Source organism: Elgaria multicarinata, chromosome 3 (genome assembly GCF_023053635.1).
Source record: "Elgaria multicarinata webbii isolate HBS135686 ecotype San Diego chromosome 3, rElgMul1.1.pri, whole genome shotgun sequence".
NCBI classification, from domain to species: domain Eukaryota; kingdom Metazoa; phylum Chordata; class Lepidosauria; order Squamata; family Anguidae; genus Elgaria; species Elgaria multicarinata.
This window is the reverse complement of record NC_086173.1, coordinates 22255390-22543747: the sequence shown is the minus strand read 5'-3', so window position 1 is coordinate 22543747 and position 288358 is coordinate 22255390. Positions and strand designations below refer to the sequence as shown.

The following is a 288358-nucleotide window of genomic DNA, read 5'->3' as shown; positions in this document are numbered from 1 at the left end:
CAGTCTCTCAAAGTCATAGAATCATAGAATAGCAGAGTTGGAAGGGGCCTACAAGGCCATCGAGTTCAACCCCCTGCTCAATGCAGGAATCCACCCTAAAGCATCCCTGACAGATGGTTGTCCAGCTACCTCTTGAAGGCCTCTAGTGTGGGAGAGCCCACAACCTCCCTAGGTAACTGGTTCCATTGTTGTACTGCTCTAACAGTCAGGAGGTTTTTCCTGATGTCCAGCTGTCCGGTCATGCTGTTGTATAGTTGTGATTTTAAAACCACGGTGGGCGGGAGGAGGCATTGCAAATGGACACAGGCTATTTATGTGGGTTGTTTTCTTTTATGTAGAATTGTGTTGACTACTCGAGACTGACCTTATGAGTTTGGGTTGTGAAAGGCACAGTGGCCACCTGCCTGTGCACTCACAATAGCCACCAAAGGCTGATTAATCTAGCCTCCCGCCCAAGGCATACTGGGAGTTCCACCCAAGGCATGCTGAAAGTTGTAGGCATAAGCCTAGGGTTTTTTATTCTTTAAAGTATTTAAAACCAAAAAATGTGTTTTTTTTATTTTTCTGGTACATTGCACAGCCAAACCTATCAGCATGCCAAATTTCAAGTTTCCAACCCATCTGGAAGTGGGTAAACGTTTCCGGACATACAGTGAAGATACATACTTTCAGATTTATAGGTAGAGATGGTAAAAATCTAAACATTCCTCCTTGGCTCCTCAGCTAAAACTATGAAGCTCCACATGGCCTAGCACCATCTTATGTCTAGGCCCTTTTTTCTGGTTATGTCTTCATCCTTCTATTCATCCAACACTACCACTCTCAGCTGCCTGAATCTACCAATCTCAGTTGACTCAAGTCAACATCTATCCTTCTTTCATATGTCCTGTTAGTGGCTAAGATAGAGTCAGCTAAAAAGTGTAATTCTTTAGTCCTTTAATGATTTGGCAAATTGTGGGATTTGCTCATTGTTGAGAATATTACACAACAAAGTAAAGTTAAGCAGAGCTAAACCAGAGGATTTTCTGTTTCTCTGTGGACCATTCATTGACGTGGTTCACATGTAATGGCAACCCTGAGTATGGGTTGTCATTGAATTGTGGGTTGTCATTACATGCAAAACCTGCACTATGGTTAATTATGGGTTGTTTAATTACAAACAACCCAGAGTTCATAACAACAAACCATGGGTTCTCTTAACAACCCAGAGTTAAATCATAGTGCAGGGTTCACACATAAGAAGAACCCACTGTTCAACATCTCATACTCAACCCACACTCTATGTTGTTATGTGTGAACCAAGCCATAGAGTGAACCAGATATCTTAATAAAGCCTTTTAGTGTCCACATTTATTCTTTATTATGTTTGCTTTTGCGGTGGAAATATATATTTAAAATGTCTTTATTAAAACATTTGTATCCCGCCCTATATCACTGGGATCGCGGGGCGACATACAGATAAATGTTAACAATTCTTTCCAGATAAGTTTAGAAAAATATGGGCATCTCTCCCTTTGATGTTTCTCCCTCTTTGTTGTTTTCCCCTTTGTCTATTTTAGATAGTATGCTCTTTTGGGGAAGGAACCTACTTTTCCTGTGTATTGATGTATGGTGCCACACTGATGTACATGTCAGGACATCAGTAAGTGCTCATGCATAGATTCCAGGTTTGCAGCACATCGCTTTGTCTTGCTTTTCATAGAATAGCAGAGTTGGAAGGGGCCTACAAGGCCATCGAGTCCAACCCCCTGCTCAATGCAGGAATCCACCCTAAAGCATCCCTGACAGATAGTTGTCATGTTTACTTCCATTTTTTAAAAAAATATTAAAGAAATAGGGCAGGAAAATAGATGTTAATACACCTTTATTTTTAAAATGGAGAAGAGAAGGCTGGCCAAGGAATAGGACTTTGCACTCTTGGTTCTCTACAGCAGGACCAAGAGGCTGATAGATGCTACTTCACAATCTCACCCTCCATTTCTGCTAGCTCCTTGCTGTAGGCTTGACCATTCCTGTTTCTTTCTGGCATCGCTGCTCTCCAAAAAGCCCAGTGTATTCTGGATACCCTTGGAGGAACCGTGTTGTTGTTTCAAAGAGGGATGAGGTGACACCCAGGAAGAGTTGCAAGCACTAGAGAGTAATTTTCCCTGATTTTTGTAAGGTTTGCAAAAGATGGCAGTGGAGAAGGTGAACTGTGAAGGCGCCTAGATTTCTGGAGTGGTCCATCCCACCATCGTCATAGAAGGGTCTGCATAAATTGCCTGAAGGGAAGAGCAGCAGGGTAGTGCTGCTACAGGTCTCTGCCAAGCCTCTCAATCTCATCTAGGAAGAAGTCCAAGTCTTCTCTGGTGACTGCTGGATTGGTGACCACCTGGCGAAAGAAGTTGACCCTTTTGCCGTGTGGCTGGTAGCCAACCATCATGGATCCTTTCTTCATCATCCGCTCCTTAATAAGAGGAGCCACCTAATTCAGGGGAAGCAGAACTGCATTGAATTATTAGGGTGTGAGGGGAAGGGAAGGGTTGTGTTTTTTCATTAACTCTGTGTGCCTCTTAGATATATACAAAATGTAATATAGTAGCTTCCAGACATGCGTTAATGATAGCAAAATAAATATTGTGCTATTTTCATACATGATGGCTAGTTTGGGTTTTCTCCTGAGCTACATAGGAGAAATTTTGTATGAAGTGCCAGCAAAACCCGTACATGCTTAATACTCAGTGGGGCCATTCAGAAGTCACCTTAAACCATGGCTTTAACCACGGTGAATAAGGCTTTGGTTAAAGCCATGGTTTGAGGTGTCTTCTGAACACAACCCAGCTTTCTGGCTTAACCAGCATGGTTAGAGTCATGGTTTAAGGTGACTTCTGAACGGGGCCAGTGGCATAAGACGAGCACAGCTAGATCAGACAAACGGTCCAACTGCCCTGGAATCCAGGGGCAATGCCTCTGGCGAGCCCAATCACTAGAGCATTGGCTCGCAGCCTTGGGTCCCCATATGTTCTTGGACTACAACTCCCATCATCCCCCAGCCAGCATGGCCAATGGTCAGAGATAGTGGTTGCAGGACCACTGCTTTAGAGAATGAAGTTCAGAGCTTTCCCCCAATGGGTTGTATCTAATAGGAAGAAATTCCATTTCAGGCCACAGTCTCTTCAGTGTTCAGAGGCAGCGTCTGGTATTCAGCGATATACCGCCTGTGAACATTGAAATTCTATTCATCTATCATAGACCACAGGCATTAAACCCTATTCTCCATGAATTTCTCACATCCCCTTTAAAAGCCTGCGACCGCAGCAGGTTAATTATGGATTGTGCGAAGAAGTACTTCCTTTTGCCTATCCTGACCAGCAGCTAAACATGTGAACTGCTTGCATTTGCAAGTGCTGCATTGGAGAGGTGGCAGCAGGTGATTGGAATACACCTCTCTGTCCAGAGTGCTGGATCTGTAGTGACTGATCTGCATGTCCAAGTTGCTGCTTGACATTGCAGTCATTAAGCAACGAATGTGTATGTGTGAAGCTGCCCTGAAGTTTTCCTGTCTGCCAAAAAGTACGGAGGCAGGAAGCAGGAGTCCTGCTTCCCAATTCAGCACTGCGAGTGATCAAAAGGGGTCCCACACATAGCCGCCTGCCACCCTGGAGAGAGCCAAGCCCCACGTCACTGGGGGAGGCAAAAACGAAATAAAAGAATAATCCATCACGATTATTTCATGAACCTCGTGGACGTTTTCTCTATGCTTTCAAATTATGGTAAGTCGTCAGGATTGCAGGGATCAAGCCAGGAACTTCAGAATCTGAAGCCAGAACCTGGCCCAGTGCTTGCCGTGGACTATATGCGCCAGGGCTGGTGGCCCTCTTGAGTCACAGAAGGGGTGTACAACATCAGCCCCTGCATTTGGCAAGGAACATGAAGCCTCTGAACTGGCCAGTCCTAGGGTAAAAAATATTCTTGGCTAATGTATTCTGCTTCCAGCGCTTCTACTGATTTCAAGGAATCCAAGCCTCCCTGAATTTGGATGCAGGGGCCTCTGGCCCTGGGCTGGTCTTGACAGTCAAACCACAAACATAAAGACTCTTTCCACAGGGAATTCTTGTTGGGTGTGACTCCAGCCTACCAATCCAACATCATGTCTTTAGCTGTGGCAGAGGAAAGGGGTGTACATCAAATAAAAACACTGAGAACAGGAGCAGGCAACACCCCCACCCCTCTAGCTGTTCTTCTGGTTTCTCTGCCCTGTCCCCGCCACTGCCAAATTTCTTCAAGCAAACAAGGTGTTTGGGGAATATGCTCCTTGCTTACAAGTATGAGCACATGTTTGCTTGCAAACAATTCTGCTTTCTCCGCCCATGCTTGCTCTTTTGCAATTTCAGTGGCAGCAATTTTGGTGGAGGTGGGGCACAGACCCTGGCAGGTTGCAGGAGGGCACTGTGCCCCCCTGAGAGTTTGCCACTGCTGATTTAGAAGAATCTAAGCCCTTTTTGACCCCAATAGTGTTCCAGTAAAAGCACCTATGACCTCCTGGTTTCACAGGATAGAACAGTGAGACGCCAGGAGTTGCTTTAGCCCTCCCACGGTTCCCAATACTTGCCTTCCCCAGTCTTAGGCAGTAATCGATGCAACCCTCCTGCCCCCTTAGGCTGGGAGGCACAAACCAAAAGCACAGATTGATGAACTCTGGCTAAAAAGGAAAAGAGAAAAAAAGAAGATATTCTAAGGGAAGTATTTAGGACCATATTTCTTCCTCTCAGCTCCCCACCTGCCTCCACTGTGCAGTGTGAATATTTCAGTAGCATGTGTGTGTGCACCCACAAAACCAATCCCTATTTGTTTGCGTACAGTTGAGTATTCAACTTTGGTTGGTGGCCCAGCTACGCCCCTATCTGGACAGAGATAACCTAGCTTCAGTTGTCCATACACTGGTAACCTCCAAATTAGATTACTGCAATGCCCTCTACATGGGGCAGCCTTTGAAGATGGTTCAGAAGCTGCAGCTTGTGCAGAATGCGGCGGCCAGATTGATAGCTGGAACAGGGAGGTTTGAGCATATAGCACTGATTCTGGCCTGTTTGCATTGGCTGCCTATACATTTCTGAGCTCAATTCAAGGTGCTGGTTTTAACCTATAAAGCCCTACATGGCTTGGGACCGTAATACCTGATGGAACGCCTCTCCCGACATGAACCAACCCGTACACTGCGCTCAACATCTAAGGTCCTTCTCCGAGTGCCTACTCTGAGGGAAGCTCGGAGGATGGCAACAAGGGAAAGGGCCTTTTCGGTGATAGCCCCCCAACTGTGGAATGATCTCCACAGCGCCTGGTGCCACCACTGTTATCTTTCAAGCGCCAGGTCAAGACTTTTCTCTTCTCCCAGGCATTTTAACAGCATTTAACAATGCTAAGTTTGTTTTCTAACAGCCCCCAGAACTGTTGTTTTTTAAATGGATACTGTTGTTTTTATACTGTTGTTTTTATGTTTCTGATGTTTTTAAAATTTTGTATACTTTTAATGTTTACTGTTTTAACTTTTGTGAACCGCCCAGAGAGCTTCGGCTGTGGGGTGGTATATAAATGTAATAAATTAATAAATAAATATTAATCCTTCTGTGCAATGCCCCCTAACCAAGAACCTGACTGGTAAAAAGGCAAATGTTTAGAAAAGGCAAAAGAAAGATGCCAGGCTTGGTCCTTAATCCCAGATGGACCACAGCTCCAGTGGAGGAGCCTGTACTCTTTGCCTGCAGAACATTTCAAGTCCAATTTCTGACATCTCCAATAGTGGGGCTAAGGAAGGCCCCTGCTGAGAGCTGCTGTCCAGTCAGATCTAACAATATTGGGCTACAGATAAATCAGTGGTCTCTGACTCAGGATAAGGCTGCTTTTTATGTGTGAAAGCAGTCTGAGATTACTTGCTGGTGAGAGCAACAGAACTCTGGACATGCCTAGAGGCATTCTTTTTCATCCCTCTTCATACGTCCTAGGGTTGAAGCCCTTTCACTGAATAGAGATTCCAGGTCTGCAGTGAGTTGAGTCTAGGAGCTCGGGGAGGCCTTACCTCAATTACCAGTTGAAACCCTTCTCTCTTCTTAATTTCATCAGCCAGGTACCTAGAAACAAGGAGGAGAATGCCAAGAAACCATATTGAACTACATGCCATTGAACTAAATGCTGTTGACAAAGCAACGGAGGTGTTCACTCCATGCCCTATCCTTTGGGTAAGGAGAAGTTGTCGGGAGACCTACTTCACCCACATTCTCATGCCCCGGTGCACACCTAGTGAAGGCAAAGGCCCTGTCCACTCTCTGCTCCAAGCCCTTGGTGCCATTGGCCTTCCACATCAGCCACAGCTTGAGGCAATCTACTTTGCGTCCACACTGGATGGTTTGGTCCCCCTTGTCATAAGCCATGTCGTAGAACTTGTCCGTCTGGAAGAGGTAGGTGGCATTGGCAGAGTGGCACCTCTTCAGCAAGCCCTGCCAAGGAGGAGGGTCCAAAATAGATTCAAGTATTTCGATATTTTAATTTAAAACATGTATACCCTACCTGCCCATTAAAAACGCTCAAAACAGCTTACAACAACAGTTCAAATAAGAAATACTCAGGATAAAACTGCAAGATGAAGGCAGCTCGCGAGAGGGCAAATTAAAGTCTCAAAACCTAGGGAATTTAAAACATCAACGGTTTCACGAGGCTGGATAACTTACTTTTTCTTTGATGGAGTTCCTACTTCATGTTAGTGGCTAAGTGGTAACACTGCTTTGCAGGATTGTTTGTGTTTCTACTTTAAAGCTAAAGGTTGCATTTCAACAAACAGAAGATGCTTTGTTAAAGTTCAAAATGTGTTTTGCAAGTTGAACCTATGCAGTTAGAAGTAAGCACCGCTGAATTCAATGGAGCTTACTGCCATATGCATAAGATTACAATCATGTCCTGTAAAGTTAATTGTGAGATTTAATTAGTTTTGGATGTCTGTGTGTTTTGATTGAGTTTCTCACCTGAGTGTAATCATCACTGTATATAAATAATAGAAAAGCAGGGTATGGTGTACATGAATTCTCCTTGGTACCTAACTATGTGGCCTGTCGTGATGAGCTCTTGCACTTCAAAATTTATGTTTCATTGTGGCCAATGAATTCATTACCTTTTGAATCTCAGTTTTGATTTATTTTTAACTTTCTAGCCTTTACGACTTCAACCAGATTTAAATGTATGTGGGCAATGCTTGGTTGTGTTGATTTTTTGGGCAGAGAGTTGGACTAGATAGCATTTTGGCTCCCTTGAACCATATACATTCGAGGGAGGAGGTTTCTTAAGTTGACACACAGCCCCATCCCTTTCACTCCCAGAAAGACTGTCTTCCTATCCAGCAAGGGAGGGTCACTGAATACTTACAGAGCTATTTTGCAGCAGGAAGGCAGAACACTGTAGCCCAGTCATAAGCATTTTGTGGGGGTTCCAAGCCACTGAATCCGCCCTGTGGGGAAAAACAGAAAAACAAATGTGTTATGGCTGATTCCAACAACAAAAGCAGCAGCCAAATGTCCCGAGATGCATGAAAAAACAATAGAACAATATGTTTGGGGAGAGAGAAAATGGGGGCAGCATCGATTGCAGTATTCAAAGTAAACAAGACTTCTCCAAAAGGAAGTGCCTGTAAAGTGAATTTCAATGTTTACATGTCGATGCAGACAGTTTTGGGTGAATTTGTGGATGCCCTAATTTCCCCACCTTTAGAATAGATAAAAGTGACTGCTGACAATCAAATTTAGGTGACTACCAACACCAACTGTTGCATCTCTGAGTCTTTTGATGCTCACAGTTGTCTGGGATTGTTAACATGCACGTGTGAATGTCAACAATCACTGTAAGGTGTTGAATAAGGTCTTGAACAAGGGGCCTCCTGCAACACCACCATTCAGATGCTCTCTATGCTTCAGTAGTGGCCTAAGTACCGCCAGCCAATCCCTTAGCCTGACGGTGGTCAGCCAATGGAGGCATAGGAGGCCTTATAAAACATTTCCACCTAAGCCACCCTCAGTCTGAGCAAGATGCCACACTAGGTCACAGTCCTGGCTGTATCCTTCCACTGACATACAGCCCGTCCCCCTCACAGGAAATTGTGTCTACCTCTCGATCCCATCCAGAAGGTGCCGGTGTCTTTGGGAGAGGAGGGCACTGCCACCCCACGCAGCCTACAGGGGGGTAAGAGAAGTGAATGAGTCTTTAAGAATTCATCTGGGCTAAAACATGTGGGTGAGGTGTTCATGTGATCAGAAATCCCAACCTGCAAATACCCAAAGAGAGTTCACATAACTCCAGTATAATTCCAGAACTAGGTGACCAAATCTACTGATTTGCGCATCTCATCTGTCACAGGGCAGTGTGCCTGCTGACTGAGAAGGGGGTGGGTGGGTCAAAGCTGTAACTTCTCACCCTCCACTAACACCTGAGGCACCATTAATGTGTTTCAATAAGTAGGCATACATATTAAGTTTCCATAACCATGAAGGTTAGAAACGTAGAGGTTTTTTGGTTTCTTTTTTTAAAAAAGGATGAAAACATCAAAGACACTTAATTCTGCATGAAACATCAAAATCCAAGCTTATGTGGTATGACCACAGACATGAATTATACACACTGTCCTGCTTCTCTCGAACTTTTTTCCTGCCTTGATTTGTGTTCCTCCATTCTCACCTCCTCCACAAACACATAGTCGTTAGTAATTAAATAATACCCACCTCACAGAGGATGATGCCTGCTGCATCTCTGCATGACTCACCCACCAATACAACCTTTGTCATCAGCCTCCATGGTCTGTGGCTTCACTGCATTAGGTGTGAAGGCAGCATACAATCACTCCTCATACAGAGACGCAACAGAATTTCATGACCCTCAGAAGAGGCTGCGTGTTGTACCTAGGCATGAGGACGGCCTTGTAATCCCAGAGGAATGGGATCATCAGATCACCATCAGACAACAGATTGTATGGGGGAATGAATTTTGACATAGCTTTCCCTCATGAAAGCACTACTGGGACAGCATCCAAACATAATCCTGTGGACATCAAACATTGGCCAAGATCCAAAGTGACCTAGGTGCAGACAAAAGCTCTTCTGTGCGCATGGAGAAAAAGCTGATTTTACCTTCTGGCCACAGCCCCACACGCTACACTGAATGCCGCTTCTGGAGAAGTTGGGGGGTGCGGGGAAGAGCACGAAGGATTGTGACAGGAAAGAGACCTGAAAAGCTTTAGCACACATGTGGAACAGTGTGTGTGGCTCTTTGGATCCTGGCCAATATATCAGAAGAACCCCATCCGTCTCCCAATGTCTTGGTCTGGTGGCATGCAGGGTTTAAAGATACAAAATTCATCCCCAGCCCCCAGGCATCTTCCACCATACCTAAGGGACTGTAGGGGGGTTCTCCCCTCAGCCTTACTGTACTTACATCCACATGCAGCCAGATTCTGTGCCTTTCACACACTTCTGCAATCTCAGCCACGGGGTCAAAGGCTCCCAGGACAGTGGTGCCACAGGTGGCATTGACAAAGAAGGGGAATGCCCGCTGGTAGGGAAGAACCGCAAGAGCAGGCATTGGTAGAGGGAAGATATATATTTAGTGGACCTAACGAAACATTACAAGTGACACATGGCTGCCACCAGCCCACATCCCATCTCATCCCATGTGTCTCCTTGATAGTGTGTGTTAAAAGGAATGCATGACATGATGTCACTGCATTGAGCAAGTGGCAGCCAAAGAACTGGAGAGGGGCCGGGGAAATGATTAATGTGATGATGTCACAGCAGTTGTCTCTTTTACCAACTTTACAGGGAGTGGGAAGAGGGGAAATACACACGTACCTATAAGTCACACACTTATACATGTATTTAAACCCTTAAGCAGATCAAAGTATTAAGTACAACTCTGTGTATCCCCAATTCCTCCCCATCTAGAGGAAGCCTACCTCAGACTTGGCCAGATTGATCTGTTTCTCCAGGTCAGCAGGAATCATTTTTCCCCTGAGGAAGAAAGGAGCGACTGAAGTGACCCAGGTACGAATGTCGTTTCATAAATATCTCCTTGCTTAAGCCACCTTAGAGCCAGCAGCAGAATCATGTCGTGTAGGTTTTCCCCATGGTATTTTACTATTTCAATCTGCAAGTATTGAATCTCTTGTTTTAATGCTTCCCTGGGAGAAGCTCCCTGTGCTTAGAAAACTAGCATATCAGGGGAAAGAGTTCTAGACTAGCCCTTTCTCTGAAACACTAGTTTCCTATGTGCAGGGATATATATTATTCCAACAGGAAAGTATTCAAAATAAGATCCGCTACCTACTTGCAGTCTGAAATGGTATAATCCAGAAAAGGGTGCTCCATATTTTTCTGCTGCTTATGCAGATCAACATTTATTGTAAGGATCCATACAGAACTGAAGTCTCTAGCCAGATGCACATAGTTCCTACATCCACTCTAGGGGCTTACTTTAAATCTGCGTCAACTTCGTTTTACCCCACAATGAAAGGCTACAAGCAAAGTCACACAGAGGTCGAAGCACTCCTCACTGTAAGTCTAGGTCCTGATTTAATGTGCCACCTTAACCTTTCTGAATTTTTTGTGATAGGAGAGAATTTGAGGGAAACAATACTTGTAGTTTTAAGGGCTAGAAACCTGGGTTGTAGTTGTTTTAAAAAACATAAGAAGAGCCCTGCTGAATCAGACCGAGGGTCCATCTAATCCAACACTCTGTTCACACAGGCCTTAGCTAGACCTAAGGTTTATCCCAGGATCGTCCCGGGGCCATCCCTGCCTGTTCCAGGATCCCCTGTGTGTCATTTAGATGCACAGGGATGACCCCAGGACGATCCCAGGATAAACCTTTGGTCTAGCTAAGGCCACAGTGGCCAACCAGCTGTCAGCCAGGGACCAACAAAGCAGGACAGGACATGGTGCAACAGCACCCTCCCACCCATGTTCCCCAGCAACTGGTGCACACAGGCTTACTGGAAGTAGCACATAGCCATGAGGACTAGTAGCCATTGATAGCCCTTCTCTTCCAGGAATTTATCCAACCCCCTTTTAAAGCCATCCAAATTGGTGGCCATCACTACATCTTGTGGTAGTGAATTCCATAATTTAACTCTGCGCTGTGTGAAGAAGTCCTTGCTTTTATCTGTTCTGAATCTCCCACCAATCAGCTTCATGGGATGACCCCATTAGGTTCTAGTATTTTGAGAGAGGGAGAAAAATGCCTGAGATTCTCAAAATGCTAATTTCTATGCCCATTATCAATTCCTACACAGAATCCTGTCATTTTCCATTAAACATGTGTTAGTGTAGGAAGGAAAAGGCAGCTTAGCAACGGAATATGCAGCCTAGGGGCAGATCCACACACAGGCTTCTTCCGCCGAGCTCTCCGACCCGGGTGGGCCCAGGTGGCTCTTTTACCGGCAAAAGGAGGCCGGCGGGTAGGTGTGCGGCAGCTGATTCCCCGGCGAAGCCGCCGGGCGCAGCAACTCTTCATCCAGTCCCCTCGAGGGGCGATACGGGGCCTCCTCCTCCTCCTCCTCCTCTTCTTGGAACGATTAAGGTAGGGTCTACATCATCGATTTCGGGGCGCCCTAAAGTGCCTTCAGGGCATCCCGAAGCCTGTGTGTGGATCTGCCCTAGGTGGTTGTGGGATCTCTGTCCTCTGGGATTTCTCAGGAAAGGTGGAGGGGCATCAGTCAAGAAGGCTTTCAGTAGAGAAGTATCTTAGATCACATGGCTGCTAGATAAGATGATCCGCTGGCACCATTGAGAGCCTTGGGTCTATTATCCATACATCCAATTATGGAAACTCTCACTTTTCATCAACTGCAACAAGGTAGACATTGCCTGTACCGATGCCCAAGAAAGCTGCTCCTTTCTGGATGGAGTAGTGGCACTGGAAGGGAAGCCAGAAAAAAAGTGTGTGTGTGAAAATTATGCCAGCCCAAAATCCTATTATAAACCCTTCTTGTATAACTTCAGCATGTGTGTGTGTGGGGGGGGTCTACTTAAAGTGATTTCCTTTAATTCAATATGGTATTAAAAAAAACATTTGCAAATAATTATTAAATGTTATTGATTGTAAATTGCTGTGTGTGTATGTTTAACAGAAAGGCAACTAATGTATTTTATCAATAAAAAACTGCAGGAATAAATAACAATTTGCACATATCCAGTTATATAAATCCAGGCAAACCTATATAAATCCAAAAGGCCATGTCAACATTCTCTTCCTATCTAACTTGGAAAAATAAGGACACCCAGAGAAGGGAGTCTAACAACAATTGTCATGCACCAACAGACATATTTGGGAAAGCATGGTCCTTCATAGCACCCTCCCTCCCAAGCTCTATAGAGCTTTAAAAGAAAAAGCCTTATTGGCCTTAGACAATAAGACCTTAATGGCCTCAGCCAAAGCCCCTCAGCCTCAACTCCATAAGAAAGGGCCTTATTGAACTACTTTATGAAGTTAGAAAGGTAGAGAACAGTGACAGCTGTGGTGCCCTGACTCTGGAATTCTCTCTCAGCTCGCACCTACTGTCTTTTGACACCAGGAAAAAAGGCCTTTTCATTTGGCCAGGTCCTTTTAAAAATCTGGTGAATCTGTTCATGGGGGAGAAAGAAAGACGACTCGACAGAGGGGTGCTGTTCTAGCCCTGCTGGCTTCATGCCTTGCTTCAAGCTCCCCAGAAGCATCTGGCTGGCCATTGCTGCTGAACAAGCTGGAGCATGTTCAGAGGAGGGCAACCAGGATGATCAGGAGTCTGGAAACAAAGCCCTATGAAGAGAAACTGAAAGAACTGGGCATGTTTAGCCTGGAGAAGAGATTGAGGGGAGACATGATAGCACTCTTTAAATACTTGAAAGGTTGCCACACAGAGGAGGGCCAGGATTTCTTCTCGATCCTCCCAGAGTGCAGGACACAGAATAATGGGCTCAAGTTACAAGAAGCCAGAATCTGGCTGGACATCAGGAAAAACTTCCTGACTGTTAGAGCAGCATGACAATGGAACCAATGACCTGCGGAGGGCTCTCCCACACTAGAGGCATTCAAGAGGCAGCTGAACTACTATCTGCCAGGTATACTTTAAGGTGGATTCCTGCATTGAGCAAGGGGTTGGACTCGATGGCCTTATAGGCTCCTTCCAACTCTACTATTCTATGATTCTATGATTCTGTGATTCTGAGAGGATCCTGAACTTGATGGCTCCTTAGGGGGCATCTATGCAACACCACTTTGGTAGCTGATTCCCTCAAAACCCTGCAGCATCACTGCTGTGAGGAGGAATTGATAATTACATGGCAGGAGGGAGCACGGGCCATCTGACCAGGATAAAAAAATGCAGCCCCAGCAGCCATTTGGCTTGTCAAACCCACCCCCTGCCCTGTGTTCCAGCATTTACCCTGCACTTGGATCTGCCCCTCACAACACCCACTTGCTTAACCCGAACCGAGGCCACCACTGACAGATGAAAAAGCAACGTGGTGACCTCAGAGCAACTGAAAAAGTCACGGTAAAATGGCACCGAGAAAAAGCGTAGTTTCAGGGCCCCAATGTGGCTGCAAGTTGGCGGCTGCATCATATAAACAACGCAGCGCCACTACGCAGCCACGATGAGGTATATAGGGTGTATAGACGAGCCCTTGGTCTGATCCAGCTGGGATCTTCTTATGTGGACTTCTGGATGCAACTTGGTTGATTATTTCATCCATACACACAGTTTTCACCCTGCCCTCCAGTAACACACACTTGAAACATCAGTAAAACAACAACTGTAAAAATCAGAAAATCAAAATTTGAAGCAGCCGGAGACAACAATAAAAACATGCACAAGCTTCAGAGGAACAGACTAAAGAAACATACGTACAACACAACCCTACGCATGTTATTCAGCTAAATGGGAATTACTTCTGAGTAGACATGCATAGGATTATGCCATCAATCAATGTTTAAAAAGGGCCTGGAGAAATTAAAAGATGTTTGCCTTTGCTCTACATCCTGACTGACTAGGGGAAAGCAGCTTTTTGAAAGGGAGGTACTCTGTACTGTTGAAGCACGGCTTCCCACTGATTTGTGGTGCTCCTAGACAAGGCTTTTATCACACATTCACCTTGCCTCATTCACAGAATTTTATGGGGTTGGAGGGGTAGACAACATTTTCTGTCATTTGTAGCTCTCTTACGTTTTCTTACCACCTCTTCCGTCTTTTTTCTTATCAGAAAAAAGTCTGTTAAGGAAGGGGGGAAAGGAAAAATCCCACAGCTTCACTGGGGCTTCATCTTCCAGAGTCTTTGCAGGTTTACAATAGGCACAACATACATGTTGTGGGTTGCTTTGTGGGCACATTCCACATGTTTAAAGCCACTAAAAGGTTTATTGTATGCCGGTTGTACACATGGAGAAGTGGATACCCATGACCTCTCACTAGGAAATAACCCAGTATTACCTTTCCTACACCCAGAAGGTGTAGGAGAAATACAACTACCTCCAATAAGACAGGCCCCTGCGAACCAGGAACAGGGCTGGCTCAAGACATTTTGATGCCTAAAGGCCAAAATGCCCATTCCACATACAGAATCCAGCCAGACTGGCAGTAACCAATGTCACATCAACGTTGTTAATGGAACACTGTCCTCCCCAATACCTGTTGGCAGCAGGCTAGTTGGGGAGGGGGGTGCAGGACAGGCTGCCTGGCACACACTTTTTCTGCTACCTAAGATGGTTGGCTTGCCACTTCTAATGGTAGGACCGGCCCTGACCAAATGTAAAGAGTCCTCTCCCCTTGATGTTAAAAAAGAATTATCTCAAAAGAAGACCATACCTCCTGTGATGTAAAAGCTGCCAATTTTGGTACTGCCCAGTTACCCTTCTGCTTGCAGTCTGGGAAACGGTGGTACCGTGCCACATTCATGGCATACATGTTGGAGATGGAGCCCCCTGCAGAGAAAAAGAGCCCAAAGCGTTCACAATCTACATTATTAGGATATGTCGGCTTTCTTTTTTCTTTTTTAAAACATGTTTAAGCAAGACTGTGTTCAGATCAACACCAAGCAGGATATAACAGTCTGAAAACTGCATATGGAGTGTGTCCTGGGCCCCAGCAGTTGTCAATACCATTTTAAACCATTTTAAAGCAGTAGTGTAGATCCTGCCTGTGAAGGTATGGTTAAAAAGCTGTGACTAATGCCTGCTAAAATCTCAGAAGTCAGAGGCCTAGTTAAATAAGATTTTAGGTGGATGGGAAGCAACATAGCTCCTTAGCCATCCCCTTGACTAATAAAACCAGAAAACATTATGCAAATAGTCAAGGATCAACACATAAATTATGCAAATAAGGAATATTAGAGAAATCTGCCCATGTTGCAGAATGCAGAATTTTTGTTGCAGAACTTGGATTGCCTGGACACAGAATTTTCATACTGATAGCTCCAAACACAGTTCTTCCTATAGCCCACACATCCTCTGAGAAACTCAGAGCAGCTTGCATGGGATTCTCAGGCAATCTTCCAGGCTGCAACCTGCTTACCTTCGAGAATGTATCAGCATCAAATCACTTTCTGGAGACAACAGAGACCAGTGAAAGATCAGAGGCATTAGAAGAGCACGTAAGGTGAGGTTGCCGTGATTTGGGAAAGTCTTTGTTAAAGAGATATGTCTTGCATGTGAGGGACAAAGGAGGCTAGCAATGGGGAAGGACCACTAGCTTAGTGGCACAGCATATAGTTTGCATGCAGAAGATCCCAGGTTCAATTGCTGGCATATCTAGTTAAAAGGACAAGCAATGTGAAGGACCCTTGCCTGAGAGCTGCTGTAGATCAGAATGAACAATGATGGTCCAGATGGACAAACAGCCTGACCTGGTGTAAAGGAGCTCCCTACGACAATAGATGAAGTTGGGCCTGAAGGAAAAGATGCATAAGGAGAGGCAACCCGAGAGATCCAAAAACTGAAGAGCATTAACATTAAAGCCTAGAGGTCAGGAACAACCTGAAACCAGAGGAGAAGAGCAGAAAGAGCAGAAAGATGTGTTGTTTTCCCCTACCTATGCATGACAATTGTAATGTCTCAAAGCTAGCATAAGATTTCTGTATTTAGATTCTCGTATATATTCAGTGCAACATGATGTACACTAGACAGGTGGGTTAAATCTGTTTTTAATGAACACTGAATGACCCACAGTAAGGTGTTGGTGTAGATGAGCTCTAAAACAGACAACAAGAAATATTACCCTGTGGCTCTAGGAGGGCTCACATACCGGGGCAGAAGATCCCATCTCCACTCTCCCAGCCAATCAATTCCCGCAGCTTCTTCAGCACTACCTCCTCCATCAGCACAAAGACAGGGGCGATCTCATATGTGTACCTAGAACACAAGAAGTAGGTGGGTGAGTGCTTTTGCCCAAGGAACAGGCAGGTGTCATTCACCTGCAATTACAAACAGATAGGACTTGTGAGCTTCACCCAGGAACAGCACTTGTGATTCAAGGCAAAATCACACTGGCCCTATTCAGACAACACACTACACCATGATGGTTAAGGGTTTTAAGCTAACCAGGATGGCTTAGTGTGTCATGTGAATGGTGTTTTTCCTAACCATGGTGTCTACATAATCACAGTTTAATAATGCTCACTAACCACTTGCTACAAAAGAGTTACCATCCTAACTGTGGCTTAGTGTGTTGTCTGAACAGGTCCTCTGTGAATAGTTGGAGGGACATTGGCAGGACTGCAAGGAAAATAAGGTATAAAGCTATGCAGCTAGAGGAGACCATCACTGCTAGAGTTACTCAGCAGGGAGAGCACAGCCAGTGAAAAACACATTAAAATGTCTGATAAAATAAAATTAGTAAAAGGAGTGCACAAAATGGGTGTGGGTGAGATTGAGTTGTGTCAGTCATCACTAGCTGAGTCACATGGAGCATCCAATAGCTGTTCTGACACTTGTGCAATCACATTTTACAAACAGTCACAAAATGTGCCTGCTTACCCTACCCTGTGCCTGTTGGCATTCTCTTCCCCTCCTTATTGTTTTACTATGATTTTATTAGATTGTAAGCCTATGCGGCAGGGCCTTGCTATTTACTGTTTTACTCTGTACAGCACCATGTACATTGATGGTGCTATATAAATAAATAATAATAAATAAATAATAATAAGGAATGGATGCATTCTCTGGGGGAAGAAAACTATTTTCTCAGGTACTAAAATACTGAATTTTGAGTGCTCTGATAATATAGAGTGGCAGGATCTACACTACTGCTTTAAAACGGTTTATAATAGTAGTGACCACTGTTGGGGCCCAGGACACACTCCATATACAGTTTTCAAAGTGCTTTCAAAGTGCTATATCCTGCTTGGTGTAATCTGTTGGATTCAGACTAAAAGCACTTCCAGACGGAGGGCTCCAAGTGCTATTAATTAGAAGGCACTGTGCTGCAATTCCGGCTTTGCTTGTTAATGGATTTTCAGTGGTAAAGAAAAAGATGGAAGAAGTAGTGGGAAAACACAGGATGGTGTCATCTGGAAACCACTCTGGTAAAATTATAGAACTGGCTTTTAATAGTGTGGTTACTCAGAAGCTTTTTTTTAAAAAAAAGTCTAAAACAGCAAACTGGAAAGAAGTGCTCTGCAACCCTATGCTTCCTTCTGAGGTCTTACTTCTGTTTACTAATCACTTTCAGCTCCCTTTAAAAATGAGAGTCCACAGCAGAGTCCACAGCAGAGTTAAAGCCCTGTAATCTATTTTTTGATGCCAAAGTTCATCAGCAAGTGCAAAACACATACTGGCTGGTGTTGAGCATCTCTGTGATCAGCCGTCCAGCGAGAGCATGGGGATCAAGCCCTGAAAACAGCTGGTTAAAAAAGCGTGGATGACCTGCGAAAACGAGAAAGAGAGAACGTGTGTGTGTACAGCTTTGCTAAATTAAGGCTACTTTCGATCTCTAATGAGGTATCCACCACCATTCACTTTACTGAATACATGGTTTGGGTTCAAGTTACCCGCAGGATCTCCTTCTCCCATACAATCCGCACCGTACACTCAGGTCCTCTGGGAAGAATTTACTTCAGTCAGCAAAAACTAGGCTGACAACCATTACCCAGAGGACCTTCTCTTCTGCCGCTCCCAGACTGTGGAATGGCCTACCGGGAGAGATCCGCCAACTCAATAGTCTTTCTGAATGTAAGAAAAACCCTATAAAGACTGATCTCTTCCCGCAGGCCTACCCAGTAGAATTTTAAGATGTCTGGCTGTTAGTTTAATAATGTATTAGTTTTATATGTTTTTAACCAGTTTTATGTATCTTATAGTATTTTTGCATTTGATGTTGTTCCCCGCCTCGGTCCAGAGGGAGAGGCGGGTAAGAAATAAATAAAAAAATATATTATTATTATTATTATTATTACATGTTTTGTGGGGGGAAAGTGAGGAACACACTACATAGAGAGTTAGCAAAACGTACTTCTATAAGGGACTTGTTGTCTGCAATAACCCCTACAAAAGCACTAACTTTGTTTTACCTCCATTCAGGTAATGCTGTTGTTCCTTTTTGTCAAAAAATGCTGCTTTACTAAGGGCTTGTTTATATTTGCATTTTGATATGATTGATATTTACAGGAATTTTCATAGTGGCTTCCATATTGTTATCCTGAATCCTAGCCCTACAAAATTCCAGGTTGCTTTAGCCACACACTTTGGCTCATAATTTCAGTCATCTTTGAGTCATTGTGCATATAAGATTTTAAATCCACGTCTTTAGATTTGAAATAATAACTATGTTACTTGTTGCATAGTCACTTAGCTCGAAAAGAAACAGAGGCATAGCAAGAGCCCTAAATTATCTAGGGGCCTTTTCCATTACTTTAAACTTTATCTCTTGGTACACATTTAATTCATGTTAAAAAAAAATGGCAGACTGAACTAAACTGAGGAATCACGATCACAAGGTAAGAGGCCATTAATTTTACTAAGGATTTGTTTACAGGAACTGGTTCAGGAGCAATATTCTTGTAGATTTGGGGACGGAACTAGCCTCTCTTGACACTCACATGTTTTCACACTGAATCTGATAACATCCCGACAACGCTCCAATAACTTCTCCCGTGTCTCCCCACAGTCTTTTAGATCCAGGTCCAGAATTTGCTGCAGCTCCTCAGGCTCTTTCCAATCACACACCTGCAAACAGGATTGTCAGCTGATATCCAAAAGGTCATGCGGAGTCACGTATAAACGAAAAGTGTGATCCAGCACAATGCTATCCTTCAGTTATGACAACTGGATGAGGAGTGGATTGCTATGAAATCCTGTATACTAGTACAACTCCAAATTATGCTGGCGTATGGTGGCATAATGATTGTGTTATAACTTTAAGTCAACAAAAATGCTACACCATTATAACTTCAGTGGTGTACAGGAGCGGCCGGAAATAGGAGAGGAGTGTTCGCCACAGCTTATTTACTTAAAAATAAGTTATAAGTTACCCTTCATCTACCAGGATGGTGCACATAAGAACAATAGTTACAACAACAAAAATATGAAACTATGTGTACCATAAATCCAGCAGCATCAGTAAATTTGTAAACAACATTTAGGCAGGTTTATGCGGGAGAAGGTGTCAAACTTGGTGTCTTTTCCATCTGAGGACCATTCTAAATGAAACTATAGAAGATTCATGTCTGCATCTCCCACAGAGTCTTTCAGAGTTAAAAGCAACCATACAAGCATTCTTGCTAGTCTAGGCACATTAGAGTAAGAAGCTTAGGGTGCAATGGTCCCTGGGAGGGTGTGCTGGAAACCATAGGATTCTGCCAACATTACCTTCTGCAGGTAGAGAGGGACACATGCTGTAAAGATCCTCCCTTGATCACCAATGGCAAGCTCTTTTGCTGTCACTGCTCCAACACTGCTCCTCCAAAGGCAAAAGGGGGGGAGGGGAGGCTTCTGGGTATGTGTGTGTCAGGGGTGGATCAGGGCAGGGTAACATCCACCCGATCCAAAGCATCCTCGTTCCCTGCACACCCACCCCAAAATGAAAGGAAAACTATCTCATCTCTGGAGCTGGCAGTTATTTCCCCAACCATTGGAATCGATGAGGAATAGTGGGAGAACAAGCAGGAAGGAAAAAGAGAGAGAGAAAGCAAGAAGCTGTCCCCTCTTTTGCCTTAGCCTGCAGGACTTAGGAAGTGGTGGTCCCATAGGATTGGTCTGCTAGTTTGTGTGGCAAAATACTTTTTGATCCCTGGTCCAGACCACTGTCTAAAGCTCCCATCATCTAGAAGCTGTTGATTGTTGGCCCAGAGGAAGTGGAGTAGGAAAACCCAAGGTCATGTTGTGAAAATGAGCTCTGATAGCCTTACCTTTTCAGAGACATCCATCCCTTTTCTGACACCTTCGTCAAGCATGATCTGGAATGCTTCCTGCAGGAACTCCTCGCCAGCCACTTTATCCAAGCCAGGATATAACAAAGCATCCTCTGCCATTATCAGCCACACCTTTTAAGCAGGCCCCTGCAGATCCAGGCAACATGAAACGTCTTCAAATGACCCGCAAAGGCAAAACCATCTTGGGATATTTCCGCATTGACATGTTACATATCCCAGAATACACTGCAGATAATTATAGCAATTGGGACTACCTCCTGAATTGTGTTTCTGATCAGAACGCCACTCCTGGGTTTTGCCCTAGGAAAGTTACTACTTTTTCAAAGTACCTTTTGCAATATCTAGGCTAACTTAGCCCCCATCTATACGACAACGGGATTGCTCCTCATTGAATATAAACCCAAATTTTTGTTGATTTGAATCTAGGTAAAGAGCATCACACTGCAGCAGCAACAGCGATTTATCTCTTGATTTTTTTTTATAGTGCAGTTATTAATGCGCACATATGGACATACGAGGCTATGGATCATAGATGAGGCAAGCTATAAATTTTATCTGTGGGGCTCCACAGATTAATATAAAGAAAAGCAAGTGGGGAAAGGAATGAGGCAGCAGAGGAGGATGCAAGGGGGGGACTGAACACATCTCCTGTCTCTCACGACCTGTTCCCCCCTCTTTGTTTTCATTTTAAAAGCTCTATCTTAATTCAACATGAAAACGGTGGGAAGCAACGAGGCAGCCAGGGGACGCGATAGGTGGGAAGGCGGGGAATCAGCCAATAACTTTGTCCTTCCCTAAAAGCTCCGCCCACATGTCAAAATGCAATTTAACTCCCCCAACGACACATAACCATAATGTGGTGCAAACTCGGATGTGATCCAAAAGTCGCAGTAAATCACAAATACGAATATGCACATTATCGCGTTAAAAACCTGGTGCCACGGCGAATGGACAGGTGCGTCAAGTGTCATGAAACACGAATATGCGCATTTAGGTCAGGGTAAACAAGCCATACAGACAAGCCCCATGAGATTTAGAGTGTTCCCTTTTGTATTAATGTATTAATATCTTTCAAGATCCAAAATGCAGTAAACCAACAGTTAAGTTTTTACTAATTACATTATAAAGGATCATCAGTTACTCTTAGGGTAACACCAAAATACATTTAGGCTAAATTGAAAACATCCACACCAGGGCATGGTCAAAGGTAGGCATGGTGGGGCATCTGCCAAAGGCACATAACTTAGCAGGGACCCACTCACAAAAGCCTCCTGGATTTGCTCTTCCTTTTCAGCGTGGCAACCTGCTTGTTCACCTGCCTCTCACCCTTCACCTGCCAAACAACAGTGGTAGTGTGAAGGAGCAGGAGATGCCACACTGGCTCTCTGCCTGACAAGCAGGTAGATGGTAACAATGATGAGAAAGACCAGCTGGTGACAATGGCGGCGAGAAGGTAGCCTCACTGAGGGAGGGGACTCATTGAGGGGGGTATTGCCCAAGGCACCTCAACAAACTGGACCCAGCACTGGTCCATACATTCCCCTCTTGAATTATTTTACCGCTCAAGAGACTCATCTAACCCTCATTTCTAAAAATGGCAAAAAGAAACCCACCAACAATGCATTACCATGCCGCCTGCCACAATGCAGAGGACATGGTGATGCTCAGTGCCACAATGTGTTACAACTTCAGGATTCCCTTGTGTTTTTAAAAGATTTTGTTTGCATTTATTGGTTGGGTTCCTTGATACCTGTGTGCTTTACCCCTCTAGCACTGGAGTACACATCAACACTGTGTGGTGCATGTGTTTAGTTTTTAAACAGCAAATATCCCTCCCTACAGCAAATGTGCCTCTATTGTTTATGCACAGGAATGCAATATCACCCTATTAGTATTAGGGTTGAAGCAATTAAGGCTAAGTGCTGTGCGCGTGCATAACACTAGGAATTCTGAGCTAAAAAACCAGCAGAATTCCTGAACCATATAAATTATGTATATGAAGCAAATTTTCATATATGTGCTTACTATGCTACATCATTGATTCTGCCTCTAAGGGTCAGGAAGTGGGCAAGAAGCTACTTAGAAAACAAATAAACGGTCAGCTTATAAAACAGGCAAGGTATATCACTACCTAATATCACATTCGCACTGCTGAAAATTTAAAACATTCAATTAATCTTTTGTCTTAATTTTATTTTTCCATTATAATAATAAATGCGACGGGGAGCTTTTTTCTCTCCATATCTTTTACACTATATATTATATTCCTATATTATAAGGCATCATATTTTCCCCCAGCCAAAATGACAGCATAACTAAACAATGTTTAAGATCTTGAATTTGTATATAAATTAACAGTGCAATTGGGCATAATGTCCATTCAGAAATAACCCCACAGAATTCAAGTACTACTGAAGCATACTAATTTAACCTCATTCTTATGTAATAATTGGTACCTGGATCAGATTATTTTCCTGTTCCCTCTCCCTACCTTTCCCCACCCTTGTCAATAAGAGGGTATAAGAGGGACCTGCAATGAGATGCTATAGTGTGGGATGTTTCTATTCAGGGTACCAACCAGCCAGTCATGTCCTCTTAGAGGTTATTCCATTCCATTTCATCTTCCATCCAAATCAGCATTCTGTGACCACTAAGCATGTTCAGTCCTCATTGGACTGCTTGGGGTGGGTACCTCCTTAGTTTTTATGTTTTTTGGGGGGCGGAGACTTCTGCAAACCTTGGGGTTTCCCCGAACCAGCTGATACCTCCCTCTTATGCATGGGTAGTGCCATTTTAGGTATATAAGGATTGGCACTTACCTCCAAAAATTGCAAATAGAGGGAATGATGCCATTATTTTAAATTATAAACTGCCTTGAGTGCACAGGCAAAAAGGTAATATGATATATAAGAATAATAAGTAAAGAAAGAAACTTCTCCCTCTTCACCCAGTTTTCTGACCACTGGAAATATTACCCAGCACTCCCCGTACAAACCCACAATATTTCATATTTCCATCCCTAAAGGCTAAACACTTGTGTGCACAGATTTTTTTCTAAAAAAATGTAACTTGAGATTTACATAATGATGAATTTTGTCAGGTACCACATTCCAAACTGCAGCACAACTGCAATACATGCATCACCTTAATGATTACTAGCTTCACCTCCCTATAGCCTCAATTGTATATTTATGATTTCTTTATGCTAGTAGTGTCAGCCATTCGACTGGACCTCTTTGCTGTTTCTCTCTGCAGGAGTGCCTTCTTTGGTGTTCAGCAACCCTCCTCTCTTCTGGCGAACGGGACTTAGGTGCTCTCTGTCAGAAAGGCTCCACTGCTTCCCGCAGAGGGCTTATTCCATTCAGAGCATTCACCCACTCCTTCAGATGGTCAAAATCTCTTCTAGCACGAAGCTCCATTCAGCACTGAAAACTCTTTCAGTCTGCACAGATATCACTTTGTAGGGATTATTCTCCCACGTCAGAGTGGGAAGGAGGAGAGAACATTATGCCCAATTGCTATGGTTACCTGCTCAATCCTGCACAGATCTCCACTGATTTCTGGGACAAAGTACAAAGGGAGTGACCTCTGTTACTGACAAGTATCATTATACACAGAGGGAGTAGAGATATTTGCATGAGAACCATGCTATCTTGCTTGCTATGCCAGAAAAGCACTTTATTTCATGTACTGATGTTTGTTTGCTTTTCACTCTGAAGATTAAGAATGGGGCACACTGAGGGCCTTTTGAGATACCAAAATAAGCATTTGTAATGGATCATGCTGAAAATGGCACTAACTGCATTCCAGTGGTTCTACATTTTCTATCCCCATCTTTTTACATACATATACGAAATATATATTCGGAGGCAGTCCACTGCTGAAGTGCACATGACTCTGGAATTCCCTTCCCAAGGAGGTAGTTTTGGAGCCTTCATACTAACGTCATGTTTACTTTTACAGGCTTTTGAGTAGCTCATCATGCGTATAATCCTAAACATGATTCTCAGAAGTGTCTCATTGAACTCAGTGGGGCTCACTTTAGTGTGCTTAGAACTGCAGCCTTGGCTTGTTTGGTTTTATCACCTCCCTGATTAGCTGTTTTTGTTGCTACTTTTTATTCAGTTGCTGTTAAATATTGCTAAATAAATGCTTTATTTTAACAAATGTTATTATGATTATTGGAGCCAGCTTGAACACATGGCCAGAAAAGTGGAATATAAATCTAACAATTATAACAATTCAAGGGATGTGCAAATGGGATACTGGTGAGGACTGTTGATCCTTTCTATCACATATGAATTAAGATGAGTGCATCCTACAAAACAGCCAACAACAACACACTCACACAGCTGGATTGCAGAGGAAGATCATTAGCAGTGGAAAATCTGTGTTTCAGGTAAACTTGTCTGCCATTAAGAATTCCAAATAGACATCTAAGGAAGCCCTGGAACACAACTACTGCTGCAAGAAATACTTAAATGAAATGAAGGATTGTGAAATTCTTTTCTGAACCCTTGTCAGTGATCAACTTATGTCCTTTAGCACAGATGTCATTGGCCTTATCTGACTTGCAGAGCCATAAAAAAATTTATTGGCTGTTATCTTATATGGAGATATCTGTGGAAGGTGTTAGTGAATCAATTTGCGTGGAAAGGCTAAGCCTCCTCCTCCTTCACAAACAGATCTGCATGCACACATGCAAGGAAGAGCTGCAACCTGTTGATTTTCTTGTGAGTCGCAAATGCCCCACAGTTCACACACTAGGGGCACAATCCTGGCTGGGGCATGCTGAAAGTTGTAGGGCTTTTTTCTTTCTAAACGTGCATAGGACTGAGCCCTAAGACTCTGAAAGTTTCAGCTGGCAGCTATAGCTGTGCCTTTAACATTTGATATGCAAATATTATCAGGTGATTGTGCTTATCTCCAGGCTGAGAAATACTTTGCCTCCGGTGTTCTGCAGATCAAACTGCAATTAAAAACCAGGGCAATTTTTTTCTGCTCAGTTGGCAATTCTATTTTTGCTGCCCAACCATGTACCCACATACGTGATCACGTGGAAAAATTTAGCAATAGAAACAATCCAGTAGAGTGACTGAACAAACGTTTTCTGCATATCAGACTCATGTAAGATGCAAGAGCATGCTCCTCAGTTAGTAACTCTGTTTTCTCAACCATGTATTCATGATCATGTGGAGAAATTTACAAGTTGAGTGACTGAGCAAATGAAAAGGAGGACAGGAATTCTGTGCCTTTAATAGCTCAGAAAAAGGCAGTCTTATTTCTCACCTGTATGAGAAATTGTATCTGCTGAAATATACTGTGAGATGCATTGGTTTGATATGGACATTGTTATAACTATGCTTCTGTTGTTGAATTGTTCATATTAGCTCAAATTATTTTAACTGTTTTCATATACACACATAACACTGAGGCTCCTAGTGGTCTGACAGGACTGAAAAGAGATGTAGTAAAATGTAATAAATAAATAGTAATTATAATTGTAAAAGAAAAATATTGAAGCTACAGTGCTTTCCTCTTGGCATTGGGTAACCACCACTCAACTTGTCCTTGCACACTAGGGATGAGAAGGCAAAATCACGCAACCCAGTGCATCCTGCAAATTTCCTCAGGAAGGCCTAGAGAGACACAAACCTTTCATGTGAAACAGGGCGCGTGCGTGGGGGAAAGGTAAGGGACTATACTCTAGCATGCTTTAAGGAAGCTTCCCTTCCTCTCCTCTGCTTCACTAGGCCTTGTAACCTTGGTAACTGCCCCCCTCCTTTCTCTGCCCCCTACCAAGATGGCGGTGGCAGGAGCACCCACAGACCACCAGGAACCTACCACACCCGCGCGTGCGTGAAGCCAGCAACCAAGCGGAAGCCGTCGCAGTTGCAGTGTGTACCGGGCTCCCGACGTTTCCGCTTCCGGGACGGCGACAGCGACAGCGGTGGCGGCGGGGGCCGGGAGGGCTCGGCGGTGGTGGCGGCGCCTGGGCTTGCACTTGTCTCCCCGGGAGCTGGGGAGTTGGAGCGACGGGACCGGAGTCAGGTGCGGCTCCTGCACACGCACGCGCCGGTTCCCCGGAGGCTGTGCGCGCCTTTGGCCTGGCGCGCTCGGGCTTTGTGAGCGCTTGCGGGGGACGACGGTCTTTCCCTCCGCTGCGCGGGCCTGGCCCTGGCGGGGCTCTCCGTGGCGCGCACCGCCTGGCCTCGCGTGCACTGCTCACCCGGGGGCTTGCACGGGGCTCCCGCCCGGGGACACCTGTCCTGAAGCCTCACACCGTTTGTGCACGAGGCCTCTCGGTGTGCACGCGAGCTGCGCTTCTGCAGTAACGGCGGGGATGTAGGGGGGCTCTGTTTGCATGGGCGGTTCTCCCATGAAGTTGGTATAAGGAGGTCGAGCTATATATATCGCGAGATCTCTGGTTCCAATTTTGCTTTTGCTGTCAATTTACTAAGTCAGCCTTTTGTAAAACTGGGACCCTCCAGATGTTTTGGACTATAACTCCTATTAGTGCCTGCCTATAGAGGGCAGGGATTATGGGAAGTGTAGTCCAAATCATCTGGAGGGTGCAGGGTTGAGGAAAGGTTCCACTGGGTGGTCCTGCATAAACCAACTCAAGACACACACACACACACACACACACACACACACACTCATCTGCAGTATGGAGATAATAACCCTGACACATCTTGCTCCACACTTCCACTTTGAGCACTCTGAAGCAATCTATAAATACTAAATATTGTTATGATTAGTGCTTACATTTATATCCCAACCTTTCTCCAAGGAGGTCAGAAAGGCCGACATAAGTGGGGTTTATACCTCCTCCTCTTTTATCCCAAGGATGGTCAGGTTGTGGTCCTCCAGATGTTGGATTGCAACTCCCATTGTCCTTTACCATTGGCTGTGCTGGCTAGTGCTGTCGGGAGTTGCAGTCAACTAACATCTGGAGAGTCAGAAGCTGTCTATCCCTGCTTTATTCTCACAACAACTCTGAAAGGGTGTGTAGTAGGGTGTCATCGTCGGATCTGCTTCCCCCATCCCTACATGGAACAGCATTTCTGTTAGGAACGAATGTAAAAGCCATGTAATCCTATCTAGGCTGAAAGGCGACTTATAAATTTATAAATAAATAAGATTATAGCATATCATGGCAGTTTATGCAGGGTATTGCTGCACATGAAAAACAATGTGGATATGACACTGAAAGGTCCACATGTCTAATTGCTTTCTTTCCTTTATGCCTGAAATGCGTTTCCAGACTCATCTGCTTGAAACTTTCTCTCTTTATTCAAATCCCTTCTTAAAACCTACTTTTTCTCTGGAGCTCTTGCCTAATCCCTTAAGCCCCAAATGAAACTAACGCTGCAATCCTGTACCTATTTACTTAGGAGTAAGTCCCATTGACCTCAGTGGTGGTTTCTTCTAAGAAGACATGCATAGGACTGCACTGTAAGTGTCTTCTTAACTGCCTTTGCTGATGCTTATCTGGCCTCTGTTATTTCTTTTGCTTGCTCCCTTTGACTTTCCCTTTCATTTCCTGGAAGGCTTCTCATACTAACAAAATTTAGATTGTATGCTCCATGAGGCAGGGACCTGTCCACCGTGCATATTGATAGTGCTGCGTACATCGTAACTGTCACATATTATAATATTTATGCAAGTTTCACAGCAGAGGAATGTTGCAAATTGTGAAGCAGCTCTTACCCAGAATTATTTATCAAGTGTATTGTGTAATGTCATTAGTAGCAGTCCTTATCTGGAGCCATTGAGTGCCTGATGTCTGCTGTCTTCTCAAAGCTTTACACTGATTCACCCTGAGCAAATTGTATAGAAAATACCAGACTGCAAGCCAGACCCAGGGGGAACACTGGCTATGTTGGATGAAGATACAAGTATCTTCATGTATTTTATTCTGGTACAGCAAAAGCTCACTCAGTAAACTACTTGGAAGTGCCATTAGTTGAAATGCCTTGAGCATTTTTCACAAAATAAACTACTACTTTCTAGCACTAGCCAGAGGCCTACCTCTCCATTCGTCAGTAGTGTGGATAACAAAGATCTCTCAGCCTTCAACGGAAAAATTCGATGCAACATGGGCACTGTCCCCATAGGAACCTGTCTTGGGCCCATAACTATTGGGGCTGTTTACTTTGTCCATGCTATGCAAATTTACTGTTTTGTGTATTATTAATATTCACTCTTTCCGTATATGCAACACTGTAGATAATTGTCTGGTCGCTGTAATGTGGGCATGCGTGGCCTTTTAGTGTGATAGGTGGATGGGTATAGTAGTGGTAAATTACATGATTATACTGGATTCTCAACATTAGATGTTTCAGTCAACAAATTACTGTTTTCTTCCATTCAGGGGTTGTGCTTTGCAGGATTAAAGATACTTTGTGTTTTAAACATGCTCTCCCCTGTCATGCTTTCCCAGGACTATAACTTATCCTGCTTTTAAATGAGTAAAAAAATTTTTTTTTAAACCTTGACTTTTGTATATTATGGATTTAATTGTAAAGTGCCCACAGAGAGGCTTGGCTGTTGGGCAGTATAAATATGTAATAAATATAAATAAATAAATTGATCATCCAAAGGTCATTCTGTAACTTGTCTATATGCATCAGTATCAGTAGAAAGGTAAAAAGAATGCCTGGGTTTGGATGCTTGATTGAATTCATGTGATGCTTGGATACCTGGGGGAACTTGACATTGCCTGCATGAACTGCTTCCCTATGAATCTCTTAATATTGTAATGTGATCCAGAGATCCATTGCTTGTAGGGGTGTGTGTAGAATGTGTTCACATGTATTTCTAGAAATATTCTGAAATGGAGATTGCTCAAAGGACTGATTTCTTGACTGGAAAAAGTAGAGTGTGGATTGGCCATCGGGAGAGCAATCCTATGGCCCCTAGACAGCATCATAGGATAGTTCGGATTCCTGGATCCGAGGTCAGAGGCAGCATTCCGACCTCAGACCCAGGAGTCCAGCTTCCCACACTCTCCCCCTCCACCTAGCAGCCGCCATAGAGAAAACAGCTCCATCTGCCTCTCTGAGTTCACAAAAGTGACCACAGAGAGGAGGAGAAGGGGGCGGTTCTGTGGGTGGGGAAGGGAGGAAACTGGGTAAGCGGAGCCGTCCACAGAGCCCAAGTTAGATGGGCAAAAGCACCCATCTAGCAAAAATGCAGAGCAGGAGAAGCGCAGGGGTGAAGATCGCCTCTGTGCTCCTCCCGCTCTGCATAGAGTTTCTGTCAGCCTGAATGTTCAGAGGCTGACAGATATCCATAAAGGTTTGCACCCTAAATGTTGTGCATCTCTTTTCCTAGTTTGACGTTGGGGAACGTTTTCATTTTCAGCATGAACCAAAAGTCTGCCGTGCAAGTTTTTTTTTTTTTAAGTGCGTAGGCTAACATGCAAAGGCTCTTGAATTGGTGTCATGTTGTGGGTCATGCTGTTGCAGTAGTGAAGCAAACAGTTTAGGCTGTTGCACTGGCACAGAATTGAGGATATTTCACAAACCATTGAAGGAGTTGGATGTCAGTGAAAAGTTTTTACATGGGTTAGTCTGGGGCGTAGAAACAGAATCCTATATTTTTTAGTAAAACTTAGGGACACCAGCTCCTGGTGCCATCGCAAGATTGCAACCACAATACATGATTAAGTTTTAAAAGTGTGTGTGTGTGCTCCTAAAATGGTTAGGTCAATAAAGCTTTCTTTTGGCTTAACCCACAGGTGGACCCCAGAGGAGGAGACACAGCGTTACTGTGGCAGCTGTGCAAGGAGGACCTCAGCAGCCTTTCTCCGGAGAGGGCCATCTCAACGGGGGATTTAGGTTTGGGGTGACTCATCCACAAGAGCAGCACGATCTGTAACTTTCCTCAGCTTTTAGCAAGGCTGAGGAAACTGGCTGCGCACCATTCTGGGCTCTCCAACTCCAGAAAGATGTCAACAAAGTGGAAGGTATTGGACGGGACCAGCGAAGAAACGATTTACTGAAAAATCTTTGTAGTCGTAAAATTCTTTCCTGGGCAAGAGAGAGAAAGCGTAAGGACTTGGCGTAATCTACGTGTTGAGGACTGTCAGACTAACGCGATGGCTCAGGTAACAGGCCCCGGTTCTCCCATCCTGTCCAACAGGAATTCATCCTTGCAGGAGGTGGCTGCGAAGGGCCCTCGGTGACAATCGGTTCTGTGTGACATAAATGGCTCAGCTCTCAATAGTCTGCTCCAGTTGCTAGCATTCCTAAGCCTGGTGCTTGGGGGCCAGGTGATCCTGGCCCTGTCTTCACAGCCATGGTCAGGGATTATGGGAGTTGTAGTCCAAAATGTCAGGAAGGGCACCATGTTTTGTGAGGTAGCTTCGCCTGAGAGGGAGAGTGACTGACACAAGGCTGAGCAGGTCTTTGAACCTGGGTTTCCGTGGTTCTAGTACCAGGCTCTATCCAATATACCACACTGGTTCTCTTTAACATTGGACTAACTAGCATTGAATCTGGCCCAGTGCTTATGGGTTTATTTCTGTATGAACTTATTTGAGTGATTAATGGCAGATTTCCCCTTCTCTTTGACCCCTTCTCCAGTCATTGCGATGGAAACAAAATGTCCTAGAAACCCACAGCCTATAGAACCAAAAGGGAGAGAGAAATTAGATGTTGTTGCTATAAATTCTCATGCTGGTTGGCTGAATTAATTCTGCCACTACCTTGCTCAGTGGCAACGCTGTTTGAAGAATTTCTGTCATCAGTTCCTGTGCATGATGCCTTTATTGAGCATGCTGATGTTTGGCAGAAAACAGCCTAGCTGCTGCGCCTTAAGCCACACCTCCCCTTAGAATTGGAGCTGAGGTGGGAGCTTAGTTCCTTCTACGTGTGCCTCATTTAAGGTGCTGGAGGTCAACATCCCATGTTTTCCAGCCTTCTCTGAATCACTCAGTGTGTCCTGTTCTCTTCGTGAGCTACTACTAATCTTTTGAAAATTCACACAGGGAAAGAGCTACAAGACAGCCCAAGTGCTACTTTCTTTGTGAAAATGAATTTTGAGTTAGGTCCTTGGAAGTTTTCTAGGCTCTGGTCTCATACTTCTGATATTCTCTGGCCTTGTCCCTCCACTTCGTGAAATGCAAGAGAGGAAACACAAGAAGTAGTCTCTAAGGCCATGGCTAGACCAGGCGATATCCTGGTGATTGCCCCAGGATCATCCCTGTGCGTCCACATGATACACTGGGCATCCTGGTAGTAGGGAGGGATGATCCCTCCATTTCGTCAGGCTCTTTTTTCCCACGGTCTCAGGATGATCCCGAGACCGTGGAAAGTGTGGCCGGGCTTTGCGGGTTGTCCTGACTCCTCGTGAGTAACCACGGGGAATGGAGCACCTCAGGAGCTCTGTACCCGTCGGGGGGAGGGCGAGGTTTTTGCTTTTTTAAACACCTTACCTTTCGCTCAAGCGCTTGTGCGCTCCTTTTCCTTTAAAAAGAAAGCAACCAAAATGGCAGCCACGATGTTGCGCACCGCGTGTAGATGAGGGCGACGATCTCGCAATCATAAAATCCCGAGATCATCGCCCTCCAACCCGCTTGTCTAGCCATGGCCTAAGTCTGCCTCTAGGCTTTGGAGGAAAGCAAGTGCTGTCATTTGCACAACTTATGTTTAGCTTATTTCACTTGGGAAGGTTTGAATGATCCCCCACCCCCCACCCCTGATTTAAGAATGCTTGCTAGGATAAGTTAAAAGAAAAAGAAAAAACCTGTGGCCTAGATGACACACAGAGATAACCTTCCAGGCCTGCAGGCATATAGTTCCACTCTTATTTATAACTCACCAATATAGTGCAGCTTATAAACGGCCACTTGACTAGTTGACTCTGGTGAGTGAGAATTGCCTGCAGGTGGCAAAGCAAGGGAGTTCTAGAAAAGCTGGTCCTTTTATTTATTTTTTAAGGTAGAAATAGGTGGACTTATTTGGGAGGCTATGCTATTCAGATTACTTTGGATGTGTCACAACCTCTGTGAGCCAGAAAAGAAGACAAGCACGAGTACAAAGCTGGCCCAGGTTTTCTGTTTCAAGGAATTGACGAAACAGTCTCACTTTATTGACCTCGCTGCAGGTCTTGCTCTCCATCAGATGCTAGTCGTATTCATTATATCTTCTGTTGGTAAAGATCCACCCACCCGGGGCAGTGTGGCCACAGGCCAGATTGCAACCCACAGCTTAGAAGGCCTGGCCGCATTCTCGCAAAGGATCATTAGCTTGAATTGTATTCTCTGTCACTCCTCAGTCTGTATTTGTTTCTCTGTAGGCAAGTCTCCTGGCCTGCGAGGGACTCTCTGGGGTTTGTCTCGTTCCAACCGTTGCCAGCAAGAAGATGATGCCGAAGCAGAGCTCTAAGCAGGTGGAGAATGGAGAGAGAGGGGGTGCGCCGGACATGCTGGTACGGGCCAGCCTATTTTCAGCTGTCAGCTGTTCCGCCGCGCACTTCTTTGTGCCCTCTTCCAGTCGTGTCAGTGGGTGACGAAGCAGAAGAGCCAAGACAGGGAACTTGGCATGTAGAATCCTTGGTTTAACTTGCAAGCATTTTTTTTAACCTGTCCCTTGCTTTCTCTCTGCTAGGGTCATCGCAAGGAAAATGAGAAATCGCGCAGCCGGAAGGACGAGGAATCAGCAGAAGGTTCGCCACCCAAAAAATCCCTTAAAAAGGCAGGTAATCTTACATCGTATGGACTAGCAAAGCTCAAGCCTTTCTCAGAATGGTCTTCCTGTTCTTTCAGATTCATCAAACTTTGACAGATACTTGCGGGGCTGGAGGAGTCTAGTGTCAGACTCTTGTGGGGCTTTGTTAATTGGAAGTGCAATTAACTTGCACTTGGTGGAAGAGTGGGGAAATCTCTTGTGTTGGATAGCAATATCTACTGGATAGCAATACAGTAGTGTAAGGCTTATTACTCAAGATCTACCAGACCAATTTTGCTCATTTTTGTTTTAAACTTAAGCTTGAACTGTGTAGATGTGCAGAAAATGTTGAAAGTTTGAGGAAGTTCAAAGCTCGAGCTTCAATAGCAATGAATTTCCTCCACACCAAACAGGCAGGGCAGCCCCTCTGCCAGTGGGATGACGGACAGCCCTGCCAGGCCAATCAGTGTGGCTCGAAGACGAGCCTGAGTGCAGCCGCATGATTAGGCCATAGCCACTATCGGGGAAGGTGAAGGGGACAGAGGTGACCCAATCAGCACATGCAAGGGAGGTAACCAGGACGCACTACAGGCACATTTCAGAAAGGGGGCTCATTATGCCTGAGCCACATTCATATTATTCATGAGCCCCTCTGTGGCAAGGGAGCTGAGGGACAAAAAGAGGGAAAGGAGCAGAACTACTAGCGTCTAGGGTGACGTGGGCTTTACACTAGTTTTAATATATTTTTAGAAGATTTCTAACCCCCACCCTTTGGTCCCAGAAAAGGGCCGCGAGGCAACTTCCAAATTAAAAACACAAAAATACAATTAAAGTAATGAGAGATAAAAACAAATACAGTATATCAATAAAAGCACTAAAGCAGGAACAAGAGAGGGAGATAAAACAACAGGGTCATTTTAAAAATACATTACCGCAGCAGAAGGTTGAAGCAGGTCAAAGGCATGGCAGGCTAAGAAGTCACTGTCGCCCTCCGAAAGCCCAGCTGCATCTTCTTTGGGAGGGAGTTCCTCAGTCTGCGTGCCACTGCCAACAAGGCTGGCTCTCATGTAGGGACCAAATGCATCTCTGACAGCGGTGGAACGTGGAGCAGGACCTCAGATCTTGAACACGATGCATGGGGGAGGAAGTGGCCCGTCAGATGACCTGGTCCCAAACCATTCAGGGCTTTATAGGTAACAACAGCACTTTGAATTGTGTCTGGAAATGAATCAAAAGCCAGTGCAAATGGAAAAGAAAACTGGCATAAAACATTCCAAGAAGTGAAACACCAGAAATCTCTCTAGCCGTTACATTTTGCACCACCTGGAATTTCCGCACACACTTCAGAAGCAGCCCCATGTGGATGTGACCAAGGCATTGGTGACACTGGCTAGATCTGTACCATCCAGAAAAGGGTGTAGTTGTTGCACATGCTGAAGCCAAGGCGCCCCTGGCCAGAGCTGCCAGCTGGGCCTTCAGGAGCAAGGCTGGGTCCGGAAACACTCATGAACGGCGGATCTGATCCTTCAAGGGGCGCGTGCAACTCCATCCAGCCCAAGCTGTAATGCCAATAGGTAACTTACCCACTAGTTTAGTTGTTTTAAAATGCTCTCTTCAAGAAAGGCCCTTCCTGCTTGGGCATGAAGCACTGGGGGATAAGAAACAGGAGAAGTTGGCATATTTCACATCAGCACTAAATTGGAAGTGCAGGAAGTGGTGCTGAAAGAAAGCAGGGCGGTATTGCTCACAGATTTGTGCAACATCTCCCAACATGTGAACTGTGTTGTTGACCATGAGATTCTCCCTCATTCATATATATATATATACACACACACACACACACACACACACACACTCTGTTCTGATCCAGTGGAATTGGAACAATCCTGCATCCTGTTGTGATATCTGAGTCCATGCCGACTGCGAGGGGGAGGAGGGGCTGGGAGCACAGATTCCTGGATTCAAGCTCAAAGCATTTTCTTCAGCCTCAGGTCCAGGAATCAGAAATACCTTATGCCCCTCACCCCCTCGACACTGCCTAGGGCCCATAGGATTGCTCCCTAAGTTATGCAAATACAGCATATTTGCATGGTTTAACATTGTTTTTGTGTTGTATGGTTTATTCTCCTTTTTCTAGTTATAGGGATTTATGTAAAGCATGAGTACTAAAAATCTTATTCAGAAAACTGTCTTGTTTCTGAGGGGTCATTGAATGCATTTTTGCATTTAATATGCACATTTCCCCCGAGAGAGAGAGAGAGAGAGAGAGAGAGAGAGAGAGAGAGAGAGAGAGAGAGAGACCTTGTTGAGTGTATTTAGGCTAGGGCTTCACATTTTTACTGGGAGCTTTTGAAGTTTAAACCAAGATGGGGGTATGATTTGCACTACAGAGAAGAGACTCTTGAGGCAATGGTTTCTTTTTCTTGCTAATCCATACGGCTCAGAGGGAATCACGCACACACATAAAACTTGGCACTGGGGGAGGGCCAGCAGCCTGCACACGCAGCAGAGATAGAAGCCCTGATAGGGGAAGGGGGCAGAGATTTGGACAGCTGGACACAGAGGCTTAGTGGCCCCACTGCATGGCCTGCAAGCCCACCCTTGAGAGCCAGGGGCCCAGGTGAGCATGTAATTTGTTAGCCAAGGAGGTTGCAGTAACAGCATATGCCTTCATTGCAGGTGGTGGTGATTGAGCAGAACGGATCCTTCCAGCTCCGGATCCCCAAGAACTTTATTTGCGAGCACTGCTATGGTGCTTTCCGGAGTAGCTACCACCTCAAGAGGCACATCCTCATCCATACGGGTAAGTGGGAGGGATGCAGCTTGGAAGCCAAGCTCTTCTTCAGTGGCTGGCAGCTGCGGACTTTTATGGGAAGCGAGTTACTTCATTGCCAGCCTTGAGCCTGTAACTGCAGCTACTGGCCAGGTTTCAGCTTTTTGCAGTGAGGCTCGGCCTGCTGATAGGCTTGACTGAGGAAGCTTGCGTTAGAAAGCTATCACAAGGTAAAGACTTTGGGATCTACTTTCATTTCAGTGCAAAGCTTGAGAGTTTCCCCCTGGCAACTATGTATAATAATTGAGCTGCTCTTTCTCAGACAGCATAAGTCAGTGGCAGGTTGAGGTTTTGGAGGGCCCTTGGGCAAGACACCCTCCATGGGGGCCCTCCTCAATGAGTCTACCTTCTCAGTGACCCCGTTCAGAAGGCACCTTGGACCACGGCTTTAACCAAATAAAGCAAAAAGCCTTATTCGCTGTGGTTAAAGCCATGGTTTAAGATGTTCTGAACGCAGCCTGGCTTTCTGGCTCAACCACCATGGTTAAAGCCATGGTTTAAGGTGTCTTCTGAACGGGTCCGCTGTCGTTGTTACCAGTTTCTTTTTTGCCTCCTCCTCTTTCTTACCATTGCTACCACTTGCTTGCTTGACAGGCAAAGAGCCAGTGAGCGAGAAGACAGTGGCATCTGTTGCTCCCCTTGCTCTCCCCCCATCTCTGTTGTCTGGATCAGCAATGAGAGGCAGACAAACAAGCAGGTTGCACTGGTGAAGAGGAGGAGAAAGTCCAGGGGGCTCTTGCCTACCTTTGACCAGCCCTGGTATGAGCTGGAGAATCGGGCTCCTGCATTTCCCACGCAATTGGCCCCATTCCACTAGCTGAAAAATAGTAGGAAAGGTGCATTCTGGCAGTGCCTGTTGTGCTGCAGAGAGCAATGCCTAAAGACCGTGTAAGCATAATCTTCTCAAAGGTTCATCTCCACCCACTGGAGCAGGTTCTGGCTGCCCAAATTATTTTCAGTTCCACAGGGGGCAACACAAGTCTCCCCAGGTTTCCTTTGCGTACTTTGTGCTCCTTGGGTTTTATTTGCCTTGCTTTGCCCTCCAGTGAACAAGAACATCTCACAGTAATTTGTGGTGTAGCTTTAGAGTGCTGTTCTGGTCACTTGCCCTGAACTTTCTCCACCACTAGATGGCCCCTCTGCCTTTGAAATGCATCCCGTGGAGGACCAGCAGGCATGCTGGACTGCTGAGTGTAATTTGGAAGGCTCAGACAAATAACTCTGTCTGGGAGAGAGAATCCCTTCCCAGCCCCGTTTCAGATGGCCCATTGACCTGGGCCGAAGGGCTGGCCTCCCCCTCTCCAGCGTGTGGCTTGACTTGCTTGTGAGAGTCGTGAACAATTTCTTCTATAAGTGGCCTCTCTTTTCTTGGCTTTTGGCGCACTGGTCCGGATTTGGAATTTTGTAATAGGTTGGGTGAGTGGCCAGCTGTTTCTCATGATGGGAGGTTGGAAGAGATTTGGTCCCTCTGATATGCCTGGCTGGGAAGAAGAGGGGGATGAAGAAGGCAGTTTCAGAAACATTTGCTGCTTTGTTCAAGAGGATGTGTTGCCAGTTTTGAATTGCCCAGTGACCTGCGGCCATAAATCCCCGCATGTGCATGCCCACCTATGTGCTCATTCTCTGATACACACACAACGACATGTGTCCTCACAACCAAATGAAGCCACAAGTTTTATCTGTCGAATTGAGAAGAGGAGAAGCCCTTGTGCTTCCTTCAGCCAAACAGGCGGACTCTGGGGACACAAGGAAGAGTTGCCTCTGGCCGACTCTCAATACAGTGGGAGTGGCTTCCTCCCTGCGGTAAATGGATTGAGACAAAGAACTCTTACCTATTCGTGATCTGGAGCTCCCATCTCCAGAAAAGGGGCCCATTGTGATGCCGAAAGGGTGGGTGGGAAGAATAAGAGAAACGGCAGTAAGAGCGTTTGATGCAGTTTCATTTGGGTGGGGGATATGCATGGGGCTCAATCCTCCGAAATGGGTGGGATTGCACAAGAACCCTTGCACCGCTTCCCTTGGGGGCTTTCATAAGAGATTCCTGACGTGTCTGGCCCGTTAAGCCAGAAGGAGCTCCTTCCCACCCCCACCCACCCCAAAAAACACTTGTTTGCTCCTTCCTGTAGGTGAGAAGCCATTTGAGTGCGATGTGTGTGACATGCGCTTCATCCAGAAATACCACTTGGAGCGCCACAAACGTGTACACAGTGGGGAGAAGCCATACCAGTGTGAGCGCTGCCTGAATTCTGTAAACTGTCTGGCTTGGATCCATGCTATTCACTTCTGGCTTCGCTGCAAATTGGCCCTTCCAACAAATTCCCTGGTATCCAAGATCCTGTTAGACCATTTTGAATCTCCCTGGTCAAAGGCCATGACGAGCAAAATCAACCTAGTAGGCCTTTCATCCCCTATATTACTATCACGGGATCTAGCAAGCACCAAATCAATTGTGGAACATTGGCTGCTCAACAGAGATATGCAAGACCTTCAGAGTGCTGCTCGGGGTCCATGCTCCCCCCAGTCCTTAGGCTTACCAGTTTCCTTTTGCAAAGATGGGATGCCCTATCTGCACTGGCTAACAAGTCCCAAATACAGGAGAGCATTCTCACTAGCTAGACTTAACGTCCTTCCCTCTAAATTTCTAGATGGCAGATACAAAAAAATCCCACTCCCCAACAGATGCTGTTCCTGTAAAAATACCGAAGTGGAAGCCGCATCACATGTGTTACTGTTCTGTAGATTTTATCAATAGGTTAGGAATGATCTTCTGAACCCCATTTTACAGTCTTTTCCTGGTCACCCAACTGAATTCCTAATGCCCCTATTACTTCAGAGCTCAGACAAATCAATCACTGAGCAAGTGGCCAAGTTTTTCAACTTGGCCATTTCTATCAGATCCTCTCTGATTACTTGTCCTTTTAATAGTTAAATTTAAGCTCAGTCCTTTGTATGTAACTTTTGCTGGAATGGTGTCTTGACTGCAATAAAATTGTTGTTGTTGTTGTTGTCCTTCCTGTAGGTGAGAAGCCATTTGAGTGTGATGTGTGTGACATGCGCTTCATCCAGAAATACCACTTGGAGCGCCACAAACGTGTACACAGTGGGGAGAAGCCGTACCAGTGTGAGCGCTGCCTGCAGGTACTGCCTCTGCCCCCTTGATTTACCAGTTGGGTAAATTTACACCCTTGTCTGATGTTTGGCAGGCCTCCCTGCCTCAGCCATGGTGCCTGTCTCCTCCTTCAGTTGGGTGGGATTCTCCATTGAGTGGGTGCAAAAAGCTGTCATGATACAGAGTCACGATCCTGAAATTTCACAAAGTGTTGTCTGAATACTCAACCCTGGGTTTAGGGCTTTAGATGGCTCCTTGTGCTGATCCCATGACTCTTACTCCCTGCCTCTGCTGTCCACCTTTCCCACCCACCCCAGTTGACCCTTTTCCATTTTTGTTTAACATGGCCTTACTCAGCTCAGTGCAGGTTTAACACTTAGTCATACTTAGCCCTAACTAGGCTGTGTTTCTTTAACCTGCATTATGGTGTCAAACGGATAGTGAAACCATGGCTTAGCCTCCTGGAACGCCCAATGCATGTAGCGGGAGATACTTTAGGTTTGTTTTTCTCAGCTGGACATGTAGATCTGAAGGTAGCAGACTTTGTTTCAGACCCTTTGTCATAGTCAGATCATCGCCTGCTGATGTTTAGACTTACAGCAGCTTTTCCTCCCCTGCAAGGGCGGGGACCTATTAAGATGGTCCCGCCCCCAGAGGCTAATGGATCCAGAAGATTTCCAGAGGGCTCCGGGGAGGTTTCCAGCTGATATGGCTGGTTCTCATGTCGAAACCCTGGTTGATCTGTGGAATGACCCGAGTGGTTGACATGATTGCTCCTGAGCAGCCTCTCCTAAACAGGCCTTGTACTGCTCCGTGTTTGTACTCCAGAGCTGAGAGCAATGAAACAGAATAGGAGATGGCTTGAGTACAGATGGAGAAGAACTCCTAGTGGATGCAATCGAACACTGGTGTCGTGCCTCTGGTAAGGAATACTCTGGGGGCAGTGAGGGTAGCAAATAAGCAACATTTCACTGTTTCTATTCAGTCTTCCATATGCTGCCCAGAAGAGCTTTTTTAGGGTTGTCTAGGGCCTATTACATGCTGGCCCTACGGACACTGTAGACCCGTCTGAGGCCCACTGTAATTCATTTGCTAGGCACTTCAAGGATAAAATCTCTTGCATCCACCGGGACTTAGACTCCAGTGTTACAGTAGGTGATTCAGGTAAGGTGTCCAGAGCACAACCTTGTCCAGTCTTCTTGGATGAGTTTCAGTTGATACAGCTCGAGAATGTTGACAAGGTGCTTGTACAGGTCCATGCAACCGTTTCTGTCTTGGATCCTTGCCCCTCTTGGCTAATAAAAACTGGCAGGGAAGGTTTAGGTGGCTGGGCCAGGAAGGTAATAAAAGCTTCCTTGGCCACCTGGGCCGGTGAAACCGTTCCTGAAGAAAAACCCCTTGGACCAGGAAAATCTTAATAGTTTTAGGCCAGTGTTGGACAAGGTCCTTGAGTGGGTGGTTGCCAACCGGCTCCAGTCACTCTTAGATGAAACTGATTATCTAGATCCATTTCACTCAATGTTCAGGATGGATTTTGGCACAGAAACATCCTTGGTCACCCTGTATGATGAATTAAGTTGGGATAGAAACGAAGGGGAGTGTGACCTTGTTGATTCTCCTTGATCTCTCAGCGGCTTTTTGATACCATCAACCATGGTGTTCTTCTGGGATGAATATCTGAGTTGGGAATGGGAGGCACAACATTGCAGTAGTTTCACTCCTACTTGAATGGTCGTCTGCAGGAAGTGGTACTTGGGGCCAGACTGATTGCAGGGACAAGACAGCCCAACCATATAACACTGATTCTGGCCCACTTGTACTGGCTGCCTGCATGTTTCTAAGCCCAATTCAAGGTGCTGGTTTTGACCTATAAAGCTTTACATGTCTTGAGACCAGAGTACCTGATGGAACGCCTCTCCCGAAATGATCTGACTCGTACACTACGCTCTGCATCCAAGGACCTCCTCCTGGAACATCCTCCAAGGGAGGCTTGGAGGGCGGCCACAAGAGAGAAGGCCTTCTTGGTGGTGGCCCCCCATTTATGGAATGATCTCCCTTAGGCCGGCCTGCCACCACCAACATATAATGAGTCTTTTTCATCATTGGCTCTGGCCGATTGCTTTAAATTGTTTTATATATATTTATGTGTTGTTGTTGTGTGTATTGTCTGTTTTATGCCCTTACGTGAATGGCTTTTATACTATATATAATGTATTTAAATGTTTTTAAATTGTTGTGAACCATCCAGAGAGCTTCAGCTATAGAAGTGTAATAAAATGAAATGACTTTGGGGCTGGAGGGGGCTGGGCACTATTATTAAGAGGGAAGTAGGCAGGCAAGCGAAGGAGCCAAAGGTGTATTCTGTCAGTCGTGGCTTGTGTTGCCGCTACAGAATGGTGATCTCTCCTTCCAAAGGCCAAGCTGGACATGGATGGCTGAATTTCCCACATTGATTTGAGTTAACCAGCCACCGCTTTGGCTTGCAGGGCGTCTAGTTCTGATGCAGTGCCTTTCCATGGTTAAGGAAAGGCAAGCACCGTTCAGCGTTATGCCTGCTTAGTACAAGACTTGTAACTTTCCCTTTGAGAGCCTGCATGGACGTCATTGTGTCGACTCATTCCATGGGCCGCCCCCTGAGACCTTGCTCTCCTCTCCTCTCTCTTCCTTTTCAGAGCTTCTCCAGGACAGACCGGCTGCTGAGACACAAACGAATGTGTCAGGGTTGCCCGAGCAAAACGTCTGACTCGCAGCTGCTACTTTAGGGGTAGGCCAGGAAAGGGGGATTTAGAAGGAGCTGGGAAGCCGACAGGATTCTCTGTGGGTCCCTTTTGTTTGTTGTTTTGGTTTTTGCGCTCGTGTTCACCTGCTGGGCCTCCCCCTGCGGAAGGGGCCTAGCCGAGCAGGACAAAGTCTTGACACTGTAAATACGCTGAGGACGAACCGTGACTGGCCCTCAGCCAGCAGAAATCCCTTGCGGTTGTGGATAAACTTTGGGTGTGTGTTTTGTTTTTGTTGAAGATACCACCATTTGCCTCCGGAAAGGCTTTGAGAGAATAGCTGGGCCTCCTTCCTGCAAGTTCTCATAATGATGTTCAATGCTCTTGATTGACAGACGATCTGCCAGGTTGCCCAAGCTTTGGGCTTGGGAAGATGGGAGAAGAAGAGGCTTATCATTTTTTTAAGGTATAATTAAAAAAGAGAAAACAATCAAGCACCAAACTGTTTTACAGACTTGACACACAAAAGCAATGGATCTAAAGAGACTGGTTAGCAGCAGAAGATTTTTTTTATTCCAGGGTTCACAGGAGTCCATCTCATCAGCTTTGAGATAAGGTCTACAGAACCTTCTTTTTTTATATATATAAATTTTCCGACAGTATCTGGGTTTGTGATTAAGTTACTTTCTTGACCTTCAGGTTTCAAGAAGCAAGGTGTGGAGGGCATGGCGTAGGCTGCAGGGTCCCTTCCAGGTGTTCCCAGTGGCAAGATTCAAGGCACAGTGATGCTGATGAGAATCCAGCTGACTGGAAGAATGCATCTAGCTACTTCCAGAGGGAAAGAGCTTCTGATGTTTTATCAGAAGTTTGATCCTGCCCCTGTTCCCTTCCACATATCCATATGTTCAGGATCAACCCCATTGCATGCCTCTTCACACAGAGTTCATAGTCTTGTTGGATGGGAGTCCTCTTTTTCATATATAAAGCTGGCTGTAGTCCAGGATTGCTAATCTCAAAGGGCATGTCTACACCTCCCGGCGATCCGGGAGGAAGGGAGGAGGATCTCAGGAGATGCTGATCGCGAGATCCTTCCCCTGCGTTCACACGCGGCACGCGACGTCCAGGGAGGAAGAAGGACGTCACGCCCGCCATTTTTAAAAAAAGAATACAGGAGCTGGAGCACACTTGCGCTCCAGCGAAAAAGTAAGTAAAAAAAAAACCCAAACCCGCTCCCCAACCCATCCCCGATGGCCCTGGACTCCTCCATTGCTGGCTCCTTCCCTCAGATGACCCCCACTACTCACGGGGAAGAGGGAAGAAGGCGGGGCAGCCAGCTACACCACCCGCAGACTCGGGATCATCCCGGGACTGCAGGAGAAACCGAGAAAAAAGGGTATGGCAATATCCCGGGGAAATGCAGGGATTATCCCTCCCTGCTCCCGGGATCCCCTGTGCATCATGTGGATGCACAGGGATGATCCCCAGGGTATCACCCGGTGTAGACATGCCCAAAGTTTTGCTCTGGTAGTAGGAAACTGTAATCTGTTTGGGGTTGCATGGGGAAAGAATTCAGGCCTTTCTCCATGAACCTTAGAACAAGACGTTTGGGGACCAAGGTCCAGTAGGCCCTTGTTCATTAAATCAGTCTACGTTGCCTTAGGCCAGACAAATTTCTTTCCCTGTCTTCAGAAGCCCATAGCCTGAGAGAGGCAAAGCTCACGGGTTGCTCTTGGCTGGCCAGCTACAACCGAAAAAGAAGGTTCTTTCCAAGAGATTCAGCCTGATTCAGAAAATGCAGTTCTAGCCAGTGCTGTTTTCTCTGCAATAAAGGAAGCAGAAGTCTATAAAAATCTGCCACTGGTTCTGGGATGGGTGGAGATAAGTCTGCCTTGTACTTCGTCAGTGGAACCCACGTGTTGTGAGCAGATATCTGTATGGGATCCTTCTATGCCATTTGTGCTGTAAGCAGAACCCCCTCCCCACCCTCTCCTTCCCACCCACCTCCAGGGAATTAACTTCTGCCAGGCTTCTGGAACACTCTTGCTGCAAGCCAGGTTTTGAGATGTACAACAGTAGAGGACTGCCTTCCCCCTGAGCTCATGATGTGCAGAAAGAGAGAGAGAGAGAGGTTGCAGGCTTAAGTCTTCTCTCTCTGCCCCCCCCCCCCCTTGGAAAGTTTTATAAATAGAGGGTGGACACTTAAGATCAAGAAGTCCCCCCCCCAAAAAAAGTACAGTCACCTAAGGGATCCCAATGTACTAGCAACTGGTGCTGCTTCATTGCACAGGCTGAGTTGAAAAACAACACTTGTTAACTTGAAGAGATCATCTTTTTATTGCGTTCTTGGTCATTTCCTCAAAGGCTGTCTCCTGGGGCAGCTTTGCTTCTTAGTTTCTCCTGCCTTTGTATAGTTAAACTTTGGTTGGAGCACTACATGGGATAAGTTTTTTTTTTAAGAATATGTTTTTTTTTTACTCATTAAGCTTAATACCTTAATATCGTTTTATGTGGGGGCCTCCCATCCAGGGAGTTGAGCCAGCTCCACACCTGCTTAGCTTCAGCAATGCTACAATTTCAGATGCTCCCAAATCGTTTACCAGGCCCCAACTATATGACAGAGCTTGGGTACTATTTGGGTCTCTGAATAGGCAAAAAGGCAAGTGAAACAGAAGGAACCATTGGGAAGATACAGAGGACTTCCATCACAATTGGTTTTGTGCTTCTAAAGAGCAAGCCAAAGGTCCATCGATCCTGGTGCAAGGTGAGGATTATGCCAACTCTTAAAGCTGCTTCCAACCTTATTGGCCGCTGCTTCTGTTGGCTAAGCAGACACGGAAGAGGACTTTCTATGTTCTTTTTCCTTCTTTGTGTGTGGTGGAAGAGCAGCCAGCATTATTAATTAGATCAGTGGGAAAATGGGCCCATCTTAGCTGAAATTAGTGACATCACCTTTATCTGCACTTCAATGTGCTGAATAATTAGTATGCCTGATTTTATTGTAACTCTGAGAATTGTAGCCTGTTGCTGTTTTGGTGGGCCACCAAAGGTTAAAAACAAAAATTGGCAAACGAGAACAAATATTTATTGAGCCAATGTGTTTCCTGTGCATTTTGTAGTGTAAAGGACTGAAAACCAGCATACTTAAATCTGTAAACTTCTTTGCTCTGGTTTTTTCCCTGATAAAGGGCCATTATATAGAAGAGTCTGAAATGCACTGGATCAATAAATATTTGTTCTCATTTACCGCATTGTTATTGTTTTTTACTCTTGTTGGCATTGCTGTTTGTTGGATGTGGTTTTGGTGAGACCTGCAAAAAGAGTCTTGCAGAAATAGCAGCTCTAGGAAAAAAAGAAAACAAAACTGAGGCACCATGCATCTTCCTTCCAACTTTCTGGGCACTACTTTCTTCAAAAGAATCAGAATTGTTCATTAGAAATTGTTTGTGGAAATCTAGGGATGCTTTCTTGTGCCACAATTCCAAGAGGAAGCCGTGGTGTGTTAAATCGAGACAGCCTTGCTCAAGCAGGAAAAGCCTCTTTATCAAGCACTAAGCCATGTTGTGCCTGCCCTTTTCTGGTTAATCCCCTGGCATTAATCCATCCGTAATTGAGACATGGTATTACAAAGCGTGTTCACTGTTGCCAGTTACTTCTCCTTTCAGCTTGCTGGAAGTCTCAGTCTCTTGAGTGAACTGCCTCATGTTGCCAGTTCCCTTGCGTGCCAAACAGGGTAATGACCTGTCATTGCTTAGATCCCTTAGGCCTGCTTGCTATCAGGACTACTGCTTGTAGGAAATTGGGAGGCTGTTTAACACTGTATGTCCTGTGGAGTGAGCACTCTTCAGCCTCCCGTTACACTTGGCCGTTTAGTAGCTGTTAATCTTGCTTTTGAGTGAACAAGCCAGCAAAGGAAGACACTGATTTCGTGTGATGGCGTGCTACAGTGGCTCTGTAGCTAGCCCTCTCTGCTCTTGGGGATGTAAAAGCATAGAAAGAAACATTGACTTGCATGTGATCTTTGCGCCTGAGGCTTTTCTCAGAACCTGGCTAGTAGGTAGAAAGGAAGGGATAGGGGAGAAGGCAAGCAGGCTGTTTAGCTGGTTGGGTGGGGAGGATATTGCTTCTGTTTGCCATTGCAGCCATCTTCCTTGTACTGTTGTCATGTAGCCAACTTGTAGTCTATCGCAAGTTACTATTTCAGCATACTCAGCTATGGTGCCACCTGACCCTGAAGGTGAATGGTTTGCGAGGTGGGACTGTTTGTAAACACATCTACCATATTCAAGTACTCTGCAAGGAAGTATTTGAGGAAGAAGCTCACAGAACTTTCAGATGTCTAGGAACAAAAGGGTTTGCAGAAGTCCTGAAAAATAGGTCCTCGTGTGTTTAGCATGGTTTCCAATATTTATTTCGGAGTGAGGAACTATAGTAATTCAGCAGAACAACATGGTATTTTCTAGACTGTACTATTGAAAGAAATGATGCCCTGCACACGGAAAGCTAGCATCTCAGAGGAAAGGGGTGCAACCTAGCCTCTCTAACATGCTAAGGGCTGGAAGTCCCTTCATTCAAAACTCTCCCACTTAGTCTCTGTCTGAAATGGTATGGTGAGTAAAGTAATTCAAGCACCTCAGCATTTGTAATTTATGCAGGATTTATTGTCTGGTTTTTGGTAGTTACTTTGCTCCCGATACCAGCACCTAGGAAGAATGGTTCACATCAACTAGAAATCGTCTGCAGTGAAATAGTAGGCATCCTTGTTTAAAGGGTTCTTACATTTCTTATTAGTTGAAGTGAAATTGACTTGAAACAGAAGTGAAACTTTACTAAAATTTCACTGACAGTCACTGAGAGGTGCAAAAGGCCACGATCGTTTCAAAATGAATGTTGTTTGTTCAAACTCTCACACGAAGAGGCACTTATGTCGAAAGAAAGCTGTAATTTGATATGATTTCTGAAAAGTGAGATTAACAATTCCTTAAAAGTATATTAAAAAACACGTGATGTCGTATAGACTCACTCCTATTTTTAAATGCCCCCCCCCCGATGGTGCCAGTGAGGTTGCTGACTGAAGGGGGGGTGGCTTAGCAATTCTACATAGTAGTAGCAATAGTAGTAGCTTGGAAATTGGGTTCTGCATAAACTATGAAATTTGTTCCCCTAGCATGGAATATGTCGACATAAAATCATATGCAATAAAAGCCTATGTTCATGCAGCATCTTCCTTTCGTAGGTGTTGTGGAATAGCCGGTGTTTTGAGAGCGTGTGCCATGATGTGGTGAACCATTGCCCAGGCTTTCCTCCAACCTCAAGATTTTATTTTATTTTTTGTAATGATCCAGCATTAATGTACATTTGGGGAAAAGATTTTTAGGGGGAGCTGCATTCACCCCTGCACCTCTCCCCCCACCCCTCCATCTTCCTCGCTAGAAGCCGCTGACCATCTGTCAGCTGGCATGGCATGGAACCTGTTGAAATTCCTTCTCTTCCTGGTGGCTGGTTCACAAGATGAATTGGACCCTGTGATTCTTCATGTATGTGGCGAGGTGCCTTGGGGTGCTTCCTTACGAGTAGAGATTTTGCTGGCCTTGATTTAGGAATTTAGATAAAATGGCAGAAATTAAGAGGGCCTGTTCGTGCAGTTCATACTGGCTTTCACACACTCCTTCCATTCACTGGAAGAGGAAGGAAAATCCTAGCACTTCAGCCTGAACAGAGAATCTGAATTTGCCCCTACTGTTACAGCCTCTATCAAAGTCCGATGGTATATATATATATAAATTTTCCTTTCCCACCCTCCCTTTTAATTCACTTAATTTGCTATGGGGAGGGAGTTGGGATAGGGATGTGTTACCCAAGGGCAGGATCACTTTTAAACTGTAGTTTTTATAAGATGTTATAAACTTGTATCTTTTTACCATTACAGTGTGGTGTGTCTGTTCCTTTTTGTCATCTATTTAGGATGCTGAAATAAAATGTGCTTGATCATTATACATTCAATGACCAGTTCCCCACATTTCACCATATGGTTGTCTGAGTGGCCAAAAACGAGGCACAGACCTGGATTATGCAGAGGGAAGCTGACCCAGGAGAACAGCTAGTTCAACATTGTCTGTGCTGAATCACTGTGGCTCTCCAGAATTCATAGAATCATAGAATAGTAGAGTTGGAAGGGGCCTAAAAGGCCATTGAGTCCAACCCCCTGCTCAATGCAGGAATCCACCCTAGCATACCTTGTCCAGCTGCCTCTTGAATGCCTCTAGTGTGGGAGAGCCCACAACCTCCCTAGGTAACTGGTTCCATTGTCGTACTGCTCAACAGTCAGGAAGTTTTTCCTGATGTCCAGCCGGAATCTGGCTTCCTGTAACTTGAGCCCGTTATTCCGTGTCCTGCACTCTGGGAGGATCGAGAAGAGATCCTGGCCCTCCTCTGTGTGACAACCTTTTAAGTATTTGAAGCGTGCTATCATGTCTCCCCTCAACACCAGGCAGGTGTCTTCCCCAATCCTATCCAGAAATGCTTGAGATTGAACCTTGGACCTTATGGATGCAAAGCATGTCCTCTACCATTGAGCCACAACCCTTCCGTGTGAGTTCTTAGAAGCTCCCTTTGGTATCTAAGGTACAATTTACGTGAAAGAGAGTGGTGGGTGGAGAGAAGCTCATCCCTGCTGCAGCTCTTGGGAGGGCTTGTCAGCTACCAACAACAGGTGGCCTATCAAAATTCACAAACAATAAATTCATGTGTCTTCCCAAAAATGTTTTACTCTTACACTCTAGACCACCCAAACCCCAGAGTTCTCTAGGCAGCATACAAGTAACTTAAAAACACCAAATACTAAACAATAGACAATGATAAAAGCAGTACATAATAAAATCAACAGCAAAAGATAAAACCAGTGCAGCATAAAAACCAAAGTAAAAAAAAAAAACATCAGTGGAATAAAAGTGTTAAGATGAAAATGCACTAAAAACATTTCTTAAAATCCCTGGGAAAATAAGGTCTTCACCTGGTGTTGGAAAGACTATAATGTAATTAGGTGAGCCTCTCTTAAGAAAGGAGTTACACAGTCACTGAAAAGGCCTCTGTTATAGCCACCTGCCATGCCTTATTTTGTGGGGGGAACTGAAGAAGGACCTTGGATGGTGACTTATGGTTCAGTTAGGTAGATTTGGGAGGAAATGCCCCTTCAAGTAACCTCACCCCAAGCCATTTGGGACTATAGGTTAAAGCCAGCGCTTTGAAATGGGCTGGCAGCCAGTGCAGATGGCAAACTACTGGCATAATTTTCATAGGTTCCCCAAACCTTGCAGAGGGGGAAAGATGCTGAAAGTAATGATCTGCCCATAATCCTCCAACCTGATTGAGAAGACTATATCCAGAGTGGGTTCTGCCACATGTGTTGGAGTGATGACATTTTGAGACAGCCCTACGGTTGCCATGATGACCATGAATTCCAGAGCTGCTTGGAATCCCAATGGCCCCAGCATATATGATGAGGTCCCTGAGAGCCACCATTCTGGGGTCTTCAAGACCAAACATGAGACCAGCTCAGGCAGAGAGAGTGACGGGCAGCTGTGTGGGTGGTACATATGCAGAATTCCAGGGGAGAAGAACCAGTTACGATTACAAGTTTAATTTTATGGTGTGCATGCAGCTGCTAGACATGAGAGACACTCAAATGTTTGACTGGGAGTGCGCTGAGAGCTGGCCATCCCTTGCTTGTGAAAACCCAAAGGGGTGTCACCGCTGAAAACAGAAAACTGAACTAAATTGACCTGGATCTGATCTATTAAAGCAGGCTTCCCCAACCTGGCACCACCTAGGTGTGTAGGACTACAACTGCTGGAGGGTACCAAGGTGGGAAGGCTGTACTAAGGCAATTGTTTGCTCCAGTAATTCCCAGTCTGTGGCCTGGCACCTACTAGTGGGCCACGAGAATGCAATCTACCTACCTACAGGGGAGCTTAGTTGCTGCTTTTCTGAATGATTTACTGCTCTACTCTTCTTCCAGTCAACCTCTGCTTGGAGTTCGCAGTGGTGACATTTCTACTTCATCAAGTGGCAGTGGATATTTACATCGAATACCTGTCTCAGAGGAGGAGCACCCAGAATAATGACTCAAACAAAAGAAACACAAGGGGTGGTTTCCTCCTGAATGAAAGTGGATCAGCCTTACTCTTATATCAATGATTTGAAGGGAGGGGGATTCCTTGAGAATCTGAATGAAGCACAATGCCAAAAAGCTTTCATTTTGAGAAAGGTCTTGAAGTGTGATTTGCATCTGGTTCAAATTCTTATTAAGCACATTTGGAGGTTATCACATTTGTCTTTGTCCTGTGAGGTAGGTCAAACTGAGAGATGCCTGTGTGCCCAAGGCTGCACTCAGCTATAATTTATTTATTTATTACCTTTAGATCCTGGCTTTTTTCCTCCAAGGAACCCAAAGTGGTGTACATAATCCTCCTCCTCTCCATGTTATCCTCACAACAATAACCCTGTGAGGTAGGTTGGGCTGAGTGTTTGTGACCAACTCAAAGTCACTAGAAGGGGATCTACACTACTGCTTTTAAAGCACTTTGAAAACGTTTTGAAAACTGTATATGCAGTGTGTCCTGGGCCTCAACAGTTATCAAAACTGTTATAAAGCGCTTTAAAGCAGTAGTGTAGATCCTGCCCCAGTGAGCTTCCATGGCAGAGTGGGGACTAGAACCCGGATCTCCTGACTCCCAGTCCAACACTTTAGCCACTACACCACACTGGCTCCTGAGTCACCATAATGCTGAATAAGTGTTCAAACACAACTCTCTGGTCCAAGATCAGCATAATATCTAGCAACCAGCACACTTAGAGTCTGTTTCCATTGCATTCGTCGTTGAATTTGGGGTTGATGAACGTGGTGGTGGCTCCTTGGAACAATGGGTTGTCCTCCTACAAATGAAGTGGGAAGAAGTCAGTAATGGTGAGAGATGTTCATGTTACATCTGCAAGTGGAGTGACCAGTAAGTCGCTCCGTTTTGTGGTACACTTAACTAATCCACACTAGAATGGGGCTGAGGTTCATCATGTGACTTGTCTATAACCACCAGCAGCTTACTTTGGTCTACAGCTGGTGGTTCCAGACCCACTTGAGTTGCCATTAGAGCACCGCTTGGCAGATCTAGTTTTTTTAAAAATAAGCTTTATTACTTATATGAATTACACATATATCTAATGCTAAACAATAACTAAATTGTAAACAGCCAATTTATATATATATATATATATATATATATATATATATATATAAATATAGATTTATGAAATATATAATGGAACATATGGAATATATATATATATATATCACAAAGTAGAAACATTATACACATTTATAAATAAATCTATATGACTGTCATAATTTTAAAAATAAAATATTACGGGGGGAAACTCTTACCAGTATCAAAATGGTACCTTCCATTTCAGAAAAAGAATGAAAGGAGACCAAGTAATACTACATTTCCCCCAGATTTTTTATTTTCTGACCCCCAATCTTACAAACTCTGATGGTCTTGTCAGTTCTGCAATTTTCTAAACCTTCATTAACCATTCTGTAAGTGAGGAGATGGAGGTGCTTCTCCAAGTTTGAGCTACCAAAATTCTTGCTGCGGTTAATAAGTTCCACATTAACTCTTTAATCTGAAGCAAATTGCTCTAAAGGCAAATATGTTTGTGCGAAAGGTGGATCTCGGGTAAGAATGGCTGTTTCTCATTTTTCCCATCTTAAGTTTTTGTGAACCGCCCAGAGAGCTTCAGCTATTGGGCGGTATAAAAATTAAATAAATAAAATAAGTTTGGTTTGTTTCAAACTTTGAGAATTTTCCACTCTTACGTTCAGTTCTTCCTGACTAAAGGTTTCATGAAAATTCATTTTTGTGCATGTTTCTCCCAACAAATTTATTTTTGTATGCATTATCGTCTAATACATTCTTTCTGAAAGCAATTTTCCTAATAGAACACATTTTTAATGTTCTTTTCCCTAATATATCCATCTTTGTATGTAATTTTTAATTGGAGAACTCCATAGCAGAATTCGGACAATTGCAAATTCTCTGAAGGATAACTTGAGTTTCAGTTTGCATAATAATTTGAAAGTGTGAAATTTGGCCAAGTCCACATTAAAATGTGAACTGAATGGACTTCTCCTCCATCTCTAGTCTTGAGGTGTGAAGTATTAGTAAAGAAATGCCAATCTTGGGGTAGTGGGAGGTATACAATCAGGCAAATTAGGTGCATGTAATTAGCATTTTTTAAAATTTCAAGTTTTTAGCTCTCCAGCTTGTAGAGTTCTGGGCTTTGGATGTGACGTTATTTTGGTCTCCTAGTTCTATTCTAAGACAAGAGTCTAGTTCTGTGGTGGGAGACAGCTGCTCAGTTGGACAGAGCTCAGCCATTTCCTAGGCAGATAAGGAGAAGGTGGAATCCTATCCAACGGAATGACCACTTGAAAGGCTGAGGGAGCAAGATGTGGCCTTTCCACTGAGGAAGCTGGGAGCACTGACCTCATTCCACTTAGCATTTTCGCGCTCCTTTTCAAAGCGTCTGAACTCTCTCCGGTCAAGGTACTCCATGACATAGTGGTACACCAGAATGAATGCTATCCCCACTGCCAGGAAGCCCAGCACCCAGAAGACCACTTGCTTGACTGTGTGTGTAGTAGCATCTGGCAAGGTAGAAGAAAGGAGGTGAAGGAATCTGCAAGGTGGTCGCCCCTTCTCCTAGCAGCCCTTCCCTGCATTTCTTGCTTGACTTCCCCCCTGCCCCCTTGCTATAGTTGCACACGCTGGGTTGAATCAAGGTTTACATAAGATCTACTGCACCGACAGAAGTCAATTTCCCTGCCCTCCCCTTTCCACGGCAGCCCCCTGAAAATGCTATTCTGAGAGTCAGGAGACACTGCTGAAAGGGTGAGCTGTGAGTTGGGACTCTCCAAAATCAGGCAGAGGGATGCAGTAGGCAGAGCTGGACCCAACCTACTTTCTCCTACCAGTAAACATTCACACTCACTTCCTCTGTATTTGCAGTGTTCAAGGTACTTTCTTCCATATAATTGTGCCAAGATTCAAACTTCACCTCTTTCCGTTTGTTTTAGGGTTGGAAATGCCATATGATATAAGTCTTCTACAACTTCTCCCCTTTAGCCTACAAGGACAACCACCTATCAGGGATGTTGTAGTAATGGGTTTCCTGTGCGGGCAGAGGTTGGATGGGAACAGCCTTCCCCAACCTTGTCCTGGTCATGTTGGAAACAAAGTTTTATGAGGAGAGACTGAAAGAACTGGGTATGTTAGGCTGAGGGGAGACATGATAGCACTCTTCAATTACTTGAAAGGTTGTCACACAGAGGAGGGCCAGGATCTCTTCTCGATCACCTGAGTGCAGGACACAGAATAACGGGCTCAAGTTACAGCAAGCCAGATTTTGGTTGGACATCAGGAAAAACTTCCTGTTAGAGCAGTACTACAATGGAACCAATTACCTGGGGAGGTTGTGGGCTCTCCCACACTAGATACATTCAAGAGGCAGCTGGACAACCATCTGTCAGGTATGCTTTAAGGTAGATTCCTGCATTGAGCAGGGGGTTGGACTCAATAGCCTTATAGACCCCTTCCAACTCTACTATTCTATGATTCTATGTTGTAGTCCAAGGCATCTAGAGGCAACATATTAAGAGAAGGCTGGACTAGAAGCTTGGAGATCCGTTCTAATTTTATGATTCTAAGTAGGAGACAATTCTTTAGCACAGCAAAGCTAGTACATCGGGGCAAACCTTAAGCTTGAACGTTTCTACCTCCCAGGCTAACTTTCTTTGGTCGGGGGTTGGAGGAAGGGCAGAGAGGAATTCAAATAGGGCATAGTGGAGCCAGGGCTCATGGGGATGCAGCGTCTGCCATTTTTGATTTGCAGCGACACGGAGGTCATCTGCCGCCACCCCCCCTTGGAATTCCCTGTTCCCTCTGAGCTTAGCTGCAATTTTCACAGTAGTTGGGGAGAAATTAATTTTCCCAGCCACAATAGATTTCTCCCTGTTGTGATAAAGAGTATTTTGGGGTGGCCTGGTCTTGAATGGGCCATTAAGACCCATGAGCTTTACAACACATCTGCTCCTGGTGGAGATGAGAATTCCTAGGACTGGGCCATTCATATGGATCAATGCAGCTGCCTGAATTTCTGGACTCCTCTGGGGACTGCCATGATGAGCCACCTTCGCTTCAAAAATTTACCACTACACTGCAAGGATACATTTCCCCCTTCTGCATTCTAAAGTGGCACAGTTGTGCCAGGACTCTACTGTGTGATTTTCCTGAATATGAGATCAGTCTATCCGTATGACAAGTCAGCTTCCTAAATAGACCAAAAGGCAGAGTTTGGTGGTGGTGGCGATTTCTATAGTACCATCAATATACATGGCACATTGGGCCTGTTCAGACAACATGCTAAGCCACAGTTAGGCTGTTAACTCTTTTGCAGCAAGTGGTTAGTAAGCATGTTTAAACTGGATATGTAGCCACCATGGTTAGGAATTTTTCATGTGACACGCTAAGCCATAATGTTTAGCTCAAAGTGCTTAACCAATGTGCTTTAGCGAGTTGTCTGAACAGGGCCATTCAATCACACATAGCTTGGGATAGAAGTTTCTTACGACTCTGGAGGACAAGGTTGCTTAAGTGATACCAAGATTTACCCTGCTTGCTTTAGATTAACATGCTGCCAAGAACATAAGAGCAGTCTGGCGGGATCAGACTAAAGGCCTATCTAGTCCAGAACCTCGTTTCCAACAGTGTCCAACCAGATGTTTCCGGGAAGCCCACTAAGCAGGACATAAGTGCAATAGCTCCTAGGAAAATAGGAACTTGGGAAAGGTGCCTTATACTGAGTCAGACCATTGGTCCATCTAGCCCAGTACTGTTGACACTGACTGACAGCAGCTTTCTTGGGTTTTAAGGCAGGATTCTTTCCTTGCCCTATCTGGAGAAGCTGGGGGTTGAACCTGGGACCTTCTGCATGTAAAGCAGGTGTTCTATTACATAGAGCTATGGCTCCTCCCCAGCTCCTGCTGCTGTTCCTCACCAACAGGTACACTGCGTCAAAGGTTCTCCCAGCTACCCATTCTTCCTATCAAGGATAGGCACGGTCAGATGCCTGCCCAGAGTTCACACTTCAGCAGGGTCCCACTGACAAAGCTCCTGGACATGCTGCTTCTCATCACTACAACCTGCTCGTTCCCCTGCCTCACTTCCTGGCCCAGCCAATGGGGTGGGCAGGAGGAGGAGGAAGAGATACCACAATGAACTTTCTCCCTGGCTTTCTGCCTGACAAGCAAGTAGTAGCAGTGATGAGAAAGAGGAGGAGGAGGAGCAAGAGCAGCTGGTGACCATGGCAGTGGGGAGGCAGACACAATGTAGGTTGAGGGCCATTGAGCGTGTCTTGCCCAAGGGCCCGCCAAAGCCTGCAGCCGGCACTGCTCCGAATGCTCTCCGTTCCACTCACCCTCTTTGCTGCTCACAATCAGGGTGACAGTGCCCGTCTCGTCCTTCTCGATGATGTAGATGAGGAGGCTGCCATCTTTTGCCTTCGTCTGGCACCAGCCCTCATTCGTGGTGGCTGCTGGCACTACCTTCACCGTCTGGTTGCACAAGCTGCTGCAATTCCCACTCCCAAAGACCTTGCACTCCGCACAGTCCCTGCAAATGTACAGAGGAGTCCGTTTCCGCCCTGTGCTTTTACTCACTCCACTTCCACTCCTGCATAGAAATTCAATCTCTCTACACACACGTCCCAGCACCCAGGATAAAGTGTTTGGCCACGTGATCAGGGATGCTTGAGGTTAGAGTTATGTAGCCTGTTCACCATGAGCGAGTGTTTCTAATTTGGGAGCTGCAGCTGTAATAAGGTGAAAATCTGCAAGGGAGATATATTTTTGACTCTCGTCCCATACGACTCTCTCGAGGTACCAAACAGGGATGCCCATTATCTCCCCTCCTTTTTGCTATAATAATAGAAAGTCTTGCCTCCAAAATAAGAACCAACAAAGATATAAAGGGCATATACATCCAGGGAGCAGAACATAAAATAAATCTTTATGCTGATGACATGCTTCTTATGCTCAGCAACGCTTCTAGTGGCCTATCTCAGCTACTATGTGAGCTAGAAGCCTTTAAAAAAGTCTCAGGTCTCAAAATTAATAAAGAAAAATCAATTCTTATGACACTGAACACTCCCCTAGAGACTACAAATTCTCTGTATGTCCAAACAGGCTTCAAACCATGCTATGGGGGGTTTCGCTACCTAGGAGTGACTATTTCAAAAAACCCACTGCAGCTGCTTAAAAGAAATTTTGGGAAACTGTCTAATCAGATCCTCCATGACCTTACTAAATGGAGCCAACTAAAACTCACATACCTTGGCAGAATAGCCGCAATAAAAATGTCTTTATTGCCCAAAATATTATTCCTTTATCAGGCCTTACCTATAAATATCCCTCCTAAGTCCTTCTTCAAATGGCAAGCTACACTAGACCGCTTTGTCAATCACGGCAAATGTTCCCGTATAAATAAGGGGACGTTATATAGGAAACTCACAAAAGGAGGCCTAGGAATGCCCAATTTAGTGATGTACTTTGAGGCCTTCCAGCTTAGGCAGCTAGTCAAAATAATCAACTGTGAGACTAGTATTCCCTGGGTACAAATAGAAACGATATCCCAACAACCCACAATTCCAGCTCTCCCCTTCCTAAAAACTTCCTGGACCATCGTCAAACAAATCTCCAATCCATTCACACGCCTTACCCTAGCAATATGGAAAAAATGGTCAACCTATCTCTCTCCCCCAGAGTCTCCAATGCTACCTTTTTTAGATCATCCATCTTTTAGACATGAAGATAAATATGCCCAGTTTGCTGGGTGGGATAGTAAGGGGATCTATCGTTTGATGGACTTTTTAGTCAAAGACCAAATAATTAATGATAGTCAACTAAAAGACAAGCTAAAAGGGATCAATCCCTCTTGGCTCCAACTGACACAAGTCAGAACATTCTTAAACAAAAGATTCAGTAGCGAGACGGATTTTCGCCCTCTCTCTCCCTTTGAGCATCTATGTGTGAGATCCAAAGGGAAAGATAAAGGCGTGACCTCAGCAATTTATGACCTATTGCTTGAGAAGGGTGGTGGCTTCTCCCTGGCTCTGAGGAGCATATGGGAAACTGATCTACATATACAGATTGAAGATATAAAATGGAAACAAATTTGGATAAATCCCCCTCTCTGAACAATATCGTCCCGCATACAGGAGTCAGCCCTCAAGGTTATATTAAGATGGTATATAACTCCAATTCAACTCTCGCATGCAACGACTTCAATCTCCCCACTGTGTTGGAGAGGATGCGATGAAAAGGGCTTTTGCATACATATGTGGTGGGAGTGTAAGGCCCTGAAGCAGTTCTGGGAAACTATCTTCAATATAATTTCTAAGGCCACTGATCAGATAATCTTTCCAGAACCAAGCCTGGCCCTGCTGTCCCTGCCCAACGCTCTAAACCCTTCCCTTACCCATAAAGAATTGGTATTTATCCTCCTTACGGCAGCTCGTTTAGAAATCGCCGAACACTGGAAGGATCCGAAGGGCCCTACACTCACTGGATGGAAAGGGAAAGTGTGGGATATAGCCTGCTCTGAAAAATTAACCTACCACTGCAGAGTCTCGTCGGGCCAACTTAGCTATGACCCATTCAATGAAATATGGTCTCCTTTTTTCAATTACATCAATGGTACAGATGTGGCATCCAACTCTGGTTTAACAAATCTTCCTCTGACCACAGTAAATTGAAGGAAACAAGCTTGGTTCGGCATCTACAGAAATCGTGTTTGTGTATTTATTAGAAACGCTGTCTGACTTGTATGTTTTTATATATATTTTTAACTTTTTTAAAACTGTTTTGTTAAATAGAGTTTAATAAATAAATATTTAAAAAAAATGGCGAGTATTTTTTGAAGGACTTCACCAAGTGCAATACTGCATTTGTGGTATATGGCATAATCTGTCCCTGTGGAAAGCTATACATTAGCAAGATCAAACGCGGAATAGAAGGAGCACCACTTTTTCACCATTGGAAAGAGAAATCACACAAATTAAAAGACCTATCCTTCTGGGTTATAGAAACAATAAAGAATGAATCTGATAGGATCCTTTAAAAAAAAATCTCTCCACACACACGTCCCAGCACCCAGGATAAAGTGTTTGGCCACGTGATCAGGGATGCTTGAGGTTAGAGTTATGTAGCCTGTTCACCATGAGCGAATGTTCCTAATTTGGGAGCTGCGGCTGTAATAAGGTGAAAATCTGCAAGGGAGGGAGTTTGTCCGGGTTTTTTGGACTTACCATAAAAGAGGAAACACAGAGGGTTAGATCCAGATTTACTCATGACTAAGTTAATTCCCAATTATTTCAGTGAATCTACTCAAAGTATGACTAAATCTGGATCAAACCCTGATAGCATATTCCTTGCTTTGATGAAGTAGTTAATTGATAGTCCTACTACTACTAACGCGCTCTTCTGTACTGCACTGTACATTATCGCATGTCAACACAGCATGGCTCACTAGGAAAAAAAACCTTCTACTGTAGTGCCCATTAGGCACCAGTGCCCTGTTTTAATTATTAAACACAGAGGGGAGGATCCAGGATCCGTCTTCAGTTCATGGAAGGTCTCTGCTCACGGAAACTGCCTCTGCCAAGCCACACCACAGCTCACCTCCCTGAGCCTCCTGTGTAGCATTTTCAGATGGATGGAGTCTGGCGGATCCGATTTCAGTAGGGCTCTGAATCCATTCTTGGTTTTAGTCAGAACCAGACAGAACTCCAAAGGAGCTATCCAAGGCGCTGAACACTGCCACCAGAATAGGTTCAGTCCCATGGATAGCTTCTTTGGAGTTCCGTCTGGTTGTGACTAAAACCAAGAATGGATTCGCAGCCCTACCGGAATCAGAGCCACCAGCCCCCACTGGCTGGAGGGGCTGCCGTGGGGAGGAGAGGGTGGGGAAATCAGCTCCCACCAGCCCGGTGGCATGCACCTAAAACTCGATCCAACCCAGAGGTAGCAGAATAATTAAAACAGTGTTCCATGCTCGTATTGGGATTATTTGTTGCCCTAGGGTCGGATCCAGAATCGTTATCATGCTCACAGAAGGACAACGCTGCCTGAACAGACTTCTGCATTCAATCCTCCCCACTCACCTTCTCCCTGCAAACCCGCCCCCCCATGTGCTTTCCAAATCCCCAAAGGGTTCTCCAACCTAGAGCAGATTTGGAGGGCATGTGGGGGTTGCAGGGGGAGGAAAGAATGTGGAAGTCCCGTTCCACCAGTGGTACCCTTCTGTGGGCAGGAATGATAACTATGAGCTTTATTGCACCAGCGCTATACTGTGCAATCACTGCGAATTGCATGCAAAGGACTCAGAAGTTTTCCACCTTATAATCTGCTTTGATTGTGAAGTACTCCTATGCATCCTGCCTTAATTGTGCAATAAAGCAAAAAGATTCACCGTATTTAGCCTCTACTTTTTGAGCGTATCTTCTGAGCCGCCGCTGGGGCACAGGAGCAGGATTTTAAACAAATGCTTACATCTGTGTAAGCTTTAAAGATAAAGACACCAAAATTGGCACAGTAATAGATATTAGGGAGAGCTTTAAGCATACCAAATTTGAATTGAATCGGGACATCCGTTGATTTTTTATGATTTTTTACATTTCCCCCCTTAAACTCGCTTCCTGGTAAGCAAAGGATCGCTGTTGCCCGGTAGCAAAAACAACAACCGCAAAAGCTTAGTGCTACGGAGATAATCCGAGGGAAGTAGGTACGTGGGATGAAGCTTAATGATTCTGGATCCCCTTCTTTTTTGTGCTCACAGTATGGCAATGGGTAGCGGACTCCTCCAGGTTACCACCTTTTTCACTGTAATTGCATACTGCAGCCTCAATACTGCAAAAACACATAATCAAGGCTGCAGTATTTGTATGTAATTACAAAGATGCCGCTCCAACACTTATTACGAAGTAGATCAAGCCCTCGCTTGTTGAGCCTCCTGCTTGCTCCCCACCCCCATCGGCCCAACTTTACCTGCTCTCCTAAGATCATGTCACCGTCTCACCTGTGCTCTTCACAGGGTGTCTGGCAGTCAGAACAGTGGCTGCAGTGGCTGCCAAACCAACCAGCATCACAGCGGCATCTGTTGCAGACGCAGTGTCCATGCCCACTGCATGGGGTGCCCTCCTGTCTGCACCCACTGGTATCTGGGCTGCACTCACAGGCACTGCCCGTGTAGTTCAAATAGCACTCGCACTGGCCACACCTGCATTGCCCATTGCCTATCAGCAGAGAGAGAGATTAGTCAGCACCATGGGGTCCCTTCACAAAACCAATTCCACCCATTATTATATGTAGATTTTATTCGCCCACTCCCAGCTGGTTTCTGAGATTTTAGCAGGCATTGCCTGCACACTTCCAGTCATCTCTTCATCACCATATGGACTAGGAACACACTCTTTTTAAATGAAAGCCAGAAGTCTGAGGAAACGGAATCCTGGACCACATTACCCCCATTCTGTGCTTTTACTGAATTGCAGTGCACATACAAAATTATTTTATTTATTTTATTATTACATTTATATCTCACCTTTTCCCCCTCCAATGAACCCAAGGTGGCGTACATCCTCCTCCTCTCCATTTTATCTTCACAACAACAACCCTGTGAGGTAGGTTGAGCTGAGAGTTTGTGACTGGCCCAAAGTCACCCAGTGGGTTTCCATGGCTGAGTGGGGACTAGAACCCGGATCTCCCGACTCCCAGTCCAACACCTTAGCCACTACACTACACTGGCACATACAACATTAGGCATTAATAACCAGCTTCACATTAAGACACATGGAGACACTCCCCCTCAGGTTGCAATTCTGTACATACCTGGGTGTAAGACCTACTAAGCTCAGCGGGGCTTACTTCTGAGTAGACGTGTATGAGATTGCACTGCCAGTATCCTACTCATTTTTGCCCCCACTGGTGCAGCTCAGGACTGCCTTTCCCAGAATTCACAAGGTTAAAGAAAGGTGACAATCTTGCTTTTGGAAGATGACACGTGATTTTACCTGCGCAGAGCTGCCCGTTGTACCGGTCGCAGATCGTGTTGTCACAGCTGCAAAGGGGCCCACTTGCCTGGCCGTTGCACTGGCATTTCCCACACACACAATGGCCCTTGCCGCTGCAGACCGGGCCTGTGTCGTTCACATCTCGGCACCTGGCCTCCGGGTCGAGCACCTCCTCTTGCTTGCACTCACACAGCCGTCCAATGTAGCCCTCCTGACAGCTATAATGGCAAAGGGTGTGTGTGTGTCAAATTGGAGCTGCTCTGGGTTTGTCAGAGCTCAACAGACCATGTCAGGCCTATTGCTTCATTATCTTTTCCCAGCCTCACCGCCTTTACACCTTTTCTCTTCTTCCCTCAACAAGTTCAATTGACTTCTGTCCCCTGGAAGAGCACCCTAAATGATCAAAGGATGTGGAGCTCCCTCTTATGAAGAAAGATGAACATATTTTAGCTCATTTTTTTTTAATTGGGAGGTGGGGATGGAACGGGACTGGATAGAGGTTTCTAGAATTTTAAATAGTGAGAACTGTTATTTTCTCTCTCACATAATACTAGAATTTAGGATATTAGATCCAAATTTAAGAGGAATCAATTGTGTTGGCAGAAGTGGACTTCCCATGTCAGACCCCAAGATATACATTCAGGGATGGACAGTGATAATTAACCTTGTTTATTTACAGATATAACTGATGCATCCGCCTGCACGCTCATCAATGGCAAACTACTGGTTGCCTAACAAAACTGTACATGAAAATTACTCCTGATGCAATCGTATCACCTTTTTAAAATAAATAATTTCTAATGCATGAAATATATAAATCAAAAACACAGTCAGGCCTCCGGTTTGTTTGTCCTGTTTGCGCGGTAGCTTCTTTGGGGGAAAAACGCAACAATGAATCAGCTGAAACCCGTAGATTATTGTGGGGTAGACACCTCCAAAATGCAAAACAGCCAGTATGCCTTGAGCTTGGAGAAACACGAATAGCAGCTGAGAGTCGGGGTTTTGGAACATAGAGGGACCTTCCACAAGCTTTCACAGAAGGTCCTTTCCTCTCAGGTCCTGAGTTCAACCCAAGGTCAAGTCAATGTCAAAACGGTTGTAGATTCAGGCCAGAGGGGCAGGGGGAATTATTTCCTCACACAACATGTAAATAACTTAAGGAATTCACTACCAACAGCTACAAACTTAGATGGCTTTTTTAAATGATTAGGCCAGGGGTGGTCAAATACATGGCCCACAGGGCACATTCCAGCCCCTCCAACTCCCTGATGCCCCCAACACGCCACTGAAATTAACCATGGCAAAAAATAATTAATTTACGACTAAGGAGCAAGCTAAATTTGACCTGTTTACCATTTGGTGATAAATAGGTAAGTTTTTTTGCCAGCATTAGGGAGGGGGAGGGAGGACCACAGGGGTGTCGGTGTATATGTGAAAGTAGCTCCTGGAATGTCTGCAGTTATCCACCCCTGGATTAGGCAGATCTATGGAGGATAGCTCTGTCAATGGCTGTTATCTAGGATAGCTCAATGGAGGAAGGGTACCTCCAAATTGCTAGGAAGAAGGGACAAACAGCAAAGGAATGCCCCAAGACATGCCCAACGTCGAGGTTGGCCTAGCTGTGTCACTGCTGAACTTTAGTCATGTGGAGCTAAAACCTCTCTCTTCCAGTGGACACTGTTAGACACTGTCTTTTGAACTGTTTTTAACGTAAATCAAAACTTCATTTCTATACATTCAGATTTTACTGCTTTTAATTTCTCTGTTAGCCACATTAGAGGGGTGTTTTTTTAAAAAAAAATGATACAAAAAAGGGTGTTGTTTTTTTAAAAAAGTTGTAATAAAAATAAATACCTGCAGATGCCACAGGTGAGATTGCCGTGGCCACCAGAACAGTGTTCAGCGTAGGGTTGGATGTCTCCACACTGGCATTCGCATGCCGTCGTTAGCTCTACTTGCAGTTCTTCGCCCACTCCAAGCACTCGTAGCACCAGTTTCTGAGGCCCAGTTAGGCAGGTGGTAGCCTTGATCCTCACTGTGAATTGCACCTATGGAAGGGGAATGAATAAGCAGAGAGCAACCTCCCATTTTAGGGCCAGCCCTACCATTAGGCAGGGTCAGATGGCTGCCTCAGGCATCAGACACTGAGGAGTGGGACTGACTGTGAGGTGATGGAGGACAAAGATGTGGCTGTGACATGGCCTGCTTTAAGCCCCTAAACTCTCCTGCTGCCCTCAGGTCCAGTCCTGTCATCACCGTTGAGGTAAGCTTCAACTGCTAATCTGGCTGGCTTCTGGACATGGAATGGTGAGGATACCATCTTGTCCTTCTCCTCAGGTATCAAAATTTCTTGGGCTAGCCCTGTCCAGCATCACCTGTGATATAGGCCTCATTTGTGTTTTAGGCCTCTTTTGGTAGTCAATGACCTAAGCACTCACCAGTTCGTTGACGCGTACACCAAGGCATTCTCCACCCTGCACACGTCCATATGTTTCTGAGCCACCACAATGTGAGTCGTAAGCAATGGAGATACCGGGAGGGAGGTCTGCGGAGTGCTCCAAATTCACAGAGGATGAGAGGCTCTGCGGAGAGACTGACATTGAGGATGTGGCCTACCTGGCTCAGAGAGAGAGCAATCCTGTGTCTTCTGAGGCTATGGCACTGCACTGGGAGAACGGTCCAGATGCCCATGAAGGCCAACCCTCATGCTGGTGTGGTACCACCCACAGCTATGAGCTGGGAAGATGTGTGCTTCAAACCTCAATGTGGTCATATGTTCACTGACTGGCTTTAGACAAGCCACTATTTCTCACCCTTGGAAGACAGCAATGCAGGCCTACTTTTCAAGGCTGTTGTAAAGATTACTGAGACAATTTTGGGGCCTGTTCAGCAATACACTAAGCCATGGTTAGGCTGATAACCTTTTTGCAGCAAATGGTAAGTGAGCATGTTTAAACTGTGGTTATGAAGCCACCATGGTTAGGAATAGTTCACGTGACACGCTAAACCATAATGTTTAGCTCAAAATACTTAACCACTGTGGCTTATTGAGTCGTCTGAAACACTTTCAACTTTTAAGAACAAAGCTAGATAAAGAGTGGCATACCAATATCCGCATTTTAGCAAGCTTTCCAATACAGCTCATCTTGGGGAAAGCATGCACATAAAATGTGTATATTAGGGGAACATGTGCACAAAATGCATATATTTGGAAAAAATGTACATACAAAATTGTATTTCATGCTGAGGCAGCTTGCAAAGTAACAGTTAAAAGTCGGGAAACTGCAGAACTTTTAACAATAAAGCTGTGGCAAATAGCCAAGGCAGAAAAAATAACTTACCAACTGAAATTAGCTTTATCTGATTTTTATAAAACACTGTTATTTTATATAAAAATCAGGGACATACTCAGCAATATTTGTCAAAAAATTTCCTCAGATTGTGAGAAAGAGAGTAAATATAATTTGCTTTTATGAACTACCCTCTGTCAACAACTAGATTTAGATTTGATGCATTTGTTTGTTTGTCATTGTAGTGTGTGTGTGTGTGTGTGTGTGTGTGTGTGTGTGTGTGTGTTTAAACTACATTTCAACAATGTAAAATGCCTGGAAAAAATATGCAAGTTTAAAAAATGCATACAACATATAGAATAAAAGAATATATTCGTAAGATGATGAAGAAACAGGATGAAACAAGCTTGACCTTAAAAATCCGACAACCTTGGCCAGATTGAGATTAACGGATGTGTCCACCACTATTTATTATAATATTTTATAACCATCCTCATCGTCTAATATTGTTGCAACCTTGCAAATAAGTCCACAAAAGTTAGTAGCCTGTAAAAAAAGAGAGAGTTTATTAGCCTGCTTGGGTTGGCAGAGATGGGATGGAGAACTAGGGAGGTTGTGGGCTCTCCCACACTAGAGGCCTTCAAGAGGCATCTGGACAACCATCTGTCAGGGATGCTTTAGGGCGGATTCCTGCATTGAGCAGGGGGTTGGACTCGATGGCCTTGTAGGCCCCTTCCAACTCTGCTATTCTGTGATTCTAACTCTGACCCTCCACCAGCGGCAGCCCCACTGCGTTTCTATGATGGACGTGGAGGAAGGAGGTTCCTTGCTCTGGCCGCTGGCGTATGTTTCCAAGCAGGGCCCAGAGGAAGGACGGGGCACTCTGAATCTCTTCCACCAGCCTGGTCTCCTGCCTGCCTGCAATTCCTTGCCACCTTTTGCTACCAGGCAAGTGCTTCAATTCAAGGCTTTATTATTGAGGCGGGAGACCCTTCAGGGCCCTTCCGACAGCCAAAAAACTTATACTGTCACATTGGAAGGATAAATGCTCACCTCCCATAATGAAACAGACTGAAGACCTATAACACTATCAACTTTTGAACAGGTGTTATATAGGCGTAACTTGCGAGTGGATAAATACATGGATATCTGGTCTGCTTTTCTTGAAACCTATATATAACTCTCTCCCTCTTCCCCCCGTTTTTTAATGAACGGTACACATAATGAAAAATGATATTTCTATGTATGTAATGTGGTTTTTTTCTTTACATGATGTATTTTCTGTTCTGTTTTGTTGATATTCACAATAAAAAGGGGGGTTTATTGAGGCAGGAGCCTTCATGATTTTCCCCACTCCTGAATTAGAGAGTGCCACAAGCAGAGGGCAGATTCAGCAAATGCGAGCCATGCCAGACTTATACTCACTTATACCAGCCTTCTCCAACCTGGTGCCCTCCACATTTGGACTACAACTCTCAGCATCCCTGAACATTGACTGTGCTGTCTAAGAATGATGGAGTCTAAACAATTGGATGGTACCAAGATGAGGAAGAGTGACTTATACTGTGTTTTTCATCAAAGGAGCTCAGAGATATGCAACTGGCTTCCCCTCCAAGCAGTTCACAGTGCCTGCAGTGGAACACCAGTTTTGTTCTTAAAAGTAGTAATAATGCCTTCAAACCATCTCCTGACAGACCTCAAGCAAAATACATGGAGCTCCCCAGTGGTTTCTCATATGGGTACTGATTGGGTCCACCCCCACTTAATTTTAGACGTGCTACAGAATTGACAAGAGCCCACAGACAGTAGATGACTCAAGCAAGCGAGCCAGGCTACACACACTACAGGAAGGAAGGAAGGCAATGCCCAGAATCATCAGCCATGCTGACTGGATGAAAGTGCCTTTTCAGGCCACACTTTTCATATGGGATGGGGGGAATGAACCGTGTTTGCTGCAGAAGACTAACACAGCTGCTCCTCTGGGCATTTTGACATTGAAACACTTCTGCCCCTCTTGCTAGCCCTGCTCCTCCTCACACTGTAGGCCTCCGCGATGAGCTGCACTACATTGCTGGAATCTTCCTTTAGCTCGCCAACCACCGACTTGGGAATGTGTCTGCTCAGCTCCTGGAGAGGAAAGGAATGGCCAAGAGTGAGGTATGCCTCCCCACGCGTCAGGCATCCCCCTCACAGCCACGCGCGCCCCCTTCCGGAGCAGCACTCACTTCATACATAAGAAGCCTGGAGCCAGTCACCGCGAAGATGGGCTGGATGTTGGATTCCGACAGCACCTCGGCCAAGTGTGCCACTGAGGGGTAGTCCTGCAAAGAGACAGAGCCTGGGATCATACTGAGAGGGCCTCTTCACCCCCATCCTCTTCTCTCTCGTCTACTTCACTACCTCCCACCATTCCTTTTGGTGTAGAAAGTATGGCTCTCTGCCCTCCAGTCTAAAAGTTCTGAAGTCTACAACAACAACAAGTTATTATGTAAATAATAACTACTCTGCATCATTTATACCAGAATCTTAATTAGCTGGCCACAGAATTTGGGATCTTCCCTTCACCCCACCCCAGTAAAGAACATTAGAGTCATGATCTTTAGAAAGCCATGGGTGCAACCATAGCTCAGTGGTGGAGCTGGACTCTGTTTTTCCTTTTCCATATTTCTGGACGATTCTGCAAATCCTGGATAAAGTGTGAAATCAGCAAAAGACAATCACTGAAAGATTAACTTTGCAGATGGGCTTGATTGAATAATTGGACTATGACATAGTGTTAATTTTTCTATTAGTGCCAATTATTGATTGCATCATTTGTACTGGAAAATGTATATAAAGAGTGTTTGGAATCACTGTAACCAGATTAAATCATCACTCTTGTTGCTGTGAACCCTGTTGTAAGCTGTATATCATGTGACCATGTGTGAGTATTGAATTGTACATTGTTTTGCCATAACTAATTATTTTCTGTCAGTAAAGTATTTATTTTTGTACCCTACAAACAAAAATCTCTGCCTTATATTTTTTAGTCTTTGCTATGTTCATAGTTAAGAGCCGCTGTATACGCTGCTATCACTGCGAGTCTGTATTTTACAGCACGCTTAATTTCAGTGATTACCCCGACACACATGCTCCGCATGCAGAAGGTCCCAGCTATCCCCAGTTAAATGGACTTTCAGCAGTAGGGCTGGGAAAGGCCGCTGCCCAAGATCTTGGGAGTAGCCTTGCCAGGCACACCAGACCACACTGGGTTAGGCAGACCCATGGGCCTGGCTCAATGAGAAGGCAGCTTTATATATTTGAATGAATAGAAGCTTATCTGCTCTAATCACTTAGCCACAAACTTCACTTGACCTAGGAGGGGGCATTTGCAAGATAGTTCTCTGTGCCTGGGACAGGTGCCCTCCAGATGTTGCAGATAATAATGTCCATAAACCCCAGTGAGCATGGCCAATGGTGAAGGATTGTGGGATTTGTAGAGGGCACCAGGTTGCCTACCCCAGCTAGGGGTTTCACAAGACATCATGTAAAAAGTACATTTCTTCCATGGCCCAAATTAGATGTAATGCTAAATATGCATCCATCACCATACATGGCAGTTTCACACCTGTCAACTTTAGTGAGATTTAGCTGCATTGTGACATCATGACAGCACACATTTCCCCAGCCCACCATCATTGGCTGCCACTGGTGGAGGAAACGTGGGATACCATGACATCATGACACAGATATTCAATCTAGGCATTCTGGAAGTGGGGAGGGGAGCAAGGCCCATAGGTGCCATTTTTGGGGTGTCACTGCCATTTTTGGTAGCAGCGACACAATTATTGCCACATCTACTGAGAACTTAAAGGCATGACTGTATAGTAAACATTCTCATCTTCAATGTTTTTTCTCAGAGAAGACATTAACATGGGACACACCCCTGCCTACAGTCAGGCATAAGGCCTACATTATCATGCTGACCCCACAGTTGTCACTGGCTCATTGTAGGTCGTAACACTGCCTGAAAGGCTGTCCACAAGCAGCGAATCAGGAGCATACACACCTCAGGTTCATACACACCTCTTCCTCCTTATTCCTATTTCCTCACACTCCTCTCCCCTTTCCCCTCTTTCAGTTTCAGAGCAGTAACTACGGTTACTGGTAACTTTAACCACAGTTAGAGTCAGAACACTGCAAGCATCGGCAAAAACTGGTTTGCATATTGTGGGGTTGGACATGCTTTCACACATGTAATGCTAAACACTGTTAGTTCCAAAACTGAAAGGGGTGGAGAAGAATGCCTGTGTAACAACGGGAGGAGCACACAAGACCAAGGGGGAAAGAAAGGGAAGACGATGGAGCCCAGGAGGCACTCCCGGTTACCTAACCATTGTTAAGCAATAGGGCAGGGTTCAGTGGAGGCCGGTAGCTCCTATTTCAGTGAGGCAGTGAATCTGGTCTGGGTTTCAGTCAGAACCAGTCAGAACTCTAAAGGAGCTACCCCCAAAATGGATTCAGCACCTTGGATAGTTTCTGTAGAGTTCTGAATGAAACCCAGAGTGGATTCACAGCCCCAGTGAAATAGGAGCTACCGGCCTCCACTGGCAGGGTTACATCTGCACTGAGCCATCAACATCCAATATATCAGAGATGGGGAATGTATGGCCCTCCAGATGTTGTTGGACTGAGAAGTAATCTCTATGTTTACTGCCTTTCGAAATAGCTGAGAGGGACCTACATATAGGTGGCTCTTTGTGTAGAGGCCGTTAGCATCCAGGTGGCATCGGCCATCATTGGGCATATAGACTCCACCCAGTTTCCCATCCCCTGCTGTGTGGAAAGCGCCATCTGACGTGAAGACCAATAACTTCGTCACATTACGCCAGCCAATCTGTTCCTGGAAGAAGAGAGAAAATTACATCGCAACTCACCAACATAAACACCTTCCTTCACAGCAAAACCCCTGATACATCAATATTTTGTCTTTGGGTATCTGTACATGAGCACAAAACTTCTCATGAGAATGTAATATTTTCAGAGCAGGTTCATGTGGCATGCTAAAAGAGTCAGGGATGGAATCACAACATTTCAGAGAGTTCACAATTCATATTTTTGAGCCAGATTCCAGAATGACATCAAATGAAAAAAATTAAAAAATTGGTTGCCTAAATGAACGAACAGATTTAAGCTAAAATGCATACTGTGAATTACATGACAGCTGTCAAATACATTCATCTACTGCATGCCAGCTTTCAAATACTGTCAAGTATTGCTTTGGATTGGTACAAAATTAGCAAGAGTTTCCCTTGGATAGCAACTTTAGACAGCCAGGCTATCATGTGATAACTGCCATTTTGACTGCTTCTGAATGCCAGTTATCAGATACTGTCAAATGTTTATTACTATTTATTTATTTATTGCATTTATATCCCGCCTTTTTTCCTTCAAGAAACCCAAGGCGGCATACATAATCCTCCTCCTCTCCATTTTATCCTCCCAACAGCAACCCTGTGAGGTAGGTTGGGCTGAGAGTTTGTGACTGGCCCAAAGTCACCCAGTGGGTTTCCATGGCCAAGTGGGGACTAGAACTCAGGATCTCCCGACTCCCAGTCCAACACTCTAGCCACTACACCACACTGGCTCTCTAATACTGCAGGGTCTCTGGCTCTCATCAGCAAGTGAAGTAATTCTTCACACAGCGCATATTTAAACTATGGAAATTGCTACCATAAGATGTAGTGTTGGCTATCCATCTGGAAGGCTTCAAAAGCAGATTAGACAAATTCATGAAGGGGAAGGCTATCAATGGCTACTAAGTATGAGAGGCCGTATGCCGGTCAATACCAGTTGCTTGGGAACACAAGCAGGAGGGTGCTTCTGTATTCATGTCCTGCTTGCGGGCTTCCCTTAGGCATCTGGCCGGTTAGTATAGGGAACAGGATACTGCACTAGATAGACCTTTGATCTGATCCAACAGCACTGCTCTTGTTATGTTCTTAACCACAGAACACGGTCCAGATTACTAAAACTAATCCCACTGATCAGTAGGTATTTAGCATCCCTTGAATGGAAATTGGAACCCAGAATAAAATGTACAGGTGGAGCAAACCAATGTGAAACCTTCCTTGCTATGGGGTCTCTCTTAATGCCATTCCCCATTTGCACAGGTTCAAGGCTGCGCATTTTGTACACGCATTCCTCTACCTACTGCCTCACAACTACACCCAAAAGGAAGAAGATTACGGCGGGTTCGTTACTGCACACATTAGTATTTGCACACATTTGGATTCATATACTTGTGTGCACTTGTGCATGTGCACACACAGTCCTGCACATGTGTTATTATCGAAACCTAGGTGCACCCCCCAGCCATGTCCCAACTCTTCCAGCTGTGCACAGAGAGTCACCACCTTCTCACCTTGCAAACAGCTGCCTGCATGATAGCATCAAAGCCTCCCTCGGCATCATCCATGTTACCCGAAATGTGTTGCTGGCTAACTCTGCCCTCAAACTCACTGGCGTTGCCGGTGAGCGGCAGCACGTGCCGATAACTGAACGGTGACTGACAGGTGTTGCCTGAACTTGGGCAAGGCTTCTTCCACTTCGATGGCGCCGTGCTCACATAGGGCAGCACAGTCTTGTCAACGAAGGAGCCAAATCCTGCAAGGCAAAGATTCTGCTGTTTTCCTTACTCCATGCTTGTGATTTGCTTTCAATCTCCTCTCATCTTTTTCTCAAATCTCATAGCGTATCTAGTCCTTGCCATCTCAACAAGCTCATGCCAACAAGGTTAAAGCAGCAACCAGGAGGGTTTTGAAGGGGCCCTCCCAATCAGGGATATTCCATGCCTTTTCCCTTAAAATTTCAGCTTCCATTAAAAAAAAAAAAAATGATGGCAAACACTTTGAAGTCCAACAGATTTCAATGGGGGGAAATCAGCAGTGTAATCCTAAACCCACTTACTAGGACTGCCTCCCCTAACCTGGTGCCCTCCAACATGGCTATTTGCGACCCTGGCTAGGGATGATGGAAGTTGTAGTCAAGAACTTCTGGAGAGCATCTTTCTTATTTACTCTAGTTCTATTTCCCCCAATAGCCAAAGTTGTCTGAGAAGTTAAAAAAAATAAACCTAAAAGTACAACATGATAAAACTTAATGCACAATCTTTAAAAGTTTAAAACAGAATAAAAGCAGTGTAAAAGCCAGCATCAGGTTGGGGAAGATTGTATTGGGGAATCAGCCCCAGTTAGCATTGTCTAAATTTGCTCTATTAGAAATATTTAACATTTGCCGGATCATGCTGGAGGTTGCAATCCTATAACCACTTACTTAGGAGTAAACCTCATTGGACTCAGTGGAACATACTTCTGAGTAAACATGTAGAGCAGCCTTCCTCAACCTGGGGCGCTCCAGATGTGTTAGACTGCATTTCCCAGAATGCCCCAGCCAGCAGAGCTGGCTGGGGCATTCTGGGAGTTGTAGTCCAACACATCTGGATTGCCCCAGGTTGAAGAAGGCTGATGTAGAGGATTGCATTGTGAGCCTCTGGTTCTTATCATTATTATTATCATTACTATCATTGTCATCATTATTATTCTAATTTAGAAAACTTAGAAAATGTGCATTGCTCAGGGCAGGTTTCACAACAATTCAAAACAAAACATTCCCCTAAATGAAATAAAACTGCACAAAAATGAAACACATGCACATATAAGGAAAAATGGGCAGGAAGTATTCTATCCAGCAAGTAAGCAGTTAACCTCTTCCCACCTTCCAGTGATCTGACCAATAAATGCAAAAGGCAATGAAATGAAAGACAGGCACCTGTCACTTATTTTTAAAATATTATTAAAATGAATTCCTAAAACATTAAATAACTTTAGTTTAAGCATATTGGGCTGCTGTCCATTTAGGGTGTTTTTTCCTGTTCTGCCTGGACTTACAATCCTGTCCTGTCCTGCCTTGCAGCTGTAGAGTCAGATACATATTTAGGTGCGTGTAATTGGGCTGATGAAAGCAGCATTCTCCACCTCCTGCGCCTTTTCTTCACAGCAGCCCCGCAAGCCCCAGGAAATGCTACACAAAGAATTGGGGGACCCTGTTGGATGGGGGGGAACTGTGGTGCAAGGGAAAGGGAGGGATCCCTGAAAATCAGATGGAGGTCCCTTCTGGGACCAGAGCCCCCCAACCACAGAAGGCAGAACCTATCCAACATTAGCTGCCGCACAAGTTTTGACTTCAGCCTGCCTACCAATCTTCACCGAGGTGGTCACGTCACGGAGGGCAGCCAGCAGGTCACTTCCCAGTCGCTTGATGTTCTCCAGGTCATCCTTCATGGAGTAGGAGAGGTCCATGAGATAGTACAGGTCCACAGGATAGCCTTCAGCCCGTCTGAAGCGTACTGTGAAATTCTGCTCCTCTCCTGTGGGCCCAGAATAGGAAGGAAAGACAAAGTAATTGATATGAGCCAGAGGAACCTCAGGGCTACCAAACTATTTATCTAGCCATCCATTTGCCAGACTTGGGAATAGTCATTCCCAGGCTTCCTCAACCTGGGGCCCTTCTGATATGCTGGACTGCAACTCCCATCATTCCCAGCCAGCATGGTATGGAAGTTGAAGTCCAACAAATCTGGTGGGTCCTAGGTTGAGGAAGGCTGGATTCAACATTCGCCCAAATATGCAATGAAGCAACTAGTCCCATACCCATTCCTTGAGACCTTCTGCAGTGGACTTTCTCCAGGTACTTCTTCCAGCAGAACAATAATCTACAGAACAGAGGGTTTTCTTGGCAGTTGCACCACTGTTACGGATGCTACCATGCCAAAAACTTCCACCTCTCACCATCTTTTAGATGCCAGTGAGAACTTTTTTAAAAAATTTACCCACACATTTTAAAAGCTTTTATCAATTTAACTGAACATATTTTTGACTTGTTTATATAAAACAAACAAACAAACATAGAATTGGTAGAATACATTGTGACATTTCTCTACATCAGGGATAGGCGACCTTTTGGGGCTGGGGGTGCACTTGGCAATTTAAAAAACTGTCATGGCAACCTCCACAAAATGGCTGCCATGGGAGGTGCGGCTAATCAAAAAGCAGAATTAAACATGCTGGCTGGGGCTGATGGAAGTTGATGTCCAACCACATCTGGAGAGGCAATAAACCTATATACACCAGTTTCTGGGGAACGTGGGCAGAAGGGTGCTGTTGCCTTGGTTGACAGCTGGTTGGCCACTGTGTGTATAGAGCCCTGGACTAGATGGACCCTTGCTCTGATCCAGCATGGCTCTCCTTACGTTCTTATGACCATCCTTGCCAAACAGCCCTGGATCGTTCTTTCCATGTGAAGGACTTACCTGGCTGGAGCTGAAGAGAAATCCTTTGAGGTGACAGCTGAGTGAAGGTCTGGTGCTGGGTGCTGTTGCTCAGGGGCCTGTCCTCCAGTATATGCTGCTGGCCATGGGGGTCCATGATCTCACTGGGGAGGCAGCCACGATGCTCCAACTCCAGCCAAGGGGCACAGCGCCCTAAGTCTGACTCACCTGGTTGCACGAAATTCTGGGGAAGAACGGGAGGGGACAGTTTCCAGCACTGCCACAGTGGAGACCAACATACACACATCTCTTCACAGGGATATACTAAAATGCCAGAAAATGACCAGTGGAATGATCGTTGGTCTTTGGGATATGCATTAAACCTAGATGACAGCTTACTACATGGCGCCTTTTAGGAACCATCCCCCAACAGCCAGGAAAGCTTTCCAAACGGCCACTGAAACGCATCGGAATGGGTTGGGTTCCTGCGTCCCGACATTCAGTTTAGTACATCCCATCTATTCACAGGGTGTCACCAGATTTTCACATTTCCCTACTGTCACTATGGCCTCCTACTGCTGCCCCACAACAGCGACAATCTCTTTATACAGGGAGAGAAAGAGGAAGCAGCAGTGACCACTTGGCCCATTCAGGAGCCATTTATATCACGCTGCTTTTCTTGCACACAGCAGAAGATTGTGGCAAGTTTCGCTTTAAAAATAAAGTCAGATTTTCCAGGTCTTTTTTGCAATGAAAAAATAAGCGGAAGAAGTAGGAGGCGCACGGCATCATCTAAAGGACACCCCAAAAAAATGTGAGTGGGCAGTAATGAGCAAGCAATAAAATGCTCATCTGATGATGCTCACAGTCTTGTAGCATAGGTTACACAGCACCATAGTCACTCCCTGTCAGAAGGAAACATAGTGGGTAGAAAGGGGGCACTGAAAGCCATAAAAGGGGGCAAGGCAACCCTAAACATACTAAGAATCAAATTTGGCATCTGATCCACAATTCAGTATCTTGAGAACATAGAACGGTTTTCTTAAAAAGAAGAAAAGAAACAAGATCCTCACTGTTGGAGGTGTTTAGTCAATTAGATAGATTATTAAAAAAACAAAAAGGTGCTCCTTGATTTATTGATCAGCGGACTTTTAAAAACACCTTAAACACTGTCAATGCAGGCACTGAGGAAAACAGCAGGTGATGAGTGTCATCTTAGAAGAGCCATCTGTGTTGCAATGATTTGTGGATTGAGCAATAAACGTTTGGTTGGATAGAAGAGGCATCTTAGAAGAGGGAGCATACCTCTTCTACAGGTGAAACTTCCTGGAACATTTTAGTGTCGTATAAAAACAGAAAAAGTGTGCTGTTTTTTAATATCTAAAACAGTTGCAGTTTTCTTATATGGAGATGTAAACTGATTAATAAGTACTCACAAGATTAAAACTCTCTGATATGATTACTCGACTATGATTTCTTTAAATGGGCGACAGCCCTAGTTTTCTCTCTCTCTCTCTCTCTCTCTCTCTCTCTCTCTCTCTCTCTCTCTCTCTCTCTCTCTTATGGATTTGCAGAGGAGCTTTGAAAAGAAAGGAGGGAGCCTGCCTGCTGAAATTGCGCCCAGATAGAGAGGAAGAGGGAACCAACACTTCAACAGCCAGGAGCTTCAGCGCTGCATAGCTGCCTTGTCTGCCACCCCCTCCCCACTTCCTCCACAAGCTGTGCCCAACAGAAGGGTCATAGCTCAGTGGTAGAGTACCCAGGTTCAATCCCCTGCCTGTCCAGGTATGGCTAGGCAAGATGCCTGCCTGAAACCCTGGAGAGCCATTGCTGCCAGTCAGTGTAGGCAATACTAGGTTAGATGGACCAAGGGTCTAACTCAACGTAAGGCAGCTTCCTAGGTTCTTCTGCAGGCCAAATTATGCAAAATAAGCAAACATGTATTAATGTAAATAATAGGCAACATTCATTCAGGTTAGAGAATCATGTTTCCTAAAGTCCCCATCAGCCACCTTTAAAAATAGCACATACATAAGCAACCATGGCCGTGATGTTGCAAGAAACCCTCCCCCGCCCAACCTGCAAGGGTTTTTCCAGGGCCGGCCCTACCATTAGGCAGAGTGTGGTAGTCATTCTCAGGTAGCTGAAGCTTGGAGGTGGCAGCAAAGTGTTGGAGCAGAGAGCTGTGGGCCGCCTGGTCTGCCTTGCCCCTGCCAAGATAGCGCTCAGCCTTCAGCTGTGGTGGAGGATGCTGTCCACATGCGAGTATTGAAGACAGATTCCACTGCCCGTCCAGTCAGCCTTTGTACATAGAATAAGAGAGGGGGGTGCCATCTTGTCCTTCCTCTCAGGCAGCAAAATGTCTTGGGCCAGCCCTGATCTCATGTGTGCCACTGGAGAAACTCTTTGCTTTTTCTACAAAAGCCAGCGACCCTTTTCCACTTTTCTTCTCTCCACCCCATCCTTTCCCACTGCCAAATTGCCAAGGCATGCAAAACGGCGGCCCCCTCATATCAGTCGGGCTACAGAGGTTTCCTGTTTCTATAGGTGAAAAAACCGCAGATCCAGCCACACTGGGCTGACACCTGCTTGCCTTTTAACCACTGCTTTATCCAGATTATCAATTCCCACCCAGCTTTTGAGAGGGCCGAGATCAGTGGTTTTCCGTGATACAGAAAGGACAATGCAGCACAGCTCTGTTTATCAGGCCTGGTGTCAGCATGTGGCACGGGGGGGGGGGGGGGAACAGAGCCAGGTGGCCCTGTAGTCATTGCCCTGTACGAAATCAGTGACAAGACTAAGGAGACAGAGTAACATCGTCCACCTGCCTTGCGTTGTCTCTCTCTCTCTTTCTCCGGGCAATTAGGCAGACTGAGCCCTCTGTGCCCATCGGGGGTGGGGTGGGGTGAGTTGGGAAAGTAATTTCTTTTTTTTAACAACCTTACATTTAGGCGCTCATGCCTCTTTAAAACAAAAAACAAAATGGCGGGCATGATGTCCTCTTTCTTCCTGGACGTTGTAAACAGAGGGGGATGACCTTGCGATCATACATCGCAAGATCCTCACCCTTCCGTCGTGCTAGACCCGTAGGTCTACCTGAGGCCTGGGTCTCATTAATTTCTGTTTCCCTCCTACCGCATATATTGAAATACTATATATGTTCATGAATTGTATAGATGAGAAGTAGTTGAACAGATATAGCAGAGAGTTAAGAACATAAGAAGTGACCTGATGCTGGATCAGACCAAGGGTCCATCTAGTCCAGCACTCTGTTCACACAGTGGCCAACCAGCTGTCGACCAGGGATCAACAAAGTAGGACACGGTTCAACAGCACCCTCCCACCCATGTTCCTCAGCAACTGGTGCATGTAGATTTACTGTCTTGGATACTGGAGGTAGAGTTAGGCTTGCCATGTTTCTGAGGTTCAGACCACCACCACCACCACAAGACCCAGAGGGAAGAGCAGAGGAGCTAAAGGGTGGGACCAGGCAGATCAGGGATGGAACCTGGCGTTACCTGGTGACAGGATGGCACCTAGTTGGTAGGAGGGAAGAGCATGGTTCCTATACAGCAAGACAGACATCAGGAGAGGGGTGGGGGTGGGGAGTATTGGGAACAGCAAAAGTTATAATCAAGCCAAACTGAAAATGCCCCATACTTTCGTTCCTGAGATTTTACATCTTACCGTGAAGATTTTGAGAAGGCGGCTAAAACCTGAGAATCTATCAGAGGGTTATAGTAATGCTCTTGTTTTTTAAAAAGTTAATGCTATTGGGTTGCCCATGGGAGATGACAACTGCAATTTAATTTGTACATTGTACTACCTTGTTTAAAACTGGAGATATAATAAAAATCTGAGAAGGGAAATGTGAAAAATAGGGACACCCAGCACCAGCAGCTGCTGGACAACCATCTGTCAGGGATGCTTTAGGGTGGATTCCTGCATTGAGCAGGGGGTTGGACTCGATGGCCTTGTAGGCCCCTTCCAACTCTGCTATTCTATGATTCTATGATTCTATGAGGGTCAGTACTTGATCTTGGTGAGATACAATGTTCCAGTAGCGAGGGGCTAGATTTAGATGTTTGTGACAGCTTGCAAACAAATGAGAAAATCTCACTCAAGTTTCCCAGCCTTTATGGGTGTGAAGAAAGGATTAAAAGTGAATCCTGTTTCTTCTTCCACTCAAGTGCTAGTGAGAACTTAGTGTCTATTGGTTATAAGAGAAGCAGTTGGGAGTCAGAAACACCAAAGTTCTATTCTATTGAATTAGTCCTTCAAAGATCTAGATTCCGTATTTGTTGACTATATTTTTTGACTATAAGCTTGTTGTACAATGCACAATAATTAAATTAAATAATAGATTCCAAAAAGTGTAGCTCAGCTGTGGGCTTGCTCACGTATTGATCTTGGAGGCAAATAACTCTCTGACTGAGTTCAGACAACACAATAATCAATGGTGGTTTAAGCAGTCAAAGGTTGGTTATTTAACCCACCATGGGTTGTTGGGTTTTGTGGAGGGAGTTTTTTTAACTAACGGTTGGTTATTTGGCTGAAATAACCAATGTGAAGAACCAACGCTGTGCAGAGTTGGCTATTTAAACCATCATTAGTTATCATGTTGTGTGGATGGCACCATTGGTTATTTCCTCAGCCACCGTTGGTTATGTCATCAGCCACAGAGGCGCAAGGCAAGAGCAGTCAAAATGGTGGCAGGATAGATTTTTGACAGCAATGGCTGATGGGATACTAGCGGGAGGACTGAGGGGGGAGGAAAGGTGGAGGATGAGTGAGTCAACTAAGTTTGGATTAATAGTCAACTCAATGCTGATCCTAATCCACACCAAGAGGTGATAGAATTCCTGACTGCACCCCTTTAGACAGTAGGTGTGTGTGTGGGGGGGATATTTATGAATATGAGCCTTCACCTACACTCTGAAGAGGTATGATCTAGAATTCTGCCATTTTGTCATGGGAAGGCTTCAAGGGCCTAACAACACACATAACAGAATCATAGAATAATAGAGTTGGAAGGGGCCTACAAGGCCATCGAGTCCAACCCCCTGCTCATTGCAGGAATCCAACCTAAAGCATCCCTGACAGAATAGAATCATAGAATAAACAAAATAGTTTCTCCTCAGTTACCGTTTATTAAAAGAAACATAGGACACAGTATCTGCACTCATCATTCCTCTGCTTCTTTAAGTGGAAAACTCTTAGGGATCCAGGGAGATGGGGGGACGGGACGACTCAGGCGGTATTATTGAACAATTCTAATTCTTTTTAAATCTGCATGTGGTTGTGGCGTTGCCCCCACCCCAGCTTCAAATTCCATTGTTATAAGCCAATATACACAACTAAACTGAAAAGGCCGTATGTGATTCATAAAATGAAGCCCGAGCCTCAGCTCAAGCAACCAGGCAGGATGTGGTGAGCAACAATTTCCCTGTGGCAAGAATGGCACCTGGGTGGCTTTCCGGCCATAGCAGCCATGCTTGCCATTGCGGGCCAATTAGTAGCAGTTCTTTAATGCAAAGGGGCTTTTGCTAGGAGGCCCAGCTCGACTGTGCTTGAAGCGGGAGGCATATGGGCCACCAGCTCCAGGCTTTGGAGACCTTTTGGGCAAGACACTGTGAATGGACCCCCTTCCTCAGCGAGTCCACCTTTCTACTGTCATTGTTACCAGCTACCCTTGCTCCTCGTCCTCCTCTTTCTTGTCATCATTGCTTCCACTGGTTTGCTTGGAAGGCTGAGAGCCAGTGAGCAAGTAGGCCGTGGCTTCTATTACTCCTCCTTCTCACCAGCACAGCAGGAGGCAGAGAAACAAGCAGAGAAGGAGAAAGTCCATACACTCAGGGGGCTGGAGGGGCTGCTGTGGGAAGGAGGAGGCAGGAAAGTCTACTAGCGCAGTGGATCCAGCGTCAATCTGAATCCAACTCTTGACAGATAAATTCCAAATCTGAAGGAGGTTCTCCAATATAAAGGCTTGGCTAACCAAAGGCACGGGAGCACCCTTGAGGCTTCAGTAGCCTCAGGCTAGAGCAGCTGCTGGTATTGACTTACTGACTCAGTCTTTGATCTTGTTAGAGAAAGAGAAAGTCTGTGGGAGAAAATGGACTGGAAGGGGAAGAAGTGGAGGCCAGGCTCATAGCTTGCCATCTACAGATGCTGCTTCCGCCTTCCAGGGAACTGTCTGTCTTTGCCAAGGGGCACGTCTGTGTGGCTAGAAGGGTCATAGGATCCGTAGCCCATCAAGGCTACACACATTGCAGCAGTACGAGCAACTGCAGCTCAGAAAGATGACAACAGCCTTAGTTTTGGAGAGATGTGGTTATGGGGAGAGAGGTGGATTTTGGATGCTTTCCTGTGTGGCTCTGAAGATATCATCGTCATCATTTTGGGTGGCTGCGTTTGTTCTTCCCTGTTGGTGTTGTTCCCCGCCTCGATCCAGAGGGAGAGGCGGGTAGTAAATAAATATATTTATTATTGTTGTTGTTGTTTTGCATTTGTGATCAGCAGTACGGAAAATGCACTTTGCAGTCGCTCAGAAACATTACAATGGCAGTGTGTGTGTGTGTGTGTGTGTGTGTGTGTGTGTGTGTGTGAGAGAGAGAGAGAGAGAGAGAGAGAGAGAGAGAGAGAGAGAGAGAGAGAGAGAGAGAGAGAGAGAGAACGAACTTAGGATCGCATTTCCATGCCTCTGAACATCTGAAACTGTGCATCTTCAATGGGATTTACTTTGCTCAAAAGTAAATCCCATTGATTTCAACTGCTGCCCCTTAGTCTGTACTTGGAGGGGAGAGAAAAGGTAAAGGGTGGTGGTGGAAAGATTTCCCCTCTTTCTGCACCCTTTTCCTGAGCACAGACCAAGGGGTAGCATGTAGCAGTTGAAATCAATGGGATTTGCAGCAGCTGCGAGGGAAGAAAGGAAGGTGAGGGGGGAGAGACTCTTTATATCTGTGTGTGTTTTTAACTGCAAAGGAACACCTTCCTCCCTAGGTCTGGAACAGCACTCTTAGGCTGGTCAGCTAAGTCCTTTGGCTGCTTCTGAATCTGCGTGTGCGTGTGCGTGTGTGTGTGTGTGTCCGTGTGTCCCCTTTCCTTTGAGCATGTGAAGCTGAGTGGGGGATGGCAGGAGACACAAACTAGGGGAAGCAGAGATGGAAATGTTCTCCATGGGGGGATCCTACATCTTCCCACCTTTTTCTTTTCTTTTCTTTTTAACAATGGGGGGGGTCCAGTTTTTATTGGGAGCTCCCACATGGGAAAAGATGGCTTAATCTTCTCAGTAACTGTGATTTGCCTCTCAATTTCTCTGCTATTGGAGGTCCTGGCGCTGCATTTGAAGTCTCTTCCTCTGTACACTGGGAGTTGAGATGGCCACTTCCTACCTCCCTTTGCTCCCCCACCCCAGCCACCCATCCCATTTTTTCCCTTTTTAAAGTTGCAAAAATTAAGACTACAATCTGAGGGGCTCTAATGCATTCCATTGAACTCAATGGGATTTATTTACTGAGTAAGCATGCAAAAGAGTTGACTGCAGTCTTATGTAACGTTCTACTTTGGTGTTCAGTAACAGGAGAAGCAAATCCCAATCCCTGTTGTCCGAGGGAGTTGTCTCCACTTCAAACAACCAATAAACAGTAGGAGGAAGTACACAGAAGATCTGGGGAGTGGGGATAAGAACACATGTGAGTGAACCTCTACGGATCTCTCCAAACACGCTACAGCAGAGGTGTAAGTTTACAAGTTTTCATATGCTATATAAGCACTATATAAGCACTATATAAGCGAAATGAGATAATTTGAGGGTCAACCAGAACAAAAGTGTACATGGGATGAGGCTAATAGATAGCTTGGAGGTGTGGGGGGGAATGTCAGAGGTTCATGAGCCACAGAACTCACCAGTTGCTTGCACCAGGCACAGCTGGGATGAGACTGAATACATTCGTGGCAGGAGGGACGAGGCTGGCATGAACCTGCAAAGGAAACAAAAGTGGACATAATCAGGGCCAGCTCAAAACATTTGGCAGCCTGAGGCAAAAGACAAGATGGTTCCCCCATGCTTTTCATGTACAGAAGCTGACTGAATTGGCAACTCAACCCTCAACACTGGCAATAGATTAGGCATTGTCCACTACACCTGACCTGAGGGCGGCAGGCCAGATTGGGGGTGCCGAACAGGCTGTGTGGCATGCACAACTCTGCCCTCCAAGAGAAGAGAATGGCTGGGGGGCTCTGGAAGAACAGCTAGGAAGCTGACGCTGCTGCTCTCCAGCATCTGCCACCTGAGGCAGTTGCTTCACTCTGTTTAATGGTAGGGCCAGCTTTGCACTGGCCCTGCTATTAGACATGCACTGCTCATCCCATATCACCACAGCCACCATCCTGGTTGTCCCAGAAGAATCATGCCTCAACTACCCTATGCAAATTTCAGTTACCTGAATTTCAGCTTTGAGGGGCAGAGTTTGTTCATTTTGTTTTGAAATTCATACATTTGTTGATGAATCCTGAGTCAAATCCTGCTAAGTACCAACTTGACAAAGTGATATTTCTTTTCTTCCTCCTCCCTCCTCCCAACCTCCTAAAAACAGCAACATCTCCAATAGTCAGGTCCCTTGCTCCATCTTTTGTCTCCTCCTCCTCTTCCTCCCACAACCTTGCTTCTCTGTGTGGGCTGCCACATAACACCCTGAACCCACAACAGCTCCAGCTATCCAACGAAGTACCAGGCTCAGACCAGTAAGGCTGCATACTTACCTGGGACCATGTGTTGAATAAAGTGGCACTTAAGTCTGAGTAAACACACATAAGATTGCACTACAAGTCGGGAGGGCTACTCTTGAGGAAAACAATATAGAGTTTACAAGGAGCTCCATCAGACGAGCGTTTTACTGCACGCCCGTTACTGGGCACTCATGGATTTTCGCAGGTCCATCTCACGACATCGTCTGCCTCCTGCGCGCCTCCCGCTTCTAGGCTTCTTCACACGACAAAAAAACACCCCAGTAAGTCCAACTTAAAATAAAGACGGAAGTTGCCCATATCTCCTGCTGTGTGCAGGAGAAACAGCCGGGATCAAAACAGTGCACTGAATGGGCCACGTGCACATTGTTTACTTCCTCTTTCAAAAGAGGAAGTAATGAGGGACAAACGCATGGGTGGAGAAGCAACGGTAAGCAAATGTGATTTTCCCGTGTGATGATGCTTAAAATGGCCAAAATTCTGATCTCCATCTTCTCTCTCTCTCTCACACACACACACCACTTCTCCACTTTACCTATATCTGGTAACTTCTCTCCACACGTTATTGATAGGAGCGTAAGCCAAAGCCACAGTCTCACAGTCCACTGTGCAGGAAACATGGCCTGGAAAGCAAAAGAGGAATGGTTACTTGGAGCAATTTGGCAACTGGAGAGGGAGGGAGAGAGAGAGAGAGAGAGAGAGAGATGTTGCTCCCTTCCTCAATGAAAAGGACAGAACAATTAGGGGATGGGCCAAAGCTTTGTGGTAGAGCATGTGCTTTGCACGCAAAAGGTCTCAGGTTCAACCCCTGCCATTGTCAGTTTTTTTAAAAAGGACCAGTCATTGGGTAAGATCTTTTCCTAATACCCTGCAAAGCTGCTGGACACCAGGCAGAGTAGACAATACTGGGTTAAATGGACAAATATTGTGAACTAATACAAGGCAGCTTCCTATGAAATGGCTTTCTGGGTCTCTGGGTCCAAGGGCACTCTTGCACACAAGGCTTAAATCAGTCCGCAAGGTTCAATGCAATTGCAACATGGACTCAGTTCCATGCATTCACTCTTTAATACGACTGTCCTCTGGATTGTATCCCACATTTGTACATTTCCACATGGCATCAAATACTGCCACACATGAAGCTGAATTGTGGGGACAGCTTCAGGGTGGCTAGCCACATTGCCCAGGACCAAAGCATTTTAAATCCTCATTGTGAGACCAAATATATGTTGCCCATGCCCTCCCCCACTCTTACCCTGCTTAAAATAGTCCTTTTGTGTGTGCAACCTGTCAGAGCAATGCACAGCGCTAGCGCCAGGTTTTGGGGTGGCCTTGGACAAGAAACCATCAATGGTCCCTTCTCACCGCAGTTGTCAACAGGTGCTCTTACTCCACATCCTGTTTCTCATCATTGCCGCCACCTGCTTGCTTGAGAAGCAGGGAGCCAGCAGGCAGTGGCATCTCCTCCTCCTCCTCGCCTGCGCAAGGGTGACAGGCAGATGAACAACCAGGATGCAATAATGAAGAAGTGGAGCAACTCCAGGGGGCTCTTGTCATGGGGCCCCTGCTGGGGTCTGGGCCCTCAGCGGGTGCCCAACCATGCCCACCCTTGACACCAGTCTTGAGATTGCATGCCAATCTGCATATGTTTGCAATCCGAATATGATGTTCTAGGAAAGTGAATGAGGCGATGAAAAGCAGTTTGCAATGGTATTTCCAAAATGCCTTTCCAGAGAACACCATTTCTGAAACATGAGTAAAAACATGCTTTCGATACAAGAAGGAAGCTGTGTGCGTGACTTACTCATTCTGTGCGATCTATATTGAGGTGCAGGCGCTAGGAAATCTCACGAAAGCATTTCAAAGGAAGAGAAAGCTTACTCAAAAGAGGAGAAAGCTGAGAAACCCCGCCCAAACGTTTCAAACCAAGGCCATCCTAGTTGGTAGCCTTTGATCTCTACAAAAGAAAACCAACAAACGAAGAGACCCCAGGAACCACAGCTCACACCTGCCTTGAAGCTCCAACCCTTGACGTGTCTGCTAACTACATACTCTTATATAACGTCCTTTGTGCTACAGGTCAGATTATTTGGGTCAGATTTTAGAGAGATATTTGGGGAGGTCCATATTTGGGGAGACTATAATCTATCTGCTTTGTGGTCTAGGTAAACATCTAATTGCAAAGGCTGCATGTTGTCTCTCTACAGTAGTTGGTGTTAGAGAAAATATCTTAAAGGAGAATGCTGTGCCTTGGCAGGTAGATTCATGCATGCTTAATTTTACACAGGTTTGTGTGAATTTTATTTATTTTAGCTAGAGAGCCAGAATCTTATGTCAGGGGCATTAAACCTCGGGGAGGGGTGCACACTCTCTTTCACCTGACTCCTGATCATTTGGGTAGTTATCCAACTTTTGCATGTTTTTTCCTATTCCAAAAGGTTGCACTGTCTCTCCTAAGGCTTAGTTACTGGCAGTAAGAGCTTTAAGCTAGAATATTCTGGTTTGTTATATATATATATTGGCCCCTCCCCTTATGCCTTTGGCACCACCCACTTCTGGAATGCACCCCTTGAGAGCTCCTCCAAAATTGAATTCAGACATTGGACTGAAAGAGGTTCGACCTTTCTATTCTATATGATCTGATTTTGTGTTCACTTTATTATATAAATACATTATTGCTATCCAGTATGTTTTGTTAAATGTTTGTTTTGGGACGATCTGACAACTATATACAAATAAACAAATCTGATCTGATCTCCTACCCACTGCTGGAGATGGCAGTTCAGCAGCAAGGCATCCAGAAACAACATTTTGTTTATGGCTCCTCCCCACGTTCGTTCCATATCAGAGCTCTAGCATTTGAAGCAGCTTCTGAACTTCATCCCATATACCCGTTTCCCTCGAATTATCCCCATAGCATAAAGCTGTCGTTGTTGTTGTTAGCTAAATCACACCCTGGCTAGCAGTGCGCTAAGATCCTTTGCATACCAGGAAAGGGTTTAAGGGGGAGAAATGTAAAAAATCATTAAAAAACCAACGGATAACCCAATCTGATTCAAATTTGGTATGCTTAAAGCCCTCCTTAATATCTATTACTGTGCCAATTTTGATGTCTTTATCTTTAACACTTATGCAGATGTAAGCATTTGTTTAATTTGTACTTTAAACATATCAAATCATCCTCCTACGCCCCCAGTGGCCACTTGGAGAACAACAAAAGATTCGCTCCTAAAGAGATAGTAAAATAGCTTGGTTCTTTTGGCTAAGAAGCACAATTAAAGCAGGATGCATAGGAATAATTCACAGTCAAAGCAGATTATAAACTGGAAGACTTCGGAGTCCTTTGTACGCAATTCACAGTGATTGCACAGTATAACCCTGGTGTGATGCAGTTATCTGGAGCTGACTCCACGATTTCAAAGTCTGTGGCTCAAAAGCTAAACTCCAGATACACCAAAAAAAAACACCACATCTCTGCAAGATTACTAAACCCATTGTTTCCACATGGCCCCTCCCTTCCTTTGAAAAAGGCCCACCCCAAGAATGCTAGTTTGCTCTCTCAACATTTGAGAGAGAGAGAGAATGAGAATGTCTGGGCTGCACTTTTAGAGGAGGTGTACAGAGGCAGCCAACAAATCTTATTTATATCCTGCTTTTCTTCTGTGGAGCTTCAGGCAGTGTACAAAGGGGTCCCCGCTGGTGTCCCATTCAGGCACCAAACCCAGAGCTGATTAGCAAAAGGCAAATGGAGGTGGTGCTAAAAGCAAAATGAGCAGGATCAAAACTTCCAGTAACACGGCTCTTACAGCGAGTAACTAAGGGGAGGCATTTCATCCTTTGAAAATGGGTCATGAGGCTTACTCCCTGGTCTATGTAACATTAGCATTACAACCTAAAAGAGGATATATTAAGGGTATATTATCTAGTAACCTCCCCACCCCCACATAACCAAGCTCAACAGGCTAAATGTGCAACCGGGGGAATGAAAACAGAAGGAAAAGCGCTTCTGGTATTATCCAGATTCTCATGAAATTGGTTTTGGTCATCCAGGGGCACATGAAGCAAAAAAAGCAGAGTATACACTACCTAAAAACCCATTTTCACGGGTCACATGGGAATTGAAACCACCATACTCTGGGATTGGGTGGGCAGAGTCCAGCGAGTACAAATGAACATCATCAACCGAGGAAGTGCCACGTAGCCAATGAGAGAGGCTTGTTCCTGACCCCTGTCCATGCTTGCTGGAAGCATTGAATTAAGCCCCTGTAGGTTACCCCACACCTCTCCCCTCTCATACAGCATTGGGATATTTTGAAAGATTAAAAGAGTGGTGCTTGGAACAGCAGCTACTGCACTATTTTGAATGCTTGGAACAGCATTTTGTGGAATAATGTATCACCAACTGCCTTCTCTTGATCCACCCTTGCCCAGTAGAATTGTAATCATCATCACCATCGTCGACAGAAAAACCGGTTGTTCTGTGTATAACCTCTGTGCCCACAACTGTGCACTTTCTAAAATAATTCCTAGCTGAATAGAGAAGTAGAGTCTTTCTTGCAACCACTTCCTCAATCACTGTACCTCTACATGTCGTCATCATCACCTATGAAATCTGCACGTCTACACTCATGGTTTTTGGGGCTCTGGGTGCTTGCAAAGAAGTCCCAAGGAGGCTCCCAATTGTAGCCAGTTCTCCCTTGGAAAGTGGCCACTCCTGCCTCGCCCACCAGCCCACTCTCCGGTGAAGATGGGAGCTGTGGGGAGGGGAGCAGAGACAGTCCCCAGCCAGCCTTGATGCACCTTCTGTCCCCCTTTTGTTCGGCGCCAGGAAGAGATCACCGGTGATGCTACCCAGATTGCAAAGTAATGCCATTGTGTGTGTGCTACAAAGTTGATCCCCCTGCGTTCAGTGTGGCCTACTCCTGGGTAAGCCTGAGTGGGATTGAAGCCTTCCCTCTTTTCTTGGCTGTCCCAGCCTTTCCTGGGGGCTTTCTGATTACCCTCCATCCTTTCCTTCCCTTGCAGCCACCCGCTATTGTAAATGCTTGAAATGGCATGGCTGCGGTTTTCTGAATGGGGAAAGCGGCAACTGCCCTACTGTGAATGGGAAGGAGTGCTAAAGGGGAAGAAGCCAGTGCCCTCTTGCGAATGGGAAAAAAGAGGGAAGGGAGGGAGAGGGAGCAGCCCCACCCCTTGACCAGGTCATAGAAACTGGCATGCCCAAGATTTAATGCGGAGCCAAACTGCAGCCGAACTGCTCTGGAGCTGCGTTTAAGAAAAACAATGCACTGAAAGAACTTTCCAAAAATTTCTCATTTCCTGAGGAAAGTGGCAGGATTGTTGTGGACTGGGCACAACATCATATATCGCAAATGTCCCCAAATATTCTCTCTCCACACTAAACTGCCAGTGTAGATTGGTCACTGAATTTAAAAAATTAAACATATAGGAGCCCTTAAAAGCTTCAACAGTGTTTTTCCCATCCACACTAAAGAGACCAGCATTGCAATTGCAGCTTATTGCAAAAACAAAAGAGGTAACAAATCAGGCCTGAAAACACACAGGACAACACAGAAAACTCTGGACTTCTAGATAATTGAACAACAACATTGTCTGGATTCTCTGTAAAAATTGAGTGAATAAAGGATAGCAATTCTAGACAAAAAGGCTGGTGTTTAATAGGTGGCCATCTGTCCTACTTTACTGGTAACTCTATTTAAAGGGCTGTCAGAGGACAGTCCTCTATTTGAAGAGCTGTCCAGTTTATAGACAAAGAACTCTAATAAGGGAGAGCAGGGAGGGACCTTGAAATTGCCCACCAACACTCAGACAGCAGACTAGGCAGGCTCACAGGTCAGCTGGTCACTGTGATCAGGTGTATTGCATTTATATTTTAATGACATTATTTCTAAATTGGCATCTTTACATATAAATTAGTATATGCACATTTTATGCAAATCTGTGCTTCTTTGATCCCTGTTTTGGCAATGATGTGTGAAAGCAAACTCCATGGAATTCTAGCACTTCAGGTAGGCAGGGGTTGCCAGGAAGTGAGCCGGAGATGCATGGATTGCTTAGGAAATCATTCATTCATTCATTCAATTTATGACGCGCCCTATAATTAGGGTGACCATATGAAAAGGAGGACAGGGCTCCTGTATCTTTAACAGTTGCATAGAAAAGGGAATTTCAGCAGGTGTCATTTGTATATAAGGAGAACCTGGTGAAATTCCCTCTTCATCACAACAGTTAAAGCTGCAGGAGCTATACTAGAGTGACCAGATTTAAAAGAGGGCAGGGCACCTGCAGCTTTCACTGTTGTGATGAAGAGGAAATTTCACCAGGTTCCCCATATATACAAATGACACCTGCTGAAATTTGCTTTTCAATACAACTGTTAAAGATACAGGAGCCCTGTCCTCCTTTTCATATGGTCACCCTACTATAATCAAACTCTAAAGGTAACATACAAAAGTAAAAGAGATACAATAAAAGCAATTCTAATACACATTAAAACAATTGTTTCAGTGGGGGGTGAGAATGAGAGAGAGAGAGAAGAGAAGAGAAGAGAGCATGCATAAACAAGTAAAATTCCTCTTTAGCCTGTTGTCTTTCCTTAAACCACATGTGTGCCACACAATAGTGCAATAGTGAAGTTACTTGAATTATAAATGAAAAAAGCAAAGAGCCCTTGACTATTTGATGTGCTGTCACTACACTGCTCATCATATAATAAGACACAAGGGTAAGGTATGGGTTTTTTTTAATTCATCTCTGGGAGAGGAAACATCTTTTCATTATCCCGGCTCGAAGAAAGAAATCTCACACCACCCTTCATATAAACAAAACAAACAACCAGCAATCTAAAGTTTGCCTATGCGCTGGCTTCCTTATAAGGGGTGTGTGTGTGTGTGTGTGGTGAGTGGTTACAGGCTGTACTACAGTCAGTTTACACCTGCTGTGGCATCTGGAACAAAAACAAGGGTGTGAAGATACAACAGAAACATGAAAGAAGTATGATATATTTGTTGTTTATGGTGTACACACACTAATTTAATTTGTCCAATTTTTCTTAAGCTATGTATTGCCCTTTTATCATGCTACAAAAACCTTGCAAAATGTATAAAAGAGCAGGACAAAAATGTGTTTATGTACAATATTATAATTATAGTTGTACGAAGCCGCTTCCAAGCAAGTCCCTTAAAAATGAATATCTTTTGGTGCTTCCTGGCACAATTAAAACTTGATTTCTTAATTTTGATGCTCATAATACAAAAAGAGAGAAATCTTTCTATTTGAATAAATCTTTAATGGACTATTTTATTATGGGGCAATATGGGAGCCTATAGATGGAAAGACTTGTGAGATGTAGTTATAGATACTAACTGAAGAAAGTTAGGTACATGGGAAAGCTAGTTCATATGATTAATTAATTACTCAGCGTGACTGCAATATTAGGTGATAAATGGGTTATCTCACACACTTAATGGCACAGGGAGAATGTGACCGAAACCAAAATAAATTAACTGAAACTGATCACCTCTCAATGCTTTTCAGAGGAATCTGTTCATACTTTCAGTTGCCTTGACTATTCTGCATGTGTGACTCATCCTAAAATCCCTTTGAAATCATATTATTTAAGCACACTGTTAAACTCTTGAATCCTATCGACTTCCACAGCCAATCATGACAGCATTCTGCCCTCTTAAAAAACAAGCAAACACACTTTGGGCTGTAGGTAAAATGCAGGACATTAATTTGACCAGTGTTTTCAGATTAGGGACTTTCTGAATCAAGTCCATGATATTTTCACTCAGAGAAATGTAACACAGTTTAGGAAATATAGGAACATGAATCGGAAATATAGGAACATGAATCGCATAACATGAACACTGGAAACAATTTATGATATTCTAAATACATAGCAATGTTAATAGGTTTGTTTTAAATAGCTTTTATTGTATGTTTGATTCTATGCAAGCCACCCTGGGAATTCACTGAAGGAAGAGGGTATAAATTATTATTATTTAGTAATATGACCCTAGAATGAACTTGCCTCAATAGGAAAAGACAACAATAAACTGGAAGTAGAACCACCTGCGTGTGGGCACAGTCTGTCACAGCATGTGGTGATACAATGTGAAAGCTAAAGTTTCCCCCTAGGATTGTTAGAAATTCATCACTGAGCATCCTGTTCTTACTCACATTATTATGCGTGAAATGTTTATTTTATCTAAATAAGAAGGGACTATGGCTCACCGGTGGAGCTCCTGTTTCCATGCAGAAGGTCCCAGGTTCAGTTTTCAACATCTCCGGTTAGAAGGATCCCAGGTAGTAGTAGATGGGGAAGACCTCCTTGGAGAGCCCTACTCATCAAAGTAGGTAATACTGGTTTCCTACCTGTGGTCAGCCATCTGCCTCTCACTGGAGGCTTCCTGAAAGGGGGGTCCTAGGGCTAGCCCTCAGAAGGCATTGTGCAGCTATTCTGTCTTTTCTTTCTTAAGAGATTTGCTGCGGTAAGAAAAAAATATGGAAGAAGCAGTAGGGAAGCAGGGGGAGGGGGGGACAAGTTGAAGATGATGTCATCTTCCCATAAAATTCCACGAATAAGGAAGGGCAATAATGCAGTAACAGCCTAGTCTTTAAGTGCTATCTCTCTCCTTTTATACAAATAAATAAACAAAACACCTAGGGGAGGCTTCCCTAACTTGGTCCTCTCCAGGTGTTTGGGACTACAAGTCCCAGCATTCTTAACAATTGGTCACGCTGGCTGGGGCTGATGAGAGCTGAAGTCTAAAACATCTGGAGGGCACCAGGTCAGGGACGGCCGATGTAATTGCTCAGCCCCACTTGTTCCCTGCCACCCATTTAATCAACCTGTCAAATCCAAAATCAGGATGGTAAAACAGTGGGTTTCTTCTTCTCTCTCCCACTTTCCCACTTCTAATGCAAATTTATTGGTAAATAATTTTTAATGCATATTTATTGGTATTTAAAAAATCCTAAATCCGGAACTTTCCGGAAAATTTAAAAAAAGAGTTGGGAAAAAGTTTAAAAGAAGGAAAGGTAATGAAGTTAAAAGATTGGTTAGAAAGAATAAAAACTAGGGAAGAAATAAAGGAGAGTTTAAAAGAGGGAAATATATCGTGGTTAAATTATATTCAATTAGAACAGTGGACGAAGAAATGGTTAAATGATAATGGAGAGTGTAGAGGAATTACGAAGTTTGAGGAGCTGATTTTAAAAAAAGAAAATGAGAAAAGAGAAAAACCAATAAAAGCTTTAACGAGTGAAATATATAGAATATTAGTGGAAGGGAGAGACGGAAAGTGTAGGTAAGATGGTATGGGAAACTGACTTGAAGGAACAAATAGGGCAACAGAGTTGGAAAGAGATATGGAAACAACGAGTGTTGAGAAATATGTCCGTGAGGATAAAAGAAAATTATTACAAGCTTGTCTGGAGGTGGTACCTAACCCCTGTGAAATTAAATAAAATCAATAAAATGAATTCAGCAATATGTTGGAGAGGTTGTCAAGAGAAAGGAACATATTTACATATGTGGTGGGAATGTGAATATGTACAAAAGTTATGGGAAATGATGTTTAAAGAGATAAAAGAAATTTTAGGAATGGAGATTAAAGAGACACCTATTGTAGCATTATTATCAGTTTATGGAGAACTGAATTGTAATCAAGAGACAAAAGAATTGATAATGAATTTGTTAACAGCAGCAAGACTAATGATATCTAGGAACTGGAAGGTTCAAGGGGATTATCATATAGACGATTGGTATAAAGAAATATGGGATATTGCTATTAATGATAAATTAACATGTAACATGAAAGTTAGAAGAGGAATGATAAAAATGAATGATTTTGAAGGAATATGGAAACAGTTTTTAGAATTTGTATTACTAAAGGGGAGAGGGAAAACACCTCCAGAGGAAGTAATGAGGTTTTGGAAATATGAATAAGATCCTGGGGTTGGAGGGAGCACATTTATGTTAATTATGTTATGTTAAATGGAATTAAGCTAGAACATATGTTTATTAAATTGTTTACTTTATATTATTGTGTATTATGGGGTATTGTTTTATATTTTATTGTTGTATTGTTTAGATGTTTTAAAAATAAAAATTATTATAAAAAATAAATAAATCCTAAATCCATGTTAGTGACTGTAAATACAGAACTGGGCGGTGATAGCCAAGCGATTCAGGATTACTCAACATCGGCTATGAGGATGTTGTGATCTGGGCTATGTTGCATAAGTAAAGTAAGACAGCTTTAGTTATTTTCATTTATGTGTCCTTAGATTAACAAAAGTATTTCCCCTAGATTCCTGTACTCACAGATTAGTTATCAGAAAAAAGAAGAAAAATGTTCTGTGACCTAAATATGTTGAGTTTACAAATTCGAATCTGTTTACTGTTCTGTTTCAATCTTCATGCCTCTCTTTCCTATCTGATTTTATTTTTTATCTCTCATCCTCTTGCCTGTGTCACTCCATCAAAATACATAAATTAATCAGAAAATCTACATCGCCTCAGACAAAAAAAAAAACCAATGCCAGAGCATGGTAGTCACTCTCGCTTTCCTAACTTTGTACATTCAAGGCTATGAAACCCAAATACATTTTCCAGAAAGGGTCCTGTTGAACTTATTGGGACTTACTCCTGAGTAAACATATTTATGTTTGCACAGTGAAACGGGGTGGGCAGAAGGTAGATCGGGATCTACTGGTAGGTCTCTGGATTAATTTGCACTAGGCACAGGTTTCTGACTCCCAATTGTTTAACAATAGTAACAACAAAATGACTTTTATTACCTAAATTATACTGCTGAAATGAAGAAGTGTTTGGGAGTAACCAGGAGTGCTTTTGTGTGTGGAAGCGCTGTGAGCTCAACAGCTCCTATGAGGAATGGTTGAAAGAGCTGGGTATGTTTAGCTTCTCAGAAGAGAAGCTTAACCCAAGACATGACAGCTGCCTTCAAATACCTGAAGAAAATGGAGCAGTTCTGTTCTCTGTTGCTCCAGAAGTTTAGACTAGAACTAATAAGTAGAAATTACAGGGAAGGAGTTTTCAGCTAAACATTAGGAGAAACTTCTTAATGGTGAGAGCTATTCAGCAGTTGAACAGACTGCCTTGGGAAGTGATGGGTTCTCAACTTCACTGGAGATATTTAAGCAGATATCTTTCAGGGATGATGCAAATGTATCCTAGAGTGCAGAATCTGCATTGAGCAGGGTGTTGGAATAAATGATCTCCAAAGTGTCTTCCAGTTCTATAATTCTATGAAACCAAATTCCTAAACTCACTCAGAGGTACCCTGATCCTTAATACTAAGAGTATATCTTCTGCACCTGGCTCTGGTTGGTGGATCTTTGGGTTCTAGTAAAAACAAAGACAAAGTAGATCCCTCAAACCTGAAGTCTGCACACCCCTGCTCTAAAATAAGCCTAGATTCCATGACCTCTTCTAGATTGTAGAATAACTTGTGGGAAATTGGCATATTTTAATCAAGATGTTTTATATCCTTGGTTTAATCAAGCTGAGAAATATTGTGGGGTTTGTTTGTTTGTTTTGCAAGATTTGGCCAAGTAGAAGTGATACATTTGGTATGCAGAAGCAGAGGCGAGAGACAATGGGTCCCTCAAGTATGAGGCCCCATTTTCTTCCCAAACATGCTTATATTCCTCCATAGATTTAAAAATTGACCAAACATTTCTATGCAACCATGAGGACTAGTATTTTGCTCTGTTGTTATTGTTATTAGAAAAAGCAAACAGTGTGCTTTCTCAAAGAAATCATAAAGATAGAAAGGATCCACTGGATCATTTACTCCAGTGGTTCTTCAATTCTAGCCCTCAAGCCACAGAAATTAACAGAGGGAAATTCTGAAGAGGCAATCTATTGTTCAATTTAAATTTTAGAACTTAAAATAGACTGGCAGTTTGAAGTTTCCACTGTAACAGTTCATAAGATCCTGCATACACCGCTTTACCTGTGTGCCTCCCCGATGCCTGGAGCGTTGCTGGATCATGGCCCAAATAGACAAATACAACCGGTGACTCTTTTTTACATCACCTCACCATAAGAAAACACAGGGGCCTGGAAAGAACCTTGATGCAAGTAAGTTGAAGAACTACAGGTGCAACATTCAAATAACAGATACGGGGAAATACAGACACCTGATTTAACTGATAGAAAAAAAATCTTAACCTTTCTTCACAGTGAGAGCATATTTGTGAAATGGCAGGAAAATAGGTAGAAAAGAACTTTGGAAATGGAATAAAGACTATATTCTCCAAGGAAAGGCAAAAGAGAAAATTAGCTTACGCTGAAACATTCTCTGAATGTTATGAAGAATTTCCTAACGACAAGTCAGACAGCAGAGCAAATTATATCAAATAATTTGTTGGGAAATGCCTGAGGGTAGAGGAAGTTTTTAACCTGATTTCACTTCCAGTGTCTAATACTTTTAAAAAATAAATGTAATATTGTTTATGCCTCACAAGCATTCAGTCTCAAAGACCAGAGAAGAGTGTGACACAACACACAGGGGAGAATGTGGAGGAGATATTTAAGGGCTAAACACCTGGGAAAACAAAAGGTTCTCCAATTGCTCCTTACAGATAGTAACTCTTCCCTCCCTGCACCTGCATTTTTAGGACCCCACATAGGGTTGCCAACTCTTCAACTAGCCAATATTGCTGTGGCAATAACAATCTACAGATTCTAGCAGATGATGACATTTCTGCTGTAACAAGCTGCACCTTTTATTTCTACACACTGCGCTGTTCTTCAGGTGCAAGAGCAGCCCAGGATAGGTGTGTGTGTGTGTGTGTGTTTCTTTATTCTCATCAGTTAACCAACCCTATCCATTTGTCCTGCAGTTCAAGAAGAATCATTTCCAGTCCTCACAAAACAAACAGACCTTTGTTGGAAGTACTCACAATCCCAGGACTTTGCTCACTTGATTCCAAAAGCTGGTTCCTGGTCACTCTTGTCATTTAGGCTGAAGCAAGCAGAGAGCAGCAGCAGGTGGGTGGGCTGGAGGGACCTTGGATCCTGAGTCTGTGAGGGCTGTTTCCCAGTTCGCAGGAGCAGCAAGAAAGCTGGCTGGGCACTTCCTCCCTTGCTGCGCTCAGCTCTTCTGCTCGTGAGTGACAATTTGCATGCATCTTTTGTTTCTTCTTCTAAAGGCTGAGAGGAAGCCCCAAAATCATAAGCAAATAGAAAGAGGGCGAAGCTGGGGCAAACTAAAAGGGATTGGTAGGAGGAGGAGGAGGGTCCTACCGTTGGGCAGGGTGAGAGGGCCACCCCAGGCAGCAAATGCTGAGAGTTGGGATGCAGCAGCAAAGTGCTGGAGGCTACAGCTGTGAATGTGCCCTACAACTCCATAAGAACCATCTTGTCCTTCTCTGCAAGCAGCAAAATATCTTGGGCTGGCCCTGCCCTTTGAGAAAGGAAAAGGTTTTCACATAAATATTTTCACTTGCTAATGCAGGGCCAACCCTGCCATTAGGCAGAAAGAGGCAGCTATCTCAGGCAGGAGATGCCAGAGGACAAATTAGGAGCTCCCTTAGTTTCCCCCCTAAATCTTCTAAGCAAGACCTCTGCCCTTAGGTGTGATGGAGGAGGAGGCCTTGTCACCAGTGTTGAAGCAGCTGCCAGTCCAATCAGATAATAATAATGATAATGATAATGATAATAATAAAATTCTTACCCGCATCTCCATTTTGATCGAGGCAGGAAACAACATTAAACAGTAAAATACATAAAACTGAATTAAAACATAATATACATTGTTAAAACATCCTAAAAAAATCATTCTAAAAACATTTTAAAATTCCACTGGATAGGCCTGCCGGAAGAGATCAGCTTTCTTGAATGCTACTAGAGATTGTTAAGTTATTTATTTATTTATTTATTTTTATTTAAAGCATTTTTATAGCGCTGCCTCACCATTTCTGGCATCGAGGCGCTTTACAATAACATACAAAACAATTCCATTAAAACTCTCAACCCACATTAAGACAATTCCATTAAAACCCTCACCCTCAAACCATTAAAAGCCCTCAACCCCAATTTAAACCACCCGCTCCCCAAACTCTTGTGAAAATAAAAACGCCTTACAAAGGCGTTTGAAGCAATTGAGAGTGGGAGCCTGTCTAATCTCCAGGAGCACATTATTCCATAACCGGGTGCCAGCCACTGGAAAAGCCCTGGCCCCCGCACATTCCAATTTGTAGCGGGGGACCATCAGGGCACCCTGCTCCTGAGAGCGAGTCTGCCAATGGTGAGACACAGGAGAAAGGCAAGTGCTCAGGTATCCAGGACCCAAGCAATGCAGGGCTTTATACATGGTCAACAAGACCTTGTAGCGTACCCCAGCAGCCACCGGCAGCCTGAAGCACCAAAGTGATAGAAGACCACTTTGGGAGCCCCTTGACCAACCTGGCTGCTGCATTTTGTACAGCCTGTAGGCGTTGGATTTGTTTCAAGGGAAGCCCTATATACAACAGGTTGCAATAGTCCAGTCTGGAAAGAATCAGGGCCTGGACTGCAGAAAGTTGACGAGTCTCCTCCGGCAGGCCATTCCACAGTATGGGATCAGCAGAAGAGAAGGTCCTCTGGGTAACAGTTGTTAATCTAGTTTTTGCTAGCTGAAATAGATTTTTCCCAGAGGACCTGAGTGTGCAGGGCGGATTGTATGGGAGAAGGTGATCCCGCAGGTAACCTGGACCCAAACCATGTAGGGCTTTAAAGGTAATAACCAGCACTTTATACTTTGCTCGGAAACTAATTGGCAGCCAGTGAAGTGATTTTAAAACTGGTGAAGGGCAGGGGTGGGTGGGAATCTTCTCCTTTGCTTCTGGTGGCAAAATGTCTTGAGCCAGCCCTGTCTCACATAGGACCTGCCATTAAATAGTACAGCTGCAGCAGCTATAGAAAAGTTGGAAACCCTGTCTGAAGGCTCCTGAACTGCCAACAGCTGGGCAACAGGCAGAAATTCAGTGGGTGGTGCTCTTCCCATCAGTGCCTCTCTGTACCAAGGAAATCTCCACCTATTTGTTTTCTGCCTGCCAAACACAGCTGTTAAAGTCATGGGAGCCCTGACTGCCACAGGCCCAGGTAAATAACTAATGCAATAGAGGAGAAACTGAAAAATAGCCAGGGAGGGAATGTAAAGAGTTTGCTTTTGGAACAGGGTTCAGCCTCAGTGTATTATTTATTTATTTGAAGCAATTTTACTGCCATTCTTCAATTGCAAAATGCTGCCTGCCAGCTACCCCGCCCCAGAACTGCTTATGAAGTTCAATAATAAGTCAGTCCTTGCCCTCGGGGTTATAATATAAAAGACACAACACAAAAGGAAAGGGGATGGGCATGGAAGAGGAAGAAACACACTCAGGCATCTTAGTTACAAAGTTCAGCAGGTCACAGAGCTAGATGTAAGCACAATGGATGGGCAGCTGCTTCCTCTTGCTCTGGTGGCCTCAGCCATGGCAGTTGGTAGCTGGAGGGAAGCGGTCAGAGCTGGCGCTGTATCTAGACAGGTTGGACGGGTGTAGCCATGGATAAGTGCTTATCTCTCCATCCCAGTTCTTTATGTACAACACTGGAACAATAACATTAATGGTGCACCTCAAAGGATTATTGTGAACACAAATGAAATTAAAATTTATTTGCAAATTCAGTGGACAAAATAAATTATTGCCATAACCAAATGGTATGTTTGTTATGTAAACAGCTTTCAGCCTTTCAGGAAAAGTGATATATAAGTATTTTAATTAATAAATATAATCCAATCAGTAATGGAAGAAAAAGCCATAGCCTGGGGTGGGTGTTGTTTCCCAATGGCTATTCTATCCCACCTGGAGAACTCATTTGCCCCACCTAGCTGGGTGGGTTTGTTTTAGAGAAATAGGTTTTTACATTTGCGATGACAGTTTTCATTTAAAGAAGAAGTTGGTTTTAGAATAGGAACATTCCTGCTTTTTTTGTTTTTTGTTTTTGTTTTAAATAATCATCAGCTGGTTTTTCACCAAAGGGATAGTTCTTCTGACTCTACTGACCTGATCCACCCAGTGCTGTCTGGACAAATTTCCCCACCTGCTCCCACCCACTCACCCAGGCTCAGTGTGAATGTTTCAAGATCACTGTCCCTTTGTGCTGGTGGGGAAAAACACACACCTCCCTTTACGGCAGGATGTTGTTTAAGAAAGATGAGAGATAACTTAAGGGGTGGATTTCCCTTCTGCCCATATTGCTTTATTCTGTTAACCCCTAACCCTCCCTGAGTGAATAGCTAAAGATGAGGCCTAGCCAAGGCTATCTTCAGAGAGAAGTCAGCAAGCGAGGAGTCCATTTTATGTAACTTCACATTTTGTTTTCACCTCAGAAATGGTTCTATCCGACTGAAGTATGAGGTGCTAAATGTATTACACTATATAATAATTCTACAGTAGTTTGAAGATGGGTTTTTCCCAAGCTTACTGAAGGCTGATAGTAATCTCAGCTCTTACCAGTGGCTGAGTTTGGACGACATGCTAATCAACGGTTGTTTTCCATTCAGTTCCTATTACGGCCCTCCCATAGTTGATTAGCATGTCGTCGGAACACAACCAGTATCTTTCTTTTCACTTTTTTCTTTTTTTCAGAATCCCCGTTTTAGCCAGCATAATGGTGAGGATGGCAGGGACAAAGAAACGGGGGTTGGAGAAGTCAGGGTAAAAACATAGATATTTTCAAGATTACTTCATCATTACCCTTTTAAGCATCTTGCACGCTCACAATTATTAACTAAAAGGGGATTTCCTCCACTCAGTTTCCAGAAGGAAAGAAGAAAACCAGTAAGAGGTGGGAATGCAAAGACACCTGTGAAGTGGTAGAAAGAGAAAATAAAAGGTGGAGGTGAGTGAAAGGGGTTCGGAAAAGAAGGGACAAGGTAACAGAGAGAGAAGTAGAAAATAGATGCAGAAAAAGGGGGGCTGTGGTGGCAGAGAAAGAAGGGAGAATAGTATGGGGTGTAATAGGCGGAAAGGGATAACTGAGAGATGCGGTACAAAGAGACTGTCGGTTCAATCCTATACATATCTACTCAGAAGAAAGTCCTATTGAGCTCAGTGGGACTTAGTCCTAGAGAGGTATGTATTGGATCATAGTCAGAAAGTTGTAGGAACAAAGGGGGGATTCAGAGAAAAAAGGGGAGACAGAATAGGTTAAAAAATCACTTTGTTTAAAAAAAGCCCCCGCCCCCCAGTTGTTTGGAGTCTTTTGTTTTGGTTCCACAGTTAATGTAGTAATGATGAGTATTTCTTTAACCATTAAGCTTATTGAAAGACTTGAACATCATTGCAAACAGAGAAAAGAAAGGATTAAATAAAAATGCAACCAAAAATACAAGCAAGCAACATAGGCAGCCTGTATGTTAAAATATACTTAGATGTACTTTCAAATAGTTTGTGCCATTTGTGGCAATAAATTTTGCTCTTGGTTTACCATGCAACCACGGCCAATCTTGCGATTCTGAATGTATCATGTTTCTTTCTGTTAGGCAGAGGGGCTTGTAACTCAGTGGGAGAGTGCATAACTTGCATGCAAAAGACTAGCCTAGGCTAAATCCCAGGCATCTCCAGGTAGAACTGAGGGGGGAAAGCCCATCTGAATATATGGAGAATTATTGCTAGTTTGTGTAGACCACCATACAGATGGTCTGACCAGGTAAAAGGCAGCTTCCTACATTTAGGGTTGGCGTATGTCCTGGAAAACCAGGAATGCCCCAATTTCCCAATTCTGAATGTCCTGACTGGCTGGGCAAGAATCCCGGATTCCTGGTCCAGCTGGCAGGAGAAATCCTGACCTCCAAAATGGTGCCTTGAGCCTGCTTAGTGAAGCGGCAGCAGCAGAGAAAAAGACGCATCAATCTGGCGCCTTTTCCAGAGCATCACCGCTCCTCCACAGGCTCATTTGAGTCACTCACCGTGACTCACTTTATTGCACCTGCAGATGCGTAGAATAGGAACAACATTGAGGAAAGGCACACGGGCTCTCCTCAGGCTACCTGAGTCCCATGCAATGCAAAGGAGTTTGGTGAGCTTGGCTGGTTGTGGTCAGACCTTTAGGGTAAGCGTGGGGCGGAGCTGCTGGGTTATTTGTGGGAGAAGAAAGAGTTTTGTGGGGGACAGGAGTGAGTGAGTGGGGAGTGAGGGGGTGAAGGAGAGGTAAGGAGGGAGGGGAGGAAGAAAAGTCCCTCCCCCTCAAAAAATCACTCTTCAAAATCCACCTTAGATTTGGGTTGCAAGCCTCAAATCTGTTACTTGGAAGTTGCAGTGAATTTAAGATGTCTGGTTTTACAGTTGTTGATGTTTAAATTGAAAAATTGGGCTTTCCCTAGATCTTTACATATTGCTCAGGTTTTTTGTTTTGTTTTTAAATCCTACCCCCCACCCCCAAAATAATTGTTCCGTTTTTGTGGATTCAGAATATGGCAACCCTACCTACGTTCCTAATTATTCTAGCTAAAATTAGCAATGTAGTTGTCCTGAGTGAGTTAATAAAAATGTGGCAGAGGCCTTTGGGGCTCCTCCCCTCTCATTTGGGTAAATTGTGCTGCACCCACCCTTTCTATGTCCTTTAGCAAGAGGGGGAGCGGTAAGAAGTGGAATAGGAGGGCTCTGCATGCCTCCAAGCAGCAGGACACGGTGCTCCCTGATTAATTAAGGTCTGCAAGTGCCCCGAAATATGCATCACTTCACCCAACTGTCTCATGCAAACAACAGCATGAGACTTTTTCAGCATGAACACATAGGGAAAAAATATCTATCCAGCAAATGTGCATGCACACCACACACACACAGCTCATCAGTTTAAACTGGGAAAGTCAGATATGCACTCAGCACCATTCTGCATTTAAAACAAAGAGGGCTGAAAGCTCTTCGCTTAGGCTGGATTGTTCCTTTTATTGTTTCTTAACCTGATTCTTTCTTTCTTGTATTGGTATCTCATAAAAGATTAAAACAAAAAGTTGGAGGAAATAAGCTGCAGATATTTTTTCACTTCCTACTAGTTGCAGTGCACACTTTGGTGGTTTTTTTTAATAACTTTATTTGTTGAATGCTATTAATACCTTTAATATTCTTCTGAAACGGAACAAAACTCAAAATATACCCATCAGTTAGTTCAAGAGGTTTGTAATGTAATTTTCAGTTCTCCTTGACTCATATAGTCTGCACACACTCACCCTTTTTATGTGAGATGTATATTTAAAGAATGGGTTTGTTTTAAGTGGTGGGAGGCTTCTGGTTTTAAACGTAGCTGTCCTTCTTTGGCTGATATCTTTCAGATGTAAAAATTCATTGACACTAAAATACACTTTAAATGAACAAAGGTAGCTATGTTGACCATAAGAAAAAATCCAAAATCCATTTTATTTATTTCATCCCACCTTTTTTCTTCCAAGGAACAACAACCTTGTGAAGGAGGTTGGGGTGAGAGTCTGTGACTGGCCCAAAGTCAGCTTCCATAGCGGAGTTGGGACTAGAACTCAGATCTCCCAAGTCCTAGTACTCTAGCCACTACACCACACTGACATTAGTGCCTTTCACCCTTTGGGAGCAGGGGTGTGCGGTGTTAATATTAGGCCAATCAGACGATCCCCCCAAAATGTTCAAGTTTTCTTCATCAGGCAAGATGTAATTATGGCTTAGATATTAGATACACATATATGCTTAGACATTTTTGTTGGTTATGAGGACATCACCAATTCTAAATTATTCCTTTGGAGCCTTCCCTTGTGAGGAAGGTTGTCGAAAGCCTTGAGGGTCAGCCCCTGGCCTGTAGCATTAATTGTTCATAAGTTGGACTTGATCAGTTATTCTGATATTACAATTTTATAATTAGTTTCTCTGCATCAGATTTATTGGTATATTCAAAGTCATTCATGGTCTGAAGTAACCCTGCTTTTTTTTTAAAAAAAAATGAAGCAGGGTCTCTTGAGTCATTTCCCTTTCATCACTGCACAAGGATTTTCCTGCATGCAGGCAAGATTGGCTGCATCAACTGAATTTGAACTTCCCCCTTCCTCTACGAATCAATGGTGAGCAGCCAAGTGATTCTGCCTGTAATAATTGTATTTCATTATTGCATTCATATTATTCCGTTCTTTCTGGAGACGCTCAATTTCTCCTCCACCCTCATTTTATCCTCACAACAACCCGGTGAGGTAAATTATGCTGAGATAATATAGATAGATAGGCCCAAGGCCACCTAGTGAGCTTTGCAGTTGAATGGGGATTTGAACCCAGGGCCCCCAGTTTGTAATCTGATACTTTCACCACCGTACCACTCTGAAATTATGGTTGCCAACTTCTCAGCCAATTGCTGTATTCATGCCTTTAATAACAGCTTGTGATAGAGCACACTTGCCTCCATGCTGTGAAAAGCACCGCCTGCTGACTTCTACAGACTGAGCTGTTATTAAAGGTGCAGGAGCAGGTTGAGCTAAGTTTATTTTTGGTCACCTGGCAATCCCAGATGAAGTGCTTGTGTAAAAGAGAAGGGCTGTCACACAAAGCCTGCAACTGCGACCATTTCCTGTAGCTTTTGGTTTACCTAATCTGGAGTCAAGCTACTTCTCTTAGCTTAATGCAAAGACAGGAAGGAACCTCTTTCAGCCAAAGGCAGAGTTTATTTTCAAAGAAGTTCGTGGGGGCTATGTTCTAGGGATGGGCAGAGCTGAAGGCAAAAGGGATGGAGCCCAAATACAGAAAATACCCAAATTTAGGGTGACCACATGGAAAGGAGGACAGGGCTCCTGTATCTTTAATAGTTGTAGAGAAAAGGGAATTTCAGCAGGCGTCATTTGTATGCATGCAGCCCCTGGTGAAATTCCCTCTTCATCACAACAGTTAAAGCTGCAGGAGCCCTGCCCTCTTTTGTATCTAGTGATGGGATGACCCTGGGTTCTAGACTTTTCGTTCTAGCCCTGTCAGATACAAAAGAGGCCTCAGAGCTCTGACAAATTTCATAGCTGTGTAGAAGAGGAAATTTCAGCAGATGTAGGTTGTGATTCACCTGCTGGAAGTGGAAGACAACAATGTCTGGACCCCTCCCCACCCTATAAAATTCTCCGAGGAGGACAGGGGAATGATGCCATACAAACAATTAATGAAAAGGTGGATTTTGTCCTCTCATTTTACAGTTTACTCCTCATATTCCTAAAATAAGGAAAAACAGCTCTTTGGGATCAAATGTGTTTCATGGGTGAAATTCTGGTATGAGATTAAAAGAGACTCATAAAGAAAGCAGTGGGCCTTTTGACTACTGTCTCTGAGTACACACAAATTGCTTGTTAAGTTAGTCTGAAAATAATTGCTGCCTTGTGTCCCCTAGCCTATGCATCTACTCTTAAACAGTGGGGACTTTATTCTGTTTCTAGAATGCCAGAATTCTAGCTGAAATGGTCATATATTGTAAAGAATATGGAACCAAACCCTTTATTTCTGATCGTATACTGGGATCTAAAGTTATAATAGACTATTGTGATATATATGTGCATGTTTGAGTTATTACACCCTTTAAAGGGTTATTCATGGATGAAGTAAGGATCCTACTCCCTGGTGATTGTGAGTACAGGTTACAATCAACCAGCCACAGTAGCTTTGCCTTTATTAGCAGATTGCTCTGCAGGCTTTGATAGAAGACTTATGTCCCTGTTGTGGAAAATTTCACCTGCTGATTTTGGCATATCATGTAACTATTAAAGGAACAAAAGCAGAGCAGGTTGGGTTTCTTCTGGTCAGTTTGCAGCTTTCAGAATTATCCTTGAGTACAAGGTTATAAACTTATATGATGTGGAATAAGGGCACATGACCTCTTGGATGAATTTATGCAGACACATTTGTCTGAGAGGAAAGAGCTATGTGTATGACGAGGGAAGGAAGTGTGTGTACACATGTGAGAGATAGAAAGACAACTGACTGACTGTAAGTGAGGTAAGACAGATGGTGTGATTGTGTGACAGCAGGAGCGGGGAGGGAAATGTTTGCCTCAGTATGTGGCGTGGAAAAAGTTTGTTTTGAGGGTGCACATAATGTATGCACTACAGCTGTACTGCACAAGCAGAGACACCAGTATGAGCAACAAAGTGCAGGCTTCTAAGAATCCCAGCTTTTGTCCTTTTTTTAAAAAAAAAATATGGTGCAGTTGACCTGGGAACACACAGCAGTCGAGAGGCAATCTGTGACCTCTGACAATGGCCAGTCAGCCAAGGACCACTGGTTAGCTGGGCCCTTTAGCCCAATTGTGTTGAACTGCTTTCAGCCCAAGAGCCAAATTTCATTTTGAAGAAGTTCTCGGGGAGCTACATTCCAGTGGTGGGTGGGGCCAATGGCAAAAGAGGCGGGGCTAAAATGTTTAAAGCCCATGAGCAGTGTTTGATGAAATCTCAGAGGCTATGAGCTTCTCTACTTCAGGTTGTTATCCCGCTGTTGGAGTCTTTGTGGGATTAAGATCAGCTCTTTTACATATGCTTTTGGGGGATATTTTGTCTCTGCAAGTTCTATATGTTTCATTATACAGCCTCTACTGTGATTTAGCGGGATTCCAGAAATTTACCAGCCATCGGAGCACTTTAAAGCATGGTTAAATTTACTGCTGCATTTTCCCCATTAAGAAAAAAGGCAGAATAAAAGTTATAAAGCACGGGAGAGGCCCTGGAGGTAGACGATGTCATGTAAAGAATTCGCAGACTTCCATGAGTGACCAATCAAAAGCACACAATAAAAGCCTTGTGTAGAGAAGCTCTAAATTGAGACCATCAGGGGATGAAGCTTCAGTACGTCAAAGAATTCCCCTGACCCTACCCTTTCATTAACTGAAGCAGAATACATTATTAAAAATAAGCAAATAAACACAAATTTCAGAATATATCCAAATCAAGCCAATCTATTAAGAATGTCAAAATATATGAAAATCTGCCCAATAGTTTTAAAATATTAGCATAAATGCATATTTGACCAATATATTCATAATTTTAATGTGTTTTTGGCACACCCAACCCAGTTATAGAAAAGGATTGCCAATGGGGCAGAAAGGCCTGCTCTTGTGCTTTTAACAGTGGTTTGAGGAGTAGAAATCGCCTGGTAAAGCCTTTCACAACAGGGAGATAAAAGACAATTGTTTGCTAAAGTCTGCAAATTAAGCGGCTGATAAAAGGTGCATAAAGCTGCTACAGAAGCTGACTGAAAAGTTAGCAATTCTGTTATGACGAAAGAAGTTGCAATAGATGAAGCAGAATTTGTAAGACAAGGTGGACATTAACTAGATAAGACAACAGTTAGCAATATATATATATATATATATATATATATATATATATATATATATATATATAAAATAACAACTTGCCTTCCTCACACAGATAGCTCAGTCCTGTCTTTACCCCATCAGGGAAGGCCTCGGCCCAAAGGCATATAGTTGTGTCTCATTTCTTCTCCTGCCATTATTTTAATTCACAGATGGTGGACCTGTGGCCCTCCAGATGTTGTTGAACTGCAACTCACATGAGCCCTAGCATAGTCAATGGTTAGGACTGATGGTAATTGTAGATTTTTCAAAGATTTTCCATTTTCCTTGCTTTATTCCAAAGGCTGCAAGTTTAAGCAGAAAAATAGGGTGGCGTGGGGGTGAAATCACTTAATTTTAGGGTAAAAGATAGCAGGGCTTCTGCTCCTTTAAGAGTTGTGGACAAGAGGGAATTTTAACCTTGACAGAAGAGTTTCAGAATAGCAAGAACCTCATCTCACCACCGTCACAGCAGTGCTAGCACCACCTGGTGGACAAAATGCAAAATCACACTCATATTTGCCTGGCAGTCGTCATAATTCAATCCACTTCTTTGTTCTTTGTTTACTGAAAGGAGCTTGTACAGAGGTACAAGGTTACAGTACAGCTTAATGTAGATCTAAAATAACAAAAGTGTGTGTGTTTGTATGTGTGTCTGTCAGGTGTTTTGGTTTCATGATTTAAGAGCATGGAACCTAGACACCTGAAACCTTGCATGCATACTAAGGGGACCCTAGGAATGTGAACCTCTGGGTTGTCGTTGTTTTTTAAAAAACAAACAAGCCATTAATTAAATAATTTTAATGTGTCCTTATGTTTGGAGTCCGCACTACCAAGTCTGGTCACTAGGTGGCAGACTTCCCTAACCATCACATAGCTTTGCAGTCAGCAGTTTCAAGCCAGAGGGAAGTAGTCAGAGGGACAGGGATATACATCTGCTTCCTTGACCCTGTTAAGGGGCAGCCCCCCCCTCCCAGGGAACAGAGTAGACAGACCCCCACCCTCAGGGGGCTATAAAGGGGGGCATCCTCAGCAACTACATTGTGCCATCTCTGGCAGGTGCATAACTTCCTTTGAAGGCTTTGCTGAATCAAACTACAGGCTATTCCAACCCATGTGAAGTTGGGTCCATTTGCTAGTAAGCAAATAAGTAACGAAATAAATAATAGTGCATTTACAGCTATGATTTAAGGTATTTACAATTCAGCTGGGAGATGTATTCCCTCACACAGCCAAATCGAGCAGGTAAAAGGCTCGGTGAATCTAGTTTGAATCTCTTGACTGTCATGAATTCACTCAACAGCCTACTAAGAAAGACATTACTTTCTCGCAGTATCAATACCTGCACCTTCTGGCAATATGATAATAATAATAACAACAACAGCAACAGCAGCCTGCCCCTTATACACATTGCAAGAAAATCCAGATTCTGAATGAAGTGGCATTGAGCAGGGGGTTGGACTCGATGGCCTTGTAGGCCCCTTCCAACTCTGCTATTCTATGATTCTATGACTTCCCTGTCCCCTCCTCCCCACACCAGTCCTTCCAGCCATCTGGAAATGCTACACAGAGGGCCGGGGAAGCTGGCCAAATGGGGTGAACTCTGGTGCAGGGATGTTAGGGGGAACCCCTCAACCCAGGCAGAGGAAACTTCCATCAATGGGAGGTCTTCCATTTATAGAAGGCAGACCTTGGATCCAACCCAATGTATGTTAAATGCTTTGACCATTCATAAACATCTATATAAATGCTACACCTGCTGGATTTTTTTGGGACTCCCTGCCTCCTCCCACTTCACATGCTGAGGGAGTTTGTGGTTACAGCAACTGGTATACAGAGATATACAGTTCTGATCGCTTATCATGGTTATTAATAGCTGTTCATAGACATATCTTCCACTAATGTTCTCTGATTCTTTTTTTAAAAAGCTATCTATAAGAGTAGCCATTACCAGAGATTGTGATTCTGAATTCAATTAAGTTACTTCAAAGACAGGGCCTTTTCTGCAGCAGCACTCCAACGGGGGAACTTCTCCTGAGAGCGGTTAGGTTGGCTTTGTCCCAACTGGTTTAGGCCGGCAGTTAAAAGAAGTGTACTGTTTTGTCAGGCATTAGGTGGATTTTAATATCATAGAATCATAGAATAGCAGAGTTGGAAGGGGCCTACAAGGCCATCGAGTCCAACCCCCTGCTCAATGCAGGAATCCACCCTAAAGCATCCCTGACAGATGGTTGTCCAGCTGCCTCTTGAAGGCCTCTAGTGTGGGAGCGCCCACGACCTCCCTAGGTAACTGATTCCACCGTCGCACTGCTCTAACAGTCAGGAAGTTTTTTCTGATGTCCAGCCGGAATCTGGCTTCCTTTAACTTGAGCCCGTTATTCCGTGTCCTGCACTCTGGGAGGATCGAGAAGAGATCTTGGCCCTCCTCTGTGTGACAACCTTTTAAGTATTTGGGCTTGTCTATTTTATTTTGGTTTCTGCTTTTATTCTGTTGTGATTTTATTGTATAATTATTTTTAAATAGTACATCGCTTTTTTATGTACTGTTTTTAAATAGTACATCGCTGGACAGAAAAGTGATGTATACTTTAAATAAATAAAAATGGGTGCACTGTAATTAACCTACCTGATACCACCCAATAGAGGTGAAAAACAAGTCAACACTTAACAGTACGGCAATAAACATCCCCATTTCAAAATGGTAGGTAGGTGTGAAAAAAGCCAAGATGTAATCCCAGGCATTGCCTCCTACTCCAGTAGCTATTACTTATTTTAAAATTTTCTACACTGGCTGTCAGTATAAATATTCTCAGGGTGCCTCACACAATAAAAAGAAGCAACACAGAAATGTAAGACAAAAGTTTGTGATCCAGGCTTGAATTGATCCAGAAATAGTTGCATCAACTTCTTTGCCTATTGTGTCAGGTCCCAGAATAAACTGCACAGCCAAAGGGCAGCAACATTGACTAGAGATGTTGAATCTCATTGGGCCAAATTCAGTTTCAGAAAAGCTCTTGTGGGGAGGGTGGGATTCAAATTGTGAGCAGGGCCAAAGGCAAAATGGGATAGCGCCAAAGGCAAAGGGGTTAGGCCCCAAATACTAAGAACACCTACATGTTTTAGCTTGAAGCTCTTACTGAGAGTAACTAAGCCTTAGGACAGACATATCGGATGCTTAGAATGGAGGAAAAAGCTGCTCCAAAGCTGCGGCTGTGGTCACCTAGGTAGCCCTGGAGGACCAAATTGAGATCCCAGGTGGGCTGGATTTGACCCATGGCCTGAGGTTCTGCAGTCATAGACTCCAAATGACCCTGTGTGAATTTTTAGTAGAAAACAGACACTCGCTGAGAGACAAATAAATTCAGCAGAGGTGAATGAATTTCCATCACTTTATTTTGCAAAAATAGAAAAGCCCCCTGTTCTGCGGCACAGCTGGGAGTGCAGGGGCAGGAGAGGTTCCTCTAAAATACCATGGAAAGCTGGTCTGTAAACATCACAGAAGGGCTTCACCCTCTTTTCCATCCCGCCCCACCGCAAACAAACAGACCCCATTTTAAGGCCTGGGGTATTTTACTTATTTCCTTTTGGCAGTTTAAAATGACTGGGGAAGAAATCATGATGTTTGAGCGGAGCCCCTGTTCCTTGGGGTGCTGGCACCCCTCCATCACCTGCTGTGGAATAGGGTAGGGTGAAGGCATAACTCCCCTGTGCTACCTATCCCCCCCCCCCTTTTACTGGTGTAAACATAGGCAAATAAATAAATCTGCCGAAAGTGTTGCCCCACTCATGGCCAGCAGGGAGCAGCAGCACTTTCAGCTATCATCCCAAAGCAGCGTGGCAAAAAGACACACACACACCCCTCCATCCTTGTGACGGGGCTACTGCCCTCCCCTAGTGCTGATGCAAAGTGCAGCAAGGGTGGCTGCCTGCCGTTCTCCCCTGATGGGGAGGGGAGGAGATGTAGCATGAGATGGAATAGCAGCTGCTAATGGTGAAACATCAGCAAAGGACGGTGGTGTGATGCCACGCTCCCTCCCACCCCACCCCGCCCCAACCCCCTTGTAGTGTTAGGGTTTCAATCATTTCAGATTGCTAGGAGCAAAGAGCGGGGCTGGGGTGGGGGAATAATAAAGTCTTCAGAAGGACTTTGGCCCTCGAGCGATAAGAACGAGCATTGCCTGTATCTTTTATTTGGTCCATTGGAATGGTGGTGGTAGTGGTGGTGTGATGGTGGAGCAAAGCCGGCCTCCTGTAGGCCTAGGGGAAGGAGACCCACTCCGTTTCCTGGAGCAGGAGCAGTCCTACCCTTTCCCCTCCATCAAAGTGCTGGGAAAGCAGAGATAAAGGCAAGCAAAAGTACCCCCTTCCCTTTCCATATGACCTTTGGAGAGGGGCAGCTGGCTTCTCCTTAGGGGGAGACAGAAGGGGCGCCCTGAGGCACAGCAAATGGGTTCAAGTCTATAGCTCTGCACCCCTCTCACCTCCACCCTTTCCTTGATATCTTTGGTATCTGGCATCCTTTGGGGTCTGTTTTCCCAGAATTCTTAGCACCGGGGTCAAAAGCATCCCAAGCAAGAACAGATACAGTTTCCCCCTCTACCCGCCCCACCCCCGGCCCCATAACCCTGATATCCCTCCGCATTGGGACTGGGGAGGCAGGGGGAAGGACTGCTGCCCCTCCCCAAACCCCACTATGGGATTGATCTCTGCCTCAGCAATAAAACATTAGCACTTTATACAGCTAAAAAGAAGAAGCCCCCCTTCCCCCACCCAACCCCACAGCTCACCTCCCTCGAAAACAGCTCCACATCTCATTGGAATCCATAAGGGATGGATATTAACACACACACACACACACACCCAACCAGCCCACAATGGGGATGTCAATGTTGAAGTCCTTCCTGGCTTCGCTCTCCCCATACCCCATAATCCTTGGTCCACGTTCCCTGTGCGTGCAGTGGGAGCAGGCATGCGTGGGGGTGTTGGAGGCCATGCCATCCCTCTGTCTTCAGAAACTTGAATAAATAGTGTCTTGGATGCCTGGATCCCCTGGCTTGGGAGGCTGAATTGTACAGCTGACCTCCAGCCGAGACTGTGGACTGGGTAGGAGGGAGGAGGCCACGAATCATTGCATAGGGCCCGCGTGTTGCAGAGTCTCTTTACCGGCTCTCGCGGTGCCCCGTTCTTTTCCTCACAGGTGCAGGGGGAGGCAGGGAATTGCACATTTGGAGCTCACCCCGTTTCGAAAGGGAGGGTCTCCAAGTCCAAGCCCCTTGGGGGCTTCCCAGGTCCTGAAAATTTGGCTTGAGGGCGCCCGACTCCACGGGGCAGGCCGTCGGGGGACTTTGGCAAAGCTTGGGGGTTGAGGGGCAAAGGCTTCAGAATATACATCCAAGGCCCCCGAAAGGAAAGGGTTAAGGCAAGAGGCATCCACCCCAAGTCACCAAACACAGCAGAGGAGAGGGGGATGTGACGCCTCCTCGTTGGTCACGAGTGTTGCCGTTACACCCAACTCTGGCTGATGGGCCAAGAGCAGGAAAGGCAAGCCTGAATAACTGAGTCTCAAAGGAAATGGGCAACGGAAAGGACGGAGGAGATAGACGCTGAGGGGTTTTCTCCCGGCCTTTCCCAGCCTAGATCCTGGCTCTCTTGAGATGCTAGGGAGCCTCCTCCTGGCTCTTGGGGTCGGCTGGGCTCTCCTCAGTGCTGGGCGGTTCTGCCAATGGCGGGGGTTGCGACAGCTCCTCTTCAAACATCTCGGGATTTTCCAGCATCTCTCGGATGAGCGGCGGCATGGGGCCGGGGATCTCCATCTTCAGGGTGATGGCTCGTTCGGCGCCTGTTGCAAGAGAGGGAATGGGAAAAGGTAGGCATGAGAAGCTGTGAGTTTCCCCAGCAGGAAAGGTGGAGCTGCAATGTAGCAAGCTTGACCATGGGCAGGGCTGTCCAGGGCGCAGCCCCGGAAAGCACGTGACGTGGAACCGGCGTATTTCCGTGCAACAATTGACAACTGGCCCCCTGCGGACAAATCCAGCCCCCGAGAAGGCTTTTCACAGGGAGAAGGCCCTGGAGTTGGAGGAACCAAAGACTTGCAGTGGAGGAGAAGCACAGCCTTTTGGCATCAGTGTTGCCATCCTCCTCACCTCAGTGGGGGCACTGCACTCAATGGCTTTCGTCTTTCCGTCCCTGTTGAGGTGGAACCAGAGATGTTAGGGGGAAGGAAGGCATCAAGGAGAACAGCATTTCCTCCACAATGTCAGGAAGAAAAACGTGGCAGTCCTGAAAACGAGAAGCACTTCTGCATGTCTTCCACCATGAGTCGAGCTAAGCCCGCCTGGAGGTGAGGTGACCAGGCCTGAAACACACAAGATCTCTCTCTCCCTCCCTCCTCACCAAACAAAATACAATTCATCAGCCCCAACAACTTCTACAAGGGTGATTCACCTCAGACACACAAAAACACTCCCAATCATTAAGCAATTACAATTAAGAGACATGGGGAGGAGCTGTGGTTCAGCGGTAGAGCACCTGCTTTACAGGCAGAAGGTTCCAGGTTCAATACCCGTCATCTCCAAATAGGGCTAAGAAAGGATGCTGCAAGAAACCCTGTAGAACTGCTGCCTGTCAGGGTTGACAATACCAATGGTCTGATGCAGTATAAAGCAGCTTCTTAAATTCTTATTCAAACTGAAACCAATCACTGGGCAGCCACGAGGGGCTGCATCATGTAGTGCAGAAGTTCCACGTGGCTTTCAGTTCCATGTAGAAAACTGCACACGTTCATATCTAGAGGGTAATGTACAACGATCCCACACTCCGGTATCTGGAAGCACTACTACTAGTAGTCGTAGTAGTAGCAGCATAGTAGTAGTATTAGGAGGAGGAGGAGGAGGAGGATTTGGATGCCTTTCTCCCCAAAAACATCAGTTAATGCAAATTAAAACATACTTCTTTTAAAACAATTACAGCAATTGTTTGCTGTAATTGTTTTAACCGCACCATAACACAACTAAAACATCAGTGATGACTTTCAACCGAGGTATTAAACAGCCCATCATACACCAACAAATGCCTGGGAATAGAGGAAAGTCTTAACCTGGCACTGAAACAGTGACACTGTTGGTGCCAGGCAGGCTTCCCTGGGGGAAGCATTCCATAATCAGGGAGGGGGGCACCACTGAGAAGGCCCTCTCCCTTGTTGCCATCCTTTGACCCTTCCTTGGAGGAGGTGCGCAGAGGTGTAATATAGGGCTAGGAGGGGCACTCCATCAAAGTATTGCAGTCCAGAGCCATATAAGGCTTTATAGACTAAAATAAGTACCTCGGAAATGTATCAGCAACCAGTGCAAGGAGGCCAGGATGATGATTTGCGCTCACCTTTGGTGCTGATCCCCCTTAGGTCAGTGATTTTCATCAGCATGCGGGGGAACATATAAGGCTTGTTGGGGCGACGTCGGCGAGCATAGATCTTCAGTGCTTCCAGCAGGGGCTCTTGCAATTTGTCCACTTTCTCGGGCTCTTCCAGGTCCATTCGATCTGTGGAGAAAAGGAAGTCATGGAGCACTGTTTGCCCGCTTGCTTTATTTTCTGTAGGATGCCTTGATTGTTTCATAGACAGGTGGGGCAGAAATTCTATAAAAATAGATGGTGTCATTTAGGATGTTCCTGGCCAAACTAATTTTAATAAATTCTTTCTCTTTTTTATTGTGAATATCAACAAACAGAACAGAAAATACATTTTGAAAATTGGGGGGGGGGAACGACACATAGATTGTGTATATATAATTATCATTTTCCATCGTATGTACCGTTCAACAAAAAAGAAGGGAGAGTTTGTGATGGAATGTGGAGTGGAAGCTGAGACTAGGCCATTTAGGGCAGGGTTGGGCAATTTGGGTAGGTTGAAGGGCCACACTAGCAACCCCGGAGTCCATTGTGGGCTGCACCCCTCCTCTTCCACCCGAAGTGGCTGCGTTTCTGGATTCCCAGCAAGGGCACTGGGAAACAAGGAGTGTAAGGAATGTGCTGTTTCCTAGCAGAATCACAGTTTCCGTAGAGAAGCAAGGCATGCAATGCAGAATCGCTGCCCCAGTCCCATCAAAATGGTGTGATTCTCCCGAGAAACAAGGCACGCGCTCCCCATGCACTTTGTTTCCTGGCAGAATCACTGAGAATCCAGTGGACGGGGGTGGGTGGGGAATCGCCACCGGGGTGGGGTGGGGGGCGCACATGCAACCATTTGCCACCCACCCGATTTACCAGCATTTCAAACCACATTCATGAGACAGTAAGGAGCCAGCACAGGCAGTTCCAATAGCCCACGCTTTTCTGTTTAAAAGCTCCTTGGAGGGAAGGGCACAAATGAGATGAGACAAAAATAGATTAGATAGATGCACCTAGATTAACCAGGGCTTTAACAGCAAGTGAGCAACCATTTAAAAACACAACTATGTACATGTGTCGAATTGGCATATTTTTTATGATTGCAGATTATAGCAACCTCTTACACATTATTCTTTTACAGTACTATCCTAGGCCTCTTGCAGATGTCATTCCCCAGCCTGGAGCCCTCCAGAGGTGTAGGGCGACAATATATCCCTCACCAGAATGTCCAGCAAGCTTCCTGGCTGGGGATGATGGCAGTTGTAGTGCACCTCCTGTGAAAGATACCAGGCTGAGGAAGGATGCCTTGGTCTCTTCCCTTCCGATGGAGAAAAGAAGGTAACCACAATGTCAACACTCCCTAGAGCAGTTCCTTCATCAGTGCTTGGAAAGGACCTGATCTTTGAGAATCAGAGATCTGTCTCCTCCAGAAGACAAGGCTCCCTTTGCCACCAGCTAAACTTAAAAAGCCTGCAGAGGGCTGCTATGGGGTCCTTACCTCCACAGATGAGGCAGATGGCGCTGAGCAGGCCTGTCTCCGTGTCGTCCATCTCGAGAGGCAGGAGTTGCCCGGCAAAGGCAAAGACCAAGTCAGTGAGAGGCCCAAACCCAGCATTGTGCATCTGGGTACGGTTCAGGGTCAGCCCATCTGAGAAGGTCATGGTGTCCTGGTCCGGGGTGTAGCGGGTGCAAATACGGAGCATCTGTGGCAGTCGAGAGGGCAGGGGGAAGATGGGACAGATAAGGTGGTCAAAAACAGTATCACAGGGAGAGGGCGCCAGGTGTATGTGTAAGCTTGCATCATGTCTTCCCTGGTTCTGCATAAGTGCACACAATCCAGGATGCTGAGAATCTCAGCCTTTCAAGTACGTTCCGGGCTTCAATCCTACACTGATAGGTCTGGGAGAGTTTGGAAGATGCCCGGAGAAACCTGAGCAGCCAGACATGGAGTTGAGCAGAATTTCCAGCAAACAGAAGGGGGGGGGGCTTCCCAACTTCCTGTCTAAGCTTCTCGCCCCTCCCCATAATTAGGAGGACCATCATTAGTCAAGTATATGCATTTATTGGCATCATTTAGATGCCTTGCAAAATTTGAGTCACCTTGATACAGATTGCATTCCTGTTGTTGCTTTTTACAGTACACGCAACCCTACGCTTGTGCAGCCTCCACCCACCCACCCACTCACTCACCGCCAGCCATGGCCACCCACCCTCCCCTTTTCATCAGCTCCCATAGGCTGCTGCGGCTGAGCTCCTCACCAGGATATCTAGGCAGGCCGCTTTGAGCAGGGTGATTTGGTCAGCAATGCTGAGAGTGGTGAAGCCTGGCAGGCGTTTGGCAAACTCCACAATCTTGATGATGCACTTGGTGGCCAGTTCGCTGAACTTGTCCCATAGCCCCAGGTCCAGCTGGACTCTGTGATCTGCGCTGGAGTTCTAGAAAGGAGGACAAGAGATTAGGACTGCTGCTGCTTTGCCCCCTGCCCCCTTGCATCTTCTCTCTCTCTCTCTCTCTCTCTCTCTCTCTCTGGCAAAACATTGTTCTATTGTTAGTTTATCTCAAACTGTATTTATAGGTTATCTATAGTTTAACAATATATTTAGTGCAAAAGGTTTCAGCTTCCACCCTCACCAATAGCTGTGATATTATGTGTGTATACACACACATTTAGAAACACACACACATGTGAGTGTGCACCCGAGGTCTGCAAGGCCTCCACCCAGCCAGCATTCTGGCCCTATCCCTGACAGCAACCTTGCTAGAAGAGGCTGATGCTGGGAGTGAATTCAGACAACATTCTGTCATCTTTTTCAAAACTGAGAGTCAACTTTAGCTCACAAATTGAAATATGAGGCCAACTTTTTAGTATTATTTCCCCCCCACCACCACCATCTTTTCCTGCTGCCTTTTCTTCTTCCTTCACCTATTTCCCCCTTCCCTATTTCTCTTTAAAAAAATAAAAATCTAAATCACCCCCACAAAAATAGTGGTGACACTATCAACGCTAAACATGCATATCAACCTAGCAGTTGAAGTTGTGTGAACTGCCCACACATCCCAGGAGAGGTATTGGCTAAAGAGGAAGTCAACACCAGCCCAGTTTTGTAAAACTGTTTTAATAGACACCAGAGGTGAGCAGAAGGTAGACCTCCAGATCTTTTGGACTTCGACTCCCAAAAGCCCCTGCCAGCATGGTCAGTGGGTCAGGAATGCTGGGAGCTGAAGTCTGAAACAACTGGAGATCTATTTTCTGCCCCTCCCTGATATACGCCACTAATAGTTTGCATGGCTTAGACTGTCTTCTTCCATGTCCTCTACTCTACTAGGTTTCTTAAAAACAAAAGGTCGTTATACCACCAAATAGATGCCAACCCTACCACAATGTCTCTTAGAACTAACAATCCTTCTTCAGACAGAGGTAGAGGTGTGTGTGAATATCTTTTCCCCAATTCTCCCACTTTGGCTATTATCCTGTCTTGCCACTTCTGCCTTTCTCAACATTTTTAACTTTTTAAATCCAGTTTTTAAATTGAAAGAATGTCTTGTGTACAAATTTGGAATAACTGGAGAGAAGACCCTAAAGTAGTACTAACCCAATACAGCACATGAAGTCTAGTATCCCTGTGAGCTTATGTGCTCCCCGCCAATATTTTGGTGCAGCCACAACAAGGAGTTTGGAAGTTTTCATTTCATGTCAGAGTAATTACAGGGTGTCGTGTTGTCTGAACCTAAAACTGTGGTTAATCTTAACTATGGTTAGGGAAAGCAAACCAGCTTCATAAACTATGTTTGAAGTTAGCTTGTTTCCACTAACCATAGTTAAGATTAACCGTAGTTTGTCCAGATTTCAGATGATACGTCATGCTGTGGTTACTCTAAAATGGAAGTAAATGGAAGGGGCTGTTGCTCAGTGGGAGAGCAAATGCTTTGCGTGCAGAAGGTTCCAGGTTCAATCCCTGCCATCCCCTGGTGGGGTTGGGAAAGACTCCTCCCTGAAACCTTGGAGAGCCCCTGCAAGTTACTGTCGACAAAACTGGGTTAGATGGACCAAGAATCTGACTCAGTGGGCTGGTTCACACAATCACCATCGCTTAAACAAGCCATGGCGCCTTGTTGGAGCTGCAGCGTGTGCTGGGCACGATTTGAATAATCACTGCCTGTACACAGCTTGTCCTGTTGTCTGACTTGTTTAAGAAGTAAGCAAACCCTCAAATAACTCAACAACAGCCTATGGGTTACTTGAAGATTGTTTAGTCCTCAAACAAGCCATGCTGCCCAGGTTCAGACAACATGACAAGTTGTACCTGGGCAGTGATTATTTAAATCATGCCTGACATGCGGTGTGGCTTAAACAAACAACTGTGGCAGTTTAAGCCATGATAATCAGTATATGGCAGCTTCCTACGTCCCTATGTTCGTAAACTCCTCATTGTGGCCATGCCAGGAGATGGGGGAATCGAGCCCTCCAGGAAGCCAGGGTCATTCTTGTAATGCTAAATGCTATGGTTTAGCATTATGTTTGAATCAGCCCAAAATGTTTAGGGTTGCAACTGAGATGTGCTTATGTGGACTTAGTTGGGGCTAGATGTATCCAGCAACACCCTCCGCCCACTAGCTTTATTTTCCATGGGGACATGTACAGACAGCAGAGAGAGCGAGAGAGAGCACACAGCCCTTACTGTGGTGTATTTGCCCAACTGGCAGAGGGAGGGGAAGGTTTCCTGATGGGCTTTGCTGACTTTCTGGATGAGCTCTTCTAGCTCAGGCGTCATTTCATAGCTATCCACCACCACCTCCTCTTTCACGTCTTTTTTCTTCTTGTTGCGGTCATTCCTCACGGCTGAAAGGAGAAAGGGGAAAGGTGAGGGGAATGAGGCATGTTGTGGGCCTGAGCCAGACTGGCAACCTCTTAGGTTCTTATGACCTGACCAAGTCAATTCAACCCCCAAAAGGCTTTAATTTACATCTCCAGAAAAGAGTGAGTCGTGCAGGTAAATCATTCTCAGGACACACAGTGGCAGCAGGAGCGTTGGCTCCCCTTCAAGAAGTGTCTTCCAGGGAAGCCAATAGTGGTTAGAATCAGGATGTTGAAACTCTTTCAGCCCACGACTGAATTCCATTCCAGGCTGAAGGCAAAAGGGGGTGGCGCCAAAATTACCAGACTTATCAGTATATTGTAGCTCCAAGCTCTTACTACCAGTAGCCAAGGAAAATGAGGTGGGGACATACACAAAAGCTGAGAAATCACCACACAATAGGTAGTTGGGGGGGGGAGCGTGCCTCCTGGGGAACCCCAAAGGACAGGATTGGGACCCCAGGCCAGGCCTGAAGTTCTGCACCCCTGGTCTAGAGCAGGGGAAGGCAACCAGGCACACACTAGATGTTTTTGATAACGACACAAAATGGGATCTATAGTCCAAAAACAGGCCTACACAGAGACAAAAAGGACAGCACCAATGTTTATAGTTCCTGACAAGTTTTGAGGAGGTCTCTTTATGAAGGGCAACTGAATAATACCAAAGAATCTTTAATAACACATTTACAAGTCTTAAAAAATTACACAGTTTAAATCCACCTTACAACTTCAAAGCATACCAGCAATGATAAATTATGTATCTTTCGCGCTAATCTATAAGACAGCAATGTTTCAAATGTCACAAAACAATTCAAAACGCAAAAGCCTACTTCTTACTAGTTTCCAAACAAGGCTTAGAATTGACGGCTCCTAATTCACACATGGAAGACTAAAGAGAACAATATATATATATATATATATATATATATATATATATATATATATTCTCTTAGCTACCTTTTCCTTACTAAGGGTGCAATCCTATGCATGTTTAAACAGAAAAAGTCCTACAATTTCCAGCATTCCCCAGCCAGTCATGTGCCCTAAGTGAATTGCATGACTCAATCTCAGTTGTTAGACAAGTGTGTTTTTAAATTCTGTTATCGCTCAGCGTAACACTATCCCAAAATAAATATATTTTTTGTAAAACAAAACCGAAAAAATCCAACTATACAAAATATACTCCTAGAATTCATATTCTAAAATGGTACCGCTGTCCCATGTCATTACATCCCTAAAGGTTGGGGCAGCTACATATCCGTTAGCATCTAACTAAAAAAAATGGAATATAATCAAAATACCTTCATTCAACCCTTTCAAGGTCATAATGCCCAATTCCTGGATCCACGCAACCTCCTTCCTGGTGGCAAAAATGGGCTTACCAGATCCCACTGAAAGCAGTAAACAGATGGGACAGTTGCTAACCTCTGAGGCGGCAGGTAAAGGGCATGAGGGAACTGTAGCCCACTGGTACATTTGTGGATGAGGTGAGGCCTGAATTAGAGGATTCCCACCTCACAGAAGCATAGGAAGCTGTCTCATACCAGGTCAGGCGATTTGTCCACATAGCCCATGTTTTAATCTTTGTAAACATAAATGCAATAAATAAATAAAAAGCCCAGTATTTTCTGGCTGGCAGCCACTTTCCTGGCTCTTAGGCAGAGAAGGGTCTTTTCCCATCATCTCCTGCCTCATCCTTTAGCTCAGCCTTCCTCAACCTGGGGCGCTCCAGATGTGTTGGACTGCATCTCCCAGAATGCCCCAGCCTGGCTGGGGCATTCTGGGAGTTGTAGTCCAACACATCTGGAGCACCCTAGGTTGAGGAAGGCTGCTAGCTGGAGATACCACAAATTAGAATCATAGAATAGAATCATAGGATAGTAGAGTTACAAGGGGCCTATAAGGCCATCGTGTCCAACACCCCCGCTCAATGCAGGAATCCAACCTAAAGCATCCCTGACAGAATAGAATCATAGAATAAACTCATTGAACGAGGGGCGTCTGCTGCCCAGCTATGGGCACAGTATTAGCCATTGCACTCCCTTCCTAGCATTGCCTGGTGCTGAAGGGTGCTCCTGTGCCTTAACAAAGACTTGGCAGAGAGAATTGCAGCCAGTGCAGCTTCTCCCCTCACTACAGCTTTGTGAATAGAGGAGCCACCCTTTTGCCAAAGAACCACCCTGCCATGCTACTGCGGTTGCTGTTGCTATTCAAAAACCAGCAGCACAACAGTCTGCTTGGGATCAGAAGGGGCCCATCTTTTTCTTCCAGATTCCAAGCCTCTGCCATCACCTTGCCCTCTAGGCTGCACAGCAAATTCCTCAACCTGAAACATGTGCCAAGCTGTCACGGAAGAGCGCTGAGAACAGTGCTCAGCCAGAGGCAAACAGGAAGGAATAACCAAGGTAGACAGACAGAGAGCTGCAGAGTTGTTGGATAGCTTGAGTGGGGGTGAGGGTTGCTATAACTCACTCCCCACAACGAGGACCACTTCCTCATCCCTGGGAAATAACAATAATGGAGCTTCTCCAACAACAGGGCAGAGATCCCATCTTTGTATAGTTTGTGATCCACTGGTCTGAATGCAGCTACAGTATTACTATGGTCTGCCAGGGGTGTGGCTGCTGGCCAGCCCTCCCTCCCCATTTCTATAGACTCAAGGAGGCAGTGGTGGAGGAGGACGAGGAGAGGGTTTAGAGCCACTGGCTGGTCCCCGCAAATGATCTTTGGCTTGGTGGGCTACACATCGTGCAGGCCTGCGGCAAGCTCTGATAACAAACTAGCTCAGCTGTAGCATTCATCTCAGATCTTTGCCTGGCAGTTTCTGAATAGACCAGAGGTCCCCTTTTCATGCCTGTGTCAAAGATTTAGAAAGAACATTTAGACTTCCACAGTGTTTTACCTATGTGTGCATGTGTGCTGTGCCATTTGCTGTGCAAAAATTTAAAATTTCAGGACTGTGGTCTGACGGCACATGATGCTGCAACCTTACTGAAGCTAAGCTAGTCTGGGTGTGGTCACTGTCTGGATGGGTGGCTGCACAGGAATCTCACAAACGCTGCCTTGAATTCCATCATGGGAAAAAGGTGGGAGTATACGTGAGAGTTAATTCTATCCATGAGAGAGCAAAAGACCGACAACTTATAATTACCTTTGTGGTAAAAATGAATTTCATCCACTCCAAATGTCACAAAAACATAGGGGGCTGAATCCAGACTTGGTCATAGTGAGAGTCGATTCACTGAAATCAATGGGACCCATAATTCATCTACACAAATTATGATAAAGTCTGGAACCAACCCAGTGTGTGTAAAAGTCCCAAATTCTGTACGAGCAGCACAATATTTGCAGCACAATATATGGATCCAATATTTGGATCCATATATTTGGATTATATTGTATGAGCAGCACAATATTTTGGCATTTAGCCAAAACAGCTCAGCGTGGATTCATTGGGTAGTATCCAATGTTAGTCCTACTTCAAATAGATCCACTGAAATGAATAAGGCTTACATTAACACTGGAAGCAACTCCTTATCTGCCCCAGATGCTGGGCTCATGGATGGGAATTATAGGTATTGTAGTGCAACACATCTGGAAGGCACCATGTTAGGGAAGACTGTACTTAGTCTTTGTACATTTTTACCACCTTTCTCTACACCCAAATAGATTGGTTAAAGAATAGGTAAAAAAAGGCCAGTTTTGGGGGGAGGGAATAATGACACCATGCAGTGGCAATTTTTAACCTGTCACTGATTAGGACTATGGGACCAGGGGATGATGGACATTATGCCACAGTTCAGTGGTAGGGCATCTGTTCTGCATGCAGAAGGTTCCCAGTTCAGTCCTCTGCATCTCCAGGTAGGTTTGGAAAAACTCTGGTTGAAACCCCGGAGAGCCGTTGCTGCCAGTCTGTGTTGACAAGACCAGTTCGAGGGACCAAGGGCCTGATTCAGTGACAAGGCAGCTTCCTGTGTTCCTATGGATGCTGCAAGGATTGCTCAGAATGAGCTTCTCTTGTGTTTGGGGGTGGGGAGGACATGTTTTAGACCATCCCTCCTCCTCCGCCTCCTGACATGGGGTGTCTGCAGCACCAGTAACCCCCCTCCCACCACCCTGCCAGCGTCACCACTCCCTTAGCCAGAGTCCTGGGGTTGCGTGTGCACTCTCTTCGGCCTGAGCCTTCCCTGGCTGCCCTTCCTGTTCACCCCAGGATAAAGCGCCAGGGATCTGGGAACAGGATACGCCAATCGGCAGGATATACACTTATAGCCACAGTCAGCACAATGCTGATGGGGGCTGGGGGCGACTGCCAGCCAAGCCATACAGCCAAGCTTTGGAGGGTGGATAAAACACACACAACGCAGACGACGCAACACACCGCCCTGAGGGAGCTCTCACCAAACTAATAGCACCCCTCCCTCCCCAGCACCATGAACGCAAATGCCCTCGCTTTCAAGAAGCAACGGTATACAGTGAAGGAGGCTGAATGGGACACGTCTAGCTGAGAGGGCAAACTCCTCTTCTCCTCAGTTCTGTGCTTTCCTCAGCAACCCCACCCCACCCCACCGCCCCCACCCCGGTCCCAAATCTGAGCCTAGATGGGATATGGAGGGAAAGGGAGGCGGGGCTCCACCGGCCCAAATCCCTCAGGCTCTCCGTTTCCTGTCTCCGTAGTGACAACCCATCGGGATAACAGTCTCCCCACACCCAGCCGGCCCAACACCCCTCTCCCCCGGTCCCCTCCACCCACTTCTCCCTTTAAAGTGACAGGCCCTCGGAAATAAATTGCCAGCTTTTGAGACATAGACATTCCTAATTAGGGGCTCTTAAAGAGACGGTGATTAATGTGAGCCCTGGCCCAGGCCTGCGCGAAGACATGCCTAAGCAGTTGGGAGTAAAAGCAACAGCCGCTGAGAGGCACTCTGTCTCCGAAAAGGCTGGGCAGCTGACAGCGCTCTTAAAGGGGGGGCAAACCCGCCCCGCCTGGCCCAGAAACGACCAACGGACCCTCCTCCTCTGGGAGTCTGTTTGTTTGTTGTTCCTCCATGGGAGCGCTTTTGGAATTGTTTCCCCTCAGAGGAAGACACGTGGAAAACATTTCATTAGGACTAAATATCAACATGGATTTCCACCCCCCAGGGGGGAAATGACCATAATCTAGTCTCTTGCTCATGCATCTTTCCTGAACGATCCCAGTTCTGAGGTAAACTTTTCCCTCAATGTTTTCCCCAGAGGGGAAATCCATCCCAAAGCGCCACCTTGGAAGAAAACGTTATATACTGTGAAACCAGATATGGAAAGCAGATGGCTGCACAGGAGTCTGCAGACTGAAGAAGATCCCTTGCCCTGGTCAGGACCGTGTGCGTTCTCCGAGATCCACCTCTGATTGTATCTCGGCAACACAGGTCTTGGTATCGGGCACAAAAACTCTGTGTCCCATGCATAATGTGTAAAGCAGCCTGTAGCGACGGAGGCTGAAGTGGGGGGAATTGTAAGGAGGCACATTTACCCAGGCCAAGCCTTAAGAGAATGCAGTTTTATATTCAGAAATGCCTTGATAATTCGGACAAGTCCTGGAACACAGAGACTGGTGCATGCTCAACTTTGCCCGTACATACACACAGGTGGGGTAGGTGGATGTGCGCACACAGGCCTACGATATAAATGTTGTACGATCCCTGTCCAAACTCACAGGGAGAATCTGTTAGAATATTGGGGCGTCTGGTTGGTCCCTGTGGGAACAGAATGCTGAACTAGATCCACCATACTGCTCCTTCCACTTAGAACATGCATCCTTTTCCTAGTCTATCATGCATTAGGGGTGGGGAGGTACTTTATCCCACCAGGGAAGCCCCTCATGGGCCAGATGCCAGCATTGGGCAGGGCTATACCTACAAAGTCAGGGTGCAACACCACCAAAATGGGCAGGGCCATGCCAGCATGCGAGGCACTGAGCAGTGCCATTTCCAGGTTTTTGAGGGCACCTGGGCAAGACACCCTCCATGACCCCCCTTCCTTCAATCAGTCTACCTTCCTGCCATCATTGCCACCAGGTGCTCTTGCTGCTGGACAACCACCTGTCAGGTATGCTTTAAGGTGGATTCCTGCATGGAGCAGGGGGTTGGATTCGATGGCCTTATAGGCCCCTTCCAACTCTACTATTCTATGATTCTATGCTCATGCTCCTCTTTCTCGTCATTGCTACTATTTGCTTGCTTGACAGGCAGAGAGCCAGGGAGCAAGCAGGCCGTGGCATCTGTTACTCCTCTTTCTCATCACCACCGTTGTCTGGGCTAGAGTGAGAGGCAGGTAAATAAGCAGGCTGCAATGGTAAAGTGGAGCAAATCCAGGGGGCCCTGGTCAGTGGGCCCCTGCTAGCCCTTTGACGCTAGCCTTGGCACTGAGCCAGCGCCTCAAGTCGTACCTCACTTGCTCTGCCCACCCTATGCCATCCCCAACTGGAGAGGATTGGGGGGTGGGCAAAGCTCTGAGGCCTGGAGGAGATGTCCTTCCAGACTCCAGCTCAGCGACAGGCTGCTTCACCCACCCGATGCCTTCTCCCCTTGGGGAGGATGCAGGACGAGCAAAGCGCAGAGCTCTGCAGCCTTGAGGGCCACTTGGATTCCTCCAGTTCGGGAGCCAGCTGCACCTCCCCCTGCGCCTTTCCCAATCAGGATAGTGCACAGTCTCAAGGAGCACTTCTAATCTCCCAACCCTCACGACTGAACTTGGAGGAGAAGAGCAAAGGCAAGGGGGCGTGGCTTAGTAGAAGAGGGTGTTCCTTCCTGGAATGCCTCACAGGCCAAATTGGAGGGGGGGGGGCTCAAGGTTCCCCACTGCTGCTTGACACTTTCAGAACTCTTCTCAGAACCCACTTCTTCCACAAAGCCCTGCCTAGCCTACCATAGCCTCTTCTTTTCTGTTCAATTTGCTTTCTGTTCACCTCACCCTATGTCATTCTCTCAAGCCCTGTCCTTGTCACCTCATCGTTCTGTATAATGCCTGACACGCTGTGGGAGGACACGCTTAATCTCGATCAGGTTATTATTATTATTATTATTATTATTATTATTATTATTATTATTAATTTATATAGCACCATCAATGTACATGGTGCTGTACAGAGTAAAACAGTAAATAGCAAGACCCTGCCGCATAGGCTTACATTCTAATAAAACCATAATAAAACAGGAGGGGAAGAGAAAGCAAACAGGCACAGGGTAGGGTAAACAGGCACTGGGTAGGGTAAAACTAACAGTATAAATAGGTTAAATAGGAAGTGGCAACCACCCTGTCTCCAGTTTTCTACCAGGCCACAGGAAGGCCTAATACACTCCCCTACCCCGCTCCCAAAATGGATCCAACGCACAACCCCCAATAGAGGTGCTCACCTTCTTTGGACATGCCAACCTCAAAGCACTTCTGCAGGCGGCAATACTGGCAGCGGTTGCGGGTGACCTTGTTGATTTGACAGTTCTTGTCCCGGTGGCAGGTGTAGACCATGTTTTTCTGGATGCTTCGCCGAAAGAAGCCCTGAAGGGTCAGAGAGAGAGAAAGAGAGTAGCTCAAAGGGCTATTTTGCCTCTTACCAGCATGAATCTTAAGACATATGGCAATATTAGTTTTTAATCTTTATACATCAAGAGGGAAAACAGCCTTCTCCAACTTGGACCCCCTTCAGATGTGTTGGTTGGGAGTTGCGGTCCAACACATCTGGATGGCCACAGTTTGGGGAAGGCTTATATAGGTCTGATATGGAGTCAGACCATCTGTCCTTCTAGTACAGGATCGTTTTAGCAGACTGGCAGCTGCTCTCCAAGGTCTCAGGCACATGAAACCATTCCAGGCCTTACCATCTGTGATCCCTTTTAACCTGTGAAAAGAGCTGCAGTATCGTCTAAGGCACACCCACCCAGTCTGGTGCTCTCCAGATGTTTTGGACTACAACCCCCATCAACTTCAGATAGCACAGCCAATGTTCAGTGCTGATGCGACTTGTAGGCAAACATCAGGCAGGTGCCAGGTTGGGGGAGGCAGGTGCAGGGACTAGGTGTGCGAGCCAGGAAGTCCCAAATCCAAGCTACAAAGCTTCCCTGGAAGGCCTTAGAAGAGTTACTCGCACTCGGCTCCCTCTGTTTCCCAGCTGCAAGACGAGGGACAACAATACTGGCCCGCTTTACAGGGGCAGCTGTAAGGATTACTGAGATCAGGCTTTGAATGCTCTAAAGTAGGAGTGTTGAACCTCTTTCAGCCTGAGGGCCAAATTCCATGCTGGAGAAGCTCTTGGGGGCCACTCCGAGACCAGCGGTGGGCAGGGCCAAAATAACAAAAATGACGCCATCTTTTATCTTCAGCCCAACCCTTACTGCTAATAACTAAGCCTTAGGGAAGGCATTTCAATCTTTTAGGGTGCAATCCTATGCATGTTTTGCTTTTTATACTGTATTTTGTAATTGTGCTTTTAACCTGTTGGTTGTTTTATTGTGGTTTTAATTTTTGTGAACCGCCCAGAGAGCTTTAGCTATTGGGCGGTACAAAAATGTAATAAATAAATAAATAAATGTTTAGAAAGAAAGCAAAATCCTATTAACTCCCAGCATCCCCCAGCCGGAATGCTGGGAGTTGTAGCTTTCTGTCTAAACATGTGTAGGACTGCACCTTTAGAACGGGGAAAATAGCACAAAAGCTAGGAAACCACCCAATAATGATGGTGGTTGGGGGAGATAGGATGTGGCCACCTACAGAACCCCAGAAGGCCGGATTTGACCCCTGGGCTTGAGTTTCTACACCCCCGCACTAAAGCATCTATGCATGCTAAATATGACAACACAGCACTTCTGAACCGGCCAGCTCTGGTCTAAATATTAGGTGCTTGTCCTTTTTCCTGCCCTTCCATGCAGAAAGTTTGACTCTAGCTTTCAGCTCCTGCAACTGATTTGAGGCATCCTAATTTGGAGGACATGCACTCCAGGTCGGGTGGCCACCTGCAGACCCGCCCCGACTCTGACATTATTTAGAGGATCTTATAGAATATCGCACTCAAATTCCAGGCAGAATTTCTGCAACCATCCACCCTTGATCCTGCAACCAAATAGCCTATCTTCAGCAACTGGAATGCAGGATGCCCAGTCAGCAAACGTTTGCTTGTTTTGCACATTTCATCTGGCTTACATAATCTGTTTTGGGTGTTGGCACACTTGGAATTCCCTGCTGCAAACATTCTTTTGCAGAGGAAGGGAGGCCTGGCTGAAGTAGCCAACCACACCCTCCTGGCTGAGCAGCTGCAGGCATGATGCTGGCTTGAGCTCTGGATTTTGGTGAGGCAAAACGAGCTGTGAGGAGGCCACTGCCCCAGGTAGCTGGAGAGGGCAGCCCACTCCCCAACCCACGGTCTTGGAAGCAGGACAGGCCCCACAACCCAGAAGGCTCCGGTCACTCACCTTGCAGCCCTCGCAGGAACTGACCCCGTAATGGTAGCCGGAGGACTTGTCATTGCAGACGAAACAAGGTTTGTAGACACGTGGCGGCGGAGGGGGAGAGGGGGAGCTGGGCACCATCTCCTCTGAACTTGTGCTTTGGGTCTCCACCGCTGCAAAAGGAAAGAAGGGAGCGTCAGCCAGAAATGAGTGTCAAGTTGGCTCCTTTTCAAATGCCTCTGTTGGGTGAGTACCCAGATCCACAGATCTTCACTTGCTGCAATTGTAGACTTTGAGAATCTCCACCAGGTCACCCGTGGAACAGGTTGTTAGGGCTGGCTTTGGGGAGCACAAGTTAAAGAAACTACAGAAAGTAGGGACAAAAACAGAAAGTTTGAGGAACCTCGATTTATAGGCATATGACAGGCACATGTACTACCATTACAAATAACTGGTACAGGACTTTTAAAAAATCTGCTAAGTGCTTTACAATCTTTTGTGGTGTTTCCACTCACAACACTAAAGTAGACACTAGGAAAAAAGTTTTCTGGCACCTTAAAGATTATCAGATCAGTGGAAGCATAAGCTTCTGTGTCCTGGAACCCACTTCATCATCAGGTATACGAATCACTCATCTAATCATGCATCAGTCTTTTTCTAGTCCACAAAAGCTTATGCCACAATAGACACGTTTTCATCCATTTAACTGCTTGGACTGCAGTCCATGAAAACGTATGCAACAAACAAGGTGTTAGTCTTTAACATGTCACAAGACTCTGTGTGTGTGTGTGTGTGCGCGCGCGCATGCACATGTATGTGTGAATGCATGTACACACACACACACACACACACACACACACACACACACAGAAGATATGTGCTTCGATCAGACCAAAGGCCTATCTAGTCCAGCATTCTGTTCCCATAGTAGACAACTAGATACCCTAATGCAGAGATGGGCAACTTGTGGCCCTCCAGATGTTTTAGCCTACAATTCCCATCAGCCCTTGCCAGTATAACCAATAATGAGGGATCATGGGAGCTGTAGGCCAAAACATCTGGAGGGCCACAAGTTACCCACCCCTGCTAATGGAAAACCCACAAGCAGGACATGAATGCATTAGCACCCGCCCACTTGTGTTCCCCAGCAACTGGTATTGAGAGACATCCTGCCTCTGAACCCAGAAGTATTATACAGCGACCATGACAGCCATTGACAGGCTTCTCCTTCGTGAATTTATCTAATCCCTTTTTAAAGACATTCAAATTGGTGGCCATCACAACTTGTGGTAGCAAATTCCATAGTTTAACTATGCTGTATGAAGAAATATTTCCTTTTCTTTGTCCTGAATCTCCCCTCACTCAGCTTCTCTGGATGACACCCCAGGGTGGGGAAGTATTACTAGAGAAGGAGAAAAAGTTCTCTCTATCCACTTTCTCCACACCATGCATACTTTTATACACACCCCACCCCACCCACTGTAATAGACTACCATGACCACCTCAGGAATCATTACTGTTCCTATTTTATTTTACAAATGGGGAAACAGAGGCCAAAAAAAACCAAAAAACCATTACTTGCCTACGTCTATCTCATAGGATCTTAGACCTCAGGTGTTCCAGATCCCCATCTGACACTTAACCACGGATGGCAGAGCAAAAATATGTACTGGGGAAAACTCAACCAAAGGCCTGGGATTAGATGGGTAGATATTTGGGGTGGCAGAGGCGGATACAGCTTGGGCAGCCAATAGTATAGTAAAAAGTGTAACTGTGCATCACTTTTACACACACACACACACACACACACACACACACACACAGCACAGTTGCATGGGAAGAAGTCCTGAAAGATTTAGCCCTAAACTCCCTGCCTCTTGCCCTCACCATGACCCAGGACGCCTGGACAGAGCTCCTTCAGCATAAGCAGCATTTTTCCATCACCCCCAACCCGGGCAAGGCATGAAACTGTTTGCAATTCTAGCTTTCAACACAGACCGAATTTCCTGTGACAAGGCCCTAAATGCCACATTCCAGGCCAAACAGGTTGGAATTGTTACCAGAGCTGTGTAACCTAATCCCTTTCCCTGGGGGAGGGAGGAAAGGAATGACCCTGCCCCAAAGAGACATAGGTTAGAAAAGCTGGGGTGGGAGGCAGCCTTTTAGTCTAGTTTCCCCTCCTGTAGAAGTCCCATTTTCCCCAGGAATAGGGGGGTGGGGAGGGGTTCAAAGTTTCATGGATGGTGAGACTGAGCGGGTGGGACATTTCTTCCTTGGCAAACGTCAACTCAGGCTGTATGGAGCCATAATAAAGAAAAGAAAGCTGCTTCCATAAAATCACTATCATTTCATTCAATTTCACTTAAGTTTCAGTTAAAAGTTCGCTCCAAATTTCTTATCTTCTAGTTGCAATTTTGTAGAATTCTTGCTAATGACCTTCTTGAATGCAGCATGTTCATATTTTTTTTAGCCACCTCTCCTTAGGTCTGGTCCTTCGGTTCACTCACATGATCAGGCAGAAGAAGGCACCTTCTCTCTTTTTGAATATACCATTTATTTAATTAATTGCATTTCTAATCCATCCAATAGCTAATGTTCTCAGGGTAGATTACGAACAGGCAAAAATGAGAAAGAACGCTGAACCATGCTAGTTGCATTGGGAAGCAGCCAGAGATGAATTCTTAAAGCAGCCTCCCCCAACCTGGCACCCTCCCAATGCAATGCAGTATAACTTCCGTCATCCTAACTCAGCATGCCCAATGGATTGGGGATGATGGGAGTTGTTGTCCAATATATCTGGAGGCTGGGGAAGGCTGGCGTATATATGTGCATTCACGAAGTACCAGGATCGGGCTGACATGAATGTTTGTCAACTAGAAAACAAAAATGCTGCAGAGAATTATTTGAACGGGGTGCTGTTTGCATACTTGTGCAGTGCAGCATTCCCCAACTTAGTATCCTCCAGACGTGTCGGATTGCAACTCCCATTCTTCTCAGCCAGTATGGTCATGGGAATTGCAGTCAGACACATCTTGAGGGCACCAGTTTAGGGAAGGCTGGTGGAGGGAAGGGATACAAAAGCCCTCTGTCCTCACCCCACCCACCTCCACTTACGCGTCCCACTATCTTCAATGCCTCCCAATCCTGGCTCCAGCACAAACTTTGTTTGCAAGAGGAAACAAGCATTTCACAGCCACTCTACCACAATAGATAACCAGCAAAGCCCAAGCAGCCATCCTGTCTCTTGGGCCCAGTCCTCATAAGTGAGCTTACAATAAACAAATCCAGCCGCCCCACCCTCACAAATAACCCTCCAATAAATATTCAGTGCACAGGACAATAACAGCCCGTTTGTGTATTTCTCCTTCACCCTTATGAATGACTCTACAATAAACAAACTAATGCATGCAGCCTGGGGCTACACAACGCGGGACAACTCTTCTACTATTATGCCTCTACGATGCTGAAACAGATTCTTCATATACTGCAGAAAAGCCACAGAATATGGTTTTGGGCACACAATTCCTGAGAATCTCAGCATTCTTTTATTTTATTTTTTGAAGAGCAAATTTCTAGTCCTTATGATTGTGAAGATATGCTTCAAAGTACATGCACAGGTAATGCTTGGTCAAATCGCTGAACAGATTTCCTCAACCTGGTGCCTTCCAGATGCTTGGAGCTACAACTCCCATGAGCCCCAGAAGGTAGGGTCATGAATGATGAGAATTGTAGTCCAAGACATCTAGACAACATCAAGTTGGATAAGGCTGTCTCAGAAGCAAGGAGTGCCTGAAAAATGAGGGTTCGAAAAAGTGGTTTTGTGACCTGGAGCTCAGACCCCTCCTCTGCCTTGTACTTTGGTTTTGGGGCAAGTTATTTCTCTTTTGGTCCCAACAATTTGCCTTCTGAGAAACGGGTGTTTTGCGATGTGTCACTCCCACCACAGCGATCATTTTGTTAACATAGGAGTCTCCCCTGCCAAGGCAGACATTTTGTGAGTGCACCCATAACACTCTTTCAAAATTCCAAAAGTACCCACCATCCCCAAAAGCTTGGGGACCCCTACACTAGTATTTCTCAGCATTTGTACAGATCAGCTATTTGGTGGTGACAGCTGATTGAACTGACCAGCTGTTTGCTGTTAATGCCTAACAGCAGATCAACAATAGCAGCAGCAGATTGAAATCCACAGCTCCCAGTTAAATGACATTTCTTCCATCGAACCATTTCCATTGTTCCTCAAGCCAATTGGATAAACACATTCTACATTAGAATAGACATACCATACAAACCAGTAATGTGGAGATTGTGTGTGGATTCCATTTGGAATTAAACATATTTCTGCATTATGTATTCGGTCCTTAAAAGTGCTCGCTGCTTTGGCCAATGTCTGCCCAAAGTGATCAGTAAGTCACTTTAGTCTCTCCAAAACTGAAAGGAGGAGAGGGCCCAGACCTGTGTGGCAGAGCACATGTGTTGCATGCGGAAAGTCCCTAATGAAAAGGATCTTGGTTGCGTATCTGAGATCTTGAGGAGCTTTTCTCAGGCAGGGCAGCACACAAAACTGAGTTACATGGACCAACCGTCAGACTCAGTATGTAAGGCCAGGCCAGGCATAGGAATATGACTTATCCTGAGTCAGACCACAGCTCCAACTAGCCCAGTATTGTCGACACTGACTAGCAGCACCTCTCCAGGGTTTCAGGCAGTTTTTCCCAGCCCTATCTGGAGATGCCAAGAATCGAACCTGGGACCTGGTGCATGCAAAGCAGCTGTTCCACAACTGAGCTCTTGCCTCTCCCACTTGTGGCCTTCCAGATGTTATTGGACTACAGCTCCAATCAGCCCTAGCCAACATTGCCAATTCTGAGGGGTGATACGAGTTGCAGTCCAATGACATCCGAAGGGCCACAAGTTCCCCACCCTGACATAAAGCAATTCCCGGATATAAAGTAATTCCATACATTCATGTCATACATGTGCTTCTGAGCTGGTAAAGACTGCTCTTCCAGCCCATTTCAGAGCAGCTCTCAGAGGCCACATTCAGGAGACTGGCAGGACCAAAAGCAAAAGGGTTGGGGCCTGAAATATGAAAAATACCATCATATTTTAGCTTCAAGCCCTCACTGCTGGTAACTATGCCTTAGGAGAAGCATTTTGACCTTTTTAAATGGTGGGGGGGAACTGCACCAAAGCTGGGTAACTGGGGGAAAGGGGAGGGGCATGCAGAAGGAGGCGTGGCCTTCTGGAGAGCCCCGGGAGGACCAGATTTGGCTTCCAGGCCTGAGGTTCTTCACCTCTGCTTTGTTAATTACATTTCTGTGGTTGCTACAGGAAACCCCAGAATCACATGGGGGGGGGGGAATCAAGGTTGCTGCTCTGCTCTGCTCTCAGATAGCACTTAGGGGGGAGATTCAATATCTGCTGTTAGCATCCTGGGGGCATTACTGTTAAAAGAGACAGTCACAGTTAAGAGACAGCTCCTTGATTCAAGGTGGCTCCTTCCATTTTCCATCAAGTGATGGAACAGAGGATCTGTTTCAAAGCCGCGCTGAAGGGCCCAACACAGCCCAGGCCTGACTGCCAACTTGCGTAAGTTCTTCCCACTGTGGCAGACTGCAGATTGCCACAGGGGCGAGAGGTCTGGGAGCAAGCCTCAATATAGCCAGGGCCTATGCGAAGGATAGGCAATGGGGTGGGGGTGGGGGTGAGTGTTTAAAATCGGGCCCCCGCAGAGCTTTTCACCCTTTCCAAAAAGGCACCTCAGTTCCTTTAACACCCTCCTCCTCTGATCAGCAATGGAGTCTTTGGCAGAGCTCGGGTCTTATTATACACCTTGGCAGCTTTCTGCAAACAGGTGCTGAGGGGTACGTTGGTGTTCATACTTGGAGGAGCTGAAGGAGCCCTTTCCTCCTGTGTTGGCTCATGTTGAGTCAGAGGGAGGGGAGGGACAGGGAGCCCATGCTGATGGTCCTTCCACCCTTATTCAGAATCCAGCCTGTTAAAATGTAGTTGCTGATCAAGTGCCTACACCAGGGCTGGGCAATGTGTGGCCTGCCAGATGTTTTGGCCTACAACCTCCCCTCACTATCGACTATGCTGGCTGGGGTTGATGGGAGTTGTAGGCCAAAACATCTGGAGGGCCACACGTTGCCCAGCCCTGGCCTATAGCACTGAGGTCTTTTAAAAGGCCCCACAACTCTATTCTTATGGCAAGATCTTTGTTTCCGTTTCAGCCACAATTTCATTACTTCGGATAGAAATTAACATTACATTGGCATCAGTTTCTTTTGATATTTCATGTATGTTATTGTTGTTGTTGTTGTTGTTGTTAATAGTATTGTTATCAGAACACTGCTAGAGCACCTTTTTTTAAAATGGGAGTTTTGATGTTAAGTAAGTCTCTTAACATGACCTGTTTAATGCATGTATATTATCGACACTGAACGTTATTCGCTGGCCTCTTTGTACATCTTCCGCTTATTTAGATTTTAATGTTTTAAATAAACTGTAACTGAGTTAACCATGCCTTGTATTCTATTCTGAGGAGGGGGATTGCATTTATTTGTTTTGTGAACTGTTTTGAGCACAATGTGTTGTGGAAAATTCAGTATACCAATAAATTGACTATGTCTGTGCTAGCATCCAGTGGGTCATTCCCACTCTCACCATAACCCTGAAATGCAGGACACCAATGGATGCCAACAGAGAACAGAGGCTGGAAGATGGTGCCGGGGTCCTGTGTCTTCCCCAAGTTCCAACACTGTATTCAAAGGACCACACAGGCATTGTTCAAGGAACTGCTGTTTGTTTCTCTCATGCAGTGACTCATTGATTGTGAAGGATGCTGTCTTAGCTAAGGATGTTCTCTAGGCAACTGTTCCTAAGCAATGCCTCTTAAGGGAACTCATGGATACAAGCAACCATAGAATTGTACATTGTACTTGGACCTGAGAGCGCTGGGTTCAAGTCCCACAGACTCATGCCTTGCCCCACCGGTTCTCGTTGTCGTGGCTGCTGGTGAGGAGGAACCAGGACTAGATCTAAAGCAAGGCAGCTGGTGGATCTGAAACCAGCAGCACTGGTGAATAGACTAGGGGCTTGAAGCCTTGCCAAAGGGCCAGAGGGTGGTCTGAAAAAAAATATGTTACACAAACAAATACTGCACAAAACTGGAGGGTTTAAACACCCTCAGGCCCTGCCCTTTTTCACTCCGGCCTAATGGTGGCTGAAATCAGGCCTCAATTCTGAGAAAAGTCCAGGATTTGTGGGGAATGTTAACTTTCTTGAAGAGTGACAGACAAGTTGCTAAGCAAGCAATTCACCTCTCATCTGGCTTACTGGCAGCAATGTTCTGTGGAGCAAAAAAGCGACTTTGAGAGACTAGTAAGAAGAGCCTCAAGGTGCCCCCTCTTTTATTCCAATACAAGGTCCTCAGTTCCTGGCCACAACCTCCCTCCCAGCCTTCCCCACCCTGTTGCTGTCCAGATCTTTTGGGTTATAACTCTCATCAGCCACAGGCAGCACTTCCAATTATCAGGGATGATGGGAATTGTAGTTCAAAACATACGGAGGGCAGCAGGTTGGGAAAGCTTCATGTGCGATTCCTGGAAATGGTACATACGCCATTTGGTCTACTCTCCCATTAAGCCTCAGCTATTCAAGAGTAGGCGGAGATCAGAAGGACCAGAGGCAGAAGTGTAATGAAAATCAGGCAGGGGTCAACATTTGAGGTAACAATGTGTGTGTGTGTACACAAGCATATGCAAGGTCAAAATCTGGCAGGGATCACGAACCTAGACAGGAAAGGGGAACAGATATGTACCCCCATAAGCAACAAGTTTCTCAGTCTGAGGAGCAACTCTTAGACTAGGGCTTTATAAAGCTTGGTGTATGGGGATCGGCCCTTCGGGATCAGCTGACTGGATATTCAGTAAGGCTGGTTCTGCAGGGCCTAGATGGTGTCCTCGGGGCCTGGAGCTCAGTCCATTGGGCTCAAAGAGGAGGCAGAGTGCCAACAGCACAGGAGGTAGAAACGTAAGAAGCTGCCTTATACTGAGACAGTTCATTGTTCCATCTAACCCAGTACTGTCAACACTAACTGGCAGTGGCTCTCCAGGTTTTCAGGCAAAAGAAATTCCAGCCCTACCTGGAGACACCAGGGATTGCATCTGGGACTTTTTGCATGCCAAACCTGTGCTCCTCCACTGATCTATAAGGCACCAGAGCCTGACAAATAGGAGCTCTTCTCCGAGACACATACACCAGGATCCTACACCCTCATTCTCTGAGGTGTACTTCTAAGCTATTGAACTACATTCAGATTCAATCCCAGCCCTGATACATCCGCAGCCTCAGCTCCCTGCTTGTAAAATGGAAACAACTGTGGCCTACCTCACAGGATCATTGAAAAGTTTGATGCAATAAACGAATCAAGTATTCTATCATTTTTAAAGCAATACCTTAACAGGGCTATCTACTCTTGTACAAACTGATGTAGATTCCTACTATGACTCTTCTTCTTGCCTTGGTCTATAATCCAACATCACCCCACCTCCCCCCTAAAAAAACGCCCTTCTTTCATGAGAACGAAAGGGAATCATTGTAAGTTCTCCCTCTACTGAATCCCTTGCTTAGCAATTCTGCCCCATATTCTTTCCAGCTTCCCCACAAACCTCCGCCTCCCCATGGAGCCCTCATCAGCATCAGAGAAGAAGGGACAATTAGAAGCTCATGAATGTTAACCCACTGCATTATCCTCTTCTTTTAGATAAGACAATAGGCGTTTGGAGGCTTCTCGCTTGGCTCCAACAGTGCATGACTGACTCCCCAGGGCCAGGAGATAGAGGCAGACAAAAGGGGGCCCAGCCAGGTGATTAGATCTCAATGGAAGACCTTTATTTACCTGAAAGCAGCCTGTAAACACAGGGATGTGCATGAAATGCTGGTGAGAATTAAAAGAGATGGATAAGAGAGAAAGAATGCAAGATCTCTCTCTCTCTCTCTCTCTCACACACACACACACACACACACACACACACACTCTCAAGCAGTGCAGTAAGGTACCCTCTCGGTGGGTTTTTTTTAATTGCAAAGCTCACAATCATCTTTCACCTTTGCAAACACTACCTCTTGGGAATCCCGTAAACTGCATCACGGCTCTTTTTCTTTCATGTATCCAGAAAATGGAAAAATGGCATCATTCAAGACAGGTAAATCTCAAGTATAGAAAATAAACCCTGTTATAAATGCCTGAAAAGTAGACACAAATTTGGTTGTAGACAGTTGTTGTGGCCGTGACCCCCAAGAGATCGCCTCAATAAAACAAGTTTGCCAACCTTTTTTACTGGCCAGTTTGTGTGTCTTAAATTAAACTGAAATCCATTATGCAGAGATGAATGTTACCGCTTCTTAAAATCTGCACATCCATCTCCTATTAATGGCACAAAAGCAGGGGTCTATAATTTTTTTGGCAACCTAAAAGTAAAGTGATTCTCTACTGAACCAACTAACAATGAAAATGAGCTTTGGAGTTACACAAATCTCTCCTTCAGGCATATATATTCAGATCCAAAATAAAAGATTAGAGATGTGATATTTATTTATTTATTACATTTCTATACCGCCCAATAGCCAGAGCTCTCTGGGCGGTTCACAAAAATTAAAAACATTCAAAGTATATGTAGAAGAAGATATGTAGAAGAAATAGTTGCTTGGATTGCTGAGATCTATTCAAAATGAAGATAGATACATTTAAGGTTACAGTTTGTCTCTGCCGTTTAGGCTACAATCTTAAGCACACTTACCTGGGAGTAAACTCCACTGAAATTGGCTGACAAATGTGTTGCCCTTCAAAGTAACTGAATTTGCAGTAACAGAATAGTACAGCAGGTTTATGGAGGAAATGCTGTAAACTGTAAATCACCCTTCTCTGAAGTTTTGATTACCCTATCTCCCTTTTAGGAAGTTTTGATCAATAAATTGCTGATTGATTGACTAAAGATGTGACACATACATGCAGGTTTGGAAAAAATGAGACTTCTAGTTAACACTTGTGTCAATTTTGTTTTTATTTGATTTTAGAGGCAGTGTAAACTTTTAAAGTACCATCCCTACCCAGCATTGAATAAACACTTCAAACACTTAGGGCTCAGTATCACATTTCATGGGTGATCATAGATCTGGAATTTTCCCCCAGCCCTGAGAGTTTAGCTATGCACATACACACGTGTGTGTGTGTGTGTGTGTGTGTGTGAGAGAGAGAGAGAGAGAGAGAGAGAGAGAGAGTGAGTGTGTGTGTGTGTGTGTGTGTGAGAGAGAGAGAGAGAGAGAGAGAGAGAGAGAGAGAGGGAAACATGATTATCGATTTGGTTTGTTTTGGTAAGTGGTGGTAGAATTGTTTCTGTCCAAACAACATTTCAAATCATGTTGAATCAAACAAAGCAGTAAAAAAAATATGTCAACACGATAATCTGTGCTTTTTAAGCAAACGTTAAAACCAAAATTAATTTACAGAAGTTTATGGTTGTAGAGAGTGTTGCTGTATAGAGTTTCATGGGTAAAACAAATAGGGGCCCTGCTCTCAGGGAATTCAGTACAATGGTTTTAAAACTTTCTGCTTCAAACAACTAAGGTGGCCATGTGTCCTACTTTATTGAGGACAATCCTCTATTTGATGGGGTCTCCAGTCCAGATCTGGTTTAAAGAGAAAGAACCCTAAGAAGGGGAGAGCAGGGAGGGGCCTTGAAGTTGTCCATCCACACTTCGCACCCCTGACAGCAGACTGAACAGGCACACAATTCTAAGGCATTATTTTTATATTTGCAACTACCCTGTTTCCCCGAAAGTAAGACATCCCCCCAAAATAAGACCTACTTCCAGTTTTGCCTCTCGCTGTAATATAAGGCATCCCCCCGAAAATAAGACCTTTTTTTTTGTTCAACAATAAATGTGTACCGTATTCTTCTTCATGGAAAAATAAGACATCCCCTGAAAATAAGGCCTAGTGCATCTTTGGGAGCAAAAATTAATATAAGACACTGTCTTATTTTCGGAGAAACAGGGTATACATACAAATTAGCACATGCACATTTTATTCAAATGTGTATGTTGTCTTCTGTTCCCTTCCTAGTAATGCATTTCCTCTTCTTTATTTTGGTTAGTATCCACCCTATAGACAATAAGTAAGTATCCACCCTATAGACAATATTGGGCCAAAACTTGAACCTGGTATAAGGCAATTTCCTAAGTAAGCAATACTTTCCATGTTGATATAACTGTTGAAGTGCCCCCAAGTATCTCTCAAGGAGACCAATGTATTGCAATAAAATTCTAGGGCAGTCCTAAGGTGCAGTTATCAGTTAATGTGGAGCAGTGTCCAGGCCTTTTGGGTCTCATTGTTGCTCTGCAAGGGCTGACAGTGCCCCTGGGAACACACCCAACTTCCTCTGCCTTGTGGCTGCCCCTTACAAGACAAAACTGACCATGGTGGGGCAAAGTCTTCTTTTAGGGAAGCTTGCCTGCCATTACCATACCCTTCATTGAAGGAACCCAGAGAAAGGTCCAAGGAGCCCCAGAACACAGCTTGAAAACCACCCAGATAATAAAACCTTGAAGCACTACTTCTTAGGATGCTTCAGGGACATTCTAGGAATGAGTCTTCTATGGCAGGAAACACAGAGCCTGTTTCTAGAGCCTTTCCTCCCCTCCTTCCCCCTTTTTTGTAGGGCAGATGCTGGGGCGGGGGGCTTGCAGCCTGTGGACTTCACTTTGTGCACCCCTGTAGTATATGACAGCACAAATGACAAAAGCGGAGTGCTAAAATCTGCCTCATTAATCAGAAACGGGAGATCGAATGCCTGTTGCGCAATTGGCTTCCCTGATTAAAAAGCCCTGACAGAAAAACAAACACTCACATTTAGAAGAGAAAATCCACACTACGATTTGCATGCAACAGATGATGGTGTGGGTTTCTTCCTCCCCCACCCCCCTGATTCTGCATGTACAACTGTGTTTTGTCACGCACGTTCTGTGGCCAAATGAAATTTAAAATGCATCCACATTTGACACACTGTCATTCAAAGCAGGAAGAATGTGCAGTGGGCATGGGATTGCCATTGATCTCAGCGTACAATTCAGCAGCTCGATGGCAACCGGGCTATCACTAGCCAAGATTCCAAGACCTTTCCCATCTCTACATCCTTTTGCTTTTCTCTCACAATGTAAGTGTGTGTGCGCGGGGGGAGAAATTAATAAACGTAGGGGAACTGATAAGGAACCAACTGCAATTGAGCGTGACTGTTTCTGAAAACCACCGCTGTAGATTTCAGACCAAACTGCAAGAGGGGAAGATAGACTGAAACATTTGCTCTTCTCCATTTCCCAGGTATAAACTGCACAGAGCATTAAAACCAATTCCCCCCCCCATGTTTAAGTGCAGTCTTGCAGCTGATGTACAACAACAGGCAAATATGGACAGTGTATCTCCTGCAAGCTGTCTCCCACTGTCTTCCAGAACAAGGAAGGCAAACTATTGCTCCTTGTCTCAGAACACTCTTAGATGTGCCCAGGGCCGGTGCCAGGCTATTTTGCGCCCTAGGCAAGGTGACCTGCTTTCACCCCCCCACCCCCGTACCCACCCCACCCCAGGTAGGCGGAGACAGGCGGGGATGGAGGCTGTGTTACCTTTCTCTCGCCCGAGGTCAGGACGTGCATCCTGGCTTGGCTTTGGCTGGGCGGGACACTGCGGTGGGGCAGGTGGGCGGCTCCACGTTCTGACGTCCGGCGTGCCTGTACGCCAGAACGTGGAGCTGCCCGTTCCCCCCCCCCCCCCCCAGCGTCCAGGCTTGGCTTTGGCTGGGTGGGCCCAGCCGAAGCCAGGCCGGGACGCTGCGGGGGGGGGTGAACATGGAGCTGTCCGACTACCCCCCCCCATGTCCTAGCTTGGCTCTGGCTGGGCAAGTGCCCAGCCGAAGCCAAGCCAGGGATGCTAGGGTGGGGGACGGAAGGGTGGCTTCAGAACGGCGCCCTCGGAAGCTTCCCTCACTCGGCCAGAGCGGCTCTGGGAGTGAGAGGGTGACTTCCGGGCGTGGCGTTCGGTGCCCCCCTTACCTTGGCGCTCTAGGTGGCCGCCTGACTGGCCTCTATGGCAGCGTCGGCCCTGGATGCGCTATTCTTTGTTGTAACGTGCATTGTGGCAGACCTGAGAGATATTTGCACGAAACCATTCATGCACTAACAAAGGCGTGAATGGTTTGGTGCAATTCTCTGTCAGCTTCCCTACACAGGTTTGCCTGAATGCAGTCTAGAAAATATACTTGGGAGGGTATATTTCCAAAGCATCAGTACCCATAAGGCAGTCCAGCGCAGATTGCTGATCTCTCCCAACCAGAGAACAGACTTCTTTTCCTGAACCCCCTCCCCCCATCTGACAGCTCCCAGCTTGCCTGCCTGGAGCCGTACAGCATGGAGAATGGAACGATCTTCATGCTGTGGCAAGGGAACCAAAGCCAAGGCCACCCAAAGCTGCCCGAATGGCCGCCGGAAGCTGAGCTGTCGGGCTTTTGAGGCATCATTAACTGAGATAAAGAGCATGTTCTGCAACAGGTGGGAGCAGAGGGCAGGACATAAATTCCGGCGCAGCGGGACAAGGCTCCCCCTCCCCGCCTCCGCAGACAGAAGGGAAGAGCCGGCCTGGCCATAAATCCCCCTGCGCTGACAACCATCTGATGCTCCAACAGAGGGAACAAACCCAAACACGTTCCCAAAGGGCAGGAGGCCGCCGCACCTTCGCCCAGGCAGGACAAGCGGCATGAAATATAGTTGTCAGCCCCCGCTGGGAATGAAGGGAAGTGTCCAGCCCTGGCCCTCTGGGGAACTCTCGAAGGCAGGAAATCCTAATATACAGCCCAGCAAGAGCTTGGGAACAACACATTCATTATGATTCCAAATGCTTCTATCGCTGGCAGAGCGCATAATGTGCTTCAGAGCCCTGGAGCCCTTCTTTGATTCTGCCAAAGAAGGGGACAGAATTTTGGACTACATCACTTCAGGCCGCAGTTGTATTTTTGAACATTTCCTGTGCGTTGTTGGTCTTTAGTCAACTACGACATCCAAGAGAAAGGGTGAACATAGTCTACTGCCTGATGTACTTGTTTTATTATAGATTAATATAAGCTCTCAGAGTGGTTTATAATCATAAAAACAAAAGGAACAGTAAAATAACAAACAACCCAAACAACAATAAAAGAAATAAATTTTTAAAACGTGGCAGGAGGTTCAAAAGCATTGTCCTCCTATGTACCGGCAATCTGAAGCAGAACAGTCTGAGATTGCTGCCACCTCCTTCTGTGCAACGTGTAGCTCACTTCTAAATTGCATTCATCTTCACGAGTCTTTGAAGGAGGTCATCAAAATGCCCATTTTACAGATGAGGAATCCGGATGACATTTTCAAAAACGCACACAGGTCTACACTCGCACATGGCGGCATAAGTCACATTGGAGTGAACGACTGTTCTGCTAACTGGTCTCCATACCACTACATTTTTATTATTATTATTATTATTATTTTATTTATTACATTTTTTATACCGCCCAATAGCCGAAGCTCTCTGGGCGGTTCACAAAAATTAAAACCATCATAAAACAACCAACAAGTTAAAAACACAAATACAAAATACAATATAATAATAATAATAATAATAATAATAATAATAATAATAATAATAAATTTATTTCTTACCCGCCTCTCCCTTTGGATCGAGGCGGGGAACAACATTAGAACAGGAATCAATACATCTTAAAAAATCATGATTTAACATTGATCTGGATAGGCCTGCCGGAAAAGGCTAGTCTTTAAAGCTGCCTTAAAATCACACATAGTGTTAATTTTACGAATCTCCTCCGGTAGGCCATTCCACAATCTGGGGGCGACAGAAGAAAAGGTCCTCTGGGAAACTGATGTCAGCCTAGTTTTAGCTAACTGAAGTAAGTTCACCCCAGAGGACCTGAGTTTGCGGAGCGGACTATATGGGAGAAGGCGATCCCGCAGGTAACCTGGACCCAAACCATTTAGGGCTTTAAAGGTGATGACCAACACTTTGCACTTTGCCCAGAAACTAATTGGCAGCCAGTGGAGTGATTTTAATGTTGGTGTAATGTGGTCACCCCTAGGTGTACCGGTGACCAACCTGGCTGCCATATTTTGAACTAGTTGAAGTTTCCGAACTAGGTACAGTGGCAGCCCTATGTAGAGCGCATTGCAGAAGTCAAGCCTTGAGGTTACCAGCACGTGTACTACTGTCTTTAGGTCTTCTGACTCTAAGAAGGGGCGCAGCTGGCGTATCAGCCGAAGCTGATAGTAGGCACTCCTGGCCGTCACATCTATCTGGGTTGTCATTTGGAGTGACGGATCCAGGAGCACCCCCAAATTGCGAACACAGTCTTTCAGGGGAAGTGTAGCCCCATCCAGAACTGGCTGACACACCTCCAAACCTAGGTCAGAGCCCCTGACAGCAAGCACCTCTGTTTTGTCTGGATTCAGCTTCAGTTCGTTTTTCCTCATCCAGCCCATTACTGCCTCCAAGCATTCATTCAGAGGAGACACACTATCATTAGCTGATGCTGTTATTGAAGGCATAGAGAAATATATTTGGGTGTCATCAGCATACTGATAGCACCCCGCCCCATGCCTCCGGATGATCTCTCCCAGCGGTTTCATGTAGATATTAAACAGCATTGGGGATAGGATGGCACCTTGTGGTACGCCATACAACAGCTCCTTTTTTGAGGAGCAACTATCCCCAAGCATCACCATCTGGAATCTACCTGAGAGGTAGGACCGGAACCACTGGAGCACAGTGCCAGTGTGTTGGATGCGTTGGATGTTACATGCGTTGGATCTATTTCAAATGGTGTTCTATCAGATATTAAAAACAAAATATATAAATAAATGTGATGGCCATTCTGTTATGGAATACACACATATCCTTCTTGTGGAATGTGGACAGGGCATAAAAATGAGAACTGCCCTGAGGAATAGGAATGTAGGAAGCTGCCATATTCTAGGTCAAACTATTTGTCCATCTGGCCCAGTATTATCTACAAGGGCCTGTGATTCACATCACCTGCTACCTGATCTTTTTGAACTTACAGATGCCACAGAGCGAAGCTGGGACTTCCTATTTACAAGCCATACGCTCTACCCCTGAGCTAAACCCCCTTCCCCATAGACAGTCAGGCCTGGATTAACTATTACACCAAATTATCTGCATCGTAGGGCCTGCTCTAATTGTCTAGAAAAAGTGAAAAGTGAGCCCAGTGAGACCTTTCTAGACAGCTAACAAGCAAACCATGAAGACAAACAGCCATCCCTTGTGGCTTGTCCCCAGCATCTGGTACTCAATGGTATACTGTCTCTGAACATGGAAGTTTCATTTAGCTGCCATGTGGTAGATTCAAATCCTCCCCGACTTTCCCCAGAGTTGAGAACACATGTTAAATTGGTACGTCCCAGATTGAATGCACATCTGCATTAAAGATTTGGACTGATTTGCATCACTGTGTGTATGTGTGTGTGTGTACCAAAGCCACTTTTCTATACAACATATTCATTCATTCCAAGTCAGAGAAAACTCAAAAGCTTTCACCCAAAATAGCTTAGGGTAGAAGCTACAACTGAGTCGTTCCTGGCAAAATGCAAATTCTCTTATGCTCCCACCTCCCAACACTTCACAGTGTAAGACTTTGCATTTTGATGCAAGGGGGCTGGGGGCTGAATTCTTATATCTTTGTTATCTTTTCGGCGCCAGGTCAAGACTTTTCTCTTCTCCCAGGCATTTTTAACAGCTTTTTAACAGCATTTAACAACGTTAAGTTTGTTTTTAATGGACCCCACAATTGTTGTTTTTAAATGGATACTGTTGTTTTTATACTGTTTTTATGTGTGTGTGTGTGTTTTTAAATTGTATACTTTTAATGTTTACTATTTTTAAATGTTGTAAACCGCCCAGAGAGCTTCGGCTGTGGGGCGGTATATAAATGTAATTAAATAAATAAATAAATAAATCAGCTTCTTGAAGGTGGCCACTGTTTGCAGAGGGAGAGGCGCCCGTATACAGATAGGTGGCATGCTCCATACACGTCTAGGATCTGCTAAACCCAGTTTAGCAAGAATTACCAGAAGAAGAATCCCAAAGGGGTAAGCATACTGTTTTAATTATCTATTTACTGTATTTATAACCCACCTTTCAACATGGGTTCACAAGGCAGTGTACACAATAAACACACACACACTCAATTATGTCAACAAATATAAAAATATCCCATGTCAACAAGTGTAAAACTAATTAAAATAGTTTTTAAAAATAGCAAGAAAACAATCTGAATCTATAGCAGATAAAGTCAAAAAGTAGTTAAGGCACCTTGAAGGTTAAGGCCCAGCGTTACATATTACCTTTGCAACACAACTGCTACCCTCTGCCCCACACGGCTGACTCGCTGTTGCACAGCTAAAGTTCCACATCATGCAGGATGCCTCCACGGTGTGGTGCTTTCAATGCGGCCCGATGGAGGTGTAGCACATTACTGAATGGATGACAGGGCTGACTGCAGGGGCAGAAGCAATCAGGCCACAAAGCCAATGTGCAAAATGGCCCTAAATGGATTAGCATAGCAGGAGCCACTCAAGTAATGTATCTCTTATTCAGTACCCTTGGGGAAGAAACATGGTTCCAGTACTAAGGAACCTGCTTTGTATGCAAAGTTCGGGGTTCACTTCCCAGCATCTCCAGGTATTAAGAGAGCAAAATCTGGGCCAGGTGGATGGCTGTGCTTTTTTGGAACTGGAGCTTTTTCCATACTTGGGGTTGGATTCAGATCTGTCATTCTGCCAGCTGCAGGATACCACTGGTGGAACGGACCGTCCACATCCCCTCCTCCCCACGCAGTGCACCGCACACTCTCCTAATCTGCTCTGCAGGGGTGAGGGACCGTTTGGAGCAGATTTGGGGGCACACAGAGGGCTGCAGTAGGGACTCCAGGATGGCAAACTCCCATTGAACAAGTGGTACCCCTCTGCTGCTGGAACAATGGTGGTGGATCCAACCCGAGGCACTTCGTGTAGAATCGCCATGCCTCATTCACTCGCATTTTACGAATGGCCATCGTCGATTCGTAATCCACAGCTGTTTCCACGGTGCTTTGTCAGACTTTATTCTTATTGCAGGAAATCTAACTTTTTTTTTTTAGAAGGATGGAAGATTAGTGCAATCTCCACAGGTGCAGATGCCCCTTAGCACTACTCTTCTGTCTTTTTAAAGAGGTTTTGACATTGGCAGTGACATATCAGACAAACGAACATGATACAGACATTCACCATAAACTTTGCAGTATGACTTTATAAATGTCATCCATTATATAACTGTGTTAACTTTTATAATTGATTCTTTAACACTAAAACGCTTTTCCAGCTATTTGTTTGAAATACTAAAATATTAGCACAATATTTGCTGCCTTGAGGCCCAGTATTGGGCAAAAGACGGGATACAAATATAATAATAATAATAATAATAATAATAATAATAATAATAATAATAATAATGTGAAAAGCATTATAATCACTATAACATTATTTTAAAAAAATAAAATAAAGGAGGGAAAACCCTTCTGGTCACCACCTTTTTATCAATGTGTTTTTTCCTAATTAAATATTTCTAATCTACAGGGTTTTCCCTGCAAATTAAATATTTCTAATCTGTACTTCCAGTCCAAAACAAACATTAAACACTTTGTCCACTGCTACCCATGAGATGTCAAGAAACAATCACACTTTGGCACCGTTCAGAAGACACCTTAAGCCTTATTTATTGTGGTTAAAGCCGTGGTTTAAGGTGTCTTCTGAACACAGCCTGGCTTTCCGGCTTAACCAACATGGTTAAAGCCATGGTTTAAGGTGTCTTCTGAATGGGGCCTTAAAGGAATACATCCTTAGTGCTAAACAAATGGATGTTCCTTTCTAAAGGGTTGCTCAGATATTTCCCCACCCCCCAAAAGGGCCACCCAGATGAACTGGTCTTTTCACTTCCCCACCCACAGCAGCTGCCCGCTGTTATGGACAGAACATAGCAGGATGAACATACTGTATAGAGAAGTGGAATATCTGCAGTAAGTCCACTGCAGTGGTGCCAGAATATAGGGGAGGCTTTAAGAATTTCGCCCTACAGCAGAGATGGGGAAAGTATGTCGCTCCAGATGTCATGGGATTGCAACTCCCATCATCCTGTACCACTGGTTGATGGGAGTTGTAGTCCAACAACACCTGGAGGGGGCATGTTCCCTTCCACTGCCCTACAGCTTCTCTAAGTTGTACTTAGAGCACCTCTCCCCCCAAGGCTTATGTTGACGACATGAGCTACTAGCTCCCCCCAAGAGTCCTAGCTCACAGCTCCTCCCAGCCACACACAGGAGCATTCACATGCTAATGATCTTCTCTTCAGCCTTTCCCCCATTGCATAGGCAACCCCTCCAGGTTTCTGCCCCAGCTGCAAGACCCCCCCAAGTCCCTTGGCCCTTGTCGTTCCAGGATTCTTCCTCCATGACACTGCCAATCAAACTCCTGATTCTATGCCATCAACCCCAGCTGAATAGAGAGGGGAAGAAAAGGTGCTGTTTATCAAGGCATCAGAAAAACCGCTGGCAAACTAACATAAGGCTCCTTCGAGGCCCTTGTCAGGCCAAGTTGTTATCAAGTCTGTCATTTCCTGGAGAGCATCACATTTTAGTCCTAACTTAATCCTCTCTAAATAGCTTGGTACACACCCAAATAACTGCCTGGAGCCACTCAGGGGAGAAGAGGGAACTGGAGGACTCTCTGTCTCTCTCAAGTGTTTACAAACCATCCAACATCCACAGTGGGGCTCAGGTACCCGATAGATACCAAAGCAGTGAAGGAGAGAGATGTTTAGTGAGATACGGAAGCTGACAATAAAGATCCAGGGGGCATGAAGATTCTTGAGCCTTTCCATGTCCAGGAGGCGGAAGCAGCAGTGCAAAGAAAGCCCTGATGACTCCCCCCCTCCCTGAACCCAATCAGGTGGCCATACTCTTGCACTCCATACTGTAACCATCACACTCACAAACATTAATGCCGATTAGTCCTTCAGATTACTTTGAAGCATGCCTGGAATAGGAAACTCTGCTTTTAAAATCTGTGGTTTTGGTGCAGTTTCACAATGTTTGCTATGATTTCTCTCAGATTGTTAGTTATACGTTTTAAACTCCTTTTTACATTTCACCACTAATTATTCCCCCCTGCCCCACGTGCTGTTTTTAGGCTGGTGGGGAAGGGGCTGGACTATTTTTTAATGTATTGTTTTTAATATACATTTTGATGTTTCTATGATTGCATGTTTTGTATTTTATGGATTCAAAACGCTTAATAAGTGCTCAGAGCAGTTGATGGGCTGTATAACAATGTTGTATGTAAGAAAATGAATGAATGAATGAATAAATCCGAGCACAATTTGCTTTTTAGTGCTCTTCAGGTTCAATGAGCCTCGTGTGGCGCAGAGCGGTAAAGCAGAAGTTTCTGCAGCTGAAACTCTCCCCACGGCCTGAGTTCGATCCCAGCGGAAGCTGGTTTCATGCAGCCGGCTCGGGTAGACTCAGCCTTCCATCCTCCCGAGGTTGGTAAAATGAGTACCCAGTTAGCTGGGGGAAAGCTAATCATGGCAGGGGAAGGCAACGGCAAACCACCCCGCTATAAGGCCTGCCAAGAAAACGTCAGTGAAAGCTGGCGTCCCTCCAAGAGTCAGTAATGACTCAGTGCTTGCATGAGAGGTTCCTTTCCTTTCCTTTCAGGTTCAACACAGGTTGTTTCCTTGCAGTTCAGCAAGGTATCCCATCCCATACTACAGAACCTCAAGTCCGAGGCAAGGGGTAACTGGGCCGGATCCAACATGGCCACCCACTTTCTCACAACTGATGTGCTGGTATTTGGAGGTGGAGGGTTTGCCCCATCACCACTGGAATGCGCCTCACTGGCTACGACAAGGTCTCCAGCTCATCTACACACAAAGGAGGCTCTAAATTATGTACTTGGAATACATCATACAAAAAAATCTTGATTTGCATCTCTGCCTCAGCCCGCCACCCCACCCCTATCTACATAAAACAGAAATAAAAACTGCAAATAACTGCAGGGATGGCCACTAGTTTAGGTGGCTTTTTTTTAAGGACTAGACAACCTCTATCAACCATTATTACTTATGACAGCAGAATGGAACCTCCATGATCAGAGGCAGTATACCTCTGGATATCAGATAGAGAGATGGGAAAACAGGGAAAGGCTTCCCGGAGGCAGCTGGCTGACCACTGTTGGAAGAAGAACCCTGGATGAGATGGTCCTACCAAGCAAGATCAGTCTTATATTATTGCTGCATGGACAAATCCATTTAAGGGTGTGAGGGTGGGGAATGTTGGGAGTTGTAGGACTTATTTCTGTGGAAAGTTGCAGAGGATTGTGCCCTAAGACACACAGCACATTAGAAGTGGCATATGTCATTGGTTTTCTTTACAAATGTAAATAGTAAAATAAAAGGTAAATACATAAGAAATGTTGATACTTTCCAGCAAGGTCTGGAGGACATGAAGGACGACATGAGAAAAGGGGCCTTCACTTAACAGTGAGGAACAGGAAGCTGTACAGGACTCAAGCTCAGCTTCTGTGAAATATACGGCCCCTTCTTTTATTTTTCCTTAGAGGCATTTGCCTTGAAACAAGCTGGAACTCTGAGGTTTGTGAATAAATCATCACATCAAACATTCCCTTTTCGGCTGAATTTCCTTCAAGACATTGCATTTGCATTTTTGGGGCTTTGCATATGTTCACACTTTTCATCCTAACTATGAAAACTAGGGATGAGTGAATGTCTCAAGCTCATAAGAACATAAGAAGAGCCCTGCTGGATCAGACCAAGGGTCTATCTAGTCCAGCACTCTGTTCACACAATGGCCAACCAGCTGTTATCCAGGGATCCATAAGCAAGACATGATGCAATAGCACCCACCCACCCATGTTCCCCAGCAACTGGTGCTGCTATCTCTGATTTCACTCAGGTCTCATTTCTCCAATGGTAAATTCAACCCATCCTGATTCTGCACTGGATTGCAAATTATGATATATATATATTTAGTCCTCAAAACTCTATACACATTCTTTCTTTCTTTCTTTATTTATTTATTACATTTCTATACTGCCCAATAGCCGGAGCTCTCTGGGCGGTTCACAAAAATTAAAAACATTCAGAGTATAAAACAACAGTATAAAACCATACTATAAAATACAATATAATTTTATTTATTTATTTATTTATTTATTAAACTTATATACCGCTTCCATAGCCAGGGCTCTCTGGGCGGTTTACAGAAATTATAAAAGCTCAACCAGATAAAAACAGCAGCAATGCAAAATTACAAATTTAAAACACCAAATTAAAATTTATTTATAGACTGTTAAAATGCTGCGAGAATAAAAAGGTCTCCTCCTGGCGTCTAAAAGCATATAATGTAGGTGCCAAGCGAACCACCTTTAAAAAATCTGCACTTCTGGACGCCTTTCCCCCAAATGTATACATTTTGTGTGCACTTTTGGAATTATACACATTTTCCCCTGTTGTGTTCTTGTACACATTTTTTTAAAAAATCTATGCATTTTTGCACTTTTTTGCAAACAGCATCACAAACTTTAAACTGTACAGATTTCAGCAGCAAACTGCATTTCAGTTCATGTCCTGGTTTGGGAAGTGTGAATTTGGAATGTTTGCATTGAAATGTGATCCAAACGAATTTTTCACCCATCCCTAATGAAAACTACAATGTTGCTTTTTCTGGGGTTTTTTTTTAACATTTTAAAAATGGAAAGAAGGGAAAAGAAAACTGGATCCTCAGAAAGCCAGGATCAACATTGTACACAGCATGGACAGAGCATACAAATAGCCTCAGGGCTCTGTGGATGTTACAAGGCCCTTACCATACTAATACTGGAATCGCTATTCCTTTCCTTTTGTCTTGATACAACCTTCATTACACTGGTGTTCCTATCATCCTCAACTTTTGTACCCATTATACCAGGTGTGTCTTAAACCAGGTTCAAAGTGTTCCAAGTATTCCTAATAGAATATTCCTTCTGGGTCACAGCTGACTTACAGTGGCCAGAGGTGAGATTTTAAAGCTCTAGGATTTTACTTCTATCTTTCCATCGGTTTGTGTTTGTGCTTTAAATTATCATACGAGATAGTGTTATGGGTTTATAGCTCATCCCAAATCTCAGATTAGACATGATTAAACTTGATCTAAAAACAACCCCCAATTTATTATTCTGGAAAATATTATGACATGCATGACCAATGAATTAAAATAATAACTGGTGCTGTTACCAGAACGCCAGCAATACATGATCATATTCATGAGGCCTAAGAGAACAGTGATATGTGGGCACAACAAGGGGATGCACACCCATATCTGCTAGTATTTAAGCTAAGAAATAATATCAAAATGCCTTCCAAATCCCATCTCCCACTAAGCACTGGTCCAGACAGCAGGGCAGCAGGAATGGCTGACCTGGGTCTTAATCAGAAGGGAAGAGGAGGCTTTTAAATCAGGAGTGGGCCACTTGTGACCCTCAAGATGTTTTGGCCTACAAGACCCATCATCCCTCACCATTGGCTACATTGGTTAGGACTGATGGGGATTGTAGATGAAAACATCCAGAGGGCCACACGTTGTCCATCCCTGCTAATGAATGTATTTTTTAGAGCGCTTTCACTGGGTGCAGATGAAGGCCTTGTTCTATGGAAGCCAAGCCAAAGTAAGCGTAGGCCTTGCCAAAGCAGAGGCTCCACCATACAGAATGGCTTAAAATAACACACACCAAGATTGCAATCCTGAGTCTTAGTCTGAGCAGCCCTGGGTTCTTATGTGTCAATGCATCTCTTGCAACTGATCAAGCGATCTCTAAGCAGCCAGTGAGGAGGCAACCATAAGAAAGGGACAGAATCCGAACAGCCTCTTACAGCCATCAGCAGCAGCTGCTGAGCACTTTTAGCCCCACATGTCTGGAAGACACCCACCCTTTTATTTTATCCGCTAGGAAGGCCACAAGCCCCCAGATCGACCCCAGCACAGTCAGAACCAATGGTCCATGGGCATTCGCCAACTCAGGGTCCCTGTTCCCTGCCCTTCCTCCAACACTGCTTAAGTCGGGTTGAGGGGCAGGGGTAGTTGAAGGGCTTTAAAAGCCTAAATTGCTGAAATTGAGGAAATTCCTGCCCTCGCCTTGCCAGAGCTTCAAACAAGCCATTTATAACCAGCTGTAAAATGTTTGCAGCTGGGATGCTATATAAGCCATTTGTCTCAGCAACAGCATTCCTGATGGCAGAAAGCATGTCCCACACATGGAAATGCACGCGTACACACACACACACACACACACACGGCCAGTCCTACCATTAAGCAGAAGGAGGCAGTTGCCTTAGGTGGCAGATGCTGGGGCAGTGAGGAACCTCCACCATTCCCCAAGTCCCCTAAGGTAGCCTGTCTTGGACCCCCAAAGCTAGCCTGCTTTCCCCAGATGCAGTGGAGGAAGCTGTCCCATGACCAGTGTATAAGTAATATTTAACTGCCAGTCCTGTTGGATGGTATGGGTAAGATCCAGGTTTACTTATGCCCACATTAGTCCCATTGAAATCAATGGAACAAGTTAGTCACAACTATTGTAAGTACCACTGATTTCTAAGGTCCACTCTATAAGAACATAAAAACAAACATAGGAAGAACCATGCTGGATCAGACCAAGGGTACATCTAGTCCAGCATTCTGTTCACAAGTAGCCAACCAGCTGTCAAACAGGAACCCACAGGCAGGGCACAGGTGCAACAACACCCTCCCTCCCATGTTCCCCAGCAACTGGTGTACATAGTCTTCCTGCCTCTGATACTGGAGGTAGCACATAGCCATTGGGCCTGTATGATTAAATCTGAATCCAACCCTCTCTATGGAACGGCAAAGGGTACCATCTTTGCCTCAAGCAGCAAAATAGCTTGGGGTAGCCCTGTATGCACACACACATGAATGCACTATCACCCCAAACATCCCAAACAGTGCTCACATAGCTTACACAAGCGATATTTTACACATATGCTTAGTTCCCCCACTCACAGATGCTCACTACACTTACACACTAGTATATCCGTGACACTAATGCACATCTAAGTTTTCTTTCACCCATTGTATAGACATCACATTCCTATGTAAACTAATGGCACATTCACACATATTCTTTATTTAGAACATGCTGCGCATGTATACATCATGCGCACCACACCATAAGGGCACCAAAACCCTAACCTAAAGCACACAAAACTCTCAAGCTTAGGATGAGTTTTGTTTTGTTTGATCTTTTGTATCTGGAACAGTCTTTAGGACTAAACTTTAGGACTTTAGTGCTTTTTATACTGTATTTTGTAATTGTGCTTTTAACATGTTGGTTGTTTTATTATGGTTTTAATTTTTGTGAACCGCCCAGAGAGCTTCGGCTATTGGGCGGTATAGAAATGTAATAAAATAAATAAATAAACTCTTGAATTTAAAATAAAATAAAGGCTGAGGTTCTCAAGATACTTTATCCACTAGACATTTCTGTGCTTGGGCAGCAGAAACATAGAATTGTGGAATATACAAAGCCTTACCTATACTTTTCTAGCAATGTTCACAGACAAAATGAAAGTCTGGTGACTGGAAAGATCATTGATCTAATTCAACAGCCAGTGGGCCCAATTCATACTTTCAATATGTAATTATCCTATCCCGACCAACTGCATAAGATCAGATTGGTGGATGAATCTGTTTTGCAGTTATCCCCACCTTCCCTTAAAAAAATGGGGCATGGTTCCAGCTAGATGCAACAGAAAGAGTTTCCAACCTCTGCTCAGCCACAAAGCTCACTGAGTCGCCTTGGACAAGTCATGCTCTTTAGGCTAACCTACCTCTCAGGGTTGCAGTGAAGAGAAATGAGATTTACTAGAAAACTAATATAGAAATGACAAATAACGCAATTTCCTACTATTGTAGAGGCCTCTATCATTGGTGCCAGAGTAGTTTCACTGACTGATCTTACATTACTTTTATCTTAACTAGTTATTCAGATCCCTAGTTGAGATAAAAGACCCAATCTAGGGATCCCTAGGGAACGAGGGATTCAGATTTCACATGGAAAGTAAGTTGGATAAGAAGACTGGGTAGCCAGTCATGTCTGGCACTGGGACAGTGTGCGCATGGCAGATTACATAGTCAGGAGAGGACACTCTATGGATACAGATGCTCATATGTCCACATTTTCAGGCATGTTCTGCAACCAAGCCTAGTTTTCCTTGTGGGCTTCCATGATTCACTGTAGTTGCTGAGACATAAAGCAAGTGATTCCAACAAAGTTATTAGCGCACAATGTTATTTTTAGTTTTACTCATTTGCCTGAAATTGCATACATGTTAGTTATTTGCAGCACAGAAGGGAAAAAAATAAATAAAGAGCAAAGCCTCTAACAATGTTCTCGGCCTGGTCACTTGGGAGGGAATCCACAGATATGTGAAGACATGGAAAAATTCCAGAAAAAAATGGGGAGTACCACAAAAATGTGTGTGTGTGGGAAGCATTTCCCCCTAATCTTGTCAGGAATTTTTGGAAAAATTTGAAAGAAAGAAAAAATTGGTTACACCCAATTTTTGGTTCTCCCCAGCCCTGCAAGCCTTCATATCTCTAGTCTCCAGTATAGCACAAATGCAGGGACAGCCTTCCCCCCACCCTGGGCTGCTCCCACTTTCTCATTGTTCCCTGGATTCTGACTTTGTTGCAAGGAGGGGGGGGGAGAATGGGGGAATCACTAATGCCAAGGCAGCTGAGACATAAAACAGAAATGTGTTCACAGCAAAATAAAAGACTTGGTGCAGAGGGGACACCCCATCCCTCTCTCAGTTTTGTAGCTGCTTCTGCAAAAAGAAGGTGTGCATTGATGATTGAGAAAGGTGGCTGTTGATGATGCCAGGATGCATCAGCAAATGTATTATAAATCCAGGTATCCAAATCAGAAGAGAAAGCACGTTGCCATGCAAATAAGTTCAGCTGACTTACAATTGTCAGCAAAGCCTTTCCTAAATTGGCCCATCCTCACCTTCCCTGCATTTCCTCCACCACTCTACATCCTCATTATTCCCTGACATTTCCTGCCATCTTCGCTTTGGCTCACCTAAAGTAGATTTATTAGCCTTCCAGGGAGAAAGTTCAGATTAGTTCTAGATCCTGAGAAGTGCCTGGCACACTCTTGGGTGCCAAATACTTAAATAGTGGCAGTCACCTGTAGTACAAGCCACCTGTAGGCATGAGTGGGAAACGAAGCAAGGCAAAAAACAAAACAAAACACCAGAAACACTCTAATTTTTTTGTTATAAGGCAGCATAGAAATATCATAAATAATACCTCGCTTATTTTTAAGGGAAAACAGATGCTGGGGCTATACTGACCTGGAAACTATACCCTATGACCTGGAAACCCTAATTCCAAATTGTGAAAAGGGTGTCTAGTAGGGGTTACTCCATGGTGATGAAAATGCACCTTGCCCATGCCCAGAGGCACTATTTTTAGCACTTAACAAATGTCAAAGTTGACAGCTTCAGACCCAGAAGCCTCTGCCCCTCTGTAATCGAATTCCTTTGTTCCCCTGAAATATCATTTTTTGAGATTACTATTATTTCCAAAGAGTTCCATGCGAGGGGGCTTCTGGTAGTGCCTTTGCACCTTATGCGAGCGCTCTTTAGGGAGGGTTTTAAAAAAAATCCTTCCATTGCTGTTACAGAGCTTAGACAGGAAGCGTTTTGATTTTCAGGCACCGGCGAAAGAGTTAAAGTGCCACATTTCTAGCGAGCGCTTTGGCAGCCAGGCTGGGGTGGGGCCGCTCCAAATGAAATCGCTTTGAAAGGGAGCGAGGAAGAGCGAGCTCCCATCGGACCAGGGGGGAGGAGGGGTGGGGAAGAGAGGGAACTGCATCCCAAGGTGCCCCCAAAGGTACTAGGGAGGTGCCTCCGCCGCAGTGCCTTGTTGCCCCCACCCCGGTTGCGTGTGTGTGTGTGTGTGTGTGTAAATCAAAGACTTATTCTTCTGCAAGTTGTAAACATTCGTGGTGGGTGCCAAAAAGCGAGGAAGGGAGGGAGGGAAGCGATTTGGCAGCTGCTCAAAGAAAAAAAAAGGAACGCAGGAACGGCTGGGGACACCCTTGGGTGTTTGACACATCTCTCGCACACCTTCTACCTGCAGATTCTTCCGGTGTACATGAAAATAAAGGTGCAACATCGCCTCCCCGCCGCCGAACTCAACGCTTCCCGGCTCCTCGATCTAACTGCATTTCGTGGTGCTCTACAGCTAAAACTTCAATCCCCCCCCCCTCCCGGTTGTTGTTTTAAACCAAGGAAGGGGAACAAAGTTAAACTCAAGCCACAGTTGACCACAAAGCCAGTGAATGGGTGAATCCCTCCCCATCCCGTCCATACCTCACCAGCAGGTCTCCCTCCCTGTCTTATACCATTTCCATAACAACCTCCTCTCTCCCCGCCACCTCTGGTCGCCAAAAAGAAAAAGAACTTCAAAGTTTCCCCCCTCATCTGGTGTTCATAATGCGTTTCCACATCAAGACAAAGAGCCACCGCGCAGAGGTATCCCCCCAGTTCCCCCATGTAACCGAGGCACCGTAGAAGCCTCCTCAGATCAGAACAAGGCGGCTACAAAATCGTCCAGATATCAAAATCACGCAACCCCTCCCTGGTGGTGGTGGTCGTGGTGTTGTTGTTTAGGAGAAACGAAAGACTATTTATTTTAATTTTTTTTAGCATGGTCACATCCCATTGTCCCGTCCCGTGTCCCACACCCACCCACGGCGCGCGCCTGTCCTCTTTTGCAACGCCAGAGTTCCGAAGCAGGAAACAAAAAGTTGGAAAATTGGAACGCGTACCAACCAATCAGTTCCGCAACCCCTACCAAACAGCGCCCTCTAGGAGGATGCCCATGCCGATCCACTCGTGCTCCAAGCCCACGCAGGGTTAAAAGAAAATCCCCAACCCCACCCACGTCAACACCCGTAAGAAGCCAAAATCAAGTCATTCCTCCAAATGCTCCCGCCACCCATTACACCACCCACGCACCCACCCAAAAGATCAAGCAGCCCGAGCTTAGATCGGCGCCGGTTCACCTACATTGCAAACTGGCCGGCTGAGGCCACCCGAAGGGATCCAAGCCCACAAAACACGGGCTGATGCTGGGCTTCCGCAGCATGCAAGCGCTCCGGTTGGTAACATCGTAGAGTTGCCGCGGCCCGACGGCGAACGCCTCCATGCAATCGTACATCTTAGCCTCCGGAAAGAATCCGTTTGGAGTGGAAATGGGCGAAGGAGAAGAGAACTAATGCTGGTAGTAGCAGCGGTGATGGTGATGATGATAATAATGGTGCGTTTATATGACGAAGATGATCCAGGAAGAGATGGAAATGTTCACCGCCTCCCAGAGCAGAGGCGGGGAGCTTGGCTGCGATCACACGCCCGAGCACCCCCGTCTGAACTCCACGCGTGTAACGCGCTCGCCACGAGTGAAGTTGGGCACTTCAAAGTCCAGGCGCTGCGATCGCTTTTGACCGCCTGCTTAACAGGCTACTACCTTGGGGCAAAAGCGGCGAAGGGCTCCCAAGCTTTGTGGGCGTGTCTCGGCGCTGAAAGGGGCTGGGCTACGTGTGGGAGGGAAGGACACTCACTCATACGCGCGCACACACGCACACACACACACACAACTACATGCCGCCGCCGTCGCACACGGGAGCGCAACACACTTCCAGGAGGACCAAGGAAACGCGCAAACAAACACTGATTCACGCAATGAGGAAATATCATAGACACACACGTAGGCAGGGTTATTCTTGTTTCGTTTCTTCCCCCCCCTCCTTCTGTTGCTTCTTCTTTCCCAAGCCCCACGCGCGATGGCACTGAAAACACGGCAGCCGAAAGATTACGAAGTTTAACAAATACGCACAGGTGCTTGTGCATGCTTACTCCGAAGCCAGTTGAACAAAGCGTGGGACGGAGGACCGAAACAGACATGACTTTAAATCTGTGTCTAGCAGCTACATATTTTATTCGCCTTTACTTTAGAGTTGGTGCAGGGGCCTGATCCGAATCTTCTTCTTCTTCTTCTTCTTCTTCTTCTTCTTCTTCTTCTTCTTCTTCTTCTTCTTCTTCTTCTAGCACCATCAATGTACACCATCAATCTTAAAAGCCCCTCCCTCATGCCAAGGCAGGAATCCAGATGGGGGTATCCTGCCCCTACTCTAAAGATAACATACATAGGCTCAAATTGGGGGGGGGCACAGGGAGGGGCTGTGGCTCAGTGGTAGAGCACCTACTTTGCACGCAGGAAGTCCCAGGTTCAATCCCTGGTGTCTCCAGGTAGGGGCTGGAAAAACTCCTACCTGAAAACCTAGAGTGCTGCTGCAAGTCAGTGTTGGCAATACCAAGCTAGTTGGACCAAGGGTCTGACTCAGAATAAACACAGCCTCCTATACATGTTTTATGAAGTGTCCACATATGCAAAACCATGGACTTGTGATCCTGATCCGTGCTGCATATAGGAACACAGAACAGTGACTGCATGTCCATATTCACAATGGGTGAACTGCTGGTTAGAAAGAATCCTCCCGTTCAACTATAAGTCTATGAGTCAAAGCGGAGGGACGGGGCAGGAGGAGGAATGGATGTGCATCCTTTTGCCACTCTTTGATCGCTTTGTTTGCAAGACTATGGCGGGGCCCTCAAAAGGCATTAGGACATAATGCAAATAGTGAGTTGCTGTCTATATAGGATATGTTGGGTCTGCAGAGTGGAAGGTTGTCCACCACTTCCAAATCCCCCACCCCCAATTGGTCCCAATAGTGGTGGTGAACATCCTGAGCATCAGTGCTGATTCCAGTTTTTGGAGGGCCTTTGGGCAAGACACCTTCCATGGCCCCCTCCCACAGTGAGTCTGCCTCCCCACTGCCATTGTCACCAGCTGCTCCTCCTCCTCCTCCTCTTTCTCATCATTGCTACTACTTGCTTGCTTGGCAGGCAGAAAATCAGGCAGCAAGCAGGCCGTTGCATCTGCTGATCCTCCTTCTCACTATGACCATTGCCTGGTCCAGAGCAAGAAGTGGAGAGGAGGAGCAACTCCAGGAGGTTCTTGACAGTGGGTCCCGGCTAGGAGGCAGGTCCCTGGCTGGTACCTGAGCATTTCTACCCTTGACACCACCTTGCAGGCAGTAAAGTAATACCTGTGGACCTTTCAGCAAACGTAACTGGAGCCCTGGGAAGGGATGGTGGTTTAGGATTGCTATGCCCATCATTCCACCTTCACAGTCTACAGATATCTCTCAGCAGATCAGTTCCTTGTCCACAACCAACTTAAAGTGAAAGCAGTCATAGAACAGCTCACTTTCTTTACAATGTTCAGGTTTATGGCGTCTCACTTTCTCTTTCCCTCCCACACACTTTCACACCCTGCTTTCAGCAACTCTGTAGTGGTGCAGAAAATGTGGGCAGAGCTGCAAGCCAGGCAGTCGGTAGGCAGAGCAATGGGACAACCACTTTACCACATGCAAAACTCGGCTTGGATCTGTTCAGTCCACAAAGCCGGCAGCTTGAGCTGCAGAAATGAGCAGGTGAAACTTTTCACAGTATGGAGACAAACATGATTGCCTGTTAATTCCTGTAGATCAAACCGCTGTTAAAAGGCACCGGTGTTCAGAATTTCCAGAGGGGTAGCCGTGTTACATCTACTGCAGCAAAAACAGCAAAGAGTCTTGTGGCATCTTAAAGATAAACAAAATAATTATGACATAAGCTTACATGGACTGCGGTCCACTTCATCAGATGCAGGATCAGAAAATGGTGATCCTGCTGCAAGAGAGAGGAACATGTGGCCCTCCAAATGTTGTTGCATTGCAACTCCCATCATCCTTCACCACTGACTAGGAATGATGGGAGTTGCAGTCCAACAACATCTGGAGGTCAGGTTCTCCACCCCACCATACTGATCGCTTGGAAGTGGTTCTTATTTGTCACAGAAAAAAACTACCCTCAAACAAAATCTCTCTCTCTGCACCACAATAGTATAATGCTACTGAGCTAAATCTTATTATATATGGTATGCTAGCTCTTGAATTGAAAAGCTTCTCAGCAGGCAAAAGGGAACAATTAATCCAAGGACACTTTATATTGGTTAGAATTGTGGCCTTGCTGAAATAAGGTGGACTGCTAATAAATAGTCCAACACTGACCAAAAAACCAAGAAGAAAAAACAAATTCAATCTTAAATATACTCAGAGTATCACACTCTGTCTCAAATTAAATCCACAGTGATACATTTTCATATAAACAAGCACAAGAAGCTAATACTCTCTTAAATAAAAACAACTAGAGTATCTCTTAGTCGCGCACACTCACCCACACCCAAACCGCACAACTTTATCTTAATGCCTCCTCCCAGAGGCCTTTCAGCCCTCAAACCACAACTGCAGCCATTGGAGAAACATGTTTGGCCTGAAAATCCCTTTCCCCACCACATGCCAGACTCAGTCAAGGATGGACTATCAACTGGACTGGGTTACTGTCCACTGGAATAGTTTACTGTCCATAGTGCTGACAAGAGCCATCAACCACAGACTGTTGGGTGAGAAAGCTGATTCTGTTCCCAGCGCCCAAAAGCAAAGTAAGAACAGTTCAAAAAAAGGGGGGTGGGGGGAGAAAGCACCCCAGGAAGTTAGACCTGTTGACTCTGGTCCACAGAAGTTTATGCCATAATAAATCTGTATCTCTTCGTGGGTTTCCACTCCCCCCACCTTTCTCCTGTTACAGACTAACAGAGCTCCCTCTCTGGAAGTTGCCAGCTATTGAGTGGTCTCTTCCCAATCCAGCCAGAAAGCCTGGCTCTCAAGTGGTGGCCTGTTCTTCAAGGTCTGGCGAAGCAGCTCATCTGGGTTCAAGCTCTAGGCCAGGGCTCCCCAAATTTGGGGGGTTGGTAGGTATACTGGAAATTTTAGAGTGTCATGGGCATGCTCACAAAATGGCTGCCGTGGGGGCAGGGGCTTGCTCCTTCTTAAAATTAGGGGTGTGCACGGACCCCCCGCTCCGCTTCACTTGCAGATCCGCGATTTTCGGAGCGGGCCGCTCCGCCCACTTCCGCTCCGCTCCGCTCAGAGCTCCGGATCCGGATCGGAGCTCCGTTTTCCCCCCCCATAGGCTTGCATTGAAAGCTAAAAAATTATACAACTTTTTTTCTGTTCAAGTTAGAAACCTCATGTTTGGCACCATGACACCTCATGGGGGTATACACACGCACGCCAAATTTCAAAGCAATCCCATCATCCCCTGATTTTTGGGAAATTTTTGAAAATCGGGCACCCCATTCACACCCCTTTCCATAGCTCCGTCAATTTGCACGTTAGAAACCTCAAACTCGCCACCATGAAAGCTTATCCAGGGATACATACGCACGCCGAGACTCAAGCAAATCCCATCATCCCCTGATTTTTGGGGAATTTTTGAAAATCCAACACCCATTCACACCCCTTTCCATAGCTCCGTCAATTTGCATGTTAGAAACCTCAAACTCGCCACCATGAAAGCTTATCCAGGGATACATACGCACGCCGAGACTCAAGGCAGTCCCATCATCCCCTGATTTTTTGGGAATTTATGAAAATCCAACACCCCTTTCCATAGCTCCGTCAATTTTGCACGTTAAAAAAAAACCTCAAACTCACCACCATGACAGCTTATCCAGGGATACATACGCACGCCGAGACTCAAGGCAGTCCCATCATCCCCTGTTTTTTGGCGGGGCTTAAACCTGCAAAATTTGGAACTTCCAAAACTCCAAGTGAGCGCAGGAAGGACTTCTCCCCTGAGTCAAAGCCACACACACACAACATCCCTGCGAGGTGGGCAGGGGAGGAGGGAGGGAAGGCAGGCAGGCATGCAGCTGGCATTTCTGGGGGCATAAGGAAGTGAGCCAAGGATAAGCCAGTAATGCATATAAAATGGAATAAATAAACAAATAAACAAAGGAGGGGTGGAATTAAAAGCAGCAGTGTTGCTCAATAAACAGCAAGAAGAATTTTTTAAAAAAAGGCTATATCTGTCTTTTACCAGCAATAGGGGACGTGCCCGGGGGAGGGGGAAGCAGCTGCCAGTTCAGCTCAAGAAAGCCATTGCTTCACCAACAGCTCTGAGATTGAGAAGTAAACGCTCACTTCAACTCATAACAGGCATCGCTCCACCACTAAGAAGTAAACGCTCACTTCGACTCATGATAGGCATTGCTCCACCGTTTTACTCTCTTTGGAAGGCTCTAATGGCCTTCCAGTGCAGGAGAGAGTGGGGGCACGTCCACGATGAGATGCCCTAGGGGAGCTCATCCCCTTGCACCACATCTTTTCAGTTGTTCCCCAAAGTTAGGGTGGGGAGCAGTGCTGTGTTTCTATCTCTTATTCTTGGCTTAGTATATGATTTCAGGTTGTGTTTGTGCATTTGGTGGGGCTACTGTGTTAAAAAACACAGGGAAAAGTCCGTTCAGATGAAGAAAGAGAAGTTTCCCAGAATCCCAAGTTACCCGTTTTGCCTATGCCCTCCTCTAACTTTGGGATCATGTGATCATGACCGGGAGCTGACTCTGCCCCTCAGCCCTTTGAAAAAGGTATTTTTCCCGCCGATTTTTCCAAAAATTCTAGCGCGCGACCCGCACCACGCAGAGAGGTGAGAGTAGTCTCAAAATGACCCCCATTCACGACTCTCTGTGCACAAGAATTTTCAGAACAATAGCTTAAAAATCAACCCAGTTATCTCCGATTGTTTTCCGCAATGCAATCCTATGGGCGAAAACCTCCGTTTGACCCGCGCTGTCCCTGTTTGTAATGTTTGTTTACCCGATTTTTAAAAAAATATAGCACGCGAACCACATGACACAGAGAGGTGAGAGTAGTCTCAAAATGACCCCCATCCACGACTCTCTGTGCACAAGAATTTTCAGAATGATAGCTTAAAAATCAACCCAGTTATCCCCGATTGTTTTCCGCAATGCAATCCTATGGGCGAAATGTTTCAAGATGGCGATCGGAGCGCTCCGCCTGAACTAGGAGCTCCGAAAAATGGCCGCTTCTCTTCGCCTTGCTTCTAGGGGTCCGCGGTCCGCTTCTACTCCGCCTCTGGGTAAGGCGGAGCAGGCCAATCCGCTACTGCTTCTCCGCTCCTAATCGGAGCGGAGCACATGCCCACTTAAAATGGCTTCCATGGTGGGCAGGACGGGCCACAAAACACACTGGCTAGGGAATGCTGGGAGTTATAGGACTTTTTCCTGTTTAAGTATGCATAGGATTGCGCCCTAACTTTGTCTTCTTGCACCAAAATAGCTGAGCTGTCCCACCAGTGAATTGGTGGGGCCTTGCTTCTCTCCAGACACCGGGGCAATCTCAATCTCTCTCTCCTGCCCCCCCCCAGCTGATAGGCCATTTTAGTTCTCCTCTCTGCCCTGTCTCCTGCTCCTACTAACTGGGCCAACACATACACACTTGCTAGCTGTGTTGGACAAGGCCTACGTTTGCACCTCCCTCAGTCCTGGATGAGCTACCCTATCTCTCCCACCCCCGCCACCCCCACAAAAAAAACCCTTCCAGCTGAGCCAAACCTCATTTCTCCACCCCTTGCTGACTGGGGACAAACCAACCTTAGCTTTTCCCACTGGTTAAATTGGGCTTCCCCCTCACTGGCTAGGCCTGACTCCCTCGCTGCTGGTTGGGCTAGGCTCCCTGCCAGTAGCTGGCCAGGCCCAGCCAGGCTGTTCCACCCCCCACCTCTATCCCGCCCACCCCCAGCCTCTCCCTTTCCTTCCAGCGCAAAGGCCGAGCAAGCGTCAAGCGAGCCAGCGGCATGAACTCTGCAAGAACCCCCTTTGGGTGCAGTAACCTCCATATGACCCAGCTCCATGGCAGACCTTCCCTTCCCTTCCCTTCTCTGCCTGTAGCACAGCAGCCAAACCAGGCTCTTGCTCCCTCTCCTTCCTCCAGCTCAGTTTTTCCACAGCCTCCTTGTGCCCCACAGCTTTCAGAAAGCAGCTCACAGACATCAACCAGCATCGCCCAACAGAATCCACCCACCCACTCTCTGCCAGGTTGGCAACTGGCCAGTTTTACGCCAGTACTTTTAACTCCTCTTTTGAACCCTGACTTCAAACCAGGGTTTTAAAACAAGCGGATGTTTTGTTTTAAATCTTTGCCGAATCAGCAAAAGAGCCTCAGATTTGCATGCACTTAAGCTCATTAACATAAACAAATGAACAGAGAATTATTTCTACGAACAGATTCCCACCCACCTCTTTCACCAATGCTCTGTGCCCGTTTGTGGGAGATTTCCAGAGCACAGGGAGGGAAATGGGGAGTAGGAAGAATCTCTGTAGCACCAAATACCCTCAAAGTAATGGCTCCAGCAGAACCGACAGGCAGTTTTAATTTGCAAACCACACCATGCCAGGGGCAGAGACAAAAAACTCTGGATTTGCTGAAAGACGGATCAAGCCAGCCAGCCCCCCCTCCCCCCAGCTAGCTATTCTCATACCCACCATGACTAGCTTAACTGGAGTTTTTTTGGGGTGGAGAAAGGAAGCCTGAGTCCTGGTGCCCTGTCCTATACATTTCCTGTAATTTCTAGAGTTGCAAGGAAGAGTCCATTCCACTAAATCACAGTCCTTTCAAATACACTCAAGCCCTAAAAAAAACCCATTCCTCCACCCTCATCCCTTCCCCAGTACCAGTGCTGCATGTCAGCATTCACAGAGCTCATTTTTAATTCCAGATTAAATAATCCAAACTATCCACCCCTTCTGATTTTGTCCTCGCAATTCTTGCAGTGGTTTTTTTAAAAAAATGAAACTGCTCCACTTGCAAATAAAAACCCACTCTTCGTAACCACTGCATGGTGATGCAGGCAAAAGGAGAGTTTATGATTAAAAATGGGACTAATCTGTACTTTATCACTATATGAGTACAAACTCAGAGAACTTCTGCCATGCACACAGGCGCTGTTTCTTGTCCCTCCTCCCTCTGCCCTCCCCAAAACATCGCAAGCCTAGACTGATACATGACTCTATCCTGCAGCTGCTCCCCTTTTTCCTGCCTTGTGGCTTTTCTTTGCCTGACTGGGACTCTGGCCCACAAGGGATTCTTTCGTGCATCCCTCTCGCTTGCACTGGCGGGATCTGAAAGGTCCCAATTAGCCTGACCCGCCTGCCTGCTAATTCAAACCAGAAGCTGCTCTGCTCAGGCTCTGTGGTGTGCAGTGTGCACAGACATTCCCTCACTTGCTCCCCCTCCGTTGTCCCCACAGCCAGGCAGTCCTGCTGCAGACAGAAGTGATGCAGGGTAAAGAAGAGCAGGATAGCGAGGAAGCATCTTTTTCTGGTGCCCAACCTGAACTGTCCTCATGAACTTTGCAACATCCTTGCTGCTCCTGCTGCTTCAAACAGCCCATTTTGGGGGATGGGGTGTGAGCTCCAACTCTGCATCACAAACAGACAAAGGAGTATCTTTTCCAGGGAAGTGGAAGTGTGTGCAAATGTTTTCTCACCACCATTGTCACTATTTTCATCATTGCTACCACTTGCTTGCTTGACAGGAAGGGAACCAGTGAGCAAGCAGGCAGCATTCGGACAACACAATAGTCAACGGTGGGGTAATAATCAACTGAACAGTTATTTTTCTAGGGGTTATGCACCACACGACATGATAATAATCAACCGTGATGTGGATTAGGATCAGCTTTGAGTTGACTATTAGTCCACACTGAATTGACTCTCTGCCCCCCCTCAGTCCTCCCACTAGTATCCCATCAGCCATTGCTGCCCCCTCCTCCCGCAAATATCCTGCCGGCTGGACTACAGCAGCAGCCACTGCTTTGACCACTCTTGCCTTGTGACTCTGGCTGACGAAAATAACCAACAGTGGCCGAAGAAATAACCACATAACATGATAACCAACAGTGGTTCAAATAGCCAACTCTGCACAACATTGGTTCTTTGCATAGCTTATTTCAGCGAAATAACCAACCATTGGTTAAAAAAAAAATCCCTCCACACAACATAATAATCCTTGGTGGGTTAAATAACCAACCGTCAACTATTTAAACCACCACTGGTTATCGTGTTGTCTGAACCCAGTCAGTGTCATCAACTGCTCCTCCTCCTCTCCACCACCATTGCCTGGGCCTGAGTCAGTGGCACACAAACAAGCAGGTTGCAATGTTGAGAAGGAACTTCAGGGGCCTCTTGACTGAGCCCTGCTGTGGTGTGAGCCCTTGACAGGTGCCCAATCATGCCCATTCGATACCAGCCCTGACTGTAAAAGCAATTATTTATGATTTAGATTTATGGAGATTTGAAATATCACTAAGCAGATAGTGACAGTCAGCACTTCAATACAAATAGTTTTTTTGAACCAGCAAGGGACTTAATTGCAATCTTGTTATAATGACCTAGGAACCCACGATTACGCCTCTATATCCTAAAAGGCCTTTACCTGTGTTAGTCTATAGCAGCAAAAAGTGCTAAGCAGCCTGGGAGACTAACAGTGCCATCCTATACATGTCTATTCAAAAGCAAGTCTCATTGAGTTCAACGGGTCTTATTCTCGGTTAGGTGGGTATAGGGTTGTGGCATAGCAGTGATTGCAGCCATAGCCTAGTTCAGCCTACCCTAAACAACTACCCTAGATGTTTTGGATCACCCCCAGCTGGGAATGCTGGGATTTTTAGTCCGAAACATTTGCAGGGCACCAGCTTGGGGAAGGCTGGCCTACTTCATTAGATGCACAAAGTGAACGTATGAAACTGCCTTATGCTGAGCCAGACCAGTAGTCTCTCTAGTCCTGTGCAGTCTCCTCACTCTGGCCGTGGTTCTCCACGTTCTGTGACGGGGATCCTTCTTGGTTCTGCCAACTGAGATCCTTTAAACTCTGGGGTAAAGAACCTCTTTCAGCCTGAGGGCCAAATTCAATTCTGAAGAAGCTCTCTGGGGCCCTATTTTAGGGGAGGGCAGAGCCAAAGGCAAAGGAGTGGGGCCAAACAGCAACAAATAGCAGCATTTTGTAGCTTAAAGCTTTGCTCCCAATCACTAAGCCTTAGGAGAGGCATTTCAAGCTTTTAGAATGGGGGAAAATAGCACAAAAGAGGAGCAGACTAGGGCAAAAGTGGCACCATCAAACACAAAATCAGAGGTCAGCAGCCCAAATCACCCCAGAATTACAGAGCACCTGCTTTGCATGCAGATAGTCCCCAGTTCAATCCCCAGCATCTCCAGGTAGGGTAGGAAAGAATCCTGCCTGAAACCCTGGAGAGCCGTTGCTGCCAGTCAGTGTTGACAACACTGGGCAAGATAGACCAAGGGTCTGACTCAGTATAAGGCAGCTTCCTATGGGTTTCTATGACCCCCATGTACACCCAGATACCAAAGGGTCTGCCAAGAAACCCCACAGCAACAATGCAGTGCTAGCGAGATACAGGGATGCAGCAAGGCCCCTTTAAGGAATTTACTCCCCTCCAAGGCTTCAGTTCAGCTCTGGCAACTGCTGGAGCAAGTTGGAGTTACTGACTTTCTCTAGCTCCACTGCCTTTTGCCAGTTCTCTTAACGGTTGTCCAGCTGCTGGTTTCCTCTGTCTGCTTGTGCATCTCCAGCCGGCCTGCAGCAGGCTCAATCCCACACCTGTATGTTTCCAGTGCCGAAACGGGACAGATTGTGTGTACTCAATTTATTCCTAACTTGAAAGCTGAGCGAAGGAAGATAGATGCTTTTGAACTGTGGTGGAGGAAAATGCTGAGAGTGCCTTGGACTGCAAGAAGATCAAACCACTCCATACTCCAGGAAATAAAGCCAGACTGCTCACTTGAGGGAATGGTATTAAAGGCAAAACTGAAGTACTTTGGCCACATAATGAGAAGACAGGATACCCTGGAGAAGAGGCTGATGCTAGGGAAAGTGGAAGGCAAAAGGAAGAGGGGCCGACCAAGGGCAAGATGGATGGATGATATTCTGGAGGTGACAGACTTGACCTTGGGGGAGCTGGGGGTGGCGACAGCCGACAGAAAGCTCTGGCGTGGGCTGGTCCATGAAGTCACAAAGAGTCTGGCCAGTTGCATCCATCTAGCTGGCATAGAATTGCCTGCCTGACTTGAGAGTTGGGCCTTAAGATTTCCTTGAGGTGACCTTTGACATTCTGTAAAACTTAAAGACCATGGGTCGAGACAGTGAGTGACAAGAACGTGTACTTTCTGGGTTGTGGAGAAATGTTTATTCCTTTTGCGGCTAGTATTTCAAAATCTTCTTTGCTGAGTCACCCCATCGGGCCCCACAGAAGCGGCTGGCTCCCCACCATACCACAAACCCCATCACTGCTTTTGCTGCCCAAGGGGGTGCGACTAATCCCATTGAAATCAATAGACTTCAGTACATCTCGTTTTGCTTAGGTTCAAGGACTATTAATGCAGAACCAACAGCCCTATTTTCTTCTCTTGCTGAGACTCCTGGGGAGGAGTTTGGGGCTTGGGGGAACTGAGAACTCCCTGAGTGTGCTTTGATGTGCTACAGCATGGTATTTTATTCCCAGCCATTTTTAGGAGTATTTAAAACAGTCTCCCCCAACTTGGCGCCCTCTAGAAAGTGTCAGACTACAACTCCCATCATCCCCAGCCAACTTGCTGGTTGGGGTGGTGGGAGTTGCAGTCCAACACAGCTAGAGGGGGCTGGGTTAAGGAAGGCCGATGTCAAACTTTCTTCCTTGATAAAGGATGCTTCAAAACACTGCATGGCTGTCTTTTTGGTTTTGGTGTCTTTTTTCCACATCTGTAACTAATCTTGTTTTTACATGTCTCTCTGCCTTGTATCCTGCCTGTCATATTTTACAGGCACATCATGCAGTTCTGTGAAGCAGTGTTATTCATGCTTGTGCAACAGTGTTAACTAAATGACATCCACTCTGGCTAGGAGCTCATTATGCCCATGGCTTTCTGGAGGTGGGATGTGGTGTGTGTGGGAGAAGAGACCAGATTATCTAGTCCCCCTGCCCATACAGGAAAAAACAAAACAAAAACCCCAACACATCTTTCTAGTGAAAAAAAGATTGTGTGAGCCCTGTGAAATGAAGCCAGGAAGTTCCAATTGTGGGAACTGGTCCTAGGCACAAAACATCTTCAGTTCCCATCAGAAGGAGGGGCTGAAGACTGTTTCCTGTTGCTGCAATGTTGACAGCTTCCTCTGCTAGCCAGGGCTGTGGGGATTTGGTCGGGGCACTCTGAAGTCCCTGGCATCACACTCTAGAAGACACCTGGTGGCAGCCAACACACTTGCTGGCTGTGAAGGAGCTACAATTATGTTCCCCCTCTCTGCCTGATGGGAGGAAAATGCACAGACCCACCCATCACTAAAGGTGGCCAAAACACTTAAACTGAACAGTGACATTCGAACTACTTTAAGTGAACAAGAGCCACACTCCCTGCTGCCCGCAACAGTTGCCCCGCTCCCCCCAAAACACACACAACTCTTGCATCATCCTCCAGTTCTCAGTTAACCAGCCACTTCTTTTCTCTAGTCCTCCAACCTAGCATACAATCAACTCTGAAGCTCTGCAGATGGCTGCCCCCACCAATATCTCCTCCTATCTGCTCCCTCATATTGGGGACAAACAAGAAGAAAGGCATTGAATCATAGAATAGTAGAGTTGGAAGGGGCCTATAAGACCATCGAGTCCAACCCCCTGCTCAATGCAGGAATCCCACCTTAAAGCATACCTGACGGATGGTTGTCCAGCTGCCTCTTGAATGTCTCTAGTGTGGGAGAGCCCACAACCTCCCTAGGTAACTGGTTCCATTGTGGTACTGCTCTAACAGCCAGGAAGTTTTTCCTGATGTCTAGCTGGAATCTGGCTTCCTGTAACTTAATCACATTATTCCGTGTCCTGCACGCTAGGTTGATCGAGAAGAGATCCTGGCCCTCCTCTGTGTGACAACCTTTCAAGTACTTGAAGAGTGCTATCATGTTGAATTGCCAAAGAATCACTCATGAACTTTGGAGAACTGCACTAGACTTCCTAAATGCAGTTTGGGTTTCCCTGACCTTTATTATTACAATCCCCTTTGCTGACACCTGCGCACATGGATGGGTACCAGGGCCAGCATCAAGGGGAAACATGGTTGGGCATGTTTCCCACACCTTAGTAGAAGCCTCCTGGCAAGATGCCCCTGGAGTTGCTGTTTCTCTTCATCATGGCAACCTGTTTGTTTGGTTGCTTCTCGCTCCAGCCTAGTCAATGGAGATGGTAAAAAGGAGGAGCATTAGATGCCACTGCCTACTTGCTCTCTGCCTGTCAAGCCAACAAGTGGTAGCACTGATGAGAAAGAGGATGAGGAGCAAGAGCAGCTGGTGACCATGAAAGTGAGAAGGTAGAGTCACTGACGAGGGGCCCCCATTGACGGTGTCTTGCCCAAGGGCCCTCCAAATGCTGGAGCCTGCCCTGACGGGTACAATGAGCTCATACGAGTGTGCATATGAATTACACAAATGCACACAGACACATCAATACTTGTTCACCTGTCACAATTATTCTAACAAGTATTCTGGAGATCCGGGATTGTGGAGTTGCACAAGAGAGGCCTGGACTGAAATCCATACTAGGCCCTGAGTGAGTTCTAGTCTTCCTGCTTCACCTACCTCACAGGATTGTTGTGATGATAGAGTACACTGTCTTGTGAGGTAGGGGTGGAGAAGCAAACTTGTTTCACATGAAAATTGGGAGAGAAGTGGATTCCTCATTCCTGTAACTGTATAAGAACTTACCATGTTTGGGCAGGAGTGCTTTAATCTCCCTGATCGTCCTATCAGGAAAATTAAAGGCAGCTCTACTATTTTTTTCTTTTCTTTTGCCACAATGTATCTTCAAATTATACTATTGCAGGGGTGGGAAAACTTGTGGCCCTCCAGATATTCTTGGATTACAAATCCCAGGCACTAGGTTGAGGCTGCAGAAGAGTGGCTATTTACATTTGAGTTGTCTGCTAGACATCTCTTCCTGCTTTTGTAAGCAAGCACAAAGACAGGGGTCAGCAACCTGGTGCCAGCCAGATGCTTTGGGATGCAACTCCCATAAGGCCATGCTAACATGGCCAATAATGAGAGATCATGGGGGCTATGGAGGGCACCTGGTTGTTTACTCCTGCACTAAAAGGAGCTCTATATTAGGAGCTTTTTTGCCATAGAAAAACCCAGCATCCAAGTGCTCCATCCAGGTCTAACCCAGAACATTTTTCTGCTTGCAGCTGAAAATTCAAATGGTATTTCCTCACCATCCCAATCTATGTATTAATTTACATGGGAGCATAACCCACTAGGAAATTCTCATTCACAAAATTACTGCAGTATTCCATACATTGGGCTGCCTTTGAAGACCACTCAGAATCTCTTAGTGCTGCAAATATACAGCAGCTAGGTTTCAAAGTGAGACTGGGCAAAAGCAACATTATCTCACATGTCAGTTGTTGTTGTTGTTTAAAAACACCTGTACTCACTTGCTCCCTGCCTCTGTCCCTGCACAATTCAAACTGCTGGTTTTAACCTTTTTATTTAAAGCCTTAAAACAGCCAGGAGCCTATCTATTCCAGTGACCATCTATTCCCACATGAACTTGCCTGGACCTTAAGATGCATCCTCAAAGCCTTCATTCAGGTCCTCCATCACTGGAGGTGAGGCAGGTGGAGATCCAAGACAGGGCTTTTTCAGTTGTGGCATCCCAGCTTTGAAATGTATTATTTTTGTACTTGTAGCATTTCTACCTTGTCCTTTAGCCCAAATGGCTCCAAGAGTGGCTTAGGGTGCAATCCTACGCATGTATAGACAGAAACGAAGCCCTACAACTGCTAGCTGGGGAATACTGGGACTTGTAGGACTTTTTCCTGTCTATACATGCATAGGATTGTGCCTTTACAAAAATAAGTAGCATGACAATCCCTGTCCTCAGGCTTACAACTTAAATATAAGACATGATAACACGCAAGGAATAAGGTGCAGGAAGGGAGGAGAGAATGCAAGGAAGCTTTAGCCAGGAGTCAAGTTTGCTGTATTTTTGTTACCAGGTAAATATCATTTTATTTGCCCAGATCTTTCAAGTCAAAGATTTAGTGTTGGACTGCATTTTAACCTACTTGTCATTGGCATCTCCTCACTCTTCTGACTACTTTTTTTGTTTTTGTTTCCATTGTTGCTGTTCCTTTTTTTTGTTTTTAAAAATTATTTTTAGCTCTCCTAAGAATCCTCTGCGTAGAAGAGCAGGATATGAAATGCTCAAAAGAACCGAGTAATAGATAAATGGAAGAAGCCCCATCAATACCAACAGACGCCGATTAAAGGAATCCAAATTTGCAGGGCAAAACTGAAGCCTTTTGTATGACGTAGTGAAGGAGGACAGGGCGTGTCACAGCCTGCTTCAATACTTTCTTTTAGACAGGATTACTCTTGTTCTTTGAGGGCTTTCCCAATGTGACATCTTCCAGATGTGTGGGACTACAACTCCTGGCTTACCAGTCAGCATGGCCTGCTGGCTGGGAATGATGGGAGATGTAGTCCAACACATCTAAAGTGTGGGAACTGGAATATTATACACGAATAACATCTTATCTACCTGTCCTCCAGGTTGGTTTCCACCCAGGGAAGCCTGACAGCCTAAAGCTATGTTTATGGGGGTAGTTCATTTGCATGTATTGTTTAATATGTCAAATGAGAAACGTGCTGGGGCTCAAAAACCTGCCTGGTGGACTGGAAAGCCCTGCCCCCTAGCCCGGAGGAGGGTGCGTGCTGATTTGTGCCTACGCAGTGGTATGGGAAAGGCACACTTCTCAATGATTACTTCTGGACCTGGTTGCCACAGCAGAAGGAGAAGATGCAGCCTTGAATATTATCAAACCATATACAGAAATTGGAATGAATCAAGGGAGTCTTAGGTCAAGCCTCCCACAGATCTGACTGTGCAATCCAGATAGGAGTGAAAGTTCACCAGTCTGGCCCTCAGATATCTTTCAAGACAAGGTCTTTTAAAAGGAAAAAAAAAGCATTTAAAAAGCCGCATCCTGTATTAGCTGGGAGTCTCCCTCTTGCTATGCAGGTAGAATCAAGGTCCTCTGTTTATGTGCAGAATGCCTGACCATTACCCTACAGTTGTGCCTCTTGCATGTAAAAGAATAGGGCTCTAACAACAAGGGTATATCTTCACAGCAGGCTTCAGCACCCAATCAATGCCTGGAGGCGAGACAGGAAGCAAAACAAGCTGGAGTCCATGGGTTCCTTGTGCAGGCCTGGTTCTCTCTTTCTGGGATGCTCTCAGTTCTGCTCTCCACACAGTCTGAGGGTGTAAAAGGAAGGAAGGAGAGAGAGAGGGGTTTTGGGGGTTAGAAGATGAGGGGGGGGGAGTGTGTTGCCTGATTCACTCTGGAGCCAGTGGAGGAGACGGGAACAGCCTCAGGCCCCTTCCTGCATTCCAGCCAAATTGATGCCATAAACACACTGAAAACATTCACAATCCCAGGGCCAGAACCCAAGGGGGAGAAGCAGAGCAGGGGAGGAAGGCTCTCTGCTTGCCTTGGGGAGCCCCTTCACCCACCCCACTTCCTGCCAGGGTCAGTAGGCAACAGCCCCTCCGAGGAGGTGGCACTCCATCTTGCTAGCAGCTAGCCCCACTTCTACCGTGCTGTGTCAAGGGAGAGACTGGGACAGTAAGCACTTAGGGCCACCTTCGCCAACCTGGCCCCATCCAGATGTGTTGGACTGCAACTCTCATCATTCCCAGCCAGCTGGGATGATGGGAGTCACAGTCCAACACATCTGAAGGGGGCAGGTTGGGGAAGGTTGATTTAGGGTCTTCCTTACTTAAAACTGGGAGCAGACTTCACCGAGCAAACATCTGTCTACATTCTTGATCAACTCCAAGAACAATGAACAAGGATCCTCCCTTAAAACTCTAGAGAACCCAGTTAATATTGCTTCCTGGCAGTCTCTCACCATTGCCCAGTCAGTCAAGGCCAAGCTACACCTTACAGACATCCGGAACTCTAGCCTCCGAAGTCCCTTTTTGAAAAAGGACTGGCAGCTTCTGCTCCACATCATATCCCCTTGAAATGGCAGCCAGGGAAAGGGTTAAGCACCTGCCATCACCACCACCTCTTGCTGCTTCTCCACATGAGTGATCAATTTGGAAGGGCAGAAACTCATTATGGCAGCCCCCATAGGCTCGCCCCCAAGGAGAGTACAAACTGAGATAGACAGACAGACCTGGCTCACACAGCCCACAGCAGCGTGTTAGCAATGGTGGGTTGTGGTGCCCATGGGTGGCAGGTTGCGAAACCAAACTTTTCGTGAGGGTGGGTTTTGGGGCTGGTTGCAAAGCCACCCAGAACCCATGGGCTGTTTTAGGGTTGCGGGTGGCTTGTCAATCACCCCAACAACCCACCCTCATTGGATTCGCATGCAGCAAGAAGCTTCAGCGTACCCCCACTGCGTCCCGTATATACAAAATGGGGGCTGCCATAACCACAAGAAATCCCACAGGGAAACACACCTACAGTGGCTTTTCTCGTTACACGTGAACTGGACAACAGACAGAGTGGCAGACAGGGGGACAGATCTACCTCCAAACATACATACATCCCCCTCCAAACTGGATCAGTACATAGCATAATACCCAATTTATGAGGATCAGCTGACACTCAGTGAGTTTGCCTCACTCTCTGACTTCTTCTATGCTAATGTCACAAAGAACAGTAAAACTTGAAAGCCTCATTATCACTTCATTCACTTACCAGAACAAAGAGAGCCTGTAAGGCAAACGATGCCACCCCTCCTGCTGAAATTCCCGGAGCTGTGCTCCCACCCACCACTGCACCACGGTCTATTGCTCCCTCTCAGGAAGCATCTTTACTTCTTCAAACAGCGCCTTCAAGCTAACTACATACATGTATGTCTCTTTGGTCCTCAGAAAAGGAACGGAGTTTTCTGGGCAACAGTGATTGCTTCTGGTAAATGCTATAGCATAGGCTGCATGGGTGTGTCCCCCCCCCCCCATGTGCTGCATTCTTACCTCCTCCTTTGTCATGCATATCACCCACATATTGTTGCAAAGGTACTAAGGAGTAGCACAAAACAAAATTAGGTGCACATGACTCCGGACTTCTTCAAAATTGTTGCCCGGGAGAGTCTTTGTCCTCATTTCCTGCTCATCTGCTGCAGGATGCTACCCAGTGTGGGGGAGAGTAATGTACAGCCAGACAGCTTTAACACCAGTAGCCACTTCATGCGGAGGAGGAACACTATTAAACAGGGCTGGAGATAAAGGGTGTGCAGCACTTTTAGAAGCTGCCTGAACCTCGGACTCCCCCGTGAGCGTCTCCCAGCCAGGACAGCCAAGGCTGACTTTGGTGGATGGCTGTTAGAAGGCTTCCTTGCTCCTTTTCAGAGCAGATGAACAAAGAGCTGGGCAGGGAGCTGTCATGTTTCTCAAAACCTCCTGCCTTCTTGGGAGACAATAACGAGGCCTGCTAAGTAATCCACAAAGCTTTATTCAAGCAATAAACATCTCTTCCCACCTGAAAAGAGTCTAAACTCTAGGAACTTTCCCCTAGACAAAACTATGCAAACTAAGTGAGACAATTGTCCTTTCAAGAAGAATGGAAAGCCCTTTCCCAAGACGCATTAACTTCAGAGAGACTAGTTCTGAGGCGGCTTCTGACGGGACACCCGCTGGGCAGACTTTCTCTCGCCTTCCTTTAGCTCCGCCTGCAGCGTACTCTAGGATCTGCTAACCTCTCCGTGCTCTCCCCCTCAGAAGAATGTTGGCTTCCCACTGACTGTGTATTATTTGCCCTTTACGAGATAAGCTCTGGAGAGGGTTCACTCCCAGCTGGTGAAGAGCCCGTGAGAGCTTTCTCCCCCACTGGTATAGGCAGGCCTGTTTCTGGCACCGACTCCTACTTCAGAGTCTGATTCTGATTGATCACCTGAAAGACCTTCTTCCAACCCAGGGGGAGCAGGGCTAGACATGACAGGAACACAGAGAGATTCGGCAGGCGGTGGGGGCAGTAATAATCCACCCCAACAAGTTAGGGATTGAACACAGGAAAAGTCTTGCCCAGTACCAGTCTGCAGGGGTTGGCACACCTTTAGCACCCATCTGTCGAAAGCCAGGTCTGGCTGGAGAAGCTACGGTAAGTGTCGAAAAGGAATGAAAACCCTGGCACCTATTGGCAGATGCATTTGTGCAATAGGGACGAGTTGGAGCACAAATGCTCAGCCAGGTTTAATGTAGCCCAGTGTCTCCCTGTGCTGACATTAATTTTGCTGGGCCCTACTCCAGACAATATGATTTACCAGAAAGGTGCTTACGAGAATGGAAACATTATGGAAACGTAGCCACAAAGACCGGCTGCAGTTGAATGGGTGAGTGGCAGATTGAACTCGCCTTCTCAGCTGGTTCTGTCTGACCTTTCTTTCTCTTGGCCCCTGGGGGCTCCCTCTTGCACCCACCTTACCCAATTGGTTGAGAATTAACGGACTTGCGGTCCAACACATCCGGAGGGCGCTAAGTTGGAAAAGCCTGCTTTGGACCATTGCATCTATTGCTTTGCCCACACCCTCACCTCAGATATCTTCCTTCCCCTTCCTTCCAGCTGTATCCAGGTGTAGTCACGTCCTGTGGCCCTTTTAGGGAGAACTCAGCCAAATATTGGAAATATTCGAAATCAGTAGCCCAGCTCAGCTTCAATTGTTAGAATCACAAGTAGAGGGGAGGGCAGAGAGAGAAAACAAGGCTACTGCCTGCTGCTGTCACAACAACCCTCAACTCTGGGCTGGTTCATATGATCACTACATTGGCTGTTGTATGATTGTTTGAGGGTTGTTTCCCCCTCCAACAACCCCTACTACCCGGGTTAAAATTACACAGCAAACCATGGCAAACTTCCACAGGGAAGTTGAATATTCAAAATGGCTACCAGCATGCACTGCAACACGCTGCGATAATCATGAAAGCCTGGTCTGCATTTTCCGTACTGCTATTTCTGGGGCAGCCTTTCCCAACCTGGTAGCCTCTAGAGGTTTTGAACTACAACTCCTAGCATTCCTTACCATTGGCCATGCTGGCTGGGACTACTGGGAGTTGGTCCAACACCTCTGGAGGGTACCAGGTTGGGGAAGGATGTTCTAGAGGCATGAGGCATTTAGCGCTCCTCTCTCTCTCTCTCTCTCTCTCTCTCTCTCTCTCTCTCTCTCTCTCTCTCTCAGCTTCCTCAAACTCAATGTATTAATTTCCCAACCCATTCAGGTTTCTTGCAGTACTTCTCCAGCTCACATGGGTGAAGTAGTTAGGAGGAGGAGGCTGACTGACACACTTGCCTGCAGACATCTGGAAAGTTTTTCTAAAAGATCAAACATTTCTACTGCACTGGTATACAATGACAGACAGTGGCCTGGTTCAGACAACATGCTAAACCATGCTGCTTAATCACAAAATGGTTAAGGGAATGCATTAACCTTAACATATTCCCTTAACCGTTTTGTGGTTAAGCAGCATGGTTTAGCGTGCTGTCTGAACCAGGCCATTGTGTCTCCCCACATCTACACCCAAGACTATCTATTACCCCCTTTGCACCTGCAGACTACCATGAACCTGTCTGGGTTCAAGGTGTGCCTCTGCTCATTTTATCCTTGCAGCAGCACAGATTAAGCAGAGAGCTACTGGCTGGCTGAAAGACACCAAGTAAGTTTCATGGATGAGAGAACACTGGAACCAGGGACGGATCTACACTACTGCTTTAAAGCGCTTTATAACAGTTATAAAGCGCTTTAACTGCTTTAAAGCGCTATAAAACTGTTATAAAGCGCTTTAAAGCAATAGTGTAGATCCGGCCTAGGTCTCTGTCCAACTCTCCATCCATGACACCACAGCGGCACTGTTGGCTGATCTGGCTCTTTCCTAGTCACTTCCGCTACAGGTATGCTAGTCCCGCTTTTTAATAATTTTTTTGAAGGGGTCAGGGAGAGCTTTGCGGGTGCTGTTGGAGGTCCCTGAGGGCACCATGGCACCCACGGGTGCTATGTTAGGGTCCCTCTGAAGTAAAGAACATAGGGAGCTGCCTTATATCAGATCAGACAGTTTATCTATACTAGGATTCACCTCTTCAGGAGACTCTCTATATGGTTTAAAAGCCCCACAGTGGCGCTGCATCGGTTATAGCTTTCCTGCGAAGCTGTGAATTGGAAAAGTCAGGGACTTACCCTGACTTTTCCTGCCGAAGCTGGGTCACTACAGCTCTTCTGCCATCTGACCTTGCTCTGGCACTGTGCCAGGGGTGTTCCTGGGCAGGTGACCTCTGATTGGTTGCCAGAAGCTGGGCAGGGGGAGAGCCTGGTGAGCCGAATGGCTGCTGGAAAGCCTGCACTGCCTCCTCTAGTGAAGATTACTCGCAGTCACCCCGAAGCAGCGATACCGGGGGGGGGGGCAGAACGGTGCCAATGCAGAGTTGTGAAGGCAGGGCCCTGGGTCTCTGGCAGCGATCTGCCAGAATTTGATCCCAAGACCTTCAGCATGCAAAGTGTGTGCTCTGCTACAGAGCAGTAACAGATATTGGTGCATATTGCATTTGCTTTCTTAGAACTTGACCCTGGGTCAATTCAGATCATATTGGGCTTTATTCAGTACTAAAAAGCCAGGGCAAACTGTTAAAGGGTTTGTAAAGATTGTTCCTTTTAAGAAAAGATGCCACATTTGGAACTGTTTTTTTGCAAGAGATCAGAACCTCTTCCCTCTGTTATACTTCTGTTGTGGTGAAGTCTCATTCTTAGGGATGTGCAAATCAGCAACACTCGAGCTTGCCAATGTTTTCTGACTTCCATCTCAAAGCTCGTCCCATCTCGAGTCCATATCAGATTGCAAGCTTTGTTTTGTTTTCACATGAAAAATCATTTGTATTTTTGTGCATATTTTTTCCAAATGTGCACACCAATTGTGCACATCTTCTAAATGTATGCATCGATTAAAGCATAATTTGTGTGTGTTTTTCAAATGTATACATTTCTTGCCACATTTTAGATGGCAATGTGATGCTACTGGTTAAAGGTGAAATTTTTGCCCCATGCAGCTAGAACCCCACATTGCTTTCAAGTTTGTTGTGTTAAATGGCTGCATGGGTAGTGTCCGTGCCATCACTAATAGCAAGGCACACAGGCCTTCACCTTGTGATACTTTATTAGAGTTTATTTTGTTTACAATTTCAGTTAGTTAGTTAGTTTTTTCTGGAGTGAGCACTTCCTCACTTTACCAAAGGATCTCTCATATAAACCTTTATTAACCACAGAAAATTTAAGATGGGGTATGCCTTCTTCTAACATCCTGTCCCTTTCAAAACTGTTCTTTATATTGAATTTATTGTTTAAATATGTACATTCTCTCTCTCCAACACTGAAGCAGACACAGACAGACCCCATTTTTCCTGCATCACACAAAGGCTTTCTTCTTTATAGGGATTTCTGGTTCTTGCTGCAGTACTAGATGCACAGCAATAACAGCAAAACTATACACTGCTGTCCAGCCTCGTGCAACATTAGCCCCAATGTAAAGCACCAAATGGAAGGAGGTACCTTGCAGAGGAGAAAGGGCACAGGGAAGGTGGTAATTAACCCTCCCTCTGCCAGCCATTTTTTCCTTGGAACTCCCCCCCACCAAGATGGTTTTATACCCCACTAGTGTTCTAAACCATGCTCATCTTGTAGATATAAGTCTGGGTGGCGTATTTGGGGGGCAGCAGTTAGAAAGGGCTTTTGGAGGCAAGTGACCGGCAAGGGAAGAGTTTAAAACACCCATTCCTTCCCACCTCTTCTCTGCTACAAAGTGCCCCCCCTTTCAGGTGTTTGGCCTTAAGGAGTTTGCAGTTTGGCCTTAAGGAGAAAATTTTCCAACTGCTCCAGAAAAATGGAATATCCGTACCAGCTCTTGAAAGCAGACAGATTAGGAGCCAGGACTCCCAAGATTCTAGTCCCTATTATGTGCAGGGGAATGGGGTCTGAGTGGCTAAAGGGCATGGGTTGCTGCAGGGGGCAAAGCAGTATGGGATTTGTGTTCAGGATAGAAACCAAGAATCCTCCCCTCACTCCCCAAATGCTTCTCGTTTTGCTCTTGCAATCCAGGATTACTTTGCACTTTGGGAGACCAGAGACATTTTAGCACGGGTTCTTCAGACTTCAGTTCAGCTTCAGAGGACCAAGGAGGCTGGTCCAAGAGCAAGAGGTGTGAGAGAAGAAAAATGGGAGGGAGCTGAGCAGGGAGAGGAACCGAACAGCAGCACCGCTCCCTTTTTGCCTGGGCCTTGCTCTCTCCTTCCAGATGAAATAATTATTTCCAGCCGCCCTGCCAGCTCATTCAGCTGGCCAGGAGGGAGTCCCAATCCATTTCAGGCAGTGTGCAGGCCAAAGTAGGCCTCAGCGCTCGTAACGGGGGCCCTGCCACAAGAAGGGCTTAGCAGCTCGTGGAGCCAGCACGGCCCTGGGCCTCAGATGTCTCTGCTAGTTGGGAAATGGGGGAGAGGAGCACCGTGCCTGGTTTCTGAAAGCTCAGTTACTGGGGGCTCAAACTGCTCTGGAAGCCTTGCTCTCTAGCCCTGGAAGCTTTTCTCCCTATTCCAGATATGCAGGGCCCAACTGTGGTTACTCAGTGATTGGTGGAGAAGCACTTTTCACCTGCTCAAAGTCACTCTTCCCCCCCCCCCCACCTCACGCTTTCTAGGGAACGAGCCCTGAAGTTAAAACCAAAATAACACTTTAAATGAAACCCTGTGAGATCTGCAACCTCAGGGCAGCCCAGGGATGGGGAAACTTTTTCGGCGGAAATTATTCTGAGCAAGCATGTTGGAGGTCACATGTCTCCAGTGTGTGGTCACTCCACTGCTGGCATTTGGGCCCAACATTAGGGTGACCACATGGAAAGGAGGACAGGGCTCCTGTATCTTTAACAGTTGTATCGAAAAGGGAATTTCAGCAGCACCTGGTGAAATTCCCTTTTTATTGCAACAGTTAAAGCTGCAGGAGCTCTGCCTTCTTTGGTGTCTAATCAAGAAGGCAGGGCTCCTGCAGCTTTAACTGTTGTGATGAAGAAGGAATTTCATTAGGTGCTACATGCATACAAATGACACCTGCTAAAATTCCCTTTTCTATATAACAGTTAAAGATCTAGGAACCCTGTCCTCCTTTTCATGATTGCCCAACATGATTGCCCAACAAAGATTATAAGGTGGAAAACTTCTGAGTCCTTTGCATGCAATTCGCAGTGATTGCACAGTATAACGCTGGTGTGATAAAGCTCTCACTCATTCACAATCATACAATCACACACTGTACCTCCCTCCCCCCTTTCTCACACATACACACACACACCCCACTCCTCCCCCACTGCAATCTTACTGCTGTAAGATACCTTGAGTCTTTTAAAGGGAAAGGCATCTAATAAATTTAAATCATCATCATCATCATCATCATCATCCATTTGAAAAGCCTCCATTGCTTTTACAAAGCATGGTTTTGTCTCCAGCAGTGACCCAAGTGCTAGTTGCAAAGTGTTTCTTTCCCCCTTTCTTGCATTGTCACTTGTGATGACAGGAGGATACTCTTCCCTCCCTGAAATGAAAGGCCCCTAAGAAGAAAGAAGGGATCTTGTACTGAGGCAGCTGGAGAGTGTGTGGATAAAGAATAGAGAAGAGTAAGTCGAGCCCAGCAAGAAGAGCAGAAGGCTAGCTAATGTAGGATGGGCAGAAACTTTGAAAAAAGACTGGCATGTGGTTCCTGACTCTGCAGTTAAAAAAGAGGAATCAAATGCCAGGGAACCAAATTTTTCAATCAAGAAAAGATTACTTCTACAATCTGTATACAATGTGCAAAGTGGTTCTGATTGCACATTTTGCGTTATTTATTCCACTTCCGACAGCCAAAGAGCCTTTCAGGACACTGGTGCCCCATGCCCTAACCACTGGATACCCCTGCTCTCTGATCTCCAGGTTCTGAGATTTTACCAGGCCTTGCCCACAAATGATCCTATCCTGCGTTCTGCACAGATGCTGCACTTTGGCACAATCAAAGGACATGCCAAGCCCTGGGCGTGATGTGCTGCTGCCACAAGGCAGCTTTGTCACAGGAGCTGAACTTCGTTGATGCAGAACCTGGATGAGATGCTGTCATTCTGGGTTTATGCAGATAATCATATTGGGGCATCATCAGATGGTTTTTTTTTTTCCAGGTTTCCCTACCGTCACTATGGCCTCCTGCTGCTGTCCCACAATAGTGAGATCTCTTTACATGGGGAGTAAAGAGGAAGCAGCAACGACCACGTGGCCCATTTAGTGGGCGTTTTTATTGTGCTGCTTTTCCTGCACACAGCAGGAAATAGCGGCAAGTTTCATTTTTAAAAAATAAGGTGGATTTTCTGGGTGGTTTTGTTTTGCGATGGAGAAACGAGCGGAAGGAGCGGGAAGTGGATGGTGTTGTCTAAAGGATGTGCGAAAAACCGTGAGTAAGCAGTAGCAAGTGTGCAATAAAACGCTCATCTGGTGACGCTCCAAGAAGCCAGCCACAAAGATCCCCTTGCTCTGCCCCTACTGGTCCAGTGCTTTTCCTTCGTAACCACGTGGACTGCTGGGGACAGGGAGCATCGTGGTGCCGGGCTGCAACCCAGACCCCTGCCCTATATGTTTAAATTCCCCAGTGCATCAAGAGGCAGGGTAGCCGGGCGTCCCCCTATGTGTTCTCCCCTTGCCTCCCGCGCTGTAACAAGCTGGGTTCCAGCTGTGTGCACGGGAAAAAGGGGAGAGGTAGACCTGAACTTCTCCCTCTCCAGTAGTCCACATGGTAGGCAGGGAGAAACGCAGGGCAAGGATGGGCAGAACTGTGCAGGCTGCCTCACTGGCATCTTCCTCCAGGTTACTACCCAGCAGCCCAACGAGAGCAGGATAAAGCATCCTGAACTAAAAGATTTCAGGGCCTAGGACAGGGGTGGGAAGCCTCAGGCCCAGGGGCTAAATCTGCCCCCCCAAAGGCCTAATCCAGCCCTCTGGGATTCCCCAGATGGTCACACACCCATTCACCTGGTGCCACCACCATCACACCACCACCAATGACTGCGTGGTTTCCCAGACTTGGTGCTGCTCCCTGCCCCACCCCTTTCTAAAAGGCCTCCCCTAAGGCTTAGTTCTTGGCAGGAAGAGCTTTAAGTTACCATATGCTGATATCTGTTGTATTTTAGGCCCTGCCTTTGGGGCCAAAGGCCTCCTTGCGTTTGGCACCACTCCGCACTGGAATGCAGCCCCCAAGGACATCTCCAAAAATTAATTCGATCCTCAGGCTGAAAAAGTCTCCCCACCCCAGGTACCAAAAGAGCTAACCTGGCAAGCACTTTTGCATAGGGGGAAGAGAATGTTTGCAGTGGGCCATTCGTGCCATGTGAAGACTTTATTTTTATTTTATTTATTATTACATTTATATCCTACCTTTTTCCCCTCTTGCCAGGAACTCAAGGTGGCTTACCTAGTCCTCTTCCTCTCCGTTTTATCCTCACAACAAGAATCCTGTGAAGTAGGTTGGGCTGAGAGTCAACGAGTAGCCCGAAGTCACCCATAGTGGGCTTCATGGCCAAACGGGGACTAGAACCGGATCCCCTGACTCCCACTCCAACACTCTAGCCACTACACCACATTGGTTCTCCTACACCAGATGCAAAAAGAGAACAGGGCTCTTCTTAACTTTTGAAAGAAATGCATAATGAAGGAATTATACCAAGCGCAGTTTGACACAGCAGGAGTGATCAAACCTGCACCTGTGTTTTGTTGTTGTTACTTCGTTTGTTTTTACACTGCTGCTAAAGGTACAAGAGCCCTCTCTTCCTTTGCTTCTGGTCTCCCAAGAGATACTGCAGCAGGCAGAGCAGCTACCCTTGAGAACCACGTCAGCCCTCCAACTGCGCAGATAATACACAACTCAGTTGTTCCATCAACATCCACCAGAGGGAGAACGGCTATAACTCCATGTGCTCCTGCAGATATGTACAAAACACGGCCCACGGTAGAACGATAGATTTGGCGGCCGTCAAATGCATCGTCAAGTCCATTCCGTGCCTTTAAGACAGAAGATCCTCTAACTAAAGCCTGGCAAAGGTTTTTTCAAGAACAGGTTCAGGGAAAATCCTCTCAGCAGTTTGTTTGGGTTTTTTTTTGCATCAGAGCAGATGGTTAGTTAGGAATTCTGCATCTCTACCATATGAATCCATTCTTCTTGTCCTCTCCCTGGTTGACAAGAGGAACTTTCATGACCCACTAATGACCTAAGAGGCAAGACCATTTAAGTGTTCTGACTTCTTTCTGACATCTTTGTAAAAAATGTGACAATGGCCAACCTTACCTACTGCTGACCCCATTACTGTTCTCTCTTTAAGTCCAGAGGTGGACAACTTATGGCCCTCCAGACGTTTTGGCCTACAGCTCCCATAATCCTTCACCATTGGTTCTGCTGGATAGGGCTGATGGGAGTTGTAGGCCAAAACATCCAGAGGGCCACAAGCTGTCCATCCTTACTTTAGACTTTAGTTTATGTATTACTTTACAATGCGTGCATAGGGAGAAATACCCATTCAGAGTCCCCCACCTCAATTCACATGAAAGAAAACACACACACACACACATACACACACACACACACACACACACAATCATATGCACCAAGCATCCTCATCCTGCAGAAAAAGAAACACACACACATACTAGATATACATTGTGATGTCCATAGGGATCGCTTATAACTGGTGGGAAGAAAGTAGATCTCCAGATGTTTTGCACTTCAACTCCCAGCATTCTTGACCACTGGTCATGCCAGCAGTGGCTTCTGGGAGGTAAAGTCCTAAACATCTGGAGATCTACCTTCTGCTCAGTATACAGACCCTCCCTACACAAACACACATATATACACCATCCATTATAATCGTGGGCATTTCATTAGTTTTATAAAGCAGACGTTTTCAAAACCCTGCCTTAAGGAATCTGCTACCTTCCCTGTAAACCAGTAGTGTGGTACTTCAGTACTTCTCAAAGAGTTATCAAATGGGAGACAGTGATATGCAACTGAACCATTGATACCATCGACCACCAAACTGCAGTGGGTGGTCATGTGAGGATGGGCCTCTGAGTAAGAGAGAGAGAGAAGTTTGCTCCATTCTTCCCTGTCTCACCAGTTTCTGAGAGTACCATTAGGAGACAGTGCCTCTGCCCCACAGAAATTATTATTGTGTGGCATCCCTGAGGGTTCAGCTGTATCTATATCCAACCAATTGAGATTGTCCAAAGCCTGGCCCTGGAGTAAAGTGGCATCTGTATGCTGATAATATTGAGCTGTTTTTCATTTTCCTTGGATCCAGGAGCCTGGAGAACATTATGGGATGGATGCTGAATACTGGACTGAAGCTAAACATGGAAAAGGTTGACATGTTGAGAACTGATGGTTCCCTTGATCCAGGAATTAAAATTTTCCTGTTCTGGACAGGGTCATACTCCCTTGGAAAGAGGAGATTTGTATCATGGGAGTGCTCCTGGATTCACAGGAGACAGAGGTGGCCAGGGCTGCATTTCACCAGCTTCAAAAAGGGTATCACTCCTGGAACTGTCTTCTCTCTCACTCATGTGCAGATAGCTTCTCATTTGGACTACTGTAATGCTCCCTACATGGTTACTGGATGCTACAACTTGATTAGTATCTGGGGGTGGGGGCTAGCTGCAGGGAACATATTAAATCACAGTGGAAGTTTTATATTGGCTGCTCATTTGTTTAAGCCCAATTCAAGGTGCTGGCTTTGGCTTTCAAAGCCCTAAACTGACTTGGGTTCTGCCAACTCAAGTAGGGTGACCATATGAAAAGGAGGACAGGGCTCCTGTATCTTTAACAGTTGTATTGAAAAGGGAATTTCAGCAGGTGTCATTTGTATATATGGAGAACCTGGTGAAATTTCCTCTTCATCACAACAGTTAAAGATGTAGGTGCCCTGCCCTCTTTTAAAACTGGTCACTCTAGTATAGCTCCTGCAGCTTTAACTGTTGTGATGAAGAGGGAATTTCACCAGGTTCTCCATATATACAAATGACACCTGCTGAAATTCCCTTTTCTATGCAACTGTTAAAGATACAGGAGCCCTGTCCTCCTTTTCTTATGGTCACCCTAACTCAAGGGAACATCTCTTCCCATACTAACCTCCTTTTAAGGTTAAGCTGACAAGCTAAAGGTGCAGGGTCTTCTCATTCTTGGCACCCCAATTGCAGACCTCCTTCTTTAAAAGTTGCCACTAGATCAATTTCTGGGCCTTGTTTGGAGGAACATAAAATAAAAGACTCTTTCAGAAAGCATTTGGAGCTCTGTAAGAGTTGCGTTGATGTTCAATTTTATGCTAGTTTCAGGTTGCTGGGTTTTGAAACGATTTCCCCCCCATGATTTTCTATCAAATTTGTCTGCCCAGGATTTCGGAGTGGATTAGGGCTGGAACGAATGGGAGAATTCTACAGTGTTAGGCTGCCCCTCAAAGCACATTTGAGCCCCTCTTGAGATTTTGTGTGTGTGTATTACAAACAAATGCTGTTAAAGCAAGAGAGAATTGAAAGAGAAATTAAAAATCTACACTGCAGTCGGTTTAAGTCTTACATCCAGGCTAAGAGCAGACTTGAAAGCAAAGCCAATTTACGCCTCATGTGTGAAGTGCCAAAAAAAGATAACTTCAGAAGGAACTTAACACACTCCAGTAGAGCATAATTGAACCGAACTGAAGAATCTGGCTCTGAGTTATGTAAACTCAGAGGGTGCCCCCTGGTGGATAAGGGAGACACACATGAAAGCACACTGGCAATAGTGCGGGGTGGGGGCGCAGCAGAATGAACTGTGGTTGGCAAAGCCGGCAAAGCAACGGAAGACTCCAGATCAGCAAGGATAGGAGCATTGTTGGGAGAGGTGGAAGGGAGGAAATCTTGGGACTGAAGCTTTATGAATGGACCCCAAACTGAAGAGTTCCGAGTACAGCAGAGTCCAGGAAGCGAAAGGAAGGGGCACAACCCTGTTAATGGGCATCCCTTCTTTCCAGGTAGCCCCATTGAGGCAAGGGCCCGGCACACACTGGATTACATGCGCACAGCCCTGAAGCGTACAGACACGCAGCGAGCTGGAGGCCTGAATGACTGACAGCCCTTCAGCGTGGGGACGCTGCTTTGGCGTGTCGGAACCTGCACCCGAGAAAGCATGTAGGGCTCCAGTCCCTGCACTGGCAGGCGGGAGGAGCTGAGCCAAGCAGAGCCTAGAGGTCTGGCACAGAGCCCGGGCACACCCTGGGGCGGGATAGGGCAGAGCGGTCGGGACATGCCCCAAAGTGTGGAGTACAGAACCCAGTAGGAGCCAGGAAGACCCACACCCAGCAAGCCCTAGGCACAACATCCCTTGCACCCCAGTTCAAAAGTGCCAACATGAGATCAAGGCACAGTGTGCAGAAACACACACACATACTCATGCACAGAGGTTACTTTCAGTGCCTTCACAATAAGGACATTCCCCTGGAAGCTCCTCAATGAGATTAGAACACAGAAACTCCTAAAGGGTGATGCAAGATCCCAAAAAAATAACAAGCTAAGGCCAAGTGTATGTCTCTCTCCTCACCCCCTCCTCCTAGGTGGTCCATTCAAGACTAGCTTCCTGAAAAGCCTAGTTCGTCCAAGCCAGGAGGATTGTGTGGGCCAATTCATTCCACCCACCGGGAATTTCTCCCCAAATATCCTTGTGATAGAAAGCTGTTCTGTACACACACCACCATGTCCTGGAAATCACCTGTTATTTCAATGCCGTGACAAACAGCAGTGTTATCGTGGGTGGGTGCTTTCGCCCTTGAACTTTAACACAACTGAACGATCTTCTGGAAGTCGCAATATGGCACACCTGTGTTTTAAAGGAAAACGGCTGCTGAATTACCGCTTTTCGTTGTTGCGCTAGTCACACTGCACAAGCATTGGTTTATGTCAGCATAACATCATTAGCACTAGTGCTGGGACACCACTGAATACTACCCTCTGTGTTCAGGCTTCAGTAGCTCCAGACTCTTGGGGATTGACCTGGCAATAATTCTGAGCTCAAACGTTTTCTTCCCATGCTACCTAGTATCCAGATTCCAAGTTCAACTCTCAGTGTCCAATGCTGATATAACAGGCATGTCAGATTGTAGTCCAGTCCAGTCCTATTCAGGTTGGATTTGTCAGTCAGCTATACTAGGCACAGAAATGCATTTAATAGCTTTTGGCTAATAAGATGTTTATATTAGGTTGTGGCAGTTGCCATTTTGCTTTGTAGTGCCCCAAACACACTTACACCAACATGGCTTCTATAATGAGTCTTGCAAGGCCTGCCCATATTTAAAACTGCTCCCTGATGACTTGCTAGCTTCTGGCAATTCATGTTTTAGTAAACTCTATGACTGATCACTGCGGTGGGCTCTATGTGGGTCTGCCCTTGAAGATTGTTCAGAAGCTCCATCTAGTGGGTGCCTGTTAGCTTCCAGGAACAAATCAGTGCTAGTTAATAGCTCATGAATATATTCAGATCACAGATTCATCATCTTCTTGCTCAACCCACAAAAGATTTTCCAAGGTGAGTTAAGGCATCATCCTGACATATGTCAGATCGCCCTCAAAGTTAGTTTGCCCTGTCAATATGCTCTCCCAAAGATCAACACCTTGTAACTTCTTTATATTCATGTGAATCACCCTTAAAAATATAGATTCTCTGAACTGGAACTATGTGTTTTCTGTCACCTGTACAGCACTTAACAAAGCGTTGCACAAATAGTGACCCTCCAAATGTTTTGGCCTACAACTCCCAACATCCCTCACCATTAGCTATAGTGGCTAGGGCTGATGGGGTTTGTAGGACAAAACATCTGGAGGGCCACAAGTTGCCCATTGTGACCTAACACAATGTTGGCACTAAATATAGTCTGAAATAGGATAAGGAGCCCAAGATAAGAGTCCATCTGTACAAAGCCTTTACTGCCAAGTTCAGATACGGTTTAATCACTTCTATAAGACCCTTGGGATGGGAACTGTTTTGGAGGTGTTTTCTCCTTCTTCCTTAAAATGGCTTTTTATATCTGTTTTGTGCACAGGCTCCTGGCCCTGAACTGAGCCCTCAGGCAATTCTTAACGGAGATGGGTTTTGGACCACAGTTCAGTCCAAAACATTTATCCACTTCATGCCAGGGGCATTCCTACCTGGGATACTATACTAACCCAGTATCAGCTTGTGAACTTTCAGCCAATGAATCCCAGATTTGCCAGCATTGGCATGGTGCAGAGAAGCCAGCCTAGGAGGCAGGACAGAAATCAATCCATACCATGCAGCATCTCTATGTGGCTGAAGTGCTCATCACTCACCATAGGTCACCCTGTGCTCACCCCATTTCATCACCTATGTGCAGCACTCAACGCAACTGAGCCCCCAATCAATGCTGGAAAGAGCTTGGAGTGTCACAGCAAAACTTGACATCCTTATATCATTTCAGCACAGAGCCCCAAACCTCTGCACACCACCACCCCTGCCACCACCACCCCAACCATCTCTTTCTTTGTTTGTTTCTCAAAACTCACACAGTGATGCCATTTCCTTAGGCAGGTCGGTAGGATAGCTCCGGAAGTAGCCTCCATTGGTGAGCACCTCGAAGTGCGGGTTGGGGAAAGGGAAGGGGTATACGGCGGGAGGGAAGCCATTCACGTGAGCCAAGGGGGTTCCACCAGAGCAGCCCCTCTCCTTGTTTCCTGCCATAGCTGAGGGCACTGGGGAAACAGGCTCGAGGGAGAGTCAAGTGTCTCTTTAGAAGATCTGGGCTGGGCTGTCACTGCTCCAGGATGATGGTTCCATGGCTGTGGACCGTGCAAATTTTCAGCCCTGGGTGTCTTTCCTCTCCTTCCTCTTTCCTGTCGCAGTCCTGCATGGGGAAGAAGAGCACATAATCTGACATTAGTATCGTCAAACTATAGATATAGATATACAAAAATTGAGTCCATACCAAATGTTCTGTTTCTTTATCACCGTCGTGTACAGTTTAGAGCGAGAGACAGGAGTTGGGAAAACAGCTTCAGGAGGTGGGGGGGAGAAAGACAAGGCAACAGAGACACATTGCCACTCCTCCCCTGTCACTCGGAAAGAGGGGTAGGAGAAGGAGCATTATTATTATTATTATTATTTATTTATTTATTTATTTATATAGCACCATCAATGTACATGGTGCTGTACAGATTACACAGTAAATAGCAAGACCCTGCCGCATAGGCTTACAATCTAATAAAGTTGTAGTAAACAATAAGGAGGGAAAGAGAATGCAAACAGGTACAGGGTAGGGTAAACAGGCACCGGGTGGGGTGAAGCTAACAGTATAGAGTCAGAACAAACTCAATATTTAAAAGCTATAGGGAAAAGAAAAGTTTTTAGCTGAGTTTTAAAAGCTGTGATTGAGTTTGTAGTTCTCAAGTGTTCTGGAAGAGCGTTCCAGGCGTAAGGGGCAGCAGAAGAAAAAGGACGAAGCCGAGTAAGGGAAGTAGAGACCCTTGGGCAGGTGAGAAACATGGCATCAGAGGAGCGGAGAGCACGAGCGGGGCAATAGTGTGAGATGAGAGAGGAGAGATAGGCAGGAGCTAGACCGTGAAAAGCTTTGAAGGTCAACAGGAGAAGTTTATATTGGATTCTGGAGTGAATTGGAAGCCAATGAAGAGATTTCAGAAGTGGAGTGACATGGTCAGAGCGGCGGGCCAAGAAGATGATCTTAGCAGCAGAGTGGTGGACCGAGACCAGCGGACTGATGTGAGACGAAAGAAGGCCAGAGAGAAGAAGGCTGCTGTAGTCCAACCGAGAGATAACCAGTGCGTGAACGAGAGTCTTGGCAGAAGAGACAGACAAAAATGGTCGAATCCTGGCAATATTATACAGGAAGAAACGACAGGATTTAGCTACTGCCTCGATATGAGGAATAAAGGAGAGCGAGGAATCAAATATAAAGCCAAGACTACGAGCTTCCTTGACCGGAGTAAGCGTGACATCGTTGACAGTAAGAGAGAATGAGAGGTGAGGAGAAGGTTTAGGAGGAAAAACAAGCAGTTCAGTTTTTGCCATATTAAGTTTCAAACGACGATGAAGCAGCCAGGCTGAGATATCTGAGAGACATGCCGAGATACGATCGTGAACATCAGGAGAAAGTTCCGGAGATGAGAGATATAATTGTGTATCATCGGCATACAGGTGATATTGGAGGCCATGAGATTGAATAAGCTTACCCAAGGGCAGCATGTATAAAGAAAACAACAACAGGCCAAGCACCGAGCCTTGCGGAACCCCTACTGAAAGGGGAAAAGAGGAGGACGAGCAGGGGCAGGAAAGGGAGGCAAACAGAATGATTGGGAGCAAGGCAACAAGGCTTGACAAATCGTCGCTCTAGTATATGACATGGTGGCTCAGGGCAAAGGCCTATGCAGAAGGGCTGGGCAGATAAGAAGCAGGACCAGTGTTATGGGTAGGCATGGTTGGGCACCTGCCAAGGACCCACTCCCCAGCACGGGCCCACTGACAAGAATCCCCTGGACTTGCTCCTCCTCTTCACCACTGTGACCTGCTTGTTCAGCTCCCTCTCATTTTGACCCCGACAATGATGGTGGTGAGAAGGAGCAGCAGCAGATGCCACCATCTATTTGCTCCCTGGCTCTCTGCTTGTCAAGCATGAAAGTGGTAGCAAGGATGAGAAAAAGGATGAGGAGCAAGAGCAGCTGGTGACAATGGTGGTGAAAAGATAGAGTCACTAATGAGGGGAGTCCATTGAAAGCGTCTTGTCCCAGGGCCATCCAAAACCTGGAACTGACACTGCTCAATGGCACGCAGTGGCTACTATAGGACAAAGGAAATGGACTGCAACCCATGGTGAAGGGCAAAGCCTGCTTCTCCATCACCTCTTTTCTAAGAAACCAGACTTAGGAACACAGGAAGCTGCTTTATGACAAGTTAGACTATTGGTCCATCTATCTTAGTATCATCTGTAGTACTATCTGGCAGCATCTCCAAAAGTTTCAGACAAGAGCTTTTCCCAGTCCTACCTGGAGAAGCCGGGAATTGAACCTGGGACCTTTAGTGTGCAAAGAATGTGCTCTACCACAGACCTACAGCTCTTCCCCAGGTTTATCCCTCATCCCAACATTACCTCTTGATGAGACATTCGCCCCATCCACTCTGAGAATGGGGGGAAACTGCTATGCTTGGGTGCACGTTCTTGTGATGTGGGCAAAACCTGCTCCTTGCCATTTATTTTATTTTATTTATTTATTTGTTACATTTTTATACTGCCCAATAGCCGAAGCTCTCTGGGCAGTTCACAAAAATTAAAACCATAATAAAACAACCAACAGGTTAAAAACACAAATACAAAATACAGTATAAAAAGCACAACCAGGATAAAACCACACAGCAAAATTGATATAAGATTAAAATACAGAGTTATAACAATAAAATTTAAATTTAAGTTAAAATTAAGTTTTAAAATACTGAGAGAATAAAAAGGTCTTCAGCTGGCGACGAAAAGAGTACTGTGTAGGCGCCAGGCGGCCCTCTCTGGGGAGCTCATTCCACAGCTGGGGTGCCACAGTGGAGAAAGCCCTCCTCCTAGTAGCCACCTGCCTCACTTCCTTTGGCAGGGGCTCACGGAGAAGGGCCCCTGTAGATGATCTCCTATATGTCCGGGCAGGTAGATCTGGGAGGAGGCGTTCCTTCAAATAACCTGAAATTGGGCGGTTCAGCCTCCACTGTGACAGAACCCAAGAGGCACAATGACCCATGGAAAGAGGAAGACTGACCCAAGCATAAGAACATGGACTGAATAGATCAGTCCCTAATCCCCAAGGACATGTTTCTCTCCACTGGAAAGACCAGACAGTTCCAGGGTAAGTTTATACAGAAAACGAAAGTCCAGATGTTGTTGGACTTCAGCTCCCATCATCCCAACCGATTGGCTATGCTGACTAGAGTTGATGGGACTTGCAGTCCAGCATCAACCTGCAGGACCACAAGTTCCCCATCCCTGCTTTAACTGGAGATGCCTGGGATTGAACCTGGGAACTTCTGCATGCACAGCAAGTGCTCTGTCACTGAACTATGGACAAGAGAGGTCCATAGTTCCTCCTGAACTAAGCCTAAGTCGGATACTTCGCAGCACCCATCACATTCATCTGAACTCTGGCACATTTTGATAAAACAGTCCAGCTAGCACAGCTATTTTAATACTTAAATTCATTAAGATCACATCTCTAAAACCAATGCTGAAAACCAAAACGCCCTGAGATGTTGCTTTGTATTAAGGCTGAACAGCGCATGCTAAAACCCTTGGGTTGGGCCTATGCTCATTTTAATATTAACACTCAAGCACCTGAATCCTTGCAAAAGCATGAACGGCTCACTTTCACCAGCCTACAGGAAGTACTGCATTCTTGTGACGGCTCAGAGTAATCTAGTAGTTCAGCCTTCCTTCTCTCTTAGCCCAGTGTGATACACGTTTTATCACAAGTAAGTAAGAGTGTGTTTAATGGGACTTCCCCCCCAACAGCAAGTGCACACAGGATTGCAGCCTTAATCATCAAAAAATGACATTGTACAGAAAACAATAAGTGAAGAAATTAACACTCAGTAACATTTGGGATGAAGCTGTCAGAAGGGAAACAACATGACCAGGACTGGATGCAGATACGATTCCAAAGTGGTAGAAAGACAGATCCAGCAGTCTGCTTCCAAAGGAAGTAGAGCAGTCTGGTCTGCTCAAAACAGTTCCACACACGGCACATGCCAGTCAGAAGACCACGGCCCTCTGTTCCCCTCTAGTGATCTTTTGAAGATGAAGAAAATGCATAAGCAATAACGCTCTTCTCATACTAATTTTTTAAAAAATTGATCGATGGTCATGCAGGAAGGTAGACTAGATTTGTAATCCCATTCAAACTTTATGTGTCTCACATGAATAGATGGTGTTCTATCCAAAGCAATTTTTTATTTATTTGAATACTAGCCCACCTTTCCACCCACAAAATAAAATGGTGCTCAGGACAGCTAACAATAATAAAACTAAAATTAAAATAACATAATTTAGAACAGCCATAAAAAAAATCCAAATACATTAAAAGCACAATTAAAAAAACATCAATTAAGGAAATAGACAGAATGCAACTATTTTAAAAAAACTCTTCAGCAACAGACCAGCTTACTTGCCAAAAACCTGCCTCAATAAAAATGTCTTTCCTGTTGGCAGGAGGACAACAGAAAGCGGGTGAATCGACCCTCCCATGGCAGAGAGTTCCAAAGCCTGGGAGCAGCCACTGAAAAGGCCCACTCTGACATCCATACCAAATATCCCTCCAATGGGGTGGGACTGAGAGAAGACCCTCCTGGGAAGATCTTAAAACCCAGGCACACTCAGGTGGAGAATGCAGTCTTTCATATTCTTCAGTCCTCCGTTACTTTTCCTCCTGCAGAGTTGTACATCTTTGGGGATGGCCTTTTTTCATTTTCTATCTACTTGCCCTTGCACAAAAGTATCTCTTTCAGAAACAGCATGGCACCCTTACCCAATACTATCAATGACCTTGGAAATCAGGTGCAGAACTAAGAACTGTGTTGAAACTGACAAGGTTAGGGTAAGTTCTAGGTGGTTGTTTTTAAACTAAAATATTACTTGTGTACTAGGGCTGGTGCACTTATACCTGCTCTTTTGAAGATGGAGAAAAGCTAATGAAATTGATAAAGCTTTCTCCTTCCATGTCATTTTCAGTAAGTGTTTGTGTTGTGCATCTGTCCTTCAAAAGAGCACTAACGCCAATCTAATGCTTTAAAGAATAATGTCCCCCAACCAACCATGTCAGTTTCACCAGAAATGATGAAGGAAATGGCAGAAAACTGGGTTAGGTGCAGTCAGAGCATCACCATGTCACAGCTCAGAGGTAGAGCTTGGGCATCTCCAGCTACAAGAATCAGGTAGCAGGTGATGGGAGAGACTTTAAAGCAGGGCTGGCCTTAGGGGTGGGTGAACTGGGCACCAGACTCAAGGGGCGCCGAACTGAGCTTGGTGAGTCAGTGTTTGTTGAATGTACAGACTGCAGTGAGCAAAAGAAAAGAAGAAGAAAAGTAACTTAGGGTGCAATCCTATGCATGTTTAGACAGAAAAACAGTCCTACAATTCCCAGCATTCCCCTGGCTGGCAGGAGGGGAGCTTTTTAACCCTTTGCCGCCACTGCAGTCCTAGTCAGGACACCCCCACGCTCCCAGTGCCCAATATTCCCACTGGTAAGAAAGATTCCATTTGGTGCCAACTAAGCAAGGGCAAACTATGTGACAAATGGCACCTCTGGCTTGGCCCTCAGCTGTCTGGACTTCCTGCAACACCCTATATCTAGAAGGAAGAGTACGGGCAGAAAATACTGTAAGATGGTAGAGGCACTGAGATGGGCCTGAACTTGTACATGGATTGCAATGCAGCGGGAGTGAAAACGTGGGCCCTCTTCAACTTGATGGGGAGAAAAGGAGCTCAAGGAGTCTCGAAGTACTAAAAGGAGCCTTGGCTCAAGAAATGTTGGGATCACATTATCAGGGGAGGGGGCCATTGCAGGGAGATAAGGCAGCAGACATCCTACAAGCAAAGAAAGCCAGGCATTGAGTAGGGGGAAACAAGCAGGATAGTTTTACGGAACCTGGGAATAGGAATTGCCAACTTTTTTTAAAAAAACAACAACATACCAGCTTTGCTACTGTGCCTGTAGACAGCAGCCTGAGATGCACTGGAATTTAGCCGATGAAGCTTTTTGTGCCTCTTATTCCCACACCATTTAAAGTGGCATTTGCTTAATTTCTGTATGTAATGATGCTTTTAAAACGCAGGCACAGGGCCAGTGGGAAAAAAAGGTAGCAACCCTACTATGGAAAGCAGCAGTGACATGGGCTGTGATTAATTTCCAAAATAAGAGTTGTCGGTGTGCTGAAGCCTTCCCGGAAAAATCAGGCCAGATGTGCATGGGATTGGTTGGGATTACTTAGTGGTAAAGGAAATGCACTCGGCACATGATTGAGGGAACTCATTACTTCCTGTTTTTCAGGAATCAACGTTGGCACTGGGGGGGGGGGGGAGATTCAGGACTGAGCCCTAGATTGGATCTTATGATTACATAAAGCCAGGCAAGTGTCATGGGGTAGACGGTAGAGCAGGAGTGGATAACTTGTTGCTCTCCAGATGTTTTGGCCTACAATTCTCATGATTTATTTATTTGTGACACTTGTATACCGTTGAATATAATAAAATCCCTCACCAGTTCACAATGATCCCTCACCCTAGGCTATGCTGGCAAGGGCTGATAGGAGTTGTAGGCCAAAACATCTGAAGGGCCACAAGTTGCTCACCTCTGTGGCAGAGGGCTGGACTATAATGATTTTGGCAGCCCAAGCAGTCCTGGTTAGCAGAAACAATAAACTGTGACAGCCACTGAAGGCTCTTCTGTACAGTTCCCCTCCCAAGCACACACATGTAGACAGTGAATCTGGCAAATAAAATTAATTTTTCTTACCTGCCCCCCCCCCAAAAAAAAATTAGGGTTCAAAATCTCAATAATGTCCTTTGCCTGTGGCCTTTTTTGGAGTCAGCAGTACATGCAATTCATAGTGGCAAACGAGTCACTTTCCCTCAAGAAAAGGATCAGAATCCTCACCCATTGGCACCAGGCTGCCAGCTAAGCCCCCTCCCATTAAGTAGTAGGTCCCTTACAGACCAGATCTACCCATTTTTTCTGTTGCCTCCTTTCATTCTTTATCCCAACGTCCTTCCTCCCCAAGGCAATTTATAGTCTGGTTTCACCATTTCTGTGCCAGCCAGTCTCAGATTGAGCCCCAATCCCCAGATCCAGATCCAGCCAAAACCAAACTGCTGGGCCTTGGTTTGTCCCCCTGCTTCCAGCCTGCCGAAGACACTGGGAACAGAGATGCTGGCCCTTTAAGCATTTCTCTGCATGAGGGCGTGTGCGTATTTTCCCTTTTGAACCATCTCCAAAAGCAGGCAAGTTTTTCTTCTTCTTCTTCTTCTTTGGGTGCTTTTTACCATATGATTTAAATCAAGAGTCATTTCAGGTTCCCAGATAAATGGAGCTTATGTTCTTGCTGCCAGCGCTTGGCTGGGGCTGTACCACCCTGGGGGTAGAATGTGAGCTCACATCTTCCACATGGAACCCAACACCACAGGCCTAATTTACAACAGCCCAGGCAGCGCCTTTTCCTGCCGACTCTGTGTCTCTGGCTTTCAGAGCTACCCCCTACCCCACCCCCAGCCCATCACTCACTCTTCACCTTCTCCCCTCCCTGTACCCGTTGCCTTTTTAATGAGTGCACGAACGAACACAGACACACACTTTCGCCTCCGCTTCATGCCTTGTGCCCCTGCTCCTTTTGTTTTTTTTCCCCTCTCCCCACACCCGGTCTTTCATTTTTCTTCTCCCACTGGGATGTGGTTCCACCCCAGTATGAGGCCAATCTGAGGGGGCTAATACAGCGAGAGTACCACAGGAGAGGCATGAGTTGCCTCAGTAATGCTCTCCCACAAAATGATGGTTTGCCGAGTTGAGGGGGTGGGGGGATACTCCACTGAGAAACACACAGAGACACACAAAACGCACATCCTTTGAAACTTTAGCGCTGTGGCGTTCCCTCACGCAGCAGTGTCCCTCAGTCGGTTCCTGGGTTCCAGCACCGTATCTGTCCCGGCCAAATCGGCCCACCAGCACGGGGCAATGCTTTGTGCTCGGCCCCTTTAAAACGGCGGAGGCTTGGGCTCATTCCCCACACCCCCTCCCCACTGCCGTGGGTTCTGCCAAGTGCCCTGAGCAGCTAAAGCCACGAGATTTCAAGCGAGCAGCTAACTTAAAGGCTTCATTTCCGTAAACTTTTCCATATGTGAGGGCCTCTCTTGAAGCTCGAGTTCCAAAAATAAACGCGCCGTCAGGCCGAGGTGTCCAAGCACACAGAAACCGGGAAAGAAACCCACTGAAAGAAAACAGCCCGGGCTCCTGCCAGCAAGCTCGGGGGGCACAGTTGCCTCAAGGAGGAGGTGGAGCTGTGCATTGGTGGGGGGGACAGGGGGGTGTTAACAGAAGGGAATGTTTTTAAATGGGGGAACAACAATAAAACCCCAGCCGAGGCTCCTGCCTCCCTCAAAACACCATTTGGAGTTCAACTTAATTCCAGGCATGTGTTCGATTCCCTGCGCCGTTAGAGGGAACCTGGCCCTTGGATTGCCCCACCAGTGGATGGGAGTGTGGGGGTCATTGGGAGGTCACTCTAACGGGGCTCCTTCTTCTTTGGGTTACATCCAAAATGGAGACACTGAAACCCATATGTTCTCCCAGGCTCCTTAATTGTTCCTAGCCCTCATGGGCAAATGGAGGTTATGTCTCCATATTTCTGTGGTGCGGGGAGGGGCCATGTTTCTAAGAAACCAATTCTGTTAAAGAAAAAAATAAAAATGCTTTGGAACGACTAACATGATAGCTCACAGAAGCTTGGAGCCTTCTCATCAAAAGATTTTTCCTATTATTGTGTTCTCTATGGCACTGTTCACACACACACACACACACAGAATCTCTGCCTGTGAAAAGCTTACACTTTTAAGCAAAGGGGAAACAAAGGCCAGGAATGATATTGGCCCAAGTGAGGCTGCAGACTGAACTTTGGCATTCATCTCACGCTAACCTCAAAATGACACCCTGCACCAACACATCTGTCTAGCCTTTATTTTTGGTAGACTACCAAATTCCTGCCCCCACCCACACATACACACACGCCACGCTGCCCCTTTCTGGTCCTTCCTTCAGCTGAACCAAATTTCCGGTTCCCCTGTGAATGAAGGTTTCTGCAGGAACCCCAAATAATCAACCACATCCTAGGAGAGGAAGGCAGAACGTGTAAACAGGCACTCAAAGGCGAACTGTAACTGAGCAGGGATACAAAGAAACCGGGGTGTGTGTGTGTGGCTGGACCCTCTTGCTAGGGGTGGAGGTGAGGGATAGCTAGGGGGTGAGGAGAGAAGCCAAGAGGAATGGTATGCCAGAGATTGAGAGAAGCTGCAAATGTCTAGCTTTTCTTCAGAGAAGAAAACATGCTGGTTCTGTGAAAATAGAAGGCAGGAAGGAGATTTGGGTATGTAGATCCTGGTGGGTTAGGCAGAAGGCACAAGAGAGAGTGCAACATGGGTTTTCAGGTCCTGGGCATGTGTGGGAGTGGGGTGTCAATAGAAAAAAACCAGCCAGGATTTCTGGCAAGCCTTTTCCTTCCTCAAGGTCTCTCCTCAAGCAATATAAAGCATTGGTTCTCATCTCTTGTCATAGTGACTGTTCACACAGGCTATCTATTCAAGCCTTATGTTAGATCAGGGGTAAGCAACCTGGTGCCCTCCAGATGTTTTTGGACTACAACTCCCAGAAGTCCCAGTCAGCATGGCCAACAGCCATGGATTATAAGAATTGTGGTCAGACACTTCTGGAGGGCACCATGTTATCTCTCCTTGTGTTAGGGTATAGCTACACTACAGACATTTAATAGTCCTGTTCTGTGGAACCCTGGTCCCTGCAATTGGGGCTAGCCTAGCAATCTCTAGCAAAGAATTCTCGGCACCCTCAGAAATGACAATTTCCAGGACATCAAACTGATATAAAACAGACATAAGTCTACAGTACTTATAGGCCCCAAGAGTGTAGCCAAGGCAAAACCATGAAGCAGGGATCTTATAGTTTCTGGTCCATTAGTAGACATACTTTATCTAATATCCAACATTCTTTGAAGCCCCTTTCGCTAGAGATCATTGCAGCATCCTATACAGTTAATTGCCAAAGGGCATAATGCGATTTATGAGGCTTCCGTTTAAAGCAAATCTGGGTGACTGACCCATGAGCTTGCAGAGTTTATTTATTTATTTATTTATTCATTTATTTATTACATTTTTATACCGCCCAATAGCCGAAGCATCTACACTGCCCCAGGGGAAAAGGCACACTGCTCTCAGTTCTTAAGTTCTTTTTAAGTTCTTAAGCAGAGGAGCTACTTTTTTAAAATGGCTAATATCAAAGTCTTTGCATTTTATATGGTTCGAGTGTTGGATTTAGACCAGGGAAAGCCTGCCACAAATGCCAGCTCAGCCAATAAGTTCACTGTGTGATCCTGGGCCAGTCTCTCTCTCCCCCCCCCCTCTCTCTCTCTCTCTCACACACACACACACACACACAGAGTCCCCACCTCTCTCTCTTTCCACTTTCCCTACCAAAAAGTTACAAACCCTCTAAGCCTGGCCTACTTCATAGGGTTGTAGTGGGAGAATGAATAGGGAACAGCCTATCTATGCATTTCCAGGCTCTTTGGAGTTGGGGGTAAAATAGTAATGTAATAACTAAATAAACCTGACACATGTATCCCACCCTTACTCCAAGAGTCTTCAGCTTCCCAGTAATTCAGACATAGCATTATTAGGGAAACAGGCAGCTTGAATGGTTGATTTGTTTACGTCCTAGGCTACACACAGATTTGGACCAAAGTCTTCCAGATCCAAGCCCCATCACGCCTTCTACCAGACCAGGCAGCCCTCTTGAGCTGACACTCTGTGGCAAGAGTCACAGTTATCTGTTCCTGATTAAAATGGAGGAGCTCAGACCTTCCTTTTGTCTCTCCTTTGCCTACACATGTCTACCAAGGCTCCCATCTTCTCCACAATCCAAATCCCTGCCAAAAATTTACAAACTCTCCCTCCCTCCCTTCCCCACTCCCTGCATTCACTAGTTGGTCCTAATAAAAGTATTGCTGCTACACCAGAATTTGGTAACTGGAATACATTAGGAAAATAACGTACTTTTGCACGTTCATCCAACGCGCATAATTTTTTAATTGCTGCCCTTCTGCCTTACGGTTTCAAGAATGTGGAGCTCTTTCATGCAAAAACGAGCCCTTCCTTAGTTATAATAACCCATAATTTCAATTTGCTCTTCCATCCAAAGCATCCTGGCAGCCACAAACACTAAGGGAACATTGAGCACACTGCATTCCTAACCCCCTCATCAAAAAAGACGTGAAAAAGAGGGGGGGGAGAAAGGGGGGAAGCCCTTAAACTTTCCTTTGCTGTCTGCAGTGTCTCTGGAGTAGTCCAATAGAAGGGGAGGGGAGGAAAAAATGGTTTTGTGTAGAACTGAGGGAAGGGATTGGGGTGGGCGGTTGGATTTGAATTTGGATAGAAGCCATTCAGTAGGGCTTGATGGCTTAAAAAAAGTTATTCCAAGGTGGAAAAAGCTACATATATTTTCCACTTTACTTTTAAAAAAAGAAAATCCAGAGGAGAAAAGGGACAACAACACAATGTCAGGATTGTGTGAAAGACTGACTTGGCACTTAGCGGGCAAAGGTTATGGTAAAAGGTGTTTATAAGGAATATACAAACATTAACATCAAGGGAGTCATTGCTTATGGTCAGAGGCACTGAAAGCCTCTGAAATTAAGCTGCCATGGTCTACATTTTCCATAGTCTGCAGTGCCCACAATGGGATGAATTCTTGTTGGGTTTTTGTTTTACCAAAAAAGAAAAAGGAAGAAAAAAGACTCCACCCCCTTTTTAACTCAAACTTTGCAAAAGCCCTTCAAGGGCAAACATAACGGCAGTCTTTTGAAAAGCCTCTCTTTAAACATTGAACACCTAAATGGAGAATTAAACTTTTCTTTTCTTTTTTTTAAGAATTTGGCCTACCTCATTGAGACATTTTGTTAGTTTCCATTTAAGACTGAGCTACAGTGTTGCCAACCACAAAAGTTGGGCCACATCCCCCAAATCATAATATTAGGATAACTGAAGCTCTTTTAATATGATTTCTGGGCCTTCAGGTTACAAAGAGGTCATGCCTGGGAGCATTATTTTTCTAACTTTGCGGTGAGAATAAGTTATCCGGGATGCTAGAAATGGAAGGTCAGCTATTAAACATCTCTATTTGTATGACACTTGCAGTGCTTTGCTAGCCCATTTTTCATTCCACATCCATAAAGTTCATCTCAATTATCTTTTTTTTTCCCAGAAAAAAGATAGGAGTGTGACTGAGCCAAATCCCCCTAAGGAATCCAGCAATGAACAGAGGTCCAAACCCAAGGCTTCCAGCTCTAAGCTTCCATCCAAACTCATCCAGAACTTCTTCTGGGGCTTGAGTCTATACTCAAAATTGTTAATGCAATTTAGACCTGATACAGTTTCATAAGGTAGGGTGACCATATGAAAAAGAGGACAGGGCTCCTGTATCTTTAACAGTTGCATAGAAAAGGGAATTTCAGCAGGTGTCATTTGTATATATGGAGAACCTGACGAAATTCTCTCTTAATCACAATTAAAGCTGTAGGAGCTACACTCGAGTGATCAGATTTAAAAGAGGGCAGGGCACCTGCAGCTTTAACTGTGGTGATGAAGAGGAAATTTCACCAGGTTTTCCATATATACAAATGACACCTGCTGAAATTTCCTTTTCAATACAACTGTTAAAGATACAGAAGCCCTGTCCTCCTTTCCATATGGCCACCCTACATAAGGATGCTTTGTGGGGGTGGGGGAAGGGGGTAATCTAATATTTCAATATTTTAATACTACCTGCTCCCACCAAGTTCCCATATTCAATTGATTGAGATTTCTACACCACTATTCTGAAACCATCCAAGCGGTTTACAAAAAGTTCTAAAAATAAATACCATAACCAAATAGAAACAGTAGAATGTTAAAAAAAATAACTTTAAAAACGATGCTGGGTAAGGATTGCTGGGAATTGTAGGACTTTTTCCTGTCTAAACATGCGTAGGATTGCACCTGTAGATATTTAAAGGTTAAAGCCAACACCTTGAATTGAGCCCAGAAAAAAATTGGTAAACACTGCAGATTTTTCAGTATTTGAGTGATGTGATCATGATACCATGTTAGCAGCCTAGCTGCTGCATTTTGCATCAGTTGAACCTTCTGGGCACTAGTCCCCTATAAGGTGCAATGCAATCGTCCAACCATCATGTAACCAAGACACGGATAACTGATGTCAACCTGAACAGTAAGTTGCTCAAAGGATATTATAAGGCAAGGGTTAGAAGCTTCTGCTTCTAAGAAGCAAGAAGCCATAGTTTGCCATTGCATCCAAATGCAGCAGAGGAGAAACGTAAACTATGACCAAGGTGTGGTTTACGACCCTGGCTTTGGCATATAAATGAATGGCAATCGTGGACTCTCCCACACTAGAGGCCTTCAAGAGGCAGCTGGACAGCCATCTGACAGGGATGCTTTAAGGTGAGACTCCTGCATTGACCAGGGGGTTGGACTCGATGGCCTCATAGGCCCCTTCCAGCTCAACTATTCTATGATTCTATGAGGAAATATGTGAACACAAAGCTCACCATTGCTCATTCATGTCAGGGCAAATCAATGGCTTGTCATTAGGTCTGAACACCAACTATGGGAGGCCATCTTTAAGACTTTCTTCTTTATTCCCTTTTACAGTAACACACCACAACCAAAGTAGCTTCAAAAAGCTAGCCAATACATTCTCAAAGTGCAACCCCACCAATTAAAATTAGCCTTTCCCAGTTAATCAACTAAAGCAAGGAATTGATTAATCTACCAATGAAAAGCTGAAGCCTTAATTACTACAACTAGCCACCTTGGCTGCCAGTTCCTGGTAGAAGGGCAGGGTATAAATTATTTAAATAAATACAATTAGGTGTTACACATTTTTACATTTTTTAGTATGTCATGCAAACATTACCCCCTAGTTTTATTTTCAACTTCACTGTACAAAATTCAGTATGCCAAAAAAAAAATCTGGTGGTTACTAACAAACAGCACAATCCCATGTATGTCTAGGGAGAAGTAAGTGCCATTGAGTTCAATTGGGTTTATGCCCAGATAAGTAGCTATGGGTTAGAGCTTAAAGAGGTATAGCTGTATGGTGTGTTCCACATTCGGAGCAAATTTGGACTTCCATTTTGTTAAAAGTTCAGTTGCTTATATCCCACCCAAAGCCAATGTGATTTAAGCAACTTGACTGTGCACAATACAGCAGCTTCAATATATACAAGGAATTGTATGCATATAAAGTAGAGCTGGAGTATATTCTTTCTGGGGAGAGCAGAAAGAATTGGGTTGCTGTGGCACCATGACAGCTAGGGCATATTTTGTCAGGTACACTGTGAAGTTATTTTGTAAACAAGAAATCAGACATCACAATTGCAAAAAGTATATAAAGTTAAGAAATCAAGTATCTTTTTGTTACAAACAATATGGGGGGTGGCGCAGATGGAAAGGAGTTCATGTCTCTTGAGGCTTGCAAACAACGCCTGCAGTAATTCCCACTTGTACACAAATATTAATGATGCAGGAGCCTTGTCCTCTTTCACATTTAGTTTTAAAGCATAAAACTCCACGGCTGCATCACTTAAGTAGTTTGCCCAAATGTGGATTGTAGCCCATTTTAAAAAAAGGTCTTTAAGGTGCCACCATATTATTTGTTGCCTAAATAATGGGGAATCTGGTTGGCTATGCAAAAAGAATAGCTTATTAAAGCTTACATGCCTATTCCTAGAGCACCTTCAGTTAGCAAACAAAGTCTTGCAAGCAGAGTACTTTACAGTCTTCATCCTATTATCAGCATAACAATGCTAGGGAATAGATCAGCATTATTCTCACTATAACAGAGGCAGAACACCTGAGCCATCCAGAGATACCCAGTAGCCTCAAAGCTTACCACTTTATTTGGTCCATGTGAATACCTGCCTGTCTCAAAGCAAATTGCCTTTTGGTTCCAGGGCAGCTAAAAAACTTGCTTTGAAGCAAGTGACAGAATTAGCCAAAGGGCTCTTCCCCAGAGGAGCCCACAGACACAAGGGAGAATTCTCCAGAACAAGGGTGAATTGTCCCACAACAAATATTTCTTTTGATTGGGATTGAACTGCTAAGCGGCAAACGTCTGTTTATGAACATGAACATACAAGCCCTGTTGATGCATGGCTAATTCCCTTCCCCCACTTCAGACACTGAGACATCACGCACATGGCATTTTAACCTATGTGGTAAGTATCCAGAAAGTGACCCACAGGGAAAGCCATTTCTAAGGCATGGTAGTACACGTATGGAGTATGAATTTTTTTAACACACACCTCTCTAAACATTCTCTTGAGGTCCAGAGAAGCTTTACTGCACAGCATTGCTGCAGATATACGCAAAGATACAAAACTCTGGCTGTTAATCTTTTCATACAACTATGATCACTGTGGGGCATGGACTGTGCAAATTTGAGAAAAGTTAGGGGGTGAATTTCTGTTCACTGTAAGTGTATATATGTGTACATTTCATTGACTGTAGATGTGGAGTGAATATTTGTGCATGCTGGGACAGTTATGTGCATCCCTGTACAACTTTTCTGTGGAACAAAGGGGGTGGGATGTACACTGATAAATTCAGCACATTGACAAAATAGACTGGCAAGTGAGAATGGCAGCATTAAATTTTGCTCTAATCCCATGGCTGTGGCCTTTATCTGTTTTCTCTAAGGTTATGAAACAGGTTTTCTGTAGAAGGCATATGACAGCAGGGAAGGTTTCATCATAGGGCAACTTTGTGCCTTGCCACAGTATATGTTAAGTACCAGCAGGATATAATCACTAGCAATGTACTGAATAAGCTATCCGCATAAGTAGTGTTAGGGAAATTCCCCTAACCTGGTAGGAAAGCGACAACTTCACAACCGGTCCAGAAAAGAGGCTCTTTATTATGTTGTGCACACAAGAGTCAAACCCTTACCTCGTACAAACCGATGGCAGAGACTCTCTAGCCATCAGCCACATCAGCATACATTTATACTTCATCCAAGTTGCTCTGATGAAGACATACTTTTCCTTCCTCCCTCCTGTGACTGATCACACGAAGAAGAACCCATTCTTACATAAACAATGCCATATTTTGGCAGCCTATGACTGGTACAAAATGTTGCGTTCTGTTCCTTGATAAGCACCTCAAGGAGAAATAGGAATTCCAGAGTATGCTCTGACCCTTCAGAAATCCCTGGTCAGAGGGCTTTCAACGGTAAATAGATTAAACAATGTGCATCTCCAAGTCTGTGTTCCAAGAGATTGAAATAGCCTTGGAGTTTTCTGTATCTTGTTGTTTCAAAGGGGCACTTTCAGATTTCTCTGTCAGTAGCAAGGCTATGAAAATAAGACACTGCTCCACCAGACAGGGCACTTGCATGGGCAGCTAAAGCGGGTGCCGCTGTCAAGGAGACAGGAAATTAAGTATGTCCTAAGCACTCCTAAGGTATCACCTTGTCAGCTCTTACAAAACTGGGAGCTTCACTGATTTTACTGGGGTACAAAAACAGTTTGGAGACAAGCAAAAGTATTTCAAAACAGAAGTCTTCCAGCAACTGTGCCACACCCATCTTGAAAGTAGGATATAACAAGACAGAAATCAGAAGTCATGCTCTCAGGAATGTGTATGTGTGACACAGGCGAGAATCTGCCTGTATTGCTCACCATCTTGTACTGTCATTAGGTGCATGTAATCCCAGCCTCAAGACTCTGCCACGCTTCACAGTCTCTCTCCTTGCCGTGTGCCTCTCATGTGTGCTTGGGGACTGCACACACACACACACAGAGAGCAGAGTGTTTCTGGCTTGGTTTAGGCAGCTGTGTTTACCTGTGGCTGTTTTGGGAGGCGGGGAGGGGGGAATCAGAGCATGTAGGTTAATGGATTCCTGTGCTTTGCTCTAGCCCTGTTCTCACTGTTACTTTCATTAACAAACTCTGCCTTTCTCTAAGTTCAAGGGCAGAGCTCCGTCTCTGAAAACTAAGCCTTGGTTCACAATTAAGAACTGAGTACACATCTGTGCTCCTGGACCACTTTGTCCACAGAATTATGAAGACAGTAGGCGCCCCTTCACTCCTTCCCAGGATGCTTCTGTGTACCCTAGATAGAGCAACCGCTTCCTTTCTAGGAAACAACTCTATGGTAGCTGCTGCCAGTGCGTGGAAAAAACTATTATCAGCTAGAGTGGCCTTCCCCCAACAGGTGCCCTCCACATGTGTTGGACTGCAACTTCCATCTTTCACAACGAGGATAGGAAATGTAGTCCCACACATCTGGAGGGTACCTGTTTAGGAGAGACTGGACTAGACCCACAAGGAATTTCTAGAAACAAAAGAAGATAACTCTGGCATATGAACTAGATCTGCATTTAAGAGAAAGCTAGGACAGAGTCTGTGAACAGCTCATGTAAGACATGTACCCCAGAGTAATCCATACAGAAGTTACAAGTGATCGGTCCGAGTGAATGCAATGCCTCCAGATCAGTGTATGTTGCTGTTTTAGTTAGCATGAATCTATGAATAGAGCAATGCATAGGCATTTACATTCAGGAGTGTACTGGTATGTATGTCTTAGTGTAGGGGTGGGCAGAAGGTACATCTCCAGATGTACAACTTCCTGACTGTTAGAGCAGTGCGACAATGGAATCAGCTACCTAGGGAGGTTGTGGGCTCTCCCACACTAGAGGCATTCAAGATGCAGCTGGACAACCATCTGTCAGGGATGCTTTAGGGTGGATTCCTGCATTGAGCAGGGGGTTGGACTCGATGGCCTTGTAGGCCCCTTCCAACTCTGCTATTCTATGATTCTATGATTCTATGTTTTGGACTTCAGCTCTCAGCATTCCTGACAATGCTGGCTGGGGCTTCTGGGAACTGAAGTGCAAAACACCTGCAGATATACCTTCTGCCCACTGCTGTTAGAGTGTGTGTATATGTGTATAAATATACACGCACCCAAATACACATATATTCATAAACACACACCCATACATACACATACACACACACCTTGTTTTCAACCTTCCCCAGCTCACTGTTGAATGCTGGAAGCAGTTCACTGTGGGTGTGGCTGGTTCAGAACCCACAGAGAGTGAAACAGAGGAACTGGCTCCCCAACCCATCCCATATGGGAACAAGCCCACAAGCTTGAGCAATAAAAACAAAACAATCCCCAAAGAGGTTCTTGGGCTGAGCACCTGGGAGCAGGGCCCTTCCCCTGACTGGCAACACTACATTCCTGAGCCGTCAGCACCAGTCACTAACCCTTTCCACGCCGGCATCACTCTCTCTCCCATCAATGAGCCCGCACGCAATGGGGCGGAGGGTGGGGGGGACGAAAACCAGTTTAGAGCTGGTCAGAATCCTCATTTTAATCCTCAAGTCTGTTTTAGACATTAAAGCGCCAGGACAAAAGGCTTCTGGGGTTTGCCAGGGAATAGTTTGCTGTAGGCTACCAGGGAAGTGTGTGTGAGCAAATTTAGGTATGAAGCAACCTTATGAACCTAAGTTGCCTTTTACTGAGTCAAGCATGAGTCCACCTAGCCCAGTATGGCTCTGGCCTCTGAGTGGCAGCACTCTCAGCCTCTCCAGAGTCAGACTCAGGTGTTTCTCTGGCCTGAAATCCTGTTAGCAGAGCCTTCCCCAACAGGATGCCCTCCAGAAGTGTTGGATGACAAATCCCATCATTCCCAGCAAGACATGTTGGGTGAGGATGATGGGTGTTGCAGTCCAATGCATCTGGAGGGCATCAGGTTGGGGAAGGCTAGGGTTTTTTTTAATTAGAGAGAGCATGGCCTAAAGCATGGCCCGTGAGCTCTACCACTGAGCTAGGGCCCTCTCTTTATTGGGTGGCAGTGCTAAATTTGTGCCAGAGCTCACGAGTGCTCCGCACTGGCATCCATTTTGAATACCAGGGCTCAGCACTGTAACAAAATGCAGTTCCTTCATCATTCAATACAGAGAGTCCCCACATCACAAAGATTGAAGGGGAAAGGCCTCCAGATTACAGCAGTGATGTAGTGGAGCAGAGACGCAGCACCGGCACAATTTTATTAGCAGGGACTCTGACTTAATTTTCCACCATCCCACCACTAGACTTCCCAGTTCCTCTGAGCTCAGCTGCAACCCTCACAGTCGCTTGTGCGGGTGGGGTGAATTTTCTCGGCAACAATATATGTTCCCTCTTGTAATGTAAAATATTTTGGGGTGGCTTGGTCCCGAAGGACCAATTAAGACCCTAGTGGAGATGAAAATTGCTAGAGCTGGTTTGTTGCTGTGGATCAACACAGCTGCCCAAATGTTTGGACTCTTCTTGAGGAGGTGGCTATGGGGATCATCATCATGATCGCTTATATCTATATCTTATATCTATATCTCTGTTATTAACAATAGCTGCACTGGGAATGACCACCATTAATAATGTGACTGTCACTTTTTCCATTTAATTAACTTCTAACCTCACTGTTTACCATTTCCCCCCACATTCAACATACATACTAACCCTGTTCAGACAACACGCTAAGCCACAGTAGTTAAGCATTTTGAGCTAAATATTATGTCTTAGCATGTCGTGTGAACCATTACTTAGCATGTCGTGAGAAACATATCTAACCATGGTGGCTACATAACCATGGTGTAAACATGCTCACTAACCATTTGCTGATAATGGGTTAGCTGCCTAACCATGGCTTAGCATATCGTCTGAACAGGTACATAAACTTCAAACGCTCCATAATACTCCATGCAACTAGAGCAGTAGTTCCCAAAGTGGGCAGTACTGACCCCTTGGGGGCGGTGGGATTGCATAGGAGGGCCTTAAGAGGCAAGGGGGCAGGGGGGGGGCGTTAAGAGGCAAAGGGGCGGCGGGGGGCGTTCAAGGTGGTCTTTCTGAGAAGCGCCTCTCCAGAAGGTCTTAAAAACCAGGAACATTTTTATGGGAGAAGGTAGTTTAGTCCCAAGCCATATAGGGGAAGAATCCACACATGTATTAATACAGTTTAAGAAGAGTCCTTTTAATGGTGAATTGTAATGTTTCAAAAGCACCAAAACGCTAATGAAGAAACATACCCTACTTGGTGTGCCCCGCCACGCCGACTGCAAAACAGAGGCGTTAGCTGTCTTTTTCCTCCCCCCCTCGGCAAGCCTGCGGCGGGTGCTTCGGATTTTGAATAAATATTCAATTAATTGATACTGTTTTGAATTTTATTGTTATTATCTTCCTTAGTGGGTAATTGAAAACCGCTATTCTGAATGATGATTTTTATAGGGTAGGGTAGGGGGCGCTGGGCATGAGTTTGTGGAACCAAGGGGACGGTTACCTGAAACAGTTTGGGAACCACTGAACTAGAGTGTCGATGAAAATTTATGCCAGAATAAATGTGTTAGTCTTCAACGTGCCACAAGATGACTCTTGGTTTTTTGACAAACCAGAGATAGGCTTAACATTATTTAGCTAAACGTTTCAGCTGCCACCTGAGCCGGTACTCTGGGAGCCAAAGTTCATAAAATGCAAAAGACAGAGAGAAGCTCAAGAAAGAGATATTTGCTATGTAAGTGCAAGAGAGGTTTTAAAAATAATTAAAAGCATTTCAAGTATTCTCCTCCAAACATTTCAAGTATTCTCCTCCAAATCAAGGCCATGGGGGATATTCAGTCTGTATGTCCAGACATTGTTCTCTCTTAATTCTAGTATAACAGGGTTTTAGAGTGTGTGTGTGTGTGTGTGTGTGGGGGGGAGAGAGAGAGAGAGAGAGAGAGAGAGAGAGAGAGAGAGAGAGAGAGAGAGAGAGAGAGAGAGAGAGAGAGAAAAGTACATTCAAATTTGAAAGGCTGTGGTCACCTAAATTAAAAATGTCTTACCACAGGTTGTTCAAGCTCTTTTGTTGTACTTGCTAATTTGTTATTTTGTTGCACTTGCTAATTTGTAATGTGCACCCATGTGCACACTGCTGGTACATGGGAGAGTTCAGCGCTGGCAAAGCACTCTCAACGTGGGTCAACGATCGTGTTTCAGAAGTTGGACCTGGGCAGAGAACTGTGCCTGGTGAGAGCTTCTCGTGCCTGTCTTCCCAAAGCTTTATGCCATTAAGAGAAGCAAGAAAGAGCTAGATTTTTCTGCCATAGCCACTAGGGACTGAGATGGTCTTGAGAATCAACCCTCAAATCAAACTTCTATGGCTTGACAAAGACAAGAAGAAGTGTAAAGAAAGAACCAATAGCCACACCATAAAATCAAAGAGTTAGCATCCATTAATCGAGGGCACAATCATATGTATATGTACACAGCATTAGGAAATCCATAGCAGGCAGGACCAGGGCACCGAGAGTCAGCAGCAGCAGCAGGTATGCTGGAAAGCAAATGGCTGACTTGGCACCAGGATGGCACCTGTCAGTGAGTAAGGCAGATCTTCTTGACAACTGAGTAACTATTTTAAGGAGGGATTAAACTTTTTTTATCCCTGAGATATTGATACAGTTGTCATAATATATATTCTTTCTTTAATAATGATAAAAAATGTTTCTAGCCCTCATGACAGCAGATGCTCAATTACCTCATGGCCGCAGATGCTAAATTACCAAGGTGGCTAACAATATTTTTTTTGCACAGCTAACAATTATAAATAAATGAGGAATATAAATGAAAAGCATATTTCAAAGGAAGTCCTTCTATGGAACTTACTCCAAAACTGCCCAGTTATTAGTGTGTCCAGGGGGTTGGACTTGATGGCCTTAGAGGCCCCTTCCAACTTTACTTTTGTAAACCGCCCAGAGAGCTTTGGCTATGGGTCGGTATATAAATGTAATAAATAAATAAATACTATTCTATGAACTGTCTCATCAGCTACACCTCAGACACCAGTAGCTCCATGTACTACTTAAATATATATATATATATATGTGCCATTTTTGTCTCCTTGAGAGCTCTGTCCGCACTTTGTTTCCAACTTGTTCAAATTATAAAGTACCATTTCTCAAAAATGCACCTTTGAGTTTCTCTCGTGCTATTTTTGCCACATGAGAATGTTGCCAGCATTGAACAGAATGTGGGAAAGAAAGCAAATTCTCTCCAATGGAGGATTTACACCCCCCATTTCTCAGAAATGGAAAGCCAACGTAGCCCACGAAAATATGTGGACTTTGAATATGGGAAAGCCTAGCTCAAATCAGATCTTAGCTTGAGCATTTTTAGGCAGGTCATTTTCTCTCTCAGTCCCAATTTCCAAACTGCAAAACGGAAATAATCATGACTTATACAGAGTCAGTCTTATATAAAGTCCTTCCAGCCAGTATTGTCACCTCTGACTGGCAGCAGAAGCTCCCTGGCATCCTTTTAATTTGAGCTATCAGAGGACTGAAAGAACATTCTGCATACAAGGCATGTGCTCTACCACTGAGGTATGGGGTTCTCCCATATACTGTTGCAGCTGTGACAAAGGGCCACATCAAAGTCATTTGCCTATGTTGTCTCTCCAACACTTTGAAAACATCAGAGCGTTTTCTAATCCCACATCATTATACTCAACAGAACTTCACCTAGGTGCATAAATAAACCACTTTGCCATCCTAAATGGTGCCCCAAATCTGTTGCCAGCAAAGGCCAAATCACTCAGCCCAACCTCTTGCCCACTCTGAGCCTGGGGGTAAGTAGGCCAAAAGGAAAGGAAGGCATAGGGCAGCCATGCATGCTTTCAAATAGAGGACAACCCTCAATTTGAAAAGACTGTCAAAGGACAGTCCTCTGATTGAAGGGCTGTCCAGTTGAGGCCCAGTCTAAAGATAAAGTACTCTAAGATGTGAGAACAGGGAGGGACCTTGAAGCTGCCCATCAACCGGTCACCTAATGGTTGCAGTCTACCCCACTATGGGGAGATGAATTGTATTTCTACTTACATAATAGTCATTATTTTCAAATGTGCATCCCGACATATAGGTTAGCATATCAAATTTTACACAAATTTCTAACTACTTTTGTCCCCTTGTTGATTATGTGTTCCTTATCCTCTCTCTCTCTCTCTCTCTCTCTCTCTCTCTCTCTCTCTCTCTCTCTCTTTGTGTAAGGTGTAAGTTGCCACCCTAGGGAGGCTTAGGGGTCACATGTGGAGTACAGAGTTGACCCTAAGGGAAGGATGGCCAGAGTATCTCTTCCAGGACTTCCGCTGGTGAAAACTAGACCACTGCCACTGATGCATAAAGAAGTAACGGAAAATGAATTGCTTGGATATTTCTAGTCTAAAGAAAGGCCAGTGGAGTTGAGGCTTTGATGGCCAATTAAGTCCAGTCTTTGATGGCCAATTAAATATCTATCCATTTAATACCACAGGCCATATTTATTTTTCTTCACAGTGCATTTTGGAGAAGTTATTGAAATGGGGGAAAAGATGGGGCTGTGGGTTCCATACAATTTCATCCTATATGCCAGCCCTCCAGATGTTTGGAACATCAATCCCCATCAGCTCCAGCAAGCATGGGCTATCGGCAGGAGTCCTTGGAGTTGTTGTCCCAAACATCTGAGCCAGGCAGCAGGCTGGGGAAGGCTGCCATATACTAATTGCGAACACATTCTCCAAGGGTGGATATACAGCCAATACAGCACTACCCATGCACCCAGTGAGGGAGGAGGAGGTATCAGCAATGTGTGTGTGTATGGGGAGGGGGACCCCAGATTTTGCAGAAGCATAAAAAAGCTTTAGGAAAAAATAATTAAGGTGGGAGGATCCCTGCCCCAAACAGCCCAATGAGACAGTAATTTTAGATCCTGGACTTAATCATCTTATGGGGTGGGTGGGTTAGATGGCCATGTGTATCACTTCAGTTGTGAAGCACACAATTAACAATTCTCTTCTCCCCAACCACCAACACCGCTCCATGATTTACTACGGCTTCTAACTTATCTACATTCCTAATAAGTTAGAACAAGAACAAAAAAACCCCAAACCTTATTTGCCAACCGTGATTTACAACAACAGCAACATGTGCAGTTTCACACTTTAAGCTCACTTAAATCACAGCACCATCATGACAACCGGAATAAAATGGAGTTCACTTCTGCTGCCAAACACGTTTTACTTCAGAATAAGCACAATATTATTGTAGAAAAGGATATTTTGAAAGTAAAAATAAGATGAGCATCCGGAACCATGTACATGCCTGGCCGGCCACCCCCCTGACGATAAAGTGTTTTAAATATAAGAAGAAAAGAAGGATGCTCTGACAGTCAGCATCAATCTGTGGGCCCCAGCATGGCCATGCTGGCCCAGGTGTTAATGCCAGGTCTACTAGCTACTGCCAAAAAAGCAAAGGGCAAAGGGGTAGAAAAAAGAATGCTTAATATAAAAGAGCCGCTAGCTGCATCACTGCAGTGAAGACTGAGGCCATAGCTAGATGGGGCGATATCCCGGGGCGATCCCCGGGATCATCCCTGTGCGTCCACATGATGCACATGAGAACCCAGGAGCAGGGAGGGATGATCCCTTCCTTTCCCCGGGATCTCGCCCTACCCTTTGAGCCCCCTTTTTCCATGGTCTTGGGCAGATCCCGAGACCGCAGAATGTGTGGGCGGGCATCGCCATTTGTCCTGGCTCCTCACAGTTACTTGCGAGGAGCCAGGACCCACGCATGGGGCGCATTGCAGATCCATCCAATGTTTATTGTTCACATTTTCTCTTTAGATATTGCACAGAACATCCTAAGAAACTTGAGTCCCTTTTTACTCAAGATGTCCATTCTAGGATTTGGTACACCGGGTTTTCCAAGAAAGAATGCTGGGAAAACAGCCCAGCAAACACACCCTTATGCCACACACACACACAAATGGGTGTGGTGGAAAATTCACAAATCTAACACTGTCTTGACTGTCAACTGCACTCAGGCAAATGTGATGAAGCTTAAAGATCGGCCCTCCAAGCTCCACCCAAAGATTCGCTTAAGCTCTCTCACTCACCCCAACCTCCCTCCACCATTCCCATCTATAAAAATGCTTCAAAAATAAAGCATACGTTTTCTTTTAAAAAAAAGATTTTAGCCGTTCTTTGTGACAGAAGTGCTCCAACAGTTCTTAAAAATATCACTAAGAACGCATATGTAATTAAAGTTGAGTGAGTCCACAGCAGAGCGACTGTGCCAGTCCATAGATTGCAAAATTTTAATCCAGAAATCGGGCCTTTCTTACAGACCTGAACAATATAAGATCCCAAGAATTGCACAAGGAAAGCTACAGTAGAACACAGCCAGAACATATCCAGTTACCTCCTGCACCACACACAGTGGTGGTGACCTACATGAACATGATCCTCCAATCTTTATCATGTTTGCCTTCCAAACATCCCCTGAGACGTAGGTCAACACTGTACTAGTCCAACAAAGATGAGGAACTGAGGCTGAGAAAAAGTGATTTTCTCCAGGGCAGCCACACAGGGAATAATCCATAGAGAATGAGACCGATGCCTACACTGCCAGAGGACCAGGCTAAGTGCACTGGGCAATGTTACATTCCCCTGCCACTCCATCCCTAGTGCCCTACTTCCACACACCCCAACCCACACCACGCTGAAGGAAATAAGAAAGTTGGGGGGTAATGTTAAAGCAGTACGACAATAGAACCAGTGACCTAGGGAGGTGGTGGGCTCTCCCATGCTAGAGGCCTTCACAAGGCAGCTGGACAGCCATCTGTCAGGTATGCTTTAAGGTGGGATTCCCACATTGAGCAGGGGGTGGGACTCGATGGCCTTATAGGCTCCTTCCAACTCAACTATTCTACAATTCTATGCTCTCTCTAGTCCAGTTTTTCCCAACCTGGTGCCCTCCAGATGTGTACAACTCCCATCCTCAAGGGCCAGCATGGATATGTGCTCCCATCATCCCTTGCTAGCTTGGCTAGTAGCCATGCTGGTGGGGATGATAGGAAGTATAGTCCAACACATCCGGAGAGCACCAGGTTGGGGAAGGCTATTCTAGCCTGGTCACATTTGCCCTCAAACACCCCTTTACAGCCAACAGTATATATATTTATCAAAAAGTGGGAATGGGGGAGGAGGAACATATTGGCATTAACACACACAAGAAAAGAGGCTGATTGGCACATGTGTGTGCAGTATTTTCCCCCCTTGAATTTTGCAATGGAGCAACACACTGTGCACCTAAATCAGGGCAACTCCATACATTATATTATTATTATTATTATTATTATTATTATTATTATTATTATTATTTATTTATTTATTTATTTAGCACCATCAATGTACATGGTGCTGTTCAGAGTAAAACAGTAAATAGCAAGACCCTGCCGCATAGGCTTACATTCTAATAAAATCATAATAAAACAATAAGGAAGGGAAGAGAATGCACCAAACAGGCACAGGGTAGGGTAAAACTAGCAGTATAAAGTCAGAACAAAATCAAGTTTTATATGAGAGATAACTCAAGCATCCCTCAACAGCGTTTGCTGAACTTGTAGGTTTCAAATGTGATTGAAGCGACAACTGGGGAGGGAGAATACTTAACCCTTTCTCCCCCCTCCCCCGGCATTTTTTCCTATCAAAATCATTGCGGGCAAAGCTGCTTACCCATCCACAGAGGAAAAGATACCTGATCTGCATATCTTTTCTCCTGATTGCAGAAAAGCAGCTGGGAGGGGTGATTTCTTTTAGCGGATACAGTTCACAGGGAAGGGCTGAGCTGCACAGCCACTGCTCTGATCAAATTCAGCTCCACTACATTTGTGGGATAGCACATCCCACCTAGGTTGGCCCTCAGAAGCACAGAGAGAGCCGCTCATACCTTTTTGTCTCCCCGCCCCCCCCCCCGCCCCCGTCTGTCTCGCCTCGCTGCAATTCCACCCCCCACCCCACCCTGGGTTTTTGCTTACTTTTAGAGATTTCAGCAATGAAGTACAGAAGTACAGAAGTACAGCAGACAGTGTTGAGTGAACATGCAGGAATCCCAAGTTTCAATCGCAACTGAGCCACAAAGAAATTCACTTAGCGTCCCTGGGGACGTTCACTGCCAAGCTAACCTATATCCAGGGCTGTTGTAAGGATAAAATGAGATAAGGGCCACATGCAACCTGTCCTAAGCCCTTAGGATAGGGCAGGGATGGTGCCCAAATGAAACACAACGTTGCATGATGATACCATTCCAGAACGGCATAAGGATGAAACTATCACAAGCAAATACTTTTTCAAAGTTTATCTCACAAGGTGACATGTCTATTCACACACCCAGTGGGATCAACAGCTCAGCTGCATCGGCAGGTGTAATCCAACAGGTGCAGGCACAAAGAAGAGACAATACACATTGGTATAGGAACACAGAAAGGAGCAAGACCTTTGCGCTGTGGGCAACATGAACGGAAGCCTAGCAACATTTAACGTGGGTGAAGCACAGGGCATTCCTGCACCCGGTGCTGGCTCTGAGGGTTTATGGGCCCTTGGGCAAGACTCCCACAACGGGCCTCCGTCCCTCAGTGAGCCAACTTTGTCACCACCATTGCCAGAAGCTGCTGTTGCTCCTCACCCTCTTTCTCATTGCTTGACAGGCAAAGAGCCAGTGAGCCGATAAGCAGTGCTCCTCTTTCACATCACTTCTGTTGTCTGGGCGAGAGTAAGAGAGAGGTGAACAAACAGGTTCCAAAGGTGAAGAGGAGGAACAATTCCAGGGGACTCTTGGCCTGCTGGTGCTTGTGGGTTTCTCAGAAGCACCTCCTGGTTTGCCACAGAGTGCTAGACTGCACGGGCCTTTGCCTGAACCAGCAGGGCTCTCCTTATGTACTTATCCTCTGGACCTTTAAGCGTTTTATGAAAGACAAAATATCGGTGTAGCTTTTCCCATGCCAGCATGACAAGGCACGCCTGACAGGATTCCCACAACGGCAGAGTCTGAAAGTTACAGGAACCCCACCTCAGACTGCATTTGCGTCCCCTAACCTCACCCCAGATAACTAGTGGTATTATGGCAACAATTAAGAGTATAGCCCTATTCTACGGCCTGTACACATTCGTATCATGTTTTTAATTTACCCAATGAACCTATAATCATGGAGCAGTGGCGGCCCTTGACAGGCAGAATTCAAGAGGTACTGGTCTAATAAAGAAATCCGTTAAGGGGGATGGAATACAATCCCCTCCTAATCCAGACCCTCGGGACAATAGGTATGGCTCAACTCCACAGGTTTCTCAATCTGAAGTCTTCTCACTTCATTCATTTCTGGAGCAAGGGACTAACGTCAGGAAAACCACTGAGGACAGAACACATGCCTTGCTCTCAATAAGGCCCCCTCCCCATTTTGTTCAATAAGACAGCAAAATTCAACTATTTTTGCCCAAGCTAGCAAAAATAGCTTCAGCCAGCCCTGTGGTAGAGACTGAGATATACTGGAAGCTGCCCAGGGCTTTGTGCAATAGAGACTTGACTCACATTTGGCGCCTGAATTGCCACATCAAAATGCCAAGTTGAGGCGCTGAAGTCTGCAAGGTGCCCCAGCAACTTCCGAGGTCCCAGAGGAAACAATGCCATTCGTGGGAAACGTATTTGCTCTATACCTACTCCACCATGACCCACTACATAGCTCTGCCTCACCCCATTTGCCCTTTGGCTCCTCCTCCCTGCTGCAGAGAGTTACAAACAAAGCAGACCACACTGGCCAAAGTTGGAGAGTGGTGCATGTTGCTCATTTATCCACACTTCCTCCAATGCTCCAATCCTAGGCCACTCAAGTCTCACACCCAGTATGCTCCAACAGTTCAAGGTATCTGGCCCAGCGTGGAACCAGCTGAACAACAGCTCTGCAAGAACGGGATCTGCCCTGAGCTATAACTGGTGCAATTGCGGACCCAGGTCTGCTGTACCCTTGGAGTGGTATCAGTACAGTGGTCTGTTGTACAGCACCATTCTCAATTTATACCAGAGGTACAAAACCTGGCCCTCTGGGGGTCCCAAAAAGGCTATGTCCCCTTCCCCTGGCCCCCTTCCCCAATCAATTAGTGGTTTTCCGGCTTTTGCTCAGTCCCCCCCACTCCAGTTCTAAAATGTTGAAATGCCTCTCCAAAGGCTGAGTTACAGTCAGGAAGAGCTTTAAGCTGAAATATACTGGTGGTTTTGGTCCCACCCACTTTGCCTTTGGCACCGCCCATCACTGGAATGCGGCCCCTAAGGGCTTCTCCGAAATGGAATTCAAGAGGTTATGCACCCCGGTATTATACAATGCAGTTTACCTTGTTCCCAGAGCTGCAATCATTAACTGATCAATGTGGTTAATCACCAAAAGCTTTAATTGAGGATAACTATCAACCACCACCACCACAATGCCAGTTAATTGATAGGACTGACATAAACAAAATCTTTGGGATTCCTAAAAAACCCAGTGCAGCACAGGCTATAAAGTCTCCTCCTTCCCGCAGATGATCTGACCAAATAATAAATGTAATAACAGCTTTTCTTTCTAGTTTATATTGACAGTTTGTAGCTACTTTGCCTTTTTGTGAAACTATTATGACTACCCATAGAAGTCCCTCAAACTACTGGAACTAATGATGTTTACACTGAGCTCAAAATCTAAAGGTCTTTTAACTCTAGATCTTTCACAGTTCTGTTGAGTCTTGAACTTGTTTCTTTTCAAGGCCATGGGTCTGTTGTGTTATGGCAACAAGGAATATATTCAACTCTGATTAAAAGACAAGAAGTAAATTTGTTGATCAAAACGTGCATTCTCATTCTTAAGAGAGTCTATTTCCTTCAGGATCCCCCCAAATAAGGATCCTTCACTGAGGTTTGATAACATGTACTTTTCTTCCAATTTAAATTCAATAATCCACTACCCAGCTGAAATTCAAAAAGTTTATTAGAATATTTGTTGTTTGATTTAACTGCACTAGTCGTTTAACTTATCCTACTCTATGAGAGTAGTGATGGCAAAAAATGCAGACATCTCCCACAACATGAAGACCTTAACTCAGGTGGAAGCCCAGGTAAAGCAAAATACATGTGTATTTTGCTGATACACATTCTTTGGTTATTCATGAATGCATCAACCTACCCCCTTTATGAGATCTACACATCAGGGCCTCCTGATTTTCCCATCACCTGCATAGGTACATGATGGCAAATGGGGAGAGGGCCGTTTCTGCTGTGGCACCCTGCCTTTGGAACTCTCTTTCCTGCAGTGCATCAGGTGACATCCTTGACAGTGAAAACTTCTCTGTATACCCAGGAATTTGCTCATTTTAGATATGCATCTCAGTAGCTTTTCTTGATTGCTGTTTTTACCTTTGCATTTTATTTTAAGTGATTTAATGCATTTTGTACACCTCCCTATGATTTGATAATGAAGGGTGGTATATAATTTTTAAATAAATAATTAGGCATCAAAAATACAGTGGGAGGCACTTAACTGTTAGATCCATGGCTTCCAAACTTTCTTCAGGGATCTCTGATTTATCTGCTGTGGAGGTGGTGAATATCTGGCAAGGAATCTATTGTAGAGAATTCTGAGACATGTACTAGATGTGCACACACTGAGTCCGTAAGGAACACTTGACAGGGCAGGCATCAAAGGGTAGGAATAATTGGGCACATGCCGAGAGCCCACATCGCAGCAGGGGCCCATTGACGAGAACCCCCTGGACTTGCTTCCCTGCTTCACCATTGCAACCTGCTTGTTCACCTGCCTCTCATCCTAGCCAAGGTAACGGAGGCGGTGAGAAGGAGGAGCAGTAGGGGCCCCTCCAAAACATGGAGCTGGCACTGAGCAGGGGGGTGTCCTCACAGCACCACATAGCTGCTCCTTCCTGGTAAAACCCTGCGGTACAGCAGCTGCAGGATGGGGGCAGGAAAGTCCCAAGGCAGGAGGGAGCGCGGACTTTCCAATGGCCATCCAGCTCATCAACACACACACACACACACACACTGCCGCCCTTTGTCTAGCCTTCTCGCTCTTCTGGTGACCAATCAGTGGACGTGACACACACACACACCCCAGCATGAACCTAAAGTGAGGTCATGACCAGCACACAGAAGAAGGACGGTGGTGACCTCGCAACAAATGGAAAAGTCGTGGCAAGTCCGTGACTTTTTTTATGCGCAACTTCAGGGAAATGCCCCATGACGGCTGCGAGTCGGCAGCTGTGTCGTATAACCGACACAGCACAACTGCACAGCCACCATGGGGTAAATAGGGCATACAGGTAAGTTCCAGGTCTGCTGAGCCTCACCACTGCGATGGCCCAGTCTGAACTGAGAGGGCAGCCCTACATTGCTGGAGAAATTCGGAAGTGGTGGACAAGCCATCTCTCATGGAAGCTTGTCCACCATGGATGATCTTTCTCACTGAGGAAAGTGGGCCTCTGACTACATTCCAAGGAACCAAAGAGTTCCTTGGAACATTTTGCAAACCACTGCCAGGTAGAAATGCTTAAATCTACAACTACTGCCGTACTCTTATAAGCCAACTGGGACAGCTGCCAGACATGGTGTCATTGGGAAGAACAAGGACATCAGAAGGGCTGGCACACAGATGGAGCAAATTTGTTTGCACTTGCTCCAGGCTTCCTCAACCTGGCGGTGCCCTCCAAATGTATTGGATTATTTATTTATTATTTACAGAGTATATATACCGCTCTCTACCTAATAACATTCCTGAGTGGTGAACAATTAAAAAACAGAATCAAAATATAGAATTAAAATATTTAAAATAATTTTATGCCAATAAACCTGTGGCTGATCAGTTAGGGAAAGTTTAAATAAAATGTCTTAGCAGACACCAAACACAAAACTGCATCAGTGCTTGCCTGACATCAACAGGCAGGGAGTTCCACAGAGAGGGAACCAGTACACTCTTAGAGGATTCTGAATTGACGAAAGCTCCATGCGGGAGCACCTCATCTGATGACCTCAGTGACTGGGCAGATTGGTAAGTGAGAAAGTACTCTCATCAGGCAGCATGACCATTGGGCATGATGGCTGAGGGTGATGGGAATTGCAGTCCAAGGTATCTGGAGGGCACCAAATTTGGGAAAGTTGCTCTAGAAGGTAGGACCTTACTCAACAAGTCCAAATTTCAAGAAAGAAGATTTTGACGAAACTTTAAGAAATTCCTGACAATGTGAGCTGTTTGACAGTGAACCAAAGTGCCTTGGAAAGTGGAGAACTCTTTTTCATTAGAGTCTTTTTGGTGGATGCTGGATGGCCACCTGTCAGACGTTGTAACGGTGGGTTTCTTGCATCCACAAGGGGGTGGACTATACAACCTTTGAGATTCCTTCCAACTCTACAATTCTAAGATACTGAGACACTGGGCCATATGGAAATTCTAGCCCCTGACACTAATATGTGTGGTGGTTTAGACTGCCCACCTGCTGTGTGGTTGCAGCTATTAAGTGGTGTGGGCCTCTGAAATAACTCAGGTTCCAAACATTTGTGTTTAGTCCTCCAAGTACTTATTACTTAAATGCTTCAAGGCTGAACCATGGCCTTGACAATAGGTTCCAGAACTAAAGCCTGGTGAGCCCTCAAGCCTGTATACATGGCTTTGAGTCAATACCGGGGAAGAAAAGTGGGTCCCATCGTTTAGTTATTTCCACAAAACACTGCGTCGTCCCACAACTCATCTGCAGCCTTCCAAAGTCTTCCAGGCCACGTTTTTATCGAGCTTTCACATTTGAGAGATTTTATTTGAGGGGGGGGGGGGAGTATACGGGGTGGATTGGGGTGGGGGGAATTTAGCTTCAGCACTCCTTCCCCTTGGCCTCCTGGCTCCAGCTTGCGAACAAAGCCCCCATTTACTGCCTGAATATCACACTTATGTTTAAGGTATTTCCACCAGAAAGAGAAGAAGAAGTAGAAAAAAAAATCCCAAACCTTTTTCCATGACCGAATTAGCTCACGTTTTTTATGGCTAGCAAGCTGAGGCCTGTCTCACAGACGGCAGGGCAGGAAAGTCTGAGCAAGCCTCGCACCTCCCCCCCCCCACACCCCTCATTCCCCTAGCACTGGGAGGGGAAATTTCAGCATAGGCATCTGGCTTGCCAGACCCACCCCCACCCCCACCCCGGTTGAAGCCAACTCAGATTGTAGTGGGAGACAGACAGGCAAGAAAACAACTTTAGAGGAGAGTGGGGTGGGATGAGTGACAAGCTGGGAGAGAAAGCCTTGAAACAGTGGAGCATGAACAGAGAGGCGCACAATGTGAATCAGCATCCAGAGTGTGGCCTTCAAGTGTGAATGAACACTGGCACCAACATCCTTGGACATGGGCAGGCTTGGCCCGATGTATGTTGGCAACTCCTGGAAAACTATTAAAATTCCCCCCAGCCTCGCCCATATCAGATTCTAGAGCTCCTTGGCTTGGCATTTCTTCCCCACCCATCCCAGGAGTCCTTCTAACACCCACACCAGACAACTGCCCCATCCTTAAATTACCAGCTCAACCCTCCTTTTTTTTTCTTTCAAAATCCTGGCTCCCACGTCTGCCAAGACTCTTGCTGTTCACTCACCCAGTGATTCCCAGTTCTGCACAGTGCTAATTTCTAAAAATGAGAGGTCCTGCAACTCAAATCATCTGAAAGTCACATGTCTACTCTTAATCCCAAGCGTGGTTAACCTGGCAGTAAGGAAAATGCACTTCACATATACTCAGAGGCTTTTATGCCACCCGGCCAAGGACTGAGCTCTAGTATTGAAAACAAGCATGACTCAGATTAGAACCTTGACTCAGATTAGAATCACAGAATAGCAGAGTTGGAAGGGGCTTCTAAGGCCATCGAGTCCAACCCCCTGCTCAATGCAGGAATCCACCTTAAAGCATCCCTGACAGATGTCTGTCCAGCTGCATCGTGAAAACCTCTAGTATGGAAGAACACATATGGAAGAAGTAACTGGTTCCATTGTCGTACTGCTCTAACAGTCAGGAAGGTTTTCCTGATGTCCAACCGGAATCTGGCTTCCTGTAACTTGAGCCCATTATTCCGTGTCCTGCACTCTGGGAGGATCGAGAAGGGATCCTGGCTCTCCTCTGTGTGACAACCTTTAAATCACATGCTCACAGCCTTCATCTTGCTGCTTTGCTTTCCTGCTCCTCACATTTTCTGGTCCTTCCTCAAGTTGCAGTAGCATCCACAGCACTGTTGGGAAGGTCTTTTCTCTCTGCTGCTGCATCCAAAGTGCTAGCAACCAGGACAGGCAACTTGCAGACCCCCAGATGTTTGAGCCTAAAACCCCTGGCAGCCCTAGCCAGCACAGTCAAAAGTGAAGCCTGATGGGAACTGTAGGCCAAATCATATGGAGGGCCACAAGTTGCCTACCCCTGCACTAAAGGCCTCTCTGGTGAGGGCCACATTAGACAAGACAGTGGGAGATGGCATATCACAGATCTCTCCCATTTTTAAGTTTAAAAAAAGCCACCAGGGTTCTCAACTGGATTGGGGCTGCAGCACTTGAGGTACCACATAATTTCCCCAATTTAAATTGATCCCCGCCCCTAAGCTGCTGTTTGCCCATGTGGGAAAACATACGGAAGGTCAACAATGTGAAATCCGGTCCACACACCCAAGAATGTGTAAGATCGGTACCAATCCTCATGAAAACACTTTAGACTGTGTGACCTGCTTCCTACTTGCAGCTCTCCCGGGAAATGTAAGAAAAAGAGACACTAGTCCTCATTAGAAAGCACCCAAAATGGACCATTCTGATTCTCTTTTCAGCCCTCAGGAAAATACAGTTGATGTCCAAAAAGACAAAAGGAAAAGTCCCTTCCACAAAAAGAAAAGATGAAAGAAAACCATTATGGTTTGCAACTGATTGTGAGTCTGAATAGGCAACCCTCCACGTGTTCTCCTCCCATCCCAAAACACCCCCCTGCTACAGAAATAACTCTGAAAACTAGACTTGCAGCCCTTATTGCTCACGCCCCACAGGTTTGTAGGGCAAAGATAAAATCTGATATCTGGGACATAATTTCACCCAAGCAGTTTTAAAATGTAAGTTTCTAGCCCTCAAGGTAAAAGGAAAAAGAGTCTGAGAAACAAAGTAGGTAAGATAATGGAGATCCATGATAGAATCTCCCGTTTCTTTAATTAAATGTTGGTAAACAGCAGCTGTAGTGTCGTAGCATTTGGCCTGTGACCATAACATTGGGGTTCTCCCCACCCATCTTCCTACACACACACACACACAAACACACACACACACACACACACACACTTATCCCGTTTTTTGTACTGAAGAGTTCTGGAGAACTCAAAAGCTTGCACACTTTTGCAGAATTTTGGTTGGCCCTAATAAAGGTTTTGCTGAACTTGGATTTTGGATTTGTTTTCATGATGAAAGTTATCTACCCCTCCCAGCTGCTATTTGCCTAGTTAGGGTAAACGTATGCATCTTCCTGGAACCTTTTCATGTACACCAGCCTTCTCTAAACTTGCATCCTCTGTTTGTTTTGGACTACAACTCCCATCACTCTCCCAGCCACCATGGCCAATGCTAGCTGGAGATAATGGGAGTTGTAATATGACTCATCTGGGGAGGTGTCTTAACAACGAGGCTTTGCCGCTCATCTGCTCCTGCCATGGAGCAGCAAATCTCCATGGCAGGAGGGAGGGAGGGAGGGCTTTCCAACAAAAAAAGCCGCAGCGCCGGCAGCCGTTCAGCTTGTCGAGACTGCTCCATGCCCAGCCTTCCTATGCATCCTCCCAACCTACCTTGGGCCTCAATCTGCCCCCGGAATGCCCCCAGCCTCAATCCAAAGCGAGGTCACTACCAACAGACAGACCAAAGAAGGTGGTGACCTAGTAGTAAAGGAGATGTCACAGTAAGTCAGCGACTTTTTAAAAGTGCCCTTTTGGGGGAAAGCCCATGGTGGCTGTGAGCTGGCAGCTGCATCATATAAACTACGCAGCGCCACTGCGCAGCCACCATAGAGTATATATAGGGCGTATATAGGCAAACCCCTGGAGGGAGACAGGATGGAGAAGTCTGATGGACACATGATCCTTTACTGTGTGTGAAAGTCCTTCAGCAGCGACTCCCTCTCGTCTGAGAACGGTTTTGTGAATTGGCCCTTAGAGGTGAAGATCAAATACCAACCTTCTCTCACCCCATTTCATGAACACACTGCTGTGAAGGGTATTAGGGAGGATCACCATCTACATTCTGAACTCCTGTTCTGCCATATAGGCCAGCTTCCACCGGGTAAAACATCACAACGGCAGAAGCCAGAGAAACAGAGAGGCGCATGCTGTGCTTCTTCTTTCACCCCAGGCGTGAGCCCAGAATGCAGAGCAGAAGAAAGAGGACGATGTGGCAAGTTCCAACCTCACACGGAGGTCAAACGAGGGATTGCACAGAGCGGGCAGGGCCAATCGGAACATGGGCAGGCTCACCCGGCATGTGTGGGTGAGCGTTCTTCCCTCTCCCTTGGGCACGGGTCCAAGGGGAGGCACGGAAACAGGAGGTGCCAGTCCGGTGGCTTTGGGAGCCAAGAGGGTGGTGCCCGGCGCCTCGAGGGAGGTGAGGTTGTTTTGCCAAGCATTCCCAAGTCAGGATCTGCACAGCCCTGGTTCACAGGGCTGATTGGCTCTCCTGGCCTCACGCTCACACTGCCCTGATATGTTATCCTGGCAAAGGGAGCTCCACATGATCCGTCCGCCTCCGAAGCCCCTGCCTCTCACTCCATCATGGAATCCCTCTCGCCCACCCGCCCTCACCACCGCACAATGCCGCTCTCCGCCACCTCCTGTTTGGCTGGATTTGAACCAGCAAATGTCAGAGCCAACACCCAATCCAAACCCCCTTTAGGACGACTGACACAATGCAGCATTCACATCGTCCTGTCAAGAGGTGTTGTGCTTTCAGGCCCCAGGGCTGTTGTGGAGAGAGGTGAGGCAGGGCCCGAACACCGTGGAGAAGTGAGAGTTGGCGTGGGAACCAGGCAAGGCTGCGCGGACGTGGGCGGCAAGGGGAGAGAGGTGGGGCTGCAGCTGGATTCTAGAACGACCTTGCTGGCATTGAATGGGAGGGGTGGGGAAGAAACCAAAATGCCCGAGGTGTGGGGGAACTAAGCATGCTGTATATAGGCACAACTCAGGACAATAACTATCTTCCTAAAACTCTGTGTACCCTCACTTGGGCACAAGTGTTAATTTTCTTCAAGGACATGACCATTTTGCTCCTTGCCGCTCAACTCTGTACATACAGCTACGTGCAACAGCAGTCGTTGCTACTGTGGTACATGGGAGAGTTTATATGACCAAAGATGCTTGCAATAAGAAGGGAAGAGCAACGTCAAATCCCCCAAATCCCCCAGCGAGCTATGGGGAAGGTTGGGGAAGGCTAGTGCCTTCCCCAAAACTGGCTGGGGGATTTGGGGAATTGTACTCCAACACATCTGGTGGGTACCAGGGAAAGCAAATATACATCAGCAATTACTGCAACCATCTTATCATCCTTGGGGATAGTTGTTCAAGGAAGCATATCCAGAACTAAACCTCTGATCACCACCAGCAAATACAAAGAAGCTCCCTTTTACACAGAAATTAGCTGAACCTCTGAAGATATTATGCTTGAATATGTCCACTTTCTCCCTCTATCATGGTGCTTTTATGAGTGACTGGTGCTCCAAAGGTGCCCCTGCACTACAGATTTAAACCACTTCCATCCCTGTTTAAATTGGCTGCCTCCCAGTCGAGGCACTCTGGTAACAAAATTACATAATACCAACAGAACTACAATACTCACAGTTCTTTGGGGCAAGCCCAAGGTTGTTAAAATCATTGAGTGCTTCCAGATGGAGGACTTCTAGTGCTACCAATCAGGAGTCGTTGTGCAGCCATTTGTTCTTTAACAGTTTTTTTGCAGTTAGGAACATGATGGAAGAAGTCCAGGGGGGGGGGGGGACGACATGGGAGGATGACAGAAGACAACAACGATGCCTAGACCCCCCCCCCCCGTAAAGTTGCATGAACGAGGCGAGGCAATGGTGCTATAAAAGCCTCGTCTGGAAGCACCCACTTTCAAAGCAGTCTAGACTTGTAGCATAGATGAGTCCTAGCATGTCAGAAACTCACAGGCCTGTTATCATAGAGACTGGGTTCACATGACACGATAAGCCATGATGGTTTAGTTTTCTAAATTAGCCATGATGCTTTATCGTGTCGTTTGCAAGTGGTTTCCCCAACCACAGTGGTTTATTTAGCCATGGTCTGCAATGTGGTTTATTTTAACCATCCTGGCTTATTGTGTCATCCGGTGCTCCAGAGTGGTTTAAATAGATCAGCTACAGAGTTGCCTGGCAAGAATGGTAAAAACCGCTGCTACCACTCTGCTCATCTAGGCAATCTGTTTCTGAGATCTGCCTAGCAACAAATTGCACTTTTCACCCATCTACGCCCTCACCCCTCCCATGGTGATGCACTCTACAGACTTCCAAAGTGTCAAACCTCCGCTTTTCACACAGAGAGACATGGCCACGCAGAATTTTAGTTCTGCCTCGGGTGCCTCCTCACAAGGGGAATCGATGTATGAAATTTTGTCCCATTCCTGCAAACCTCAAAGGGCCACCACCCCTTTTTTTGGTGTAAAGGCTCTGAGATCTGGCTCTGCCCCAAATGCCTGGCAGCAGAACCAGGATCTATCATGGTGAAGTACTGAAGTCACCTTGACGAAGGGATGGCCTACAGGAGTCAGGTTCAGAATGCTAGTTGTATCTGTGATTTAGGATACACCCACAGAGAAGATTTCCTCCAGTCTTCACTCATTAGGGCTGGGCAACATGTGGCCCACATGGTGTACCCTGCCACCCCATGGTCAACTGCCCCCATTGCTGGTGCCCCACCACTAAAATTCATTGTGGTGCACACACACACACCCCTCAAATTGGCAGTTTGCTGCCGAATTTCAGCAGCAAACTGCCACAGAAAGGTAAAACTGACAAATTTAGCTTTAAAACAAGCTACTTGTGTCCATTTTACCCCTCCCTAGTGGTTTACCACTGAAGCACCACTTTCATTTGCCTCCACCGAATTCATGGAAGGGATCAACAAAACAACAAAAAACAGTAGCGTGGCACAGGGAGAAGTTTGCATCCACATTTTCCCATGTGGACTGCAAAGACCCTTGGTTCCTTCTGTTAGCATAGGCTGTGGCTTATAGTCCAATAAATATATTCAAATCTCATGTGAACCTCCCCTGAGGCTATGTTCGAAGGGCAGCTTTCTCTCTAGGAAGAGATACCTTTTAATACAGGGGCATAGCTACCTATTGGACTACCCTCCCCCCCACCCCCGGTGCTGATCCTAGTAGTCTATTTGGGTTAGTAAATTTCAGAAAGCAAAATGGCACAGCAGCACCCTCCACCCACCCACCCGCATCTTGGGGATACTATGCACAAGGATTCAGTATACCCAACAAGACCTCAAAAGCCGTTTATATCCATGTTCACCACTCTGAAATCTGGGTTAGATAATTGAGCGGTATATAAATGTTGTTTGTAAATAAATAAATAAATAAATAAATAAATAAATAAATAAAAGCTCCTGCACTTGAAGCCCTTTTGGTAAATCCTGATTCACACAACCCTCCCACCCCTGCCTGCAGGTTAAAAGTCAACACAACTTGATTTGTATACGTCGACCGGCTGAGCCGCCCACAAGACTCACTCGACCTGTGGTCCAGGTTGACACAGCGAGGTAGGAGCACCAAGCCACTTCTCATCTGATTTTAGGGAGATGAGTAGTGTCACAGTGCTAACAGATGCCAAACCATTCACAAAACCCACAGAAGAGGTTGATGCATTGACTTCAGTCTGAAAAAAACCCAAAGAACTGCCTGTTTGCATGCACTAGTCCTAAAACAGTGCTAGGAAATTGCTTGACTCTCTGTCCATTCCCCTGACAAGCGCTGGATCTTACGCCCCCCCCCCCCCACCGCCGTTTCAAACTTTCAAACTTTCCATTTCTCCCATCTTCCTCCATGAAGCAGCCCCAATCAACAGCTTGTCCCAACTTGTAACATACCATATTAACATAGCATTTTCCTCTCTCTCTCTGCACCAAGCCATTACCTGTCACCTTCCCAAAGTATATCCTTGGTCATACCACACAAACTATGGCCATTTCCCCTCAAATCCAACCCAAATTATTCATGCAAACGGTGGCTGCACTGTGAGTGTGCCAGTAGCAGCTCTTCCCTTCCAGTTCCTTAGGCCAGCCCTGCAAACCAAAAAACAGGGACTCCAGTCCTACGGCTATTTGTATTCTTACAAGCTGAAGGACATTTTTATCCCATTGACCCATTGCTCATGGAATTTTCGTGTTTTTGAATGCAATCTGATTGTATCTAGTACCCTGCACCTCCCCACTGTTAGCCACAAGTAGGAATGGGACACAGGATGGGGACGGAGCATTCAAGGTTGAGCCAATAACGTTTCCTGTGTCAGTATGTTTGGCCCGTAGCTGGTTGATCTAGTTCATGAGCTCACAGTCTAGTTAACCTCGATATTATGATTTGGCATGTTTGCATAGGTCACATATAATAATGACCCTGGGAGAAGGATTGAGAGTAGCGTACCACACCAATTAAGATAATAACTTCCTTGATTGCCACAAGTCTTCCCAGAACTCAGAGAACCCCAGGGCCTAACTTCTCCTTTGTCTCAATGCAAAGTGTGGTTATATCCAGGGTATCAGGCTTTGTTTGCCTATATGCTGCTTTTCAAAGTGGCTTATGGAAGATAATCAGCTTCATATACACAGCAGGAACATGGTGCTTCCAATGATTTAGGGAGGAAACACCATTTGCACCGCTTCCAGTTTAAGCCTCAGTAAAGTTACTTGTACACATTCATCTCAGATCTGCCATGCCTATCCACTAAAGTTGTTCCCAGACCTCATGCCTTCCCCCACACCCTGGCTCCACCTCCCTCCTTAGATGGTTTGACTGTTCCAGTCTATCAAACTTCATTCTAATGATGGAAAGGTTTTGGAAGTTGAATAGCCCTCCCTTTCATAGTTTAGACCAGCATGGTGGCCTTTAGATGCTAATTTAGCCATCCCAAACTTGGTGCCCTCCAGACATGTTGTGTTGGACTACAACTCCCAAAATCTCTGGAGGCAACCATGTGGGGGGCATTTGTGTTAATGCAATCATAAAGGGAACAAAATTAAGTCTGATTCACTCGCTGCTATTCTGCATGTACAATTTAGCCCTAGATGGTGTTGGACTACAACACCCATAAAGCATGGATGATAGGAGATTTGATCGAACAGGTCTGGAGGGTACCAGGTTGGGGAAGGCTGATCTATTCCTTTGCTCCCCTCACCATACCCTATAGGTACATTTTAAATAAGTTTCAACTCCATACCCTTCTATACATTTAGAGTCACCCACTTCTATTATCTCAGATGAAATCCTTGGGATTTGGTTTTCCCAGCCTACCTGAGCAGGTGCCTCTCTGACATACAGCTGAGTTGGCAGACAACTGGGTATTAACACCCAGTGGTCAATTCAAACCCACCAGTTTTGGTGTCATAGTCAAAACATCTTAACCTTTCAGATGCCAAGCTCCTACCCATTTGACTAGAGCTCCATTCCTTACTTTGTTAATGGTACAAGAGAGGTAATGGATTTATGAATCAACAGAAGGGTGGTGAATCACTTGTGCCAGGAGAACGATGTTCTTCCTGGTGCCCGACCAGTAACACCTGCCACCATTTTGTTCACAATAGCAAGAGAAAGGGCAGGGCAAGTCAACATAAACATAAGAATATAAGAACCTAGGAAGCTGCCTTCTACTGAGTTACATCATTCATCCATCTGCCCCAGTATTGTCAACACTGACTGGCAGCAACGGCTCTCCAGGGTTTCAGAGAGGACATTTTCAGCCAAACCTGGAGATGTTGGAGATTGAACTTGGAACCTTCTGCATGCAAAGCAGCTGCTCTACCACTTGAGTTATAGCCCTTTCTGTACTCCCCTGCCATATTGTTTCCTGGGAATGCTTCTGGAAAGCTCCTTCCTGACCCGAACCCAAAGTGTTAAGATTCTTACACCATTACCCCCCAAAAAGTTGTTTTTTTTAAAAAAAGTGAAGTCTTTCTCTTACAGCCTCTCAATCAGCTGCAAGGGTGTGTAAGAGACCGCACCAAGTATCCGTACTCACCCCTATAACACACTACCTCTAGGTCCACATGCATCAAAGCAGGAGAAGTAAGCTTGTGCTGCTATCAACTAAGGATGGATTTGGCTTGCTACGCCATTCAGGGCCAGTGGGAAGAGGGAGTTCGGTAAACTTTATTTTGGCCAGCAACCAATTCTTTTTGGCTAGACTTTTTTTTTGTGGGGGGAGCAGCAGCAGAGACTGGTAAGAAGAAAAGGAGCAGCAAAGGAAGTGAGGGCAAGGAAAGGACGGTAATATGTAGAGCTGCCTGTGTCAAGTAAACCCAAATTCTGTAAATTAAGTATATTTGCATGCATTGCTTACTTCCAAATAAAAGCTCAGTAGAGAGAACAGTAAATTAAATCATGGCAAAGAGAAAAAGAGAGGGGGGATATATAGAGCAGCAATGCCCGACTTTTGGACACTGTAACACTCCTCGAGGTTGAGCCTTCATTGGATACTGTTCACACATTTCCATTCTCTGTAACCTGAGGGCTAGAAACTAAAAGCTTGCATTTTCAGCATGTCTGATTCCTTGCTAACCCAAGCAAGCCTCTTGACTCACTGGATACATGCCGTCCTAGCTTAATGGTACCCAATGAGCTTCAAAAAGAACAAGTGATAAGCCTTTGTAACACAACACAGGAGACGGGAATTGCCCATAGCTGTAGACTAGCCATTACCCTCGTAACTATATGGTGGCTGATAATCTTTAAACAGAGGCATCTCAACACACCCTCGAGGCAAGGTATCACACCCAGGCCGGATCTACACTACTGCTTTAAAGCGCTTTATAACAGTTTTATAGCGCTTTAAAGCAGTTAAAGCGCTTTATAACTGTTATAAAGCGCTTTAAAGCAGTAGTGTAGATCCGCCCCCAGCTTTGGGAAGTAGGTTAGAGCTATGCACATGGGGCAAATGGAGAAATAGAGGCTGAAATGACTCTCCATGCAAGTCACACAGGGAGACTAGAGAAAACTCAGGAGAACCAGGCTCCTTACTTAGCCTTCCAGAAATACAATCCCTAGCCACTGACCTGTGAAGAGAAACCAGGAGTCCTGTTGCTCATGACACTTCCAAAGAGTGTAGTTCACACCCAGGTAACAGAGGCTAGCTTCCTGCTGTCAAATCCTCTGGCCAGGGTTTGAGCACTTGTTAGCGCAAGGGGCCTTCACGTGGCCAAGAGCCACAGTTAAAGATGCATATTCCAGCTGCATATTATTTTCAGCATCCTGATCTATATTCACATGGTAAAACTACAACTGGTTGATAGCTCGAGGACCTAAATTCAAAAAGGTGATCCAGAAAACACTTGGGGTTCCTGGGAAGCTTATCAGTAAGAAAGTCAGAAATGGCAAGCAGTGTTTCCCCTGAACAGTTATTATTATTATTATTATTATTATTATTATTATTATTATTTATATAGCACCATCAATGTACATGGTGCTGTACAGAGTAAAACAGTAAATAGCAAGACTCTGCCGCATAGGCTTACAATCTAATAAAATCATAGTAAAACAATAAGGAGGGGAAGAGAATGCAAACAGGCACAGAGTAGGGTAAGCAGGCACAGGGTAGGGTAAAGCTAACAGTATAAAGTCTGCACAACATCAAGTTTTAAAAGCTTTAGGAAAAAGAAAAGTTTTTAGTTGAGCTTTAAAAGCTGCGATTGAAGTTGTAGTTCTCAAATGTTCTGGAAGAGCGTTCCAGGCGTAAGGGGCAGCAGAAGAAAATGGACGAAGCCGAGCAAGGGAAGTAGAGGCCCTTGGGCAGGCGATTTGCCCACTGCCACTGATCTTCCTCTGCCACTTGCAGGGGGAATATGGAGTGTTTTCTCTGCCACCCCAAGCGTGACTGAAGCCCTGCATGAACCAAGAGTGGACTCTAAGTCAGGGGTGAGCAGGAGGTAGATCACCAGATGTTTTGGACTTCAACTCCCAGAAACCCCTGCTAGCATGGCCAATGGTCATGAATGCTGGTAATTGAAATCCAAAACCTCTGGGGATCTACTTTCGGCCCACACCTTCTCTAGAACACTTCCCAGAATCCTCAGCAATGAGCAGAGATGCCTTGACTTGAGTCAGGCTTCGAAAGTTTTGGATATGGATAAAAACCATGAGACATGGAGGTGGGGAGTGGATTAGAATAATGCATAAGAGTTTTACTAGATCAAATTCTGATTGTTTACTAAGTACTTTGCTATCATATTTGTGTAGCTTATTCTGAAACAATTGAATGGTTACCACAATTACTAGTACTATCTAACACTTCACTGCCTGCGGCATGCTGCGTGCTGCACATAACACACATACAAAGAGAACACAGTCGTCACAGAGAATCTACAATATAACTGTGGACCTTTGCACACCTTCTAATAGTGGGTTGAAAAAAACTGTGGCTTCTGCTCACAGGGAATGATTCAGAAGACCCAAGAAGGCAGTGTCTGTGAACAGGGGCAGAAAAGAAACTTCCACAAGAGAAGAAAATGCGGGCCTCCGGGGCAGAGAACGCATGGCCCTCTAGATGTTATTGGATTGCAACTCCGATCAGCCCAAGTTATATAGCCAATGGGGAAGGATGATGAGAGTTGCAGGCCCAAACATCTAGGCAAGATCTACACTACTGCTTTAAAATGGTTTATAACAGTCGTGACAACTATTGGGGCCCAGAACACACTCCATATACAGTTTTCAAAGAGTTTTCAAAGTGTCATATCTTGCTCGGTGTAGATCTGGCACTGGAAGGTCAGAGATTCCTAATTCCTGCCTTACAGGGACATAACAAAGTTAAAAGGCGGGAGAGAAATAAGGCTTGGAAAAGGGATGCAAAAATAGACAAGATAAGCAAGAGATCACAAGGACAAGAAATAACTTTGAGGATAAAAACAAGGAATCATAGATTCTGAAGGGGCCTCAATGGTCATCCAGCACAACCCCTGCTGATTGTGGCTCCAATGAGAGCCTGAATCCCACCTGAATACAGCTCTATGCTTCCCCACCTCCTGACCAGTCCCTTTAAGGCAGAGATGGGCAATTTGTGGCCCTCTAGATGTTTGGGCCTAAAACTCCCATTATCCCTCACCATTGCCTATGCTGGCTAGGGCCTACTGGAGTTGCAGTCCAATAACATCTGGAGGGCCATAAATTGCCCACCCCTGCTTTAAGGGAAAAGCAGCACTAACATACCTGTAGCCGAGCAGAAGTGATTAGGAAGGAGACAAATCAGCCAAGAGCGCCAGAGTGGTCTCATGGATCGAGTGCTGGTCACAAACATGAGTTTCAATCTCCACTTAGCCATGAAAGTCACTTGATGCCTTTCAGCCAGTCAGTGTCACTCAGCCTAATCTAGACTGCTGTGAGGATAAAATGAGCAGAGGTATGCCATATATGATGCTCTGAGTTGGGTGAGGTCATAAAGATAAGGAAAAATGACTATCACTATGGGATATCAGTGTGTGTGAGAGAGAGAAAGAGAGAGACAGACAGACAGACAGACAATGTCAGGCCACAGAGTAATAGGCTCATCAGGAAGAGAACAATTTAGAGTTAGGCCAGCCTCACTAATAAGTTCACAAAAGTTACTAGCCCACCTTGCCAGATATAGCTGTTCTAGTCCTTTGTGGACCAAAGTAAAAAAAATAAAGAAAGAAACAGCTTCTGTAACTTTTCTCTGCATGGGTTGCCCAGATACTGTTTTTACTCACCATGGACAACAGGCTATTTAACAGCCCGACTTTAATTGCACCTTTTAACAGTTTGCTTTTGGACAAGTGTTCTTGCAAATGACACACCACGGAGGTGTTCCATGGTACCAAAAGAAGAAGCAGCCTGGAAAAACCAGAGGATTTGGTCATTTAGCAAGGTGTCTTGTTCTTGGGCCATGGCAACAGTCTGAGGAAGTGGGCCTTGGATCCAGAGACAGGAGGACTCTGCTAGCCAATCTCCAGACAGCCACCTTAGTAAGCCCTGGCAGAAAGACAGGGCTCCCCTTTTTTGCTCCAAGCTAATAACTTGGGCGGAGAAGCTAGCCTTGGGTGGAGACACCAGACGGGCAAAGAAAGAGGAATCAGTTTTCATGTACATACAACGTTCACGTGCTACTATTTTTCAATCAGCACGATTTGGAGAATCTAGAGCTGTATGGATTTTGTGAAATCTGTTTTGTCTGTATTTCGCCGATCGTGAGGCATCTTTTGTTTTGTCGTCCGCTCATTGACGGAATCGGATTATTTCCTTCTACTTATACTAAAGCACAACAATGCAAATTCAGCCCCCAAAGTAGAAAAACAAGCCGGCAAGATGCACGTCACTCAAAAAGAACCACTGTCGGATTCATAGAAATCCAAACCCATTTGAATCCATTGTGAATTTCTCCGACAACCCTAGTTCGGATGCAGAGCAAACTGAAGGACACTGGGAGAAGCAGTGGGAAATAAACTTAAGTCAGGAAGCAATCCTCAAATTTTCCTTTAGGGGGTGCTCACTTAAAAGATCCAAACTGTACCTGGGTTCCATTTCCCAACTAAAAGCTTAACATAAATATATTAATCTACACAAACAGCACAACAAAGTCATAATAGAGGCACTTCTAGCTCTGTATTCAGTTGACTCCCATTACTGATATCGTGACCTCCCTATTTCTGGAATCCTATACACCACCATGTCCTTGACTGAGGTCCATACATCTGGGCCTGAGAATGGGATCCATTGCTATGCTCGCATCTAGAGAAGATCACCAAGGTAACAGAGTCGGTGCCTACTCAAAAGAACAAAAGCAGATTTCCACACTATCCACCACAAGCCCAAGCCACAGGCAACATGAGGTGCGTTCTTTGTACGTGCAACAAGGTGTACACAGAACAAAAGTGTGTGAGAGAGACAGACTGGGGTGTAGGAAGATGTGATTGGGGATGGTTGGATGGATGGATGGATGGATGGGTCGATGTGTGTGGAACTAGTATGTAGACAGAGGTTTCTTTTTTATGTGGAGAAAACGAGTACACATTTTGGGAGCAAGTCAAAAGGATGGAAAGGTTTGTGTACCAATGGATCTTTGGATGCTGAAAGGTTTCTTCACTCTCCCCCTGTTCCTGGAAGAATCAAGGAATCTGCCAGTGAATAACTGTGGAATCAGAATCATTGTGTGGGATTTTTTTTTTTTTAAAAAAATGGCAATCAGTGTCAAGATGGCAGCACTGTTGAACTGGGAAGACTCATGTGGAATGGAGCATGGTCAAGTCATTTGGCGATCTTTTGGGGGAGGAGAGGTTATTCATAGCACCAAAGGACTTAGGAGGGAACCTCTGAGCCATATCCCACAATGTCCCAGAAGTTTGGAGAACCTTCCCAAAAGCTCTTTTGCCCACCACTCCACACACACACACACACCACTGCAAAGCCTTTCCAGGCAAAGGCTGGAGCCTGACCTCAAAACACTGCAGATGCTGGATGCTCTTCCTTGGGGGTGTTATGGGCAGCCACACCCCTTCCCCCACAACTGAACCTAACAAAGTTATTCTCCCCACCCCCCGCCACCATCACCAGTTGACGCGTCTACTTTCAAACAATGTGGATTCAAAGGAGTAGAAAGAGACACTCAGAAGGGTCACGGGGGTAAAAAAGCAGCATGCCTCTCCCCCTCTGCATGCACAGAACCAGTCCCACGTATCTGCCCAGCCTGCACCCTCTTGTGGTTCACAGTTAGAGAAGGTACAGCGGTGCCACGGACTGAAAGTAGCCCAGATTCCAGCACCTCCCCACTTCCATAGGTCCCAAGAGAAGTAACACTCATTTACAAGCACACCCCAGCATGGTCACTCAAAGCCCTGAGGGAGGCTAGAGTGGTCAGGGAGTTGTGGGGAGAGAGCAGAGGCAACCAATAAGGGCAAGCAGGGTCCAAAAGCTGTTCCAGCCAACACTTATCCAGATGAGGAATATCACCCCCCCTTCATACACACACACACACTCACCCAAAGTTGTCCTTACAAGCACTCTGTGTCTCTCACTCACAGCCACCGTCCCTTGCCACTTGCTCACAAGTCACACAAATCCATCACACTGTCACCCAGGCGTTTAGAATCACTGCCTCACACGTGCGTGGCCAATCCGTCTCAAATGTCTGCCCACTCACAGATACACACAGTTTCTCTTTCTCTCTCTCACTCTCTCTCTCTTTCAAGCAGCCCTCCTCACACCCACCCAATCCCCGCAGTGCCACGCAAAAGTAAAAGAACTCAAAAGGCCTTCGGAAGTCAAAAGAAACGAGAGTCAACAGATGTCCCCCAAAGCCGGCACTGTGTCAAGGAAAGGAAACCCAGATGCCAAACCACAAATCTGACCTCCCGCCTCACGTCAAGGCCCAGCGCATTGCCCACTCACCTGGTCGCTTGACAGTTTAGGTGCGGGGAACGCGGACGGACACCTGGGGAGTCAGGGGAACTTTCCACGTCCCGTCTCTCCCTGCTGTTCCTGAGCAAGTATGAGCCTCCCTCTCGCTGAGAATCACTCTCTCTCTCTCTTTTTTTTTTTAACGTTCACTAAGAAATCATTATACTCGGCTATTCATAACCCCAGCAGATCATGTGACACAGCCCTGAAAATATACAGCACATTTTTTCAAAAACCACAGAATGACTTCAGGCGAAGACACGGAAAATATTTTCTCTCTCCTCCTCCTCTTGCTTTTGCTGCTGCTGTTGCCGCTCCCCCCTGCGTCCAGGCGTCTGTCAGATTGTCAAAAGGACTTGACATCAGGACTATTCCAGTGTCACAAAGCTGAGTGGTTACATTCACGAAGTAAAGGAGGAAGGATGCGTCATGAGCCTGTCCCTCACCTACACACAAACACCCATGTGCATGCATGCGCACACGCGCACACACACACACACACACAACAGAAACACAAGATTTGTTTTCCTTGTGCTGAGAAAAAAAAACACCAGGAAGAAGAGACCAAAGATTTAACTCTTTCCCCACTTCCGCCCCACCCCCATTGGCGTTCCATCCATCAGAGAGAGTTTGGGGCACTTATTATTATTATTATTTATTTATTTATATAGCACCATCAATGTACATGGTGCTGTACAGAGTAAGAGACACTTCACTGTCTCCCTTTCACCACTTGAGTGGGAGTCTTTAAATAATGTTACCCAGGTGCATTTGTGTGTCACACCGGTTTTCAAACAGTGCTGCTGTTCCACAGACGATGATCGGATGTTCCTCACAGAGAAGATCAGCAATGGTGAACAAGCTTCTCTGGAAGACTATTTGCCACCTGCTGTTAACCTTCACTATCGCTGCTACCTGGCAATGTGTAACTGCTGAGGAGTGTCAAGGCGTTTCATGATGCACTGTCACTTCACACGAGCAGATGGTGAATCCCAAGGGATCTGGTCAGTGACCTGGGTTAATGGGGCGTGCACTAATGTAACCCAGAATCCTCTGCAAAGCGCAGGTTCCATGGCAGCTCCTCAGGGGAAATAGTTAGGAATACTGGAAGATGCCTTATAGCAAGTCAGACCACTGGTCCATCAAGCTTGGTATTATTTACACTGACTGGCAGCTTTCTGCAAAATTTCAGACAGGGGTCTTTCCCAGCCCCATCTGAGGAAGCTGGGAATTGAAGTTGGAATCTTCTGTGTGCAAAGCATGGCTCTAACCACTGTGCTCCTAGTAAAAAGGTCAACAACTGCTGTGCTACATCAAACATCCTTCGGTACAGCAAGACAAAGGCCAAGCAATGCAAGCTTATGCCCATTGGGACGGCTGTGATCTACTACAGGCATTGTGACGGCCACACGCACGGTGCACTTTGCCAGCAATCACCAATAACATGCAGCTACTATTCTCAAGAAGCTTTTCCTCTGTGCCTCACTCATGCCAAGTGTTGTGCTAGGGAAAGCACTGGCTGTGCTACTTGGAAGTTCAGATCGGGCCAAGCCCGGGGGGTGGGTGTGTCTTTCCGGCACCACTTGGGCCGCATGTCCCTTAAAAATCCCGAAACATCGCAGCTGCGGGGTGGGAACAGTTAATCTCTACGACGGAAGGGAATGCGAGCTTTCCAGTGGCCATTTGGCTTGGGGAGCCTGCCCCCTGCCCAGCCTTCCCGTGCTTCCCACAACCGATCTGTGGCCGTGATCCACCCCCGGATTGCGCCCAGGCTCAAGCCGAAGTGAGTGGTGACCTTGGAGCGAAGGAAAAAGGTGCGGTAAGTGCATGACTTTTTAAATGCCGTTTCGGGGAAAAGCCCTGTAGTGGCTGAGCTGGCGGCTGCATCATATAACCAGCATGGCGCTACTGTGCAGCTACCACAGGGTATAAGGGTGTATAGACAGCCCCTGGATCATATAAGCTAAAATCTGAACAACTAGTGTTTGATTTGATTTATAACCCACATTTCTACCAAAAAATGGCACTCAAGTCGGCTTACAAAAACAATTTAAATTAGACAAAAACAATAAAACACATTAAAATAAATAAAAATGTAACAATTACAGAATAATTGAGGGAGGAAGCAGCAGCCAGGCACCTCTCCACCGTGCCTGGGTCCAGCTCCAGCTGAGAGCCCCCTCCCTCCTGCTACCAACTGTCTCCGGAGAGGCCACCAGTGAGGGAGGAAGCAGCAGCCAGGCACCTCTCCACCGTGCCTGGGTCCAGCTCCAGCTGAGAGCCCCCTCCCTCCTGCTACCAACTGTCTCCGGAGAGGCCACCAGTGAGGGAGGAAGCAGCAGCCAGGCACCTCTCCACCGTGCCTGGGTCCAGCTCCAGCTCAGAGCCCCCTCCCTCCTGCTACCAACTGTCACTGCAGAGGCCACCAGTGAGGGAGGAAGCAGCAGCCAGGCACCTCTCCACCGTGCCTGGGTCCAGCTGAGAGCCCCCTCCCTCCTGTTACCAACTGTCTCCGGAGAGGCCACCAGTGAGGGAGGAAGCAGCAGCCAGGCACCTCTCCACCGTGCCTGGGTCCAGCTCCAGCTGAGAGCCCCCTCCGTCCTGCTGTCAACTGTCACTGCAGAGGCCACCAGTGAGGGAGGAAGCAGCAGCCAGGCACCTCTCCACCGTGCCTGGGTCCAGCTCCAGCTGAGAGCCCCCTCCCTCCTGCTACCAACTGTCTCCGGAGAGGCCACCAGTGAGGGAGGAAGCAGCAGCCAGGCACCTCTCCACCGTGCCTGGGTCCAGCTCCAGCTCAGAGCCCCCTCCCTCCTGCTACCAACTGTCACTGCAGAGGCCACCAGTGAGGGAGGAAGCAGCAGCCAGGCACCTCTCCACCGTGCCTGGGTCCAGCTCCAGCTGAGAGCCCCCTCCCTCCTGCTAACAACTGTCTCTGCAGAGGCCACCAGTGAGGGAGGAAGCAGCAGCCAGGCACCTCTCCACCGTGCCTGGGTCCAGCTCCAGCTGAGAGCCCCCTCCCTCCTGCTACCAACTGTCACTGCAGAGGCCACCAGTGAGGGAGGAAGCAGCAGCCAGGCACCTCTCCACCGTGCCTGGGTCCAGCTCCAGCTGAGAGCCCCCTCCGTCCTGCTGTCAACTGTCACTGCAGAGGCCACCAGTGAGGGAGGAAGCAGCAGCCAGGCACCTCTCCACCGTGCCTGGGTCCAGCTCCAGCTCAGAGCCCCCTCCCTCCTGCTACCAACTGTCTCTGGAGAGGCCACCAGTGAGGGAGGAAGCAGCAGCCAGGCACCTCTCCACCGTGCCTGGGTCCAGCTCCAGCTGAGAGCCCCCTCCCTCCTGCTGTCAACTGTCTCTGCAGAGGCCACCAGTGAGGGAGGAAGCAGCAGCCAGGCACCTCTCCACCGTGCCTGGGGCCAGCTCCAGCTGAGAGCCCCCTCTCTCCTGCTACCAACTGTCTCTGCAGAAGCCACCAGTGAGGGAGGAAGCAGCAGCCAGGCACCTCTACACCGTGCCTGGGTCCAGCTCCAGCTGAGAGCCCCCTCCCTCCTGCTACCAACTGTCTCCGGAGAGGCCACCAGTGAGGGAGGAAGCAGCAGCCAGGCACCTCTCCACCGTGCCTGGGGCCAGCTCCAGCTGAGAGCCCCCTCCCTCCTGCTACCAACTGTCTCTGGAGAGGCCACCAGTGAGGGAGGAAGCAGCAGCCAGGCACCTCTCCACTGTGCCTGGGTCCAGCTCCAGCTGAGAGCCCCCTCCCTCCTGCTACCAACTGTCTCTGGAGAGGCCACCAGTGAGGGGGGAAGCAGCAGCCAGGCACCTCTCCACTGTGCCTGGGTCCAGCTCCAGCTCAGAGCCCCCTCCCTCCTGCTACCAACTGTCTCTGGAGAGGCCACCAGTGAGGGAGGAAGCAGCAGCCAGGCACCTCTCCACCGTGCCTGGGTCCAGCTCCAGCTGAGAGCCCCCTCCCTCCTGCTGTCAACTGTCTCTGCAGAGGCCACCAGTGAGGGAGGAAGCAGCAGCCAGGCACCTCTCCACCGTGCCTGGGGCCAGCTCCAGCTGAGAGCCCCCTCTCTCCTGCTACCAACTGTCTCTGCAGAAGCCACCAGTGAGGGAGGAAGCAGCAGCCAGGCACCTCTACACCGTGCCTGGGTCCAGCTCCAGCTGAGAGCCCCCTCCCTCCTGCTACCAACTGTCTCCGGAGAGGCCACCAGTGAGGGAGGAAGCAGCAGCCGGGCACCTCTCCACCGTGCCTGGGTCCAGCTCCAGCTGAGAGCCCCCTCCCTCCTGCTACCAACTGTCTCCGGAGAGGCCACCAGTGAGGGAGGAAGCAGCAGCCAGGCACCTCTCCACCGTGCCTGGGTCCAGCTCCAGCTGAGAGCCCCCTCCCTCCTGCTACCAACTGTCTCCGGAGAGGCCACCAGTGAGGGAGGAAGCAACAGCCGGGCACCTCTCCACCGTGCCTGGGTCCAGCTCCAGCTCAGAGCCCCCTCCCTCCTGCTACCAACTGTCACTGCAGAGGCCACCAGTGAGGGAGGAAGCAGCAGCCAGGCACCTCTCCACCGTGCCTGGGTCCAGCTGAGAGCCCCCTCCCTCCTGCTACCAACTGTCTCTGGAGAGGCCACCAGTGAGGGAGGAAGCAGCAGCCAGGCACCTCTACACCGTGCCTGGGTCCAGCTCCAGCTGAGAGCCCCCTCCCTCCTGCTGTCAACTGTCTCTGCAGAGGCCACCAGTGAGGGAGGAAGCAGCAGCCAGGCACCTCTCCACCGTGCCTGGGGCCAGCTCCAGCTGAGAGCCCCCTCCCTCCTGCTACCAACTGTCTCTGCAGAAGCCACCAGTGAGGGAGGAAGCAGCAGCCAGGCACCTCTACACCGTGCCTGGGTCCAGCTCCAGCTGAGAGCCCCCTCCCTCCTGCTACCAACTGTCTCCGGAGAGGCCACCAGTGAGGGAGGAAGCAGCAGCCGGGCACCTCTCCACCGTGCCTGGGTCCAGCTCCAGCTGAGAGCCCCCTCCCTCCTGCTACCAACTGTCTCCGGAGAGGCCACCAGTGAGGGAGGAAGCAGCAGCCGGGCACCTCTCCACCGTGCCTGGGTCCAGCTCCAGCTGAGAGCCCCCTCCCTCCTGCTACCAACTGTCTCCGGAGAGGCCACCAGTGAGGGAGGAAGCAGCAGCCAGGCACCTCTCCACCGTGCCTGGGTCCAGCTCCAGCTGAGAGCCCCCTCCCTCCTGCTACCAACTGTCTCCGGAGAGGCCACCAGTGAGGGAGGAAGCAACAGCCGGGCACCTCTCCACCGTGCCTGGGTCCAGCTCCAGCTCAGAGCCCCCTCCCTCCTGCTACCAACTGTCACTGCAGAGGCCACCAGTGAGGGAGGAAGCAGCAGCCAGGCACCTCTCCACTGTGCCTGGGTCCAGCTGAGAGCCCCCTCCCTCCTGCTACCAACTGTCTCTGGAGAGGCCACCAGTGAGGGAGGAAGCAGCAGCCAGGCACCTCTGCACCGTGCCTGGGTCCAGCTCCAGCTGAGAGCCCCCTCCCTCCTGCTGTCAACTGTCTCTGCAGAGGCCACCAGTGAGGGAGGAAGCAGCAGCCAGGCACCTCTCCACCGTGCCTGGGTCCAGCTCCAGCTGAGAGCCCCCTCCCTCCTGCTAACAACTGTCTCTGCAGAGGCCACCAGTGAGGGAGGAAGCAGCAGCCAGGCACCTCTCCACCGTGCCTGGGTCCAGCTCCAGCTGAGAGCCCCCTCCGTCCTGCTGTCAACTGTCTCTGGAGAGGCCACCAGTGAGGGAGGAAGCAGCAGCCAGGCACCTCTCCACCGTGCCTGGGTCCAGCTCCAACTCAGAGCCCCCTCCCTCCTGCTACCAACTGTCACTGCAGAGGCCACCAGTGAGGGAGGAAGCAGCAGCCAGGCACCTCTACACCGTGCCTGGGTCCAGCTCCAGCTGAGAGCCCCCTCCCTCCTGCTGTCAACTGTCTCTGCAGAGGCCACCAGTGAGGGAGGAAGCAGCAGCCAGGCACCTCTCCACCGTGCCTGGGTCCAGCTCCAGCTGAGAGCCCCCTCTCTCCTGCTACCAACTGTCTCTGCAGAGGCCACCAGTGAGGGAGGAAGCAGCAGCCAGGCACCTCTCCACCGTGCCTGGGTCCAGCTCCAGCTGAGAGCCCCCTCCCTCCTGCTGTCACCTGTAACTGCTGAACTTTCCAACTAAGACTGCAGTGCCTGAGTTTGCTTTCCTTTCCCCCCTCCTCCTCCTCCCTCCCAATCCCCTTTCCTTTTGTGTCATGTCTTTTAGATTGTAAGCCTGTGGGCAGGGACTGTCAAGAAATACTTTTGTAAGCCGCCGTGAGAGCCTTTTTTGGCTGAATGGCGGCATAAAAATCCTTAAATAAATAAATAAATAAATAAAAATGGCACCCACTTGAATAAAGCAGTCTTTTCCTGCCGTCGGAAGGACAGCAGAGAGGGAGCAAACCTAGCCTCCTTTGGGAAGGAGTTTCACAGCTTGGAAGCAGCTACTAAAAAGGTCCCGTCTTACGTCACCATCAAATGCATCTCTGATAGTGGCAGTCTTGAAAGAAGGGCATCTCCAAAAGACCTTAGGGATGGGAAAGGGGAGAAGACAGACTTTCAGGTACCCTGGTCTCACACTAATATGATAGTGACAGCCACTCAACCTGCTCTAGCAAGAAAGTGTTTCTCTTCATAAACTACATGGTCCTCAGCCACACAATAGGACAGGGCAGCCTTCCTCCAACCTGGTGCCCTCCAGATGTTTTGGACTTCAACTCCCATCAGCCCAGGTCAGCATTATGGCCAATGGTCAGGGATACTGGGAGTTGTAGTCCAAAACATATGGTGGCCACAATTGGGAAGGCTAGGATAGGGTAAGGGACCAAGAGCACTGTTTATCTTTGTGGGGCAGGGAAGGGCGCTCATGCATAGGAGGGAAAGTGTGTCGCTACGACTAACATATAGCACTGTAAACACAACTTTTTGGAATGCTTTACAACGGTGCCTCCCCCCCCCCTTATACAAACACACACCACAACAACTCTGTGAGATGGGGGTCAGGGAATTCAGGATTTGAACCCTCTGACTCAGCACAGGTTGATCAACCTCAAAATTCTGTGTTACAGAGACATGGGATGTCGAAAGCAGAGCCCTCCTGAGCGGATGGCTGGGCTGCAAAACCGAGGCAGCCTCCAGTCTGATCTGATGGGCTTGAGCAATCCTGGCTGAACTGGTTGCCCCCAGCTGAACAAATGCTGCAGGCTTATCAGCAAGGAACCTGCCTGTTCCAACAAGAAGGCTCTCCTGTCCTGCTGCTCCCGACACCCATTCGTTCTCTATGAGCTGCTGCTGTTGCTGTTCCCAGACTCCCCCACCCACCCCTTACTTCCCACAGATTCCAATCTAGCTCTTGCATTTTAGCTTGGCTACTGGTTTTTCCCCTTGTGATCTCCATGTGGGACTACAGTTGCCTGACGTGGACCTTTCACAAAGCTGCTGGACTTGCAGTTGGAACAATCTGGGCCAATCTATGGTACCAATCTATATACCAAGCTGCAGCAATTCCTTCCTGGCCTTCATCCTGTCAAGACCTGCTCTGGCCAGGCTGCTGCTGCTGCTATTCGTATTCTACAAATGATGGGAGAACGCTGCTAAATGGGTGCTTCTATTATCTATCTACAACTTGGGACCAGGATACCTAAGAGAGCACCTTCTCCCTTACCAACCTGCCCGATCACTGAGGTTGTCAGAGGGCATGCTCCTGGTGGTTCCACGTGGACCTGCAGCCCGATTGGAATCCACCAGGAGAAGAGCCTTTGGTGTGGTGGCTCCTTCTCTGTGGAACTCTCTAGCCCTAGAGGTTGGACAGGCACCAACACTAAGCTGCTTCCGGTGCCTCCTGAAAACATGTTTCAAGAAGCCTTCCCCAACTGACTAGCCACTGTTTTTCTGCCCCTTTTGTTTTTAAATTGAATACTTTTAATTTGCTTTTTTAATCCTCTTTCTTTTACTGTTTATATCTATCTTCACCACTCTGGAATCTATGTTAGATAATTGAGTGCTGTATACATGTTGTAAAAATAAATAAATAAATAAATAAATAAATAAATAAATAAATAAATGTTATTTCTAGACCGCCTTTAAGTGTGGAACCCTCTCTAGGCAGCACACAGGATAAAAACCACATGAAGTGGATAGAATAAAAATCCATAAATAAGTATATTCAATAAAATCTATATTAAAAAAACAGTAACTGCCACTTAAAATAAAGAAAAACAAAAGTTACCAATGAAAACTAACAGCCCAGAATTACAAGAAGGCCAACAAAAACAAGTAGGTCTTCAGAGTTTTTTTGATGAATGGCAAAGGAGGAGTCTGATGAACCCCTGATGAAAGTTGATTGCAGAGGTGTGGGGCCACCACAGAGAAGGTCCTCTCCCGTCTACTTCACCACCCCAACTGCCCTTGGTAGCAGGCAAGTGTGAAGGGTTTCTGCCGATGACTTGGATTCTTTCAGTGGCCTTGTCTGCCTCAGAAGCAGGAAACCTGCCACATCCAATTGCCTATCCTTAAAAATCTACCAGCATTCATCTTTCTGCACCTCATTGGGCTTATATAGGTATCTAACACTGCCATCATGGAGTTCTTTGGAAATATTTGCAAATGATTCTGCCTTCTTCACATTAAGTATCTTCTTGGCATTCTCAGTTTGCCATGCTCTCATAGCTGCTGCCACATTAGTTGAACAAGCCGTAGGTACAAATTCTGGCTAAATAAGCAACAGTTGCTCGGCTTCGTCCATTTTCGTCTGCTGCCCCTTACACCTGGAACGCTCTTCCAGAACATTTGAGAACTACAAGTTCAACCACAGCTTTTAAAGCTCAACTAAAAACTTTTCTTTTTCCTAAAGCTTTTAAAACTTGATGTTGTGCAGACTTCTACTGTTACTTTCTACTGTTAGTTTTACCCTACCCTGTGCCTGCTTACCCTACCCTGTACCTGTTTGCATTCTCTTCCCCTCCTTATTGTTTTACTATGATTTTATTAGATTGTAAGCCTATGCGGCAGGGTCTTGCTATTTACTGTTTTACTCTGTACAGCACCATGTACATTGATGGTGCTATATAAATAATAATAATAATAATAATAATAATAATAATAATAATAATAATAATAGTTTGAGTGATGTATCTGGTTGCCACAAGTTCCTCCAACAGCTTGTACCTTTTGCAGCCTTTGGGCTTCCATTAGTCCACTTAGATGTTGTAGAACTTCAAATTTGAGGACAGCAACTCAGAAGTGATCTGGCAAAATGAAAGATTTATCAAATGTATTGATCCTTTTTCCTTCGGCCAAGCAAACCAAGATTGGGAGACAAACTAGATGAGATGCCATTCACACAATTAGGAATTGTGTTACCGTAATCCCTTTTTAAAAAGTAAAATAACAGGCACATGCCCCCCACCATCCAGATTAGGACCCTGGTGTGTGAGGTTTTTAATCTTTTGCTGCCTACTGAAGTCCCAATCCCAATCAGAGGCCCTGCATCTGCCACTTGCATTGGAAAAAATGCTCCCATTCACTCCAATTGGAGTCACCACCACCACCCAATACAAACAACAGGCATGATCTGGATCTGGATGTCCTTCAAACAAAAGGATGAAGAGCTTCTGCAAGCCAAACAAGGAAAAACGAGTCCAATCCTTGTGACCCATTCAATCGCAGGAAGACTGTTAAAACTAAGTAACCATTAAGTGACTGTCCCATCCAACTTCAAAGACAGAAATTTTTCATTAGGTTAATTCAGGGTGACAATAACTCTGATGGTGTGAACAAAATTTCCCAATCCACTTGGCAAACCATTGCATATGGCTTGCCACGTAGAGGCAGCCAACAGCATTTCAAAGCAGCCTCTGCCTCTTCCTCTCAGTTACATCTCTTTTAGAGCTCCATCACACCAGTGATTTATTGCACACTTGCTATGCCTAGCATGTGGATTTGCAGCGAGGTGCTCACATGACGTTGTCCCTGTCCTGCACTCATCTTTCTTCTTACCCCCACTTGTTGCATTTTATTTTATTTTATTTATTTTATTTTATTTATTACATTTCTATACCGCCCAATAGCCGAAGCTCTCTGGGCGGTTCACAAAAATTAAATGGCCAATAGTCAGGAATATGGAAATATATAGTACAAAATATCTGGACAACTCCCGGTTGAGGAAGGCTGGCATAGGGCATGACTAGCAAAAGGTACCATTTACGCAGAGAATTTTAGTTTAATAATAAAACCATTTAGTATAATTGCAAATGCCTTAGAAAGAGAAGATGAGTTTTGGCAACATGTATTAAAATGAAATTAAACACAGATGTAAGTATCAATACTTCAATAAATGTGCCTCGGTATTGATTGATGCTGTGCTTGCAATTAAATCACTTTGTGTGATCTACTACAGGGTTGGAATTTGTTATAAAGGGTTAGAGCTCTTTGCCATTTTTTTCCTATCCCCTTGAGGGCCACACTAGACATGATGTGGGTAATCCCTAAACAGGATTCTCTCTTGTTAAGGGGAACAAAGCGGGGGAGTGAGAGAGAGATTAATAGCAGTTAAGTCTGGATTTTCCTTTGTTGGTGGCGTGTGCTAATGGAGTCTTGCTGACGAAAGGGGAGGGCGGGGCGGTTCTTCTCCTCCAGCACATCTCGTCGTAGGGACTTGTTAGTCGGTTGAATGGACTTTTTAGTGCTCCAAGCCACCACCCCCATTGCCTGTAGAAACGGAGCCCAGATGAAACCTTAAATTAATAATTGCTAGATAACAAAGACAGAGCAAGGGGGGGGGGGGAGAACCCATGCCCATTCAGAATACCACAACCAATGAACTGGAGGAGGAAGGAGAAGGGGTGGGGTGGAATGAAAGACCAAACAAGCGAAAACCCACGTGAAAGGGACTGTGTGTGATGGAGCCCTTGCAGCACTTAACAGAGGTAAAAAAGAACTTTGAGGTAAACCGGGGGGGGGGGGGAAGAGGTGTGATGGAGCCCTTAGTCCAAGGGCCGAATGGAGAAGCTTTTCGGAGCTGCATTCTAGTAGTGAGCTGGGCTGAAGGCAAAAGGGATGGGACAAAAAACAAAACTCAAATACCACTTATTTTGACATAAAGCTCTGTCTGTCAGTAAGTAAGCCCAAGAAGAGGCATTTCATCCTTCTTGAATGGGGAAAAACTACACAAAAGCCAAAAAAACTACTAAACGATTAGTGACTAGGGAAGGGGCGTGGCCAGGGGAAGGGGCGTGGCCACCACAGAAATCCCAGAAGGCTGGATTGGTACCCCAGAAGGGCTGGATTTGATATCTAGGGCCTAAGCTACACCAAGCAGGATTTTGCACTATGAAAGCAGTATATAAAAGGCAGGAGCCACACTTCTGCTTTACAGCAGTATTGAAGTGCACTGACAACTGTTGGGGGCCATTGACACATACCATATATTGTTTTCTTACCACTTTCATAGTGCAATATCCTACTTGGTGTGACTCCTGCCTTTTATATGTTGCTTTCATAACACTTTCATAGTGCAATATCCTGCTTGGTGTAGATTAGGCCAAGGACTGAGGTTCTGGAAACCTGCTCTGGAAAGATCTTGGTCTGAATCCTTGAAAAAGTGGTGCCAGGATATTTCCTGACAGACAGCTCATAGCGCTACCGATCACAAGGCATTGTACAGCTGTTCCATTTCCCCCTCCTAAACAGATTATTATTATTATTATTATTATTATTATTATTATTATTATTATTATTATTATTATTTTGTGATAGCAATGAAGACTGAAGTTGTGGCGGAAAAACACAGGAGGCTTACAAATGGAAGACAACGCCATCTGGATGCCCCATAAAAATTCCGTACATGAGGCCATGGTGCCATAGAAGCTTTGTTCAGAAGCACCCTCGTTCAGAACAATACTGAACTAGAGCTTCGGCTATTGGGCGGTATAAAAATGTAATAAAATAAATAAATAAATAAATAGTTGGACCAATGGTCTGACACAGTAAAAGGAGCATCGTGTGTTCATTAGACAAATTGTTTGTATCCATTTCAATTGGGGCTCAGGCCAGGCTTTGGCACAGACACAACCTTGGTCACTCTATGAGATGACCTATGTCGGGGGAGAGTCAAGGGGAAGTGTAACCCTGTTGACACTCCTCAATTTTTCGATACCATCAACCATGGTATTCTTCTGGGGTGACTGCCTGAGCTGGGAATCAGGAGTACTGGCTTTGCAGTGGTTCCAGTCCTACTTGAATGGCTTGCTCCAGAAGGTAGTGCTTGGGGGATACAGCTCATGGATTCTCCAGAATAGGCTTCCTCAGGTGTCAGTTTTGTCCCCCATGCTATATAGCACCTACATGAAACCTCTAAGTGGGCTCATCCAGAGTTTTGGAGTGTGCTGCCATCAGTAAGCTCTAATTCTCCTTTTCATCCTCACAAGGTGAGGCTGTGGAGGGGCTAAATAAGTGCTTTTCTGCAACAGTGGATTGGATGGGGGCTAATAAACTTAAATTCAGTCCAGACAACACTGAAATGCTATTAGTGGGTGGTTCTTCTGACCAGATGGAGGGTATTCAACCTGTTCTGGATGGGGTTGCACTCTGTCACGAGAGGCTCAGGTGGCCTCAGTGGCATGGAGTTTCTTCTACCAGCTTTGGCTGGTGGCCCAATTACACCCCAGCTGGACAGGGATAACCTGGTTTCAATAACCTAGGCTCTGTAATCTCCAAGTTAGTTTACTGCAATGCACTTTACATGGGGCTGTCTTTGAAGACAGTTCAGAAGCTGCAGCTTGTGCAAAATATGGGTAACAGAGTAATAACTGGGACCAGAAGGTCTAAGGATATAAGACTAATTCTGGCCCATTTGCATTGACTGCCTGTATGTTCCCAAGCCCAATTCAAGGTGTTGGTTTTAACCTATAAAGCCTTACATGGCTTGGGACCACAGTAGCTGATGGACCGCTTCTCAAGACCTGAACATACCTGGACACTATGATCAACATCTGGTGCCTCCCTCCAAGTGCCACTTCAAAGGGAGGTTCGGAAGGTGGCAACACAAGAGATGGCCTTCTCGGTGGTGGCTCCCAGCCTATGCCAACACTGGCATCTTTTCAGCACTAAGTAAAGCCCACCTACTAGGCATTTAATGTTATATGATGGGGCATCTATGTCTGCTGGTTTTGAACAGGTCTGTTAGGGAATATACTGTTTACTTAAATTGCTTTTAGCTGTTTTTTATTTTTTCTGTGTTAAAGTATTTTAGATTGCTTTTATTATGTTGTATTTTGTAAAGCTGTTGTAAACTGCCCAGAGAGCTTCGGCTATGGGGCGGTACAGAAATGAACAGAAGAAGAAGAAGAAGAAGAAGAAGAAGAAGAAGAAGAAGAAGCCGCCATCCTGAAGATAAGGCCGAAAGCCACCCATGCAATAGTAATGCTCATGCACACAAAAACTTGCACATGTGCATAAACACAATATAACTCTCATTCAACAGCAACAAATGGAAATGCATGTGTCATTAGGCAAAAAGAGCAATTCCTTTTGCATTTCTCCCCTCACCCCCAAAACGCAACACCTTTACTTGGCAAAACATTTTTGTCAGACCTGCCCTGAGGACTTGCATGACCCGGTACAGCACGAATCTCTTGCCACACAAAGCTGTTGTGCTTCTGGGGAGAGGCGGAAATTGCTAATGTATATGACCCTTCTGCATGCAATATTTTGTGTTACTCTTTGCACAATCACTGCAGGAGGTACATGTTGTGCTACAAGCGAGCTGTACTAGGTGTGCTTCCAAGCAAGGCTATGGGTCTTTGGGCACACTCTACATCTTTTTATGCCTGCTTGCCACTTACATGTTAAGTGGCACTGTGTGGATGTGGTGAGCGCATCCCTGTCGTATATAAGCAATTAAATTGTTGTTATTTCAGTAATTAAATTGTCCAGCAGGCCAATCTAGAGCAGAGCACGATGATGAGAGACTGTCTCCCTTCCCCTTACCAAAGGCATTTCTGGCACACCGCTGAACATGAAGCATCACAGCTAATAAAGAACTCAACAGCTTGAGCAAAATCTGATCTAGTTTTGCTACCATTTTAAAAACACAACACCAAACCTCTAGACCTCATGAACATATGTCAGCAGCCCTAGCTTAATGTACATGTCACTTTTTTTAAATCCTGCCCTTTTGACAAGGAGGTTAGCACAGCATCCAGATTCTATCTCACAACACCTTTGCATTGTGAGACAAGATGGGCTGAGTGATAAAGACCTGCCTGAGGACACCAAGAAAGCTTCTTGGCTGAGCAGGGATATGAATCTGGTTTTTCACATCCATGCCCAACCCTCTGGCACAATTACACTACACAATAATGCATAGAAGGGTGGGATAGAAGCTTCTATATACGTAAATCAAATACACAGCGTTCTTTAAAGCACACTGAAATGGGACTTCGATACATTGTTGTCTAACTGCGTGTTGGATTGCACCTATAGAAGTTAAGCCTCTATGATAGCCAATTCACTAATTCTAAGCCTGGAATCCTACACAAGGCTCCTTTTCCTTGTCTCATGTTCAGAAAGTTTAAGCAGAGATTTCAGAAACCCTATGCTTAAAACACGGGTAGGGAACCAGAGGCCCAGGGGCTAATTCCGGCCCTCCTGGGTCCCAATCCAGCCATGCCACCTTTCCCTGGCCCTACCCTCTCATACCATGATCATTAGGTGGTTTCCCAACTTTTCCCCATTCTAAAAAGTCAAAATGCCTTTCCTAAGGCTGACAGTAAAGAGTTTTAAGATAAAATAAGCAGCTATTCTGGGTCACCTCCTTGCCCTCGCCCTCTCTTTACCCTCTAGGGCAGAGGTGGGCAACTCATGGCCCTCCAGATGTTTTGGCTTACAGCTCCTATGGTCCCTCAACCTTTGCTAATATGGTTATGAGATGGCAGATGAGAGTTGTAGGCCAAAGCATCTGGAGGGCCACAAATTGCACACCCCTGCTCTAGGCTTTGTATAAGATTATTTTTTATGGAATTTTTAAATTTCATTTGTATAGTAGCACCATCAGCTAATCAAACCCAACACAACAGAGGTGCAGAACATCTTTTAGCCCAAGGGACAGGTTCTATTTCAGAGAAGCTCTCACGAGTCATGCTCCAGTGGTGGGCGCAGTAAAGGGGGCAGAACCAAAAATACCCTCGCTGTCAACATTTAGACTGAAAACTCTTCAGGGCAGGAAGCTGTAATTATTTTTATGTTGCCCACCCCTGTTATAGAGTATGTTCAGGGAGGCCAGGGGCCACTTTCACCCCCCAGACCCTCCCCAGGGGAGAGGCACACTCCTGCCACTGTGCTGCCGAATTTGGTGGGGACAGAAAAAAAAAGTCAGTTTGACCCCGAAATTCAACAGCAAATTGCTACAAAGCAGTAAATAGGTTAAATTTAGCCTGTTCTCAAGCTAATTTTGACTTTTTTACTGGTCTGCAGCCGAAAACCACAGATCTTTTTGCTGCTGCTGCTGCCAATTTCAACAACACAGCAGGGAGCAGTGGGGAGCACACCAGGGGCCAGCAAGGGCCACATCAAGCCCTCACCCTTGCCCTATAAAGGATCAGAGGACACTATACTATAGATTTCAGGCTTGTGGAATCTACTTTGTGTTTTACTAGAACCCCGAGATCCACCACCCAGAGCCCAAAAGCAAAACTGTGACTCAAATGAGTGGACATGCACTAAGAGTTAAGGCACAGGGTGGCTCCGAGCACATGCTCAGCCCATGAAATTGCGTGAACAGTACCAGATCCAAGTTCTCAAGTCCTTCTACAAAAAGATCCACTTCTGGTTTCACCCAAGCATTCTTTTTCAACAATCTAATTGTGGGGGGAGCTTTTTAGTTGTTGCCATTGTTAGACAGCTGGGAGTCAGAAATCCTTGCCAATCTACTAGAAATTACTCAGAGATCTACTGGTAGATCCTGATCTGCCTCCTGCCCACCCATGCTATACAAAACAAGAAGAAAGAAAGCATCTGAACTGTGTCTCCTTGCATAAAACCCATACTTGCTTGAAACACATTACTCTAAAAAAAAATTCTCACAATTGGATTGCGATTGTGAGTTTTAGAGTGGGAAAGGGGCAGCCGGGGATGGGTGCGTGGGTTGGTCTTCTGATTTATTATCAGAGCCAACTGAGCATACAATTCTTTCAGTTGTTATTGCCAACATCTCATTTTCCTTCTCCCAGCCCAGGAGCAGAATCAACTTTCGGGCCCAGTGGCACCAGGCAAGCAGCCCACCTCAGGTCTCTAGAGAAGGCTGTGAGACTCTGTCTAGAATCAGTAAATAACTAATCTGCCCATAGGCAGGTTTTCAAATACACACACACACACACACTTTGAAACCAGCTGAATTGGCAACTCCAGAGCAAGCTGCCTTCAATCTGCTCAATCCTCTAGCGGGGAGAGAGGGGCCTGTGTGCCTTTTTGCTGGGCTCTTTCTACTCCAGAATCTCAAAGATGCGGAGAAACCACAGAGCAGGGAGGGAGAAGCGCCATCGTCTGCTCAGCTCCAGGCCTTTCCTTTTGCAGAACTGGGCACTGATCTTTGGCAAAAGGGAGAAGCTGGTGTGGGACATTATTGAAGGAGGCTGGAGCAGCTGATGTTTTTACAGAGGAAGAGTGCCAGCAAAATCTTCAGGCACTGCACCCCTGATTCCCTCCCCTCCCCTCCCCCTGCCTCTCCAGCCAGCCAAGGGAAGTGTGGGGCCGGGTTGGGCTCAGTTGGCGTCACTGATGCCTAATCCATTCAAGATGGGGAAGGCACAGCACATAAGCAGTACACATGCAGTCACTCAGAGAGTCACACCCAATCTCTTACACACACGCACACTGCACAGGACAGCATAAGCGTGGTACACAATCACACACAAGAAACCCAGATAGTTGCATACAAACACAACCCCTTCCCAACGCACGCGTGCACACACACACACACTCACACACACACACAAAGCCCCTTTTAAAGTTTTCTCAGGGCCATATGGACGTCTTCGAATACTAAATAGTCACTCTGAGAGCCAGTGTGGTGCAATAGTTTCAGCAACCTTCCCCAAACCTGGTGCCCTCCAGACTACAACTCTCAGCATTCCTGACATTTGGTCAAGCTGGCTGGTGCTGATGGGAGTTGAAATCCAAAACATCCAGCTGGGGAAGGCTGGCTTAGAATATTGGACTAGGCCTGGCGGGAGCTGGGTTCAAATCCCCACTCAGTGTGAAGTTCTTTGGATGACCTTCACTGTCTCTCAGCCTAATCTACCTCACAGGATTGTTATGAGGATAAAATGAGAGGGTTAAACATCATGAGTTTCTCAGAGATAAGAAAGGATATAAATGCAATAAACTGATTCATTTACATAATTTCTATATACATCAACTGTTGTTGAAGGCACAGGAGCAGCACTAGTGAAAAAGTTGGTGATCCCATCAATCAAACAAATCCCCCGCTTGAAAGAGACTGACTTGCCAAGGCCATAAGAATGTGTCTGTGGCAGAGGTGGAACTTGAACTCAGATCCTAGACCAATTTTTGGTCTGCTGGACCACACTTGCTGTCATAGCTCCTTCAGCAGCGTACTGTCGAGACCTCTTTGCAGATTGCAACCACCAACTAAGCAGAGGCCATTTTGAAATATCAGCAGCTGCCACCACACAGCAAGCTGTTTGCATGCAACGGTGCGCACAAACTGGAACATAGCAACCATGCTATCAGAAGCCTCTCCTTTCGGATGCCTGTGAAAAAGCTGGCGATCCTATCAATAGCACACAGTATGGATACACCACAGCGGTGGTGAGCCATGCATGGGAACACTTATTTCAAAGGTCTGTGATTGAACCCACATTACTTCTCGATCCGTCACTGCCTGTGACCTTCACTCCTTTAGCACAACCTCCCTCACCTGCCCCACAGGCCTCTTCTTCCTTCAAACAACCCCACCCTTCCCCCTTTCTACCCCTTATGCCAGGAACTGCTTTCATAATGCCCCGTCTCTTACTTCCTTTAAATGAATCTTCAAATCCCTTCCCTTACAGCATCTGTGACAACTCCGTGGTCCCCCATATACACACTTATGCTGAGGGATCAAATACCTATTCTTCCCATTTAGCCATGTCCGTCTCCTTCCCCTTTGTCTGTTGTCTCCCCTGTGGTGAATTTGCAGATTGCATGCTCCTCAGGGTAGGGACCTGTCCTCTTGTGTTTTGTAAGTGGTCCACAGGCTGCACGTGGCGCCTGGCCTCGCCTCCCACTGTCGCCTCAAATGCCTCCCTCAGCATCTCCCACCACCACGGTTGCCCACCTTCAAAGAGCCCTTTGAAAGCATAGATCCCACCTTAATGACACTTTCTAGCACTTTTCCCCTGCCCAAGTGAGGAAGGAGTGGCACCTACCCTGCCCAGGCAGAGAGGGCAGCCCCTTTGAAAATGCAGATCCTGTGTCTGTGAGTGAATAAGAGAGAGAGAGAGAGAGAGAGAGAAAGAGAGAGAGAGAGAGAGAGAGAGAGAGAGAGAGAGAGAGAGAGAGAGAGAGAAAATGAATGGGGGTGGGGGGTGGGCCTGCCCACTCAGCTGCACCTAGAATGTGGCCCTCAACAGATTTCCAGTGAGGGAAGGGATTGAGGCCCTCAGAGAGTAAAAAGGTTTTCCACTCATGCTGCAATGTGTGAACTGGGGCCTCACAAGAACAGCCCATGAGCCAGTATTCTGGGAGGGACAGAAAAGTGTAACTTGGGTAGGGTGATAAGGGCACCTGCCTTGTCATATAACCAGGATGGAACGCAAAATGGGCATCAATTCTGTAATATACTGACAGGCATAAAAATAATGTTGAATTACATTTTCTTGTTCAGAGGCTTGGTAAGGGCAGTAAGCTAGGAAAATAGCATTACTGCCATTTCACATTGGCCAATTGTAGCCTGACACAGTAAAGCATATTCAGTCACTGAATTCAGCTGATGGCGAAGGAAAAAAAGCAGGGACATGTAACAATATCAATCAGAAACAGCCTGGAGGTTCTCTCTCTCTCTCTCTCTCTCTCTCTCTCTCTCTCTCTCTCTCTGTGTGTGTGTGTGTGTGTGTGTGTGTGTGTGTGTGTGTGTGTGTGTGTGTGTTTGGGGTTTGTGTGATTTTTACACAATAGCTGCTGAGCAATGGGAGTTACAGCAGCAGTACTTCCAAAGGTCCATGACCCTTCTTAATTTACCACAATGCAGGGTTCAGGAGGGGAGGAGTATAAAACTGGAGTCTGCCCCAAGCATAGAAATGACTAGTTATGGCACTAAAATAGAAGATCAGACATCAGTCTACTATAATATCCCAATTTTGCTGTTAGTCAAATTAGACCCATCCACCAGCTTCAGCTTCCTGTCTCCTCAACAGAAGATCATAATAGCGACCTACCACACAGGGGTGTTATGGTGACCAACACGAAGAAGGCAAGGCATTTCTGCAGACCTGTTTAAATGTGCATTTTCTCCCTTCCCATACGCGAGCAGGCCTTTGTGTCAGATACGCGGCACACCCCTGCCCACATGCTGTGTAACCAAACACTCTTCCTCGAATGCACGCTGAGTCCCTTGTTCAGAACACCCACACCCTGCTGCACTTGGCAGCATATCATATGCCAAGCTCTTACGCCTCTCCCCTACCCCAGGACCCCGTCCCAACTCCCCACAACTCTATTAATTTGTGATTTCTTTGTTCTGCAACGACACAGGCAGGTTTCCCGCTGACAGAGGGCATCCCATCCCACAAAAGAGAAATCTCTCTCTCTCTCTCTCTCTCACTCACTTACACACACACACACACACACACCAGTACTTCCTGGGTTAATTTGAGCCAAGGCTCAGCCACAAAACTCATTTGTAGTGCCAGGTCTTAGCCCAGTGAAGGAACAGTATGTCTGAGGACACACAGAGTGCTTTCCCCTCACCAGTGAGTAACCACTGCTCATCTCCATACTGTGTGATTGGGGCTCAGGGCTCCCAGGCAGGCTCGCTTAAGCACAGATCCTTTTGCAATTATTAAGCACCTCCCCAAAAAGCCAGAATTGCCCAGGCATTACTTTTTATAAGAGAAGTGTAACTTCTAATGGAAGGGGGCATGGAGAGAGGGTTCTTTCCTAGAAAATTTCACACACACCCCTTCTAGACTTTGGGATGGATGAGGATTGGAGGTTAGCTTGCACTAGGGGTTATGGTATAGAATCATCTGGTATAGAATCAACAGTCTATTGCCAAGTAACTGCAAAGTGCCATATACATACATGTGTGTGTGTAAATATATGTGTGTGTGTATAAATATATATGGGAGCAGGCCTAATCCATACAGGGCAGAAAAGAGACAAAGCAGCAACTATTTGAAAGGAGCAACAAACTTGGTAAAGAGCAACAAACTCAAAATGCACTGAGTGAAACTAAAAAATAGGAATAAATCAGTTTTCTACAGCACTTTTGGAAGTTTTCCTCTTGTTTTTTTCTAATCGCACAGGGCCTACTGGGATCACCAACTGCATTTGGTCCCACTAGGTATACAGGGCACCTGTGGATTCCAATCCTGATCTCACATGAACCTATGGTGATCCCAGTTCTAACAGGATGAGGTTTAGGGCAAAGTCCTTTGACTGTCGCATATACTCCCCTCTGTGTCCCCTGGTTCTATACCTTGTGATTTTTCCATGTAGGCCTGCTACAGCTTCCTTGTGAAAGACAGAACTGGGTGCGGTATGTGCATGCATGTCTTAGACCCTAAAGCCTCTCCCTCTCTGCCACATCTCTTTCTTATGAGCGAAGGGTTAAGGGCAAGAGACAGCTGTACAATGGGAGCCCACATGAGGCCCACCAGGACAAGCTATGATCAACATGAGCTTCTTCTCCACTATGCAGCAGTGCCTGGGGGGATATGCCGCTGGAACAAAAAAGGCATTCATTATGTAAATCATCCGCCTGACAGCAGGACGCCTGCCAGGCTCCTGGCCAAGTCTGATCTCGACCCCAAACTTTTTCCTGACCTGCAGAATGTGATCTGGGGAGCCGAACAGGCTCAGGTACAGAGGCTTCGAGAAGAAGCGTCATGGCAAAAGGCCACCCATGAGGAATGGCCATGGATTAGAGGAACGGTCATTTGGCCATGGGTGTCTCCCTCTAATCATGAAGCATCACTGTCCCACAATGCTCCCCTCCCTGACTTTCCAATGCTCACCCAGACCCAGTTTGTGGTTTCAGCAAAAAGAAATCTGATTCATGGATCCCGAAATTGATTCATATTACAGGCAAGCCATAGGCATCTCTGTCTTCCCTAAACTGGCTAATCACTAGTCAACGGCCTGCAATGATATACCTAGCTATGATGCAATAGCTATGCAGATGATGATTCTATGCAATTGTGATGTAACATATTTATTTATCTATTTATTTTTTATTATATACTTAATCCTCCCAACACCACATGTTCTCTGGGCAGATTGCAAATACTTAAAAGAATACAATAAAATACCTATTGTTAAAATAATAAAATACAATGCACATATTTAAAAGAATAAAATACAATACAAAACAACAAACAGCCATAAGAATATAAAAATGAACAGTGCCAGGTTTTGGAGGGCCCTTGGGCAACACACCCTCCGTGGGCTCCCTCCTGAGTGAGTCTGCCTTCTTACCATCGTTGTCACCCGCTACTATTTGTTAGCAGAACAAAAGCTGGGATTTTAACAAGCTCTTACAGGCCACGAAACAGAGTTCCAGGGATCCAGGTGGTGCACTGCTGCACATCTTCTGCTACAGCAGGAGGTCTTTCCAAGGAGCTCAGCTTACTATTACAGGGGTTTGTCCTATGTCTCCCTCACAACAATCCTGTAAGGTAGGTTAAGCTAAGATTCAGCAGCTCAAGCCGCGTGGTGAGATTCAAGTACACTTTATTCACTGAATACATCACTATAAATTTATTAAGAAGAGAACATGGTGGTGTCGACTTCAAGGGACCCAGTGAAATACAATGGCTGGAGACTGCAGGCAGTGTTCCATTTTGGAGAAGCTGGTGTGTGGGTGGGTGTTCACATCCCAGTGGTAGGTGGAGCCAAAGGCAAAAGGAGCACGTCCGAAAATATTTTAGCTTAAAGCTCTTACTACCAGTCATTAAGCCTTAGGAGAGGCATTTCAACCTTTTATAATGGGGGGAAACTGGATAAAAGCAGGGGAAACAATTGTTAGTCAGGGAAAGAGGCAGGGGAAGGGTGTGTGGCTATCTGGGGACCCCTTGAGGACCAGATTTGTCCCCCAGGCCTGATATGCTGCACCCTTGGGCTATAGGGTAAACCCAGGTTCAGTATATGGCTTGGGCAATTTGCTTTCTGTCAGCCTAACTCACCACACAGAGTTGTCGTGAGACTCATTCAACCACGGCTCTTAGCTCCTTGGATGAGCGTTGGGATAAAAACCAGGCCTTCCATCTGCGTTTCAGGAAAAATGAGGAAATACTGGAAGGAGTTCAAAGAAGGACTGCAAACATGATGGACAGTCTAAGGGAATAAGCAGTAAGGATGCAAGACCAAATGAGCCCCATCTATTCAGCACGTCAAGAGACCTCTCCATTCCGGGGCCTAGTGGCTGCTTCCACAAAGAAAAACCATCTGACGCAAGATGGATGCCTGGATGGAAACAGAAGAGAAGGGGACCCACAAGCAACTGCAGGGGTAGAGGAAGATGTAGAGGACGCTTTATTACTTTGGGCCTGTACAGACGACACGCATGGTTAGGCCGTTAACTCCTTTACAACAAATAGTTAGTGAGCATGTTTAAACCGCGGTTATGCAGCCATCATGGTTAGGAATGGTTTACACGACATGCTAAGCCACACGACACGCTAAGCCATAATGTTTAGCTCAAAATGCTTAACCACCATGGCTTAGCGTGTTGTCTGAACAGGGTCTTTGTTTCTCTTTCCTTCTCCCCGCAACAAATACAATGTGGGAGTAGAATTGGATTGAGAGGAAGCGCCCTCCGACTCTAATTCCACCCACAGCACAATTGTTTTGGTAGTAAAGAGAGGGCTCAGCTTCCCTCCACTCCCAAAGCGATCTCTGGGGCAGAGCGGGGAGTGGGATTTACTGTACTCTTGCCCAAGCACTACAGCAACAAAGATAAGCCTCAAATGCCCCTCACCTCCCTGCAGTTGCTTCCCTGCCCCTGGCAGCCTAGCACCTGGTAACAGCCCCTCTGCTCCTAGGGATTCCGGATGGCTTGAGAGAAGTTGCAAACACACCCAATCCTTGGGGACGCAAGAAGTCATTCTGACCTACTGTTAATTTTCCATAGGGATGAAAGACTTATCTAGCTTACTGTCCAATTCCCCCCTGCCCCCATCTCTGCTTCAACCACCTAGGCACCCTCAGAATCCACATGCAGGCATATACTTTACATGTACGTTGATGGTGCTATATAAATAAATAATAATAATAATAATAATAATAATAATAATAATAATAATAATCTTCAGCTTCAAAACAAAGACAGTTTCCACGCAAGAAAGGTAACACAACCAAGGAAGGATTGAATGAATTGCCAGCTTTCCAAGTGTTATCTTCAATGTTGTTTCCATCCCCACATGAAAAGACATTAATATCCAGGAGAGAATATGTACATCATCAGTTATAATCTACTAGCAAAATTCTCATTTCATACAGGGAGACCATATGTAAAGGAGGACAGGGCTCCTGTATCTTTAACAGTTGTCCAGAAAAGGGAATTTCAGCAGGTGTCATTTGTATGCATGCAGCACCTGGTGAAATTTCCTCTTCAACACAACAGTTAAAGCTGCAGGAGCCCTTCCCTCTTTTGTCTCTGGTCACTTTAGTATATCTCCTGCAGCTTTAATTGTTGTGATGAAGAAGGAATTCACCAGCTTCTGCATGCATACAAATGACACCTGCTAAAATTCCGTCCTCCTTTCCATATGGTCACCCTAATTATGACACATAACTCAGTGGTGGAGTGCTCATATATTCCACCACTTGTATCTCCCACTATCAGGAGTGGGCAGCACATTTTACCTTCCCCCTAAACTTGTCCCTAAGTGCAACGCTTTACTTTTCCTCACAGGAGAAAATGGTAACCATTCACTTATATGGATAAAAGAAGTGCAATGCAGATCTCATGGAGACCCAAGACACTGAAACCCAGTCCTGCTCCTATCTGCATCCCGATTAAGTTTCACAGACGCTGGCTTGTAGCCAAATGTTGGGAACAGATATACCATATATCAGTGATCCCCAATCTCCAGATGTATTAGACTGCAACTCCCATCATCCCTGTCAACACAGCCAATAGACTTGCTGGCTGGGAATAAGGGGGGTTGCAGTCTAACATATTTGGGAGCACCAGGTTGGGGAAGGCTAGTAAATATCATATTAGATATTTCCTGCCACGTGGATCATAACCCAATTCCCAGGTTATATTTAACCTGATCATTACAACATAATTTTTCATATGGACACCAGTAACAGCAGTGGGCATAGCAACCCTAAGCTTTGTTTGACCTGGCCATATCACAACAGATCACAATGGGTCTTTTCTGTATTAATAACTTGCCTGCCTCCAGATGTGCTTATCTGTACATTAAGATCTTCAGTGGAGGGCCTCCTGCTGGTGCCCCTGCTGGCTGAGTTGAGGTGAGTGATCATCAGAGAGATGGCCTTCTCGGTGGACGCACCCCAGTTGTGGAATACTCTCCACAGAGAGGTCCACCTGGCTCCTACTCTATTGTCATGTCAGTATCAGGCAAAGACCTTTTTTATTTTCCCAAGCTTTTTCAATGCAATTTAAATCATGCTGATTGCTTTTATGGATTTTATTTTATTCTTGTATTATTTATTATTTATTAGTGATTATTATAATTATTAAGAACATTTTAATGGTTGTTCTTTTTGTAAATTGTCCTGGATTGAAGGGTAGCAAAAAATACTTACCATTGGGGCAAATGCTCAAAAAACTCTTTCATCTAAATTAAACCCATCCATAATACCTCCATTGGTTCAGTCACGTTCCTAAAATGTGGACTAAATATACCATTCCAGTTGATAAGACTATAGTGTGTTTCACATGACACACCCTAGCACACACACATTCACTGGAAGAATGCACAATGGGGGACGCAGGGCTATGCGGGCTAATCCTGCCTCCCGCCATTGCCCACAAAGTCAACAGTTCTCCACTGACCACATGTTTGGGCAGTGGCAATACGGCTCTATGCATGTTCTGATGTATGTGTACATGAGAAGGGACTCTGGCCCGAACAAGGTCTCTCCTTGCACGGAGGAGTTCTTTGTGCACATATATCAGTATACATGGAGAGCCCTTTCTGGTGTGATGGAGCTCTAAATGTTCATTCAACAATGAAAGTCACTGGGTAACTGTGGGCCTGTCACTCTTTCACAGCTTAACTTATCTCACAGGGTTGTTGTGAGGATAAAATGGGTGAGGGAAGACCAGGAACAACAACTTTACTTCCTTGCCGGAAAGGTGGTGTATAAATGTAATTTAAAAAAAAAAAACACTAAATGGCACCCTGTCCCACCAATCATGGTGATAAAAATATAATAAACTATCAGTTACGCAATGTGCTGATAGGATGAGCAGGGTACCAATTCCCCAACTGAATTCAAGGTTTTATCTGAGCCACAGAATTATCTTAGAACTTAACAAGGCCAGAGACTGGCTGAGCATAGATCCAGGGCTCCGCGGTTACCTGAGTGTACCTTCCACAGTTTTCTAAAAATAGAATAGAAACAGGGCATTAGCTCGTACCAACGAGCTCCTATTAAGAGCCAGTTGGTTTAATGTACTTTTAAGATGGCTGTGAGTAGGCCAAGCTTTCAGTACCAAGTTGGTCTAAACATGTGGCAGAAAAAAATGGCAAACTAAAGTGACAGAATTCAGGACAGTATCATTCTACACTTCAAGTGACAGATACTGTTTCCGAAAGGTCTTCAATATGATGAATTGAATTATATGATTTAAAAAATCCGTTTTGCTTGTTTACTATTTGTTTACTGCATTATTTTTACATAAAGGAGCAAAGTTGTGATTCCACACCTGCACAATGAAGTGGTACAGTCTACCCAATCACCTCAGGACTCATTTTGTTGCATGTGTAGATCAATTTATTAAAGGCTTACCGCAAGGCTGCAAGGATGGACATTTTTATTCTGATCAACTGGGGCGTTTCGTCAGTTACTAATGCAGGTTAGCCTCACTATACCCATCCCATAAATAATTTTGATAAATGAGGGGCAGAGGGAGGTAAAAAGTCACCTTTTTCCACACTTCAAGGGTAGTTACAGCATAGAAAAGGATATCCAATTCCTATTAACAGTTCAATCCTATGTTTACTCAGAAATAAGTACCATTGAATTTAATGGCAGTTACTCTCAGGTAAGTGTGTAAAGGACTGCACCTCAAATAATCTTGTGAATGGCCCCACATGAACAATCAATTCTCATTTACTGTTCTGCATTGATAGATATATACAAAAACACTGACCCAGTTCACATGCAATGTCAACCCAGGGTTCTTGTTTAAAAACACAAAAAACAAAACTGGGTTGTCGTGAATAAGCCAGCATGCTAGTCACCATGGTTCGGGAGCTCTAATTTGGTTTTTCCTGTAAAAGGAGCAGCTGAACAACTAGCCTGCTCCATCCCTGGGTCGTTTATCATGCCATCCAGAGAAACGACTGAACTAACCAGTAACTGAAAGCTTAAAAGTATCTGAATTAGGGTTCCTGGATTGTTGCACCTCTTACAAGCTAGGATCGCAAACCAGATTCTTGGTTTACAAATCCTGGTTTATTACAGAGCCCCATGCCAGGAGCTCCAGCTTGGAAGACATGCTAAGCTTTCAGTTCCTGGTTAACTTAGCTGCTCCTGATGGTGGGAGGAGCCAAGCAGGAAGTGAACAGGCTGCAACTCATTCCGGGTTTTCCAGAATTCTGGCTTACTGTTGCATGCAAATGCAGCCATGGGCTCTGAATAAATTCCGGCTGAAAAATTAGAAGTGTGCTCTTAATCAGTAGGATGAAGTTTTGAAATCATTTCCAAATGAGAGTCATGAGACAATAAACATTTGAGCTAGAAAAACAATTATATGAGTGGAAGCCTTTGTAACGGATTTGATTTTAGTGAGTGAGTGGGTGTGCATGACCCATAGGGCTTATATCCAATGTTACTCTTCCACAGGACTAGATGATTAATAATAATAATAATAATAATAATAATAATAATAATAATACAGATTCTGCAGAACCCAGAAAAGCTATGATCTGCAAGCAGTAGAAATTCTTGAGAATTCAACAAATTTGCACGCATTTTCTGCTTTGCAAGATTTATTCTTCCGTCATGAGGCAAAAAGCTATACAGAAGACCAAAGCTCTAATCTTTGACCACTGGGAATCTTCTCCAGCAATTCATCGATATCCTGAGATTTCACCAGTCATTGTCCACAACCGTAAGGGCTAACTAAACACATAATGAAACCCGAGTTTCTTAGGGAGGAAAATTGTGTCACATACACAACCCGCCTTTTATGCCTCAGGTACTTTCCTGTATTTGCTGGGAAGAAAGAATTTGTGGTGTTTGTTTTGTTTTCTTCTTGCCACAGTATTCTGTTTCTTATTCTACTTCCTCCAAAGCATTAGAGAGCAGTGAGTCACTGGACAATGCAGTCTGGTACTGAGGTGATACTAGGCTGACCATATGAAAAGGAGGACAGGGCTCCTGTATCTCTGTTGTATAGAAAAGGGAATTTCAACAGGGGTCATTTGTATGCATGAAGCACCTGCTGAAATTCCCTCTTCATCACAACAGTTAAAGCTGCAGGAGCCCTGCCCTCTTTTGTCTCTGGTCACTCTAGCTACAAAAGAGGGCAGGGCTCCTGCAGCTTTAACTGTTGTGATGAAGAGGGAATTTCAGCAGGTGCTGCATACATACAAATAACACCTGCTCAAATTCCCTTTTCTATACAACTGTTAAAGATACAGGAGCCCTGTCCTCCTTTTCATATGGTCATCCTAGGTGATACAGTCTAGTATCTAGACTAGAACCTACAACCTTCCAAGCAGGGGCGTTGTTTGATTTGGAGCCCAATCTTTCCATTGGCATCAATTGAAGGTCTTTTTCTAAGCTCAACTGCTATGAAGAGAGGAATTTTTTTTGGGGGGGGGGACATTGCACAGGGAGGGGAGGTTTGACCCATCCCACCCTAACTGTGATCCCTATGGCAATTCCATGGCAGCTTATCTTAGAAAAAAACTTCCATTGGCACCAATGGATTCCCACCCACCCCAATTGTCATGCAGTCGGGGTTAGGAGGGAGCATTCCTGTATGTGGGGAGGGGAACTTAAGTCTTCCCTCTCCAGTTGCAATTCCCCTTGAAATTTCTGCCTGCATGACAATTAAGCTGAGAAACACCCTTCCATTGCCACCAGTGGACATTCTAGAGCCCTTCCACCTCCAGCCTATGCCTTGGAATGATGAACTAAACAGCTGATCTTTCAAGCCTTGCTAAGGAGCATCATCACACAGGAAAACCGTGTTTGCTTACCGTCACTTCTCCGCCTGCACGTTTGTCCCTCATTACTTCCTCTTTTGAAAGAGGAAGTATACAACTTGCATGTGGCCCATTCAGTGGGTCGTTTTGATCCCGCTGCTTCTTCTGCACACAGCAGGAAATGGCGGCAACTTCCATCTTTAAAAATAAGTCGGACTTACTGGAGTGTTATTTTGTCGCGCGAAGAAGGCTAGAAGGGGCAGGAGTTGCATGAAGGGCAAATGACACCCTAGGCTGCTTCCAGGGATATACATCCTATCCCTATTTGTGTTCTCAAAGCACGTACAGGCAGCATAACAATTATGTCAAGAGCTACTACAAACCCACAAACATATTTTTTTACTACAGTTGCAACATGTAATTAATTAACCAGCTAAAATATTTTTAATTGGCTAAAAAGGCTTCACCAATTAACATTTGTCAAAAACGGCTAATATTTTTAATGCCAATAGTTATGAGAACTGCAGATGGCAGGCACCATAGGAAGAGGGATTCCCCTTTCGTGATTACACAGGAGGGAATGTGTCTTCTTCCCATGTCGCATAGCAAAACCAGCTGTTATTATGGAAAATGTGTGGCTCCAGTCCCACATTTACCAAGAAAATGGGGACCAGAAGGCGCACAAGAGAAACGTTTAACCCTTCCTGCATCCACCATGTTCTCCTGCAAATGCCCACTCCAGCCAATTTTCCTCAGGCTTTCAGAGCTCAGCTTTTTATTTTTTAGGGTAGGGGGGGAATGTTTATGACTGGGTGTGATTTCCAGGGGACATCTGCAGTGGGAGGGAAAAATTTAAGTCCCCCCCTTCCAGCCAATTCTCAACTGCAGTGCCCCTGATCTCCTGCAGTAGCAATACACAGAAGCATAAATTAGATTTTCATGTTTCCCTCATAGTTTGGAACTACTATTGCCACAATCACCACTTCCTCCTCAAACTTCTCTTTAGGGGGCTGGAGGGCAAGATCTGACCCTGGGTTGCCCAGCTGCTGATCCCTAGGCCATTGTATGAGCAACAAAATGGTTTTACGGACCTATGTTGATAACATTGTTAATAGTTAATATGACAATAAAAGCAAATAACCACAATTGTAAAATACACTGTGTACTGGATATTTTTGTTTAAGGGGGTACATTGCAGCCTAATCCTTTGCATGCTTAGAAGTTCCACTAGTGCAATTGTATTTACACCATACTCCCAAGTAAAACAGCATAGGATTGCATCCTTTGCATTAAATATGTTCAAGTATGGGCCCAAAGAACTTTGCAGAGTCTTCTCACCACCACCACTCTGAAACTTAAAATGGTGCCCTCAGTTAAGGAAACTAGTTGTGCCTTTAACTTTAACTTAGGGTCAATACACACAGCCCTGATGTGTCAATTTGTAGGCTCAGGCTACAAACAACAACAAAAACTTCTGTCATCTACTTCTTACAAAATAAAAGAGAGAGTGTGTGTGTTAACAAAGAGCTATGGGTCACTAGAGGATAAAAGAACTGAATGGGCATACCTCCATCTTGTTCTTTTGAAGCATCCAGACTGGAGCATTCTTACAGATGGTGAGCCAAGGCCAATTAGATTCCAGACAATGCTGGACTTCTTTCAGATTGATGGCTACAGAAAAACAGGAAAAGATGGATTTCAACATTCAGAACAGTGCAGAAGCCAAGTGCCAAAACACAATAGGCCAACTTCCTACTCCCTTCCTCATAAACTGAAGAAAATGGCGGCTCCTGGAGCGGAAGTGCTTTCCAGGGGTCCCCAACTGCATGCCTGTGGAGACCTTCAACAGCACCTGCAAAGTTCTCCATTCCCTGATCACTTCAGAAATTACGTTTAAAAAAAAACTTGAAAAATGTTAAGGCCTCAGGTTCTTCTTCCTGTTCCTGAACCTACTGTCGATCATCTGTTTGGTGGGCAGGAAGAGAAGTAAAGAGTTGCTTCCTGGCCCCACCCAATTTTCTTCGACCCACACAGACGTATCCCCATTTGCTCTCTCCCCGCAATCCCAGCCTCTAACCTTGCTATTTCTCTGCAGCTGCTCTTTGCTTTGCTGTTTCTTTCCCCTTCCTAATCTCTAGCCTTGCTTTTCTCTCACTGTTCCCCCACTGACAGACCCTAGCCTTGCTTTTTCTCTTCCTCTCACCCCTTTACCTCACTATGGTGTTGAACAGAGTGGCTGAATTTGGGGTTGAGGTAAGGAAAACTTTTTCCTTTTGGGGCTGGGGGCATTTTCCTTTGTGGTTGGGGAAACTGTGTATGTGGGTAGAATGAGCAACCTTCTCAGAAGTAATTTCCACTGAGTTCTATGTAAGCATGCATAGGATTGCAATTTTAAATAGTTTGGTTGTGCTTTAGTGGGGTCAAATAAGTAGATTGGCTTTGGAATTCAGACCCTCTTCTTGTACTCAGTTTTTTGGTTGAATTACTTGTCTTTTGACTAGCCCAGCCCTCACGGCAGCCATGATATGACGAGCCACATTCTCCATGGAGCCATTTTGTGGTGGTACTCACAGCAATTTATCAAATTACCAAATGTGCCAATGGGTCCAAAAAGGTTGGAGACGCCTGGTTTATAGGAATCATGAAAAATGGGGAATCCATCCAAAAAAGAAGGGTAATAGCTCAGTGGCAGATCACATGACTTCCATGTAGGAGATCTTGGGTTCAATGATCTTTGGTTAAAGTATCTCAGATAGCAGGCCTGAGAACTTGTCAGGAAAGACAATGCAGTCTAAGATACCGAGACTAATGGCTTGCCTTATTATAAGAAGCACCCCTAGTAGCAATTCAACCAGGAGAATCTACAAGGTGATAAGTCATATTCAAAAATATTGGAGTATTGATAAACGGGCAAGTTTCAAAACTTGATCCACAAATCGTTAAAAGATAGAACAGGTGAACCCTCTAAATAATAGGTGAAGATGGCAGGTAGATAGGATTGACAATTGAAAGATATTTTACCAGCGCATACAGTATTTTTTCATTGGGTTTCGTGTCAGATTTTTTAAAAAAGCAATAAGCCAGTTATCTTGATCTGAGCAAGTTTTTTTTCCCCTCTTGACCCCAGCCCATAATCCACTAGCCCTCACCCCAGGGATCAAAATCTGTCTGGCTCTGTCCTTGATTGGCAAAAATCCACTCATCCTTTGAATCGCTGGGCCCCATCCACCCCTTTAACCTCTTCAAACCACTGAACTCCACTTGCCAACCTGCAAAAAGTCAATGGGTTCTGTGCCTTACAAGTCAAAGCTTGTACTAGTTTCACCCACTGACCCATTCTTTGCCCCCCACCCCACCAACAATTTACAAAATTAAAATTTGCAGCTCTACCAGCATGAGTTACTAAAGGGGAGAGGAAAGACCCATGCCCAGGAGTGACATTTACATGCACCCCTCTATGTTCAGGCTGCTTATGATCAAGTTTCACCAGAGTTTATCTTTCTGCCCTGTTCACAGGTTCTATATAGTGGGGGTCTAAATCCACTCCGCCCTCACTCCTGCTGAAATCTGAAATAGTGCCCCCGGTAATTTAAACAGACGGCATTGTCAGGATGTAGGGGGGATCCATACTTGAGCTCATTGGTTCTTCATTTATAAGGCCCCTCTAGAGTAGTGTCAAGGTGGGTCCTTATACAGTATCACTGCCCATTTGGGCCTTTATAATAACATCATAACTATGAGTTTTCAGGCTGAGCAACAGTGGCAGCCCCTCCCACCCCTGGTCTCTCTATTCCCAAACAAACACATGTTTTCATTTGGTCTCTCCATTCCCAAACAAGCGCATGTTTTCATTTAAAGAACCAAACAATGAAGTAAGGATGGGATCCAGTTAGCCCATCAAAAGGAAAGGTGCACTGGCAAACACGTCCTATTGAGACTTGTACACACCATATTTTTAAAGAAATGAACATGCCTCCATAAGCTTTGGTTGAAATGGACACAGACATTCACTCTCCTAATCACATTGTTTCTTTGTAGGGATCCCACTGAATTTGTGTTGTTGGTAAACAGCTTTTTTGTTGTTGTCATTGAAATTGTTATGTACAGTATGGTTGTGCAACGGTTGCAGGCTGCTATGGGATAACAGTCTGATTAAAAGCATTATCATAAAACACAGACATCCAAAAAACAAACAAGCAAGCTGCTAATCAAGTCTCACAATTGTATTTATAGGGCATGATTGAAATATTTTGCATAGTTACCGTACTCAGTTCTTGATTGATTCTTTACTTGCCTGCATAAGCACTCTTGTAGCCCTTTAAAAGGGGGAGGGGTCAACTTGAGCAAACCTGCCCCTTTTCCTGCAGCAATGCTCTGCCCTTCCAAAAATAATTATTGACATGTTAGTGCTTTTCTTTGTGTAGAATTATGTCCTGTCCCACCCCTCCAGTATCAGACTGCACATTAAAAGAGAAAGCAAGCTTTTCACTCTCAGCAAAGCCTGGTCTCCCTGCAACAAAACTCTCTTTCCATTACATATGAATACTTGTTATGTGATCACTGCAGGATCTGAGCTAATGTAAGGCTATCACTAAGAGGGAAACTATTGCCACTGCTGCTTAAAGTGGGGGCGGGGGCGGGGCGGTTGCTGACAATCTTCAGAAGGCTTTGTTCGCAGCAGCAGTCCCTTCTCCCTCAACTAAATGGCAAGTGACTGGGTGGGCAGAGGCAGACACACTCGCAAAAGGACATAGTTTCCTGATGAGGACAGATTATTTCATTGCCTGGCAGCAAGCACCAAAATATCCGGCAACTCTCCTGTCCCCATAGAGTGGAGGGGTGGGGGAACTCTTGGGCCTGCTGTCTGATTCGATTTTGTTAGCCTCTTCTCTGAAATCTAGAAGTGTTGTAGATGAGCTCTTGTAGATGGGGGAGATTCAGATTGTGAGGTGGGGAAGTTAAGAAAGTGCAAGAGCGGTTGGGGATTTGCCAGGTTGCAACCTGGAGATTTCAATTCCCTGGGGAAGTATAAGACACATAAGGAGGGTGCACAGGTATCCTACTTTACGGAGGACAGTCTTCTGTTTTGGAGAGCTGGTAGAGGACAGACCTCTGTTTGAAGGTGTCCTCTGTTTGATGAGCCGTCCAGTCCAAGTCTGGTTTAAAGTCAAAGAGCCACCAGGAGGGAGAGCAGGGAGGGGCCTTGAAGCTGCCTGCACATCCACACTCAGCACCTGGACAGCAGACTGAGGAGCCACACAGGTCACTTGGTCAGTCTTCTCCGCTATGGTGAAATGTCCTGTATTTCTATTTAAATTAGTTACTTTTTCCTAAATTTTCACCTAAACATCTAAATTTGCATATGCAAAAATTATGCAAATGCTTTTGTCATCTTTTTTGGTGATGAAATTTGCAGCCCTACTCATCAGCTGCAAATTCTCCTGACCTCCCCCCAGTCCTTTCATCCAAACACCTCTATTGCCTACTGAAGTAAGCAGGGCTGTCAATGTGCCACACAGAAGGCCTGGGAGGGGGATGGATAAAAGGAATGAGGCAGGGTTGGAGGGAAGTAAGATGCTGAATCTCCTGCTAGACATACATTTAGACTTCAGTCCTATACGCACTTACCTGGGAGTAAGTCCAATTGAACTCAATGGGGCTTACTTCAAAGTAGATGCACACAGGATTGTGCTGTTAAGTGTTTCATGAGTGTCAGTCTCTGGGTTGCAACCCAGCAGGTCTGGGAGGAGGTGGCTCTGATAAGACAATATGGGAACAGTTATAGAGCAGGGTTGTCAACTTCAACCAGCCCATATTACTGTGTCTTACCTGCAAAATCTTGATCTGCAGCAATTTACAGATAAAGGTATTCAAGGTGTAGAGATAAATATGATCACCTGCCAATTGCTGCAGACCATGCTGTTCTTAGAGGCACAGCAGCAGGGGCTAGTTGAAAAATAAAACAACCCTACCTCCACCCCATATTTGAAGGGCTGCCATGACCCAAAACAGTCATTACCTTAAATCCCTATCTTAACAACTAGGTCTTTTTCTTCTTCTTGATCTAGAGCCTAGCATGGTGAGTAGGGAGGCTTTTAAAATCTGGACCAGAGAACCCTGTACCTACTCTAGAGTAAAAATGGAGGGACATAGCTGCTAGACAGGGAATTAAAGTAACGCCTAGTTATCTAACCTAGCTGGTGTAATAGTATGCTCATGTGAACGGAGTTCTCCTGTCCTCAAAGCCTTCAATTTCCAGGACCCATCTCCACTATGGTCTTAACCTTTCAAGTGCTTTTGAAACATTCAGTGCCTGTCTAACATTTCCTAAAATGTCAAAAGACTGATGCCATCCTTTCCCCTGAAATCCCAAATCTCTACAGGACCCTATTCCACAGAACAGTCACTTTCTGTAGCCCTGTAATCTTTCTATTTTAGTGTCACAGAAGCAACCTTCCTTCTTTCACTACCCTATTTAGCATCCCATCTTCCACGTAAACTTATACCCCCCTTTTTGTTAAAGAAACAGACATAAAGTATTATAGAATTAAAAGATCTCTGCACATGTACAGAGTACCTTTTGCTTATCATAAGAGAACCAGCTTATTGCCCAGATGCTTAGAACTAAGAAGCAGCTTGAACTCTATATCTAAATCTAGAAATTAAGCACAGCCCTTACCTTCCTTGAAAACATTCTGAGGATATGGTTGAAAATATATATTTTTAACTTTTAAAACTTATAACATGACATTTATAATGTATCTGCCATCAAACATGATTTGTTTGTTTATTATTAAATGGCTATTCCACCTTTCTGTTCACATGCTCAAAGCACAGAATCAACCACTTACACTAATTCCATGTAAAATAATAAGAATTAAAATAAGTGTCAGTCAGATTGTAATAATCTGATAGAATTAGAAGCTTTGTTTCCTCCTGCTCATATTTAGCATATTTATATCCCACTTTTCAACTAGAAGCTTTGAAGTGGCTCACAATATTTATAAAATATAATAGATACAGCAAGAACTACAGGTTCAAAGACCAAAACTGAACAAATCCACAGAACAGGAACTCGTATCTGATATTCCTTCCTACAGGACAGTTGATGTTAGTTGGCTCCTGGCTCAGCACTGGAATGAGGTCACAAGGTGGAAGGGCCATGGTGATCTTGCTCCAATTTCAACGATTTGCCCTGCAGTGGCTACGGAGTGGCGGCTGCATCATATAAGTAGTGCAGCGCCACCACGGGGCAAATAAATCCTAAAGTCCCCAGGAAGCACTGTCCTCTCTCTGAACTAGCTTTGTGACATCACAACATAGCCAAATGATTTGATTGGCTTTGTGTCATTATGGAATCATTATATTCAATCATGTGATCCTGATTGAATGGGATCAATAATCCCAGGAATGAAAAAGAGGCAAGTAACGGGGAAAAAATGGAACAGCAGTCATGAGGTTCTGCAAATATCAGTGAATAGGTGCAGGGAAAAAGTACACATTGGGAACATTCTCTCCACCCCACCCCCCACCCCCCACACTCTTACAAATTTCACTCCAAAAATGTTTGCTGGAGACTGTTCATCACAGTGCTAAAAGACATACTCCTTTCTCCTACGGTAGAGATTACCTCAAGCTGCCAACCAGTTTAAACGTGTGTCTGCCTGCCTGTATGAGCAATTTAACATGTCTGGATTGCTGCATGTTAAAAAAGATCTCTCCTCATAGGATGCTATCTGCCATTCAGACAGGAGGCCCATGAACCTGCCGGGAACAAAGAGACTTGTGCTCCGCTCTTGAAGATTCCACACACACACCCTCACATCTGCTGAGCAGACACACGCGGGGTTTTGTGCATCTTGGACACAGGTGTCACGGCCCATGCAAATCGCAGGGATAATAAGCGCCCCCTCCCCACAATCAAAAAGAAAGCCCCCATGAGCACATTGTCTATGGTAAACTCTCCCGATGAATCCACGCACTGTGGCTTGTATGATTACTTAATAAAACAAAAGTTTATTCTTAACATCTGAATCAGGCCCTTTTAAGGGGGGGAGAGAAGAGAAGCTTTGCTTTCTCTATTTCTCTGGTTTTCAGAAGGCAGTTTTGCTCTGGCTGGTAAACTGCTGGGAGAGGCTCTTAATTATAAACAGGTTTAACTGGCAAGAGCTAACTCAGCACAGCCCTGGGTGTGGCTGCAAGGAACAACGCTGTAGAATGAAACATTTACCCAAAGAGAGAGAGAGAGAGAGAGAGAGAGAGAGAGAGAGAGAAGATGAAATTGCAAGTAAACTTGGAAGAAAGGGGGGCAGGGGCTGAGTTGGGAAGACATCAGAGGCTTAGAACTTAGGTTTCAAACTCTTTTGACGTTTTGTAGCTTCAGCTCTAAGGGAAAGCTTACATGACACAACACACACACACACACACACACACACACACACACACACACACATATATATCCTTATTAAAAACCTGGCAATAGATTTCCCAAGGGGAGAATTTCCACAAATGAATTGCATAGGAATGTGGCTTTTTTAAAAAATGTGCCAAACCCTGGATTCTGGCAGGACAAGGGTAGCAGTAGCAGCCGAAAGTGGGGTGGGGGGTGGATGAGGGGGAAAGGAGGTTGGCTTCAAAGCCCCATCTGAATCCAGACTGAATGGTTCATTGTGGAACCGCTATATAGTGTGTGACTGGCAATGCATTTTGCAGATCGGAGCTCCAGCCATGGCATAGTGCGCTGGAAAAAGGTTGCAGGGCTGGAGCTTAGACAAAAAAACCAAGGAGATGAGGTAGCTGGGGAAATGCTGGAGCCAGCAGCTGGGCAACCTTCACACCTAACGGGGGCCCAGAACTGCTAAGGGCTCTGCAAGCAGCCTAATATTTCGCTCTGGGCCTTTGCAACTTCTGCTAGGAATCGTGGTGACTGTGTCAGGAAGCAAAAAGGTTACATTCACATGAATTAAAGGCAATAGCATTAGGTGGCACTTCGGCAAAGGGATGAGCGTATTCGTTTTGAACCAAACACCCTTAGTGCACATGGATATATATTTGTTTTATAAGAACGTAAGAAGAGCCATGTTGGATCAGACCAAGAGTCCATCTAGTCCAGAATTCTGTTTACACAGCAGCTAACCAGCTGTTGACCAGTGTAATGGCATTTTACTAAAACATCTGTATACGTGACTTAGGGCCCTTCCACACGTCGTCCCCAGAGCGCATCTATTCGACCCCAGTGCACTCTGAGGACGATCGTGAAACTTCCCTGTAAAAGAAACGACGAAAAGACGTCCTCTGCACGGCACCGGCGCTGCTACCCAGCTTCCTGCTTCCCGCCCGGGACGATAGCTCGGCGGAAGAAGGCGGAGGAGAGAGCGGAAGAAGCTCTCTCTCCCAACGTCTTCAAAAAAAGCTCTCCGAGCCGGCTGGGGAGCAGGAAGCTGGGTGGCGCCGGCGGCGGCAGCGGCACCGAGGACATCTTTCCCAGCTTCCTGCTCCCCGGCCGGCTCGGAGAGCTTTTTTTGAAGACATTGGGAGAGAGAGCTTCTTCCGCTCTCTCCTCCGCCTTCTTCCGCCGAGCTATCGTCCCGGGCGGGAAGCAGGAAGCTGGGTAGCGGCAGCGCCGGTGCCGTGCAGAGGACGTCTTTTCGTCGTTTCTTTTACAGGGAAGTTTCACGATCGTCCTCAGAGTGCACTGGGGTCGAATAGATGCGCTCTGGGGACGACGTGTGGAAGGGCCCTTAGACTGTAGGAACCCACAAAAAAGACACAAGTGCAACAGCACACACACCCCGCCCATGTTCCCCAGCAACTGGTGTATATAGGCTTCTTGCCTCTGCTACTAGAGGTAGCACATAGCTATTAGTAGCCATTGATAGCCTTCTCCTCCAGGAATTTATCTAACCCACTTTTAAAGCCATCCGAACTGGTGGCCATCACTACATCTTGTGGCAGTGAATTCCATAGTTTAACTATGCGCTGTGTGATGAAGTCCTTCCTGAATTCTTCTAGTAATCAGCTTCATGAGATGACCCCAGGTTCTAGTATTATGGGAGAGGAAGAAAAATGTCTCCCTATCCACATTCTCCATCCGATGCATAATTTGTTTCCCAAAGTTCTCTGCTCAGTTTTCTCAAGAGGTTCCGTATTTCTTCGATTGTAAGACGCCATCGATTGTAAGATGCACACTAATTTCAGTACAACCAACAGAAAAAAGCTTTGATTCTAAGAAATAATAAACGCACCTGCGATTCTAAGACGCACCCTGTTTTTAGAGATGTTTATATGGGAAAAAAGTGTGTCTTAGAATCGAAGAAATACAGTAATAGTCCCCTTTCTCAAGGCCAGCATCAAGGTTGGAATTCCCAGCCCTCTGCCAAGGCCCAGGCTCCAGCAGAGGGCCTACTACCAAACCCTAGAGCCCCCTAACCCTGCTCCTCCTCCCTGCTCCCACCCCAAAGAGCAAGGTGAAAAAGCAGGACGCTTCACTCACCTTGTCTTATTCCCTCTGGGTAGTGGTGCAGATCGTGCCCAGAAGGACAGAGTAAGCAAATGAGCAGCGGCAATGGCGAATAGGAGGAGGTGGGGCTTCACAAAGAGATCCCCCCTTCCTCGAACAGGCCATCTTGCTCAAGGGCCTACCCAAAACCTTGAGCAGCCACTGCTCTCTGTAATAAACAGAGGCACACTGGGAACAAGTGGAGCAAGGCTTATTATAGCAAGAGTCTCATACGCAGTCCAGAGCCAGACGAGCACACTTTTCTTTTAAAAAGGAGTATTCCTACAATTCCCTCACTATTCCCTCACGCAATGAGCAGAACAGAAGACATTAAGAGTTCTACACTGAAGTAATTGTTTATAGGAGCATGTCCATAGTGAGTTATTAATCCCCTGAACCAGTAATTTCTAAACTAGATCTGAGCACATTCATATGCCTTGAGAAGACTGCTGGCATGCTTCAAGAAAAAACCCAACTAATTTTATTTATTTATTAAAGGCTCCTGTAAGCCCAAAGTACACAAGCCGAGAGGACAACTACCCATTGCATCTCTGTATAAAGGTGCTGCCAAACAAGGCTTTTATTGTGCAATTGCCATGCCTCTTTTATGGAGAGGAGGTTGTCTAGAATTCTACTTTGGCATCTTCCACTTGTAGCCCTCTAATGTCGTTGTCCCCCTCTGCTTCTTCCATCTTTTTGTTCTTACCATGGAAAATCCATTAAGAAGGGAAAGGTAGAATAGCCGACAATGTCTTTTGTTTGAAAATATTAGGATCTGCTCATCTGGAAGCAGCCTGAATTAATGTTGAGGCTTTGCCTCCCTCTTATAAGGAGGCATGCCTGGAGCATTATTTTAGGCTGAAATATTGGGGGGCTTTCTCTGAGGACAGGTAGTTTGTATGCAATGCAAAAGTAAACCTTTGGCGAGAGGTGTTTCCAATTTTAATTCAGACTGACGATGTTCAGATGACATGCTAAGCCACAGTGGTTAAGCATTTTGAGCTAAACATTATGCCTCAGCGTGTCATGTGAACTATTCATAACCATGGAGGCTACATAACCATGGTTTAAACACGCTCACTAACCATTTGCTCTAAAAGGGTTAGCGGCCTAACCATGGCTTAACGTGTTGTCTGACGAGACCCACTGAAAGTATTCCACAGCTATCAGGAGATCAGGAAGCACTGCCCTAAACATTTGTTACAACATGGAAGTTATTTGCACTTTCAATAGTGGGGTAATATGTTGAACATCCATGTCACTCTCAAGCCATTCCTCACCCACTCCCCCCCTGACATCACATGGTCTGCCAATCTAGATGAGCAGAATCTCAGGTTTTCATGGTAGGGAAGAAAGCACATTTTGAGATCCTTAGTGATATTGCAGTCCTTGGTAGGGGGATTTCATAGAACTTCCAAAAGCAGAGTAGGAGCTTCATGCCACGTACCCATTTCCCTCGAATTATCCCCATAGCGTAAAGCTGTTGTTGTTGTTAGCTAAATCACACCCCGGGCGGTGGTGCTCCTAAGATCCTTTGCATACTAGGAAAAGGGTTTAAGGGGGAGAAAGGTAAAAAATCAATGGATGATCCAATCTGATTCAAATTTGGTATGCTTAAAGCCCTCCTTAATATCTATTACTGTGCCAATTTTGATGTCTTTATCTTTAAAACTTACACAGATGTAAGCATTTGTTTAATTTGTACTTTAAACATATCAAATCCTCCTCCTGCGTCCCCAATGGCTACTTGGAGAAAAACAAAAGATTCACTCCTAAAGGGGTAGTAAAATATGTTGGTTCTTTTGGCTAAGAAGCACAATTAAGGCAGGATGCATGGGAGTGCTTCACAGTCAAAGCAGATTATAAGATGGAAAACTTCAGAGTCCTTTGCACGCAATTCGCAGTGATTGCACAGTATAACGCTGGTGTGATGAAGCTATAGGAATACTGGCCAACAATATCCCAACTCTCCCATTGCCTCAATGTAAGAGGAAGGGCACACAATTACAATACCCCACTCAAAAACACATGGGCTATGACCAACACCATGGTAGCACTACAGCAGCCGGTCCCAAGAACTGTTGCTGCCCCAGTGCAGGAGAATGTAGTTATCTCACAACGCCAGAGCAAAGGAAACCAGGCCCTTGTCTTGGCCACGGTGCTTTGGTGCCACAAGGCCTCAGGCTCCCACATTTGGGCTCCTTCCCGGCATCTGCACGGAGTTGCTGCTGCTGCCGAACACTGGGAGGATGGGGGAGGAACGAGGCAGCCAGAGGGGGATGAAGAGAGGGGTGCCTGGTGCCTGAACCACCTCTCCTCCTTCTGAACTCCCTCTGGCTGCCCGTTCCTCCCTCCTCATTTTTAATTTATTTTTTATCTGTATCTGCGCAGCTTAAGAACATAAGGCTGTTAGAAGTGCCCTGATGCTGGATCAGACCAAGGGTCCATCTAGTCCAGCATTCTGTTCACACACAACCAGCCATCAGCCAGGGATGAACAAGCAGGACATGGTGCAACAACACCCTTCCACTCATGTCCCTCAGCAACAGGTGCACACTGGTTTCACAGATACAGATAAGAAACCCAAAACAAAACAGGGGGGGAGGAATGCGCCCCATTCCTCTCCCCCCCCATTTTTATTTACAGGACACCTGGGGCCTGTTCCTCTCCCCTCCCCCATTTTAAAAAAATTCTTTACAGGGACACACGCGGGACTCTCCTGAGCTCCCAGAGGTCCACTCCCTTCCCTGTCCAGCCGATGGTGACCAATCAGGGAGCGCCATCGGCTGTAACATGCCTCCACAGCCAAAAAAGTCGGGGTAAGTTGTGGCGTTACACCCCACAAGTCAATTCCAAATGTATGCCTGCAGTTTGTAAGTCTGTGGTTTGTAGAATGTTGGCCTGAGTGGGCGGAGTTAGAATGTCTTGGGAGGGGGGAGGAGTGATATATAAGGGAAGGACTGAGGGGATTGTGAGTTCTGTTCTTGTTCTTGTTCTTTTCAGGAGAAACTTTTCAGGGAGACTTGTTAGATACTCTTAGAGTCTGTAGTGCTCTCTGTGTTTATGGTACTTAAATTCTGGGAAATTTGAGGGTCAGTGTAGTGTGTGGTGTCTTTAGAGTGTGGTGTGCACGTAGTGGAAGTATATTAATCAATACTGATAATAAAGAAAGTTCAAGAGTGATTGTGTGAGAAAAAGGAAAGCGCGAATGTGAGAGTGACAGGATTGTATGGAAGGTTTCAAAAAGGTTTTTAAATGCTGCTATTTGAAACAAAGCTTATGAACTTTTAAAAATAAATTTTGATTGTTTTGTTTTTAAACTACCACAAAAATCCCACGTGTCTGTTTGGCATTTATCATCTTAAGTTTACACATTTAACACCCACTCTGACAATCATTCACCTAAGCAGATATAACTCACAGCGCATTATTATATATATTAAAAATCCTTCTCCATTTTAACCCCTTTCTCCACGTAGTTTGGAGGAAGGTGGTTTTTATCCCTTGCCTCAGGCGTATCAAGTGGTGGTGCTTGGCTTGAGCAGGGAGTAGCCTCGGCCGGGTCTGGTGTTCAGAGCCTGTGTCGTGGCATAAGTGCCCTTTTTTTTTTTTAGTGGAGTTTCTGGGGTTTGCCCCTGGATGGCTTCACAATGGCAGCTGTGTCATGTAGATGACCTGTTGCTACTGCGAATGCACCCAGGGGCAAACCCTTCATCAAGACAAGCCCCAGGTAATTTGTACCATATGCCAGCTCATGGAATCTGTCCCGATCCTACAATTTCCTTCTGCTGCACAACAGATAGCTATATGATTAACATTATTATGGTTATGGTTCCTAACATGGCAAGCAGTGCTTATAATTTGGCATGCGTCTGCAGGGTCCTGCAGGACTCATCCATTGGCTCCAAGTATTGTTAATTCATCCCTTTCTGGAATATTCACATCCTGAGAGTAGAGAGATGCCACCCTTCAGACCATCCTTGATCACATTTACCCGGAGGGAAGCCACCCTGCTACCTGACTACAATGGAACATTCCCAGGTACGTGAGCTTAGAACAGCAGTCTTTTAGCCTGTTTCTGTGCACATGTACCCACAATAAGCAACTCCCACTGGTCCAGTGGAACTTGACTCCCAAGTAAGTGTGCATAAACACTCAGCATCAAATGGAAACCTTGATTACCCGGGCAGCTTCATAGGTGGCCCCTGGTTAGTTGCTATTCCCAGCGTTTTCTCCTCAGTTCCCCACATGATGGAAACACATGATGAACTTTTGCAAAATGTGGATGCTATCTGTTGAAAGCCTCACAGAAATCAAAAGGGGAACCAGCTGAGGCTTCTAGTGGTTAAGAATCACAGTGGCTACATTTCTGCAGGCTTCTCCCCTCATTCCCTATGATCACAAACCCTTTCGCCAGCAAATATATTGCCCTGTCCCAATGGCCCATGCACGCGCCTAGCCCTCCTCCACACAGGGCCCTGCCAAAAAATGCCATATTCTGCAAAAACAAAACCACACCCTCCAGCATGTGTCAGATGAAAAATAGGTACCCTGGTGCTAAAATTGTCTGAGACTAACAGAATAGCTCCTCACAGTGGGGTGAGGAGCAAGTGGCATGAACAAGCTGCTTCCTTGAGGCCTACTGGCTGGCAAATTAAACTCTAAAGCAACCTTCCCCAAACCTGGTGCCCTCCAGATGTATTGGGCTACTTACAATTCAAAACATCTGGAGAGCCGTCCGATTGGGGAAGGTTACAGTAAAAGCTTCTTGTTGGAAACCTGAAATGGATACACTACATTTCCCTACCACCAGGGTAGCATATTCCTTTTACGTTCAGACCTCAAAAAAAAGATTGTGATTCACTACAAATTTTATCTTCTGAAATACCATTGTTTTGATAACCTCATAACTCGGTTTAAGCTAGTATATATGCTCAATCCATAGCCAAGGCAAAGAAGTGGTTGATACAGCATCTGTCTAGTTTCAATAACTGGCATCCACACTTTTCTATCCTGTAATCTGTTATGCAGGGACTGCAATGCAAAAGATAGTGATTGCACCCAGCACTAGTGCAAACAAATACCACGATTGGTATTGATGCAACAGCACTCGTTGACAAGGTTGTTTGCCAATCCACCTGAGATGTGCCTTCAGCTCCACAGCTTATAGAGTATTTCCAGGACAGGAAGGAAGCAGAATGGGAGGCAGGGCCCCCAGCTGGCCCCCATGCTACGTCCACCCAGTCCTGAAAAGTATGGTTCAACTGCAATTTTAGATATGTGATCTTTACATAAGTCTAGTGCTGGCCCAAAACATTTTGCTGCCTGAAGTATCCACTCCGCCAAGAGATACTACCTGCCTTCTTCTATTACACATATGCATACACCTCATTGTGGCACCTGACAGAGGTTTTTTTAGTGTGCAGTTGGACACAAAATGTTCAGTTTGCGGGGGGGTGGGGTGGGGTGGAATGTGCAGTTGGAAATTTGATAATGTGCAGTTGGAAAAAGTGGTGAAAAAATAAGACACATGTTATGTGTTACTGTTTATTAAGAACTTAATAGACAAAGTCAGGGATGGCATGTAACCCAAATTATATAAGGATGCAGGTGAAAGAGCCCTTGATGGTGTGACTGGTATTGTTGGGTCCTGTGACAATGTTGCCTGAATAGATGTGGGGGCAGAGTTGGTACTTGGGTCTATTGCATGGTCTGGTCCCTCTGTCTGTATCTCTGTCCTGTGTACTGTTGCTGGTTAGCATCCACTTCAGGTTGGGAGGTTGTTTGTAGGCCAGGACTGGCCTGCCTCCCAAAGCTTATGTGAGAGAAGTGTCTGTGCTGATGATGGGTTGGAGTTCACTGATGATCTGTTGCAGTGGTTTCAATTGGGGGCTGTAGGTGACAACCAGACCTTCTCTTGGTCTGTCTTCCTTCCTGAGTATTTGTATGGCCCTGTCAATCAGTCTTTAAGTTTAAGGTGCTACTACTGTTGGTGATAATCTCTCCAGTCCTGAAAGAGAAATAATGTGTTTGGCTTGGGTGGGTGGGTGGAATCTGACAGGGCATTTGTGCAGTTGGAAAATTTGCTTTAAAAAAACCCCAGCACCTGAAGCAGGTCACCAGAATAACCTCCATAGGTTTATGTGGGGCTGCCTTTGAAGATGGTTCGGAAAGTTCACTTGGTGCAAAATTTCGCTGCCCGATGCACTGGGGGTTCAGAAACTCTGAACACGTAACATCAGATTTGTGTCAGTTGCATTGGTTGCCAGTATGTTTCTGGGCCCAATTCAAAGTGTTGGTGTTAACCTTTAAAGCCCCAAACCGCTTGGGAACGAGTTATCTTAAGGACCGCTTACCTGTAGGTTCCTGCCCACATACTCAGAAATACTTCAGAAGGTCCTGCTAGGTTGATGAGCGTGAGAGACAGAACCTTCTTGCTGATGTCCCCACAGTTATGGAGCTCCTTGTTAATGTAGTCCCTTCAGGACAGGCCTTCGTTTACTGCTGACTTTCCTTAAGACAGCCCACCTCCGTCCCATAATGGAATGGATCGAGGACCTAATAACATTATCAACTTTTGAACAAGTGTTATATAGACGCAAATTGCAAGTGGTCTGGTCTGGTCTGCTTTTCTTGAAACCTTTGTATAACTCTTTCCCTTTTGGGGGGAATGGTACATAAGGTGGAAATGATTATCATTTTATATACACAAATATATGGGTTCCCCCCCCCCCGTTTTCACAATGTATTTTCTGTTTTGTTTGTTGATATCCACAATAACTTAAAAAAAAAGACAGCCCCATCTCCCTTATGCTACCTCCCACACTGTTTCAGAGGGTCCTTTGATCCTCTAGGACATATTTTCAGGAAGCTGCAGTGGAGGGAGGAGAATCAGTAAAAATTGCCTCCCCCATCCCTTTCGCCAGTGAGAGCTAATTGTAAAAGGAATTCTGTTCACAGAATCTCTGGATCCAAGCCAATATGTATACAGTTGTACTGAAGAAGTTTTGTTTCGTTTTTTATGAAAAAGGGAAAGATCCAGAGAAGAGCAGGAACACTGCTGCAGAGGAAGGCATAGCTTCTTTTTTTAAGAAATAAAAAGGCTAGATGAATTCTATCAAGTATGCTTTAGGGTGGATTCCTGCATTGAGCAGGGGGTTGGACTCGATGGCCTTATAGGCCCCTTCCAACTCTACTATTCTATGATTCCTTGAATGGCCCTATGAGGGTGTACCAAGCTGCTACAAAATGTGTGTGTGGGGGGGCGGGGTTCCTTAACTTTTTAAGGAAGGTGCAAAGATGAGGTGAGCAGTTATGCCACATGTCACTTGTGATGTCACAAGCAGGGATACTGAATCTGAAAATCAACGCCCCCCCCCCACACACACGGCAATTAACCTTTTAAAAAACCTTTCCACTGGCACCAATAAGCACTCAGAGCTCCATCACACCAGTGACTTAAGTGCACTCTTGCCATGCCTGGTGCGCGGGTTTGCAGCATGGTATTCACATGACGCTGTGCTTATCCTGCTAAGTGTGTTTTCCTTTGTTGGGCGCGTGTGCTGTGACGGGAGCCTTGCTGTTGGCTTGAATGGATTGCATCAGGTCCTGGCAGGGAAAGGCGATCTCTCCTAGCAGCCTGCTCCAAGCCTCAATATAAAACCCAAACCTTGCATCCCAGGCTTAAAATGCATTTTTTTATAATCGTACAATGCCCAGCTCTCTGCAGAGACAGGATTGTACCCCCTCAATGCCCCCAAAGATCCAGACTAAAGGGTCATTCCGTTTTTGCTGGGCAGAAAGGCAGTCTGGTTGAAGTACTCATCTGAAGGGGGTAAGGAGCAACCAGTGAACTGAAGGGAAAAAGAGAAGGGGCGGGTGGCGTGGAAGAGCAAACCAAGCAAAAGAGCACTGGAGGTAAAAAACACAGAGACCAAGCAGGGGGGAAATTACATGTAATGAAGCCCTTTGTCCTCTGGGAAATATATCCTGGACCCTGGGATCCAGGCCTAGCAACATCCCTGTCACAAGCACTGTCCAATTGCATGTTTTAGTTCACTCATGATGTCACAAGCACCATCCAGTAAGAGCCTGTGACATCACCCAAGCATAGAACACACAGCACTAGCACATCAGAATGGGATGCTTGCTTGAAGGTGAGAGGAGAAGGACAGATTTCATTTTCCCAGTAACAAAATACTGCTGGCAGGGTGCTATTTAAATACGATTCCCTCAAAACTAATTATGGCACTACCTTGAGGAAAGACATTTATATTTTCTTCAACAAACACTAAAACAATAAATAGGAAATAAAGCACCATGTACATTGATGGTGCTATATAAATAAATAATAATAATAATAATAATAATAATAAAAGGCCACTTTACCCACCTACCTCCTAAACACATTTGAGTAAGCAATACATAATAATGAGGGTTGCCATGGTTATTAAAAGCAAGCCTATATGGGTCTATTTCTACTTGCCTTTCATGAAATTACGTTTTAGTAACTATGCCACAAGCCTCTGTTCGTACTACTGCACAGAATTGTGAGAAGAGAAAATAGTCATTGTAAGGTAAGAACATTGTTGTATTGGCACGCAAAACAAAATTCCTAAACCAGAGTAATTGTATGCAAATATGAACAACCTTGCATCATAAGATCTCACAAGTCTGTGGTGTGTGTATGTGTTCATTTTCTCCTCTTGGATGGATAGAAGAGTAAAGGGGAGGGAAACGTAAACTACCCAGGAGGGTGGCTGAAAGACCTCTGGTAAGGGTGGAAGTGATGCTTCACCAGCAGGGAAGGAGATCAGGTCCACCAGAGTCACCAGAAGTCTGTAGATCTTTGGTCTGCTGGCAGACCAAAGATCTACAGGCTCCAAAGCCCCCTCAGGTTTCCCCAGACACACCCATAAAAAAGGGGCCTGACACTACTCTAGTCTTAGGGCTGATGTAGTTATTTCCCTCTCTTTGGAGCCAATTGGAGGGGGAAACGAAAAAAGCCACCACCCCAGGACCCCTCTGCCCCAATTGCCCTGGGGCCAGGGGGGGGCGGTCTTCACAGCACCAGGTGGCGCAGGGTCCATCGTAAACCCTGCAGTTTCCCTCCCCCAGGGTGGTCATCTGGGGACTGGCGCCACCCTGCCCTCTTCCTGGTGGAAGGCGACCAGTCGCAGGCAACCTTCCTCACTGCCAGGCCACACCTCCGCTGCGACTCTGGAGCAAGACTGAGGGGCTTTGATGTTGTCTTGCTCATCCTCTCCTCTCTCCGGAGAAAAAAGTCAGGGTAAGCCCCCAACTTCTTTTCTCCACAGCTTTAGCGGAAAGCCCCGGGGTGGATGCACGATTGTAGCTGCGTCATATAACTGATGCCGCGCGACTGCGCACCCATCCCGGGGCTTTCCAGGTGTTTAGACAGGGTTCAGGTTGCATTGAACCAGCAAGACTATGGATGTGGCAGATACTAGGCTGTGGATCTCCCCACTCCATCTAAATAGGATTGCTCTACTCCTGTTAGAAAGTAGTGTTTGGGGAGGAAGTAATAAACCTTGTCCAAAGAACAAGGTTCTTTGTCAAAAGAACACAGAACACAAAGAACACAGAAACACCTTCGTGTTTCTGCCTGAGCTCAACATGGCGTATACCTGCAACAAGTGCAAGCTGGTGGCACTTTTGGAAGAAAAAGTGAGAGGACTTGAGCGGCGAGTGTCCACCCTCCAAAGAATAAGAGAAGACAAGGAGTTCTTAGACCGAACGGTAGAACTGCAACAGGAACAAGAAGCACATGAGATTGAAGAGCAACAGCCAGCTGAAGCAGAAGTGGAGTATGCTGAGGAGAGGAAACTCTCTGGAAAAGAGTGACAGTTAGGAGCAGAAGAACTAGAAGGCATTCTGCACCGGTGGAACCATTAGAGTTAAGCAACCACTTTCAGCTTCTGGAGAATGAGACTGAAGGACAGTTTGCAGAGGAAGAAGTACAGGAGACACCGTGCAACAGTGAACAAGAGGCAGTAGGTAGGTCAACCAAGAAGAAGAGAAGACTAGTCATTGTGGGAGACTCCCTGCTGCGTGGGATTGAAACCCAAGTATGTCGTGAAGTCCCATGGACTCGCCAGGTGTGCTGTCTCCCTGGAGCACAGATTAGAGATGTGACTGAAGGATTACCGAACCTCATAAAGCCCACGGACACATACCCCTTTCTTCTCATCCATGTGGGAACAAATGATGTCACCAAGCAGAGCTACGTAGAAATCATTTCAGACTTTGAAGCTCTGGAAAGGAAACTGAAGAACTTTGGGGCCCAGGTAGTTTTCTCATCCATCCTCCTGGTTCTTGGAAGAGGATTAGAAAGGGAAAGAACAATACTCTGGATGAACGACTGGCTACGAAGGTGGTGCCGACGTGAGAGTTTTGGATTCTGGGACCACGGGCTACGCTACTTGGAACATGGACTGCTGGCAAGGGATGGGTTGCACCTCACAAGGGCTGGAAAGAATGTGTTCGGCCACAGCATGACGAACTTGATCAGGAGGGCTTTAAACTGAATCTTATGGGGGTGGGAGACGTAAACTTCGAGGCAACAATGGATGAAGGCCAATGCACCCAGTACAGAGAACAGTTCCAATAGTGCCCCCAAATAGTGTCCGCAACAATGTAGGAACAAAGCCAGACTATAAAACACATGGTCTTCAATGTCTATATACTAATGCCCAGAGATTGGGAAACAAACAGAATGAACTTGAACTCTTATTACATGAAGGCAAATACGACTTGATAGGTATAACTGAAACTTGGTGGGATGACTCCCATGACTGGAATATAGCAATTGAAGGATATAACTTGTTCAAAAAGAACAGAAGAAATAGAAAGCGAGGTGGAGTTGCACTATATGTTAAAAATACCTATCCCTGCACAGAAATATAGGCGGATCAGACTGGGAGCCCCGTCGAGAGCGTCTGGATTAAAATAAATGGGGCAAGAAATAAAAAGAACATGATAAACGGAGTGTACTACCGACCACCCAATCAAGGAGAAGACGAGGACGAAACTTTTGAGAAACAAATTGCCAGTGTTTCAAGGAGGGGGACTTCAATTACCCTGATATCTGTTGGGAGACAAATACTGCCAAAAGCGTCCCTTCCAGGAAATTCCTGACATGTGTGGGTGATAACTTTCTCCTACAGAAAGTGGAGGAAGGAACTAGAGGATCGGCAATCCTTGACTTGATATTGAC

At 45.7% G+C, this 288358-nt stretch overlaps 4 protein-coding genes across 18 annotated transcripts; 1 reads left to right on the top strand and 3 right to left on the bottom strand.

Annotated features, from left to right (window-relative positions):
• Positions 1-1864: 1864 nt before the first annotated feature.
• On the bottom strand, positions 1865-26330 carry CSAD (cysteine sulfinic acid decarboxylase). 6 transcript variants are annotated; one of them, XM_063119575.1, is made up of 15 exons: positions 26250-26330; positions 20382-20531; positions 19074-19200; positions 17811-17901; positions 16283-16389; positions 14849-14964; positions 11843-11922; positions 9965-10019; positions 9448-9564; positions 8128-8192; positions 7393-7474; positions 6274-6473; positions 6056-6107; positions 4592-4681; positions 1865-2464 (listed from the first exon to the last, which is right to left on the bottom strand). In XM_063119575.1, the coding sequence occupies exons 2-15, from the start codon at positions 20502-20504 to the stop codon at positions 2291-2293; spliced, it is 1479 nt and encodes a 492-aa protein (XP_062975645.1). In that variant the 5' UTR covers positions 20505-20531; positions 26250-26330; the 3' UTR covers positions 1865-2290. The 6 variants fall into 6 exon arrangements, with proteins under 6 accessions (XP_062975645.1, XP_062975642.1, XP_062975643.1 ...); XM_063119572.1 differs by lacking the exon at positions 26250-26330 and adding an exon at positions 23638-23863; XM_063119573.1 differs by lacking the exon at positions 26250-26330 and adding an exon at positions 23550-23631.
• Positions 26331-26351: 21 nt separating this feature from the next.
• Positions 26352-47664, top strand: ZNF740 (zinc finger protein 740). 9 transcript variants are annotated; one of them, XM_063119583.1, is made up of 9 exons: positions 26352-26456; positions 30151-30519; positions 32712-32843; positions 33023-33109; positions 35762-35885; positions 38042-38143; positions 38935-39053; positions 41697-41788; positions 46975-47664. In XM_063119583.1, the coding sequence occupies exons 2-8, from the start codon at positions 30511-30513 to the stop codon at positions 41784-41786; spliced, it is 663 nt and encodes a 220-aa protein (XP_062975653.1). In that variant the 5' UTR covers positions 26352-26456; positions 30151-30510; the 3' UTR covers positions 41787-41788; positions 46975-47664. The 9 variants fall into 9 exon arrangements, 8 of the variants coding, with proteins under 8 accessions (XP_062975653.1, XP_062975652.1, XP_062975654.1 ...); XM_063119582.1 differs by having other exon boundaries at positions 42043-47664; XR_010025171.1 differs by having other exon boundaries at positions 26353-26456; positions 41697-42207.
• An 815-nt stretch (positions 47665-48479) lies between these two features.
• ITGB7 (integrin subunit beta 7) lies at positions 48480-82879 on the bottom strand. The gene is made up of 15 exons (XM_063119570.1): positions 82795-82879; positions 81420-81493; positions 73557-73758; positions 72444-72614; positions 70611-70852; positions 68931-69089; positions 66433-66528; positions 66245-66334; positions 63356-63499; positions 62772-62965; positions 60918-61135; positions 59924-60140; positions 55269-55462; positions 52280-52440; positions 48480-50672 (listed from the first exon to the last, which is right to left on the bottom strand). The coding sequence occupies exons 1-15, from the start codon at positions 82877-82879 to the stop codon at positions 50589-50591; spliced, it is 2331 nt and encodes a 776-aa protein (XP_062975640.1). The 3' UTR covers positions 48480-50588.
• A 27516-nt stretch (positions 82880-110395) lies between these two features.
• On the bottom strand, positions 110396-238084 carry RARG (retinoic acid receptor gamma). 2 transcript variants are annotated; one of them, XM_063119579.1, is made up of 9 exons: positions 237986-238084; positions 189154-189491; positions 127298-127446; positions 125249-125390; positions 117679-117839; positions 115258-115434; positions 114497-114701; positions 112993-113151; positions 110396-111454 (listed from the first exon to the last, which is right to left on the bottom strand). In XM_063119579.1, the coding sequence occupies exons 2-9, from the start codon at positions 189326-189328 to the stop codon at positions 111273-111275; spliced, it is 1350 nt and encodes a 449-aa protein (XP_062975649.1). In that variant the 5' UTR covers positions 189329-189491; positions 237986-238084; the 3' UTR covers positions 110396-111272. The 2 variants fall into 2 exon arrangements, with proteins under 2 accessions (XP_062975649.1, XP_062975650.1); XM_063119580.1 differs by lacking the exons at positions 189154-189491; positions 237986-238084 and adding an exon at positions 156567-156966.
• Between the last annotated feature and the right edge of the window lie 50274 nt (positions 238085-288358).

What these genes read in the sequence shown, in the direction of transcription:
- ZNF740 (XM_063119583.1), top strand. An exon ending in GGGGTGCGCCGGACATGCTG is followed by an intron (nt 32,844 to 33,022) that starts GTACGGGCCAGC and finishes TCTCTCTGCTAG; the next exon opens with GGTCATCGCAAGGAAAATGA. An exon ending in AGTGTGAGCGCTGCCTGCAG is followed by an intron (nt 39,054 to 41,696) that starts GTACTGCCTCTG and finishes CTTCCTTTTCAG; the next exon opens with AGCTTCTCCAGGACAGACCG.
- ITGB7 (XM_063119570.1), bottom strand. Translation starts at nt 82,879, where the DNA reads ATGTTTCCTGCACAGTGGACTGTGAGACTGTGGCTTTGGCTTACGCTC. An exon ending in TTCTCTTCAGCTCCAGCCAG is followed by an intron (nt 72,615 to 73,556) that starts GTAAGTCCTTCA and finishes CTGGGCCCACAG; the next exon opens with GAGAGGAGCAGAATTTCACA. An exon ending in CCAGGCTTCTTATGTATGAA is followed by an intron (nt 66,335 to 66,432) that starts GTGAGTGCTGCT and finishes TTTCCTCTCCAG; the next exon opens with GAGCTGAGCAGACACATTCC.
- RARG (XM_063119579.1), bottom strand. Translation starts at nt 189,328, where the DNA reads ATGGCAGGAAACAAGGAGAGGGGCTGCTCTGGTGGAACCCCCTTGGCT. An exon ending in GTTCCTGCGAGGGCTGCAAG is followed by an intron (nt 125,391 to 127,297) that starts GTGAGTGACCGG and finishes CTGACCCTTCAG; the next exon opens with GGCTTCTTTCGGCGAAGCAT. An exon ending in GGTTGGCATGTCCAAAGAAG is followed by an intron (nt 117,840 to 125,248) that starts GTGAGCACCTCT and finishes TTCTCCTTTCAG; the next exon opens with CCGTGAGGAATGACCGCAAC.
- CSAD (XM_063119575.1), bottom strand. Translation starts at nt 20,504, where the DNA reads ATGGCAGAGGATGCTTTGTTATATCCTGGCTTGGATAAAGTGGCTGGC. An exon ending in CAGCTTTTACATCACAGGAG is followed by an intron (nt 11,923 to 14,848) that starts GTATGGTCTTCT and finishes CTTCCCTTCCAG; the next exon opens with TGCCACTACTCCATCCAGAA. An exon ending in TCCTGCTGCAAAATAGCTCT is followed by an intron (nt 6,474 to 7,392) that starts GTAAGTATTCAG and finishes CCTCCTTGGCAG; the next exon opens with GGCTTGCTGAAGAGGTGCCA.